Source organism: Leucopleurus acutus, assembly GCF_964270905.1.
Source record: "Leucopleurus acutus genome assembly, chromosome: 1".
Taxonomy (NCBI): Eukaryota; Metazoa; Chordata; class Mammalia; order Artiodactyla; family Delphinidae; genus Leucopleurus; species Leucopleurus acutus.
Window position 1 is genome coordinate 12,061,451 of NC_139142.1, and position 266,743 is coordinate 12,328,193.

General features: G+C 37.6%; 2 protein-coding genes and 2 pseudogenes across 10 annotated transcripts; 3 read left to right on the top strand and 1 right to left on the bottom strand.

The window, feature by feature from the left end:
* The first annotated feature begins 2,447 nt into the window (after nt 1-2,447).
* Nucleotides 2,448-49,626, top strand: TC2N (tandem C2 domains, nuclear). 7 transcript variants are annotated; one of them, XM_082853123.1, is made up of 15 exons: nt 2,696-2,714; nt 18,016-18,138; nt 19,490-19,723; nt 26,240-26,407; nt 27,885-27,976; nt 29,184-29,259; nt 29,797-29,897; nt 30,624-30,740; nt 34,400-34,591; nt 40,154-40,268; nt 43,117-43,316; nt 45,335-45,409; nt 46,728-46,818; nt 48,033-48,112; nt 48,945-49,626. In XM_082853123.1, exons 2-14 carry the CDS (start codon nt 18,072-18,074, stop codon nt 48,068-48,070), a joined length of 1,566 nt encoding a protein of 521 aa, XP_082709249.1. In that variant the 5' UTR covers nt 2,696-2,714; nt 18,016-18,071; the 3' UTR covers nt 48,071-48,112; nt 48,945-49,626. The 7 variants fall into 7 exon arrangements, with proteins under 7 accessions (XP_082709250.1, XP_082709249.1, XP_082709248.1 ...); XM_082853124.1 differs by lacking the exons at nt 2,696-2,714; nt 48,945-49,626 and adding an exon at nt 2,448-2,494 and having other exon boundaries at nt 48,033-48,373; XM_082853122.1 differs by lacking the exon at nt 48,945-49,626 and having other exon boundaries at nt 48,033-48,373.
* LOC309961971 (ribosomal biogenesis factor-like) lies at nt 20,691-21,607 on the bottom strand (annotated as a pseudogene). Its single transcript has 2 exons — nt 21,484-21,607; nt 20,691-20,984 (listed from the first exon to the last, which is right to left on the bottom strand). The product of its transcript is annotated as a ribosomal biogenesis factor-like (transcript).
* Nucleotides 49,627-88,196: 38,570 nt separating the features above from the next.
* On the top strand, nt 88,197-217,021 carry CATSPERB (cation channel sperm associated auxiliary subunit beta; the record flags this gene model as incomplete). Its single annotated transcript, XM_082837650.1, has 26 exons — nt 88,197-88,275; nt 98,669-98,757; nt 100,927-101,067; nt 105,362-105,422; nt 115,488-115,583; nt 128,815-128,964; nt 134,863-134,958; nt 135,098-135,216; nt 136,534-136,566; nt 141,473-141,539; nt 141,837-141,883; nt 142,291-142,443; nt 143,822-143,974; nt 152,231-152,375; nt 169,604-169,758; nt 171,907-172,061; nt 184,431-184,621; nt 189,121-189,459; nt 196,114-196,253; nt 198,418-198,615; nt 199,357-199,467; nt 202,795-202,905; nt 209,289-209,424; nt 210,775-210,875; nt 211,615-211,689; nt 216,854-217,021. 26 exons carry the CDS (start codon nt 88,197-88,199, stop codon nt 217,019-217,021), a joined length of 3,309 nt encoding a protein of 1,102 aa, XP_082693776.1.
* An 8,344-nt stretch (nt 217,022-225,365) lies between these two features.
* Nucleotides 225,366-226,786, top strand: LOC309962671 (acetyl-CoA acetyltransferase, mitochondrial-like; annotated as a pseudogene). Its single transcript has one exon. The product of its transcript is annotated as an acetyl-CoA acetyltransferase, mitochondrial-like (transcript).
* The last annotated feature ends 39,957 nt before the right edge of the window (nt 226,787-266,743 follow it).

Below are 266,743 nucleotides of genomic sequence, written 5' to 3' on the forward strand. Positions count from 1 at the left end.
GCTGTTCAGTCAGGGAACCAAGCACCCAGTCCAGTTCAATAAGGACTATTGAGCTTTCATTCACTCTGTTCATCCAGCACATCCAAGTGACACTTTTGTGCCCTAGACCATGATGTCAGGTGCTGCAGGGAGTAAAAGATCGGTAAAGGTCCTTGCCCTGGAGAAATAATACAGGAATCTAGAGGTTTCTAACCAAGGATGTGCTGTACTTAAGGGTCAAATGAGAGAGAGAGAAAGTATATATGTGTGTGTGTGTGTGTGTGTGTGTAACAGGGAAGAGCCAAATCGGACTACATGTTGGATCTGTTTCTTTTACTTTAACCTTTGCTTTCCGCTGCTTTTGTTCACTAAAAGGATACTGTCTATACATAATGGCCTGCCTAGGGGAACCCTGCCCCTCTGCCTGAGGGAAACATCCGGACCCTGTCCACCTGTGGATGGCTACAGGAAAGAAGAAATTAACACATCCCCTCCCCCAGGCTGGCCATTCCAGGGGATATTTGCAAAACTTATGGCCCTTTTACTTTACTTCCTCATCTCCTTCCCCTCTCTGTGCTTTAAAAGAAACTGGCATCCAAACCCCAGTAAGATGGTTATTTTGAGACTTTAGACTGCCATCTTCTCGGTCTGCGGGCTTTCCGAATAAAGTCGTATTCCTTGTCTCAACACCTCATCTCCGATTTATTGGCCTGTCGTGTGGCGAGCAGAGCGAGCTTGGACTCGGTAATATATATATATATATATATATATATATATATATATATCTCACAGAGTCATTTGACCCTTAAATAAGTACATTATCTACATACTTTATATAATATATATTTTTAAAGCCTTGGAGTCTTAAGTCCAGAGTCAATGTTGATTCTATACTTGGGTAACCACTGTTTGTTTGAGCCTCAATATTTTCAACTGTAAAACGAGGATAATAACAACTACATCACAATTGTGAGGCTTAAATGAGATGACTCACGTGAAAGCTTTGTGTAAACAGTACAGAACTTTGCAAACATTTGTAATAGAGTGAAAAATTATTGAAGGTGAATATACTAGGACTTAAAGCAGTGTTTATCAAAGTGTGTTAGTTGAAACATTAAGGCCCCAGGATGGTAACTGGCATTTCTCAAGAAGAGAGTTGTATGGTCTCAAGGAGAGGCAAAAACTTTACCCTCTTAGCGGTTCTGACTGGAACTGAGAATTAAATTGACATAGACAGATTAACAGCAGCAACGCATAAAGATTTTTTACATGTACATGGGAGCACCCACAAGTCAATGAAGACCAAAGAAGCAGTTAGAGCAGAACACATACTAAGTTGGACAAAGTAGTAAGTAGTGAAAATGGGACAAAACGAAGGGGCTTGGGCTAGGGCAGTTAATAGTGGAGAAGTGGCTATGAAGATAAGGGTTAGTTTAACAAAGTTTGTTTGTATAGATTTCCCTCATCCTTGACTCCCATCTCTGGTTATAAGACTGTTTCTTTCCTCAGGGTAGCGGGAGGACCTCGTTCACTTGGGAGTTCCATCTCCTGCGTTTGGGAAGAAAAAGGAAGACCAGAGGTCCTTCTTCCATCTGATTCTCAAGTGCCTTTAGCTGAAAATAATCTTTATGCCAAAGTGACATATTTTGGGGTGGTATATTCTGTCACTCCTCAGGTCCAGTAAATTTGAGAAATTCAGGATGATACAAAGTAAAACACAGTTCTTAGGCCTTGAATGCCTTGTCAACTCAAGGAGTAACTCTATTGTGCCTCTTTCCCCAGATTAATTTGTTCTCAGGATCTAGGCCTCCTCTCCACCCCACAACCATCCCAACCCCCACTCCAGCATCTAGGGCCTGGAGATTAACAGAACCCATTTTGGGAAAGACTACTCTCCAGGAAGAAAGTTATCACCTTCAATTTACAATCCAGTAGCCTCTCCAAAGCTTAGCCATTCATCAACAGATCACCTAGGAATTCACTCAACAGCTTTCCAAGTACAGTGTTGAGATTTCCAGCAAGGAAGGCAAAAAAGGGCCAGTCAACTCCTTGCCAGGGTGCCAGAGGGGATTCCAGCATAGAATGGGGGTGTGGCAGGTAGTGGATACCTTTGGGATTCCTTCCAACGTACCCGCTTCTAGCAAAGCAGTAGGAAATGTAAAGTCACAAAAGTGAAGAGTTGCGAGCTGATTCTCAAAGACTTTATAATTAGGATGTAAACCCTAAAGACCAGTAACACAACTAAGAAAAGTTTCTCTGCTTCCAAGAAGTTTCTCTGCGTGCAGAAATATCTTCTGGCAAGAGAAACTGCTCCTTCCTTCCCTATTCAAGGAGGTTCATCAGGTCACTTGCTTTCCCACTATACCCCTATCTTTTATCTCCCGTCTAATCCCGTATGATTGCTTAACACACTCCAAACTCTGCCTGGCCTCATTTTATTCCTTTCCTGAGGGAGCACCCGAGAATTGCGGCTGGGAGAGGCGAGGAGCCGAGGGCGCAGGCGCCTGGCGCTCAGGTACACTGACGGGCGGCCCTTCCCCGTCCCGCCCCTCGGCTTGCACCTCCCGACGGGCGGGGCGGACCTGGGGAGGGCGGGGCAGATCTGGCGGAGCGGACCTGGGGGGGCGGGGGGGGAAACCTGGAGAGGGGGCGGGGCCTCGGGGCGCGGCCGCGCGAGGTGACCAGATCGCGGTTCCCGCGGGCGGCAACGCCAGAACGCTCACTGCCTCGAGCAGGTAACTGGCCGCCTCATCGCTGTGTGAGGCGGCGGCTCCCCGAGAGCGGCGCGTGGAGACCCCGGGGACACGGCGCGGGAGAGAGGCGGGGGTGGGGGGGCTCAGGTGTAGGGTCGCGGGTGCTTCCCCGGGGGAGCAGCGTGGCGCGGGCCTCGAGCGGCCGCTTGCCTGCCCTCCCGGTGGGACTCGTGGACGGCAGTAGCCTCGTCGCCCCCAGCCTCGCGGGGCCGAGTCTCCTCAGCGACGCCTGCTCTCCGGAGGCCTGAGGGAGGTTTGGGGCCCCTCGACAGCCGCGATATCCGAGGCCGGGAGGGCAGGGACTCGCTCTGTGGGAGCACGGTGGGCTGTAGGTCCGCTGGGTTCACCGGTCCGCTCGTTGGGACCCGCGGGCCGGACGGAGGGGAGACCCCAGCCCCGGCGGGGCCGGCCGCGCGCCGTGCTCCCCGCCCTGAGCGCGCGCTTGCGACCGCCGGACCCAGGTGGGCTCTGGCCTCTGGGTTAAGAGGAAACCGAACGCATTTCCTTTGCCTGGAGAGTCTGATGAGAACCGGTTAGCGGATGGTTTTCATCTGTGAAGTTTCTGAAACTTTTTGAAGCGGCTAAGGGGTGGTAAACATCACTTTGTTTTGGTTTTTGCAAAACATGAATTCATCTACCCAGCTAGGTTTTTAGATTTGGTTTATATCTATCTCCTCCAATTTCTTTTTCCTTCTTCTTTCTTTACTATGGTTTTCTTTAAATCAAGGAAGTACTGTGCATGAATCGTGGGTATGTCGCACACAGGTGGACGTGCAGGTATAGGCAAGATAGATGCCAAGCCAAAAACATTGATTCCTTTAGAGTGCTTAAAATACAGCATGTAAAAGGATTGCTTTCGTATTTAAAATATACTGATTCTCACTCCAGGTAGGCAGTTATTAGAGGTGTTTCCCCTGATTGATATAAATAGCCTGGAAATACTGAGTTAATAGCAGCACCACCGCCTATTTACCAATTTAATATTTCGATATGGAACTTTATCGTGGCTAAAAATTGCTCTTTCTGGAAGGAGAGATTTATATTGCTTGCCTTTGAGAGCTGGGATTCGAGGAGATTTGGGTTTTTATCATACATTTTGTGTTTTATAGTTTTTGCTAATGACTTTGAGTGTCTTCATAACTGGAGGAAAAAGCCTTCATAAAAATTTGCGCTTTTTTTTAACCCTTGAAGAAGGCAAAATTTTAAGTTCCTCTTGTATTTTATTGGCTCCACTTGAGTTATAATTGTGTATTCACAAATAAAAACTAACAAATTGAGGGGCTAATTCAGGTTGAGAAAAGATGAGTTTGTGATTCTTGTAGGGCCTCTGGCTGAGCTGCCTGGTTGGCAGTTAGATATGTTGATAGCGGGATTTTCTGAAGTCAGGATCAGAGTTGTGAATGTTGGAACCACCCATGGATTTGTGATAGTTCATCTTGTGAGAGTGGAAGAAAACTTTCCAGTAAGTAGAGTAAGAAGAGAGGAACACCAAGGATGGAAAACACCAGGACTTAAGGGATGGGTAGAGACAGCCAAGGAGACCAAGGCGGAACAAACATTCAGGAAAGAAGGAAGCAAACTAACAGACAGTGGTGTCCTAGAAACCAGGAGACGGAAGAGTTTTCATAAGGATAGAAATCTATTTTAGGGTCAAATGAGTCACAGGAATCAGGAAGATTGGGGCTGATAAAGTGCCTGTTGGTTTTGGTAGTTAGGAGTGTGTCATTGAATTCAACAAACATAATTTAAGTAAAATGATAAGGATGGAAGCCAAATTTGAAGGACTTTGAGGAGTAAATAGAGGATGAAGAAATAAAGATAGCGTAGAATCCTTATTTTGAGACACAAAGATTTGAAGGAGGGGTGATAGGGTGGTAGAGTGATAGGGGAGTTTATAGTCAGATTGGAAAGAATATAAGGCCAATAGAATACTTTTATGTTAAAGTGCATCACCCAGCATGAGAAGCTGACAGCAAGTTGCTGCACATATTGACTAGAACTATAGTGTTTAATCTCCCCAATTCAAATTATGAACACTATTTTAGTGGTATTTTGGTCCTTTGGGTTCAGGTGATTTTATCAGTGTCAAAGTCACGTGTTAACAAACTGTTGGATTGTATTTCTCCTGAGTTCCAGTACTTAGATACTTCCAGCTTACTTTTGTCATGTGATTTTTCTAGTGTGTATCTCAATGACTCTTCTAAAAATCTTATGTAGGTATCACACATTTTGGCTAAATCAGAATTCATGAGGCATACATCAGTTAGGGCCTTTGCTTCAGTTATTATTATGCATTTAAAAGAAAATGCTCTTAGATGAAAATTTCTTTATGAGTTTCACTCCAGTCTTCATTGAGAGCTTAATTTTTGTTGTTGTTCAGGCAGTAGTTTTATGTGTGTGTTCCTTAGGATATGAAAAGAATGGCTAAAAATGGAAAAGCAAACAATCAAGTGTTGATAAGGATGTGGAACAACTGGAACTCTTGTACTCTGCTGGTAAAAGTGTAAATTGGTGGCAGTATGCACTAAAGTGAAACATATGAATAAATTATGCCCAGACTATACCTGAAAAAATTCTAGAAACTGCAAACTAAAGTAACAGAAGACAGATAAGTGGTTACCTGAGGGGGGGGAGTGGCAAGGGAAAGAAAAGGGGGATGGATTCAAAGGGGGTATGACGAAACTTTTAGGGATGGTGGGTGTATTCATTGGTATGTTAGTTTTCTTGATTGTGAAGATGCTTTCACCACTGTATACATATGTCTGACTCATGTAATTGTACATTTTAAATATGAGCAATTCACTGTAAGTCAGTACCTCAATAAAGCTGTAAAAAAAAAAAAAGTAAATAAAAATAGAGAGTAAAATGTGAATTCCCTGGTGGTCCAGTGGTTAGGACTCCATGCTTCCACTACAAGGGGCATGGGTTCGATCCCTGGTCTGGGAACTAAGATGCTGCACGGCTGAGGCCAAAACCAAAACCAAACTAAAACAAAATACAGAGTAGAAGAAGACATACCATTTAAGTATATTTATTTCTTTTAAATATTATAGTTATCTCAGGATGATGGGGTTATTGATAATTTTAATTTTCTTCATATAGTTTTATATATTTTTCATATTTTCTACCACAACATGTATTTGCTTAATTTTTAATTTTTTTAAATTTATTTTTTTTAACTTTTTATTTTATATTAGAGTATAGTTGATTAACAATATTGTGATAGTTTCAGAGTGATTCAGTTATACATATATCTATTCTTATTCAAATTCTTTTCCCATTTAGGTTGTTACTGTGTTTGCTTAATTTTTAAGTGAAAAATTCATATGTGCAGAATAGTACTTTTGACACATCTACAGATTTATATCTGTATAAATCTGTATCATGCGTTAGAAATAATACATAGTATTTTTGAAGCCCTAATTGTATCTTTCTCCCTGATTCTGTCTTTCTCTTTCCATGTTTCTTGATTTTCTGTAGAGTTTTACTACATACATAGGTATTCATAAGTAATGTAGTGTTTAGTTTTGTTTATTCCATGGCTTTTTGGGTGCACAAATTATATTTATGAGATTCATCTGTGTTGCTGTGTTATAGTTCATTTGCTTTTTTTGCTATTCTGTTATATGAATTTACAGCTGTTTATCCATCCTCCTGTTAATGGACATTTAGGGTGTTTTCATTCTTCTTTTTTTAAATTTAATTTTACTTTTTGCTATTGAAAGCTGTTTTGTTATTACTGTCCAATCTGTGTTTCTCTGTGTCCATTTGCAAGAATTTCCTATGTTTTTTGCCTAGGAGTAGCGTTGTGGATCTTCAGTTTTGCTAGATAACGCTGAATTGCTTTGTAAAGTGGTTGTACCAGTTTATACTCTCACAAGCAGCGTATTAAGTGTTAACTTTGTTCCCTTTCTCAACAACATTTGAGACATTTGTACATTTGTAATTATCTGAATTTTTTCTTTTCAACAATCTGGTAGATGAGAAATGGTAGGGTTTAATTTACATTTCTTTAATTACTGATGATGTTGAACCTTTCATAGTTCCTATTCAGTGGGATGGCTGTTTATGTTTTTTGCCCGTTCTTAATTTTTTTGTCTTTTTGAAATTGATTTCTAGAATATATATATATATAATTTTATTTATTTATTTCTGAGTGCTAATCCCTTGTCAATTATGCATGTGACAAATATCTTTTTCCCAGTAAGTAGCTTGTCTTTCTCTTTCTTTACAGTGGTTTTTGATAGACCCATTCTGTAGTTTAATGTAGTTGAATATGTCAGCCTTTTCCTTATGGTTTGTTCTTTTGATATCTTGTTTAACAAATCTTTCCCTTCCCTGAGGTCATAAAGATATAGTCTGATATTTTCTTCTAAAAGCTTTAAAATGTTGCCTTTCATATTTGTGTCCTTAGTCCATGTGAAATTGATTTTTGTGTGGTGTGAAGTGGGGATCCAGTTTCATTTTTTTTCCATATAGGTTGTCAGTTTTTCTCAGCATAGTTTATTGAATATTCTGTTTTTCCTCTCAGTAATCTCTAAGTATCATATGTCAAGTTTTCATACATATGTTCATATGTTTCTGGGCTGTTCTTTCTTTGGTCTCTTTGTGTATCCTTGCTGCAATCTTACTTTTACTTTAGTTGTAAAAAAGCCTCCATACCTAAGAGACAGGTCACCCACCCATGCTTCTTTTAAAACTCAAATTAAAGTTTAATTTTTTTCTAAAGTAAACTTTTCATCTTAGTATACAGGAGTATGTTATCTAAGTCTTAAATATCTACTGTATTCATCCGAGGTCACAAGTACTTCTAAAGCTACTTTATTGTGGATTATATTAGGCTGTCTTTAGTTTTTGCAAATCCTGTCCTAACTCACTAGAGTTAACTTCAACTTGAAAAGTAAATTTTGGATTTGCACGTTTGGAATATAGTTAAGACATTTGGAAAAACCTTCACACTGAATATAGCTGTATTTAAAAAAAGAATAGCTGTATTTAAAAAATTTTTTAAGGTACTTAGGATTTAATATGTCAAAATCTAAGAGAAAGATGAAAATCTGAGAGACTGTAGGAGCCCTTAAGTCTTATTTGCTTTGAGGGTATTTGCTAAACTGAGGGAACTTGATTGGATTTGAATAAGAATTTGGTAGATTTGTAGGACCGGAGGTATAATTAGAAGTCAGCCCAGGGCTCATTCAAGGTTAGCTAACAAGAGACTTTCTGCCCATAATTCTGGGATCCCAAAGGTCTTCGATGTCATGGAAAGGATGAAAACTCAACCTCCTTCAAGGATCTGCAAGGAAAATTGTCTTGAGGCCAAGTAAAGCAGAAGGGAAAAAAACCTGTCCTTGGGCAGTCGTAACTACCAGATCATGAGCGAAGTACACATCACCTTGGTGGTCTAAAAAAATTTCAAGATGTGAATTTTAAAAAATCTTTTTTTCTTTAGATATAATTCATATGCCATAAAATTCACCCTTGAGAGTGTATAATTCAGTGTGTTTTCATATGTTCACAAAGTTGTACAACCATCAGCACTATCTAATTCCAGAACATTTTTATTACCCCCAGAAAAAAACCTTATACCCATTAACAGTCATTCCCCATTTCCCCTTTTTCCCTCAACCCCTGGCAAACTCTAATCTACTTTTGTCTGTGTGATTTGCTTATTTTGGGCATTTCATATGAATGAAATCATACAATATGTCTTTTGTGTCTTATTTCACTTGGCATAATCTTTTCAAGGATTATTCATGTTTACCATGAATCAGTACTTCATTCTTTTTAATGGCTGAATAATATTCCATTGTATGGTTAATACCACATTTTGCTTTCCCATTCCTTAGTTGATGGTTATATCCACTTTTTGGCTCTTACGAATAATGCTGCTCTGAACATTTGCATACAAGTTTTTTTTTTTTTTGCGTACAAGTTTTTGTATGGGAATGTATTTTCCATTTTCATAGAAAATATATTTTCATTCTCCATTTACCTACAAATGGAATCGCTGGGTCATATGGTAATTCTGTGTTTGTTTTGAGGAACTGCCAGGCTGTTTTCCAAAGCAGCTACACCAGTTTTCATTCCTACCAGCAATGTATGAGGGTTCTAGTTTCTCCATCCTCATCAACATTTATTTTTGTCTGTCTTTTTGATTATAGCTATCCTACTGTGTGTGGAGTGGTATCTCATTGAGGTTTTGATTTGTATTTCCCTAATAACTGATGCTGTTGAGCACTTTCTCGTGTCTTTATTGGCCAATTGTCTATTTGTTTTGTGGGGGGAATGTTCGCATCCTTTGCTCATTTTTAAATTGGGTTATATGTCAAGGCATGAATTTAAAATGATATAGTAAACAAATGCAAATATTCTCTGTAGTAGTACGCTTTCATCTTTGGCTTAAAAAAAGTCCTACCTGTAAAGTTTTGAGGTCAATGGATAATTTGTCAAAGATAACCAAGTGCATGTGGAAATAAGACAACCTGAACAAGAATCAGCAGAAACAATAGACATTTAGAAGAAAACTTGCAAAGGCTTATGTATTGTAATTACTAGTTATCATTAAAATAACCATGATGGGTTCTATTTAAGTAAGTAAAAGGCACGTTTGAAAATATATGCAGGGAGCAGGAGTCTGAAAAGTGACAGAGGTCCAAAGCTGGTTGAAAAGAGGAACTGAATGTAATTTCTATTAATGAAAAATGCAGTAATAAAAACTCAAAACTCATTTGTTAAGTTTAACCACACATAAGGCAGTTAGGCAAACCCCAAGAGAGAATGAATTAACTGGAATATAGATCAGAATAAATCATTCAGCATACAGCTCAAAGATCTAGAAATGGAAAATATAAAAGAGATTAAGCTACATGAAAATTAGAATGATCAGAATGAGAAGTTATAGTGAGAAAGTCTAGTAAGTGGAGTTCCTGAAAGAAAAGAAGTAGAGAATGGGCAAAAGCAATATTTAAAGAGATAATGAATGAGAATTTTTTAATACTGGAAAATCTACCAGTACAGGTGGAAAGACACTAATCACAGATTGGTTATTCAGGTATACCACAATTTGTTTATTCACCTGTTGATGGACATTTGATAGTTTCTGGTTTTTGGCTTTTGCAAATAGAGTTGCTATGAACACTAATGCACCAGTCTTTGTATGGACATAAGATTTCTTTTTTCTTGAGTAAATACCTAGGAATGAAATGTCTGGATCATAGGGTAGGTGTATGTTTAACTTAAACTACCAAACTATTTTATATTCCCACCAGTTGAATATGAGAGTTCTACTTGTTCTACATGCTTGTAAACACTTGGAATGGTCAGCCTTTGCAATTTCATCATTTCTAATAAGTGTGTAGTATTATCTCATTGTAGTTTTAATTTGCATTTCCTTAATGAATAATGGTTTTGAATATGTTTAATGTACTTTTTATGTACTTTTTTTGCCACTTGGAGAAGTGTCTGTTCAAATCCTTTTTAAATTGTGTTATCTTTCTTTTTATTATTGAGTTGTAATAGTTTGTTTATATTCTGGATATAAGCCCCTTATTGGATGTATGATTTGCACATATTTTCTCCCATACTCTAAGTTGTCGTTCACTTTTTTTTTTTAATTAAAAAAAAATTTAATTTATTTTTTGGCTGCGTTGGGTCTTGGTTGCTGCACACGGGCTTTCTCTAGTTTCGGCGAGAGGGGCCTACTGTTTGTTGCGGTGCGCGGGCTTAGTTGCTCCACGGCATGTGGTATCTTCCCAGACCAGGGCTCGAATCCGTGTCCCTTGCATTGGCAGGCAGATTCTTAACCACTGCACTACCAGGGAAGCCCGATGGTGTCTTTTGAAGCACAACATTTTTACTTTCGATTAAGTCTAATATATCAACTTTTTCTTTTTTTTTTAATAAATTATTTTATTTTATTTATTTATTTTTGGCTGTGTTGGGTCTTCATTGCTGTGCACGGGCTTTCTCTAGTTGTAGCGAGCGGAGGATCCTCTTCGTTGTGGTGCACGGGCTTCTTGCGGTGGCTTGTTGCGGAGCATGGGCTCTAGGTGCACGGGCTTCCGTAGTTGCAGCATGTGGGCTCAGTAGTTGTGGCTCGTGGGCTTAGTTAATTGCTCCGCAGCATGTGGGATCTTCCCGGACCAGGGCTCAAACCTGTGTCCCCTGCATTGGCAGGCGGATTCTCAACCACTGCACCACCAGGGAAGCCCTCAAATTTTTCTATCATTGCTTGTGCTTTTGGCGTCTTATCTAAGAAATCATTGCCAAGTTCAAGAAGAATTACTCCTATGTTTTCTTCTAGCAGTTTTGTAGTTTTAGCTCTTACATATAGATTTGGATCAATTTTTACTTAGTTTTTGTGTAGAGTGTGAGATAGTTGTTCAAATTCTTTTTTTTTTTTTGCATGTGGATATCAGTTGTCCCAGCACCCCTTGTTTGAAAAGACTATTCTTTTCCCTTTAAAGTTTTTTGGCACCTTTGTAAAAATCAACTGACCATACACGTAAGGATTTATTTCTGGGTTCTCAGTTTTATTGCATTGACCTATATGTCTGTCCTTATGCTGATACCAGTCTTGATTACTGTAGCTTTATAGTAAATTTTCAGGTCAGGAAGTATGACTTGCAACTTTGTTCTTCTTTTTCAAGATTGTTTTGGCTATTCTGTGTCTTTTGCATTTCCATGAGTTTTAGGATTACCTTTTCAGTTTCTGTAAAGGAGCTGGAAGGGATTTTTATATGGATTGTGTTGAATCTGTAGACCAGTTTGGGGGGTATTGACATCTTAACAATATTATGTCTTACAATCCATGATCATGGAACGTCTTTTCATTTATTGATGTTTCCTTTTTTTTTTTGAAGACTTTATTTTATTTTTTTTAATTTTCTTTATATTTTTTGGCTCTGTTGGATCTTAGTTGCAGCACGTGGGATCTTCATTGAGGCATGCAGGATCTTTCTCATTGCAGTGTGTGGGCTTCTTGTTGAAGTGCGCAGGCTTCTCGTTGTTGTTTTCTCTCTCTAGTGGGTTTCTCTCTCTAGTGTGGGTTTTCTCTCTCTAGTTGTGGGTGTGGGTTTTCTCTCTCTAGTTGTGGCGTGTGGGCTCCAGGGCACGTGGTCTCTGTAGTTGTGGCGCGTGGGTTCAGAGTGCGTGGGCTGTGTAGTTTGCAGCACGTGGGTTCTCTAGTTGAGGTGTGTGAGTTCAGTAGTTGTGGTGTGTGGGCCTGTGGCATGTGGGATCGAACCCACATCACCTGCATTTGACTGGGGATCGAACTTGCATCTCCTGCATTGGAAGGTGGATTCTTTACCACTGGACCACCAGGGAAGTCCCTATTGATGTCTTCTTTAATATCTTTTAGTAATGTTTTGTAGTTTTCAGTGTACAAGTCTTGCATTTCTTTTGTTAAAGTATTCCTAGGTATGTTAGGGTTTTTTTTGGTTTTATTTTTGTTTTTTTTGCCTGTTATTATGAATGGAATGGATTTCTTAATTTCATTTTTAGACTGTTCATTGTTAGTGTATAGAAACATAACTATTGATCTTATATCCTGCTACTGTACTCAACTTGTGTATTACTTCTAGTAGGTTTTTAGTGTATTCCTTTGACTCTTTTTATTTACAAGACCATGTTGATCTGTAAATAGAGTTTTACACCTTCATTTCCAATATGAATGCCTTTTATATCTTTCTAGCCTAGTTGCCCTGGCTAGAATATCTATTACAGTGTTGAACAGAAGTGGTGAGAGTGGATCCTTATCTTTTGCCTGGGTTGAGAGGGAAAGCATTCAGTCATTTAACAATTACTATGATGTTAGCAGTAGATTTTTCATAGATGCTCTTGATTATGTTGAGAATATTCTCTTCTATTCCTAGTTTGCTCAGCTTTTTAAAATCATGAATGAGTGTTGGATTTTCAAATCTTTTTTAGGTATCTATTGAGATGATCATGTAGTTTTTGTCCCTTATTCTACAATATAATGTATTATGTGAATTGATTTTCAGATGTTAAACCAATGTTGCAATCCTGGGATAAATCTCACTTGTTTATGATACATAATTCTTTTTATAATTTGCTGGATTCAGTTTGCTAGTATTTTGTTGAGGATTTTTGTGTCTATATTCATGAAGAGTATTCATCCTTTTACTTTTAACTTATTTGTGTCTTTATATTTAAAGTATGTTTAAGTAGCATATACTTGGGTCATGCTTTTTTTTATCCAATCTAACAATCTCTAACTTTTAATTGGCATATGTAGAGCATTCACACTTAGTGTGGTTATTGATATGGTTAGGTTTAAATCAATCTTGCTTTTTTTCTGTTCATCCCATCTGTTCGTTTACCCTTTCTTCTTTTTATGCTTTTATATCAATTGAGTATTTTAAGGGTATGATTCCATTTGATCTCCTTTGTTGGCTTATTAATTGCACCTCTGTTTTCTTACTTTAGTGGTTACTATAGAGTTTATAGTACATATTTTTAACTTCCCACAGTCTACCTTCAAATGGTGTTACATATACCACATCACATCTTCTACAAGGACCTTACAATAGAATACTCTATTCTTCCCTGCTGGCCTTTGTGCTGTTGATGTCATGCATTTTACTTTTACATATGCTATAAACCCCACATCACCATGTTATTATTTTTGTCTAAGCATCAATAATCTTTTATAATAAATCTTACATATTTATCTGTGGTACTCTCAATTCTTTGTGTGTGGGTTTATATTTCATCTGGTATTATTCTTCTACCTGAAGGATGTCCTTGAACACTTCTTGTAGTATGGATCTGCTGGTGGTGCATTCATTCAATTTTTTATGTCCAAAAAACTTTTTGTCACTTCCTTTTTTGGAAGATTTTCTTTAGGTATCAAATTAGATGTTGATAGTTTTTTGTTTTTTCCTTTCAATACTTTAAAGATTTTTGCTCCACTGTTTCCTTACTTGTATTGGTCCTAGTGATAACTATGTTCCTATGTATATAACATGTCTTCTTTTTTCCAGCTGCCTTTAAGATTTCCTCTTCATCACCAGTTTTGAGCCATGTTAATATGATGTGCCTTGGCATGGTTTTCTTCATACTTCTTGAGCTTAGTGTTTGTTGTTTCTTAGACCTGAGTTTTGTAGGTATCATATTTGGAAAATTTTAGTATTATTTTTTCTGCCTCTCCCCATCTTCATGAATTTCAATTACATGTATATTAGGCTGCTTGAAATTGTCCCATGGGTCACAGATGCTCTTTTCATTTTGTTTTTATTCTTTTTTTCTCTCTGTATTTCATTTTGGGTCTCTTATTACTGTACTTTATTGTTTCTTTTGCAATATCTAATCTGCTATTAATCCCATCCAGTGTATTTTCCATCTCAGACATTATAGTTTTCATCTTTAGAAGTTGGGTTTGCATCTCTTTTTGTATCTTCCATGTTTCTATTTAACTTTTTGAACATATAGAATCACTTATAACTATTTTGATGTCCTTAACTGTTCATTTCATTGCTGTGTTGGTTCCAGTAGATTGATTTTTCTCCTCATAATTTTTTTCCCTTTCTTTGAATGTCTGGTAATTTTTTATTGGCTGCTACCAGACAATGTAAATTTTACCTTGCATGCTATATATTTTTAGATTTCTGTAATTATTTTTTGCTTTGGGACATAGTTAAGTTTCTTAGAAATAGGTTGATCCTTTTGAGTCTTGATTTTAAGATTTGTTAAGTCAGACTAGTCTTTAGTTTAGGGCTATTTATTCCCCACCACTGAGGCAAGACTCTCTGAGTCCTCTCCTCAGTATCCTGTGTGAGGTTTTTCCAGTTTTGTTGGTGGGGACAGGCATTATTACTGACCTTGGTGAGTGTTGTTATGGTCTTTTAAACTTTTCTGGTGGTCTTCCCCCAGTCTTGTGTAGTTTTCTTGCATGCATTCTCTGATCAACACTCTGCTGAATACTTAAGTGGGACCCTCTACTGATGTCTGTGCTTCTCTCTGTGTACACATCTCTACTCCCTTATTCTTATTTATATAAACTTGTTTCCTTTTCTGCATCCCTCTCCCATCTTCTCCAATTCATTTTGGATGACTCAAGGCCGTCAGCTTTGAAAACTTTATCCCCAGAAGTAGTAATCATTTTTAACCAGTCCTCTCACATTCCCCTCATGATTAATGTTAAGTATTTGCAAGCTTACTGGGGTCAGAAATGTTGTTTGAGGAGTATGTTAGGAGTTTTTATATAAGCTAGTTATTATACTTTGTTTCCTTGTCTATCAACTACATATTTGCTGAGTTCCTGCTAAATTCCCAGCATCATACAAGGTTCTGAGTTTTAAGTAGAAAGTGAGTACAACATTGTTTCTGAAAAGTTTTTGTTCTAGTAGGGGAGATAGAACAGGTGTCATGAAATGTCATGAAAAATGTAAAACTTCTTTTTTTTTTAATTCACTGGATGTTTAAAGATGAGAGAAATTAGTATGATCCGGGTGGTCAGGGAATGCATCCTCTAAACAGACTGAAAAGGGCCTTTGAAAAATTTTTAAAAACGCAGAAATCAGTTACAAGGTATAATGGAAGAAAAAGTACCATTTAGCCAAACAAATTTCATAAGCATACAATAAACAAGAAAAATTCAAAATTTATGAGGAAAATTGTAAAAAAAAAAAACTCCTAAAGATACAAACATAAACTTGACTTGAACAAATATTCTGAATAGGAAGACTCAACATCCTAAAGATATCAGGTTTTTCTAAAATAATTTATAAATGTACCATGATCCCAATAAAAATGTCATCAGATTTTTTTCCTTCTAGGTCTGGACAGATTATAAAGTTTATTTGTAGGAACAGATAAGCAAGCATAGCTAGAAGAACTTTGAAATTGAAGAACAGTAAGGATGGGAGGCTAGCCCTGCTAGATAATGAAACATATTATAAGCCATAATAACTTTTAAAATGTGGTATTGGTTCAGGAATACAGATCAACTGAATAGAAGATATAAAACCAAAACCCAGTGGCAGGACTTTCCTGGTGGTGCAGTGATTAAGAATCCGCCTGCCAATGCAGGGTACAGGGGTTTGATCCCTGGTCCCAGAAGATCCCACATGCCACGGAGCAACTAAGCCTGTGCGCCACAACTACTGAGCCCATGCTCCACAACTACTGCAGCTCACGCGCCTAGAGCCCGTGCCCCACAACAAGAGAAGCCACTGCAATGAGAAGTATGCGCACCACAACGAAGAGTAGCCCCCAATTGCCGCAACTAGAGAAAGCCCGAGCACAGCAACGAAGACCCAACACAGCGAAAAATAAAATAAATGAATGAATTAATTAAAAACCAAAACCCAATGGCATGTAGAAATTTAGTCTATAATAAAAGCAGCATCCTAAAATCAATGAAAAAAATAGGAATTTTTAATAAGTGGTGTTTGTGATACTGGGATAGTCAATTAAGAAAAGCTAGGCTTGGATTCACTTCTCATACTGTACCAGGATGTACAGTATTCACACATTTATATATGTATGTATATGTGTATATATGCATATTTGTATATACAATACACACTCCCCCTCCTTTTTTGCATAGCAGAAAACACCATCATCAGAGTAAATCAATTTCACTAGTAAATCAAAGTGAAAAGAGGATGACAAACTGGAATAATGTTTGCCGCTTCCATTATGGACATTGCATTAATCTCTCAAATTTATGAAAATCCTCTAAAACTGAGGAAGAAAAGGACCAATAACTTTATAGAGAGATGGGCAAGAGATAATGAACAGTGAGTTCATAGAGACAAATACATATTAGCCTTTATTTGAAAAGGTGCCCAACCTGATTTATAATAAGAGGTGCAAATTAAAACAGCACAAGATATAATTCCTTTCCTATCATATTGGCAAAAGTCCAGCATTTTGACAAATATTCTCTTTGTGATAGATACAGGTACTGTCATACATTGCTACTGGGAATGCAGAATGGTACAACTTTAGAGAGAAATTTAGCAGTATTAAACAAAATTACACATATATTTACCTTTTGACCCAGTAGTCCTTATCTCTAAGAATCTGTCTTACAGATATATACTGGGAAATATCTGAAAATATGTGTGTACAAAGTTACTGTGTCACTATTTCTAACAGCAAAAGACTGGAAACAGTCCAAATTTTGATCTGGATTTGCAGAAAACAGCTATAAAAAATATTTCACCATAGGGGAAATTTGAACATTGGGTAGTTGATTATCTTAAACTTTTTAGATGTGATGATGTTATTATGGTTATGTTAAAAGAGAGTACCTTTTAGAAATACTTGACATGTTACAACCCATTACAGTTACTGTTTATTTTGATGCTCAAGTTGATCCATGTTTAGCCAGTAGAACCCCTTGGAGTTAAGTCTTGAGTCCTTCAGCCACATCTTCTAGAGATAATTACTTAAATATTTATGAGTGAGATTATATGATTGGAATATTTTTCAAGATAATCTGAAGGACAGGGTTAGTAGAGAGATAAAGATGAATTAAGATTTGCCTTGAGTTGATCATTGTTTAGGTGGTGGGGGTTTTGTTATACTATTCTATCTTCTTTTGTATGCATTTGAAATTTCCCATGAAAAATGTACAGGTAGTAGGCATAAATGAAAAGAGTGCATTTGGAACAAAGTCATTGAAGCCAAGGTAGACAATTGGCTTCTTATACAATTTTATGTTCCTGGTAAATTTAAAACAGACTCTCTGTATTTCCACTATATCTTATTTGTGGTTTAGTTAGCTGGTGTGAGTGTGCGCGCGCACGTGCGAAAGAGAAAGAGACAGAGAGAGACAGAGAGTTTTAGATTTTTCTGTTAGTGTAATTCTCAGTATTAAACTAACTCAAAAAATACGAAGTTGTTTGTTTATTGGCCCTCATTCATTATAGGGCCTTTGGATTACCAAAAGAATCAATTTGGAGGAAGTGAACATTTTCTCACACTTTCTATGAGTGTCATATTTTCTTGCAAATTTTATTTGGACATTGATTTAGATATATCAGTCGAAAGAGAAAATGGAGAGTGGAATTTTTTTCAGATTTAACATTAAGATTGTTCATTTAGTAATTTTTAAGCATGTCATTTTAATAGCTTATAAGGAGCCCAGGTTATATAAAATTGCATAAAGGAACAAAAATCTATTTTGCTCTAAACATTTTTGCTTTGGAGCCCTCATTATGTCTTAGAAAGACAGATTATGTGATTTATTTAATGATATCTAATGACATTAAGCATGATCATGTTAACTTGTTTTCTATTCTACCAACAGATTAATATTAAAATTGGAAATTTGTATCTTTTGCTGGATATTGGAGATTGAATGTAATGGCAACAGAATTTATAAAGAGTTGCTGTAGAGGATGTTTCTATGGTGGAACAGAAAAGCACAACTGTGAGTTTTGCTTTGTTTTGATTTCAACATTTTTTAATGTCTTCTTTATTTGTGACATTTTGTGATATAAATGTAAATGAGACATGTTTCCTAACTTCACGGGGGAGGCAGAAACATAAATGTAAGGCACACTAGCTCAGTATGAAAGTACCTTGGGGCATAGGGGAGAGAGAGATGAATTCAACTCAGGAGACACTCTAGGACATCACCACAAAGAAGATGATCCGTGGTATGGAAGTCTGAAGAGGATTTTAGCAAGCTGAGTGGGAAGCAGGGAGTAAGAGAAGGTGAGGATTAGACATGAACATTACAGGTGGATGAAATAGTATGGGCAAAAGTAGGGAAGTATTTGGGGGATAACATACTCTGGCAAATGTTTTAATTTAAATACAGTGAATTTCCAATTTACGAACAATGCATTAAAAAGTGCCTTTCATGAATGAATGAACGACCAATAGAGAAGAGACCTGTAACTTTATCAAGACCCACATTTATCAAGGACTCCTGGAGATTTCGCTTTCTATTGCATGGTTTCCTCAGCTCTTCAAGGTTATGACTGGAACTTTATTTTTCTTTGGCTCTTTCTTATATTTCTTTGTCTAAAGCATAGCTTATTAGTATGTTTTTGAGTATGAAGGCTTCTTTTTTGCAATAAAGCATTTCATAAATTCCAATACAATAGTAATTGTACTTCCATTCAGTCTATAGACGGTACTAACTGTACATGAAGATTAGGTCTAGGTGTCCCTTACCTCCCCATCCTAAGTCACACAGCTTAGGAATCAAGAATCTCTCAAGATGATGGACAAAATAGGTCATAGAAGCTAGTACAGGGAGAGTCGATATTATTCTAGGGTCAAAGTACATTTTATTTTGTGGTTTGGTAAAGATTTTGGTAAAGACTTCGAGACCTTTAGCTTCTTTTCAAAGTAACTTTTGGTATTTAAGACTGAAATTAACCGCTGGTATTGACAACAAGAATTGTTTTGTTGACAGTATTTTTATTTAAATGACTAGATTATTATTTGAATGCACTGTGGAATTAACTACAGTATAAACTTGTTTTCCATCTATGAGCTCTTTTGTGGAAATGAGACTCTTTAAAAACTGCTTTTACCATTATGATAAGTTAATATACTTTGGCAGTAGTATATTAACTTCTCAAATATTGGCTAGACAGAATTAATGTAGATTCCAGAGTGCTTGATAGGACCCACGAGTAGTTTATGTATAAGCAGTTTCCTTTAAAATGATTAAATAAGTACCAAAGCATGTTAGGTTTAGATTATTATATATAAATCTACATACATATTTGTGATTTTTTTTCTCTTTTCTCTTCTCTTCTACGCAGTATCTGTGGAAAGAGACTTTAAAGCAGCAGTATCAAATAGTCAAAATACTGCTATCTGTATACCTCCATTGACGTCCATTTCTGCAAAGCCTCAGGTTGGCTGTACTGAGGATTATTTACTTTCCAAATTACCATCTGATGGCAAAGAAGTACCATTTGTGGTGCCCAGGTTTAAGTTATCTTATATTCAGCCCAGGATGCAAGGAACGCCTTCACATTTGGAAGAACTTGAAGGTAAACAGTAAAATGGCAGGATTTAAAAATCAACCTGCAGCATTTAAATGCTGTTATTGCTGTTATTTTGCTCTTTTACATATGTAAAGATATAAAATATCTTTTATGTACAAATTTTACATTTCATTTTTTATATGTTCTGCTCTTTCTGTAGAGGAACTTACTGTACAGTGTTTTTGAAGTCCATTATGAAATCTGATCACAATCAACATTTGTGTGTAGATTTGACCTTCCTAATGGAATAATATAATTGTAATATGTCAGTTATTCTTCACATATCTAGAAAGAAAAACAATAGAGGAATTATTCTGTTTTAGATCAGTAAATACAGGAAATAGTCTTACTATTTTCTAAAATTTAGTGTAAAGAGAAATAAGGAAGCAATGAAGTATTCTTTCTTCCTTCCCTTCTTTCTTTATTATTATACTTCTCAGTCTAAATACACTTCCCAGCCTAAACAGCCACTTGAATGAGGTAGATTCATTGGCTGAGTTTTGGCTGATGTTTTAGAGGCCAATGAACTAAGGAAGATAAAAGGGAACAACATGTAACTCTTGTATTTTAGAAATATTTCATTTTAGTTCATTGAAACACTGTCATTCACAATGATTTATTCCCTGAAAAATTTCAAACATACAGAATAGTTGAAAGAACTTAATGGTGAATGCCTGTATATCCACCACATAGATTCTGTCATTGACATTTTACTATTATACACCTATCCATCCATTTCTCTAACCATTATTAATCCTTTTGGGGGTAAGGGGAGAATGCATTTTCACAGTAAATTGCAGACATCAGTACACTTCCCTCTAAATACTTAAGCATATATATCATTTACTAAAGTTCAATTGTCTACAGTTTTCTTCTTTTGACATAAACTTTAAACACAATGAACTGCCCAAATTTTAAGCGTGTATTTGTTGAGCTTTGACAAAGGGATATACCAATGTAATCCAAACTCCTATCAAGATCTACAGTATTTCTCTAAATATTTTTCCTGCCCCATCCTTTCTCTCTTCTCCTTCTGGGATACCAATTACACATATGTTGGACCTTTTGATATTGTCTTATGTGTCTGTGAGGCTTCTTTTTTTTCCACCTTTTTTGCTCCTCTCTATTCTTCTTATTTTTATTTTTTTGTATAAGACATTTAATTTATTGGTCTTTTTGGGGAACTTGATGCATCACCAGTGTATTACAACTGAGCCATTAGTCTTGTAGCTTCATCAACATTAACTGGTTCATTTTCATGATACTGCTGAGGAGTCAGCTGTTTCTGCAGAGGTTCAAGGGAAAGGCCTTTTGAGAAGCTGCAAGTTCTTTTGTATATCTACAGAAGCTTTATTCACTCTGTTAACTTTTTCTTTTCTTTTTAAAGATTTATTTATTTATTCATTTTATATTTTTTAATTTTTGCTACGTTGGGTCTTCATTGCAGTGCATGGGCTTTCTCTAGTTGTGGCAAGTGGGGGCTACTCTTCACAGTGGTGCGCGGGCCTCTCACTGTGGTGGCTTCTCTTGTCGCGGAGCACGGGCCCTAGGTGCACGGGCTTCAATAGTTGTCGCACGTGGGCTCAGTAGTTGTGGCTTGCGGGCTCTAGAGCACAGGCTCAGTAGTTGTGGCGCACAGGCTTAGTTTCTTCATGGCATGTGGGATCTTCCCAGACCAGGGCTCGAACCCATGTACCCTGCATTGGCAGGTGGATTCTTAACCACGGCGCCACCAGGGAAGTCCTGTTAACTTTTTCATCACTCACAATGTTTATCTTCTTAAGATTAGTGGTAACTGGTTTTGCTTTAGTTTCAACCTTTTAAGCTCTTTTGGCTGGCTATGTGGAATACATTCCTGGACTTCTGCCCTCTTAGTTTGTTCTTGGCCATTGTCTGATACCCTCATGCAGCTGCTCAAGTTCCCGGTGACGCCATCTGCATGCCTCTCCTTTCTGTTCTTAAGGCTGGATAATAATGACCTATTTTCAAGTTCACTGTCTCTTTCCTCCATTATTTCCATTCAGCTGTTTAGTCCATCCAGTGAGTTTTTAATTTTAGATGTATTTTCAGTTGTAATATTTACATTTGGTTCTTTGCTTATAGTTTCTATTTCTTTTCTGTGATTTCTTCCCCCCCCACCGCCCCCATTATTGTGAACCTATTTTCTTTTAGGTCTTTGAGTTTTAACATCTTTGTCTACTATTCTGACATCTGGGTCATCTAGGTTTGGATTCTGTGGATTGTCTTTTTTTGAGAATGAGTCACATTTTCCTGTTTCTTTGTGTGGAGTAATTTTGGATTGTGTTCTGGATGTTGGATGTTATGTGGTGGAGACTCTGGAACCTGTTACATTACTCCGATGGGTTTTTTTTTTTCCTTCCTTCACTCCCTCCCTCCCTTCCCTACCTCTCTCCTTCCTTTCCTCCGTCCCTTCCTCCCTCCCTCCCTAACTTCAGCAGGCAATTAACTTGATTGTACTGTGCTGCAGATTCTGTGTCTTTGGTGGCAGCTGCTATCTGAGCTTAGTTTTTTTATCCTTAGTTGGAGTCTGTCCCACACATGTGTGGTTCAGGGATCAGCCAGATATTTGAGCAGACTTTTAGTCCTAGAACTTGAGGTTTTCTCCTTTCCAAGATTCCCACCTTACTTTCTAGCAGCTGTGGTTGCTCTGAACTCTGCGCTCTGTTCTTCAGGCCAGAAAGACTGGGTTTTCTACCGGAATTTTATCCACCCTGCACAGTGCCAATTTTCTCCTGCCCACAGGCTAAAAGTCGTTAAAAACAGGTGGCCATTCCCCTTTGTCCCAGAGTCAAGTGCTGTTCAGAATCCTCACTACTTTTGTTCACTCTCTAGTACCTTCAGGGTATTTTGTTTGTTTGGTTTGGTTTTGGTTTAGAGTTTATTGTAGTTATCTACAGGAGAGTTGGGTCTGGTAGCAGTGATAATTTTTTTTTTAAGCAAGGAAGGATGAACCCTAAGCCTGGCCTACCACCCTGTTTTGCACATATCAGCAGTGTCTCTCCAAAACAGTTTTTAAAAGTTCTGGCTCACAGGATACCCTGATCGATTGATCTTTCTCTTTCTCTCGCACTTGTTAACAACATTGTGGTTAAACCATATAAATGGTCTTGTAATCTGTTTTATTCATATCATATATTGTGAAGCTTTTTAATGGCTCCATAGTACTAAATCATATGGATGTACCATAATTTAGTTAATAAATTCTCTATTTTTAGACATGTAGGGTATTTTATGTATTATTTTCATTATCAGAAGATAAGTTAAGAAATACCTACCTGACAATATGTTATAGTTTTTCTTTTGTCTTTTTTTTTTTTTTCATTGTATCACTAGAAAACAGATTACTTTTTGAGTTGAATGAGTGAGAAATTGGTTTACACTTAAATTATAGGCTCAATAAAGATCTGGTAAAACCATCTGATTTTTAGCATATTGGAGAGAAAATTATTTAATTAGAGTCAGGAAAGTATTCTTGGTGCTTAATTATGGAAATCAAACATGTGTATCTTGTATGTTTACATGAATGTGTGAGTGATTGGCTGATATGGAGATTTTGAGAAGGTAGAGCAGACCGCTATCAATAATGACTAAAATTATGTTTCAGATATTTTAAATTTGTTAAGTTGCATTGCTTACTTGCTGATGGATCTGATTATAGCTGCAGCTTACTGCTTTGATAACAGATTGTATTATTAACATTTTACTCTGTTTGCTTCATTCCATATCTATCTACCTATCCATTAAGAGAATGCATTTTGAATAAATATTGAAAATTTTAATTGGGCTTTTGAGAGGTATAAGCAGTTGTGCTACTTTACGTTTAGTTTTATAGCACTGTGATTCTGTAAATTGAGAGAAATGCCTCTTGAACTTTAAAACTGATAGCTTTTTCAGGGGAAAATTGGAATTCTTTACTGACTGACTTATAAAGGAAAAATGGAGTAAGAATATTCATTTTTAGGGCTAGCCTATAAAGGTAGAGAGTCATCTTTGGTGCTACTGCTCTTGACAGTGCTACTCTTATTACCATAAACAGACTTTTGTAGCAGTGTTTATGTGCTGAACGATTTAAGAGTTAGCTTATAAGGTGTACAGGCTCCTTATAAGGCTCTCTGGCATGATACCTCCCTCTTGGCATCCCTCTGCCTTTGTACAGGGCTTGGATTGTACACATAGTTATTTGAACCAGAGTGTGAGGATAAGATCTCACTTCATAACCACATATTTTCTTTTTCTTTTCTGAACTCAGTGTGAAGCCACCTGTTTTATTGTTTAGCTTTTTCAGAAAATATTAGTTTCTACTGTGGTTTCTATTTTAAACGGGATAAAAAGATTTAAAAGATGGTGATGATTTAAACATTTGAAAAACTTTATGTCTATTATTTCTAATGTGAGTCTTAACTTTGAAAGGAATTTGATCTATTGTTTTACCCTTTAAAAATTGTGAGATATAATACACATAGAAAAAAGGAACAAAACAGAAATTTACAGCCCAGTGATTTGATACAAAGCAAAATGCGTGTATGGTCACCACTCAAATAAAGAGAGTGTTACTAGTAAAACAAAAGCTTCCATCTTCCCCCTTTTCAGTCACTCTAGAGTAATCAGAATCCCAGTTGTAATAATCATCACTTTCTTGCTATTTTTACTTTTGACCACCTAAGCACATACCCCTAAATGTTGTGGTTTAGTTTTTTTCTGTTTTCTGACCTTAATATAAATGAAATTATATATTCAATATATATTCTTTTGTTATGTGTTTTTTATATAAATGAAATTACATATACAATATATACTCTTTTTTTATGGGTTCTTTACATAAATGAAATTACATGTTCAGTATATATTCTTTTGTTATGAGTTCTTTCATTCAACATTATGAATGAGTGGTATCTCATTGGAATTTTAACTTGCATTTCCCTCATGACTAATGAGATTGATCACCAGGTCATGTTTATTGGCTATTTGGATAGCCTCTCTTCTGACGTACCTGCTCAGTCTTAAGCCAGTTTATATTTGGGCTTGCCTGTCTTTTTCTTACTGGTTTGTGGGAGTTCCTCATATATTATGGATATGAGCCCTTTGTCAGTTATATATGTTACACATATCTTTTCCCACTCTGTGGTTACCTTTTCACTCTCTTTAAATAGTCTTTTGACCAATGGGAATTTTCAATTGTAATGTAGTTAGGCTTATTAAAATTGTTTTTATGGTTAATACTATGTTCCATTTAAGAAGTGCTTCCCTGGTCTAAGGCCGAGAGAACTTTCTTATAAATTTAATTAAATATAGAAGTTTTATTGGTTTGCCTTTAACATTTAATTTAGATCTACAGTCCACATGGAATTTATATTTTGTGAATATGTTTTGTTGGATTGAAGTGTTCTTTTTTTCTACATCAATATCCAATTGTCTTATCACCTTTTTTTATTATTTTTTTTTGGCCGCGCTGTGTGGCTTGTGGGAACTTCCCCCACCAGGGATTGAACCCGTGCCATGGCAGTGAAAGCCCATAATCCTAACCACTAGGCCCCCAGGGAACTCATCACCTTTTAATGAAAAGACCATTCTTTCCCACTGTTATGCAGTGCCACATTGATTATAAATCAAGTGTCCATAAAAGGGGTTTCTCTTTCTGAGCCTTCTACTCTGTTCCATTGATCTTATTATTGTTCAAATATTCTATTCTTAATACTGAGTAGAGCAAATCTTTCAATCTTGTTTTTCTTCTTAAGGATTATATTTTGGTGTTTCTTGGTTCTTTATGTTTACATATAAATTTTTTTTTTTTTTTTTTGCGGTACACGGTCCTCTCACGGTTGTGGCCTCTCCCGTTGCGGAGCACAGGCTCCGGACGCGCAGGCTCAGCGGCCATGGCTCACGGGCCCAGCCGCTCCGCGGCATGTGGGATCTTCCCGGACCGGGGCACGAACCCGTGTCCCCTGCATCGGCAGGCGGACTCTCAACCACTGTGCCACCAGGGAAACCCCCATATAAATATTTTTTATTCTTCTTTTCGTTATTTGATTTCTAACTTTATTGCATTGTGGTTATAGAACATACTCTGATTTCAGTCCTTTCAAATTTATTGAGACTTGCTCAGTGTATCTCAGCATGTGGTCAGTTTTTATAAATGTTCTGTCTTTGTGAAAAGAGTGCATCTCCAAAAAAAATGATTATCTTTTTTACTTAAAAGATGTTCTTTCTGCAGTAGAAAAATAAAGGAAACTCCAGTCACAAAATGTAGAATTGTCTGTAGGGCAAAGAGGAATGCCAGACATTTATCAGACTGTCTTGAGAGCAAGGTTCATGACTGACACCTGGGAGAATACTCCACACAGTTAGGCCTGAATAAACATCTGCTCATTTTTTTAGATATCAAATGCATGTGATTTAGTATTACTTGAGACATTTTTTTTCCCTTTGCCTTGGGTACACCAGTTGTTGGCTAATAACTCCAAGAAAAGGGTGTTGTAAAACTTTAGAAACACTTGCTTTCAGGATCTGCCAGAGCATCTTTTGGAGCTAGAAAGGTAGAACTTTCCAGTTCATCTCCGCATGGACCCAGCTATGATGTATATAACCCATTCTATATGTATCAGCACGTGTCACCTGATTTGAGTCGGCGCTTTCTTCCTCGTTCAGAGACAACGAAACGATATGGATCGGGTATGAAAAAATTTTTCCTCTTTAACAAATGTAGAAATCAAATTAAATCTAAATTCTGGAAGAAATGATTCATCTTATGAAAAGCAATTTAATAATAAAGAGAAAAGCAGGCTTCAGAAGTGATATGATAAACATCGTAACTTCTCTGTGGTTTATATCTAATGTAAAAACGAAAGATTAATGAGTTATGTATATTGGTAGTTCCAAGTTCCATTTTGTTTGTCCTTTTTTGAAAGAAATTTTATTTTTAGATTTTGCACATATTTTATATAACATCTATCCATTCATATTCTACAACAAGTATTTACTAGCTCTATTTATTTTCTGCTCTATTCAGTGAAAATGATGCATTTAGAAACTAATGATGAGATTAGAAATGTAAACAAAGAAAATAGAAAATGCCTAAATGATTACCAGTCTTCGTTAGTTTAATATTTGAGACTGTATCAATTATAGACTATCTGTACGTATCTGATTCACAAAATTTTCACTGATATTCAGGAAAAATATATAGCTATCTCAACCACTGAATTCAGGCTGACGTACTAGAAATAAAGTAGAAATACTTATTTAAATATGTATTTCATCACTGTGCTAGACTATACAATTATTATACAGAATTCCATTCTTCAATAATCTTATAGTTTAGGAAGGAAACTACATATACAGACTCGAAATATAACAGTACATGGAATTCAGTATTGTAATAAGTGCTCATTAAATAGTTGAATTGCATTTAGTACAGAGGACTTACATCCTCTTAGATTATTCTTCTGGGATGAAGAATTGGATCATGTAAGCAAAAAGAATGAATTTTTCCTGCTTGATATTTGATGTGGATGTGAAAATGTATTGTTTGATTTGTGTTGGTTTCTGTTTCAAACAAAAGTGAAATAATTGAAAAGCAATTTTTAAACTTGATTAGAAGGCTTTGTCTCTTAAGTAGATTTGCATATAATATTCATGCTATATTTCCTATAGAGATTCAGTTCATGGTAATTAAGTAGAATTAAGTGTTTCTCCTTTTTTTTAATGTGTGTGTTTTTTTAAAATTTATTCATTTATTGTTTATAAACAATTATGGTTTCTATTTTAGAAACCATAATTTGGCTGTGTTGGGTCTTTGTTGCTGTGCGTGGGCCTTCTCTAGTTGCAGCGAGTGGGGGCTCCTCTTCATTATGGTGTGCGGGCTTCTCATTATGGTTTCTTCTTTTTGTTGCGGAGCACGGGCTCTAGGCATGTGGGCTTCAGTAGTTGTGGCACACAAGCTCAGTAGTTGTGGCTCGTGGGCTCTAGAGTGCAGGCTCAGTAGTTATGGCGTGTGGGCTTAGTTGCTCCGTGGCATGTGGGATCCTCCTGGACCAGGGCTCGAACTCGTGTCCCCTGCGTTGACAGGCGGATTCTTAACCACTACGCCTCCAGGGAAGTCCTTCTTCTTTACTATAAAAATAAGTAATTTTCTCATGTCCCTTTGTAGTTTGTGACTTAAGGACCAATAGACTTCCCAATTCCCCTGGACTAAGCAAGTCTATGTTTGATCTTACAAGTTCATCTCAGCAGTTCATTCAGGTAAATTATTTATATGAATTTAATTATATGCAGTAATTTATTTTCAAGCTAAAACTTCAGAAATGTGTGAATTACATTAGTAACAACATGTTATGTATATTTTGTAGATGTATCTGTCCTAATAGCTAAAGAATAAACGCTTGGCATTTCCCATGTGCGTTATTTCAGGAAGGTCTCAGTTGAATACTAAAAGGCAATAGTTTTTTCTTGTTCTTTTATGAATCTTACTTTTCTCGTGGTATGTAATGAGGCAGTCTTGAGGCAGTTGGAATTTAAAATGTTATACTTAAAAGTGCTTATTGATTTGACCTTCCTTATTGAACATAACTACCTAGTTAGTAAAAATTAGTATTTCTATTGAGATGTAGAACTTTAATTATTCATTAATATTAACACAATGTTCTCCTTTTTTTGAAATAGAATTGAGTTTTTTGATGTTTAAAAAATGTTTTTTTAAATAAAGTAAACTGTGATTATTATTTTAAAAGTAGAAACCAGAATTAAGCAAGGTAAAAAGACAAATCACCTATGTTCCTATAACTGAGAATAAAAGTACTATGAAAATATTGTTATATGTACCTGTGGACATTTTTCCATGTGAGTGTATATGCATACATTTAAATGGAAATGTATTCTTAATAATCCTCAGTTAATTTTTTGCAGAATTAATTCTTTATAGCACCAGTTTTTTTTACCGTATCAGAATTGTTTGAAGAGCTTGTTAAAATACAGATTGCCAGGCCTCATCCCCAGAGCTTTTGATTCAGTAGCTCTGCATCAGGGCCTGAGTTTGTATTTCTAGCAAGTTCCCAGGTGATGCTGAAACTGCTGGCCCAGGGGACTATGCTTTGATAACTGCTGTTTTATAGGTTTTTAGGTAACAGGGCACTTCCAAATATATTCTCATTTTCATTAGTATTTGCAAGTATGACATATAAACAATAATCTCTTCCTCCTTATTACAAAGCCAAACCAAAAACAGCAAAGGCTTTCCCATATATTACCTAGTAAGATATTTACTATTTTCCTGGTAACACTCACACAGAAAACCTTTTCCCCCTTTACTATCTAAAAGTGAAAAATTCTGACCAGTAACACTGTCAGAATGATTAGCACTCAGTTTGATATTAGGGTGGGTATTGGGGCATCAGTTTCAGAATCCTTAATGTCTGATATGCAACATCTGACTAAAGAATTTTATTTGTAGAGACATGATTCATTGTCCAGTATGCCCAGTAGTTCTTCTTCAAGGAAAAATTCTCAGGGGAGTAACAGAAGCCTGGGTAAGGAATAAAGTATTCTACTTTTATATTCTTAAGGGAATTATTTCTACCCAATAGTATTTTGAATGTAGTTATGATAAGATTAAAAAAAGTCTAGATGATTATATGTATGTTGTCAGTGTTATCTGCATATGAATACTCAGATCAGATGGTCCATTTTTTAGTGTTCAGGCATAAAGGCGTCTTTAAAATAAATACCTTTCGTTTGTTTTTAAGTATGTTAGTGAGGGAATTTCCAGAAGCATACAGTAGTAAGGCCATATCAGTGTTATTTGGGAAAGTTTTTCTTAGTTTTAACTTAAATTCTTCAGGTTATAATTGGGTTAAGTTTTTAAGCCAGGTACTTTTTATAGTATATCTTCCCCCAGCACTTCAATAAAAGCATTGAAGTGTGATTTTTGTGTTAATAAATTGACAACTTTAAAAAGTAATTATAGCAGTTTTCAGTTGTGCTCTTAAAATTGGGTTGTATCAAAGCTCAGTTGGATTGGAAGGATTGTGTAGTAATTCAACCATCTTTGTTCTTTTACAATGCAGATACAATTACTCTATCAGGAGATGAAAGAGATTTGGGGAGATTAAATGTGAAAATGTTTTATAATTCTTCAGTAGAGCAGATCTGGATCACAGTTTTACAGGTAAGTTAATACAGTTAATACAAACTTTTCGTATATAATTGAATATTTAGACTATAAATTATAAGCATCTGTTGTTGCTCTGTTCCAGGGAATGGGTCAATACCTTCTTTGGAATTTAGGGTTCTATAGGATTTTACAGAAAATAGTATTTAATAAAGAATCTAAAGAAAAATAAATCTATAGGCATGATGGAAATATGTTTGCTTTTAACCTCAAGAAGGAAATTGATATGATGTCTAAAACACTGTCAGATTATTTTAATGTTGATGAAACAGAAGATCTCAGTAGACTAAAGTTTACTTTTATAGTTTTTTAATAAATTTATTTATTTATTATTTTTGGCTGTGTTGGGTCTTTGTTGCTGTGCACAAGCTTTCTCTAGTTACAGCGAGCGGGGGCCACTCTTTATTGCGGTGTGTGGGCTTCTTGTTGTGGTGGCTTCTCTCGTTGCGGAGCATGGGCCCTAGGCATGCTGGCTTCGGTAGTTGCAGCACGCGGACTCAGTAGTTGTGGCTCACGGGCTTAGTTGCTTCGCGGCATGTGGGATCTTCCCGACCAGGGCTCGAACCCGTGTCCCATGTATTGGCAGGCGAATTCTCAACCACTGTGCCACCAGGGAAGCCCTATAGTTTTTATTTAAGTCATTAACTCAAGAAATGTATCAAATATTTGTACTGTCAGGGTCCTTTGTAAAACTCAAACTGTATTTTTATTTTATCTTTCTAGTGCAGAGATTTAAGTTGGCCCTCTAGTTATGGAGATAATCCTGCTATTTCTATAAAAGGAATACTAACATTGCCCAAACCAGTACATTTCAAATCTTCAGTCAAGGAAGGCTCTAATGTAAGTGTTTGTGTTTGACTATCTTTTTCTCCTATTTGTCACTTTAACCCATGTAAAGAATTGGAATAAGAAAGTGTTTTATTTTTGGAAAACTACAAATTATGTACCCCTTGCTTTTTTAAAGATCGTTTTGAGCCTCAGAAATACTTGATATTTCATTGTCCAATATTAAGATGCATTTATTTTTTATTTTTTTTAACATCTTTATTGGAGTATAATTGCTTTACAATGGTGTGTTAGTTTCTGCTTTATAACAAAGTGAATCATTTATACATATACATATGTTCCCATATCTCTTCCCTTTTGCGTCTCCCTCCCTCCCACCCTCCCTATCCCACCCCTCTAGGTGGTCACAGAGCACCGAGCTGACCTCCCTGTGCTATGCAGCTGCTTCCCACTAGCTATCTATTTTACATTTGGTAGTGTATATATGTCCATGCCACTCTCTACTTTGTCACAGCTTACCCTTCCCCCTCGCCATATCCTCAAGTCCATTCTCTAGTAGGTCTGTGTCTTTATTCCCATCTTGCCCCTAGGTTCTTCATGACCATTTTTTTTCCCTCAGATTCCATATATATGTGTTAGCATACGGTATTTGTTTTTCTCTTTCTGACTGACTTCACTCTGTATGACAGGCTCTAGGTCCATCCACCTCACTACAAATAACTCAATTTCGTTTCTTTTTATGGCTGAGTAATATTCCATTGTATATAAAAAGAAAACTTTAATCACTAAAATATATAGAAGATGAGTAATATCTAATGAAACTATTTACTTTTCTTGTATAAATACATGTGTCTATATTTTCATCCTCTCTCCCCCACTTCACTTTTGCTTTGAGAAATAATTGCATGATTACAATTAATTTCTTTTAAATACTTTCAATGATCGTAACTGGAAGACTTATGATCCTGAATTTGTTTTATAGATTCTAGATTTCACTTTAAATATATCTTCATTTTTGTCTTCTGATATGGGTTGAATGGTTAGTGTTTTTCCATACAAATGCAACTTCTACAAGAGCATATCATTTAAAAATAAGGTAATTCAAATGACTAATAAACATGAAAAAAATTTACTCTCACGAGTATTTGTAGATATACAAATTTAAATTACATATTGCTTTCTCTTTTCTTTCTTTTTTTGCTTATTAAAATTAGGAAAATTTTACAAGCACTCTAGACCATAACACTTTCTGGAAATTATTTTGACAATATACATTAAAACCTTAAAATAAGATTATACTAAATGAAGTAAGTCAGAAGGAGAAAGACAAATATCATATGATATCACTTATATGTGGAATCTAAAATATGATACAAATGAAATTATTTACAAAACAGAAATGGACTCACAGACAGAAAACAAACTTATGGTTACCAAAGGGGAAAGGGGTTGTGGGAGGGATAAATTAGGAGTTTGGGATTAGCAGATACAAACACTATATATAAAATAAACAACAAGTTCCTACTGTTGTATAGCACAGGGAACTATATTCAGTATCCTGTAATAAACCATAATGGAAAACAATATGAAAAAGAATATATATATGTATAACTGAATCACTTTGCTGTACATCAGAAGCTAATACAACATTGTGAATCAACTATACTTCAATAAATGATTTTTTTAAAAAGAAAGAAACCTTAAAATATTTATACTTTTTAACATAGTGTTTCTACTTGGAATCTACTTCATGGCAATAATCTAAGATGCAAACAAAATATATATAAAGTATTCTTGGCAGTTTTGTTCATAGAGGAAAAGTTGGAAACTATCTAAATGTTTCCCATAGGGGAATGGTGGAGAAAACTCTTGGTATACCATGTATTTGTGTATTTGTTTCCTATGGGTGCTGTTAACAAAGTAACACAAACTGGGTAGCTTAGAACAACAAATATTTCTCTCTCACTGTTTCAGAGGAAGTCTGAAATCAAGGTGTCAACAGTGTTGGTTCCTTCTCTGAAGGGGAATCTGTTCCATCTCTTCCATGCCTCTCTCCTAGCTTCTGGTGATGGCCAGCAATCCCTGTCATTCCTTGGCTTCACTCTAATCATTGGCTTTCATCTTCACATGGCCACGTGTCTTTCATCTCCACGTGTCTCTGTGTCTTCACATGGCTATCTTCTTATAAGGACGCCAGTTTTATTGGATTAGGGGTCTGCCTACTCCAGTGTAACCTTATCTTAACTTCACAAATTGCATCTTCAATGACCCTATTTCCAAATAAGGCCACATTCTGAGTTACTGGGGGTTAGGACTTCAACACATCTTTTTTTGGGGGAGACACAATTCAAACCATAACACCACATGATAGAATACTAGGCAGCCATGAAAAGTAATGTTTAGGAAGAGTTTTTAAGGACGTGGAAAAATGTTCTTAAAAAGTGAAAAAGCAGTAATCAAAATTTATGTGTAAATATTAGGATCTCACTTTACAAAAATATGCATTGTAGAAAGTCTAGATGGAAATAAATCTTAACTCTGGTTTTAATCCTGATACTCACAGATGAATACTTAGTGAATTAAACACTTTGACTTTTTGATTTTCAAATAAAAGTAAGCTAACTTAGGAAAAGTTAGGGGAAAATGTTCTCATATTAAAACTTGCTTGGAATCTTTTAAAATTTATTATTTATCAAGTTGTTTAGGAGTCCCCTATTATGGCAAAATGTAAAGTAAACCAATACACGTACTTCATTTGTAAGCTCACTGCATCTGAGTTTAAAAATTAAACATTTTATGCATACTGTATTATTGATGTGATCTATGGCTTGAGATTGAAAGAAAAAGAAAGCGCAGGTGGTTCGGAGGCTCTCAGAAACACAATTCTGACTACACAGACATAAGTGATTACTGTAAAAGCGAACATTTGGGCACAGTATCTAAAATATTGATGTTAGGAAGTTTATAAGCAGAAAACAGTCTAGTGTCAAGAAGATGTTAGGTCACAGTAAGCCAAGGTTTTAAAAATATTAAAAGTAATAAAAAGAACATTTGAAAATAGTCTGGGCATGGAAAACACTGACTTGCTACCTGCAGTGGAAGACTATGAGAGAAGGTAGAACTTGGAACTCACATTTTTGTCTTCTCTTATCAAGGGGATCGATTTTCAGTTAGGAAAGAGTGGAACAAACATCGCTAAAAGATAAAATGAACCCCAAATTAGATGGGAAGAACATTAGACAAAGAATATCTCCTTTAAAGAAATAATTCAAGTCTCTTATTAATGTGAACAAATTAGATTTTACATACTGTGAGAGCTTGCATGAGATTCTTGAAGTACTCTCATTAACTGTTGAAGAAGTGTGGTGAATAGTAGGAATGATACTGCAGAACCAAAGATGGAGAGCAACCTAATTTTTGAAAAGGGGAAAAGCTGTATTCTGGTGAACTTGGTGTTGATATTGACTAAATTCCTGACTAAGTAATTAAAAGGATTTGTGAAATTAAGAAGGGCAGTATCCAGAATAAATTTTGGAAAAGCAAGTCATGGCCATTCTCATTTTCATTTTCATTAAAAAATATTTTTTGTTATTGTAAAAATATTAAATTTGCCTTTCCTAGATTATAAATGTTATTTTTGTTTATTTTGTATTGGTATATGACCCTTTTTTCAGTCATTCTATTAATTTATATTTTCTTGATTTTTATTTTAGACTATTGAATTTATGGAAACGTTTGTATTTGCTATTAAACTCCACAGTCTACAAACTGTAAGACTTGTATTTAAGATTCAAACCCAAACTCCTAGGAAGAAAACTATTGGAGAATGCTCACTATCACTCAGAACTCTTAGCACACAGGAAATGGATTACTCTTTGGATATATCACCACCTTCAAAAATTTCTGTAAGTGATATAATATGTAAAGTATTTCACACTTTGAGAATTATTTAATGGTTGAATTTTTTGTTTGTTGGAGTATAATTTGAAAACTAGAATACATTAAAGGATCAGGAAGGCTCTCAAGAAGCAATAGTAACATAAATGTAATGTAAAAAAGTTGTAATTATGTCATTATTTAATAATTTTTTTAAAAGTTGATAAAATGTTAACAGAGCCCCTTTTCTTTCTCCATTGGAAAATAACCTTAGGGTTACTTTCTCCTAGTACATGTTTAATTAATATTTCATACTTCAATGTAATAACCCTAAGTATGAATAATTTTAAATAATTTTTTAGGTTTTTTTTTTCAGTAGCTGATAACTTAGGAAAAGCAAGACAGAATCAATAAACTCCAAACTCAATGAGAGATTGCCTTGAAATAAATTAGGAAAGTTTTAATCATGAGTAAGCACCATGTCCATAAATTGGGTAGAATGGAGGATCTTACAGCTGGTGTTTTTTTGTAAAGAACTTCATTATCTATAGTGCTGATTGATTTTTGAGACCCAGTAGTTGCTTCTTTCAACTAGCCAGCTGAACACTGTTTAAGTTCTTTAGAAATTCCTAATGATTTAATTATGTAGTTTCTGTGTCAGGATAATATATATAGAAATCAGTCATAACGCTTTATACGGTTGAACTTATTTGTGATTTTAAATTTACGTAGGATTTATATTTTACCTACTTTCAAAAATATTTAAGGTGCTTGAAGTGGTTCTTAACCTGGCTACACATTAGAATCACCTGGGGAGCTTTAAAAAAAGCCCATACTTAAACCATTAAATCAGAATTTGGGGAGGAGTGAGCCAGAGGCATCTGTAATTTTCAGAAGCTACTCAGGTGATTCTAATGTGTAGCCTAGCTTGAGAACCACTGAATTGAGGGGAAATTAGGGATTAAAAAATAAAGAACAAAAGATTAATCAAGAAGAATTGAAAAATCTTGTTATTTCTTGTCTATTATTTTCTGTCTCCATACCAAATGTGTTTTCTTTATAGCATTTATTATAACTTAGAATTATTTAAGTTACTCGTTTTAAAAAAAAAAAGGCTTGAGCTTCCATCATTTTTCTTCATTTTTTACTGTGCCCGTAGTAAGGGCCCATCATATTCTTGGCATTGAATATTTGTATGTAGGTTGATATGAAAGAATAAATGATGAATGGAAGCATGCTAAATTAGATTGTTATTTTCTGTTAAAGTATAGCAAATTTGTTTTCTAACTGTGACAGGAGTTTATCACTTACATCTTGTTTATCATTTACATCTACTACTAGCTTAGTAGACAGTAATCTGCAACCATATTTTACAAAAGGCACATATTACTATTTAAATGGATAATTCATAGATTGAATCTTTTTTTAATATTATTATAACACAGCATTTTATTATGATTGCATATCTGACTCCTCCAATAGCCTTGAGATTTTCTAGGGCAGTAATCTGCCTCATAGGTTTTTTGGTTTTTTTAGTAGATTAAATCTTTAAAAATTAGTATAGAGTATAGTAGAAGATAACTCAGCAAATGTATTTTCTGAGGAATTGATATATATTGGTATATATTGATATATATTGATATATATTGAGGAATTGATATAATCTTAATCTGCCTTGGAGAATCTGGAGAATCTGGAGATATATATTGATATATATTGAGGAATTGATATAATCTTAATCTGCCTTGGAGAATCTGAATGAATGATTATGGCACAGTTTCTACAAAATTATATTTTGCATATCAGATGTTTTATAAACATTTGTCTATCTGTTGTATGCCACGTGCTAGGGATACAAAGATTGATGGCTTGAAAGAAGGGCTTTCGGGCTATATTGGACCAGTAAATTTATATTAATGAGTGTGAATGTTTCTTCTTATTGGCTAAAAGCAAGAATAATATGCTTTGTTTCCTGTGTTGAGGAGGAAAATTGATATTCTAATTGTGACATTGAAAGAGCCAGATTTACATACTCATCCTTCACACTGACAACTGTTTTATCATGAACAGCAGAATTTTCATACAGAGCTAATAATTTCCTGAGTACAGAGTTTTTGACCTTAACAACTAGCTGACAACTCAAATTTCTGTGTTGAATAATGTAGAAGACATAAGGTTTCCCTGAAGAAATAGCTGACATTTGAAGAAACTTAGCATATGACTGACTTGGTCCTAAGTGATTTAATGCTCACACCGAACTTACGAGCTTGCTGCTCTTGTCATCCCTATTGTGGAGAGCAAGACCTTGAAGCACTTGCCTGAATACAGCCTGTTGTTGGGGAATCAGGATTTGAACCGAGGTATTCTGATTCCACAGCCAGCTCTCTTTACCGTGTCAAAGAAAATGATCAATTAACAGTCTATAATAGGAATCGAAAAGAGTTTTATTTGAGCCAAACTGAGGACTATAGCCCAGAAAACAGCCTCTCGGATAACTCTGAGGAACTGCTCTGGAGAAGCATGGTTTTCAGCACAGTTTTATATCTTGTCAGAAAAAAAACATCAAACGAGTCAGGGATACATTCCTTCAAGGTTTACAGCATGTGCACAGCAAGTCAGTATGGCCTTGGCACCTGGGAAGGGAGTCTTATCCTGGATGGGGGACCAGCAGTGGCATCCCAGGAAGGGAGGCATTTAATATTTTTTTTTTTTTTGCGGTACGGGGGCCTCTCACTGTTGCGGCCTCTCACTGTTGCGGCCTCTCCCGTTGCGGAGCACAGGCTCCGGACGTGCAGGCTCAGCGGCCATGGCTCATGGGCCTAGCCGCTCCGCGACATGTGGGATCTTCCCAGACCGGGGCACAAACCCGTGTCCCCTGCATCGGCAGGCGGACTCTCAACCACTGCGCCACCAGGGAAGCCCTAATCTTTATTTTTAACATGGACGTTCTTTACTTCTGGGCAGTGCGCCCTTTTCTTTAATAATTAAAGCAGATGTACAATGTATGCTTGATAGGCCACAAACAGGCTGTTTTCGTTATAGCATAAAATTCAGGTTAACTCATGTATAAGCCAGAATGACTTCCCCAGACCTCAATATGTGAAAATATCTTTTATCAGCTATGTATCGTCCCCCTAAGAGGATATTCTCAAAAGTCACCAGATAAGGGATTTCTTTAATTATGCTTAACATTTTATCCAGGAAGCTCAAAAAGTTCTCTTTTCTTTAAAAAATGATACATTATTCAGGAACAGAGGTCGTATGTTTTATCTTCCACAGTTTTGTGCTCATTAAAAATGCTCTTCATGTATACCTACTAATCGATTAGAATTTTAATTTTTTGGTTATTATGAGATTGAAAACCACTTTGAATAGTTTTTCATGATCTGAATTAATATCTTGGAATATAAATTGAATTTATTAAATAACCTTGGCAAATAAGAAATGGTAAATCCATTGCCAAGTGCTGCTCTGTTTTATGAGAGTGAAACTCTACAAGTGTGTAAACACTAAGAGAAGTTTTGCCACCTTTAGATGTTTTCATAAGTGTTATTATATCGTGGGTACAAAACCGTAATGAAAGTAATTAATGAAAAAATGTTATCCATGGTTTCCTTTGTATCTTGTAAACAATAAATAACTATTTTTTTAAACGCCAAGGACTGCAACATTTGTTTTTTTAATCAGCAAAGGTGTTATATATGGATACCAAAATTAGTTCATGTAAAAAGATTTATTAATCCATCCTTATTCTGATTAAAAGCAAAAGCAGTACATTCACTTATTTATTAGAATTCAGCATTTATTGCTAAAGTAGACAATTTTTATCATCATTTTAGATTTTTCAAGAGGGAGTGTAACCTCAACAGATGATTTTATACTTTTTTTTTTTTTTTTTTTTTTTGCGGTACGCGGGCCTCTCACCTTTGTGGCCTCTCCTGTTGCGGAGCACAGTCTCCAGATGCGCAGGCTCAGCGGCCATGGCTCACGGGCCCAGCCGCTCCGCGGCATGTGGGATTTTCCCGGACCGGGGCACAAACCCGTGTCCCCTGCATCAGCAGGCGGACTCTCAACCACTGCGCCAGCAGGGAAGCCCGATTTTATACTTTTAAGTGATTCACTTTTCACTTTGTATCTTTTGATTTCTTATGGCATGACCAATTTTGGCCATTTTGACCATTACAGAATATTGTATTAAGAAAATATCCAAGATTCAGTCAATGGCGTGTACATAAGAAAGTTCTTTTTTATGATCCATGCTTCAGTTACTGGGAAATACTGCGTGATTATCAAATATAAATCGCTTGATGAAGTATCAGTCAGCTGTTTTATAGCTTTGTTGGAATCAATACTAACAAAGACTTTTGTGTCAGTCTGTGCTGCGCCCTAGTGAGATCTGTTAACATTATGTTCTTTCTTTAATCCCATACTTACTCTTTTCATCATGTGAACAGTAATGTTTTTGTATTTGGCCGACTTATGTTTCCCTCTTTTATTTTTCACTCCAAGGATGCTGGAATCCATGTAAATAGGTTGGCTTGTGTAAGACAAATTACTTTCTTCTGTTCTTAACAATACTGAAGAGCACATTTTAGCTTTTCCCCCTTGCTAAATCTCCTTCATTATATTGTTTGCCTCAGGTTTTCTTTGACCTTTTCCTTATTATTTACTGCCTCATCACTTTTGCTAGCTTCCTTCTTGCCAACTTTCATCTTTGGCTTGCTTTCATTTAGCATAGTAATTCAGCTCTTAATCCACAAATCTGTTCATTGTAATCCTTTGTCTTCTGATTTTGGTAACACTACCTCTGATTTCTACAAATGAAGAAATAATGATGCGTTTCATATATAACATTTTTATCATATTTCATACATTCTGAAAAAATAATTCAAATGACTACATTTAAGTCTTTTGAAAATATGCTCTTTTGGTGTTTATTTCACTGACATTTTCTCTAGTAAAGCTTTTTAGGAATTTAATTTTTTGTTTTATAAATTTATTTTTGGCTGTGTTGGGTCTTTGTTGCTGTGCGTGGGCTTTCTCTAGTTGCGGTGAGCGGGGGCTATTCTTCCTTGCGGTGCGTGGTCTTCTCATTGCGGTGGATTCTCTTGCTGCACAGCATGCGCTCTAGGCACACAGGCTTCTGTAGTTGTGGCACGAGGGCTCTAGAGTGCAGGCTCAGTAGTTGTGGTGCACGGGCTTAAGTTGCTCCGTGGCATGTGGGGTCTTCCTGGACCAGGGCTCAAACCCATGTCCCCTGCATTGGCAGGTGAATTCTTTCTTAACCACTGCGCCACCAGGGAAGCCCTAATTTTTTTTTTTTTAATTTGAATTGTCTTTTGGTCTCCCTGATTTTGAAGGATCAGTATGTATGTGTAACTTATATAATCAGAATTTATGAAAGTCAGTAAGTACCTCATATTGACAGAATCCATGACATTTATCTTAACCTTCTCTTATAACACTTAGCTTTGTGTGTCAGTAAAAAGCAGTGCTTTCAAAATTTCTAATTTTAGCTCTTTATTTTTGAATTTTTGAAATATGCCAAAACTTTATTCTTGATTAGCAAATGACACTCTTTTAATATGCAGGTTTGCCATGCAGAACTTGAACTGGGGACTTGTTTTCAAGCGGTAAATAGCAGAATTCAGTTACAAATTCTTGAGGCTCAATACCTTCCAAGCTCATCAACACCCCTGACTTTGAGTAAGTATGTCAAAGTGGTTCAAAGTGGAATCTTCATAAAATATTTGTAAAAGGTAGTTTTTTCCTGTGTTTCTTACAGTGAAGATTAAAATCTTAGTTACATTTGTTAGTTAACTTACATACTTACCTTTTAATTTAAAATTACTTTATTGGATTTCAAATTACTAGCCACTGTGTCTACCTTAATCCGCTGGTCTCTTGATTCTTACCCAATTGTGACCTTCTTGCATTTGATGCTATTCTTTATTTAGCTCATTAGTTAATATAGGTTGAGTGTCCAGAAGACTGTCAGCTATATTTCACCAGCCTAGATAATTTATCCTCTCTCTAGGTCTGTACCCTTTTTTGGATACTCTGCTAACTAGAAACTTAATTTTTAAAAAAACTGAAAATATCAGATACAAACCTCAAAATACTTTCTTGCCTGTGCCTTTGAGCACAGCCAGGGATTCTGATATTTTGGTTGTCTAGGGCTGCTTCACATGGCTGCTGCTGGAGTGGGAGGTTTGAGGTCAGTCCTACCTAAAGGACTAAGAGTAGGACTAAGAGTGTTCCTCTTTCCTACTAGAAGAAGAGAAAATATCAGGAGGTAGGTAGACACAATGGATGTTCACTGTAACTACAAAGTAACTACAAAATAAATACAATTGAGCACAGTCCAAGAAGCTAGAAAAACAACAGCAAACACAAAGGAAAGTAGAAGTAGAAATTAAAGCTAAAGTTGAAGTTGATAAATATGGGGACAACAAAAAACCCACAAAATCAATAAAACCAAAAGATTTTTCTTTGAAAAGAATATTAAAATAGACAAACCTATAGTAGGCTGGATCAAGCAAAAAATAAAGAAAACATGGACAAGGAAGAGGATATAATTTCAATTTTGAATCTCAGAATATATTCAAAAATAAATAAGAGGGCTTCCCTGGTGGCACAGTGATTAAGAATCTGCCTGCCAATGCAGGGGTCATGGGTTCGAGCCCTGGTCCGGGAAGATCCCACATGCCACGGAGCAGCTAAGCTCATGCACCACAACTACTGAGCCTGCGCTCTAGAACCTGCAAGCCACAACTACTGAGCCCATGTGCCACAACTACTGAAGCCCACGTGCCTAGAGCACATGATTCGCAACAAGAGAAGCCACCACAATGAGAAGCCCACGCACCGCAACGAAGAGTAGCCCCTGCTCGCCACATCTAGTGAAAGCCCACGCACAGCAATGAAGACCCAACACAGCCAAAAGTAAATAAATAAATAAATTTATAAAAATAAATAAATACAGAAGACAATACCAATTATAACTGTGCCAATTCATTTGAACAGCTATATAAAATAAATGATTTTCTGAGGGAAAAAACTGTTGAAATTCACTCCAGAAGAGAGAGGAATCAATAGAACAATAACCATGTAAAAGTAGTTAAAGAACTGCCTCTAGGGCTTCCCTGGTGGCGCAGTGGTTGAGAGTCCGCCTGCCGATGCAGGGGACACGGGTTTGTGCCCCGGTCTGGGAAGATCCCACATGCCGCGGAGCGGCTGGGCCCATGGGCTATGGCCGCTGAGCCTGCACGTCCAGAGCCTGTGCTCCGCAACAGGAGAGGCCACAACAGTGAGAGGCCCGCGTACCGCAAAAAAAAAAAAAAAAAAAAAAAAAGAACTGCCTCTAATAAAAGCAGAGGCCAAGATGATTTTACTGGCAGATCCTACCAAACTTTCAAGGAACATATAATTCCTATTCTGTATAAGCTGTTCCACAGCATGAAAAAAGATGGAAAAAGTAACTTTATGAGGTTAGCATATTCTTGCTATCAAAACAGAAAGGACAGCATACACAAAAAATAACTATAGACTACCATCACTTATGTAGATAGATGGAAAAATCATAAAATAAAAAGGAAGTAAAGTCCAAGTTGGCATTAAAAGAATAAGTTAAATTACCAAGACTATATAGGGTTAATTCTGGGAAACAAGGACAAAACAGTACAATTTATTACATTAACAGGTATCTTCCTTTAATCAAAACCGCTAATCAGGATTACCAGTGATCTCCATTTTATAAATAATGGTCAGCCTCAGTTCTTACTTTGTGGCTCCCTCCTTTCTGGAAACTCTCTCTTTACTTTCTTTCTGTCTGGCAGCCCCAGCTCTGTACCATCACTTCTCAAATTAGACTGCACTTTTTGCTCGAGTTGTAAGCACTGTATGTCAGACTGGGGAGCAGGCTTAGGTGAAAAGCTGTATAAACCTGAATTTTACTTAGTGAAGTTCTCATCTTTTAAGAGTTGACTCTCCTCTAGTTTCTTTCTGCTTTTGGTCAATGTTTAGCATCTTGAACAGTTGTTTTTCATATTTTCCCCAGAGTTTATAATTGTCATCTATGAGAGGTTAGTCTGTAAAAGCTATTCTACCATTACTGGAAGCTCTACATCTCAAACTTATTTAAAGAATAGGTTTTCTCTAGTGGGCATCTGTTTAACTTCTGGAGTCTCAAGCAAAGAATTTTACCTATATAAATTTGTGAAATAAATTCCTCCAACTCTCCAAAGAGTTGGCACCTCTCTTTTGTATAATCCTTTTCAATGTGTACTCCTTTGCTGCTGATTGTTATTTATGTCTGCAGTTCCAGTCTTTAAGGGCATCCAGCTTAGAGGAAGAGTAAATTCATTTAAGGTTAGAGTAGCTACTTATAAATTATGATAATAATTATAAAATTTACTAGAGATATTTCCTGTTATGGCAGTTAGCTCATCAGATCTTTAAAAGTAGCTTATTGATATTTTTATGACAATATATGGATATATTTCTTTATATGACATTTAAAATTTTTTATTTATCAAAATTTCTTATTCTTTAGGTTTTTTTGTGAAGGTGGCAATGTTTAGCTCGGGAGAGTTGATTTATAAGAAGAAGACACGTTTATTGAAGGCCTCCAATGGAAGAGTAAAGTGGGGAGAGACTATGATTTTTCCACTTATACAAAATGAAAAAGAAATTACTTTTCTCATTAAGCTTTACAGTCGAAGCTCTGTAGGAAGAAGACACTTTGTGGGGCAGGTTAGTAGGGAGTTTTTATCTCATGTTCTATCCTTGCACTTTTCTATGCATTTAAACAGTTGGTTAACAAAGGGAATACAGGATAAATCTGAGGTTGAATAGAGTAAAATTGGTCATCATAAATTAAAATTCAGTTTCACCACAAAAATCAAATCTTGTCAGGCTTTCTGCTTTAATACAAAAATAGTTGGAATTTCTGAGCAGTCAGGCTTCTTATCTTAAAATAAGTTTTCTCCTGAGCTTTTCAACTTTAAAATCAGTAAGAAAGATCAGTTTTTCAGTACTCCTGACTCGTTCCTTGTGAAGGAGGGAACACTAAGTATTTCAGTCAAATTTCTTAAGGCTTACTTAAGGTATCCAACTTACTTTATTCTGTGTCATGTTCAATTTAATGTTTAACTCTGTATGCTATTAGCTGAGTTGTGTTAGATTTGAATTCCTAGAAAACATCGATTTTAACAGTGGTTGTGATATTATTTAGTCAGTATTGTCATCTGGATTAATCTATTGAAAAATTCATAGTAATTTGTATAAGACAACATAACACTTGCTTACTTGCCAGTCCTACAGGAACTTGTTTCCTTTCGTAGTTCTTTCTTTACTCTAAATGAGTTACTGGTAGCTGTCCAGTATCTTTTATCTTAATTACAATTGTTTGACTCAGGCTTAAATTCCAAAATCTGTATTATTAGTCTAAAGGCTTCTACTTGACAAGATGTTATTAGCAGTCTACCTGTAATCTTCAAATTATATGTGAATTTTCAAAGATTGATACTCTCACTCACTTCATATATTTTACCTAAAATATTTGTCAGAAATACTATAGTTCTGTTGTTCTTCATCTATTCTTATTTGGAAAAGAGTTTGAACTCAAGACCTAGTATAACTAGCAAACTTTTCAAAGTCGTGAGGCCTATGAAATGAATTCAGTTAAAGTTTTCTCATGTTGTCAAGCCTCAACTACCATGTATGAATGGAATAGATTTACCTGACAGATGATTTTCAGGATAACTTTTTTGGTGATTCCACTTTCTTGGTTGAGATTTTAGTGAAGAGTAATAATTCTGGAAGGTTCCTGTTGGCCATCTGTTCCCTCTGGCTCCTCTGGTAGCCTCAGGAGCCCACCATGGTGGGGCAGGCACATGTGAAATCAAGGTCTCCCACTCCTCTATCCGCCAACGCACTCTTATGTTATCTGTTTCATATGTTGGGGTGTTTTGTAAGATTTTATTTGAAGGAAAAGTTCTTCAGACCAAGAAATTTAGAGAAAAAAGTTTGAAAACCAAACCTTTTTGGAGTGCCCTGCTCCAATTTCTTTATTTAAAAGAATCAGAAACTGAGTCTCAAAGAAGTTAACTCCAAAGTAATAGCATTTGTTAGTGCTGTAACTGAGTTGAGGATTCAGGTTGTTTTGTTTCCTTGTTCACCTTGTCTTCGCGATACATAACATACAATGTGATATCTTATATTTGCAAAATGCTTTACAGTTTTCCCAAGTTCATTCACATCTGTTATATAAAGTTACATAAGTGATAGGTTCAATGAAATTGGTATGCAGAATGACTATTAGATTTCAATTAAAATTACAGTTTTATTTAATGTAAAAGATACTTAAAATGCACATTCCTTACCAATCAGTTTAAATCATGATTAGTCTCAATTAATCTTTACAAAAATGTTTTTGAGTAGTTGGAATCAATTTTAAATTGAGCTCCTAGATTTATTGAGAAAGAAATGATACTAATAACCGTTTTGGAGGAAGTGATTTTGTAATATCTCACATTGAATTTTTAAATTGAATTGGGTCATATAAGATAGTCTTCAGTGACTAAATAGGTTAAGTGTTTTAACATCAAGTTTCAAAGAGAGAAATCAGACTTTTGGAAAAATGAAAAGATGTTTAGTTGAAAATATGTAAACCAAACGTCCAGCTGTCTTTCACTAGTAAGAGTAATTAATGGTTTGAAATCAGTTACCATTATTGTGTTAAGTTTAATGAGTGTACTGTTCCTTTACAGATTTGGATAAGTGAAGACAGTAATAACATTGAAGCAGCGAACCAGTGGAAAGAGACAGTTAAAAATCCAGAAAAGGTTGTTATCAAGTGGCACAAATTAAATCCATCTTGAAGACCCTGCACATTAATTTGGTGACAAACTTGACATTCTTTTAGAAGACTTACAATTTCAATTTGCTACCTATTTGAAGAGACAGATCAGTACATTTATCAATTTATTTATGGAGGCCATAATTATAGTATATAATGGATCTAATAGAAAATCAAACTTGGTAAAAAATGGGATGAATTTTACCAGATATCCAAAGTAAAGGAAATGCTTTAAAACTGGCCGAAATAGACAATAAAATAAATGGGTAGTATTACTAGGGCAACTAAATAAATTATAAAGTCAATGGGAATATCAATCATAGATAGTTGCTGCTATATTATGTTTATAGGCTTTTTAAAGCTTTCAATAGATATTCAAAATCCACTATATCAAGTCTCTGTTAGTACTAGGCTTTAACACTGTTTCAGTGCTAGTCAAGATTGATTAGATCTTAACTCCACTGTTTAACCCCTCGCTACATATTTTCCCTCAGAAAGCAAAAGTGAATTGAACCACTTCAACTCTTCTCATTTGGGGAAAGTTTGTGGCCTGTGTTTATCATTACTTACCCTTAAGTCATCACATTGCCACTTAGTAAGCTATTTATCTCTAAGAAACTTCAGATATAGAAAACTACATTTTGGCAAGAATAAATGAAAACACCAGAAGGTTGAAGTTTAATTGGAAACCCAGTGTGCACACATTTTGCTATGTTTCCTCCTTCACATCCTCTTTGTTTTAATTGGAGTTGAAATAAGGTTATCATCCATATGGCCCATCCTAATTAGCAGAATTAAATGAGCTTAAGTAGCAAATTTAATATTTTATGATAATCACTTCCTTGGTTTTAGTTTTTTAAATATAAATTGCTTGTTCTATAATCCACAACATTAGAATATGCTCCTGTATTTTAAAACTGGCCATACATGATAACATTATGTAGCAAATAAATATTTTCTGTTGCAGTTTCTCTCGGGTACTCATTACAACTCAGTATGTAGGGATAATTTCAGTTTAGTTGGTCAGACAAGCTATGACCAAAAAGCACAGTTGTTTGGAGAAACCAATAACACCATCCCTGATCTTGGAAAGTAGTGACTTTATTTTTGCTAATGGGTAGACTAAGTGCTTCATCTTCCATTTTTCTTTCTCTCTTACCTTGTACCACACGTGCCAAGAGATAGATAGTGATATTTCAGGCCACAAGTATACTTTGCTGTAACTTAAGCATGCCTTTTTCGTTTCTTGTTCTGTGTATCTCATTAAGATTTTCCCAAATAAACACTAATTCCCCTTTTCCTAGGTACCACCTTCTCAAGCTACAAAATGTACATACTTTACATGCCCTTTGCTTCTGGTGCCTAGAGTTTATGGTGTACCAGGGATGTTGACAGGTACTCTCTGACACTGCATTTTGAAATAATTTTTTTTAGATTTGTGAAAAATGGCATATTAGTGAGTACTCACATGGACTTTCAAGAGAAAAATCACCTTTTGTGGTGGTATTTTGAATCTTTGAGACAAATGGCAACTATTTTAAAAGAGTTTTTAAAAATAGACTTTGTTTTTTAGAGCAGTTTTAGGTTCACAGCAAAATTGAGAGGAAGGTGCAGAGAGTTCCCATATACCCTTTACCCCCGCATTTATACAGTCTCCCCCACTGTCAACACCTTCCACCACAGTAGTACATTTGTTAAAGTCACTGAACCTTCATTGACGCATCATCACCCAAACTCCATAGTTTGTATTAGGGTTCACTTTTTATGTTGTACATTCTGTGAGTTTTGACAAATACATAAATGACCTGTATCCACCACTCATATCATACAGAGTAGTTTCACTGCCCTACAAATCCTCTGCAAACACAACCATTTTAATAGCTACCAAAGAAAGAAGTGTACTTACTGGCTTTTAGATAAGTAACAGACTTTATTGTTTAAAAAAAGCTAGAATTTTATTTGAGCAGTTTTTTTGTGTTCTAGTAATGCTTTCAATTCCTAAATTTATTATAAGTAGTCATGTATTTAATGCAATTTCTAATTATTTAATTTTCAATATTTTTACAATATGTGTGTAATGTATAATTTGAAGGAAAGGTATGACTTCTTGGTTTCTTGTATGCCTTAGAATCCTAGGTAAATAAAAAAATTAAAAGAAAACCTTTTTATTTAAAAGACTTCAGTTAGAGAAGTGTTGACAACTAAGATCCCAGATATTTTAATTAGTGTTTACTTAAGCCTTTTTCAGATGAAGAGGTACTGAATACAGGTGATATTGTTTCCTTAATAGCTACTCATGTTATGAGAAAAACATTAGAAACTGGTAATAAAAAATGAGATACTATGCAAAAAAATCACTTCTCTTTGTACTTAGTTGGCATTTCTTGACCTTTACCCACTAATAACAATGAGAGAGAACCAAAATGATACTTGGTAACCAGAGAAAGCCATGGAGAGCTCACACTGATAGCTGATAGTTTGCACAGTGCTAATCCCTAACAGTGTATTTATTTATAAGTCTTCAGATTAATACAATTAAATAGCTGCAGTCCATATCAAAACATAACATCTCTGTTTGGCTTTTGTTTGGTTTTGTATGATTTTTTTAGCAGAACTAGAGAACTTACCACTGAAATATATCAGATAAGCTCTTATCAGACTGTTCAGAGGGAACCAGTGGGATTTTGAAGTAAGTTACATAATTGTGGTCTGAAAATAACCTAAACTGATCTTCTGTTTGAATACAGTTATGTGAATTTCTCTGATACTAATGTACAGAAACTATATTTCCCAACAAAAATTTCCACTGTTTAATCAAATAATTGTTTTTTTATGAAGGATTTCGGAAATTTGCAATAAATTTCAACTCTTTATGTTATGGCAGTAATGGATATTTCAAAGCTGTATGTTTACTTTTGTTGTTTGGTAGGGTGTATTGAAGGAAGTTCCAGATAAAACGTCTGTATCTACAGTAGTTGTGAGAATGTTCACAGATGACCCTTGAAAAACACGGGGCTTAGGGGTACCACCCCCAACGCCGTTGAAACTTGAATATAACTTTACATTTGGCCCCCTGTGGTTCTGAATTCACAGATTCAACTAACCTTGCATTATGTGGTACTGGAGAATGTACTCACTGAAAAAAATCTGCATGTAAATGGACCTGTGCAGTTCAAACCTGTGTTGTTCAAGGGTCAACTGTATTAGGGTTTCCAGAGAAATGGCACCAATAGAAGATAGATAGCTAGGGAGGGAGATATAAGTTTTCTTTTAATTATGAGGAATTGGCTTATGTTTACGGAAGCTGAGGAATCCCACAATCTGCCATGCAAGCTGGAGACCCAGGAAAGCCAGTGGTATAATTCAGTCCAAGTCCACAGGCTTGAGAACCAGAGGAACCAATAGTATAAATCCCAGTCTGAGGTCAGGAGAAGATGAGATGAGAAGTCCCAGCTCAAGCAGTGAGGCAAGAAAAAAAAAAAAGGGCAAATCCTCTTTCCTCTGCCTTTTGTTCTTTTCAGGCCCTCAACAGATTAGAAGATGCCCACCCACATTGATGCAAGTGCTAATCTCATCCGGAAATACCCTCACAGACACACCCAGAAATAATGTTTAATCTGGGCACCCTGGCCAATCAAGCTGACACATAAAATTAACTGTAGCAGATACCTCCTAGTGTTCTTCTGGTATGTTAGTTGTAATTCTTGTTCAACAGTAAATTTCAAATGCTTGAAGTTCTTGCTGAAACACTGAGAAGAGAGTTATGAAAAGTGGATATATATGAAGTACCTGTCCATTTTGAAATACGGATTTAAGACTTAAAAAGGTATTAAAGAGTGTTGACCCGAAATAAATAGACTGTGTTGACTGAAAAAAAATACACAACATAAAAGTTGAGAATTATGTTTTATTCAGTGGTTTTCTGAGGATTTCAAGCCCAGAAGACAGCCTCTCAGATAGTTCTGAGGGACTGCCCCGAAGAGGTAAGGGAGGAGCCAGGGTATATAGGGGTTGTTGCAGCGAGGACCAGGTAGTCAGGACATCAAAAGTCTACAGTTAACCAAAGAAAACCAGGCATCTCAAGGAGTTTAGTACTTTTCTGTGTGTGGAAAGACGCAAGGCTCATTGAATTCATTCCTCTGATGTGCACCTCAGCTCTCTGGGGCCAGTATCCTGTGCTTTCCAATCCTGAGTTCTCTCTGGGTGCAGCCCGTTTGTCTCTGTCCTGAGTTCCCTAAGGGCTCACTGTCTCGGGCAGCTTTATGGCAGTGTCCTTTGTTTACTGATATGACAACATTTTTTATTCAAAACTGCCAGATATTTCTCTAGGAAAGGTGGATTTATTTGGGATCAGCAGAAGATTGCAACTTGGGGTTGGCTACATGGTGAGTCATGTGCAAGTCCCCGCCTGCCAGCAAAGGAGAACACTTTTACAGAGAGGAAAAGGAAGTTGGGAGGGCTACCATAAACAAAGAGTCCATGGCTTTTCATTGGCTGAGTCCTTGCCAGGAAAGAAGAGGAGTCTTCCTTCTTGTTGGGCTCTGCTAGCATTGCAGGGCATGAGAGCTCCCCCTTCTGGTCTTCCAACTCTATTTTATTGAGTTTCTGTTTATTTGTTTACAAGAATTAATGTAGCTCTATAAAATTAGATTATATTTTATGGGTGATGAATTATTTGAAGATGAATGCTGCCTACATTTTCAGTAATTTCCTCATGGAAAAATTTTTTAACTTAGTAGTTACAGATTTTTAAACCTTTTCATGTATAAAAAGTCTGATTTCTAAAATAACAGTATTTTATTAAAATCGATAACTAAGTTAAATCAAATAACTATAGCAACTATATAGCTATATTAAACCATAGGACTCTGATAATAGCAGTAGATGTCTAGAAAGAAAGGTCTGTATGCATTCTCAAATGGCTAAAAGATACCTGATTCCATGCTGGGATAAATCACTGAATGAGATATGTCTTTTAGAATATGATGGTTTTCATTTTCTCATGATGTGGAATTTGTTTTCTTGATGTGGAATTTGTTTTCTAGGTCACCATTCTTTAGTTTCTGAGGCAGGAGGATAAAATAGATTTGTCCTTAATTTTAACAGAGAGAAATTTGGTTGACTGTGACTCTGAGTTGTCTTTTAGTTTAATTCTAGATCGTTAATCTTTCTTGATTATACAATGTATGGACTAAATTAAAAACAAATTTTAAAATTAGTCATTTTTATATATTTAATAAATACAAAAATATCTGTATAGTACTTCATGCAAAGAACTGTTCTAGGTGCTTTCAGGGACACAAAGATGCTCTTTACTCTGGGGTTTAATTTAGGGAAATAAAACAATATAAAGCAGGATTGCAATAAGAAGCAGGATTTGAGGTATGGACAGAATGCTTTAGAGGCTCAACTAAAGAAATAATTAAATACAGCCGAAGGAATTAGGAAAGGTTTAAATCTCTGATCTGAAACACACGAAACCAGGCAGATTGGCAGCACTGTGAATTCGTGATCACTGACTCTGCCAAACTAGCAATCTTAGTTCATTTTTTTTATCAGCTGACTTACTGTGAAAAAGTTTGTACTTCCTTCCACCCTCTTCTAATCTTCAACCCACCTACTCCTGTCTTTACTTTAGTAATAGAATATATTATTTCATGCTTCACACAAAAAAACAATGTCAGGCATTCCTTCACCATCCCATTGTCATATCCACAAACTTATTCTTACTTGTATCCATCCTCTGTTATGTTAGCAAGTCAGTTCTTTCTTGTGAATTCTGAATCCAATACTCTGCTTTTTCAGGAATCTCATTCCTTTTAATATGCCTATTCTCTCATTCCTTGAGCCTGTCCTCTACTGGAGTCTTCCTATCATCATTCAAAGCTCCTTGGTGCATGCATGACTGTCTCAAAATAGGTTGGTGATAAGTTCAGTGTAAAGAACCCAACAGACATTGTGGAGGTCAAGTGTCTGTATCGATGAAGGAACCTATGGAAACATTATATAAAGCAAGGGCAATGCGGCATGCTCCTGGTGTGGATCTGTCTTCCCAGATCCCCTGGGATCCCCCTGGGCCGTACTACTATGAATGAGTCTACATGTGGCCTGTGAAGATTCCCAGAAGCTCTGATTTCATTATCACAGGAAATTTTATTCTTTCTTCACTTTCCTTCTCTCACCAGGCTATTCATTCCCAGCTAAAACCTTCATTTCTGCTTGCTTAACAAGTATTGTAACCGGTAGAAAACAATCCCAACAAATTCCTGAGTAATTATTAAGAACTTAAGTGTAATTAATGAGTAGGAGCATTAGTTTCTCAGCATAGTATGTTAGGTCACCTACACTTCTGGCCTCTCTGTGGCCTACTTCCTTCTTTTAAGAAATTCCTAGACCTCCCACCCTATTCTAGATTCTGGTTTATTTGGTCTCCTCTTCATAGGTAATTTCTAACTGCTCTGTTCTTAGCCTGTTTTCTTCATTCTTCCATCCTTGCCATGCCACTGAACCTCATGCTGAAGCTTTAAGTGCTTTTCAGCTATTTTTTCTTTATTACTCAGTTTTCTTAACAATAGAGCTCTTCCTCCTTGAAACCATTTCTTCCCTTAGCTTTCAAGCTTTGTGCGTTGTCTTACTACCTTTCTAGACTATCCTTTCCTCTGGGAATTCTTTAGTACTCAGTCCTAGACCATCCTCTCTTCTCCTTCTACATTATCTCTCAGGGCAATCTTATCTATTCCCATGGCTGCAAATGCTGTCTACTTGCTAAAGGCTGCCAAATTTATGCTTCTATACAAATCTTGCTAACGAGCTTCACTATCATTTGACTAATGTGGACATCTTTTCCTGAACATTATCCCAAACACAGTTTTTGATTTCCCATTCCTACCACAAATCTGGCCTCCATTGCTCCCCATCTAAGTAAAATGAACTATCATCCACCTGGTTGGTCATCCCAGAAGCCTAGAAATCAACTTGGAACTCCTCTCTCATCTTCCATAGTCAATCAATCACCCTATTCAGAAATGTACATCATAAGTAGATCTTGAATGCACCCACTTCTCCATCTCTACTGTAACTTACCTAGTCATCTTCCACCTGTAGTATTGTACTTTCCCCATAATCGGTCTCCCTCTTGTTTCCCTCTAATACATTCTCTACCCAGCAGCCAGAGTGGTATTTTTAAAACGCAAATTTGATTGTCACTCCTTCGTTCCCATTGCTCTTGGTGTGAAGTCCAAAATCCTTCACGTAGTTTATAAGGCCCTGCATAGTCTGAGCTCTGCCTTCCATTCCAGCCTCATCTTGAACTATTCCCATTGATCTGTTTTACGTTCTTGGAAGACAGTATTCACCTAGTTTCCTCAGGATCTTTGCACGTGTTTTTTCATCCGTGTGGCATAGTTTTCTTTGGTCTTCCCTTTACCATATCCTACTTTTTTAGGTGCTAGCTTTTTTTACATCTTAGGCAATGTTAGGTCCTATTTTCATATATAATTTTCCTTTATAGCTTTTATCATAGTTGTGATTAAATAATTGCATAAATTTTGTTTATTGTCTCTTCTACACTGCAGTTTCCACAAAAGCAGAGTCCTTTTTATTGTTGCATTCCTGAAGCTAGCACAGTTCCTGGCACATAATGGATACATAGTAAATGTTTGTTCATTCATTCATTTAACTGATAGGCAGTATTTTGGGTGTTAGGGATATAGCAGTGCATAAACAGAAAAAAATGAATGAGCACACTGAGTCATGTTATATTGCTCAGTGAAGTGATAGCTAAAGGCCAGTATCTTCCTGTGGAGAGAGATAATGCTGGATTATACACTATTAGTACATTTACTTTTAAAATTCATTGATGTATTTCTTAATTATAGAAAAGAGAAATACGATAGCCTCACACTATGAGTTACAGCCTAGGAAAAATAGACCTAGAAAGAAAATAATTTCTGAAATTCTGAGCAGTATTTATAACATAGTTGATGCTAAATTTCGTGAGTTGCTGAGTATTCATCAGATTTTATGTTATTGTTGCATGTTAACAGCTTACTATGTATCATTACCAAGCACAAAAATTGTATTAGTTTATTTTAAACTTTTTTTTTTTTTTTTGCAGGGAACCAGTTAAGTTTGGTTCCTGTATAAAATGGAAGGATACTTAGATTGTGTCCAGCTTTGAAATTTTCCTGTAAGATGTAAATAACCTACTTAAGCTATTTACCAGCCTAAACAGCATTCATAAGTCTTCTGTAGAAAAGAACCTGAGTAAAAGATTGGTTAGGTCACAGTTCTAATCCTCGAAGGACAGAATGAGAATTTTGAAGACCTTTTCTGATAGAATTTAAGAAAGGGATTCAGAGAAGAGGCTGTTCAGAGAAGTAAACCTAACCCTATATACAGCTCAGTATTAAGGACATGTCCTCACAGATAGTAAGTCTGGGGATAAGGAAGGTGGGTAATATTTTCTTACTCATAATGATGTAGTCGTATAGTGATCTCTCAGCAAAGTGCCTAATACTGTACACTTCCTAATACTATACGCTTTTTCTTTTTACATAAGACACCTTGTCATAATTTAGATTTCCTTCAGAGAAATGTATACAAAATACTTATACTATCCTTCCCTTTCCTCCTTTCCTCACTCCCCTCCTTCCTCCTTCTCTCCCCCATCTCCGCTGTTTACCAAAACTCATGCTCAATTTTTGCTCTTTTCATAGAAAATCTGAAAACTAATTTGGTCAGTGATAATAAAATCATTGACTCTTGTGTCTGGACAAGACCTGAAGAGTCCTCTAGTGTAAATTCCCACCTACCTAGAACATAGGGATGTTTATTCAACAAATATTTGTTGGATAACTACCTTGTGCCACTCATTTTTAGATGCTGGGAATACACCTAATAAACAAAAACTGCCTTCATAAAGCTTATATTATAGTGAATATATCAGAACACACAGAATATTTCTGAGTAAAATTTGATGGATTTCAGTCAATGAATGAGCAAATACAAGATCAGAAAATCTGTTCCTGGTCTTCCTTCCGTATGACTCTTTCATATACTAATTGTCATCATTTAATTTCCTTCTGTCTTAGGTTACTTCAAATGCTCATGTTCGTAATATATTGATGAGTTATCTGGGGTTTTTTTTCAAAAGAAGTACATTCGGAAGTATTATTTTCCTTGAGCTACTCTGAGCTAAAACAGGATGTACGTATATATCAAGTGACCATTTGAAAAGAATTACCTCAGAATTCTTAACCTAGGGAAGTACTGTGGTTATTGTAAGAACAATACCACTTGCAAATCAATTTTTATCTGGGTTACTTGTATATTTGGGTTTTCCTGGCTTTAAAAGATAGTAGAGATGAGGTTGATTTTCTTTCTTTCTTTCTTTTTAAAATATATTTGTGGCTGTGTTGGGTCTTTGTTGCTGCACATGGGCTTTCTCTAGTGGCGAGCGGGGGCTATTCTTCGTTGCAGCACGTGGGCTTCTCATTGCGGTGGCTTCTCTTGTTGTGGAGCACAGGCTCTAGGTGCGTGGGCTTCAGCAGTTGTGGCACGCGGGCTCAGCAGTTGTGGCGCACGGGCTTAGTTGCTCCGTGGCATGTGGGATCCTCCCAGACCAGGGCTCGAACCTGTGTCCCCTGCATTGGCAGGCGGATTCTTAACCACTGCGCCACCTGGGAAGCCTTGAGGTTGATTTTCTAAATGTGATTTTTTTTTTTTTTTAGTTAACTTTAACCAAAAAAGACAATGGACGTCTTTGTATTGTAAGAGATTATTTTTAGAGTATCTGGGAAAGCCAAAGAGAAAGTATGCTCAGTTTTCTGCATTTACTTTCTCCATGTGTGTATGTGTGTGTGTATTCATACTTACACTCCCCAATGTAGTCACATATGTTAATTATTTTCTGTCTTTTCAGACTGGAAAACAAAGGAAGGAGAGGCAAAAGGCATCAGAAACATTTTCTTAAAATGTTAAAACTAGATTGTTTATTAACTAAGCACAGTTTCTTCTCTGGGACATTGAAAAAGTAGTCTTTTCTAAAAACATTTTATTTCTTTTTTTTCTTAAAGATATTTTTAATTTTTTGAAACATATGGACAAGGCAAAAGGAAGAGTGGGCTAACGACAGGGGGCTTTTTCAGGGAAATAGTGTTATCGAGAGTCAAGAGAGTAACATTAAGTGGTAGGATTTGCCTTAAACTGTGTATGTGTGTCCATGCACGCAACACACATGTCCTTTCTCTTGTAGAATTAGAAAAATGACATCTGTTTTCTTGAAAGTGAGGGGAATAAATGATTACAGCAGGGCTGGAAGAGTGATGGAAACATTATGACAGATTTGATCACAGTCAAGTTTGTTTCTTTTCCCAGTCCAGAAAACACTAAGCTTGAGAAAAAACAAAGGGGAAAAGTTTTCCTTTTCCTAGTCCAGAAGAAAGTAAGTTGCAGAAACAACAAAACAGGAAAATGTTTGGAATGATGTCATTGTTTTTTGGCTCAGAGTGTACAGTTCTAAGAGGCATGAGTGCTCCGAGTGTCTAGCATTCTGTCTCTGCTGTGGAGATAATAAATGCTCTGGGGTTCCTATTCCTAGTTCTTTCTTGAAAGCTGACAGAATTTAAAAAAAGTTTTTCCTAATGATATTACCTGGATATATGAAACAAGATAATAGTTTTCACTTTTTTTCTTCCCCGGCATACCTGAGGGGTTTAACACACTTCATCAGTAGCAGTGAGTCACAGTGGCAATAATTTGCATCCAGGTTGTGAATCTTGGCAGGGGAAAAAAAACCTGTAGGTGAATTTGTTATACCTATTATAGAATTTTAAGGAAACAGATTCTTTCACTCAGTGCTGTCTTTGCCCGTTTTGTGGATTGAAAGTTACTGGAAAGCAATTTATCATCCACAGCATTAACCAATATGGCAGGGTAGTCATCACCAGTTTAGTATACACAGCATTATTTGCTAGAGAAGTTACAAGTCCTTAGAGCTAAGCTACTGAGGAATTTACTTAATCTGAGATTAACCTTTCTGCTTACTGTCTCTAGGATATGGTCACAGTTACAGAAACCATCAATAAAATTTTTTGAAGGGAGGAGGGTTACTATAGCGTACTTATAAAAAACATCTGGAAGCTTACATTTATGGAAAAGACTATATCTGCTAAGATTCCAAATAATTTTGTCGTAGAGGTGGAGTGATAATGAAGAAACAAATACGTAGAAACAAAGTTCTAGTTTCCAAGCATGGAGGGAAAAACAGGAATAAAACATGACTTACCATCACCAAGCCAGTTGGTCATAAGTGTAATCATGTCCATTTGAAGAAGTTCATATTCATACCCAAAGAAAATTATAAGCACATGAGAAATGCTTTATCTTATGCAGATAAATGACTTAAGTAAATGTAGCTTTCAAATCAACTATGGGTACAGGGTATCGATTATATGTGGGTTCCAGAGAAAACTGTATTTCTGTATTTTTTTCTTTTTTATAATTAAATCTGTGTGCCAGTCATTTAAATTTTTAACTTTTAATTTTTTCAGTGTGTGTTTATATACTGCCTCACATGTATGTCTATGAGAAAGTGGTGGGAAGAAGTGCTCAACTGATTTTTGTGTAACTGAATGACCATTAATGGTTGGATGTCTTCCAAATTGAATCTGACTCAAGTTAAATAGCAATAGTTAATATTAACGAACAGAGATAAATTACATGCCAGAAGTCTCCTGAAATAGTCCTGAGAAAAAGAGAAGTAATTTGATGATATGTAAATCTACGGTCCTTGGGAATACTTATTTCTCCTTTTCTCAGGATACAGAGTAAGAGACAGACGCTGATAAAATCTCAATACCTGGTATCGTTAGCTTAGGTCTGGGGCTTTCTATGTGGGTGTCTCATATACATTCTTGCCCTTTGGAGCTATGCTCATGTTGTTTTCCTTTGCCTAAAACACTTTAGTCAGTGCCTTCCGCTTTCTTTCCCACTTCACCTACCTAATTTCTACATATTGTGAGTGTCTCAGAATCATTTTCTCAGGAAACCTTCTGCTTTAGTGTTCTCTAGAGAAAAAGAACCAATAGGATATGGAGATATAGAAATATATATTCATAATAATTTATCATTATAAATTAATATAATTTATAAAATATATAATTATATATTTAATGTAATTAATATATTTAATAATTTTAAAATATGTACATACATGTGCACACACAAACATAAATTGTAAGGAATTGGCTCACACGATTTTGGAGGCTGAGAAATCCAAAATCTGCAGTGTGGGCAGGCAGGCTTGAGCCCCAGGAGAGCAGATGGTGCAGTTCCAGTCCAAAGGCCAGTAGGCAAGGACCCAGATGAGGTCTGAAAGTCACTCTGCTGGAGAGTTCCCTCTTGCTCAGAGAGCTTGGTCTTTTCATTCTATTCAGGCCTTCAGCAGATTGGTGAAGCCCACCCACATTAAGGAGGGCAATCTGCTTTACCCAAAGTGCACCAATTTAAATGTTAATCTAACCCACAAACACCTTCCAAGTTGACACATAAAATTCACCATCACACCTTGCCTCTTCTCACCCTAACCCAAGTTTGGGTTTAGGGCCCTGGATGCCTGAATTAATAATTATCAGTGCTATGCAACTTTTGCTTTTGAAGAAACACTAAAATAATTTATTTTATAAAATTAAGAAATTGCAGCATTTCTGGTTTGCAGTTAATACTAAATGTTCTAGATATGATCTGACCAGCTCATAGCACTTGCAAAAAGATGATTCCCTTCTGTGGTCTAGCTGCTATACTTCTATTACTGTGACCCAGGATTTCATTCATTTTACCCCATTTTATCACTCTTTGGATTTGCAATAAAACCACTAAGTCTTAGGCCAATTTCCTTCCTCCTCTTCCAATCCTATTTTATACTAATTGATGACATTTAACATGAGGTATGTATTTTCAAATTATTATTCCTATTTTAATATATTAATAGCTACTTAGCCCATCTGATTGATCTTAGAATCATAGAACCTTAGAGACAAAGTGAACATTTTATAAAAAAAAGATTGGGATCTAAAGTAAATGTTGCATAGATTTATCAGCTAATTTGTGACAGAGCTGAATCAAGTATTCATGTTTCCTGAAGTCTAGTCTGGTGATCTTTGACTCAACAAACATCAAGTACTTGTTACATCCCCAGGTAATGTGTTAACTGCCATATTTTGGCTAAAATCATTTTAGAATATATAATAACTTTATAACATAAGTTACTGCCCATTTTAGTTGTAGAAGAAATATTGAGTTATCAAATATTATCCAGGTAATAAGCCTATGTCTTTGTATAATTCAAAATTTAAAAATCATTTTGTTATATCTTTGTGCCTTAGTTATTGATAAAGTTTTTAAAGCAGCCAAGGTAGAGATGTTGCTCAAATGTTTGCCACTAGGAGCTGTTCCTCTAATATGCATGTTTTAAATATCATTGATTTAATCATTATTTAACCAATTAGAGATCTACCTAGTTGAATTACATTCATTCCCTTCCTTTTTTTTAAATTTTATTTATATTTTGGCTGGGTTGGGTCTTCGTTGCTGCGCGCAGGCTTTCTCTAGTTGCGGCGAGTGGGGGCTACTCTTCATTGCAGTGCGCGGGCTTTTCATTGTGCTGGCTTCTCTTGTGGAGCACGGGCTCTAGGCGCGCGGGCTTCAGTAGTCGTGGCACGCGGGCTCAGTAGATGTGGCACACGGGCTTAGTTGCTCCGTGGCATGTGGCATCTTCCCGTACCAGGGCTCGAACCTGTGTCCCCTGCACTGGCAGGCAGATTCTTAACCACTGTACCACCAGGGAAGCTCTGTCTCTTCTTTTTGAGTAATGAAATGGAATTATTTTTGGCATGACTGGAAAGGAAACATAACTTACTATAAGCTTGTCCTTTGCCTTGACTTCTTGTTGTTTTTACATCAAATATTGACAAGTCAAACTGTGAAGAAATAAAGGAAATCTAGTTTTTACGTTTATTATTATTTCTTAAATACCCCAAGTGGCCGTAAAATAGCCTTCATTTGAATTAGTACCCTCAGTTGCCTCCCTGCCTTTAAGAATAAGTGCATTTTGTAAAACATATTGGAAAATTTAGAGTTGAATCTCAAATGTTCATTCCATTCTCTCTGATGATATATAGTGTCCCCATGAGATGAAAGGTTATGGTAATTTGGGTTAAAAAATCATTGCTATTTCGTTTTTTAAGTTTTGCATTTAGTAACTGTAAGTAGTGTAAATCACAGCTTTAAATGTTTGCTTTGCTGCTGGCTAAAACATGGACAGTTGTATTACTGAGAGTAAAGTCTCAGCTTTGAGACCTTAGATCTGAAAAGTCAAAACTCTGCCTTTCTGTTAAACATGTATTGGTTTGGCCACTGACAGCAGGTGGTCAAAGTGCCTTGTGGTGTTATTGTGGAAGACAGAATCTAGGCCCTTCTAATGGGATCAATATGCCTCTCCTTGCCTGACTCCTGATGGGCAAGACTTAGGTGAAGTGCAGGGTGCAGGACATCCACCTTCGGAGCCAAGTGAAAACTTTGGGCTCCTTCTCAACTGTCACCCTACCTTGCAATTGACAGCAGCTAGTCTTTCAAAAATTTAAGCACCTTAGAAGCTTTTCTGATGCATATTTCAGTATATTATTTCAAAGATGAGAAAGAATTCATTATGTCAGACCTACTTCAAAAATTTTAAGTTTGTTCCTTAAATCACTTTCAGAGAAATAAACAATCCAGGAATGAATGTGTTCATTGTAGCCTACCTATTGTGGTGACTGGAATAGGGCACCTAACTAATAATGAAACTGAGCAACACTTTCATTCCTGGAACTTCCTGTTGGGAGTGTAGAGTTTTCTAAGCAATATGTAACATTGGCTAGTTATACAATATGTTGGATTTTACTGCCAGCTCTTTGTTTTAAAAGGGTGTGAGAGGTTTGGGCCAATAGGAATGTCAAGTCAAAGTTAAGTAGGGAGTCATCGTACCACCTGTCACATGAATAGACCCGGATTCGTAAGCAAATATGTTGTACACTTAAATTTTTATCAACTCAGATAAGCCCGCTGTAGAATAATTAGTTTTCTCTAACTCTTACCTATGTATGATTTGGGGAAACTTTTTCGCTCTAAGAAAATGTTTAGAGGAGAAAACTCAGCCCCCAAGGTTGTATCCACAGGTTAATGGACACTTGAGGGAGGTTTCTTTGGTGGTTGCAGGAGAGAGGGATGCATAATCACAGAATATTTAAATCCCAATATGTGACTGAGAGTTGATTCTTCAGAATAATGTCCAACTTGCTGAGATTCAGGCCCCAGCTCTCCTCTATCTAGCTTCTTGGATAGGTGCTTAGTTCTGTCACATAACATTTCAAGATCTGTTTTGAATAAGCCCATCCAAATCTTAAATAGAAAAGAAGCTATAGTCTATGCTATTTTTAGGGATGTATTTAGAGACTATGCTATAGTTTCCTTCAATAACACATTGCCTCGTCTAATAAAGTCTAACAATCAGGAATGCCTTAAGTTTCCTAACTTCTCAGTGTCTTTTCCTACCATACCCCATACCATGCTTTCCTGGTTTGGCTTTAACATACCCCATACCATGCTTTCCTGGTTTGGCTTTAACATACTCGAACTCTCTACTTATGGGTATGTCTAACTACATGGGTTCTGTTAGGGCAGAGCCAACCATTTAGTAACCTACCCCATAGTGTGTACATAAAATCTGTAGTTATCCTTACAACTTGTACATATTGTTTTGGGTTGTTTTCCCAAAGTAACCCTGAGATGAAGACTTGTGTAAATGGTTTATCAGGAAATATTCTGTGGAAAGGGCAGTAGGGCAGTGGGGAAGTGGACAGGGAAGAGAAAGAAACCAAACAAGGACACAATAGCAGGCAAACTTCCAAGGAGGTAATTTTAAAAATATTTTTTAATTTTATTGGAGTATAGTTGATTTATTGGAGTTTAGTTGATTTTTGTGTTAGTTTCAGATGTACAGCAAAGTGATTCAGTTATACATGTATTCATTCTTTTTTAAGATTCTTTTCTCATATAGGTTATCACAGAATATTGGGTAGAGTTCCCTGTGCTATATGGTAGATCCTTGTTGGTTATCTATCTTATATTTAGTAGTGTGTGTGTGTGTTCATCCCAAGCTCCTGATTTATCCGTCCTGTCCACGTTTCCCTTTTGGTAACCCTAAGTTTGTTTTTGATATGTATAAGTCCAAGGAGGTAATTCTAGTTCAGTCTCACAGGAGTGCTCTGGAGACAGCATAGGTCATATCTCAGAAGTATCCAAATCAGGTCCAAGAGAATGGGAGTGTTTATACTTCCCCGCCAATCAGTCATTGTTTAAGGTGGAGTTTCTGATAGTTCTTTGTTGCAAGGGTCTGTCCTATGCAGTGTAGGTGTCCAGCAGCATCCCTGGCTTCTACTTGCTACGTGCCAGTAGTGACACCCCCTTCCCTACCCGGTAGTGACAACAAAAACTGCCTCTAGACAGTTTGACCCCTGGAGGTCAGAATTGCCCCCAGCTGAGGACCACTGGTTTAAGTGTTGCCCCTGAGGTATGAATTCCCAGGAACCTCAGGCTATCAGGCAAAGTGGTTTTTGCAGCCTGAGAGCAGCCCTCAGACAGAGACACAGGTGCTGGCTGTGGAAAGTGAAAGCCCCCCAGGAGCCAGTGTGCAGGAAATGTAAAAGTATCGCCACATTTAGATAGGAAAATTCAATATCATCATCATATTGATTCTCCATAAGTTAATCTGACTAACCCCAGGAGGGTGTTTTTGTTGTTGTTATTTTGTTTGGAATTGGACAAGCTTATTCTAAAAATCATGTGGAAAAATTAAGAAGTAACAATCACAGTAAGTCCCCTACATACGAACCTTTAAGTTGTGAACATTCAAAGATGCAAACGTGCGTTCGCATGTCCAGTCTCGTAAGTTAGTTCACATGTCTGGCATACATTGTCATGTGTGTGCATCCTCTACAAGTGGTTGTGCTTTTGTGTACTTTACTGTACAGTACTGTGTAGAGTACAGTAGTACAGTATCTTTATTTCAAGCCCAGGATGTGAGTGAGTGAAATTACAGCTTGCCCTCCATCTCCTATCGCTGATGATCCTTCAGCTCTACCGTCTCCCACCTCCTCTCCCTCCTCCAGTCAGTAACTCTTCTTGCCACTCGATGCCAGCCCCTCTGTGCCAGCTGTTGTACTGTACTACTGTACTTTTCAAGGTACTATACTGTAAGGTTAAAAATGTTTTTTTTGTGTGTTTGTTTTTTGTGTATAATTTGTGTGAAAAGTACTATAAACTTATTACAGTACAGTGCTGTATAGCCGATTGTGTTAGTTGGCTATCTAGGCTAACTTTGTTGGACTTCTGAACAAATTGGACTTACAAATGCACTATTGGAATGGAACTCATTCATATGTAGGGGCCTTACTGTACCAGGAAAGTTCTGAAAAGAGAAGATTAATGAAAGGGCACTAACTGTACTAAATATAAAAACTTATTCTGCAATAATAAAAACAATGAGATACTGGTACGTTTGTGAATCAACAATTCAAAAACAGACTAGAAAACCCAGAAACAGACCCAAAATATATACAGCAATTATATGAAGGTTTTATTTCAAAACGGTGGAGGAAAAGAGGATTATTCAGTAAATGGTGTTGGGACAACTGAGTAGCCATCTGAAAAAAAAAAGTTGGATCTCTACTTCACAGATTATACCAAAACGATTTCCAGATGAATCAAAGAAGTCATGTTAAAAAATGAAACCATAAATTACCACAAGATAAAAGAGAAAATCCATTTATTTAACTACAAAAAAATCATGTCACCATAAAAAAGACAAAGGACAGATGGAGGAAATTCTTTGTAATTCACCTCATAGACAAAGGGCTAATTTGCTTAACATATAAGAATGCTTACAAATCAGTAAGAAAGAGATCAACATTCCAGATAAATGGGCAAAACCTCAGAAAAAAGAAAGTATATACTATGAGAAATGCAAATACCATGACAACATGGTATTTTCTGGGACATAATAGCTTGTGGTCAGTGAGGGTGTGGAGAACTGGCCCTCACGTGCTGTTGGTAAGAGTGAATATTAATTTCCACATCAGCAGTGATGGACGATTTGATAATGGTATAATTTTAAAAGCACTTTTTCTTTAAGCCAACAATTTCATTCCCAGAAACTTATAGCCATATTTACACAAGTGTGAAATGACATGTGGGTGAGAATATTCTTTACAATAGAAAAAGATTGGAAACAACTGCAATGTCTATCATAGGTAGCTGGTTATATAAATTATGGTACATCCACACGATGAAATAAGAAACAGCCTTTAACAAGGAATGGGGCAGCTATAAGGAAAGAGCTTCAAGATGCATTGTTAGGTTCAAAAGTATAGAACATAACAGGGTGTATAGGAAGACACTTTACAAGGAAAAGCAAAAGTATATTTGAAAACACACACTCACATACTATGTGAGATAAGTAGTAGTATTATCCCCGTTTTTCAGAGATGGAACCTGAGGGTTAGAGGGGGTCAGTAACCTTTTCAAAGTAGCACGGTTAGTAAAGACCATAGGAATAAGAGTCCAAGAAATCTAACTGCAGTCTCTTCTCTTTACTAATCTATATTGTCTCCATTGGGGAGGAACATTTTATACACACACACACAGATTTTTGTTGTTGTTGTTGCCAAACTGCACAGCATGTGGGATCTTAGTTCCCTGACCAGGGATCAAACCTGTGTCCCTGCAGTGGAAGCACGGAGTCTTAACCAACTGGACCACCAGACAAGTCCTTTTTTCTTTTTTTTTTTCTACTTTTTCTTTTTTTTTCATATATTTTTAAAAAGCTGTCCAAATGTTGCTTTCTTTTATTTAAAGATATACAAATATGTGGTAACAAAGTAGCACCAAAGAAATAATGATGAAAAGCAATAGTTTCAGGCTCCAGTCAGTTCTTGCCTTAGTCCCCCTCTCCAGAGACATCTTTTCTCATAGTTCCTGTGTTCGTCCAATGATTATCCCCTATAACTTTACAAAATATGATTCCTCTATTTTTTGATTTGCCAACCTATGCTTTTTCAAAAAGTTCAGTTTAAACGTCAGAAACCAGTCAGTAGCATTTATTATGATTGTATTGGAGTTCAGCCAGAGAAGCAGAACCAGAAGGAGATTACCTCTCTGTCTGTCTATCATCTATCTATCATGTGTCTTTGTATAGAGACATATATGTGAATGTGCGCGCGCACACACACACACACACACACACACTAGTTTGTTTATTATGAGGGAGTGGCTTATGCAAATGTGGGGGGCTGGCCAAGCAAGCCTGGTGCCTGTAGGGCAGGCAGTCAGAAAGGGAAGGTCGCAGGCAGCCTGGAGCCCAGGAGCAAGAGCTGAAGCTTGAAGCCTCTGAATTGATCAAGTTAGGTCAATCCAGGATAACCTCCCGTTTCGGTTAGGGTCTTTGCACCTGCAAAATCCCTTCACAGCAGTACCTAGATTAGTGGTTGAATAACTGGGAGAAGGTACATGGACTCTACAAAATGGCTGTGGCTTTCTGTTTGTCCTCCAGCTCGTGAGAAAATATCCCTTGTAGCCCAACCTAACTAGAAACGTGGTAGAAGGAGAATTCCAAGGAATGTAGCCAAGCTGACACATCACAAAGCCATCACAGTCTACCCCTTGTCCACTTGGCTTTCATACACATTTGCTTAAATCATACTTAATGTCCAAATAAAGACATAACAGAGTCATATTTCTGCCTCACATAATGCAGTTCTGCCCAGCACAACTGAAACAGGCTAACCTTTCCCCCAGAAGAGGACAGAGTCCTTCAGTGATTGCACTCTTCTCCTTTGCTATCCTGTAACTTAAGTACTGAGATGTAAAATTAACCTGCTAGATGATAAGGGGATGAGAGAGGGAAAGCACAAAAATATTTGGAGATATATATAATACTTGGATATATATATCTTTATATATGTAAATATATATTTACACATATATATACACAAACACATTCATATTAAAATTAGGAGGAAATACTTATGGCTGTTATCATCTTTGTTTCTATAACTGGTCATGTGGTCATTGTTGGTATGTATAACTACCTTCTTCACTCATTCCATATCTCCTTTGCCCTCAGCAAGCATCTCAGCTGACTGTACTTTTCTGCCTGGTGGCGTGACCCTACCTTCATTCCTGAAGGGTCTGGCCTATTAGCCATCCTGCCTGAATTGGGTTGTTGTAGTTTTCCACTGACCCTAATCACAGGACATGAAAGTGCTAAAAGATGCTCTGGGGGATTCTCCTGTAAGCCATACATACCCCTGCTTACTCGCCTTTTGTAGGACCAACTTGACTTCTGCTTGGTAGTCAAGATCAATCACCCCAGCCAGTAGACTAACCTCCTTCTTCATCTGTTGATTTGGAGGCAGAAGAACCTGGAGTGGCTGGGTAGCAGTCTCTACTTGCAGGTCAATGAAATCCTTGTTGTGACCTGTACTAATTCTCCACTGCTGTGTAACAAAGCACCACAGACTTAGTGGCCTAAAACAACACATATTTATTACCTCACAGTTTCCATGGGTGAGGAGTGCAGACACAAGTTAGCTGGTTCTCTGTTTAGAATATCATAGGGCTGCAATCAAGGTATTGGCTGGGCTGATTTTTCATCTGGAGGCTCAACTGGGGAAGAATTTTCATCTTAGCTCAGATTGTTGGCAGAATGTCTTCCCTTGTGGTTGTATAGTTGAGGGCCCTTACTTCTCACTACCTGGGGACACCCTCAGTTCCTAATGGCTGCCTGCAGTTCCCTGCTGCATGGCCCTTTCCATAAGCGACTCCCAACATGGCTATTCACTTCTTCAAAGCCAGCAGGAAGATCCCTCCAGCCTGCTCAGTCTTCTTATATAATGAACCATCATCCTGGGAGTGACATACCATCACCTTTGTCATATAATGTAACCTAATCAGAGGAGTGACGTCCCATCATCTTTGCCATATCCTATGGGTTAGAAGCAAGACATGGGTCCTGCCTACACTCAGGGAGAGGGGATTATACAAAAACATGAATCTTTGTGGGTCACCTTAGGTTATGTCAGCCACAATGATTGTGTAAATACTGTTCATTTCCAGTCCTGGATCTAGTGGGTCCAATGTCAACCTCTAGCCCATCAAAGAGAATGTTCCTAGATGGATGTTAACTAAACTTATTGTGATCATTTCACAATACAGTATACACAAATCAAATTATCATGTTGTACACCTGAAACTATCTAAATTTTAAAAAAGAATGTGCCTATCATCAAAATCAAGTGGATTTCTTCTTTACTACCCTCCTTCAATTCTTTAAATTCATGGCACATTTAGGATTGCTGTTTATTGGTTTTGAACACACATATTTACTCTCACTCCTACCAAACTGAACACTAAAGGGATTTCCAAAGTGGCATAAACCCATAGGGACAGAGAGAACTGGAGAAATGACTGTAGGAACAAAATTTAGAAAGCTGCAAAGCAGATAGATAAATGGTAACTGAATTAGCAGACCTAGGAAAGCTAAATCCTAAACTGGCGTGGAGGCAAGATTGGAAGCAATGGGATTTGTACTGCAGGACCCCCAAAGGGCTCAGGACTTGTAGCAACAAGTACATCTTGAACTGAAGATGAAAGTGGGGCTAAAAGTAGGATTGTTTAAATACACATGGAAGGAGTTTTTAGATCCTCAGTATTCTGTACCCTAGCAGCTGCCCTTGCCCACCCAGCCACTGGCTGGAGGTTTATTCTTGGGAGAGGGTAAAGCAGAGGGTTGCTGGACTGATCGAAATCAATTTGAGAAAGGGGGAGGTGAATGCTTAAATACTAAATACACCCGAGAGTGCTAGCAGCCAGGCTTGTACTCTTTAGAAAGAAGATGGGAAGACCGGGGGAAATTTGAGAAGCCAAAGAGAAAAGAGCTAAAAACATTGAGATTGTTCCCAAATGAAACAACTTCTCCAGAACATGCTACTCTTTCTTATCTCTTTTCACAGTCGATAGGCTATTCTCTTGGATCCAGAACTTCAAGTAAACTTCTTAGTACCGGCTTTTAAATCTGAGAAAACAACCAAGGATCATGAAGAATGCTGGGAAAGTCTCAAAACTGAAAGACTTAGACCAGAAAAAATTAAAAGAAAAAAAAATGACTTGGAGGAATCTAGCTATGCAAAGAGATTATACAACAAGCAAACAAACACACACACACCCTATCATTAATAGCCTCAGAAAAGAGAGAATGTTACATAAATGAAATAAGAATAGAATCTATGGAAAGGAAAATTCTGAGAGTAAAACAATTATTAGAAAATAAATATAGGAATTGTAAAAAAATTAATATAAAGGCTTTGGAAGACAAAATTTAGAAAACTCATAAAATTAAACAAAAAGGCTGATAGGAAATAGGAGTGGAAAGAAAATTAAATAAACAGATCAAAAGATAGTTGGTTAATGGAGGAATGGAAAGGGTTCATATGTGTTGGGAGAGTGGAGGAGAAGAGAGCCAAATCGTCCTCTTGCAGAGTGGAAAGCCAGTAGATAATGCCTAAAATGAACACAGAACAAAGCAAAACAACAAAAGATTGAAAGTGATTGTCTCTGGGTGGAGAAAATGGAGTGGAGGATACAAGGAACTACTGTATTTTTGCAATAAGCCTTGTAGAACTATATGTGTGTGTGTGTATGCATATATAACTGATTTTAAAAAAACAGAAAAGCACCCTAGCTTTAAGAAGTGTCATCTTTTATTATGATTTGGAACATTGCTTTATTATAGAGCATTTGGATTTTTCTAGACCTTCTTATTCCCTTTCATTTTGTTGTTATAACAAGAAAATAATGTGCCTTTAATATCTTCCAAGTTTTCTTTCTGAGTCCTAGTTGTATCAATTAGATCCTACAGTATAAATAGACTTGTAACTTAATCAAAAAGGAATTTATTTGAAGGATAAGAGGGTGCTCACTGACTCAAAGGCTGATGAACCAGGATTAGAAAAGATAAAGATTAGGCAGCTCCAGAGAGGATTATACAAAAAGTGCTTATCAATCTGGTTTGGAACCTGCTTCAAGAATGGACTCCCACCATCACCAGTCTTTTTGTCATTCTGCTCATGATTCCTGGTCCAGGAAAGGAGCACCTGTTTGTCCTGGCTTGAGGCACGTGCTTGTGCTTGCTAAGAGGCTAGATCTTAATTATTCCAGCCAGCTATGGGAAGAAGGCAGGGGTTCTTGTTGTTTTTTTTTTTTTTTTTTTTACTTTTTTAAAAAATTAAAGTATAGTTGCTTTACAATGTTGTGTTAGGTTCAGGTGTACAGCAAAGTGATTTGGTTATATATATATAATTTTTTTTCTTTTTCAGATTCTTTTCCCTTATAGGTTTTACATAATATTGAGTATAGTTCCCTGTGCTATACAGCAGGTCCTGTTGGTTGTCTATTTAATATTTAGTAGTGTGTATATGTTAATCCCAAACTCCTAATTTATCCCTCCCCCGACCTTTTCCCTTTGGTAACCGTAAGTTTGTTTTCTATGTCAAGGCAGTGAATCTTGATTAGCAGTCCCACCAGACTATAGAGATAGGGTAAGTTCCCCAAAGACAAAAAGCTATTTTAGACTCCATATATATGCATTAGCCTACAGTATTTTTCTCTTTCTGACTGACTTCACTCTGAATGACAGACTCTAGGTCCATCCACCTCACTACAAATAACTCAATTTCGTTTCTTTTTATGGCTGAGTAATATTCCATTGTATATATGTGCCACATCTTTATCCATTCGTCTGACGACAGGAATTTAGGTTGCTTCCATGACCTGGCTATCGTAAAGAGTGCTGCAATGAACATTGGGGTGCATGTGTCTTTTTGAATTATGCTTTTCTCAGGGTATATGCCTAGTAGTGGGATTGCTGGGTCATATGGTAATTCTATTTTTAGTTTTTTAAGGAATGTCCATACTGTTCTCCATAGTGGCTGTATCAATTTACATTCCCACCAACAGTGCAAGAGGGTTCCCTTTTCTCCACACCCTCTCCAGCATTTGTTGTTTGTAGATTTTCTGATGATGCCCATTCTAACTGGTGTGAGGTGATACCTCATTGTAGTTTTGATTTGCATTTCTCTAATAGTGACGTTGAGCAGCTTTTCATGTGCTTCCTGGCCATCTGTTTGTCCTCTTTGGAGAAATGTCTATTTAGGTCTTGTGCCCATTTTTGGTTTGGGTTCTTTGTTTTTTTAATATTGAGCTGCATGAGCTATTTATATATTTTGGAGATTAATCCTTTGTCTGTTGATTCCTTTGCAAATATTGTCTCCCATTCTGAGGGTTGTCTTTTCATCTTGTTTGTAGTTTCCTTTGCTGTGTAAAAGCTTTTAAGTTTCATTATATCCCATTTGTTTATTTTTGTTTTTATTTCCATTACTCTAGGAGGTGGGTCAAAAAAGATCTTGCTGTGATTTATGTCAAAGAGTTTTCTTCCTATGTTTTCCTCTAAGAGTTTTATAGTGTCCAGTCTTACATTTAGGTCTCTAATCAATTTTGAGTTTATTTTTGTGTATGGTGTTAGGGAGTGTTCTAATTTCATTCTTTTACATGTAGCTGTCCAGTTTTTCCCAGCACCACTTATTGAAGAGACTGTCTTTTCTCCGTGGTATATCCTTGCCTCTTTTGTCATAGATTAGTTGACCATAGGTGCATGGCTGTATCTCTGGGCTTTCTATCCTGTTCCATTGATCTATATTTCTGCGTTTGTGCCAGTACCATATTGTCTTGATTACTGTAGCTTTGTATTACAGTATGAAGTCAGGGACTCTGATACCTCCAACTCCGTTTTTTTCCCTCAAGACTGCTTTGGCTATTCGGGATCTTTTGTGTCTCCATACAAACTTTAAGACTTTTTTTTCCAGTTCTGTAAAAAATGCCATTGGTAATTTGATAGGGATTGCATTGAATCTGTAGATTGCTTTGGGTAGTATACTGATTTTTGCAATACTGATTCTTCCAATCCAAGAATATGGTATATCTCTCCATCTGTTGGTATCATCTTTAATTTCTTACAACAGTGTCTTATAGTTTTCTGCATACAGGTCTTTTGTCTCCCTAGGTAGGTTTATTCCTAGGTATTTTATTATTTTTGTTGCAATGGTAAATGGGAGTGTTTCCTTAATTTCTCTTTCAGATTTTTCATCATTAGTGTATAGGAGTGCAAGAGATTTCTGTGCATTAATTTTGTATCCTTCAACTTTACCAGATTCATTGATTAGCTCTAGTAGTTTCCTGGTGGCATCTTTAGGATTCTCTATGTATAGTATCATGTCATCTGCAAACAATAACAGCTTTACTTCTTCTTTTCCAATTTGTATTCCTTTCATTTCTTTTTCTTCTCCGATTGCCGTGACTAGGACTTCCAAAACTATGTTGAATAATAGTGGTGAGAGTGGACATCCTTGTCTTGTTCCTGATCTTAGAGGAAATGCTTTAAGTTTTTCACCACTGAGAATGATGTTTGCTGTGGGTTTGTCATATATGGCCTTTAGTATGTTGAGGTAGGTTCCCGCTGCCCACTTTCTGGAGAGTTTTTATCATAAATGGGTGCTGAATTTTGTCAAAAGCTTTTTCTGCATCTCTTGAGATGATTATATGGTTTTTATTCTTCAATTTGTTAATATGGTTTATCACATTGATTGATTTGCATATATTGAAGAATCCTTGCATCCCTGGAATAAATCCCACTTGATCATGGTTTATGCCTTTATGATCCTTTCAGTGTGTTGTTGGATTCTGTTTGCTAGTGTTGAGGATTTTTGCATCTATATTAATCAGTGATAATGGTCTGTAATTTTCTTTTTTGTAGTATCTTTGTCTGGTTTTGGTATCATGGTGATGGTGGCCTCATAGAATGAGTTTGGGAGTGTTCCTTCCTCTGCTATATTTTGGAAGAGTTTGAGAAGGATGGGTGTTAGCTCTTCTCTAAATGTTTGATAGAATTCACCTGTGAAGCCATCTGGTCCTGGACTTTCGTTTGTTGGAAGATTTTTAATCACAGTTTCAATTTCATTATTTGTGGCTGCTCTGTTCATATTTTCTATTTCTTCCTGGTTCAGTCTTGGAAGGTTATACCTTTCTAAGAATTTGTCCATTTCTTCCAGGTTGTCCATTTTATTGGCATCGAGTTGCTTGTAGTAGTCTCTTAGGATGCTTTGTATTTCTGTGGTGCCTGTTGTAACTTCTCCTTTTTCATTTCTAATTTTATTGATTTGAGTCCTCTCCCTCTTTTTCTTCATAAGTCTGACTAATGGTTTATCAATTTTGTTTCTCTTCTCAGAGAAGCAGCTTTTAGTGGGTTTGTTTTGTTTTGTTTTTTTTCTGTGGTACATGGGCCTCTCACTGCTGTGGCCTCTTCTGTTGTGGAGCACAGGCTCCGGACGCACAGGCTCAGCGGCCATGGCTCACGGACCCAGCCGCTCCACAGCATGTGGGATCTTCCCGGACCGGGGCATGAACCCGTGTCCCCTGCATCGGCAGGCGGACTCTCAACCACTGCACCACCAGGGAAGCCCCAGCTTTTAGTTTTATTGATCTTTACTATTGTTTTCTTTGTTTCTATTTCATTTATTTCTGCTCTGATCTTTATGATTTCTTCTGCTAACTTTGGGTTTTGTTTGTTTTTCTTTCTCTAGTTCCTTCAGCTGTAAGGTTAGATTGTTTATTTGAGATTTTTCTTGTTTCTTGAGGTAGGCTTGTAGAGCTATAAACTTTCCTCTTAGAACTGCTGTTACCACGTCCCATAGGTTTTGGAATGTCGTGTTATCATTGTCATTTGTCTCTAGGTATTTTTTGATTTTCTGTTTGATTTCTTCAGTGATCTCTTGGTTGTTTAGTAACATATTGTTTAGCCTCCATGTGTTGTGTATTTTCAGTTTTTTCCCTGTAACTGATTTCTAATCTCATAGCGTTGTGGTCAGAAAAGATGTTTGATATGACTTCAATTTTCTTAAATTTATTGAGGCTTGATTTGTGACCCAAGATGTGATCTATCCTGGAAAATGTTCCATGTGCACTTGAGAAGAAAGTGTAATCTGCTGGTTTGGGGTGGAATGTCCTATAAATATCTATTAAGTCTATCTGGTCTATTGTGTCATGTAAAGCTTGTGTTTCCTTAGTAATTTTCTGTTTGGATGATCTGTCCATTGGTGTAAGTGAGATGTTAAAGTGCCCCAGTATTATTGTGTTACTGTCAATTTTCTCTTTTATAGCTGTTAACAGTTGCCTTATGTATTGAGGTGCTCCTATGTTGGGTGTATATGTATCTATAATTGTTCTATCTTCTTCTTGGATTGATCCCTTGATCATTATGTAGTGTCCTTCCTTGTCTCTTGTAACATTCTTTATTTTAAAGTCTGTATTATCTGATATGAGTATAGCTACTCCAGCTTTCTTCTGATTTCCATTTGCATGGAATATCTTTTTCCATCCCCTCACTTGCAGTCTGTATGTGTCCCTAGGTCTGAAGTGGGTCTCTTGTAGACAGCATATATATGGGTCTTGTTTTTGTATCCATTCAGGAAGCCTGTGTCTTTTGGATGGAGCATTTAATCCATTCACATATAAGGTAATTATTGATATCTTTGTTCCTATTACCATTTTCTTAATCGTTATGGGGGTTTTTTTGTAGGTCCTTTTCTTCTCTTGTGTTTCCCACTTAGAGAAGTTCCTTTAGCATTTGTTGTAGAGCTGGTTTGGTGGTGCTGAATTCTCTTAGCTTTTGCTTGTCTGTAAAGCTTTTGATTTCTCCATTGAATCTGAATGAGATCCTTGCCGAGTAGAGTAATCTTGGTTTTAGTTTCTTCCCTTTCATCACTTTAAGTATATCATGCCACTCCCTTCTGGCTTGTAGAGTTTCTGCTGAGAAATCAGCTGTTAACCTTATGGGAGTTCCCTTGTATGTTATTTGTTGTTTTTCCCTTGCTGCTTTCAATAATTTTTCTGTGTCTTTAATTTTTGCCAATTTGATTACAGTGTGTCTTGGCATGTTTCTCCTTGGGTTTATCCTGTATGGGACTCTCTGTGTTTCCTGGACTTGGGTGGCTATTTCCTTTCCCATATTAGGGAAGTTTTCGACTATAATCTCTTCAAACATTTTCTCGGGTCCTTTCTCTCTCTCTTCTCCTTCTGGGACCCCTATAATGCGAATGTTATTGTGGTTAATATTGTCCCAGAGGTCTCTTAGGCTGTCTTCATTTCTTTTCATTCTTTTTTCTTTATTCTGTTCCATGGCAGTGAATTCCACCCTTCTGTCTTCCAGGTCACTTATCCGTTCTTCTGCCTCAGTTATTCTGCTATTGATTCCTTGTAGTGTATTTTTCATTTCAGTTATTGTATTGTTCATCTCTGTTTGTTTGTTCTTTAATTCTTCTAGGTCTTTGTTAAACATTTCTTGCATCTTCTCGATCTTTGCCTGCATTCTTTTTCCGAGGTCCTGGACCATCTTCACTATCATTATTCTGAATTCTTTTTCTAGAAGGTTGCCTATCTCCACTTCATTTAGTTGTTTTTCTGGGGTTTTATCTTGTTCCTTCATCTGGTACATAGCCCTCCGCCTTTTCATCTTGTCTATCTTTCTCTGAATGTGGTTTTTGTTCCACAGGCTGCAGGATTGTAGTTCTTCTTGCTTTTGTTCTATCCATTTATTGTTTAATGGGTACTTAGGTTAAAAACTCATTTAATTTTCCTGTAAGGCCTTGAAGGCATTGCTCCATTTTATTCTATTATCCAGTATTGCTGATAGGAATTATGCCATTCTGATTATCTCTTTAGTGAGAATTTCTCTGTCCTGAAATTTCATGAGGTGTGTCCAGATATGTGCCTGTTTTCATCTTCTGTGTTGGCATTCTGTGTCTCCTTTCAGTCTATATACTTGAGTGTTTCTTTTGCTCTGAGGAAATGTTAGATTTTCTTTACTTTTTCTCCAATGCTTTTTACTATTTTCTTTATTTCATATTGTCCTCTCAATAGTTTTCATTCCTCTTCTCTATGACCCTTACTATATTTCTGGTCGAAACTATTTTCCTTTGGGCCCCTTGAAATTTAATCTTTAATTTCTGAGATTATTTTGTCGTTTTCTTCTATTTCCTGAGTTTGGTCAACTCTCATTTCACATCTTCCTGTATTTTCTCTGTTTCTAGTCTGATTTATTTAGAACTTATTACTTAAGGTAATTTTTGTTTCAATGTGCAAATCCTTGTTTCAACATTTTAATTCAGGTTAGAGTGTTGTGTTACAGTTTTTTCTGTTTTATAGTTTTTCTGTTTCTTGTTTGGGGCAGAGAGAATATTCTTATCTGCTGAAATATTTGAATTCACATTTCTATCTTATAGCTTTGCATGGATATTTCCTGCTATTTTGTGTTCATTTTGAAATGTCATATGTTTTTTGTACAAGCCTGCAGGTAGGGGGCAAGGTTTGAGTATCTATGTCCCTTTTTTCCCATGTGATTCTTTTTTTTTTTTTTCAAATTTTTAGAAAAAATTTTTAGAGCAGTTTTAGGTTTTACAGGAAAATTGAGAGGAAGGTACAGGAATTTCCTGTATACTTCCTGCCCTGACACATGCATAGCCTCCCCTATTATCAAAATCCTCCACCAGAGTGGTACATGTGTTACGACTAATGAACCTACATTGGCATATCATAATCACCCACAGTCCATAGTTTACCTTAGGGCTCACTCTTGGTGTTGAACATTCTATAGGTCTGGACAAATGTAAAATGGCAAGTATCCATGATTATCATATCATACAGAGTATTTTTCACTATCGCCAAAATCCTCTGTGCTCTGCCTATTGACACCTTCCTCCCCACTGCCAGCTCCTGTCAACTACTGATTTTTTTTTTTCTTTTTGGCTGCATTGGGTCTTTGTTGCTGCATGCAGGCTTTCTCTAGTTGCAGTGAGCAGGGGCTACTCCTTGTTGTGGTGCACAGGCTTCTCATTGCAGTGGCTTCTTGTTGCAGAGCACAGGCTCTAGGTGCATGGACTTCAGTAGTTGTGGCACACAGGCTCAGTAGTTGTGAGTCATAGACTCTAGAGTGCTGGCTCAGTAGTTGTGGCGCACAAGCGTAGTTGCTCCACAGCATGCGGGATCTTCCTGGACCAGGGCTCGAACCCATGTCCCCTGCATTGGCAGGCAGATTCTTTTTTTTTTTTAACATCTTTATTGGAGTATAATTGATTTACAGTGTTGTGTTTGTTTCTGCTGTATAACAAAGTGAGTCAGCTATATGCATACGTATATACCCATATCCCCTCCCTCTTGCATCTCCCTCCCACCCTCCTTATCCCACCCCTCTAGGTGGTCTCAAAGCACTGAGCTGATCTTCCTGTGCCATGCAGCTGTTTCCCACTAGCTATCTATTTTACATTTGGTAGTGTATATATGTCAGTGCTACTCTCTCACTTCGTCCCAGCTTATCCTTCCCCCTCCCCGTGTCCTCAAGTCTATTCTCTACATCTGTGTCTTTATTCCTGTCCTGCCCCTAAGTTCATCAAAACCGTTTTTTTTTATATTCCATATATATGTGTTAGCATATGGTATTTGTTTTTCTCTTTCTGACTTACTTCACTCTGTATGACAGACTCTGGGTCCAGCCACCTCACTACAAATAAGTCAATTTCGTTTCTTTTTATGGCTGAGTAATATTCCATTGTATATATGTGGGCAGGAAGATTCTTAACCATTGCACCACCAGGGAAGCCCAACTACTGATATTTTTGTTGTCTCCATAGTTTTGCCTTTTCCAGAATGTCATATAGTTGGAATCATAAAATAAGTAGCCTTTCAGATTGACTTTTTTCACTAAGTAATATGCATTTAATTTTCCTCCATGTAAAAAGCTCATTTCTTTTTAGTGCTGAATAACATTTCACTGTCTGGATATACCACGGTTTAGTTATTCATTCACCAACTGAAGGACATCTTGGTTACTTCTAAGTTTTGGCAGTTGTGAATAAATCTGCTATAAACATCTGTGTGCAAGTATTTGTGTGAACTTAAGTTTTCATCTCCTTAGAGTAAATACCAAGGAGTGCAATTGCTGGATCATATGGTAAGAGTATGTTTAGTTTTGTTAAAAACTCACCAGGGACTTACCTGGTGGCACCACTGTCAAGAATCCACCTGCCAGCACAGGCGACACGGCTTCAAGCCCTAGTCTGGGAAGATCCCACATGCTGCAGAGCAACTAAGTCTGTGCACCACAACTACTGAGCCTGTGCTCTAGAGCCCTTGAGCCACAACTACTGAAACCCGTGTGCCTAGATCCTGTGCTCCACAACAAGAGAGACCACCACGATGAGAAGCGCACGCACTGCAATGAAGAGTAACCCCCACTCTTTGCAACTAGAGAAAGCCCGTGTGCAGCAATGAAGGCCCAATGCAGCCAAAAATAAAAAGATAAATAAATAAAAAATTTTTTAAAAAACCTCACCAAACTGTCTTCCAAGTGGCTGTACCATTTTGCATACTCGCAGCATTGGTGCTGTCAGCGCTCCAAATTTTGGTCATTCTAATAGGTGTGAAATGGTATCTCATTGTTTTGAGTTGCATTTCTCTGATGACATTTGATGTGGAACATGTTTTCATATACTTATATGCCATCTATATATCTTCTTTCATGAGGTGTCTGTTAGGATTTGTGGCCCATTTTTTAATCGGGCTGTTTTCTTATTATTGAGTTTTAAGAGTTCTTTGTATGTTTTAGATAACAGTCCTTTATCAGGTGTGTCTTTTGCAAATATTGTGTTGGCCAAAAAATTCATTTGGGTTTCTCTGTAAGACGTTACGGAAAACCCCCAATGAACTTTTTGGCCAACGCAGTATTTTTTTTCTCCCACTCCATGTTTTTTTTTCTCTTGACAGTGCCTTTCACATAGCAGAAAACTTTACTTTTAATGAAATTTGGTTTCTCAATTCTTTTTTTTTTTAATTTTACAAACATTTTGTAGTGACATTTATTGGTTTTCTTTCTAATTTTACAAGCAATACACATTCATTGCAGATAACTAGAAATACATAAAAGCATAAAGTAAAAATCAACAATCACCCATAACCCACCCCCCAGAGATAACTGTCATTAGCATTTTAATACATTATTTCAGTGTCTACATATTCTTTTAATTGAAGTGTAATTGACTCACAATATTATGTTAGTTCCAGGTCTATAACATGATGGTTCAATATTTCTATACATTACAAAATGATCACCATGATATATCGAGTTACCGTCTGTCACCATAAAAAGATATTACAATATAATTGACTGTTTCCCTGTACTGTACATTTCATCCCTGTGACTCATTTATTTTGTAACTGGAAGTTTGTACCTCTTAAACTCCCTTACCTATTTTATTCATACCACCACTCCCCTCCCCTCAGGCAACCACCAATTTGTTCTCTGTGTCTAGGACTCTTTTGTTATGTTTGTTCATTTGTTTTATTTTTTAGATTCCACATTCCATATACACTGACATATAAGTGAAATCATATGGTACTTGTCTTTCTGTGACTTACTTCACTTAGCAAAATCCCCTCTAGGTCCATTCATGTTGTCGCACATGGAAAGATTTCATTCTTTTTATGGCTGAGTAATATTCCATTGTACGTATTTATATACACACCACATATTCTTTATTCATTCGTCTGTTGATGGACACTTAGTTTGCTTCTATATCTTAGCTATTGTAAATAGTGCTGCAGTAAACATAGGGGTACAAGTATCTTTTTGAATTAGTTGTTTACATTTTCTTCATATAAATATCCAGAAGTGAAATTGTTTGGTTGTATGATAGTTTTATTTTTAATTTTTTAAGGAACTACCATAATGTTTTCCATAGTGGTTGCACCAGTTTAATACAGTCCCACCAACAATGCACGAAGGTCCCCCTTTGTCTACACCCTTGCCAACATTTGTTATTTGTTGTTTTTTTGATAATAGCAATTCTTTCTTTCTTTTTTTTTGGCTGTGCCATGCAGCATGTGAGATCTTAGTTCCCTGACCAGGGATCAAACCCACGCCCCCTGCACTGGAAGTGTGGAGTCTTAACCACTGGAATGCCAGGGAAGTCCCTGATAAAAGCAATTCTGACAGGTGTGAGGTAATATCTCACTGTGGTTTTGATTTTTATTTCCATGATGATTAGGGATGTTGAGCATCTTTTGATGTTGCTGTTGGCCATCTGCATGTCTTTTTTGGAAAATGTCTAGTCAGGTCCTCTGCCCATTTTTTAATTGGGTTGTTTGTTTTTTTATGTCAAGTTGTGTAAGTTTTTTGATTACTTTGGATATTAACCCCTCATCAGGTATATTGTTTGCAAATATCTTCTCCATTCAGTAGGCAGCCTTTTCCTTCTGTTGATAGTTTACTTTGTTGTGCAAAAACTTTTTAGTCTGATGTAGTCCAAGTTATTTTTGTTTCTGTTTCCCTTGCATAAGGAGACAGATCCAAAAACATATTGCTAAGGCCAATATCAAAGAGCATACCGCCTATGTTTTCTTCTAGGAGACTGATGGTTTCAGGTCTTACATTTAAGTCTTTAATCCATTTTGAGTTTTTTGTTTTTTTGTTTTTTACGGTGTGAGAGTGTAGTCCAGTTTCATTCTTTTGCATGTAGCTGTCCAGTTTTTCCAACACCAGTTACAAAGAAGCTGTCTTTTCCCCATTATGTATTCTTACCTCTTTGTTGTAGATTAAATTGACCATATAAGTGTGGGTTTATTTCTGGGCTCTCTGTTCTGTTCCATTGATCCATCTGTTTTTGTGCGAGTACCACACCATTTTGATTACTATAGCTTTGTAGTGTGGTTTAAAATCAGGGAGCATGATATCTCCAGTTTTGTTCTTCTTTCTCAAGATTGTTTTGACTATTTGAGGTCTTTTGTGTTTCTATACAAATTTTAGAATTATTTGTTCTAATTCTGTGGAAAATGACATTGGTTCTATCTAGGTTTCTTAATTCAAAAGCATTCTCTTCTGTTGCTAAAGGGAAGTTGAATTTTTAAGTAGATGGAAACTTTTGGGTGTGGGGTCAGTGTGTTTCCCGATTTTGTGGTTCTCTTTTGTTTCTGTAAGATCTTTAATTTCCATTGTTTGCTTTCTTTTTTCTCTTCACCATCAAACATCTGAGAAACTCCTCCCCATTCAGAGGCTTCCCCTTCTTCTGAATGCTGCCTTCCTAAAACTGCAAGGAGATTTTCAAACGAGTGTTCTAATCTACCAGTTCTCAAACCTTTTCTCAGTATTTCTTTTCTCAGGTAGAACTCTATTAGAGAGGATTTCACCTGTATCCTACCACTGCTATACTCCTGTGAACCTCTGTTGTTTTCCACACAATCTCTACCATACTTTGCTCTGGTGTGGACTCTGGATTTGATCCTGCTGGGTTTAGATGTTTATTTTTCTACTTTTATGTAAATTGAAATTCTTAGTAATATCTGTGCAATGGTTGCTCTAGGGTTGTTTTATTAATTCTCCTCTTTATTTATGTGATTTTTTTGGTGAATATGTGGAGAAATACAGTTTTGAGCAGCCACAATGTATCTTCCATAAAGTTTATATATTTATATATATTTTAAGACTGGCCTAGCTCCCAAATTATGGTTTCTAAATACCATTTCCCAGTAAAAGGAATCAGAATTCCATACAGAAATGACTGATCCTATGTTTGGGACAGAAGTGTATAAAGTGAGCCTGGAATATTTTGTCCTAGAAGAAGGGAAGAAAGCAAGCAATCAAAGACTCAAGTAGAGCCATGTCAAAAGGACTCAGGAGCCAATTTTAAGAAGACCATACCTGCCAAAAATTGGATACTTTGAGCATCAGTACGGATAGTAACTGTAATGGATAGAAACACTGAAATATATTTAAACAGAAAGCTATGAGTTCATAATGATACTTAAAAATAAATCTTATTGTTTGCTTCTATGAGGATGCTAGAAAATCAATTCTAGGGAACCAATGCTAGGGAATCAAAACTGGTAAGTGAGGGAAAAGAATGAAGCATTTATTTTGTCTTTCCTTAGGAAATATACCTCTGGGTAACCAAATAGTTGGTGAAGGAAATTTTATCTTTATAGAAGTATTCCAGTGAATGAATAAAGAATGAATGATAAAATATCACCATCTTGCAACCTCCAGTGAATTTAACAGATCTAGGCAATAAATGATTGCTGGTGTATCATGGAAAGAGAGAACCAGTCATTATGTACCTCCTGTTAGACGTATTCAACACCACCTATGAAGTGTCCCTGCAAAAAAAATTAACCTGAATCTGATCAAGCATTTAAATCTACTTAGCAATTTACAGTTTACAGGAGATAAACTTACTGTGTAAAAGATACCACGATGATGCAATCAGCAAAATCCAGAGGAAAACATTAAAACGAACTACTTCTTCAACTAATAAGTTGCAAGGAAAAAGAGAGAGAAAATGGGGGTGAAAAGGAGAGTTATCTGTGGATTTAACAACTTCAAAAATATATCAACCAATTGCAGAGATGAACCCTATTGGATCTTGATTCATACAAACTATAAAAAAATTTAAGAATGGTATACTGAAGAAATGAAAACAGTCACTGGGTAGATATCCAGGAATCATTATTATTTTAAGACATGATATGGTATTGTGTTTTTTTTGTTTTTTATTAATTTATTTTTGGCTGCATTGGGTCTTTGTTACTGTGTGCAGGCTTTCCTCTAGTTGCATTGAGCGGGGGCTACTCTTCATTGCGGTGCGCGGCCTTTTCATTTGGATGGCCTCTCTTGTTGCAGAGCATGGGCTCTAGGCACACAGGCTTCAGTAGTTGTAGCTCATAGGCTCAGTAGTTATGGTTCACGGGCTCTAGAGTGCAGGCTCAGTAGTTGTGACGCACAGGCTTAGTTGCTCTGCAGCATGTGGGATCTTCCCAGACCAGGGCTCGAACCCATGTCGCCTGCACTGGCAGGCAGATTCTTAACCACTGCACCACCAGGGAAGTCCAGTATTGTGGTTTTGTTTTATTTTAATAATGTCATTTTTGGACTTCCCTGGTGGTCCAGTGGTAAAGTATCCACTTCACAATGCTGGGGACAAGGTTTTGATCCCTGGTGAGGGAACTAAGATCCCACATGCTGTGGGGCAACTAAGCCCATGTGCCACAACTACTGAGCTTGCTCACCTCAACTGGAGAGCCTCTGTGCCTCTAACTACAGAGCCCACACACTCTGGAACCCGCGTGCCACAACTACAGAACCCACATGTCCTGGAGCCTGCGTGGCACAAGTAGAGAAGAGAAAATCAGCACACCACAACTAGAGAGAAGCCTGCACGCTACAACGAAAGATCACACACGCGTCAACAAAGATCCCGTGTGCTGCAGCTAAGACCTGACACAGCCATAAATGAATGAATAAATAAATAAATAATAAATTTAAAATGTCATTTTCTCTTAGAAGTATGTACTGAAATATGTATAAATGTCTAGAATATCTTCAAGATTATCCTGAAGGAGGATGATAAATGGGTGTATGTATTGATGAAACAGGACTGAAGCTAGATGATGGATACAAAGAGGCTGATTGTACAGTCTTTCTTTTTCTTTTGTTTGGAATCTTTTTCTAATGTTGGAATATCCCATAATAATTTTTTTAAACTGGTAGTAATGTTAATCTGGGGTGATCAAAATGTCCTTGTTATTTTATTCTTTGAATGTTTTGAGTCTTTAAATTTTTTCTTTAACATCTTTATTGGAGTATAATTGCTTTACAATGTTGTGTTAGTTTCTGATGTATGACAAAGTGAATCAGCTATATGTATACATATATCCCCATATCCCCTCCCTCTTGTATCTCCCTCCCACCTTCCCTATCCCACCCATCTTGGTGGTCACAAAAACCATAAGAAAAGTATGTCTCTGGATGGGGGTAGACTTTGAAACTATAAGGCAACAGAAACAAAGGAAAATACTGATAAATTTGATTGCATCAGATTTGAATTACTATGTATCAAAACCCATTGTAAACAAAATTAAGTGACTAATTGGGTTTAATATTCATTGTAAGTATTGCAAGAAATTCTTTTACCATTTCACAAGCAAAACACTAAAATTCCAACAGAAAATGGTCAAGAATATGTCCAGATAATTTATAGAAGACAAAATGGCTAACAAGCATATCTTAAATATTAAATTGCACCAATATTTTAAAAAGTAAAACAATGAGATACTTTTTTGCCTATCAGACTATTACAGATTATATCTAATTCTCAGCACTACATTTTTTCTTAACTGTATGTCCCACAGGCATTTCTTTTTTTTTCTTTTAATTAATTAATTAATTTATTTTGGCTGTGTTGGGTCTTCGTTGCTGCGCACAGGCTTTCTGTAGTTGCAGTGAGTGGGGGGCTACTCTTCATCGGGGTGTGCAGGCTTCTCATTGTGGTGGCTTCTCTTGTTGCGGAGCACAATCTCTAGGGCACGTGGGCTTCAGTAGTCACAGCTCACGGGCTCAGTAGTTGTGGCTTGCGGGCTCTAGAGCGCAGGCTCAGTAGTTGTGGCGCGTGGGCTTAGTTGCTTTGAGGCATGTGGGATCTTCCCAGACCAGGGCTCGAACCCACGTCCCCTGCATTGGCAGGTGGATTCTTAACTGCTGCTCCACCAGGGAAGCCCCAAACACTGCATTTTCTGGAAAGCAATTTTCCAACATATACCAAGAATCTTAAATATATTTATATCCTAAAGAAATATATTTAAATGCAGGGAAAGATTTTTGTTCAGGATTATTCAGTTATACTATTCATAACAGGAAAACACTGGAAACAACTGAATGAGTTATGTTTAAATAAATTGTAATTATTTTAGATATGTAATTGTGAAAAAAATTTTTAAAGTTGAATTACATGAAAAAATGGTCAGAATAACAATGACTGAAAGCTATATACTGAAGCTATATACAGAAGGATCCTATGTGAAACACATAAATGTGTAGGGAACAGATTGTAGAAATAGGTCAAAATGTTAATAGTGCTTATATCTGATTGTTGGTTTATGGGTAATTAATTTCTCTGTACCTGTTTGTATTTTTCATGTTTTGCACAATGAGCACTTCTATAGTCAGAGAAAAATTGCAGAAAAAGTCAAAGTCATCCTTCCAATGAGCCCCTTTCCTTGTCCCCAAATTTCCTAACTAGATGCCCCGTGCCTGTCTTGTTTTCCAGGGAGAAGAACATTTTCATTCTACTGTTACAGATAAAAGCTCTGCTATGGGAGCTTTCCTTCAAATCAAAGTGTAATTCAACAGTAACTGACTGAAAGCAGATCCTTACCCTTAATAGGGGAGGAACTGAGTCTTTATTGGGAGAGATATTTTGTTGAGTTTTGCACATTGTTGCAGGTTGAGGAGTAACTTTTTTCTTTCAGTTAAAGTCACCAGAAAATGTGAGAGAAAGTTTTTCTTACATGGGCTCTTTAGGAATAGGTAACCCAGATAACCAGCTATCTTTCATGATATGGGTATAAGCAGATTCTACATGGCCATTTGAAGGGACTTCTGAAGGAAAACATGAATGTAAAGCAGGTTTTATTATCATCATTTAAAAAATTATTTGTTAGCTTCTGTGACCTTGATGACTAGTTAGGGTGCTAAGTAAGAAAGGTTCAGTCTCAGCCCACTGGTCAAAGGCAGGCTGAGTGGGTATGATCAACCCCACCAAGGACATTTACACAAGAATGAACCTGAAGAGCAGATTGGCATATCATTTGGTCTTACTGATTCCCATGCACAAGTAGCTCATTCCTATCTTTTTGCTTTGTGTATTTAATTTTCTTGCTTACCCTATCAATAAGGTCTTCATTCTTTTAAGTCCCACTCTTCCTTCAGGACACTGATGTGAACACAGAAAATGATCTTTGGTGCTCTTTGAAGAGGCAGTTAATTGGAAATTCCAACTGCCTGTCCTTTAGATTTTTCTAAGCATGCTTCTATACTTGATAGCAGCTGATTGGCTGTTACCAAAGTTAAGTGGACTACTAAACCAGTAAACTGTGAAAACTCAGCTCCCAGTTTTGGGTCTTCTTTCTCAGCCTGTATAGAAGAAAGCTTGGGAAAATATAAAAAAGTGCAACTGGTTGGGCACCCCACTAAGAAAGAATTACAGTAAGAAATAAGGGCCCTACTATAGTATGAATTTACAGTGTAATCACTCTTCCATGATAACAGAGTAACTACAAATGAACCGGTAGGTTCCTCCTTTGGGACAATTCCCAATATTTATTTGATGCCAGAGAATAGAAAATACCCAGATATATGACCTATATCTGACCGTTACATGAAACTCATAAGTATTAAATGAGAATAATAAGTGGGGATAACTTGACTGTTAAGGATGCGTAGGAGAGTGTGATGAAGATAAAAAAGTTGCTTAAATATATAAAGATATGGATTCAGAGCTAATATTTATCAAGTGCTTAGTTTGTGTAAAGTAGCTAGCTGTTAGATGTTTTAGTATATTATTCATTTAATTCTCACAACAACCCTGTGAAGTGTTATCCCTATTTTACTGAATAGAAAGTAAACTTGAAGAAGTTAAGTAACTTTCCAAAGATCAAACATCTCAGTGGGCAGAGCTGATCTTAGGCCAAAGTCTGTGCCTTTTCTCTAACCATGAGATAATTGTTGAAAGAAGGTAGTACCAAATTGAGAAAGTCATAATATTGAAGAAGGAGAAGAATGAGACTAATGTATGTATGAAGCAGAATTATGGTGAACAAATTTAGCAGTTTTGGTGAGCGGTCAAATCTACTCAAAAATGTTATATGGAATAAGTTTTGAAATTTTCATTTTGTGGCATCTTTTTACGCTGACTAGATCAATTCAATCAGGAAACTTTGGTTCTAAGCCCAACTCTGTAACTAGCTAGTAACGGACTTTGGACATGTTACTTAATGTCTCATATGTCAACTCTAAAGTAAAGTACATTTCATCTCTAAATTTTAAAAAATTATATATATAATTATATATATAAGCTATAAATATGAATTTTTATATATGGGCTGAATTATTAGAGTAAGGGAACGTGCAGCTAGCACAAAGCCATGCAGTGTTCAAAGATCACTCCTTGGCTGTCTTGCCCGTAAATATGCTCTCTCGGGTTTCCTTTCCTTAATGAAAGCATTTAAAAGCCTTTCAAATTAAGTTTTTAGTTTTTGACTCAAAGACAGGTACAGTCAAATCCACTTAAATGAAATTAGAGATCTTCTTATATTTACTTGAGAGAACTGAATTGGAGCAACTTTGAAGATAACTTATTAAGAGGTCATCCAAACTGGGGTCCTGGAATATAATACATTTCAGACAGTATTTCAGGGATGAGGAAAGCTTATGGGTTCTAATAATGGTGTTATGTCATTTAATTTGAATGTTTAGCAAAATAATACAAGATTTTCCTGGTAAGGGCACTATTTTCAAAGTTTGTCTCTGGTAACTTCTCCATTTAATGTTAAATTCATTCTTATACCAAAAATAATATTGAGCCTAGCACCGTGCAGATGTAATTTTGATGGACCATTTATTTCCTCTTACCTTGTGAAAACAAGTTGTTTTCTTAGATGACTAAAAAATGCACTTAAAAATCAATTCTCCCCTAACCATGTGATAAGGGTGAGGAATTCAAAATCCAACAAATGTTGAGCTTTCTACTGTCAGTTAAATGTATTGAATCAAGAAAATCAATTTTGAGGGAAGAAAAACATCAGTTAAATTTAATTTACTCAGCAGTTGTCAGGAACCCCAAAGGATCTGGAATTTACTCTTCCTATAGCTGGCGAGTCAGTCTGTTACTGTTTCTTGGGTGCTGGCAAACGCTACAGACTTCTGGGTCAGAGATGTAGGACTTTATCACTCACAGCAAAAGCAGTAGTCACTGTCAACATGATGTTCACTCCAGTTCTCCATGTCCCCTTCCTCCCTCCCTCCTCCCACCCTAGTCCCATGGAGTCTCATGCTGTATTCGTTTACTAGGGCTAACAAGGTACCACACACTGAGTGGTTTAAGCAACAGAAATTTATTGTCTCACAGCTCTGGAGTTTAGAAATCTGAGATTATCCCGACCCTGGATTTGGATCGGTTTCCCTGATGTGCAGCAAAGCCAGTCTGACACCGGGTTGTGGTGAAGGAAAGTACGTTTATTGCAGGGTGCCAAGAAAGGAGAATGTGCAGCTAGTACTCAAAGGACCTGAACTCCCTGATGGCTTTCAGGGAAGGGTTTTTTAAGGCACCATTAGGGATGTGGGTTGCAGGGTGCCTGATCAGTTCGTGGACATTCTTCTGATTGATTGGCAATGAGGTAACAGGGTGATGTTTCCAGAGTCAACATCATCAACTTTCTGATCCCAATTGGTCTGGAGTCTACGCACTTATGGTCAGCTGTTTCCATCTGGTGGGAGTCTAGTTTCTGTAAAAACAACTTAGGAATGTGCTTCAGACATTGTTATCTATGTCCGTCATGGACGAACTAAAGGTCCTGTGACTCTGCTGTATGGCTGATCTTTTGTTTAAATTGTTACCAGTTTACTTTCCTGGCCCAACAGTTATTCTTTATTATTATATGTTCACATTTTCCTAATCATTAACTCTTCAGCCAGCCTTTTGAGACTCGGGAGAAACCTGAAGACGTCAGGAGAAACCTCTTTTAGTTCAAGAGATGCGGGGCACAGAGAGTCCCAAACGAAGTGAGAGGGTACCAAAGGGTCCTGCTCAGTTTCAACATCAAGATGTTAGCAGAGCTAGTTCCCTCTGAGAGCCACGAGGGAAGGATCTGTTCCAGGCCTCTCTCCTTGGCTTGTAAACGGCTGCCTTCTCCCTGTGTCTTCATATCATCTACCTGTACAAGAGAGTGTCCAAATTTCGCCTTCTTATAAAGACACCAGTTATACTGGATTAGGGCCTACCCTAATGATTTCATTTTAACTTAATTACTTCTGTAAAGACCCTATCTCCAAATATGACCACATTCTGATATACTGGGGGTTAGAACTTCAGCATATGAATTTGGGAGGGGGTAACAATTCAGCCCATGACAGGTACTTGCTAACACACATAGTGGTGTGCATTACAGGAGAAGAACACGGAGTTGGGAGATTCACCATGGAAACAAGCCTGTGCCTGTCCAGAGGATGTTACCTCATGCCTCAAGGTTGCTTGCTGCAAGCACAACTCTGAGAAAAGGGCCTTGCATTCCTGGCACACAGCAAGGATGTACAGGGGTGCTCAGGACTCACATGGATTGTCTCTCCCAAGAGAAATGCTGTCACAGTCTCAGATCAAGGTACAACTGTACCATCCTGAGTCTTTATCAAGTCAGGTTGTGTTTTACACAGATGTAGAATTGATCATGCCTTTCTAACAGTTGCAGAAAACCCTGAGCCACAGCTCTTTAGTTTGCAATAATTATATTTATAAATATCTTTAATACCAGTTAAGGAGTAAGTGTAGAGCTTAGTCAATTGTTGTCTGCTTTTGTCACATAATGAGAAATATTTTTGATTCAAAGAAGAGATGATTTCTTTGCCATTGTTTATAGCAAAAGGAACTAAAAAATATCTTCAGAGTAATTGAACGGAAATAATTTTTTTCTTCCAACAGATGGAATTGCCACTTTTATATGTTATGATTTTACTTTTGAACATTTTTGATTTTTCATCAGGAATAACATATAATAAAGGTAAGTTTCAGACTCTTTTTACTCTCTAAAATAGAGAATATCTTCTCAAGACTTCCCCTTTATATCCCTTCCTCACTAACAGTTAAAATATTTTTCTTTTAGTACTTCTTCTTTACTTTATCTTCCAGTTTTTCCCAGGTATTATCTATTGTACTCTGGTCCAGAGGTTTCTAATAATATCATTGTGTACATCGGGACTTTTCTTTTGTTATAGTATTTCATTACTTATAAGTCATAGAATATTTAAATTTTAAGGAACATTTTATATTTGCAAAACTTGAATTATTTGGATAGATCTTTTTGATTTCTCCTCCATGAATGGTTGCATGTAGGATGAATTGTAAACTGAATTATAGGCTAATAGACTGAGAATTTTCTGAAATTAATACATGGATTAAATTGCCCAATAGGACTTTCATGGTGTAAAACTTTACAAAAGGAATAAGACAAATCCACCTCGTTTTGTGCAGATTGTATAGATTCTGTAGTATCCTGAACTGGATCTACCAGAACATAATCGATGGTCAAAAAATTGTTGACTGAGTGGATGGAGAGACTCAGGGTCTCTTCTACACATGGGTGTGTTGCAGAATTGGGTGAGTTCTGGGATGAACCAGTTCTAATTCCTATATTCCACTAGAGAATATATTACACAAGTATGGACATAACCAAAGATTGGATAGTCACTGGCAAACTTATGAGATTTCAGAGAAGGGAGAATGTACTTCCAACTGGGGCAGGGGATGGAGTGAGTCAGAGAAAACACTGTATGAAAGGTATCAATCCATATTTGTCCCCCAAATGTCTGTACATGCATGGGGAAGAGCATCCTACAAAGACAACATCAGGTAAGTGATGAATAAAGTTGTAGAGGTAGGCAACCACAGAACATGAAGGGAGCAGTAAATAGTTCATTCTGACTTGAATGAAGGAATAGAAGAAGTAAAATATTTTGGAAAGATAGGAAACTGGCTTATATTATAGAGGTACTTGAATGCCAAGCTAAGGAATTTGGGCTTCAGTCTATATTCATTGGAAAGTCATTTAAGATGACTGGATAGGGGAGTAACATCTCAAAGCTACAATTTAGGAAGATTAATATGGCAGCATTATGTAAAGTAGGTTGGTGAAGGGAAAGTTGGTAGGCAGAGAGAACAGACAGAAGACGATGACAGTAGTTTACACCAGATCTTCAGTCATGAAGTCAGTTTTTTGGTCATGCATTGCATCAGTTGAAAAAAAAAGTGCAAGCTTGGTTCCCCAATATTTTCTATTTATTTTAAAATTATGTACGTGTACTACTGTACTAATATATTGTGTACCTTGTAAACCTACACAAAAGCCAGAAATTAAAAGGGGATGAAAAAGGATGAAATAATCTTTTAAAATTATTATAAAGTATACTGATCAACATCATAAAATTCTTTGAAATTTTAAGATTTTTGGTGAGAAAATGTGATGTAAATATATTTTTTTAAATCTTGGAGTCAAAGTTTATAGAGATTTGAATATCTGGCTCTAATTAAATTTATTTTGGTATTTAACTTAAATTAGCTATTATATTAAAAATATATCTCACAAATTTTTGTATCTCTAAATGGGATAAATGCATGTTGGCTTAATGAATAAATCATGATACTCATTTTTCAATCCTATCTATCAACTTTGTAAAGGTTTTTATTGAAAAAATTTTAGTAAGCTTTCAGCTTTCTGTATGTCAATCAACTTATTTCCATTTTAAGCAAATAGTTCCAAACTTCATTGAAATTCATTTGAAATATTTAAATCAAGTAAAAAAATTTCCATTTTCAAGTTTCTAAAGTATTGCAGATATGACAGTTATTATAGATATATTTATGAGATTTCCAGTAACAAAATCACATACTAATGTGAACATTTCCAGCTGCCTATATTCAAAATGCTCTCTCCACAGCATGCATTTTTAAAGGTATTTAATTTAATGTTCATTGTTCAAATGAACCTTCAGTTTGAATGGATAGACTGAGTCCTGATTTACTTTTTGAAACTATGTGTCAGCATATTCCTGACAGCCATTTGTCATTTCAAAAATATAAATGGAAATCAAAAAAGCTGGAGTAGAAATTCTCATATCAGCAAAAATAGACTTTAAAATAAAGACTATTACAAGAGGCAAAGAAGGACAATACATAATGATCAAGAGACCAATCCAAGAAGAAGATATAACAATTGTAAATATTTATGCACCCAGCATAGGAGCACCTCAATACATAAGGCAAATGCTAACAGGCATAAAAGGGGAAATTAACAGTAACACAATAATAGTAGGGGACTTTAACACCCCACTTTCACCAATGGACAGATCAACCAAAATGAAAATAAATAAGGAAACACAAACTTTAAATGATGCATTAAACAAGATGGACTTAATTGATATTTATAGGACAATCCATCCAAAAACAACAGAATACACTTTCTTCTGAAGTGCTCATGGAACATTATCCAGGATAGATCATATCTTGGGCCACAAATCAAGCCTTGGTAAATTTAAGAAAAATGAAATTGTATAAATATCTTTCCCGACCACAATGCTATGAGACTAGATATCAATTACAGGAAAACATCTGTAAAAAATACAAACACATGGAGGCTAAACAATATGCTACTAAATAATTAAGAGATCACTGAAGAAATCAAAGAAGAAATCAAAACATACCTAGAAACAAATGACAATGAAAACACGACGGCCCAAAACCTATGGGATGCAGCAAAAGCAGTTCTAAGAGGGAAGTTTAGAGCAATACAATCCTACCTCAAGAAACAAGAAACATCTAAAATAAACAAACTAACCTTATACCTAAAGCAATTTGAGAAAGAAGAACAAAAAATCCCCGAAGTTAGTAGAAGGAAAGAAGTCATAAAGATCAGATAAGAAATAAATGAAAAAGAAATGAAGGAAACCATAGCAAAGATCAATAAACTAAAAGCTGGTTCTTTGAGAAGATAAACAAAATTGATAAACCATTAGCCAGACTCATCAAGGAAAAAAGGGAGAAGACTCAAATCAACAGAATTAGAAATGAAAAAGGAGAAGTAACAACTGACACTGCAGAAATACAAAGGATCATGAGAGATTACTACAAGCAACTATTTGCTAATAAAATGGACAACCTGGAGGAAATGGACAAATTCTCAGAAAAGCACAACCTTCTGAGAATGAACCAGGAAGAAATAGAAAATATGAACAGACCAATCACAATCACTAAAATTGAAACTGTGATTAAAAATCTTCCAACAAACAAAAACCCAGGACCAGATGGATTCACAGGTGAATTCTATCAAACATTTAGAGAAGAACTAACACCTATACTTCTCAAACTCTTCCAAAATATATCAGAGGGAGGAACACTCCCAAATTCATTCTACAAGGCCACCATCACCCTGATACCAAAACCAGACAGAGATGTTACAAAAAAAGAAAACTATAGGCCAATATCATAGATGAACATAGATGCAAAACTCCTCAACAAAATACTAGCAAACAGAATCCAGCAACACATTAAAAGAATCGTACACCATGATCAAGTGGGGTTTATCCCAGGAATGCAAGGATTCTTCAATATATGCAAAGAAATCAATGTGATGCACCATATCAACAAATTGAAGGATCAATACGGTATGATCATCTCAATAGATGCAGAAAAAGCTTTTGACAAAATTCAACACCCATTTATGATAAAAAAATCTCCAGAAAGTAGGAAGAGAGGGAACTTACCTCAATATAATAAAGGCCATAAATGACAAACACACAGCCAACATCATTCTCAATGGTGAAAAACTGAAACCATTTCCTCTAAGCTCAGGCACAAGACAAGGTTGCCCACTCTCACCACTATTATTCAACATAGTTTTGGAAGTTTTAGCCACAGCAATCAGAGAAGAAAAAGAAGAAATAAAAAGCATCCAGATCAGAAAAGAAGAAGGAAAACTGTCACTGTTTGCAGATGACATGATACTATACATAGAGAATCCTAAAGATGCCACTAGAAAACTACTAGAGCTAATCAATGAATTTGGTAAAGTAGCAGGATGCAAAATTAATGCACAGAAATCTCTTGCATTCCTATACACTTATAATGAAAAATCTGAAAGAGAAATTAAGGAAACACTCCCATTTACCATTGCAACAAAAAGAATAAAATACCTAGGAATAAACCTACCTAGGGAGACAAAAGACCTGTATACAGAAAACTATAAGACACTGATGAAAGAAATTAAAGATGATTCCAACAGATGGAGAGATATACCATGTTCTTGGACTGGAAGAATCAACATTGTGGAAATGACTCTACTACCCAAAGCAATCTACAGAATCAGTTGTATCCCTATCAACCTACCAATGGCATTTTTCACAGAACTAGAACAAAAAATTGCACAATTTGTATGGAAACACAAAAGACCCCAAATAGCCAAAGCAGTCTTGAGAAAGAAAGATGGAGTTGGAGGATTCAGGCTCCCTGACTTCAGACTATACTACAAAGCTACAGTAATCAAGACAGTATGGTATTGGCACAAAAACAGACATATAGATCAATGGAACAGGATAGAAAGCCCAAGAGATACACCCATGGACCTATGGTCACCTTATCTTTTATAAAGGTGGCAGGAATGTACAGTGGAGAAAGGACAGCCTCTTCAATAAGTGGTGCTGGGAAAACTGGACAGGTACATGTAAAAGTATGAGATTAGATCACTCCCTAACACCATACACAAAAATAAGCTCAAAATGGATTAGAGACCTAAATGTAAGGCCAGAAACTATCAAACTCTTAGAGGAAAACATAGGCAGAACACTCTATGACATAAATCACAGCAAGATCCTTTCTGACCCACCTCCTAGAGTAATGGAAATAAAAACAAAAATAAACAAATGGGACCTAATGAAACTTCAAAGCTTTTGCACAGCAAAGGAAACCATAAACAAGACCAAAAGACAGCCCTCAGAATGGGAGAAAATATTTGCAAATGAAGCAACTGACAAAGGATTAATCTCCAAAATTTACAAGAAGCTCATGCAGCTCAATAACAAAAACACAAACAACCCAATCCAAAAATGGGCAGAAGACCTAAATAGACATTTCTCCAAAGAAGATATACAGACTGCCAACAAACACATGAAAGAATGCTCAACATCATTAATCATTAGAGAAATGAAAATCAAAACTACAATGAGGGGGCTTCCCTGGTGGCACAGTGGTTGAGAGTCCACCTGCCGATGCAGGGGACACGGGTTTGTGCCCCAGTCCGGGAGGATCCCACATGCCACGGAGTGGCTGGGCCCGTGAGCCATGGCCGCTGAGCCTGCGCGTCCGGAGCCTGTGCTCCGCAATGGGAGAGGCCACAGCAGTGAGAGGCCCGCGTACCGCAAAAAAAAAAAAAAAAAATCTACAATGAGATATCATCTCACACCAGTCAGAATGGCCATCATCAAAAAATCTAGAAACAATAATTGCTGGAGAGGGTGTGGAGAAAAGGGAACACTCTTGCACTGCTGGTGGGAATGTGAATTGGTTCAGCCACTATGGAGAACAGTATGGAGGTTCCTTAAAAAACTACAAATAGAACTACCATATGACCCAGCAATCCCACTACTGGGCATATACCCTGAGAAAACCAAAATTCAAAAAGAGTCATGTACCACAATGTTCATTGCAGCTCTATTTACAATAGCCAGGAGATGGAAGCAACCTAAGTGTCCATCAACAGGTGAATGGATAAAGAGGATGTGGCACATATATACAATGGAATATTACTGTCAATGGAATATAGTCTGTCATACAGAGGAGTGAAGGAAGTCAGAAAGAGAAACAGATACCGTAGGCTAACACATATGTATGGAACCTAAAAAAAAGAAAAAGGTTCTGAAGAACCTAGGGGCAGGACAGGAATAAAGACGCAGACATAGAGAATGGACTTGAGGACATGGGGAGGGGGAAGGGTAAGCTGAGACGAAGTGAGAGAGTGACACTGACATATATACACTACCAAATGTAAAATAGGTAGCTAGTGGGAAGCAGCCGCATAGCACAGGGAGATCAGCTTGTTGCTTTGTGACCAACTAGAGGGGTGGGATAGGGAGGGTGGGAGGGAGATGCAAGGTGGAGGGGATACGGGCATATATGTATAGGTATAACTGATTTACTTTGTTATACAGCAACAACTAATGCAACAATGTAAGGCAATTATACTCCAATAAAGATGTTTAAAAAAAAAAGGGTCAGAAAATTTAAAACACTTTTTAAAAAGTAATATAAAAATATCCCTAACTCATCTTTAGACAGTTTTTTAAGAAGTACTTTGCCATTGTATACCACCAAAACCCATGTTTGTTACAAAAGATGTTTGTAGTCACCCTTCATCTAGCCTTACGTCTGATGTCCTTCAGTACTTTTGCAGCATCTGGCTTCAACTTCATTGAGACATAGAAAACCAGAGCTGGACAATATTTAAAGCTGTAAAACTACAATTTTTTCAGGGACTATTGCAATTGAGGAAAAAAGATCTCAGTATAGAACTAGTCTCAATTCCAAATACAACATAGGCAAGTGGGAATTTATAGCCAAGGAGCAGGTTCATTGTGGGGGAAATTGTGTCTTTGTATGGAAAATTACTAAGAGGAGACATCAAGAGTAGGGAGGATTCTTGCTCAGCTAACCAAACAGTATTCTTGCTGAGGGCAGGCCAGCATGACCATTTGGGTGGATGGTAGGGGATGAGGAATTTGAGTAGATATTGAGAGTGGTTAGATATCAAGGATGGGGGGGGGCTTCCCTTGGTGGTGCAGTGAAGAATCCGTCTGCCAATGCAGCATACACAGGTTCGAGCCCTGGTCTGGGAAGATCCCACATGCTGCGGAGCAGCTAAGCCTGTGCGCCACAACTACTAAACCTGTGCTCTAAAGCCTGTGAGCCACAACTACTGAAGCCTGCAACAAGAGAAGCCACCACAATAAGAAGCTTGCACACGGCAACGAGGAGTAGCCCCTGCTCACCGCAACTAGAGAAAGCCCGTGTGCAGCAACAAAAGACCCAATGCAGCCACAATAAATAAATAAATAAATAAAATAAATTTTAAAAAAAGGATGGGGGGCGTTTCTCTCTAAGATGACTTAGTAGGATTCTTGTGAAAATAGCTATACAGGTCTAGCAAGGGATAGGGCCTATCCTCTTCATCAAATCAAGTCCTGCCTTTTTCCAAGAAGGAGTCTGAATTTATGCCCCAGATTAGAGGAATACATATGACATTGATGAGTGGTCCCATCACAGCCTCTTTCCTCAAACTCAAGATAAGGAGAAGGGATAGAGGATTCTGGGAAGATGGCAGAGTGAGAAGCACAAGAAATCTGCCTCCCCAAATGGACAACAACTGCACTGGCCGAATCTGTCTGATACAACTTTTTTGGAACTCTGGAGTCTGCTGAAGGCTTACAACTTCTAGGGGAAGGCTTGGACAGTAAGTTGCAGTTAATTTCAGTCATTGTCAACTCTTATCACAGTAGAAACTACCCATGCCCCACCCTCAACCTCATGGCATGCAGCTGTGCACGTGTTACTGGAGCAGTCACACACAACTTGCAGAAGCTAGGATGGGCAAAAAGGACCCTGTCTTCCAAATATTGAGAATCTGTACTCTGCTGCTTCTGATCACAGAGGTGCAAAGAGGCAGGCAGCCATTGTTGTTGTACCTCCCCTCATTGTTGCAAACTCTTCTCCCTCAGCTGAATAGATTTTCAAGGGATTTAAAGGACCAGTGCCCTTTTTACTCCCTTTTTCATTTTTCATTTTTTTCCTCTTTGGGAGCCAGACATTAAAGACTATCAAAAAAAACGCAAACAAAAAAAACTGCATTTAAGGGGATAAATTACAAAGTGACAACACATGCCCAGGGAAAAATGACACAGGCTCATAAAAGACCTAAGAAGACCTTAAATTTACACCTGAGGTTGATCCTTGATACAGAGACAGCCTACAACAATTTTTTAGAAATCCGAAAGACAAAAACAGTAACAAAAAAAAGCAAATCCTGGGGAATGAGGAGAATCTAATTTCCAGAGTTACCACACTATTAGATTCAACTGTCCAGTTTTCAACAGAAAATTATAAGACATACAAAGAAACAGGAGAGTATGGCCCATTAAAGGAAAAAAATAAGTCACCAGAAATTATCCTGAAAAAAGGTTGGATGGCAGATCTACTAGACAAAGACTTTAAAACAACCATGTTAAAGTTGCTTCCAAAACCAAAGAAGATGTGGAGAAGGTCAAGAAAATGATGTATGAGCAAAATGGAAGTATTAATAGAGAAATAGAAAACCTGAAACGAAACCAAGAAGAAATGCAGGGGCTGAAAAGTACAATAACTGAAATGAAAAACTCACTAGAGGGATTCAAAGGCAGATTTAAGCAGGCAGAAAAAAAACCCAGCAACTTGAAGGTAAGACAATTGTAATTATCAAGTCTCAGGAACAGAAAGAAAAAAGGTTGAAGAAAAGTGTAAGAGACCTCTGGGAAACCATCAAGTGGACCAACACACATTGTGGGAGTAACAGCAGAAGAGAGAGAGAAAGGAGCAGAGAGACTATTTGAAGAAATAATGGCTAAAAACTTCCTAAATTTGATGAAAGGCATAAATATGTATTTTATATATATATATATCTCCAGGAAGCTAAGCAAACTCCAAGTCAGATGAACTGACAGAGACCTACACCAAGACACATTATAATCAAACTTTCAAAAGCCAAAGAAAAAGAGAGAATCTTGAAAGCAGCAAGAGAGAAATGAATAACCACACACAAAGAATCCTCAATTAGATAATAAGCAGATTTCTTATCAGAAACTTTGGAGTCCAGAAGGCAGTGGACTGATATATTCAAATTGCTGAAAGAAAAACTAGTCAGCCAAGAATCCTATATCTGGGAAAACTGTCCTCAAGAGTGAGGAAGAAATTAAGGCATTCCCAGGTAAACAAAAGCTGAGGGAGCTTGTTACCACTAGATTTGCCATGTAAAAAATGCTCAAGGGAGTCCTGCAAGGGGAAATGAAAGGACACTAGACAGTCACTTGAAGCAGTAGGGAGAAATAAAGGTAAATATGTGGGTAATTATATTGTAACAATGGATTGTAACTCCACTTTTTATTTTCTACATGATTTAAGAGACTAATACATTCTAAAGAAAAAAATTGTTGGTACAAAACTTACTATCATTGTAATTTTGGTTTGTAACTCCAAATCTTGTTTTCTACATAACTTAAGAGACTAATGCATTCAAAAGAATTATTAGTTCATGTTTTGGGGGCACACAATATTTAAAGGTATAATTTTATTATATCAACAACTGAAAGGAGTGGGGATGGAGCTTTAAAGGAGCAGAGTTTTTCTATGTTATTGGAGTTAAGCTGCTATAAATTCAAATTAGGGTAGTATACCATTAGGATGTTAAATGTAATCCCCATGGTAATCACAAAGGAAATAGCTATAAAATATACATGAAAGGAATTTACATGTTTCACTACAAAAAGAAAATCAACTAAATACAAAAGAAGGCAGTAATGCAGGAATGAAGGACAAAAAAGTTATAAGGTATATAGAAAACTAATAGCAAAATGATAGAAGTAAGTCTCTCCTTATCAGTAATCACTTTAACTACAAATGGATTAAATTTCCCAGTCAAAACTGGGAGATTGGCAGAATGGGTAAAAACACATGATCAAAAACAAAAACAAATAATCACACATGATCCAACTCTATGCTGTCTATGACAGACTCTTTTATTTTATTTTATTTTATTTTGTTTGGCCATGCCACAGCATGCTAGATCTTAGTTCCCTGACCAGGGAGCGAACCCATGCCCCCTGCAGTGGAAGCGCAGAGTCCTAACCACTGGACTGCCAGGGAATTCCCAGAGAGACTCACTTTAGAACAAGATAAGAAGGAGGGATCTTCCTCCCAACACTCCCACCCTTTGGGGAGAGGAGTCATATCAGTAGCTCTCTATCAAAACATAAATTCACTCCAATCTCCAACTTCTGTCCCTTTTATATGTTCACCAAGGTTGAGGAGTTTAAGAGTGAAGAACTGGTTTTTGGCCACCTCTGAAAATCTGTATCATAGCCTAGCACGTGTTATATTTTATTTTAGTGCTCAGTCAAACCTTTCTTTTTAGTGTCCTGATATTGTATCTTTAAAATGAAAAAATAAAGTGGAAGATTTAAACTTTATCTAGAGTGATGTGAATTTAAAATATACAATTACAATTCTTATACTTTAGAAAATATTTTCTGTGTAAAAAATATGGTTCTTTTAATGGAAATTCTTCATTAGTGACCTAAAAAAATATATATGCTTGTGTTATTTAGGTGATACGGAGAAACGCTTTGCTTGTGCTAGTGAAGGGTTCCCCCAAAAGAATGAAATAATCAAGTTGTATCTTTCCTCTGATGACTTGGTAAGGTCCACTAATAGCATGTGCTACACCCCCTCATATTCCTTTTAAGTGCATAGGTGAAACCAGTAGCACTGTACTCTCTTCAAATACCTTCTACTATTTTCAGACTTGGGGACGTGAAATTTGATATAAATAATCCTTTCTATCCTTTCTATTTCATTCCACTTGGATCAAGTAAAATATTTCATCTAGCCATTGAACACCCTGGGTGGTTTGCTTTTTTTTTTTTTTTTTTTTTTAAGATGGCTCCATCCCTTTTTTAAAAAGACTGGCTGTAATGATCTTCATTTTTTATGGTTCTGATCTGTCCATCTGAAGTTTGACAGATGTAGCCTGTTAGTGAAAGAACGTTACCTCACATGACCTTGGGAAAGAATCTTTCCCTTTTATAACAAGTACCACATTGTAGGTGTCATTTTGGGTAGGGGATTATTTGACTCCTTTGATTCAAATAATGGCAAAATTTTTAAAAACACAACAAAATAAGATGTACTGTTAAGATAGTCATGCAGCAAATGCTAACAAAAACATAAATTAATAAAAATTGCACAGATTGTCTAAAAGTCTATGATAAATATAACAAAACGAAGAAAAACACCCCATGAGGACAAATACATTTATCCTAAAGTCTGTTTTGACTTAGTTCCCGGTTCCTTCTTAATATGCCAAACGTATATTTAGTTTTTTATTTACAACTATTGTGAAGTGCAAGCCCTTTGAGTCACACGTGTCTTTCCTATTTGTGATTAAATATTATGGAAAAGGAACGGGCTCTATAGGAAGAGAGACCTACAGAGCTGGGGTCAAATTTTGGTTCTGCCATATATGGTATGTGTGCCCTAGGGCAGGTTACCTAACCTCTCTGATCCTCAGTTTTGTCCTTTTGAAAGGGAAGTATAATCTACTTTTTGGATAGTTGTGATGTGGTAGTTCTAGAAGAAGTATTAGTAGAAATAATAGCTAGCATTTATAAAGTGTTTGTCAGGCATTTTTCAAAATGTTTTATGTTCATTATGACATTTAATCTTCTGTAAGATAAGTACTGTAGGGGAGTACTGAACCTCCCCTCTTAGGTTCAGTGGCTGGAGCCTGTAAAACAAACTGACAAAAGACAGATTAAGCAGGAGATAAAAATGAAGTTTGGGAATTCCCTGGCAGTCCAGTGGTTAGGACTCAGTGCTTTCACTGCTGTGACCCAGGTTGAGTCCCTGGTTTGAGAACTAAGATCCTGCAAGCCTCACGGCACAGCCAAAAAATCCCTAAAAAACAAAACCAAACAACAAACAAAACAAAAAAAGCACAGTTTATTTACACATGCAATGCACATACCCATGGGAAAACTCAACGATGAGTACCTCAAAGGGATCCTTAGAATTGGGAGCTTATATAATATCTTAACAAAGTGCAATAAATTGTGGAGAAGTTGAAGACAAAGGAAAAGGGTTTGGGTTTATCTCCCTGCCAAGCCCCATTAGAAAATAAGTTCCATTAGGTCAGGGGTTTTTGCCTGTTTGGTTTAATTCTGTTTCACCAGCACCTATAACACTGCCTGATTCATGCTAAGGGGTCAGTAAATATCTTTGGAATGAACATGTTTCCCCATTTTATAGATAGGGAAACTGAAATTCAGATAGGTAACTTGCCCAGAGTGATCTTAACTACTAGGAGAACTAAGTTAGATGAAGCTCTTCTTATCCATATTGGTTTTCAGGGAAATCTACCATTTGTGATTGCTACCTTTTCATATACCTTCTCAAAACTGGGAAATATTCAATAAAAATGCAGGAAAATGAGTTTTGCTTTATACATTTGCTTTTTTATTTAGACACAAAATAATGATTTTAATAAAATAGGAATTTCTACATGTGATAGCATGTGACTTTGAGTCTATGTTTGTTAAACATAATAACTCTATGACCATTTCTATGACAGAAAAGATTATTATAGGATGAATTGAAACCTATGATGACACTGGCATAATAGGCTGATGGGTTCTGAAAGTGTACTTTTCAAAATAGATTTTTTTCCAAGTTAAAGACTAGAATTACTAGAGATAGCAATCTTCAGCAGCATCTACTTTTCATAGATTTCTCCTCACTTTCAAATTAATGTAAAATATGCTCTTCTCCATCAAATTGTCACTACTTGTTTTTTTTCTCTTTCCTGAAGAAAATCCAGTGTTTTTTCCAATCTGAAATTGAGCTTACTTCAAAGGAATTTCTAAGCGTGTTCACATCAGGAGGACTTGCTCCAAGCTTGGGAATCATAAATAGTACATATACGGGCATCTTTCACTTTAATTTAACTTTGGTAATTACATTTTATTTTATTTTGTGGTATGTTATTAACAAGAAGAATACTCTTCCTTTTAGCATGTGTTTTTAAAAACAGCTAGTCCAGTAATATTACATCTGTATGTGGTTTAAACCCAATAATACTTTGTTATACTTTTTACTTTAAAGTCATTTTTTAAGGAAATTAAGAGAAGAAAAGAAAAAGATTCATGTGGGGTTTTTTTTTTTTTTTTTACTTTTTATTGCCATCCAGTGTCTTCAGCATAAAGAATTTGTAGCATTTCTTACAGTGCAGGTCTGCTGGCAATTAATTCTCTGGAAGTTGTTTCCCCTTTATTTCACCTTTTTGTGTGTGGGGGTAACAACTTCATTAAGATATAATTTACATACCATACAATTTGCCTATTTAAAGTGTACAATTAAATGGTTTTTAGTATATTCATAGAGTGCAACCATCACCACTATCTAATTTTAGAACACTTTCATCACTTCCAAAAGACAGCCCATACCCATTGACAATCCCTCCGCATTCTACCTTCTACTCCCCAGTCTTAAGCAACCACTAATCTACTTTCTGTCTCTGTAGATTTGCTTATTCTGAACATTTCATGTAAATGAAGTCATATAATATGCAGTCTTCTGTGACTGGCTTCTTTCGGTTAGAATAACGTTTTCAAGGTTCATCCATGTGATAGCATGTATCAGTACTTCATTTCTTTTTATTGCCAAATAATATCCCACTGTTTTGGTACCATATTTTGTTTATCCATTCATCAGTTGATGAACATTTGGGTTTTCTCCACTTTTTGGCTATTATGAATAATGCTGCTACGAACTTCTGTGTACAGTTTTTGTGTGGAAATTTTGGTTTTTTATTTCTCTTCTGTATATAACTAGAAAATGGAATTGCTAGGTTATAGGGTAACTCTATATTTAACTTTTTGAGGAACTGCCAGACTGTTTTCCACAGTGGTTGGACTCTTTTACATACCCATCATCAGTATATTTGGGTTCAAATTTCCACATTCTCACCAACACTTGTTATTTTCTGTTTTTTGTTTTGTTTTGTTTTGTTATAGCCATCCCACTGGGTGTGAAGTGCTATCTCATTATATTTTGATTTGCATTTCCCTGATGATTAATGATGTTGAGCATCTTTTCATTGCTCAACAGTGTTTATTGGCCATTTGAATATCTTCTTTGTGAAGATATCTATATAGATTATTAATTGGGTTGTCTTTTTATTGTTGAGTTGCAAAAGTTCTTTATACATTCTCAATTCAAGTCCCTTATCAGACAAATGACTTGCAAATATTTTCTTCCATTCTGTGGGTGGATTTTTTATTTTCATGATACTGTCTTTTGATGCACAAAAATGTTTTTGATGAAGTCTTAGGTATCTATTTTTTCTTTTGTTGCTTATTCTTTTAGTGTCATAAATAGGAAACCATTGCCTAATCCAGAGTAATGGAGATTTACCCCTATGTTTTCTTCTGAGAGGTTCATAGTTTTACCTTTTACATTTAGGTCTTTGATATATTTTGAGTTGAATTTTGTGTGTGGTGTGGGGTAGGGGGGTCCACATTCATTATTTTGTATGTGGATATCCAGCTATCCTAGCACCATCTGTTGAAAATACTATTACTGTTTCCCTACTGAATTGTTTTGGCACTTTTGCTGAAAATCAATCAACTCTAAATGTGAGGGTTTATTTCTGGATTCTCAAATCTATTGCTTTGATCTATACATCTACCCTTATTCCAGTACCGTGTTGTTTTGTTACTGCTGCTTTGTAGTATGTTTTGAAATTGAGAAGGATGAGTCCTCCATCTTTGTTCTTCTTTTTCAAGATTGTTTTTGCTAGCCTCCATATAAATTTCACTAGTTTCCATATGAATTTTAGGATAAACTTGTCAATTTTTACAAAGAAGGCAACTGCAATTCTAATAGGGATTGTGTTGAGTCTGTAGATCAGTTTTGGGAGTATCACCATTTTAGTAATCTTCCAATCCATGAATATGGGTTGTCTTTCCATTTATTTACATTTTCTTGAATTTCTTTCAACAGTTTTTCGTAGTTTTCAGAGTATAAGTTTTGCACTTCCTTTTTTTTTTTTTTTTTTTTGTGGTACTTGGGTCTCTCACTGTTGTGTCCTCTCCTGTTACGGAGCACAGGCTCCGGGCACACAGGCTCAGCAGCCATGGCTCATGGGCCTAGCCGCTCCACGGCATGTGGGATCTTCCCAGACTGGGGCACGAACCCGTGTCCCCTGCATTGGCAGGCGGACTCTCAACCACTGCACCACCAGGGAAGCCCTGCACTTCTTTTGTTAAATTTATGTCTAATATTTTATTCTTTGTGATGCTGTTGTAAGGAGAATTGCTTTCTTATTCTCATTTCCAGAGTGTTCTTTGCAAGTGTATAAAAAATACACTTAATTTTTGTATATTTATCTTATATCCTGAACTTGCTGAACTCATTTATAAATTCTAGTAATTTTTAGTGGTCACCTTAGTTTTTGAATGATTATTTTGTCAGATATAGAATTGCTGGGTGACTTCATTTGCTTTCAGCATTTTGAATATGTCATTCTGCATTTTGAATATGTCACCTGATACCATTGTTTCTGAATGAGAAGTCAGCTATTAATTTTATTATTGTCCCCTGTATGTAATGTGTTATTTTTCTCTGGGTGCTTTTAAGATGTTCTCTTTGTATTTACCCTGAGAGGTTCTCTGGGCTACTTGGATTGAATTTGGAAAGTCTTCAACCACTATTTCTCCAAAGAAATGTTCTACCCCTTTCTCTGTCTCTTTGCCTGACTGGGACTCCAATTAGGCACATTTTGGAACACGTTTTATTGACCCACAGATCTCTACGGCTCCATTTATTTTTCTTTAATCATTTTCCACCTTTTTCAAATTGAATAATTTCAATTGTTATATATCTAAGTTCACTTATTCTTTCTTTCTTTTTTTAAATAAATTTATTTATTTTATTTATTTATATTTGCGTTGGGTCTTTGTTGCTGTGCACGGGCTTTCTCTGGTTGCGGCAAGCAGGGGCTACTCTTCGTCACGGTGCATGGGCTTCTCACTGTGGTGGCTTCTCTTGTTGCGGAGCATGGGCTCTAGGCACGCAGGCTTCAGTAGTTGTGGCATCTAGGCTCAGTAGTTGTGGCGCACAGACTTAGTTGCTCCATGGCATGTGGGATCTTCCTGGACCAGGGCTTGAACCTGTGTCCCCTGCATTGGCAGGCGGATTCTTAACCACTGTGCCACTAGGGAAGCCCTAAGTTCACTTATTCTTTCTTTTGCCATCTCCAATCTATTGAACTCATCTAGTAAATATTTTATTTCAGCTATGCTTTTCAGCCTCACTATTTCCATTTCGTTTTATTGTTGTATTTTTCATTTTGGTGCTGGATTTCCTATCCATTCCTTCATTAACACATTTTCCTTAAATCCGTTTGCATATTCATAATAGCTGCTTTGAAGTCTTCATCTGTATTTGAACTCATTCTGAGTCAGTTTATGGTTTATCTTCTTTTCCCTGAATATCAGTTACATGTTCTTGTTTCTTCCCATGTCTTGTCATTTTTGGAAGAAAAGTGGACATTGAAGATAATAAGCTGTAACAACCCTGGATTCTGCTATTTTCTTATAAGAATTTGCTGATGTTTTTGTTGGTGGTGGTCTAAAAGGCTATTGATTGCCCTGGCACAAATTGCAAAATGTCTTACCTATGGTTTCAGCAGCTGCTATCTCTGCTCAGTTCTGCTAACTTCCACTGCTGAGTTTTTTTCTTCACATGGCCTTCTGAGGATCTCCCCTGCACTTGTGTTGCCCAAGGATATGGAAAGAGTTTATATTTAACTCTTAGATCATTATTTTTAAAGTTCCCTTGTGCCTGGGATTTTCCTTTTACATTCCTAAATTTTCTGTCAGCAGCAGGTTCTGTCCTCTGACACATCAAGCCAGTAATGCTTCAGCTTTGTGCTGTCTGAGCTTGGCTGTATGATATTCCATTTTGTGGCTATATTCTTACACATACCTGATGAATACTTTAGTTATTTCCAGTCTTGTACTATCACAAACAATGATGAAAAATATCCTTGAACACATTTCATTTCACATATATGTGAGTATAATGCAGGATAAATTCCCAAGAGTGAAATTGCTGGGTAAAGGACATAAACATTGGATGTTTTTGTTTAATTTTAGTTTTTAAAATATAGGGTAGAATATGCCAAAATAAGTGTTGCTATTAACACTGTAAAACACTGTTTTCTGTTGTCTTCTTTGTTCAAGTTCAGTGATCGAGTTTATTGGTTGATTGATATTCCCAGAGAAAACATTACAAAAAATACAGGTAAGAATAATCTGAATTCACTATTTTACACATGGGTCTGGATTGACAAATTTACCAAATAAAAAACATTTATTATGTTAAAAAATTATGTTATTTCATGTTAATGTCTCCTGTGGTATTTGCGACATACATACTTACTAAAAACTAGTGATTCATCTGAAATTCAAATTTAACTGGACTTCCTGTATTTTACCTGGCAGTTTTATTATAGATAGATGGCTCTGACATACATAGCATTTATATTATTCTTTAGTTAAAGTAAACTCATTTTCTAGAACTTGAAATTCATAGTATTGAGAAAGTCAGGTACCAATTAATTTTAATGAAATGGAATCATTAATTTTAAAATGTAATATGTAGTGTATTAGTTTACCATTGGGTCTACTATTAAATGCTATGTGGCAGCCTAGTTTATATACTACTGTAAATACCAAGAAGGAAAGAGCAGGAAAGTCAAATTCCAGAAGGTGTGAGTATTGAGCTAGTGAACTGAGCTAGTAGATCTTCAGGCATGAGATACAGACCCATAGTTTAAAAATGATAAAGGGTATATTATTCTAATATGGTAGGTGCAAGAAATAGAAACCATCCTGACCTCGCTAAAGGAAAAAGACTAAATTTCTTTTTGTTGTGGAACCCAAAGACAAAAGTGAAGCCAGATTTTAAGAAGGAATTAGAAGTAAGAAATGGAGAACCATCAAGAACCCAGGGAATAATTTTACCCTGTTTCTCTTATCTGTATTTTCTGTACATCTATAATTATTTTTCCTTTTATGCAGACTAGTTTCCTAAAGCTGCCTCACTGCTGTCAAAGTTTTATATATATTTCCTAGGGGCCAGCCCAATTCCAAATCCCTAGGAGAGTATCTTCAATTGGCCTAGAATTGATCCTGCACCCACTTGTGTGCCAGTCAAATGTAGCAGGTGATGATGAATTGGGACAGTGAGATGGTGGGATCATACAGGCAAACCCCTGTAAGTATGGGAAAGTTAAAGGACGAACCAAATTGTGTGTCCTACAGAGTAAACGGCAGGGGGAAAGTGAGAATAAGGCAGAAAGGATAGAAAAGACTCTATATAAGGAAGCATCAAAGATAAAAACTGCAAAAGAAGCCCCAGTATTTATAACAGCTAACATGGATTATATCACTATTTTTATCCTTTATTTATCTCAATTTTTTCAAATTAATCTATCGGAACTTTTTGTGATATTTTTCAAGGAATTCATCCTGAAGATTGTACTCCTTTAAAAAAAAAAAAGGGAGTACAGTCTAAAGATGGATTGTTCTAGCTGCTTGCCTAATATTGACATTAGTTTGACAATCGAAGAAGTGAAGATCACTTGTTATTTTCACTTCTTCTATTTATAAAATTTAATTTCAGAAATGCATTGATTCTAAGATCACCCAGGCAAGAACAAAGGTGATCTGAAAACTTAAGTATTTTATGGAAAGAGACCAAATTATCTCTGCCTATCTTGACACAACTTCTGGATTGAGTAAAAAGAAATATATTTGAGCTTATAATGTAATAGAAGAGAATGGTCTAATGTTAGTAATATGCTAGAAATCATGAAAGAAAATCTTAAGGGGGAAGGAGACCATATTTGCTCATTCACTTTTTACTCCTTAATCGTATCTTATTTACTGCCATGCCATGAATTTGAGTATTATGTATCTGTAAAATCTTGGGAAGGGTAGTTTACGTAACATCAACAGCAAAGGTAGCAAAATAATCATCATAGTAGTGGTAGAACTTGCCAGTAGCATTTACTGAATTCTTATATTTTCAGCACGACTCTAAACACTTTACCTAACTAAATTCATTTATTACTCAATGTGTGTTAGTTACTATTGTTAGCTCCATTTTCGAATGTTTTAACTGAGGCCTATGGAGCCATATGGAGATTTGGTGATAGCTAGAAAGTGGTGAAGGCAGTTTGAAGTTTGAACTACCTAGAACTGTTGAAGGTAAAAAGAGTCCCTCCTTAATTTATACTTCACAATTTGTTCTTTTTTCATTTTAAAATAAGGTATAATTTACATTCAGTAAAATATACCCTTTTTAGTGCCTAGCTCTATAAGTTTTCACAGATGTATACAATTGTGTACTCATGAATCGAGATTTAGAACAATTCCATCATCCAATAAAATTAACTCCACCAGTAGTGAACTCTCTGTCTCGTGAACCCCAGGAACCACGGATCTCTTTTCTGTTCCTATTGTTTTGTTTATTCCGGAGCCGTATAAATGGAATCATCAAATATGTAGTCTTTTTAGTCTGGCTACTTTCACTTAGCATAATTCATTTGAGATTCACTGTGTTGTAGTTTTTTCTGTTTTCTTACTGGGTAGTATTCCACTGTATGGATGTACTATAGTTTATTTTGTTGCAGGGCATTTGGATTTTTTCAGTTTTTGGCAATTATGAATAAAGCTGCTATAGGCATACTCATACAGATGCTTGTGATGAACACAAATTTTTGTTGCATTTGGCTAATACCAGATAGTAGGATTACTGTGTCATATGGTAAGTGTAAGTTTAACTGTATAAGAAATTATCAAACTATTTTCCAAAGTAGCAGTATCATTTTGCTTTCTCACCACCAGGTTATCTGGATCCATGCCAGCACTTAGTATATATAAGTGTGTGTGTATGTTTGTATACATGTATACATATACATTTATACATATATGTATATTTATACAATATGTATATATGTATACTTATATATAAATATATTTAAATATGTATGTTTTAATTTAGCCATTCTAATAGGTGTAGAGTGATATTTAATTATGGTTTTAATTTGCATTTCCCTAATAACTAATGACAACGAACAACCTTTTTTGTGCTTATTTGCCATTTGGTGAATTATCTATTCAAATCTTTTGCAAGTTCATTGTATGTTCTGGATACAACTCCTTTATCAGATATATGATTTATACATATTTTCTCCTAGTCTATGGCTTCTATTTTTAATCTCTTAAGAATGTCCTTTGTAGATTAGAATTTTTAATTTTGATGAAGTCTGATTTATCAGTTTTTTATTTTATGGATTGTACTTTTGGCATCATACCTAAGAAATCTTTGCCTAACCAACAAAAAAGTTCTCCTATATTTACTTCTAGAAGTTTATGGTTCTAGGTTTTGTATTTAGGCCTATGACGGAATTTAAGTTAGTTTTTGTACATTATATGGACTGAGGGTAATTTGGGGGAAATATGGTTATCCAATTATTCCACCATCTTTGTTGTAAAAGCTATTTTGTGTCCACTGAGTTGCTATTTCTGGGCTCTCTATCCTTTACCAATGTCACACTTGATTACTTTAGCTTTATAAATAATAAGCTTATAATGAGTAATACTAACCCTTCAACTTTGATCTTTTCCTTTTGTTCTTTTAGTTCTTTTGTCTCTCCATGTAAATTTTACAATCAATTTGCTTAGTTCTACAAAAAATTCTGCTGTGATTTTTTTAATCTCAATCAGAATTGCATTGAATCTATAGATTAGTTTAGGGGGAACTGACGTCTTAACAATATTGAGTCTTCCAATCCATGGACACAGTATATCTCTCCATTTATTTACATCTCCTCTGATTTATTTCATCAGGGTTTTGTTGTTTTCAGCATAGAGATCTTGCATATACTTTAAGAAATTTATATCTAAGTATTTCATGGGTTTGATGTTACTTTAAATGGTTTTTTTTTTTTTTTTTTTTGGTACATGGGCCTCTCATTGTTGTGGCCTCTCCCGTTGTGGAGCACAGGCTCCGGATGCACAGGCTCAGCGGCCATGGCTCACAGGCCTAGCCGCTCCACGGCATGTGGGATCTTCCCAGACCAGGGCACGAACCCGTGTCCCCTGCGTCGGCAGGCGGACTCTCAACCACTGTGCCACCAGGGAAGCCCTAAATGGTTATTTTTAATATTTTCATTTCCAATTGTTCATTAATAATATGTAAATATGTAATTGATTTTTGTAGATTGACCTTATATCTTGCAACTTTGTTAAATTCACTTATTAGTTCTAGTAGTCTTTTGTATATTCTTTGGGATTTTCTACATGGATAAACATCCATCTAGAAATAGAGATAATTTTATATATTTCTTCCATTCTAATATGATTCATTTTATTTATTTATATATGTATTTACTTACGTACTTACTTGTTTATCTTTGCCTTATTGTGCTGGTGGGATCTCCAGTACAATGTTGAATAGGAATGGTGAGAGAGGACATCTCTGCCTTGTTTCCAACTTTAGGGAGAGAATATTCAGCCTTTCCTCATTAAGTATGATGTTATCTGTAAGTATTTTGCAGATGCCTCTTATCAGGTTAAGGAAGTTCCCTTCTATTCCTAGTTTGCTGAGTTCAAGAATTGGTGTTGAATTCTGTTAAATGCTCTTTCTGCATCTATTGAGATGATTATGAGGATTTTCTTCTTTCATCCCATGATATGAAGAATTCCATCGATTCGTTTTTGAATTCTCAACCAGCCTTGCAATCCTAGGATAAACAACTCTTAGTTACGATGCATTATCCTTTTTGTGTGTTGCTGGACTCATTTGGCTAGTGGGTTCTTGGGGTTATCAGTCTGGAGTTTTATTTTCTTGTAATACCTTTATCTCGTTTCGTATCAGGTAATGCTGTCTTTATCAAATGAGTTGCTTAGCTGCTGCTGCTGCTGAACGCTGGGGGCGGTGCTCAGCTTTAAGCTGAAAACCAAGGGCACACAGGGCTTTGGGCAGGAGTTGAGGGAGCCCAGCACAGGTGATACCAGACTTGAGTTCATACTGAGCTTAAGAAACTTTAGAATCTTCATTGCCCTGGGGAACCTTCCATGAGTCCCACAGGATCCTGCTGTTGGCTCTTGAGCCCCAGATATGGAACCTGGAAGACACGCGCTTCAGACACCAAGTCTCCATTCCTCTGTTCCCTACGAGTTCAAGAATGTTTTTGACGGGAAAGCCAAGCCAGTGACCTTTTCAGAAAACCCAGGCTCATGGTGGGTGGGAAAACGTTGATGCACATGGTTTTCCAGCCACATCACTGTTTTCATTTCAAAGGTATTTCCACTTTGATTTCTGAACTGAAATACTGTCTATAAGGAGTATCAGGAGGGCTCGTGTAAGGGGCTGATAACACTATATTCTCCATAGGCAAAAGGACTTATCTAGATCGTTTTAATCGTATGGGAATCCGTCTTCCAACAAGCTTTTACTAGAAAGTTGTTTCTATTTCTTGATTTTCTTTTAAATAATCATCTTTTGGTCTGAATTACACAGATTTTTAAAAATCGCTTTTATCCAGGAATCTGAGCAGAAAATTTAGTTTCTGAGTTTCATGGTAGCCTCTTTATTGGACAGTGTTTATGAGTAAGGAACAAGTTCATTGTTTCTGGGTCTGACAGCAGTGCTGGGACCAGCAAGGATCCCTTTGTCTACATTCCTTCCTGGTGGGATCTGGCTCTGCTTGCCAGGTGGGGTCGTCTCCAGGACTTTAAGAGTGAAGTATTGCTGATTCCCACGGAAAACAGTTGGCAGATGCAGACAGGGGTGTTTTGAGAAATTTTGCCTTGCCTTGAAGCCCTCTGTTAAATAAAGGAAATTTGGGGGCTATTAGCTATACAATTGCTAGAATGAAAGTGACTTATGTGGTGATATTGGGACTGAGTTCTAAAAGCTTGGGTTTCTGGATCTGCTTTTTAAGTGGGTGAATTCAAGGTGGGAAAACAATGAGCCTCATTCTAGGAAATACGGCGTTTTGCACAGAAGCTTCTTTCAAAGGGAGTCCTGGTTTAATTGCCAAAATGAAACGAAGGTGGGCGCTGTCCATAATCTCAAAGGTGTTTGATTTGCTTGTGGTTTTTGAAATCCTGACTGGTAGGTAAACCTGGTCAGAGGACAAAGTAAGTATGTAGGCTTTTAGATCTAAATTGCATTGAAATAAAGCTCATTTCTAAAAAAGGGAAATACATAAATAAGTATGAGTTGAGAAGAGTTCCCTCCTATATTATGGAAGAATTTTTGCAGAATTGGTATTTTTTCACTAAATGTTTTGGTGGGATTCACCAGTGGAGTTTTCTGGGCATGGAGTTTTCTCTGTGGGAAGGATTTTAACTACAAATTCAATTTCCTTAATAGATATGGGAATATTCAAGTTTTCTGTTTTTTCTGAAGTGATTTTCAGCAGTTTGTATCTTTCAAGGAACTTGTCCATTTCATCTAAATTGTTGAATTTGTAACTTAGGTGTTTTTGTGATATTCTTTTATTAACCTTAAAGGGTCTGTAGCGATGTGCCCTATTTCATCTTATTGATGTTTGCATCTTTATTTCCTTCTTGATTCATCTGGGGGAAGCTCATCAACATTATTGATCCTTTCAAAGAAGCATCTTTAGATTTCATTGATTGTGATTATTGTTTTTCTGGTCTTCATTTCATTGATTTCACTGTTTCATCCTTCTACTTCCTTTGGGATTCATTTGCTCCTTTTTTTCTAGTTTCTTAAGTTGGGGACCTTTAGATCAGCGGGTGGCAAACTACAGTTTGCAGACCAAATTTGGTCTGCTGCCTGTTTTTGTAAATAAGTTTTATTGGAGCACAGCTGTGCTCATTTATTTATGTTTTCTATAGCTGCTTCTTGGCTACCGTGGCAGAGTTGAAGTGTTGAGACAGAGACCACATGGCCCACAAAACCCCAAATATTTACTATTTGACACTTTATAAAGCCAGTACTATCTTTTAATCCCTGCTTCAGATAATTGATTTGAGATCTTTCTTTTTTAATATATTTTACTACTATATATTTCTCTTTAGCACTGCTTTATCTGCATCTCATAAATTTTTATGTGTTTTCATTTTCTTTCAAAATATTTTCTAATTCCCCATGCCACTTTCTCTTTGACCTGTGGTTATTTAGAAATGTGTTGTAAAATGTCCATATATCTGGGGATTTTCCAGATCTTTCTGTTACTGATTTTTCTAGATTAATTCTATTATGTTCTGAGAACATATTTTGTATGATCATTTGTTAAGATGGTTTTTATGGCCTATTTGGTGAATCTTCCCTGTGCACTTGAAAAACATACTTACTTTGCTGTTTGTCACTGGAGTGCTCTATAAGTGTGGATTGGGTCAGTTGGTTGATAGTGTTATTCAGCTTTTCTATATCCTCACTCATTACTCAGTTATTTAGAGAGGAGTGTTGAAATATCCAACTATAATTGTTGATTTGTTTATTTCTCCTTTTAGTTTTATTAGGTTTTTGTTTGTTTGTCTGTTTGTTTTGGCCATGCTGCACGGCTTGTGGGATCTCATTTCCCCAACCAGGTATCGAACCTGGGCCAATGCAGTGAAAGCCCGGAATCCTAACCACTAGACTGCCAGGGAAATCCCCAGTTTTATCAGCTTTTGATTCATGTATTTGGAAGCTCTGTTAGGCATGTGCACATTTAGGGCTGTCATACCTTTTCAGTGAATTGATCCCTTTATCATATGTATTTTTCCTCTTTATTCTTGATATTACCTTGATCTGAAGTCTCCTTTGTCAGATACTGATATAGCCATTACACCTTTCTTTTGAGTAGTATTTGCATAAGATATATTTTTCATTCTTTTACCTTTTTTCCCCAAGACAACTTTTAGAACGCATTAAGCAACAGAATAGAAGTACACAAGTGAATTTTAAAGTAAAATCAGTGCATCAATGAGTGCGATCTAACACAAAAGTACAGATGCCTCACAATGGTGGAGGAAGGCATAAATCTAAACCAGAGATTGGAGGAGAGATACATATAAGGGAGGAAGGACCTTGGCATACTGATTTATCAAGGTAGATTCAACTGATGTCTTTAACTTCCAAATACCTTGGTCCCTAATTGGTAGTCTGAGATAAGCATGATACTTGGTCACAAAGAGCAACAGTAGGTATCTGCTGTGTCTGGAAAGGGGAAGAAGTTCAGAATCCTGAAGAGACTGTGGACACTCAACTCTATATAATGAGGTGGAGGGTATGAGGCTACAAGAACCATAGGGAGACTGCGCTCTTCTATGTCAGGCACTAACCACACTGCAGCAAGGTACAATGAAAAGTTACTCAAGTTACTAGTTTAATGGAAGAACAGGAGTAGCTGTAGGAAGGACTCCATGGAAAACGTCCAGCTGATATAGAGAAAATAAACATTCGGTCAGTGGAATAACTATGGTGCTATTTTTCAGAATAGGTACCATCACCTTAGTCACTGATCTAATGGATGTGTCTTCTTAACCCAAAGTAACAAAGGTTTTAACAGCCAGATAGCCCTCTTTTCTGTAACTCTTGGTGCAGTTCTATTGTTGTTCTCACTGAGTTGTTAAATAGCATATGAAACAGATACGAGGTCACATAAACTACCTGAATAGGTTTGCCTGGAGCTTTGGCATTGACCTCTTCAACTTCCAGCTCTGGGTCTACCAGTTGACACTGTTCACACAGTCTCTTGGCTGCTTCATATATATCTTTCACTGTATGAGCCACATTACAGGTGGGATTAATATTTCCTGTGTGTTTAGGATGAGCAGGGTTAGTATCACCACCAAACAGAAGTGTGTGCCAGTTAATATGCATGTGGAAAGAGATACAGTTGGTATAAAACCAATCCAGAAAATATTGGCTCTTACTTGCTGTTGAAACCCATACTTTCCCTTACATTCGATCACTCCATGTACCATTATAGGAACCACATTGTTGTTTCTATTCGTGATTTTTATCAAGACTTGTATAAAGTTATGCAAGACCTGTGGATTCTCAGTGCTCTTATTTTCATATTTCAGAAGTTCAAGAAAGCTATGCCTATACCAACTTTGAACCAGGCACACTGAAGGCCAGTTGTTACCCATCAGAAGATTGACTTCTCTCATTGTGTTGGCCAGTTGTGCAGGAAGCTCTTTTTGTAGAAACATATAGGATATTTTCTCATACCATTATCTTTCCCCCAATCCAGGTATTGCTTGATAAAGAGCAGTGACAGCAAGAATCATAAATAGCACTTGATCTACTTATTTAGCTGTTTAAGCAGACACTAGAAGAGCCATATCCTCACCAGGGTGGTGCACAGATCCACCTAGAGGCCTGGATGGACATGAGGGCTTGTGTAGCTGAGTGTTCGGGTCAGGCATGTTCTTCGTGAGCACGCCCTGGTTTCAGCCTCAACTTATGGGTACAACTGCTGCAGCACACAGGCTGAGTTCATCACCTTGGCTTCCCCAGGCCCACCCATTCTTTAACTTTTAACTCAGTTATGCTGTTGTATTTAAAGTGGGTTTCTTAGAGTTAGCATATCTTTCAGTCTTGATTTTCACATCTAATCTGGAAATCTGTCTTTTAATTAGTATTTTTAGGCCATTTACATTTAATGCAATTTTTAGTATGGTTGTACTGACATCTACCATTAGGGTTTTTTCTATTCTATCTCTTCTGTTTTACTTTTCTTTTTCTTTCTTCATCCATATTAATTATTTTTTATGATTCTGTTTTGTCTCAACTATTGGTTTATTATTCTTTAAAGAAATTTTTTGGTGTTTGCCCTAGGGTTTATACTATTTATTTTATTTTATTTATTTATTTTTGGCCATGCCATGCAGTTTGTGGGATCTTAGTTCCCTGACCAGGGATTGAACCTGTGCCCTGGGCAGTGAAAGCACAGAGTCCTAACCACTGGACCACCAGGGAATTTCTGATATACTAAATATTTTAATTAATCATGGTCTACTTTCAAAAAATATTATACCACTTCACCTGAGTGTCACAATTTGCTTCTTACCAAGCTACAAGAGCTCTCAGAGAAAAATTATAATCTAAAATATTATTGTCTGGGTTCATTGCTGTGTTAGTAAGATCACTTCATAATTCTTTTTTCCTTATTTTATCATCAAAATGTTTGCTGGGAAAACATATATAAATGCAATCAAAATGATTGGGAAATAAAAGGTAATTGTGGTTGGTAATGTTCATATAGTCTTAAATTTCACCAACGTGACATACAAAAAAATAGCTGATTGTTTGCCTTTTGTTTTCAAACAGATATTGCAGCTGTAGAAGAATGGTTAGTAAGGATCACTTTGCAACATGGATTAAATATTTATACTACTGAAGGAACACTATTGGATAGAGTTCGAGGTAAATGCCAGTAGATAAAAGTGAAGTGAAAATTTGTAATATTCTTTCAACAAACCTTGTAAGCTATGACACGCCAGACTCTGTGCTAAGTGCTGGAGATAGATAAATAAGAGATGATCATGACTCTTGAAGGGCTTACAATCTGATGAGGCAAAGAATTAAATACACATGGGTAATTGTTAATAGAGCTCAGTAAAGAGTGCTATAGAGGGCTTCCCTGGTGGCGCAGTGGTTGAGAGTCTGCCTGCCAATGCAGGGGACGCGGGTTCGTGCCTTGGTCCGGGAGGATCCCACATGCCGCGGAGCGGCTAGGCCCATGAGCCATGGCCGCTGAGCCTGCGCGTCCAGAGCCTGTGCTCCGCAATGGGAGAGGCCACAACAGTGAGAGGCCTGCATACCGCAAAAAAAAAAAAAAAGAGTGTCATAGAAATATGGAAATATATGTTTTCTATAGCCATATTGGGGGGTCATCATAAACAATGGCTTTATAGAGTTAGTTTTTGCATCTTCTATAAAGATGTTATAGAAGATATTGTTTATTGCATCACAGTCTACTTTATGAGGACCATCAAGCAAAAAGTTTTGCTCAGTCTTAGTAAGAACATTTGTATTTCTTCATAAAAATATTGGTTGTTTTAAGGTTATGAGCACTGAGGCATATAACTGACTAGGCTTTTCTTTTACAATTGTCTGATCTATAGCCCAATTTTTGGGTCAGCCATAGTATATAGAAAAAAACCTCCATCGTGGAGTTTGTATTTATTCTCATTTTCCTCACCTTCCCTTTTTACTTTTATTCTTTTGCACCCACTTTGATATGGTGCTATGTGGAAGCCAGAGTAAAAATAAATATTTCATCTTATGGAAAGAAACACCTGGGTAGCTTTAAGAAAATAATGATGATTCAGGGCCAAAATGGTGAAGTAGGAAGACCCTGAACTCACCTCCTTCCATAGGCACACCAGAATTACAACTATTTACAGAGCAACTATCTATGAGAATGACCAGAAGACTAGCAAAAAAGATTTCCCGCAGCTAAGCAAATAAAGAAGGAACCAAAATATAATGAGCGGGAGGGGTAGAGACACTGTATAGTCAAGACCAACATCCCCAGGTAGGCAACCCACAAATGAGAGGATAATCACACTTTCAGAGGTCCTCCCTAAGGAGCAAGGGGTCCAAACCTCACATTAGGCTCCCTAGACCAGGGGTCCTGCACTGGGAAGACAAGCCCCCGGAACATCTGGCTTTGATAGCTAGTGGGGCTTGTGTGTGGGAGAGCCAGAGAGCTGTGAGAAACAGAGACTCTGCTCTGAAAGGGCACACACGAAATCTAACATGCTCTGAGTCTCAGTGCAGAGGCAGCAATTTGAAAAGAGTCTGGGTCAGACTCACTTAAGAGATCATCAACTTAAAATAATCATGTATATTATCATGTAAATAATAATGTACGTAGGTTGTTATATATGAACCTCATGGTACCCACAAACCAAAAACCTATGATGGATAAACAAAAAAGAGAAATGAATCCAAACATAATACTAAAAATAGTCATCAGGCACAAGGGAAGAGAGCAAAAGAAGAAGAGAGGAACAGAAAAAAGAGAAAAACCCACAAAACCAGAAAACAATGAACAAAATGGTAATAAGTATATACGTTTCAATAATTTTGCTTTAAATGCAAATGGACTAAATGCTCCAGTAAAAACACAGTGGCTCAATGGATTAAAAAACAAAAACACGAGAATTCACATTGTTAAAATGACCATACTGCCCAAAGCAATCTACAGATTCAATGCAATCACTGTCAGAATACTAATGGTGTGGGGGAACTTCAAGACAGAGGAGGAGTAAGATATGGAGATCACCTTCCTCCCCACAAATACATCAAAAATACATCTACATGTGGAACAACTCCTACAGAACACCTACTGAACACTGGCAGAAGACCTCAGACTTCCCGAAAGGCAATAAACTCCCCACGTACCTGAGTAGGGCAGAAGAAAAAAGGAAAAACAGAGACAAAAGAGTAAGAATGAGACTTGCACCTCTGGGAGGGAGCTGTGAAGGAGGAAAAGTTTCCACACACTAAGAAGCCCCTTCACTGGTGGAGATGGGCGGTGGGGAAGCTTCGGAGCCACGGAGGAGAGCATAGCAACAGGGGTGCAGAGGGCAAAGCAGAGAGATTCCCACACAGAGGATTGGTACCGACCAGCACTCAACAGCCCGAGAGGCTTGTCTGCTCACCCTCTCGGGCAGGTGGGGGCTGAGAGCTGAGGCTCGGGCTTTGGAGGTCAGATCCCAGGGATAGGACTGGGGTTGGCTGAGTGAACACAGCCTGAAGGGGGCTAGTGTGACACAGCTAGCCAGGAGGGAGTCTGGGAAAAACTCTGGACCTGCCCAAGAGGTGAGAGACCATTGTTTCAGGGAGCATGAGGAGAGGGGATTCAGAGCACCACCTAATGGAGCTCCAGAGACGGCACGAGCTGTGGCTATCAGTGCAGACACCAGAGATGGGCATGAGACGCTAAGGCTGCTGCTGCAGCCACAAAGAAGCCTGTGTACAAGCACAGGTCACTCTCCACACCTCCCCTCCCGGGAGCCTGTGCAGCCCGCCACTGCCAGGGTCCCGTGATCCAGGGACAACTTCCCTGGGAGAACGCACGGCACACCTCAGGTTGTTACAATGTCATGCCAGCCTCTCCCGCCACAGGCTTGCCCCACATTCCATACCTCTCCCTCCCCCAAGCCTGAGTGAGCCGAGCCCCCTAATCAGCTGCTATTTTAACCCTGTCCTGTCTGGGTGGGGAACAGATGCCCTCAGACGACCTACATGCAGAGGCGGGGCCAAATCCAAAGCTGAACCCTGGGAGCTGTGCGAACAAAGAAGACAAACGGAAATTACTCCCAGCAGCCACAGGAGCAGCAGATTAAATCTCCACAACTTCATATACCCTGCATCTGTGGAATACCTGAATAGACAACGAATCATGCCAAAATTGAGGCAGTAGACTTTGGCAGAAACTGTAGGCTTGGGGTTTGCTTTCCTCGTCTAATTTGTTTCTGGCTTTATGTTTATCTTAGTTTAGTATTTAGAGCTTATTATCATTGGTAGATTTGTGCATTTATTTGGTTGCTCACTTCCTTTTATATATATATATGTTTTTTTCCTTTTTCTCTTTTTCTGAGTGTGTATGTGTATGTTTCTTTGTGTGACTTTTGTCTGTATAGCTTTGCTTTTACCATTTGTACGAGGGTTCTCTCTGGTTTTTTTGTTGTTTGTTTGTTTTTGTATAGTTTTTAGCACTTGTTATCACTGGTGGATTAGTTTTTTGGTTTGGTTGCTCTCTCTTTTTGTTTTATTACTTTTTAATTTTTTTATTTTTAACAATATTTTTTATCTTAATAACTTCATTTTATTTTTCTTTCATTCTTTCTGTCTCTTTTTTTTTTTCTCCCTTTTCTTCTGAGCCATGTGTCTGACAGGGCCTTGGTCCTCCGGCTGGGTGTCAGGCCTGAGCCTCTGAGGTAGGAGAGCCGAGTGCAGGACATTGGTCCACCAGAGACCTCACAGCCCCACATAATATCAAACAACGAAAGCTCTCCCAGAGATTTCCATCTCAGCACTAAGACCCAGCTCTATTCAATAACCATCCAGCTACAGTGCTGGACACCCTATGCCAAACAACTAGCAACACAGGAACACAACCTCACCCATTAGCATAGGGGCTGCCTAAAATCATAATAAGTTCACAGGCACCCCAAAACACATCACTGGACTTGGTCCTGCCCAACAGAAAGAAAAGATCCAACCTCATCCTTCAGAACACAGTCACCAGTCCCCTCCACAAGAAAACCTACACCACCCACTGAAGCAACCTTACCCACTGGGGGCAGACACCAAAACCAACAGGAACTACAAACCTGCAGCCTGCGAAAAGGAGACCCCAAACACAGTAAGTTAAGCAAAATGAGAAGACAGAGAAAGACACAGCAGATGAAGGAGCAAGGTCAAAAGCCCACCAGACCAAACAAATGAAGAGGAGATAGGCAGTCTACCTGAAAAAGAATTCAGAGTAATGATAGTAAAGATGATCCAAAATGCTAGAAATAGAATGGAGAAAATACAGGAAATGTTTAACAAGGACCTAGAAGAACTAAAGAGCAAACAAACAATGATGAACAACAGAATAAATGAAATTAAAAATTCTCTAGAAGTAATCAATAGCAGAATAACTGAGAAAGAAGAGTGGATAAGTGACCTGGAAGATAAAATAGTGGAAATAACTACCACAGAGCAGTATAAAGAAAAAAGAATGAAACGAATTGAGGACAGTTTCAGAGACCTCTGGGACAACAATAAACGCACCAACATTTGAATTATAGGGGTCCCAGAAGAAGAGGAAAAAAAGGGACTGAGAAAATATTTGAAGAGATTATAGTTGAAAACTTCCCTAACATGGGAAAGGAAATACTGAATCAAGTCCAGGAAGCACAGAGAGTCCCATACAGGATAAATCCAAGGAGAAACACTCCAAGACACATATTAATCAAACTATCAAAAATTAAATACAAAGAAAAAATATTAAAAGCAACAAGGGAAAAACAACAAATAATGTACAAGGGAATCCCCATAACGTTAACAGCTGATCTTTCAGCAGAAATGCTGCAAGCCAAAAGGGAGTGGCAGGGCATATTTAAAGTGATGAAAGGGAAAAACCTACAACCAAGATTACCCAGCAAGGTACTCATTCAGATTAGACTGAGAAATTAAAACCTTTACAGACAAGCAAAAGCTAAGAATTCAGCAACACCAAACCAGCTTTACAACAAATGCTAAAGGAACTTCTCTAGCAGGAAACACAACAGAAGGAAAAGACCTACAATAACAAACCCAAAACGATTAAGAAAATGGTAATAAGAACATACATATTGATAACTACCTTAAATGTAAATGGATTAAATGCTCCAACCAAAAGATATAGACTGGCTGAATGCATACAAAAACAAGACCCATATATATGCTGTCTACAAGAGACCCACTTCAGACCTAGGGACACATACAGACTGAAAGTGAGGGGATGGAAAAAGATATTCCACGCAAATGGAAATCAAAAGAAAACTGAAGTAGCAATTCTCATATCAGACAAAATAGACTTTAAAATAAAGACTATTACAAGAGACAAAGAAGGACAGTACATAATGATCAAGAGATCAATCCAAGAAGAAGATATAACAATTGTAAATATTTATGCACCTGACATAGGAGCACCTCAATATATAAGGCAAATGCTAACAGCCGTAAAAGGGAAAATTGACAGGAACACAATCATAGTAGGGGACTTTTAACATCCCACTTTCACCAATGGACAGATCATCCAAAATGAAAATAAATAAGGAAACACAGCTTTAAATGATACATTAAACAAGGTGGACTTAATTGATATTTGTAGGACATTCTATCCAAAAACAATAGAATTCACTTTCTTCTCAAGTACTCATGGAACATTCTCCAGGATAGATCATATCTTGGGTCAAAAATCAAGCCTTGGTAAATTTAAGAAAATTGAAATCATATCAAGTATCTTTTCTGACCACAACACTATGAGAATAGATATCAATTACAGGAAAAAACCTGTAAAAAATACAAACACGTGTAGGCTAAACAGTACATTACTAAATAACCATGAGATCACTGAAGAAATCAAAGAGGAAATAAAAAAATACCTAGAAACAAATGACAATGAAAACATGCCAACCGAAAACCTATGGGAGGCAGCAAAACCAGTTCTAAGAGGGAAGTTTATAGCAATACAATTCTACCTCAAGAAACAGGGAAAATCTTAAATAAGCAACCTAACCTTACATATAAAGCAATTAGAGAGAGAATAATAAAAAAAAAGCGTTAGCATGAGGAAATAAATCATAAAGATCAGATCAGAAATAAATGAAAAAGAAATGAAGGAAATGATAGCAAAGATCAATAAAACTGAAATCAGGTTCTTTGAGAAGTTAAACAAAATTCGTAAACCATTAGCCAGACTCATCAAGAAAAAATGGAAGACTGAAATCAACAGAATTAGAAATGAAAAAGGAAAAGTAACAACTGACACTGCAGAAATACAAAGGATCATGAGAGATTACTACAAGCAACTATTTGCTAATAAAATGGACAACCTGGAAGAAATGGACAAATTCTCAGAAAAGCACAACCTTCCAAGACTGAACCAGGAAGAAATAGAAAATATGAACAGACCAATCACAAGCACTGAAATTGAAACTGTGATTAAAAATCTTCCAACAAACAAAAACCCAGGACCAGATGGATTCACAGGTGAATTCTATCAAACATTTACAGAAGAGTTAACACCTATCCTTCTCAAACTCTTCAAAAATATAGCAGAGAAAGGAACACTCCCAAACTCATTCTACGAGGCCACCATCACCCTGATACCAAAACCAGACAAAGATATCACAAAAAAAGAAAACTACAGGGCTTCCCTGGTGGTGCAGTGGTTGAGAGTCTGCCTGCCAAAGCAGGGGCCACGGGTTCGTGACCCGGTCTGGGAAGATCCCACATGCCGCGGAGCAGCTGGGCCCGTGAGCCATGGCCGCTGAGCCTGTGCATCCACAGCCTGTGCTCTGCAACGGGAGAGGCCACAACAGTGAGAGGCCCGTGTACTGCAAAAAAAAAAAAAAAAAAAAAAGCAAGAAAACTACAGGCCAATATCACTGATGAACATAAATGCAAAAATCCTCAACAAAATGCTAGCAAACAGGATCCAACAACACAGTAAAAGGATCATACACCATGATTAAGTGGGGTTTATCCCAGGAATGCAAGGATTCTTCAATATATGGAAATCAATCAATGTGATAAACCATATTAACAAATTGAAGGATAAAAACCATATGACCATCTCAATAGGTGCAGAAAAAGCTTTTGACAAAATTCAACACCCATTTATGGTAAAAGCCCTCCAGAAAGTAAGCATAGAATGAACTTATCTCAACATAATAAAGGCCATATATGACAAACCCACAGCCAACATTGTTTTCAATGGTGAACAACTGAAACCATTTCCACTAAGATCAGGAACAAGACAAGGTTGCCTACTCTCACCACTATTATTCAACATAACTTTGGAAGTTTTAGCCACAGCAATCAGAGAAGAAAAAGAAAGAAAAGGCATCCAGATCGGAAAAGAAGAAGGAAAACTGTCACTGTTTGCAGATGACATGATACTATACATAGAGAATCCTAAAGATGCTACCAGAAAACTACTAGAGCTAATCAGTGATTTTCATAGAGTTGCAGGATACAAAATTAAGCACAGAAATCTCCTGCATTCCTATACACTAATGATGAAAAATCTGTAAGAGAAATTAAGGAAACACTCGCATTTACCACTGCAACAAAAAGAATAAAATATCTAGGAATAAACCTACCTAAGGAGACAAAAGACCTGTATGCAGAAAACTATGACACTGACGAAAGAAATTAAAGATGATACAAACAGATGGAGAGATATACCATTTTCTTGGATTGGAAGAATCAACATTGTGACATTGTGAAAATGACTATACCCAAAGTAATCTACAGATTCAATGCAATCCCTATCAAACTACCAATGGCATTTTTCACAGAACTAGAACAAAAAATTGCACAATTTGTATGGAAACACAAAAGACCCCAAATAGCCAAAGCAATCTTGAGAAAGAAAGACGGAGCTGGAGGATTGTGGCTCCCTGACTTCAGACTATACTACAAAGCTACAGTAATCAAGACAGTATGGTACTGGCACAAAACAGAAATATAGATCAATGGAACAGGATAGAAAGCCCAGCGATACACCCATGCACCTAAAGTCACCTTATTTTTGATAAAGGAGGCAAGAATATACAATGGAGAAAACACAGTCTCTTCAATAAGTGGTGCTGGGAAAATTATACAGCTACATGTAAAAGAATGAAATTAGAACACTCCCTAACACCATGCACAAAAATAAACTCAAAATGGATTAAAGACCTAAAGGTAAGGCCAGAGAGTATAAAACCCTTCAAGGAAAACATAGGCAAAACACTCTATGACATAAATCACAGCAAGATCCTTTTTGACCCACCTCCTACAGAAATGGAAATAAAAACAAAAATAAACAAATGGGACCTAATGAAACTTAAAATCTTTTGCACAGCAAAGGAAACCATAAACAAGATGAAAAGACAACCCTCAGAATGGGGGGAAATATTTGCAAACGAAGCAACGACTAAAGGATTAAACTCCAAAATATACAAGCAGCTCATACAGCTCAATATCAAAAAAAAAAAAAAAACACAACCCAATCCAAAACTGGGCAGAAGACCTAAATCGACATTTCTCCGACGAAGATATACAGATTGCCAACAAACACATGAAAGGATGCTCAATATCACTAATCATTAGAGAAATGCAAATGAAAACTACAGTAAGGTATCACCTCACACTGGTCAGAATGGCCATCATCAAAAACTCTACAAACAGTAAATGCTGGAGAGGGTGTGGAGAAAAGGGAACCCTTTTGCACTGTTGGTAGGAATGTAAATTGGTACAGCCACTATGGAGAACAGTATGGAGGTTCTTTAAAAAACTAAAAATAGAACTACCATATGACCCAGCAATCCCACTACTGGGTATATACCCTGAGAAAACCATAATTCAAAAAGAGTCATGCCCCACAATGTTCATTGCAGCTCTATTTACAATAGCCAGGACATGGAAGCAACCTAAGTGTCCATCGACAGATGAATGGATAAAGAAGATGTGGCACATATATACAATGGAATATTACTCAGCCATAAAAAGAAATGAAATTGAGTTATTTATAGTTAGGTGGTGGACCTAGAGTCTGTCATACAGAGTGAAGTAAGTCAGAAAGAGAAAATCAAATACCGTATGCTGACACATATATATGGAATCTAAAAAAAATAAAATGTTTCTGAAGAACCTAGGAGCAGGACAAGATAAAGATGCCAATGTAGAGAATGGACTTGAGGACACGGGGAGGGGGAAGGGTAACCTGGGATAAAGTGAGAAGAGTGGCATGGACATATATACACTACCAAATGTAAAATAGATAGCTAGTGGGAAGCAGCTGCATTCACAGGGAGAACAGCTTGGTGTTTTGTGACTACCTAGAGAGGTGGGATGGGGAGTGTGGGAGGGAGATGCAAGAGGGAGGAGATATGGGGATATATGTATATGTATAGCTGATTCACTTTGTCATACAGCAGAAACTAACACACCATTGTAAAGCAATTATACTCCAATAAAGATGTTTAAAAAACAATACTAATGGCATTTTTCACAGAAGTAGAACAAGTAATTTTAAAATATATATGGAAACACAAAAGACCCTGAATAGCCCAAACAATCTTTTTTTTTAAACATCTTTATTGGAGTATAATTGCTTTACAATGGTGTGTTAGTTTCTGCTTTATCACAAAGTGAATCAGCTATATGTATACATATTTCCCCATTAAAACAATCTTGAGAAGAACAATGCTAGAGGTATCATGCTCCTTGATTTTAAATTGTTGTACTGTAAAGTTATAGTAACTAAAACTGTGGTACTGGCTCAAAAATCAGACACATAGATCAATGGAACAGAATCAAGAGTCCAGAAATGAATCTACACTTATGCATTCAATACATCTACCGAACAAAAAAGGAGGCAAGAATATACAGTGGGGGAGAAGACAGCTTCTTCAATAATTAGTTTTGGGAAAATTGGTAAGCTACAGGCAAAAGAATCAAACTGGACTAATTTCTCACACCTTATACAAAAATAACTGAAAATGGATTAAAGACTTGAATGTAAGACCTGAAACCATGAAACTCCTAGAGGAAAACGTAGGCAGTACAGACTTTGACATCAGTTGTAGCAGTCTTTTTTTGGATCTTTCTCCTCACACAAGGGAAACCAAAGCCAAAAACAAATGGGACCATATCAGCTATTGTAAAAGGCTTTTGCACCGCAAAGGAAATTATCAACAAAACCAAAAGCCTACTGCATGGGAGAAGATATTTGCAAATGATATATCTGATAAGGTGTTAACATCCAAAAGATACAAAGAACTCATACAGCTCAACATAAAAGAAAAAATGAAAAACCTGATTTTAAAAATGGGCAGAAGAACTGAACAGACATTTTTCCAAAAAAGACATGCAGATGGCCAACAAGCACATGAAAAGATGCTCAACATCATTGATCATCAGGGAAGTGCAACTCGGAACTACAGTGAGCTATCACCTCACACCTGTCTGAATGACTATTATTGTAGAGTCAAGACGTAACAAGTGTTGGCAAGGCTGTGGAAAAAAGGGACCCTTGTGCACCGTTGATGGGAATGTAAATTGGTCTGGCCACCGTGGAGAATGAATAATTCTTAAACGTTGCAGCTGCAGAGAGGAGGCCAGTGTCGTCGGGGCACAGTAAATGACAGAGTGGTGTGGGGTGAGTGTAGAGAGACTGGCAGAGACCACAGTAAAGTGTGGATTTTATTCTAATTATAATGAAAAGCCACTGGAGTATTTTAAGCAGGGCAGTGATAAATTCCGACTTCTGTTCTATGAAAAAGATCACTTTGGCTGCTGTGTAGAGAACTGACTGTCGAGGAAGGAGGACAAGAATGGAATAAAGGAAATTGGTTGGCAGCTGTCACCACAGTCCACGCAGGAGATGGTCTGGGGTACTTGGGCTGTGGGACGAGCAGTGGAGATGGTGAGAAGTTAGAGTCTTCAGGATACAGTTTAGAAGTAGAGCTGATATGACCTCTGGGTGGACTGGGGATGAAGGACACAGATATTAAGGATGAATCCTAGATTTCTTACTTGAGCAATGAAGTGGATGGTGGTATCATTTTCTGAGATGCTGAAGACATGAGGAGAAAACATTGGGAAGTGGCAATCAAGCATTAGGTTAGAGTTACAGTTGGGAACCTTTCTTCATTACCTATCTCAAATGAGATGTTGAAAAATATTGTCCCTACTTCCTCATCTCTGATCCGGAGTCCAGACTACTCCACTAAAATTGCTCTTAATACAATCACCAGTCACTTTCACATTGGTCACTTTTCCTTCTCCTTTGTAGCTTCTCAGCAGTCAAGACTTTTGATCACTCCCTCATTCTTAAAACGTTTAAAATAGACCACATGGGTAAAGAGGCATTTTCGATTCAGTGCAATCATGTCCCAGATACAAGCTCAAATCTCCCTGTCCTTTAAGATCTGGTCATTAATTGTACACATATGCTATACCCTGGAAAGTCAACTGCCTTACCCCAGATTTCTTTGAATTTCAGAGTGAATTAGTTTGGTTATAAATTGTTTCTCTTCTTCTTCTTGGCTGTCGCTGTGCTACACTATGTCAACCCAGATGGAAACTTAGCTCCTTTTCTTGCTTTGCACAAAGTGAAGCATATATCACCTAAAGTCTTGGGCTTTGTAGCAGATTTTATTGAGAGTTTGATGAGGAGATGGAGGAGATTCACGATGCAGAAATGTAAACAGTTACAGAGTGATTGTGTCTGTATTCTTAAAAGTCCTTTGACTATTTTTGAAATTCGGACAACAGTACTCTGTCAAACTGTCCTTGCTTACTTTTTGTATTCTCTTTTCTCATTTTTTCAGAAAAAAAAAATCCTCCCATTTCTCATGCTTTAAAATTTGACTTTATCCAGCTCCAGCCCTTTGTGTATCTAAGAGTAGATTGCTGCATTGAAGGGTTGGAGATGTCCTACCTCTGATTGGTTTTTCCTGTTTGTCCCTCCCTAACTCCTTTGTATCTTCCAGAAATCCTTCTAAGTGTCTTGGCCACTGATGACAACTTTCCCTGTTCCCTATTGCTTTTCTAGATTTATTCTTATTTATATATATATCTCCTGCTCTCTATGGGATTGGGAAAGTGAACAGAAAGTAAATGTGTGGCCTCTCAAAGCAGAAGTTATTCTCTATGCTATAAATGTGCAAACCCTGTGATCCAGCAACTCCATTTCTAGAGATAGATCCTGTGACCAATTGTATTTTCCAAAGATGTTCAAAGCAGTATCTCCCACCTCACCTGCTCTTCTGCAGTATGACCTTGCCAGGCCCCCTTCAAGAAAATTAGACTTCATTCCTCCTACTCTGGAAAATAAGAATCAACAACCTATTTTTAACTGATGAAAAGTGAGGTAATACACCCATTTTTTAAAACAATGGAACAGTTCCTTTACATAGTGCCTTTAAAACCCATAAAAGAAAGCAGTTATGAATTATCAGAGAAATGCAAAACAAAACTACAATGAGGTACCACCTCACGTGGGTCAGAATGACCATCATTAAAAAGTCTATGAATAACAAATGCTGGTGAGGGTGAGGAGAAAAGGGAACCCTCCTACACTGTTGGTGGGAATGTAAGTTGGTGCAGCCACTGTGGAAAACAGTATGGGAGTTCCTCAGAAAACTAAAAATAGAACTACCATATGATTCAGCAGTCCCACTCCTGGGCATATATCCAGACAAAACCATAATTCAAAAAGGTACACGCACACCTGTGTTCATAGCAGCACTATTCACAATAGCCAAGACATGGAAACAACCTAAATGTCTGTTGACAGATGTACAGATAAAGAAGATGTGGTACATATATACAATGGAATATCACTCAGCCATAAAAAATAACGAAATAATGCCATTTACAGCAACATGGATGCAACTAGAGATTATTGTACTAAGTGAAGTAAGTCCAACAGAGAAAGACAAATATCATATGATATCACTTATATGTGGAACCTAAAGTATGACACAAATGAACCTATCTAAGAAACAGATCATGGACATAGAGGATAGACTGCTGGTTGCCAAGGGGGAGGGGGGTGGGAGAGAGACGGATTGGGAGTTTGGGATTAGCAGATGCAAACTGATATATCTAGAATGAATAAACAACAAGGTCCTACTGTATAGCACAGAGAACTATATTCAATAGCCTGTGACAAACCATAATGGAAAAGAATATGAAAAAGAATGTATATATATGTATAACTTAGTCACTTTGCTGTACAGCAGTAATTAAGACAGCATTGTAAATCAACTATATTTCAATTTATAAAAATTAAAAAAAAACTTTTTAAAGATAAAAACAAAAAAGAAAACAGTAGTGTTCTATTTTTCAAGAGTGCTGCCACAACTCAAACACCAAAACTTGATTTCCACAGAACCTATTCTTCAGTGGAAACTTGGGACTATAATGACAAAAAACGACATCAGTAAATTATATCCACATGTGGTAGATCTCAAAACGGCAAAGTGCCCATGTGCCAATGATGTAGTGTTACTTGGCTTCATTATGAACACAACACTTGATGGTAAGTTTGCAGCTTTATTCAAATTTGGAGGTGGTGTTTTGTATTTTATTACAGTGGTGTTTAACTGGCAGTACAAGTTAAACACAGAGGCGTAATGGAGTGAAAATGTCTCCAAAAAACACCTAAGAACTTACTCTTCATCACTTTCCCTTGTCTACTTGCTAGTGTGATAAACTTTTTTCTCTGTGACTTTTGCCATGTTACTAGTGACTTTAGTGTCTCTCCAAATTTCCTTGATACTCTGCCCTCTGTTAATATGTTCCTCCCTCCCAGAGATTATTCATTGCATTTCTAATCCATCTTCTATGCCTGCCGTACGTGAATAGGTAAAGTTGTTCTAAGGTATCACATTATTTTATTTGTTACATATGTGTTTTTCAGTTACTGTTGTAATATTTAATAGCATCCTTACACATTTCAATTACTAATCATCTTGTTCTAGTTTGTTTTTCTTAGGTGATTGATGAACTCCTAGTCCCCAAATCTAATAAATATGAGTGAAAAAAAGAATTAAAAGATAAGAAACAAAATTTTATTACTCATAGATTATATGTGTATCTATATAAATATCCAAAAGAATCAACAGACAGACTATCAGAACAAATATGGGAGTGCTATGGAATTGAGGAACATATCAACAATATACAAAAACCACTCCACCAAAGAGTAATTAAAGATTATAATTTTAAAAATCCTATTCAGAAAGTAATAAGCCCCAATAGGGACCTAGAAATAAACAAAAAACAACTTGCAAGGCCTGTTGTATAGAAATTATAAAACTTTAATGAAGGCTATAAAAAAAGACTAAAAAAGATATTTTATGTTCATGAACAGGAACTTCTGGTATTGTAAAGATGTTAATTCTCTCCATGTTTATCAATCAGTTTGATACAAGTCCAAGCAAAATTACAGCAGTATTTTGTGTGTGTGGAAATTGATAAGCCAATCCCAAAATTCAGGTGGGAGAATAAAGCAACATGAATAACAAACATAATTTTAAAGAAGAATAAAAAGCACAATAGGTTGCCTACCATGACTTATTATAAAGTAATAGATTCAAGCAGTATGCACTGGTATAGGAATAGACAGATAGCCTTGCCCCAGATTTCTTTGAATTCCTAATGTCTTGCAGTCTTTTAGATACCTCTAGCTTGGAGTGCCTGCTTGTGCTGAATTAGTTTAGAGAGCCTGTGTCTCTTTTTCCTCTCTCTCAACCAGATGGAAACTCCTTTTCTACCTTTGTTCCACGGATGCCAGGCTAGGGCCCCCTCCTCCCCTCGGTCCAAACCTGCCTTACTTTTGTGAGTCACAGGAAAAGAGCCAGTCTCTGCATCCTGCCACACCCCTGAGAGTCATAGGAGAGAAGGGACAGTCTCAACTCCTTGGGGTCTCACTCACCCGATCGCTTCAACATCTCAAGAAAAGAAACAGTTTGGAAACCTGTTTTTAGATGAAACCACCTTTTCCCCCAACTGGCCCCCACTGCGCTGAAGCAGAAAGTAAGTTCCCACAGTATCAAGCCTAACTAGCAGTTTCTTTGTGAGGCCCTGGTTTGTCCACACACTGTGTTTCATCCCACATGGAGTTAATGGTGGGAACAGGTATCGAGGAGCCCCATGTGTTCCAGTTTCGACTTATTACCCACCTTTCTCCTCTATGGTACTCCTAACGCCATCATGACTCTCACCCAGTTCTATGTCACAACCAGAAACCTAAGTCTCCAGGTCACTATGGTTACTCTATCCCACATACTGTTCTGGACTTCCTTTAAATTCACCCAAACTTCTGTCCCTCTCCATCTACCCAAATCCATTCATTGGAATTTGTGGTCTGTCATCAGCAAATTCCCCTGTACTACTAATCTTTTCTCAGAATGGTCCCTTAACTTTCTTGCCATAAAGAATAATCTGGCCACTCCCAGTTAACATTCTTTCCCCTGCAGCCCTCTCACATGTCACATGCCTGAGTCTCAAGGGGCATTGTCCTTGTTCCTTAAGGGCTACTTATTAATAATTACTCCTGTCTTCTCATTCAGAATGCCCAGCTCCTTTGAACTCAAACTTTACTCCCTCTAACTCTTCTTGGTTGGCAGCCTATGATGACCTTCCCATCACTCACACTCATGGATGAGTTTAGCGTCTGGACCCCTGCCTTCCTCTGCACCTTATTTTTGTCACTATGTTTGGTGATTTCACCACCCATATGGACCCATGCTTTCACGACCTCCTCTCCTCCAATGATCTTTCCCCCATCTTACTTCTGTGGTCATTTTCTTGACCTTGTTGTCTCTGATGTTACTGTCTCCAAAATCTTCACTACAACCATCTCACGCTCTGCCCACTACCTTCTATTCTTTCAGTCTACCCTAGTACTCACACTCTGACATCTCTTTGATTTCATGGAGACTTCAATATGTTGTTTCTACCACTTTTTTCACTCCTCAACGTCCTTAACTTTTTCACCATAATTTTCATAGTCTCTCCTTATAAATACTTCTGTAACTTCTTTGCCTGCACAATCCCAACTCTCCTTAAAACCACCTCTATGCCACTGGAATAGCAGAATATTACTAGAAAAAAGTTGCATACCAGTCTCACTTTAAAATTCCACGAAGTGGTCTCACTATAAATTCATGATCACAAGTCCCAAGTGGGTACTCAGCACTGCCCAGAAATCTTATCTCTCTTCCCTGGTATGTTTATTTTCCCACTCTGCAAAATGACCTTGTCACACCTCTTCCCACTCCTCAAACACTCTACCTCACCTCCTTTCCTTCTCCGGTCTCAGCTGTGCCTTTAATACTTGATGTAGAAGACTAAGACTGATCGCAAGGCACTCCATCATCGCTCCTGTGCGCATCTGCCATCCTGCTTGCCTTTGTACTTGCGTGCTTTGCCTTCTTGCCTGTTGCATCTTGAGAAGTGTCTCTGCTGCTACCAAAGGCCACTCCTCACCCCTCGTGTCCTGCATCCCATTCTCCCCAGTCATCTGGAGAACCTTGCTCCTGCATCTGTCCCGCAGTTCTCACCTTTCTGTCCCGTATCATCATGCTTTCCCTCTTTACTGACTTAGAGGCATTAGCATACAAGCATACCCTAAAATCCCCCATCTTAGCCAAAATCTTCATTTATCTCACTTTACCACTATCCCTCATCCCTCTGTTCTCCTTCAGACAAAATGTATGGGAAGAATTTATTGTAGGTGGTGCTACATTTTCCACCTCCCATTTTATCTTCGTTTCACTGCGTATCGGATTGTTGCCATCACTGTTCTGAAACAATTCTTCCCAAGATCGCCCGTGATCTCCATGTTGCTGATTCCAACAGCCAATTCTTTATCCTCATTCTACTTTCCCTCCCAGCAGAATTTGACACAGTTAACCACTTTATTTCTCCTCAGAACACTTTATTCTCTTGGGTTCTTGACACCACCTTCAGTTACATTTATCTTACCTCATTGATCACTCCTTAGTTTTCTAAGCCTGCTCTTTTGTTGTGACCCCTAAAGTGTCGATGAAATGGGGCTTTGTCCTCGACTCTCCTTCCTTATGTAACCAGATTCTCTCTGGGAAACTTAATCCAGTCCTCTGGTAATAATGCCACCTTCAGGCTAATGATCCCTGAATTTGTATTTCTGGTGCTGACCACTTCCTTGAAGCTAAATTCCTATATTCAGTTGTCTGTTTTACAATTCCCCTTGATGCCTCTCAGCTATAACAAGTCCAAGCCAGAACTCTTGATTCATCTCCCTCTAAAATCTGTTCTCCTCCAGTATTCTTCATCCCAATTCATATCCAATTACTCAAAAATAAAATCTAGCGTACACTCTTGACTGTTCTTACTCTGATGGCATTCCAGGACGATGCCACATCCAGTGTCTATCCTCAGTGTGACCACTTCTCTCCTCTGCTAAAATCTTTGTCAAGTCAGCACTGGTTTTCCACGAGACTAATTCACAGCCTCTTAAGTGGTCTCCCTGTTTCTAAACCCGGTACAACTCACCCTCCATACAGCCACCACAGTGATCTCAAGTGTAAAACAAATCACATCATTTTCCTGCTTCAGACATTCCAGTGGCTTCCCTTTGCCCGTTAGAATAAAATCCAAAATCTTTGCAAAATCTGCATCAGCTTCTGTAACCCTGGGATGCAATTGTGGCCAGTGTGTCATAGAGAGTGGCCTATAACTTAATTTCAGGCTAAAATATCAACCAGAATAAAGCATTTATTTTACTGCTTACTGCTCCATTAAATATTTCTAGACTCTGCAGGAATCCGGTCATGTGATATGCTGGATACCTATAATCATCCCCACTTAGAATATAGTGTAGTGTTATCTGCAGAACTAGATTTCATGCTTAGAAAGGCACAAGCTTGTCTTTAGCTTTCCTCTTTCTGGAAAAGGTGGATGATGATAACATTTCCTTCTACATCTTTCCCTACACAGAAAAGAGCTGGGAGTTAAAACACACACTTCACAATACGAGTGATCCTACATTCATCTTTTGGAAACAAAGCATGTGCATTGGATTATCAACTCTCTTCAGGCTCCCTCTACCCTCCACCACCCCCACAGTTATGCCTGTTGACTAGACTTCAGATTAATGTTCTGCATTTAAAACACAAAAGACTCGGAACTTCCCTGGCGGTCCAGTGGCTAAGACTCCGCGCTTCTACTGTAGGGAACGTGGGTTCGATCCCTGGTGGGGGAACTAAGATTCCGTGTGCTGTGTGGGCGGCAGAGCCAAATATATAAATAAATAAAACCAAAGAACGAATATTAAAAAAAAAAAACTAGGTAAGAATTTAAAAAGTAAATAAAACACAAAAGACTCTAAGCATTCCTAGCTATGGCCAAGGAAAGGTGAGACCAAGGAGCAAAGCGCTTTCACTATTTCCAACATGCTCAGCCTCCTTTTAATAAGTTCTCATAAGTTTTAATAGGTTTAATATTCTCATATTAACAGGTTTTTTTTCTATTTTTAAAATCACAAATATTAAAGTAAATCACTTTATAAGTAAATCAAACATAGTTTCTTCCCTCTTGGGGTTCACATTTTAATTTTCTTCTTTGGAGTTTTTGTACTGTTGACTATAATTATATTCTTGAAATAGGAACATATTTTTGCTTAGAAGGATATTCTCAGGGAGGAAAAGCTCTTCCTGTACCCTCTTAGGTTATGATTGGGGGCCTACCAATTAACCAAGACATTAGCAGGAGAAAAGACATGCAATTTTTATTAATATTTATATTCACAAGAGTTCACAGAAAAGAAATTCAAAGAAGTGGTTAAACTTGGGGACTTATGTACCATCTTAACAAAGGAAAGGGGTCTAGGCCTCAAGGGACAAGAAACTGTGGAGAAGTGACAAGGAAATATGTGGGTGGACTAATGGGAGATAAGAGTTATTTTAGTAAAGTCTGTTTATGCAAACTCATCTTGGTGTCAACTCCCTGTCTCTGGTGATAAGATTGCTCTCTCTTCTCTTCCTGATACAGAGTGAGGTGGTTAGAAAATGCCCTGCTTTTAGGCAGGCAAGGGGAGGCACAGAACTCTTCCTGCATCAGTTGATTCTCAGTTGCCTCCAGCTCAAAATAATCCTTCTGCCAAAGTGCCATATTCTGGGGGTGGCATATTCTGATCCCCTTCAATACAAAACAAAATCCTTAATAATTAGATGGTTGGCTAAACTCCTGTGGTGTAACCCAAGTTACTTTATCTTCCAGTGCTGGGGGAAGTGAGATTCAAACTGAAGGAGGGGAGTTGAGGCAGGGGTGGAGAGTGAGCTGGAAGGTGGGGCAGATGCAGGCTCTGCCCACTAAAGACCTAGCACCTTAGGAGTTTGTTATTCACTTTGCAAAGTTGTGTTGCCTTAATTTCCCTTTTCTCTCATGGTAGGTGTTTACATAGGCCTCAGCTTTTCTGGATTTTGGAATTATGATGATACCACGTGGTATAACCTGACAGACATGGTCTCTTCCCAAGTTGGAGAAGGTAATTCCTCTAACAGTGCCTTCATCGTCAGCATTTCCTTTACATCAACACTTGATGGATATTTATGAAATGTCTTTGCTTTGCTGAGGACGTCACTTTTTCCTTACTTTTTAACCCATGGTATGATTTCTTCCTTTAGAACGCACAGAGCTTTCCATGGTGGATATGGTTTTAACAAATCATTTTTTAGTTATCCTCACCTCTTTGGGTCTTTTTATAAGTGGAGATCTTCGCTATCCATCCTCCTCTGTCTTAATGGTAGGTGAATTGCTCTGTAACTAATAACCTTAAATATCTTCTGTGACATAAAGTAGAAGTAGTGGATACTTGAGTTATGTGTGGTGTATCTTAGAACTAAAATGCTTCTTCCTTTTAAAAAACGTAAGAGCGTAATATAGTGACATTTTCCTTTGCCTTATAGTGTTGAATACATCATTTGGAAATGGTGCTAGCTTTATTGCTATACAAATTTATGAGGCGTTTCAAATAATTCATATAGAAAATACCCTATATACTTACAAATAGTCATATATGTTCCCAAAATGCTTTAAGGTACATAAAGCCAGATATAATATTACAAAATAACATAAATTAAAATTATGTCCTTCTGATGAGTTTTCTCTTTTTATTCTTAAATGGCTGTATCAAAGCTTCGATACCATGTTTTTTGTTTTAAAGCACTTCCTCAGCTTCTGCTTTGTCACTCCCATCTGCTCCAAAATAAGGCATTGAAAAGAGACATTAATTAATAAATAAATAAAGTAATTAAAAGTAAGTTTTGGGATTGAGAGAAGGAAAATCAATTCTTAAATATGTTAATAAATAGCTCTCAAAATTACCTCAACAGAAATAAGAACAGGAATAAAGACTTAGGAACAGTAGGAGAAAAGATTGGGGAAGTGTAGAAGGGATGATTGTATTGGTTAAGAAGTAGTTATTTCTTATACATGGTAATTATTACCTTTTTTCAGGTTTACAAATATTCACAACCTTCCTTCTTCCTCATTATCTCTAAGAAAGTATCATTTGCTGCTCAGACAACTAATAGATCTGGCCTTTTATGTGCTTATCCTGTGGTTGCTAAAGAAGAGAGTTGAAACAGCCAGGAGCAGTGGCCTGAGGTCAAAGCACAGAGAGCTAGGTGTGGGCTGTGCATCCTGAGGGCCTGGCCGAGGGGCTGCACTGGGCTGGGCAGAAGACAGAGTGACCATGGAGAAAATAGTGGGATAAGGATGTGCCTTCCTAAACCCCAGTCGGTGGCCGACCTAGTTTCTTCCTATACACTTCTTAACTCCTCCATTTAAATCATTAAAAGGTGGGGTTTTGATCTCAAATCCTTTCTGGAATTAAGTTAAAGTATAAATAAATTAATCAAATGGTGGAACAAGGCAAAGACTGAGGGGGAAATCTCCAAGTTACCCTGCAAACTACTTAAGAAGCTGGTTTTAGTGTTTGATACTCCTAACTGCTGGGATGTAAAAAACGTCATCTCCTTTAGTATAATTTAAATTGCTGTTTTGTTATGCCTTCCGATTTACAAGCAAAGATTAAAATTCCTTTTTTTCTTTCTTCTAGCTTTCAAGGGCAGACTTTTGTGGTTTCGAAAGGGTAAGAAGCTTTCAATTTCCAAGGGTTGGTTAAAAGATATGTTTCCTTGGTGACCTAAGAGATGAGGTACAAGACAAGAATTCATAATATAGATTATTATTGCTGATACTATAATATTCTTTACAGTTTGAACTAAAAACACGTATTTCCAGTAACCATTAAGCAATGATACCCCCTTCTGTTTCAAAGGAGGAAATGCCCCCTCTTTGTCTCTGAGGTGGTCCCCACCCCATCTTTATATGTTCTGTCCACAGGATTGCTGTGGTTGTTCAGTGCGTTCTGCACAAGGACACCCAGCTGAAAAGATAGTGAGAGCCGAAATATGGCTAACACTTGACTCCCCAATCCGCTTACCCCCCACCCCCGTGTGGGTCTGTGCCTACCTTATCTTTCTTTTTTTTTTTTTATAAATTTATTTATTTTATTTATTTATCTTTGGCTGCACTGAGTCTTTGTTGCTGCGCGCGGGCTTCTCATGCGGTGGCTTCTCTTGTTGCGGAGCACAGGCTCCAGGCACGCGGGCTTCAGTAGTTGTGGCGCACGGGCTTTAGTTGCTCCGCAGCAGCATGTGGGATCTTCCTGCATCAGGGCTCAGAACCCGTGTCCCCTGCCTTGGCAGGCAGTTTCTTAACCACTGCACCACCAGGGAAGTCCCGGGGCACTCTTTCTAATTTGATACAAGTACCATGTAAACTCTGATTCTACAGCTCTGATTCTGGATTTTGTTCCATCAGTTATCTCCCCTCTCTGTTACGAGGTCAAGTTCTGAGATTCAACTAAGTCATTCCCATCAACATATAAGCATGCTTTAGTTTGGAAAGCACAACAAAATTATGAGCATTTCTAGCCTTTTACCATGTCTCCTCCCCATCCTGTCCTCATACAGGCCTGTGGACACACACCCACCTGTGCATACACACGCACACTCACTCACACTGTCTAAAGCAAAGGGGCACTTATTTCTCAGGAAACAAAAGGAACTGACTTCTTGCTGTATTGATTGGAAGAAACGTGAAGCTGAGAACTGGGAAGGCCAGGTAGGCAAAAGTGCTTTACATCAGAAAGAGCAAGGGGGAAAACTGTCAAGAGAGAATTCCAAACCTGGCTAAACTATAACATTCAAGAATGAGGGTGAAGAAAAGAAATTTTCACAGATAAGGCATCAGGAGAGCTTACTATCCAGAGACTCCCGTGAAGGAGTGGGATGCCAGAAATAAAGACAGACGTAGAAATGTAAGCTGTAAGTGAGACAGGAACCTTGTTTGTGCTTTTTACCAGACCTAAGCCTGACCTTCTTTTTTTTATAGCTGCAAATATTCCGTTGTGTGAACTTAACCAGAGTTTACTTAGCCTGTCTCCTATTGATGGATACTTGGGTAGTTTTCTAATCTTTTGCTTTTGTATTACAAACAATGCTGCCATTAATAATTTATACCGAACAAGTTTGTACATGTCTGGGTATATCAGTGCAATACATTCCTGGAACTTGGATTCACACATCAAGGAGTAAATGCTTGTGCAATATTAAAAGACAATCACAAATTGCCCTTCATAGAGGTTTTTACCGTTTACAAGGATATTAAAATAAATCCTCCTGAGTTAAAATGTTTCAGCAAAACACAGGGGTTTCTGGTAGTGATGAGGGAGAGGGGAACTACAAGTGTCCCAAAGATAGTGAGATCGTGTGGCAGGGGAAAGAAAGGGGGAAGTGAACTTATTCTTAAAAGTATAGGGATTTACCTTTGGGAAAGACATCTTCTAAAATGATTGAAGGAAGGATAGTAAGAATGGGGTGTATGTGGCTGTCCAGCCAGGAATTTGAAGGAGTTAATACTTGGTGATTTATTCATTCACTTATTCATCTATTCAACAGATGTTTGTTGAGCCAGGCTTATTTAGACAAAGAAGATTCCATAGTGAGCAAGACAGATAAAGTCCTGACTCTCCTGTAGCTTCCCATTCTCCTGAAGGAGCTAGACCATGAACAAGTACAGAAATATATGCAGAATATGATTGTAGAGAGTAACAAGGGTTTATTGAAATTAAAGCAGGAAAGAGAAGTAGAAAGTGAAGGGAAGATAATATTGTATTTAAGCATGGTGATTATAGCAGGCCTCTCCAAGGAGGTGAAATTTAAGCAGAAACTCAAATGATTTGAAGAAATGATTTTGACAAAATATGTCCAGACAGAGGTGCAAAGGCCCTAAATTGGGAACTTGGCGTGAGGCAAAATCTATTATACATCTACACTCAATGTATATTGAGTGCAATATGCAGTCTCAAACCTCTCAATACCAATTGCTGTCATTTGTCACCCTATTTTATCCATTGAGCCCTCTGACTAACCTCACCAGACTTTAGGTTTTGTGTCAAGAACTATCCTATTTACTATTGTATGCTATTATTAGGCTGCCTTGTAGATAGGCTGTCTCAATAAATATTTGCAGAATCCATGAGTGAATAAATGAAGATGGACAGGAGTCCAATCTTGGATGAGCTTAGTAGCCATGCAGCATGGAACTTTGAGCAGTCATATACCTCTCTGGGCCTCAATTTCTTCATTTTAAAATGGGCATGACAATATCTACCTCTTAGAGGTGAAGTGATTAAATAACATTACATAAGAAACACCTCAGCCCGGTTCACGAATCAAAGTAGCAACTTTAAAAAAAAAAAAAAAGCTGGGTTTTCTCCCCAGACAGATAGTCAGAAACTTCTGAAGGCAAATGACAGAAACCAAACTAAAACTGATTTTAGCAAAGGAGAGGAAGTTGTTGGCTCATGTGAACAGGGAATTCAAGGAGTGAATGAATCCAGCTTCCAGACATGACAGGATTTAGTGCCTAACAGATGTCCGTCCAACCCTGTCTTCTCAGCATTTGAGTCTGTTTTCCTCGACATTAGCTTCATTCTCAGTGGGTTTTCTCCAATTGTCAGTAAGAATAGCCACCAGGTTTATGTGCCATCAGTTTAGCACTCCCCACAGGAATAAAGTATCTCTTCCCCGGTGGTTCCAGCAAGCCTCAGGGCCGACTCATTAACCTGACTTGGATGTGTGTTCATTCCTGACCCATCTTTGTGACTCTAAATCAGGCCTGGGGCATGAGCTCATCCTTGGAATAAAGTCAGCCTGATCAGATTAAATTATCCCCAAGGATATTCACTGGACTATTACGAGTTTTATTCCAGGTAGGAAAAAACAAAAAAAAGAAGGGATCTAAAGAGTAAAAAAGGAATCAGGGCCCGATAAAGATTCTATACTAATTGCCCAGCTATAATCATGATAATTATGGCATCCTGAAAAACTGAAGATTTATATGAGAACTCAAAAGGTTCATTTGATATAAAACCATAGGTTGAAATTCAAATAAATTGTTGTCCACTCCATTTTAAAAGGATTTTTTTTGTTCAGTGGTTTTATCAATATATAATTCATATAGCATAAAATTCACCCACTTAAAGTGTACAATTCAATGGCCTTTAGTATATTCACAGAGTTGTGCAAGCATCACCACAATCTATTCTAGAACATTTTAAAGGCTTTTAATGCACAGATTATGCAGATTTTATTACTGGTCTTTAAATATGTAAGAAGGTCTTCCTTTTGTCTCAACAATAATATGAGAGTCAGAATCTTCCTATGTTGACCAAAAAAATACACAGGGCTTCCCTGGTGGCGCAGTGGTTGAGAGTCCGCCTGTTGATGCAGGGGACACGGGTTCGTGCCCCGGTCCGGGAAGATCCCACATGCCGTGGAGCGGTTGGGCCCGTGAGCCATGGCCGCTGAGCCTGCGCGTCCGGAGCCTGTGCTCCGCGATGGGAGAGGCCACAACGGTGAGAGGCCCGCGTACCGCAAAAAAAAAAAAAAAAAAAACCACACACACAACCTAGAAGTTGAGTTATGTTTTATTCAGTGGACAAAACTGAGGACATAAGCCTGGGACACAGACTCTCAGATAGCTCTGAGAGACTACTCCTAAGAGATAAGGGAGGAGGAGGATATTTAGGAGGTTTTGCAACAAAGACCAGGTAGTCAGAACATCAAAAGATTACTGTTAATTAAAGAAAACCAGATATCTCAAGTTAAGGAATTTAGTCCTTTTTCTATGTACGGGAAGATGCAAGAGTCTGGGCTCCCTGAAATCATTCCTTTGATGTGCACCTCAGCTATCTGGGGCCAGTATCCTGTGCTTTGTCATCCTGAGTCTCCTCAGGGTGCATCCTTGGGGGGTGGCTGCAGTGACTGAGGGCTTGGCAGTGGGCAGCTCGTTTGTCTCCGTCCTGAGTTCCCTCAGGGCTCACCATCGGAGTGGCTGTACTGGCTTGATGGCTGCAACATCCTTTGTTTACTGATATGGCAGGCAACATTTTTTCAATGACACCTATAACAAAACCATCTCAAATTCTTGCATATAATTCATATCCAACATCTATAATCTCACCTTCTTGGAAGCTTCTCCCGTATGACCAATTTTCCAAAACCTGTATCTTGTGGCTTTTTTTCTTATTGCTTCTTGCTGCTGTCAGGCCTCTGGGAAGTCTCCTTAAACCTAGCTCAGCTGAAGGAGAATAAAAAGATAAGCATGTGGCCCATTTTAACTGTAATGAAAGATCAACAGCTCCTGAGAGCCTCGGAAAGACAGCTCATAGATAGTAGCATCTTCCATTAACATATGCCAATCATGCGAAATTTCTTTTTATTCCTTTTTTGTGTGTTGTTCAAAAAGCATATTCTTGTTTCTTGTCCTCATTCTACGAACTTTTATTTTGCTGGCATACAGTTTTCCTTTTTTTAATTGCCTCACATTCCTGAACTATTGAACTTTTAAAATTTCTTATAAGTTTTTCTATTTTTACATCTTAAGGCTACATATTGCCTAAATGACATTTTTGTTTATTTATGTAGGTTGACTACATCAAAGGAAAACTGTGGTATAATGAAAGATGTTTTGCTAACAGAGAACATTTTGAAGGTAAATTTTAGTTAAAGAACTATTAATAAGCTTTTTTCAACATAGCTAGCATATATAGATTAGATAAAATGAAATAAAATAAAAATAGAATTAAATATAAAGATAGGTTTGTTTTGTATAAGTTAATGGCCTAAAACTGGGGGAAAGATTAGTTTAAATCTGACACAATAGGCATGCCCTGTTGTAAGTGCAAGAAAATTGTATTGTAAATGATACAATTAAATTGTATCATTTAATTAGTGATACGTTTAAAAATATAGATGCTACTTATAATTTCTGTACCTTTATGTTTTATAGTTGATTATGTTACTATCACCTTTGAGAGAAACAGGACCCTAAGTGAGGTATGGTATTAAATATTTCAAAAAGTAAGAAATTTTATGGTGCATGATTTCATAGGTTGTTATTAATCTAAAAAATGGCAATTCTATAGACTCAAAAGCTTAACAATCACTCTTTGCTCCCAGTGGCGCCTTTACTTAGATTTAATGGTAATTACCTAATTATGTTAAATCTAGACCCACACAGCGGTTCTAGAAAAACAATCCATGCCAGAAAGGGATGCTTTGCAGTGTTTTCTGGACTCATATCCCCCAGAAGAGAAACACAGGTATTAAAGATATATCACTATTATTTGTGGCCAGTCATGACAACACAATTAGTGTATTTCATTAGTTTATTTGCCTGCAAGAACTAATTAGGACTTCTTTAGTTCAAGAATGGCATTAACTTTTCCTTTGTCTTTTTGTAGGCAAGCTCTTGTTTTTATAGTAAAGAACCATTTCTTGAATGGTTACCTTGCTTACCCCCCATTTCAAAAGGAATGAAAACTATTCTTTCAACTGTGGTAACATTTCTTGTTGACCAAGAGCAAAGTTCTGGAGTCTACCTCTTCCATAACCAGGTAGGCCTTATAGCCCAGAGGTGATTGCTGTTGACACCACAATAGTGAAAACTTACCTTTGCAAAACTTATTTCCAAGTTCTTTTTATCTTTGACAATAGAAGGTGATAAAATTGGCTACAGTGAAATTATTTATGGTTAACAATATAGTTTAATACTTCATAGATGTCTTGCCTCTTGTTGTCATTCAGTTGGATGAAAATGGAAAATACAGAGCCGTTTGTGTAGTAATGCTTCTTTGCTTATTCTTCAGGAGAATGTAAGCTGAGTTTGGTCTATATAAATTTAAGTGTCTGTAGAATGGTTAGTTTAAATGAACAAAAAGTGGAACTAGCCCTACCCTCATGATTTTAGGGGAGAAAGAAAATAATTTTCCTCTGCCCTCTTATGTTCAGTTTTAGGGGCCCTGCAAATTAAACTGACAAAAGACAGATTAACAGGAGAAAAGAAAACAGTTTCTTTATGCATGCAGTGCCCATACATGCGAGTGAAAGTCAGTGATGAATAATTCAAAAGGTAGTTAAAATTTGGAGGTTATATGCCATCTTAATAGTTTAAGGGGTTGAGTGAGAAAGGTACTTAAGGGAAAACAAATGAAAAGATAATGGTTTACAGGAGAACAAACAGGAGGTAAGGAAGTTTGTGATGTTTGTTTGTACAGGTATGCGTGGTCTTTCCGTCTCCTTCAGGGCCATGAAACTCCCCTGGAGAAGGGATTTGGGGTAGGTTTTGTTCACATTCTGCCTTCTGGGAGTAGATCTGCTCTGAAGAGGAATTAATGGCAGCCTTTTATCCCAGAAGTTGCTGCTTTTCATCAGATAAGGGAAGGATTTTGTCTGCATCTCTTGAATCTCAAATATCTTCAGCTTAAAATAATCTTTATACCAAAGTGGCATGCCTTGGGGGTGCATATGCTGATCCCCTTCAAAATCATGATCTGACAGAATTGGATTGGAGTGTGGCCTAGGCATCCACACTTTTAAAAAGTAGTTTGACATTATAGTTATGAGCATGGGCCTTGGAGTCTGTTGAGTTTAGTAATGATTCTACAATAAATCCCCCCATGACATTTATTATTTAATAATAATAATTAAATTATTATTAATTAAATTATTATTATTAAATAATAAATGGGAAAATTATTTAATCTCCTTTACTTCATGTTCAACATCTATAAAGTGGACATGTATGGTGGGGGGAGGCAGAGTAAAGAGATACCAATAGTTGCTAATCCTTCCAGTTCTATGCTGTGTTAAGTGTTTTGTTGCTATCTTAATCCAAATCCAAGTAACAGGAAACTCTAAAAATTGTAACATAGACTAGTACTATTGGTGGAAAAATTCTTATGATTTGCTCCTGCTTTGTTTATCTATTTCTAGAAAAATACCACTGTCTCTGTGAGGATCCTAAAAAACAACAAACCAAGATTAATACAAAAATTTCCAATTTTCTTTTTTCCTTCATCATTCTCTTCTCCTGTTGGAATGACATTCCACCCACGAAGCCATTTTCTGTATGCTTATGGTAATCAGGTGTGTATGAAACTTCACACTCTAGTATAGATGTAAATCATTCACTTGCTCTATGCTGAGTGGTTATACATCAAGTAAAGAACAGGGTTGCTCTGATGGTCAGGGAGGTGGAAAGCCTGATGAAGAGAGAAGGAGAGGAGAGGAATTAGTGACAGTGAATACAAACAAATCTTTTGCAAAGTTTTGCTGAAAAGTGGAGCAGGGAATTGTGGCAGTGTTTGAAGAAAGAAAGGTCAAAAGAAGAGTGTTTTTAAAGATAGGAGGAATTACGTTGTATGCTTATGGGACTTATTTGGTAGAGAGGAAAAGCTGACGATGCAGGAAAGAAAGGAAAGAAATTTCTGGAGTGACATTTCTAAAGAGGTGAGAGGAGATGAGGTCTATGAACTAGTGGAGAGATTGGCCTTAGGAGCACAGACAGTTGTTCTATAGTAACGGGAGGAAGGAAGGGTTTTCGGGTTCAGAAGCTGGTAGGTAGGTTGGTAGCTATGGTAATGGAAGTTGTGGGAATTTATCTTCTATTATCTCAACAAAAATCGAAGTTATTGTTTACTAGTGAGGATGGAGGAGGAATGTTGAGGGGTTGGGGAAAGAGAGAACAGGGTAAAATAGTTGCCTAGGAGGATGGGAGAATGAACTGAGTAAGGGGGTCCAGTGTGATTGCCTGAGCTTTGTGCTCATGAATTCAATATGTGGCCAGTTCAGCATTACCAAATGTTCTTCTCCACATTCAACTGTGGAAAAGGCAGGGGGTTGTATTAACCACAATACAACAGTTTCTTGGAGTTCTACCAAGAAACTATTAAGAAGTGAAAAAGTATACAGAGGGGAATGCAATAAGACAAAGGAAAAAACTTAAGAAATCAAAGGCATGAATTTTAAAAAGTAGCGAACAAAATCTGTTGACTTGCAGAAAACCTGATTGTCTATATAGAACATCTAAACGATGCATGCAAATTACTAAAACAAGATGGGAGTTAAAGTTAAACTAGGCAGGAGGTAAAGTCGATTTCATTTCTGCACACGATCAACAATAAATTTGAAAACACAATTTTTAAGACACTATTTACAATAGCAGAAACAAAGCAAAACAAAACAGAAATCCACAAACAAAAACTCTGAGTATCTAAGAATTAATCTAAGACAAGATTTCTAGGACCTGTATGTAGAAAATTATAAACTTCACTGAAGGACATTTAAAACTTTATGAAGAAATGAACATAAACATGCTTGTGGACAAGAAAACTTGACTTATAATACCAATTCTTCCTTAAATTAATCTGTAGATCTAATACAACTCTAATCAAAATCCCAAGATTTGTTGTGGAGTTTAAGTTGAGTCTAAAATATATATGGTATATGTCAATTATACTTCAATTAAAAATTTTTTTAAGTAAAGCAAAAAGAAAAAAAAATAATTATACATGGAAAAACAAAAGACCAAGAGTAACCAAGACACTTCTGAAGAAGAATAAGAAGGAGGGACTTGTATTACCAGATATTAACACTATTTTAAAAGTTGTAATAATTTTGGTAATGCAGTTTGGGGCCAGGAATACACAAATTGACCAATGGGATAAAATAGCCCACAAGTAGACCCATGCAAATCTAGAATATTGATAGAGGCCAAAGTGACATCACAGGGGGAAATAAGAGACTGCTCAAAATGGGATGGGAAGTTTGGTTATACATATGGAAACTGTTGAAATATATCTCCACACTGCAACATACATCAAGCTCAAGTCCTGACAGATTACTAATTTAAATATCAAAACTTTTAGAGGGAAAAAAATGAATATCTTTCTGAACTCAGTGTGGGAAAGCATTTTAAAACAAGACTAAAAAAACAATAACCACAGGGCTTCCCTGGTGGCGCAGTGTTTGAGAGTCCGCCTGCCGATGCAGAGGACACGGGTTTGTGCCCCGGTCCAGGAAGATCCCACATGCCGCGGAGCGGCTGGGCCCGTGAGCCATGGCCGCTGAGCATGCGTGTCCGGAGCCTGTGCTCCACAATGGGAGAGGCCACAGCAGTGAGAGGACTGTGTACCGCAAAAAAACCCAAAAAAAACAATAACCATAAAAGAAAAAGAGAACTTCACCTTCATTAAAAAGAATTCTGGATCAGCAAGATGGCAGACTAAGAAGCTTCAGGCCATTGCTCTTCCACAGAGACACTGAGTTAGCAACGATATACAGATCAGAGTACCTTTACAAGAACTTTAGAGACCAGTTGAGAAGCTACAGCACCCAGACCAACATAAAACCAAAAAAGGATTCTAACAAAGGGGTGGGAAAATTTGCAGTGTTTGCCCATCCGTCCTGCCCCCATTCAATCTGGCATGGCACAACCAGGAAGAAACCTCCCACACCAGGGATCCTCCCTTGGAAGAGAGACAGAAGAGTGGGCCTTGTGTCCAACATTCTGGCTTGTCTGGGGGCTGCTCAAGGGACTGGTTTCTGTCTTGCCTAACTCAGAACACTGATGCAACATGCAGCATTGTTTGGAAACTGCTGAAAAGGGGGAGTAATATTGACAAGATGGCAGGCTAGGAAGTTTCAGACCCTCACTTTCCCCCAGAACCACAAAGATAGCAATATACAAACCAGCATACCTTTGCAAGAACTCTACAGGCCTGTTGAGAAGCTACAGCACCCAAACCAAGCTAAAACCAAGAAGGGATTCCAGCAAAAGGGATAGAAAAACTTGCAGCATTTTGCACATACATCCATGCCTCTCCTCCTATTTGGCTTAGTGCAGCACAGCTTGAAGGAAACTTCCCACACCGAGGAGTCTCCCTCAGGACAGAAACAAAAGAGCTAACAGTGCATCCAATGTTCTGGCCAGACCAGGGACTGCCTGACAGACTGGAATCTGTCTCACTTGACTCAAAGCACTGATGGAACTGGCAGCCTTGTTTGGAAACTGCTGAAAACAGATATGATCACTACAGCATGTTAAAATTGCAGTTCTGCAGGCAGATGCCAGCGGCGGCAAGAGCTTATGGGCTTCTGAGAAGAAGCAGGGATAAGCAGTTTAGGGAATTTGAGACAACTAAAAGCACAGAACAAGCCAGAGAAGACACATCCTCAGAAAGGATTTCAGAGGTCCTAGAATCTCTAACTGGGCAGATTGGTAAAGGTCTGCATAAAGCCAGTCCATAAAAACTGGAAATGTGGTTGCTTTATCTGATGCCCAAGTCTCAAAACAACAACAGCAACATCAGAAGGCATACAAAGAAACAGGCATACATGATCCAATCAAAGGAACAAAATAAAACTCCAGAAAATGACCTTACAGAAATGCAGATCTATGAGATGCCTGACAAAGAATTGAAAACCACTGTCATAAAGGTGCTCAATGAGTCAGACAAGAACACAGATAACTAAGTGAAATCAGGAAAATAATGCATGGACAAAATGAGAATATCACAAAGAGATAGAAATCATTTGAAAAGGTCAAACAGAAATTCCGGAACTGAAAAATACAATAACTGAACTGAAAAACTCACTAGACAAGTTTAACAGCAGACTAGATCAAGCAGAAGAAAGAATCAGCAAATTGAAGAGAGGTTATTTGAAATCATCAAGTCAGAGGAGCAAAAAGAAAAAAGAATGAAGAAAAGTGAAGAGAACCTCAGGAATTTACAGATACTATCAAATGGGCCTACATATGCAATTATGGGAGTCCCAGAAGGTGAAGAGAGAGAGAGAAAGGGACACAGAGCTTATTTAAAGAAATAATGGTCAAACACTTCTCAAATTTGAGGGGGAAAATGGACATACACATTAAAGAAATTCCAATCAGAATAAGTCCAAAGAGACCAACACTGAGACACATTATAATCAAACTGTCAAAAGTCAGAGACAGAATCTTGTAAGCAGCAAGAGAAAAGTGACTTTGTCACATACAAGGGAACTTTCATAAAATTATCAGTGGATTTCTCAGCAGAAGCAGTGCAAGCCGGGAGGGAGTGGGATGATATATTCAAAGTGCTGAAAGGGAAAAAAAACACAAAAAACTGTCAATCAAGAATACTGTAGGGCTTCCCTGGTGGCGCAGTGGTTGAGAGTCCGCCTGCCGATGCAGGGGACACAGGTTCGTGCCCCGGTCTGGGAGGATCCCACATGCCGCGGAGCGGCTGGGCCCGTGAGCCATGGCCACTGAGCCTGCGTGTCCAGAGCCTGTGCTCCACAACGGGAGAGGCCACAACAGTGAGAGGCCCACGTACTGCAAAAAAAAAAAAAAAGAATACTGTATTTGGTAAACTGTCATTCCAAAATGAAGGGGAAATTAAGATTTTTCCCAGGTAAACTAAAGCTGAAGGAGTTCATTACAACTATACTTGCTCTGCAAAAAAAAAAAATGCTGAAAAGAGTCCTTCAAGGCAAAACTAAAGGATGCTAGATAGCAACATGAAGTCACATGAAAATAAAAAGTTTTGCAGTAATATAAAAACATGGACAAATACAGTAACTTGTATTAATGTTATTTTGGTGCTTGTTGGTGCTTTGGTTATTTTTAATTCTTGTATAGGATTTACATGAGAAAAATATTTTAACAACTATAAATATGTTAACAAGTATATAATATAAAAGCATGTAATTTATGACATCAATAACGTAAAGTGTGGGGGTGGAGCTGTATAGGAGGTGATTTTGTATGCAGTTGACGTTAAGTTGTTATCAGATTAAAAATAGAATGTGGGCTTCCCTGCTGGCGCAGTGGTTGAGAGTCTGTCTGCCGATGCAGGGGACACAGGTTCGTGCCTGGGTCTGGGAAGATCCCACATGCCATGAAGCAGCTGGGCCCGTGAACCATGGCCGCTGAGCCTGTGCGTCCAGAGCCTGTGCTCGCAACGGGAGAGGCCACAACAGTGAGAGGCCCACGTACCACAAACAAAAACAAAAACAAAAACAAAACAAAACAAAAAAATAGAATGTAATATTTTATGTAATTGCAGTGGTAACTACAAAGAAAAATATATATGTGGAATATATACACAAGAACACAAGAAGGAAACCAAAGCATGTCACTACAAAAAAAACCCAAAAAAACACAAAGGAAGATAGTAAGAGAGGAAAGGAGGGACAAAAAGCTACAAGACATACGAAACAATAAACAAAATGGTAATAGTAAATCCTTCCCTGTCAGTAATTATTTTACATTTAAATAGACTAAATATCCCAATCAAAAGACATAAATTAGCTGAACTGATTTAAAAAAAAACACAGGATGCAATTATATTCTGTCTACAAGAGACTCACTTTAGATCTGAGGACATAGGCTGAAAACGAAAAGGTTGAAAAAATATTTCATGCAAATGGCATCCAAAAGAGCAGGGATGGCTATACTGTTTTGTAATCATACAAAATAGACTTTAAGTCAGAAATCATTGCAAGAGACAAAGACATTATATAAGAATAAAAGGTCAGTTCACCAAGAAGATATAACCATTATAAATATTTATGCATGAAACATCAGAGCAAACTTTGAATATAAATATGAAGCAAACTTTGAAAGAATGAAGGGAGAAATAGATAGCAACATAATCGTAAGAGACGTCATACTCCACTTTCAATAATAGATAGAACAACCAGACAGAAGATAAATAAGGAAACAGAAGACATGAACAACACTGTAGACCAATTGCACCTAACCGATGTGATCAGAATACTGCACCCAGCAACTGCAGAATAAATTCTTCTCAAATACACACAGAACATTCTCTAGGAAAGATCATATGTGAGGCCACAAAACAAGTCTCAACACACTTAAAAAGATTGAAATTATACAAAGTATATTTTCCAATCACAGTGGAATGAAACTAGAAGTCAACAGAAGGAAAACTGGAAAATCCACAAGTATGTGGAAATTAACACATTCTTAAACAACCACTGAGTCAAAGAGGTAGTCATAAGGGAAATCATAAAATACCTTGAGAAAGTTAAAATGAAAACAAGACATATTGCAGCACTATTTACAATAGCTAAGATGTGGAAGCAAGCTAAATTTCCATCAACAGATGAATGAATAAAGAAGATGTGGTGTATATATACACAATAAAATACTACTCAGCCATAAAAAATAATGAAATAATGCCATTTGCAGTAACATGGACGGACCTAGAGATTATCATACTAGGTGAAGTAAATCAGACAGAGAAAGATAACTATCATATAATATCGCTTACATGTGGAATCTGAAAAGAAAAAAAAAAGGATACAAGTGAACTTATTTCAAAAACAGAGACTCACAGACATAGAAAACAAATTATGGTTACCAAAGGGGAAAACGGGGTGGGGAGAGGGATAAATTAAGAGGTTGGGATTAACACATATACACTACTATATATAAAACAGATAAACAAGGACTTACTGTCTAGCACATGGAACTATACCCAGTGTTTTTTAATAACCTATAAGGAAAGAGAATCTGAAGAATATATATATATATATATATATATATATATATATATGTATATATATATGTATATATATATCTGAATTGCTGTGCTGTACATCTGAAACTAACATGATATTGTAAATCAACTATACTTCAGTAAGAAAATAAAAAATAATCTGTGAATAAAAACTTATGGGATGCAGCAATAGCAGTACTAACAGGGAAGTTTATAGCTATAAACACATATTAAAAAGAAAAATCTCAAATTAACAACCTAATTTTACGACTTAAGGAACTAGAAAAAGAAGACCCACCAAACCAAAGCTAGCAGATGGAAGGAAATAATAAAAACTAGAGAAGAGATAAATGTAATTGAGAATAGAAAAACAATAGGAAAAAAAGCAATGAAATTAAGAGCTGCTTTATTGACAAGCCTTAGCTAGATTAACTAAGAAAAAGAAGACAACTAAAATTGAAAGAGGGGACATTACAATTGATGTCACAGAAATAAGGAGGATATGAGAATATTATGAACAGTTGTATGCAAACAAACTGGATAACCTAGAAGAAATGGGTAAATTCCTAGAAACATACAACCTACTAATTCTTAAATTGTGAAGGCATGGAAATCTGAACAGACCAATAACTAGTTAGGAGATTGAATCAGTAATCAACCCTCCCAACAAAGAAAAGCCCAAGATGGGATGGCTTCATTGGTGAGTTATTCCAAATATTATATTTAAAGAAGAATTAACACTAATCCTCCTCAAACTCATGCCAAAAAAAATGAAGAGGAAGGAACACTTCCAAGGTCATTCTATGATGCCACCATTATCCTGATACCAAAGCCAGACAAGGATACTACAAGAAAGGAAAACTAGAGACCAAATCCGTAGAAAACACTGATGCAAAAATTCTCAACAAAATACTAGGAAACTGAATTCAGCAGCACATTAAAAGGATTATACATACCGTGACCATGTGGGATTTGTTCCTAGAACACAGAGATGGTTCAACATATGAAACTGATCAATGTAATACACCACATTAACAGAATGAAAGAAAAAAAAATCACAGCATCATCTCAATTGATACAAAAGAGCATTTGACAAAATTCAACATACTTTCAAGATAAAAATAGTTAACAGACTAGAAATAGAAGAAAACTACCTGAACATAATGAAAACCATATATGAGAAACCCACAGTGAGCATTATGCTCAATGGTGAAAGACTTAAAGCTTTTCCTCTAAGATCAGGAAGAAGGCAAGGAAGCCCACTCTCAACACTTGTATTCAATATAGTACTGGAAGTTCTAACCAGAGCTATTAGACAAGAAAAAGAAATTTAAAAGTATCTGCATATAAAAGGAAGAAGTAAAATTATCTCTATGCACAGATGATATGATTTTGTATGTAGAAAACTCTGAAGATTCTACAAAACAAACAAAACAAAAACAAAAAAACCTGATTAGAACTAATAAAGGAATTCAGCACAGAAGTCTCATTTTAATATGGATAAGCACTCTCCTCCATATCCAAATACATCCAACACTTCATCCTTTTATGAGCAAGGAGGACCAGTTGGGAGATGATGGAATAACTTTGTTCTTTGGTACATTCACAATGCATACTGTTTAAAACTGAAGACTGCCATGTACACTTTTGCACAAACTCTAGGAAGGAAATAGACGGTTGACCAAGTAGGTAAGCAGTCTGTCTGTACGTCTGTGTGTGTGGGATGGATGTGGGAGTATGGTCATGGTGCATGACTTTTCTTATGTAGGAAGATTAGGTAACTGATGACTGTTACATGGCAGCTCTTTAGTGAGGTATTATCTTTTTATTCCCTTAGGTATGGCTTTCAATTGATGGCGGCAACACCTTTGAATTAATAGCTGACTTTCATGATGATATCATAAAGAATACTTATCATAGTTTTTATACTTCAGCTATTACTTTTGTTTCCCGAAGTGGAAAGGTTTACTTGACAAAGGCAGGTGAGGAATTCACTTTTATTGGTATAAGCACTACCTGTGAGCCAGGGATTAGAAGATTTATTTTAAAATCTGCCATATTAATGAACTAATCCTAAGGTCACAGACCTATTAGGGGTGATGGATTTAAAAAAAAATTTTACTGTAATAAAAATAAACATAACAAAATTTACCATCTTAACCATTTTTAAGTGTATAGTTCAGTGGTATTAAATACATGCAAATATTCTGCAAGTATCTCCAACATCCATCTCCATAACTCTTTTCATCTTGAAACTCTATACCCTTTAAAAAATAAATCCCCACTTCCCTCTTCCCCACAGCCTCTCACAGCTACCATTCTACTTTCTGTCTCTATGATTTTGACTACTTTGGTACCTCATATAAGTGGACTCATACAGTGTTTGTCCTTTTGTGACTAGATTATTTCACTTAGCATAATGTCCTCAAGGGTAATCCATGTAATAGCATATGTCAGAGTTTTCTTCATCATTAAGGCTGAATAATATTCAGTTGTATGGTATATATGACATTTTGCTTGTCCCTTCATACATCAGTGGACAATTGGGTTGTTTCCATGTTTTAGCTATTGTGAATAGTGTTGCTATGAACATGGCTATACAGATATATCTTTGAGACCTGCTTTTATTTCTTTTGGGTATATACTCAGAAGTGGGATCGCTGGATCATATGATAATTCTATATTTAATTTTTTGAGGAACTGCAATACTGTTTACACAGCACTGTACCATTTTACATTCTGACCCCCAGTGCAAAAGAGTTCCAGTTTCTCCACATCATTGCCAACCCTTGTTATTTTCTGGTCGTTTGATAGTAATCATCCTAATGGATGTGAAGTGGTTTTTCATTATAGTTTTGATCGCATTTCCCTAATTATTAGTGATGTTGAGCATCTTTTTATGTCCTTATTGGCCATTTTTTAATCTTCTTTGGAGAAATGTCTTTTCAAGTCCTTTACCTGTTTGTTAATCAGATTGCTTGTTTTTATTGTTGAGTTTTAAGAGTTTTCTATTTATTCTGCATATTAATCCCTTGTCAGATATATGATTTGCAAATATTTTCTCCCATTCTGTGGGTTACCCTTAACTAATTTGGTTATTTCTTAAGTAGTTTTTTGATGCTATTGTAAATGGAATTGTTTTCCTAATTTTGTCTTCTAATTATTCATGTTAGTGTACAGAAATGCAACTGATTTTTGAGTGATGATTTTATATCCTGCTATTTTGCTAAATTCCATTATTAGTTCTAAAATGTTTCTTTCTTTTTTTTTTTTTTGTAGAAGCTTTAGGGATTTCTACATATAAGATCACATCATCTGTGAACAGAGATGATTTTACTACTTCCTTTTCAATTCTGATGCTTTTAACTTCTTTCTCTTGCCTAATGGCTCTGGCTAGAACTTCCAGTACTATATTGAATAGAAGTGGTGAGAGTGGGCTTCCTTGCCTTGTTCCTGATCTTAGAGGAAAAGCTTTAAGTCTTTCACCCTTGAGTATAATGTTCACTGTGGGTTTCTCATATCTGGTTTTCATTATGTTTAGTTAGTTTTCTTCTTTTTTTATAATTTTTATTGGAGTATAGTTGCTTTACAATATTGTATTAGTTTACACTGTACAGCAAGGTGAATCAGCTATACATATACATATATCCCCTCTTTTTTGAATTTCCTTCTCATTTAGGTCACCATAGAGCACTGAGTAGAGTTCCCTGTGCTATGCAGTAGGTTCTCATTAGTTATCTATTTTATACATAGTATCAATAGTGTATATATCTCAATCCCAACCTCCCAATTCATCCCACTCACCACCCCCCATAGTTTTTTTCTATTTCTAGTCTGTTAAGTGTTTTATCATGAAAGTATGTTGAATTTTGTCAAATGCTCTTTTGTATCAGTTAAGATGATGTTGTGGGTTTTTTTCTTTCATTCTGTTAATGTGGTATACTACATTAATCAGTTTTCATATGTTGTTTGCATTCAATGTTCCTTGCATTACAGGAATAAACCCTACTTAGTCATGATGAATAATCCTTTTAATGGGCTGCTGAATTCTGTGTGCTAGTATTTTGTTGAGGATTTTTGCATCATTACTCATCAGGGATATTGGTCTACAGTTTTCTTTTTTCTGTTTTGATAGTGTTTTTGTTTGGCTTTGGTATCAGGATAACACTGGCTTCATGGAATGAGTTGGGAAATGTTCCCTCCTTTTCAATTTTTTGGAAAAGTTTGAGAAGGATCAGTATTAGCTCTTCTTTAAATGTTTTGTTGAATTCACCAGTGAAGCCATCAGGTCCAGGGCTTTTCTTTGTTGAGAGATTTTTTATTACTAATTCAATCTCCTTGCTAGTTTTAGGTCTATTCAGATTTTCTATTTCTTCACGATTTACTTAGTCTTGTAGGGTTTTTCTTCTAGGAATTTTTCCATTTTATTTAGCTTATCCAATTTGCTGGTGTACAGTTGTTTATAATACTCTCTTATAATCCTTTATACTTCTGTAGAAGTAGCAGTAATGTTCTCACTTTCACTTCTGATTTTAGTAATTTGAGTCGTCTTTCTGTTTTTCTCAGTTCATCTAGGTAAAGGTTTATTGATCTTTTCAAAGAATCAACTTTTGATTTTACTGATTTTCTGTCTTGTTTTTTGACTCTCTATTCCATTTATCTCTGCTCTAATCTTTATTATTTCCTTTTTCCTTGCTAGCTTTTGGTTTACTTTGTTCTTCTTTTTCTAGTTCCTTAAGTTTTAAAGTTAAATTGTTGATTTGAGAAATTTCTTGGTTTTTGTTTTAACAATTTTAATTGAGGTATAATTGACATATAACATTATATTAGTTTTAGGTATACAACATAATGATTTTATATTTGTAGACATTGCAAAATGATTACCACAATAAGTCTAGTTAACATCCATCACCATACATAGTTACAGATTTTTTTTTCTTGTCATGAGAACTTTAAGATCTACTTTCTGAGCAACTTTCACATATGTAATACAGTATTATTAACTATAGTAACCATGCTGTACATTACAGGTATATGTAATTTTATTGTGCTTAGCTTTATTGCACTTTGCAGATATTGCTTTTTTTTTAACGAACTGAAGGTTTGTAGCAACCATCCATTTTCAGATGATGGTTAGCATTTTTCAGTGATAAAGTATTTTTAAATTAAGGTATATACATTGTTTTAAAGGCATAATACTATTACACCCTTAATAGACTACAGTCTAGTGTAAACGTAACTTTTATATACACTGGGAAACCAAAAAATTCATGTGACTTGCTTTATTGCAATATTTGCTTTATTGTGTTGGCCTAGAAACAAACTTGCAGTATCTCCTAGGTATTCCTGTACATCTCCATGACTTATTTATTTTATAGTTGGAAGTTTGTACTTTTTGGCTCCCTTCACTCATTTCTTCCTCTCACTGTTGTGGCCTCTCCCGTTGCGGAGCACAGGCTCCGGACGCGTAGGCTCAGCCGCCAAGGCTCACGGGCCCAGCCGCTCCACGGCATGTGGGATCCTCCCGTACCGGGGCACGAACCCCCGTCCCCTGCATTGGCAGGCGGACTCTCAACCACTGCGCCACCAGGGAAGCTCTCTTCCTTATTTTTAATGTAAATATTTAGAGTAATAACTCTCCCCATTAGCACCACTTTCACTTCATCCCATAAGTTTTGGTATATTGTATTTTAATTTTCATTTGTCTGTAGGTATTTTACAATTTCCCTTGTGATTTCTTCTTTGGTAGGTTGCTAGTTCAAATGAGTGTTGTTTAGTTTCCACAATTTTGTGAATTTCCAGTTTTCTTTGTTATTAATTTTTAACTTCATCTCCTTGTGATCAGAGGAGATACTTTGTGTGATATTTATCTTTTTAAGTCTGTTGAAACTTAATTTGTGGTATAACATACGGTCTGTCCTGGAAATTGTTCCATATGCCCTTAAGAAGTGTATGTACTGTTGTTGGGTGGAATGTTCTGTGTATGTCTATTAGATCCAGTTGGTTTACTGCACTGTTTAAGTACTTGATGTCCTTACCTATCTTCTGTCCGGTGTTCTGTCCATAATTGTGAGTGGGGTATTGAAGTCTCCAACTACTGTTGTTTCAGCTGTTGATGTCACAAAATTACATCCTTATACATTGTGTGCCTCCAAACATAAATTAGTAATTCTTTTAAATGCATAAGTCTCCTAAATTATGTAGAAAATGAGATTTGGAGTTACAAACCCAAGTTAACAGTAAGTAATACTAGTTTTTACATTAATCATTTTTTCTTTAAATGTATTAGTCTCTTAAATCATATAGAAAACACAATTACACTTACAAACCATTATTCACTTTGCTTCAATGATTTTTCTTTCTGTTCCTCAGACTCGCTAATTTTCATTGTCCTATTTTCAAATTACCTGATTCTTCTACCTTTCAATCCCTCTAGCAAATTTTTTTCTTTTTTGCAGTACGCGGGCCTCTCACTGTTGTGGCCTCTCCCATTGCAGAGCACAGGCTCCGGATGCGCAGGCTCAGCGGCCATGGCTCACAGGCCTAGCCGCTCCGTGGCATGTGGGATCTTCCCGGACCAGGGCATGAACCCGTGTCCCTTGCATTGGCAAGCGGACTCTCAACCACTGCGCCAACAGGGAAGCCCCCCTCTAGCAAATTTTTAATTTCAGTTATTGTGCTTTTTCAGCTGTAGAATTTCTTTTTGGTTCTTTTAGTTTTTCTATCTCTTTATTGATATTTCCATTTTGTTCATGTATTATTTTCTTGACTTTTTCCACATCTTCCTTTAGTTTTTTGAATATCTTTAAGATGGAACATTTCTGTTGATTTAATTTTTTCCTTTGAATGGGCTATATTTTCTGGGGTTTTTTTTTGTATGCCTTGTGATTTTTTTGTTGAATACTGGACATTTGAATCTAATAGTATAGTAGATCTGGAAGTCAGATTCTCCCCCTTCCCCAGGGTTTGCTTTTTTGTTGTTAATGTTTTTGTTTTTTTATTGTTGTGGGCTGTCTCTGTGCCAAGGATTAGCCTGAGATGTAAACTCAAGATCTTCTTAGGTCTTTCCTGAGCCTGTACCTTTCCCCAAGTGTATGTGGTCAGTTTCTAAATTTTCCTTGTGTATGCAGTTGCTTTTGAATGTCCTAGTCTTTCTCCCCAGCTTTACTGAGATATAATTGACATAATATTGTGTAAGTTTAAGATGTACAGTGTAATGATTTAATATATGTATATATTGCAAAACGATTATCACAATAACGTTAGTTAACGCATCAGTCATCTTACATAGTTATAATTTTTTTGTGTGATGAGAACTTTTTAGACTTACCCTCCTAGCAACTTTCAAATATATGTATAGTATTGTTAACTATGTCACTGTACTGTATGTTGCATCCTCAGAACTTATTCATCTTATAATTGGAAATATGTCCCCTTCAACCGCCTTTACCAATTTCCCCTTCCCCATTCCCCTGCCACCACACTCCTGGCAACCACCATTCTGCTCTCAATTTCTATTAGTTTGACTTTTTAATAGATTCTACATATAAGTGAGGTCATACAGCATTTGTCTTTCTTTGACTTATTTCACTTAGCATAATGCCTTCTGTTTCATCCATTGTTGCAAATGGCAGGGTTTCCTTCTTTTTAATGGCCAAATAATATTCTATTGTGTATATATACCACATTTTCTTTATCCATTCATCTGTTGGTGAACACTTAGGTTGTTTTCCTGTCTTGATTATTCTGAATAATGCTGCATTGAAAATGGGGATGCAGATATCTCTTTGAGATAGTGATTTCATTTCCTGTGGATATATACCCAAAAGTTGAATCACTGAATCATATGGTAGTTTTATTTTTGATTTTTGTGGAGTCTTCACACTGTTTTCCACAGTGGCTGCACCAATTTACATTCCCACCAACAGTGTTCTCTTTTCTCCACATCTTCACCAACACTGTTGCCTCTTGTCTTTTTGATAATACCTCAAATGTCCTAGTCTTTAATGTCTGGTTCCCAAAAGGGAAAAAAAAGGGACAAATGATGGGGTAGATAAGGGGAAAGGGCCCAGACCTTTAAATTCCCTGGAAGTCATTTCAGCCAGTGGGGAGTGGACTTGCAACACTGAAAGAGGTGCAACAAGAATGGCCACCCTCCTTTTTGTCTGCACCTCTGTGATAAGAAGCTGCAATCAGCAAACAGAGCACAGATCCCCAATATTTGGAGAACAAGGTCCTTTTTGCCCACACTGGCTCCTGCAAGCTGTGTGCAACAGCCCCAGGAACACATGCATGACTGCCTGCCCTGAGGCTAGAGGTGGAGGATGGGTAGCTTCTACTGTGCTAAGGGCTGAAATTAACCACAATTTACTACCGGAGTCTTCCTCTGGAAGTTGCAAGCCTTCAGTAGACTCCAGAGTTCCCAAACTATTACATCAGATAGATTCTTCCAGTGCAATTGTTGTCCAAGTGGGGAGAGAGATTCCTAGTACATCCCATCTTCCCAAAATCCTCTGGTGGGGGGGGGGGGTGTGTGGTGATGATGGATTTTTAGGATCTACAAAAATAGGATCCTATGAACAACCCTAAAGCAGAGGGACTCTGAAACATCATGCTTTATTCTCATTTACAATTTCAGTGATTTTTTTTACCCTCCCAAAGACAAATAATAATAGCTCCCACTCACTGAGCTACTATAGTTGTACTCAGCATGTTACAAATATCATCTCATTTAATATTCACAACAACCAAGTTGAAATAGGTAATGTTAAATTACTTTTACAGTTTAAATTGATATGATTAAACTCACACAGCTTGGGCTTCCCTGGTGGTGCAGTGGTTAAGAATCTGCTTGCCAATGCAGGGGACACGGGTTTGAGCCCTGGTCCGGGAAGATCCCACATGCCACGGAGCAATGAAGCCTGTGTACCACAACTACTGAGCCTGCGCTCTAGAGCCCACGAGCCACAACTACTGAAGCCCATGTGCCTAGAGCCCATGCTCCGCAACGGGAAACCACCGCAGTGAGAAGCCCGCGCACTGCAACGAAGAGTAGCCCCCGCTCACCGCAACTAGAGAAAGCCCATGTGCAGCAATGAAGACCCAATGCAGCCATAAATAAATAAATTTATAAAAATAAAAAAAATAAAGTCACACAGCTTGTAAGAGGTGGAGGTGGGTAAATGATATATGGCTCTCCATTTACTTGGTTTGGTAATTTTGTCATTGATGTCAAATTTCGTCATTGATGTCATTGATCAAGCCTTCATAGCTCCTCTCAGTTTGCACAGTTGAAAGGAAAAATTCATATTGATTGACCTTATTGACAGATGCCTCCCCGCTTCCAGCACAGTTAAATTTTGTTAACCTGTCTTGGAGCCTAGAATGATAAAGGGACATGGCTCTCAATTTATTTCTCTATCTCTATGATCTGCCTTTTCATGTTGTCATTCAGTTATTGAGGCTTTGAGATCTTGTTTTGTTGAATCTATTAATTCATTAAAGTCTTTTGATGCAAAATACAGAGGAAATTTTACCTTATCTTGGGATATGCTTTGTCCGACTGGATTCTTTATATCTCTTATATGCTATCAGTGCCTTCCTATTCTGCCTTTTCCTCTCCCCTTCCCTCCCCTATTCTACCTTCTTCTTTACCCCTTTCCTCCCTCACATCTTCTCCTCCTTCTCTTCCTCCTCCTCCTCTTTTTCTCTGGTTCATCACTAAAGTGTGCAGCACTGGTAGATCTTCAGTTTGCTCTGATGCAATGTGGGTAAATTATTCTTGAGACTGTTTGCTTCACCTCATCTAGGTAGCACTTGATTCATTCTCTCAACTCAGTAAAGGACCTTGGAAGGTGGTGAACCTGACTTCACTTAAGAGGACTGGTTTTTCCCTTTACTTTTCCTTTGGAAACCATCTCATCCACTGTCAACCTCTGTCTCCTTAGGAGGATATTACTGAGAGTCCTCAGGATTTTGTTGATTTACCTTCCTTCTCTCTATATTGCTTTAAAGGGTTAGACATAGAGTAGTGTGACCTGTTACATCAGAAGTTTCTCTTCCTTTCCTTAGCTCATACTTTTCTACCTTTTGGCATAATATGGTTCTTTTGTTGTTGTTGTTGATTCCTGCTGGTGGTTTTGTTTACTCCAATTTATTTATTTGTTAAAATATACACAACACAGATTTTAACATTTTAATTTCTTTTAGGGGTATGGCTCAGTAGCATTAGGTGTATTCACATTGTTGTGCAACCATCATCACCATCCATCTCCCTCCAGAATGTTTCCATCTTTCTAAACTTAAACTCCATAGCCATTAAACAATAACTCTCCATTCTCTCTTCCCTCCAGCCCCAGGCAACTACTTTCTGTCTCTCTGAATCTGACCACTCTAGATACCCCATATAAGTAGAATCATACAGTATTTGTCCTTTTGTGACTGACTTATTGATTTAATATGTCTTCAAGTTTCATCCATGTAGCATATATCAGTACGTCATTCCTTTTTATGGATGAATAATATTTTATTATATGGATTTGGCACTTTTTTTTATCCATTCATCAGGATATTTGGGTTGATGGACATTTGATGTTTTTTACACTTTTTTGGCTATTATGAATAATACTATTATGAACATCTGTGTACAAGTTTTGTGTAGACATATGCTTTCAGTTCTTTTGGGTATATACTTAGGATTCTCATTGCTAGGTCATATGGTAACTCTATGTTTAACGTTTTGAAGAACTGTCAAACTATGGCTGTACCATTTTACATTCCCACCAGCAATGTATGAGGATTATTTCTCTACATCCTCCCCAACACTTATTATTATCTGTCTTTTTAAAATTTTAGTTACTGTAGTGGATGGGAAATTGTATCTCGTGGTTTTGATTTGCATTTCTCTAATGACTAATGATATTAAGAATCTTTCCATGTGTTTATTGGTCACTAATATATCTTCTTTGGAGAAATACTTATTCAAATCCTTTGCCAATTTAAAATTGAGTTAATTGTTTTTTTATTGGTGAGTTATAAAAGTACTTTATAGGGCTTCCCTGGTGGCGCAGTGGTTGAGAGTCCGCCTGCCGATGCAGGGGACGCGGGTTCGTGCCCCGGTCCGGGAGGATCCCACATGCCGCGGAGCGGCTGGGCCCGTGAGCCATGGCCGCTGAGCCTGCGCGTCCGGAGCCTGTGCTCCGCAACGGGAGGGGCCACAACAGTGAGAGGCCCACGTACCGCAAAAAAAAAAAAAAAAAAAAAGTACTTTATATATTCTGAATGTAAGTCCCTTAAGAGATATATGATTTGCATGTATTTTCTCTCATTCTATGCGTTTTTTACATTCCTGATGGTGTTTTTTTTGTGTTTTTTGGGTTTTTTTTTTCGCGGTACGCGGGCCTCTCACTGTTGTGGCCTCTCCCGTTGCGGAGCACAGGCTCCGGACGCGCAGGCTCAGCGGCCATGGCTCACGGGCCCAGCCGCTCCGCGGCATGTGGGATCCTCCCGGACCGGGGCACGAACCCGCGTCCCCTGCATCGGCAGGCGGACTCTCAACCACTGCACCACCAGGGAGGCCCCTGATGGTGTTTTTTGTGGCACAAACGTTTTAAATTTTAACCAAGTCCAATCTCTTTTTCCTTTTGTTGTTTGTGATTTTGCTGTCTTATCTAAGAAACCATTGCCTAATTCATGAGCATGAAGCTTTACTCTTAATGTTTCCTTCAGAGAGGTTTATATTTTTCATACATTTTAAGGTTCATTTTTTCAGGTGTTCATGAGATAATAAAACTACCAATTGTGAAAAAAATAATGCTGAAATTCAATAACTTAATAGGCAAGGAAGATCTACCTTCAATACTAGTCTCCTACTAGCCATCCATTTTACATTTGGTAGTGTATATATGTCAATGCTATTTTCTCACTTCATCCCAGCTTTCCCTTCCCCTAATAGGAAGCTACCGCATAGCACAGGGAGATCAGCTCAATGCTTTGTGATGACCTAGAGAGGTGGGATGGGGAGGGTGGGAGGGAGGCTCACAAGGGAGGGGATATGGGGATGTTTGTATACATATAGCTGATTCACTTTGTGGTACAGCAGAAACTAACACAACATTGGAAAGCAATTATACTCCAATAAAGGTTTAAAAAAAAAAAAGAAATACAGTCTCCCCGAAGGTAGATCTCCCAATGTTCAAGTACACTTTTATAGATCATTGGGTAAGTTTGGAGATTGGGGTAAACTTGGAGATACCTCATTAGGTATAACCAGAGTAGGAAATATACTAATTGTCTCCAAGACAAGAATGGGTCTGGGGGGGTTTGTTTGTTTCTTTGTTTTTAACATTGCCAGCATTCTTGACTGTCCAAGCTTAAAACCAGGTTCTTCTGGTCTTGTAAGTCTATGATATGATTCTAAACAACAAGCTTTCTAAAGGTTTCTGATATGACTTCATAAAGCATGGTTTCTAAGGCCTTGATCCTGCGTCCTTGATGCTCGCCAGCAGGAACAGTTTTACCATCATAATATCTCCTCAATGGTCCTTCCTTATTCAAGGATAAGTAGAGAGCACAAAATTCTGATTCTAGTCCCTCAGATCTTCCCTACAATGTTGATTCTCGTTTCTGTCAATAAAATTTTGTTCAATTTATGTTGGTATCAAGGTTAATCTTGTGGTTAATTTGTCTGAATCATTTGTTGAGACAGAAGGTGTGCAGTAGTAGCATTTAGAATTCTGACGGTCAGGCATCCTGTGACTGTGAAATAAACAAAAATAACTATCAGTATCATTGGGAGGGGTTGGAAAATAGAGCAAGCTATGGAACATTTCCAGTACTTTGGAAAGGTCCCACATGCCCTTTCTTGTCAGTATACTTCTAAGGGTAGCCATTATCCTGACTTCTAATGCCATAGATTAGTTTTGCCTGGTTGTGAACTTCATATAAATAGAATTATGTGGTATATGTGTATATATATATATATATATATTTTTTTTTTTTTTTTTTTTTTTTTTTTTTTGCAGTTCGCGGGCCCTCACTGTTGTGGCGTCTCCCGTTGTGGAGCACAGGTGGCTCCGGACGCACAGGCTCAGCAGCCATGGCTCATGGGCCCAGCCGCTCCGCAGCCTGTGGGATTTTCCCAGACCAGGGCATGAACCCATGTCCCCTGCATCGGCAGGCGGACTCTCAACCACTGCGCCACCAGGGAAACCCCTGTGGTATATATTTTATGTCTGACTTTTTCCAGTCAATATTATGACTTTGAGATTCCTCCATATTGTCACAAGTATTAGTAATTTACTCTTTTTCACTGCTGCGTGGTCCTCCATGGTCTGAATATACAACAATTTATTTATCCATTCCACTGCTGGTAGGTATTTGAGTTGCTTCCATTTGGAGCCTATTACGAATAAAGCAGTTATGAACATTCTTGTATAAGTCTTTTGTTAGACAGAGCTTTCATTTCTGTTGGGTATAAATGTCAGAATGGAATTACTATATCATAAAGTATATGTTTGTTTAGCTTTTTGTGAGAAAAAATATTAAATGCTGCCAACATTTTTCCAGTGTGATTTTATCAATTTACTGTCCCACCAGCAACATGAAGGAATTCCAGGTGCTCCCTCTTCTGGCCAACACTTAGTAGTGTCTTTTAAATAGTAAGCCATTATGGTGAGTGTGTAATGGTATCTCATTGAAGATTTAGTTTCCATGAATAATAATGTTGAGCACATTTTCACATGTTCACTGGCCAATCTTTTTAAAAAAATTTTATTTATTTTTTTTGTGTGTTGGGTCTTCGTTGCTGTGCGCGGGCTTCCTCTAGTTGTGGCGAGCAGGGGCTACTCTTTGTTGCAGTGCATGGGCTTCTCATTGCGGTGGCTTCTCTTTGTTGCGGAGCACGGGCTCTAGGCGTGGGGGCTTCAGTAGTTGCAGCACGCAAGCTTCAGTAGTTGCAGTGCTCAGGCTCTAGGGCGTGCAGTCTTCAGTAGTTGTGGCACATGGGCTCAGTAGTTGTGGCTCGCGGGCTCTAGAGTGCAGGCTCAGTAGTTGTGGCGCACAGGCTTAGTTGCTCCGCGGCATGTGGGATCTTCCCAGACTAGGGATCGAACCCGTGTCCCCTGCATTGGCAGGTGGATTCTTAACCACTACGCCACCAGGAAAGTCCCTTACTGGCCAATCTTTGTATCTTTTTTTGTAAATTATCTCTTCAAGTCTTTTTAATCAAGTTTTATTAGGTTACCTTTTTTCTTATTGATTTCTATGAGTTTTTAATGTATTATGGATGAGTCCTTTATTAGAAATATAATTTGCAAACATCTTTTCCCAATTAGTGGCTTGTAATTTTTATTCTTTTCATGGTATCTTTGGATGAACAAAATTATTAATTTAAAAAAAAATAAATTTATTTATTTATTTTTGGCTGCATTGGGTCTCCGTGGCTAAATAGGCTTTTCTCTAGTTGCATCAAGCGGGGACTACTCTTCGTTGTGGTGCATGGGCTTCTCATTTCGGTGGCCTCTCTTGTTGCAAAGCATGGGCTCTAGGCGTGCGGGCTTCAGTGGTTGTGTCATACGGGCTCAGTAGTTGTGGCTTGCAGGCTCTAGAGTGCAGGCTCAGTAGTTGCAGCACACGGGCCAAGCTGCTCCACGGCACGTGGAATCTTCCCAGACCAGGACTCAAACCCGCGTCCCCTGCACCAGCAGGCAGACTCCCAACAACTGCGCCATCAGGGAAGTCCAAAATTATTAATTTTTAAACGATCAATTTCTCAGCCTTTTCTTTATAGTTAGTGCTTCTTACTTCGTATATCCTGTTTAAGGAATCTTTGTCTATCCCAAACTTATGATGATATTCTCCTGTTTTCTTCTAGGAGATTAATTATTTTAGATTGCTTATATAGGTCTGTTTAAAATTTCTAATTTTGTGTGTGGTGAGGTAAGGTTCCTTCTTCCCCACACAGCTGTCAGGTTCTCTACACTGGCCTTGAGCTGGATATTCAAGGTCATAAGTTGGTTGTTTTGTTGTTGTTATTGTTGTTGTTTTTGGTAAGCTTTCTAATACATCCAATAAGTCATACTAAAACCCATGATTGTTATTGTAATCAAGCACAGCCACCCCATTTGATCACCTAAAGTCTTGCCCTCCACAGACCTACTCCATCCAATATAATCTGAGTAATTGTGTTGCCCGTGCTTGGTACGGATTGCCAGTTCACAATATCTGCCAGGCATAACAAGTCATCTTTGCATTCCTTAAATGTATAAGCTACTCAGTCCCAGAATCCCACTTTGATACTGTTTCTAGGGACATGTCTGGTAAAAAAAAAAAAAAAATACTGTATCAGTAATAATCCTGGCAAGAACCTAATACCACTCAAGTGTTTCACCTGAAGAGCCTTTATAAGGGAATTATTTGCAGAATGGTGGACAGAGTTAAAGGAACCAATAATAATATTAAAATACCCAGAGACTAGCAATGGAAGAAAGCCATTACAGTCCCTTTAGTTAAAGGGGTAATGCAAATAAATAGATGATAGATTGATAGATAGACAGACAGACTTCTCTTTCCTTCCCTTGTTATTATCTCCTGCTAGTGCCTTTCACTGGCCAAACCCATTCAGAATCCAGCTGGAAACAGAGTGGAAGTATTGAAATACACAGGGGTGAGCCTTTCAGTGCACCAAATAGGGAAGAGGAAGTCTGAGAATGGATCCAGGGGAATGGGCAAATAGAGAATAAACACATATTATGAAACAGAAGTCAACATAGACTAAGCAAGATTACTTTGAAAATAGTAAAAATATTTAATACCTCAGAAAACTAAACTAAATTGACAATATAAATTATTAAAAATTATAGATATAAACTATAGAAACATGTCCACATATAGAATGAATAAATAATTAGAAAGAATCTCGGATGACAAATATAGATGCTAAAGACTGAGAAATTGCAAGTGGTAGGGATTTTCAGTGATGAACAAAGGTGGTGGCTCTGTATTTCTCTTCCTGGCACATTGTAGCCCTCTGATATGAATGAATGGTTGTGTAAATACTGAAAATAGAAAGAATAAAGGAAACCAAAATTGATAAAACATTAATTTTTTTAACTAAAAGCAAAACCAATAATAAAAGCAAAAACACTTCTGAATTATTTGAAATAGAAAATGTAAAGTCAGGGACTTCCCTGGTGGCACAGTGGTTAAGAATCTGCCTGCCAATGCAGGGGACACGGGTTTGAGTCCTGGTCTGGGAAGATCCCACATGCCGCTGAGCAACTAAGCCCGTGTGCCACAACTACTGAGCCTGTGCTCTAGAGCCCGTGCACCACAACTACTGAAGTCCGCACGTTCTAGGGCCCATGAGCCACAACTACTGAGCCCATGCTCTGCAACAAGAGAAGCCACCACAGTGAGAAGCCCGCACATCACAACGAAGAAGAGCCTACACTCGCCGCAACTAGAGAAAGCCCGTGCACAGCAATGAAGATCAAATGCAGCCAAGAAAAAAAAAATTTTTTAAAGCACACCAAAAAATCAAGCCAGCCTTGGATTTTTCTGCTACAACAATGAATATCACATATTCTTTTAAAGAACTTTCAGAGAAAAATATTACCTAAGAACCAACTCAACTAGTTGTTCATATGCAAAACCAACAGAAGAATGTTGTAAACATATTTCATCAAATGTGAGCTTCATTGAGTGTAAGATGCACTTTGTTCTATTAACACAAAGAAAGGAAAAACTCTTTCAATTAAACTTTAACACAGTGTTCTAACAGTGATCGTGGATGATGCATGGACTGTGCTGACATTTTCCCAGCGTTCTGTGTGATAAGGCAATAATTTCATGTGTATCTCCATAGTAAAACATAATGTCATTTCATCTACTTGTAGGTTTCTTTTTTCTTAGGTCTTATAAAGTACTTGGTGATTGTTCTACAAGAAAATGTGTCAGTGTGGTAATTCTTTAGCGACTTTTGCTTTATTGATAAATCTATGCCCTGCTTTGTTTTTCTCTCTTGCTGAACCCATAATAATTTTGTTTCAATACCAGATTATAATGTAATATTTTAAGGCATTTTAAGCAGCATTAAAGCTCAGCATGTATTATACCAGTGATTCAGTAAAGTGATGACAGTATAAAGAGCGGAGACAAAGTATAATACATACATGTGTAGCCAATTGACTATTATGGCGTGAGTGCCACCTATTGGACAATGATTATAAGACAGATCAATTATAAAATATCTCCATTTCCACGATGTGAAAATGTGAAGGAAAAAAAAGTGTATCTTATGTTTATAGATGAAATATGGCATATTGAACCTTAACAATTGTAATGGTTAATTTGATGTGTCAGCTTGACTGGGCCAAGGGGTGCCCAGATTAAACATTATTTCTGTGTGTGGCCGTGAGGGTGTATCTGGATGAGATTAACATTTGAATCCATAGACTGTCCTCCTCAGTATGGGTGGGCATCATCCAATCTCTTAAGGGCCTAAGTAGAACAAAAAGGTGGAGGCAAGAGGAATTCACCCCTTTTGCTTCTTGCCCGCCAGCTTGAGCTTGGACATCATCAGTTTTCTCCTGCCCTCCCACCCCACAAACCCAGTTCTCAGGCCTTTGGGCTTCAACTGGGAGTTACACCATCAGCTCCCCTGGTGCTTGGGCCTTTGGTTCTCTACCTTACAGACAGTAGATCATAGAACTTCTCAGCCTCCATAATTGCATGAGCTCATTCCTCGTTCTAAATTTCACAATAAATAAATATATATATTGGCTTGTCCAGGGTGATTGTGGTGAGAAGTGGCTGCGTTCTATATATATATTTTTTGAGGCTGACGTCAGTAGGATTTGCTGATGGATTAGACACAGGGTGTGAGAGGAAGAGAGGAATTAAGAATGGCTGTATGGTTTTTGGACTGAGCAGCAGGAATAACACAGTTGCCCTTACTGGAAATGAGGAAGGCTGAGGATGGAGGGGGTTTAATGTGAGGATTGGGAGTTCCGTTTGGGATGAGTTCCATGTGAGATGCTTGGCTGACATGCATATGGAGATGTCATTAGGCAGTTAGATAAGTCTGGAGTTCAGGGAAGAGAATGAGATGGGAGGTTTAAATTTGGGAATCATCCACATAAAGATGGATTTAAAATCCTGAAAGCAGAAATAGGGACACAGACATAGAGAACAAATTTATGGATATCAAGGGGGGAAGGGGAGGTGGGATGAATTGGGAAATTGGGATTGACATATATATACTACTACATATAAAATAGATAACTAATGAGAACCTCCTGTATAGCACAGGGAACTCTACTCAGTGCTCTGTGGCGACCTAAATGGGAAGGAAATCCAGAAAAGAGGGGATATATGTATACGTATAGCTGATTCACTTTGCTGTACAGCAGAAACTAACACAACGTTGTAAAGCAACTATACTCCAATAAAAATTAATTTTAAAAAATAAAGTAAAATCCTGGAACTGGATGAGATCTCCAGAAATAATGGTAGAAGATATCTAAGAACTGAGTCCTGGGGCACTCCAGTGTTTAGGGGTCAGGACAGGAGAAACTAGGGAGGATTAGGGAGCTTGGTGGGGGGAGGGGTTGGAAATCAACCTTTCTCATCCTGAAACCTCAGCGTTCACTCTGTCTCCATCCTCCATCCAGGAGAGGGGACACTTTCTTTGTCTGGATCAGTGTTTGGTTCAGTGAATGTTGCTGCATCACCAGATGACTGCCAGTTCCTCTCAACACGTTGCCCTAAGACACAAGAGAAACGCAAAACACCAAGTTTGGTTCAGCGTATTAATCCTAGTATAGCTAATGACCCAGTGGTCTCTACTGATAATTCCCCCTTGCCTCCCCAAGGGTTATTTTCTCACTGCCTTCTACCTACTCAGGAGTCTGATTTCAGTGTTAGGAAGAGAACCCACTGCCGGAGGAGCTAACCTCTTTTCCTCTATACTTCTAGACACCCCCTCACTCTGTCCTTCACCTACTTCAGCGAACAGGTTCTGTAATGAAATGGAGCTTGAAAAAGACTTTCCAAGGACTTACCAAAGACTATCATGAATTTTGCTAATTCTGGAGTCTCAGAGCCCTTCTCCCACCTCTTAGTTTAAATAGAGTTTTTATAAGGTATAGCTTTTAAAGTTCTCTAGTTGTATCGTATCAATATCAAGAGATGTCTGTTCCTTTCCTAACAGGGTTAGGAAGATATAGTAAAATTGGATCTATTTCTGATAAAATTTTCACATTATACTATGACCACATGGGATTCATACATAAACTGACTCCGGATCATTTTGAAGCTGGTGGGTCACTTGCTGCCTTTGGAAATTCTAAAGGTATTTTTGGACAGGTCAGTGATATAATGCATTGAAACAGTTTGTCTTGTTTTAAGTGGAAATGGGAAAGTGTTTTCCTTACAAACTCTTATTAATGCTCTTTGCTCTATTTAACTAAAGGAAAAACCTCCATATATCAGGGAACATCTCCAAAATCTTTCAAGTCACATACAGAGCTATATAGATTTATATCCACCCAGAATATCTTCATATAAATGTCTTCACAGCAAACCACCAGATATTCTAAGCTAGATCCAACCCAGATCCATGGTGGGTTTGACTCTCTGCCTCTCAAGGTTGACCTTGAAGAAACATGAGTTCTGTTTTTTCCCAGTATTTGACCATTCTTCTTTCATATTAACCCTGCCCCCTTGTTTCTTCCTTTTCTAATGCTAACAGAGAAAGGTGTTATGTGTGTCACAGAAGATACTTCATGCAGATTTTTCTAATAATTTTAATGTATAATGTGCCACTTATGAAGGTATATATGCCTAAGAACTCATCACGGGGCACGTAATCATGAATTAATAATAATTAATAATGAATTTTCATCAATGTATCAGCAAAGAATCAAACCTATTTTTTGACTGAGACTTAATAAAACCTGACCTTTGGGTTAAAGGAAACAGAATAAAGGAGGACTCAAGGATGACTCTGTTTTAACTGCGGTTCAGAACATGGTGTTTTAACTTCCCTGTCTGTCCGAGATATTTGTAGAGAGTAAAGTGGAACTTTCTAGTGACAGTAAGATGCCATCACGTGACTCCTTGTGTATTTATTTGCCCATCTGTTGTGTGGCTCTGCATAGAAATAAATCAAATCACGTGAGCGGGAGGGTAGCACTAACCACAAAAGCAGTTACCTCAATTTTCACTAACTTCACAATTTGTAGGAAATGTCTTAGTTCTCTTATGTGAAAGTTTAAATTATTAAATCAAAAGCCAGTGGGGGTTTTTATACTCAGGGCGAGTGAGTTCAAGGAACTTACACTCAATATTACGACCTCCCTCTCCCTAAACAAACTATACATATATTGTCTCTGGATACAAACGATCCCTAGACCTTATTTGGCTCCGACTAGGTGCCAGGCACTGTCATGAACACTTAATCTTTATAACAATTATTTACCCTCATTTTACCCATAAGGAAAGTGAAGTGCAGGGAGGCTAAATAATTCACCCCAAATTACACACATCACGGGTTAGTCACTGGAATCAGACATCGAATCAGGCAGCAAGCTTTCAGTCATTCTGCGGCCTTTCCCTGGACTTGCACATTCTTTTCATGGGATGTTCTTGCCACTCCCAGTCTAGAGTGTCATGCAGAACCCTTAAAGCATTGTCAGTAATTTTCAAGACTCCTTAAGCCATCTGTTCAGTCCCACATGTATTCTCCTGGCATCTGTTTCCCACTCTCTCTTCTCTGTGGGTTCCCAACTTTTAGAGGCCAGAGGAAAAGGCATGACAGAAAATGGGTCTGGAAGGCACTACTTGATGGTGGCGTCCCAACCAGTCTGTACCATCTACCACCCCTCCTCCTGTCATAGAAACAAGGGCGACTCCAGCATCCCCCTGGGGGCTGGTCCCTACCTGTCTTCTCACCCCTGCAAGTTCCCAAATCTGGACAAGATCAGGATCAGAGAAGGGTGTGTTGGAAAGAAGACCTGCGGCTCAGAAATCTGGTCCAAAGGTGCCCGTGTTGACAGTGATGGAAAGCCTTGTGAAAGACCAGTGTTGGGGACTCAGCGGCAGCTGTGCAGAGTCACCAGCGTGAGATTGCGGGGCGGGGGGGGCAGCTCTCAAGTGACGAGAGGTTCTTCCCTGCCCCTCGCTTACAGAAAACTCCAAATAGGAACTGAATTCTAGAATCTGCGCCTCCAGAGTCCTCCCACACACACAAGACAAGACGTTCACATCTCCCACTGCAGCCTTCTACGTGGGAATCTTAAACTGAACTCAGAATTTCTTTTCCTCCTCAACAGAAAAGTGTGTTTTCCCTTGCACATGCGTGGACATTCAGACAGAATGTGTTGAAATAGTCCTCCTATTGATAAGCAAAGCAGTATTGTTTTGATGTGAACTGGAAGCAAATCTTATTTTCATTTTGCCATAATGGAAATTTAAACTCGTTTAAATTCAGTACTTTCTTTTTTCGTGTTCCAGGCTCCTGACATGGGCTTTGAGACTGCCCTTGCTCCACAGTATATCACCTTAAATGAAATGATCTTTTATGCATATGTGCCCGAGAATGAACCGAAGGAAAGTATATACGCCAAGAAATTCAATGACATTCACCTTGGAAAATTGATACACTCCAGGTAGGTACTGATTATCTTCACATTTTACTTAGATTGCACACCAGTATTGAAATTCTAAATTTTGAGCCTATCTTTTGGAGTAATTTTCCTAGTCAAGGAGAGTAAGTCTTTTTTGGAGACCTCGCAAGGCCAAATACATTTACTTATAGACTCTAAGGTGCCTTGCACAATGCCCCAGTTTGAGAAACATGGGGCCAGTTATGTCAGCACCATCTGGCCAAGCTAAAGAAATGTGTGTTTGTCGTCCTGAGTATCAAAAATGTCTGGGCTACACTGGATACTGCTTATCCTCTGAGTTCACTCCCATGGCAGTTGTCATATGTCCTAAAGACAAGCACATCTAACGTAGAGGAAGCCATTCTGCAAGAAATACTGCATGGCAAGATATGCAGAGTTCTGAGGAACGCTTACTTCGAAGATGTTGGCAAGAGCCAGGGACCCTGAAAGCTTCCTTTAAGGCCTAAAATCTTTCTTTGGAAAACAATATAAATTCTATAACCCCTCACCCCCACATCTAACAACCAGAAAAGAAACTGTTTCAGATTACCAGAAACTCACCTATCTCCAAAGTGGTTAGCCCTGTTCCACCAGGTTGAAATCTATTATACATGCTTTGGGCTGTCAACTAGGATCTTGTCCCATAGCCAACAACTCCAGCTCTACGGGACAGCTCACTCAGAGGTAGAGATGGGGAAAAGAATCAGACATAATACAGCAAATGCTGGCATTAGGGTTTTCTTCCACAAAGACTGTAGAACCTTCAGCCTCTGAGAAAAGTATCTGTGATCACCTAGAACTATTTGTTTTTGATGGCTTTTGGATGTGTGATATTCCAGATCAGTTAGTGCATGTTTACATAGGTAGGTCCTTGTAGAAAACATAGAGAATCACTCTTTAAAATTAACATATGATTAACATCATCTCAACATTAATAGCAATTTCTTATATCCTAATTATTTTTAAAAGCATATGATAATTCTCTAAAGAATCAGAATATTTGAAAACCAGCACAGCATGTTCTGTGATCAAATTCAATAACTGTGCTCCACTTGCACAGAAACTAGAGAATGAGCATCTCTGAGGAAGGAAATGGGAGCAAAGAGCCAGGGTCAGGGAACTGGAAGCAAGTGGGACTTCAAGCAGGAAGGTCAAGGTTGTGGGAGCCGGAAGTTATGAGGTCAGCTGTGGGCCAAAGGCAGATATCTAGATAGTCAGGAGGAGAAGCAGGGGGAACCCTTCATTCTTCTCTTCCACAAATAGTTATCTAACAAGGCACTCTGGAAGGTGCTATGATGGAGAGTGAGGAAGACATTCAAACCCAGGTACTCCTGGAACTTGTATTCTAGCACAGGACAGAGACAGTTGTGTAATTACTGTTGATGTAAGTCTGCAACAGAGGAGCATGGAGCATTGAGAGAGTGAGTTCCGGGGGGTTGAGCCCTTACTTGGAGGATCTTGGAAGGTTTCCCAGAGGCAGTGGTGCTTATGATGAGATCAGGAAAATGAGGATGAAGGAAGGGGATCGGGTGGGGGGAAGGTTCCAGCCTGAGAGCACAGAGTGGAAAAGGCCCCCAGGCCAAAAGGAGCATGACGTGTGCTTGAGAAGCCCAAGAAAAACCAGAGTGACTTCAGTGTTGTGAGCCAAGGAGAAAAGTCATTCGAGACCAGGTCAGGTGGGGCCTTCTGAGTCCCAGTAGGGAATGTGGATGTTATTCTAAGGGAGGGGGAAGCATTGAAGGCTTCAAATTAGGTGAATAACCAGATCAATTATGTGTAATTTGTTTACTGAATCAGCTGGATGTCAACTTTTTTTTCCTCCTGTCTCTTCAGACCACCTCTGTGGACCTATTTCCTTTCTGCCTCTAGATGAAGTATCAGCAAGTCCCATAGCTTTTCCCTTAGAGAGTAAATAAATATTTCCTTAGCTTAAAAAAGTCTAAGTCAGTCAATTACCACATGACTCCGTTCCTGCCCAGTGTTTTAAGAAACTTCAAATCCTTATCCAATTTAAGTTTGTTTTCCGGCCCCTGTTTTAGCCGGACCCAGCCTGGGGAGCCTGGAATGTGGGGAGGTGGAGAATTTCCTCATTCTTATTATTTTTAGATTCATATCCCCCCTCCCTCATAGCTGATGGTTTCCAGCCCCTTCTGGAGTTTGGGTGAGAAACTGGAGGTGAGATAAAGGGAGAAGAGGTCTGCTGATGAGGGTGACACTTCTACCTGGAGACAACTGCCCCCGTCACCTCTGGGCCTCTGGAAGTCTTCCACTCTTTTGGGGCCCCTGCACCCTTCCAGCTGTGCTTCTGTGTAGTTTTCCTTTGCTTTGCTGCCTCTTCCCCACCCCAACACTCTGCCTCCTCAGAAATAAGCATTACCTTGAATTTTGTGTAAACATTTTAAGAAATGTTTCTCTATAGCTTTAACATATATGTGTATCAAAATATATTGTTTAGGGCTTCCCTGGTGGCACAGTGGTTGAGAGTCTGCCTGCCGATGCAGGGGACATGGGTTCGTGCCCTGGTCTGGGAAGATCCCACATGCCACGGAGTGGCTGGGCCCGTGAGCCATAAAAATATATATATATATGTTTTAGTTTTGCCAGATGTGTTACTTAGCAATGTATACCTTTTCCTGTGACTTGCCTTTTTCATACAACCTTATGCTTTTTTAAAATTACCCCATATGCTTTAAAAATGATTTGGTATTGGGCTTCTCTGGTGGCACAGTGGTTGAGAGTCCACCTGCCGATGCAGGGGACACGGGTTCATGCCCTGGTCCGGGAAGATCCCACATGCCGCGGAGCAGCTAGGCCCGTGAAACATGGCTGCTGAGCCTGTGCATCCGGAGCTTGTGCTCCGCAATGGGAGAGGCCACAACAATGAGAGGCCCCAGTACCGCAAAAAAAAAAAAAAAAAAAAAAAAGATTTGGTATTGATGTATGCATCTGTATTCACTCGTATGAATATACCACAATCTATTTAGCTATTCTCCTATTTTGCCTTGTAGTTTTTAACTTTTGCTTTGTATTTTTAAGTTTTTAATCTGTCTAGAATCGATGTTGAGTGTAGTATGAAGTGGGAATCTGATTTCTTTCTTTTTTTATATATATAGATAACCAATTGTGCAAACAAGACCCATCTTTCCCCCTGATCTGCAGTGTCACCCCTGTGATATATCCTAGTTCCACATGTACATCAATCTGTTTCTGTCTCTCTTCTCCTTCATTGCTGTATTTGCCCTTCCCTAGATCACAATGATAAAATTTCTCTAACCAGGTAACTCCTATGAATAACACCCCCTCTTGGATTTTCTTGGCCTTTGTTCTTGCATTTAAATGTTAGATTCAGCTTGTCAAGTTCCATTAAGAATAAAAAGCACAACAGCCTGTTAATAAAAATTACCTCTTGCAGCCAAATTCTGCCTTGTACCTGCAGTTAGATCTTAGGTGGAGATTTCTGATTCTTCCTGCAGCAGGATAACTCTATTTGTTCTCCTAGAATTTTAGGCCCAAGACAGCTCCCTGACTCTCCTTAAGGATAGAGAGTTATCATTTTAGCTTCCCTTATCCATAATGTGTCTTTGCCTGTGCCCCAGTGATGGGTGGCTTTGCTTCCTCTCTCTCAGTAGCTTCAGGCTTCTGCTGTGTAGGGGATAAGAGGGAGGGAGGGAGCCAGGGCTTCAGTGCCAGCACCCCCCAAGCACTTCCCCCCAGCATGGATCACCTCTTTGAGACCTGTGTGCAACTGTTGAATGCCCAACCTCCTGTAGCTTAAGGCTTTTGCTTCTTATGAAAGAAGGTTCAGGGAAGCGAGCGATGCTTGCTCCCATCCTCTCCACCCACTCCCCACAGTGACCTCTCCCACACTCCCTTGATGCCTGCACCACCAGCAGGGACTGTCTGGTCTATTCCCTGCCCCATCTTTCTCCTGAGCGTCCAGGGAAACTCATGGGAAGGAGCTTGCAAGTGAGTACAGGCTCCGTTTTGAAAGATGCCCCAGCATTTCCAGACTCACATACCAGCCCATACTTGGCCTTTGACAGTTTTTTACAATTTTAGCTATTTCTTACTTGCTTCTTTTGTGGCCAGCACTGTTTCTCCCTCTCATGCTCTTCCATAAGTGAGACTGTTCCTGTGTTCAGATTCTCCTCAGAATGGCTTATTCCCTTGGATTTCAGGTTAGTTGGTTATCTTGTGACTTTAGTTATCTGATGGCTTAAGGAAAATGATGACTTAGTGATTTATCTGTTTTGTTTCTTGTTGGGTTGCTTCTTTCTGCATTGAAAGCAAAAGCAGATGTCTTGTAATTGACTTTTGTGTAACAATCTTTTTTTTTTAAATTATTTTGTTCATTTATTTTTGGCTGTATTGGGTCTTCGTTGCTGCGCACGGGCTTTCTCTGATTGCGGTGAGCGGGGGTACTCTTCACTGTGGTGCGCGGGCTTCTCATTGTGGTGGCTTCTCTTGTTGCAGAACACGGGCTTTAGGCATGCGGCCTTCAGTAGTTGCAGCACGCGGGCTCAGTAGTTGTGGCTCACGGGCTCTAGAGCACAGGCTCAGTAGGTGTGGCGCACGGGCTTAGTTGATCCGCGGCATGTGGTATCTTCCCGGACCAGGGCTCAAACCCATTTCCCCTGCATTGGCAGGTGGATTCTCAACCACTGTGTCTCCAGGGAAGCCCTTGTGCAGCAATCTTAAATGTTTCAAATTTGCTACATTCTTTTGATGATTCCAGTACTTTTTCTATATATTCTTTTGGATTTTCTGAGTAGAGGTAAATATTTTTCTAAGCAGATAATCACATCACCTGCAAATAATTTGTTTCTTTAACATTTCTTAGCATATTATACATTTTTTTTTCTGTCACAGTATCTAGGAGCTCATTAAATAGAAATGAAGATAGTGGGTGTCAGTCCGTTCAGGCTGCTATAATCAAATATCAAAGACTGGGTGGCTTATAAACAACAGAAATGTATTTCTCATAGTTCTGAAGACTGGAAGTCTAAGATTAGGGTGCCAGCATGGTTGGGTTCTGTGCAAGCTCTCTTCTGGTTGTAGACTGCCAACTTCTTGCCCTGTCCTCGCATAGTTGAAGGGGGCAGGGGATTGCTCTGGAGCCCCTTTTATAAGGGTAGTAAACTGATTCACAAAGCCTTCACCCTCATGACCTAAATCACCTCCCAAAAGCCTCACCTCTCAATACCATCACTTTGGGCTTTAGGTTTTCAACATAGGAATTTTAGAGGGATACAGACATTCAGACCATAACAGTGGGCTTCCTTGTTCCTGACTTTTAAAAGGATGTTTTAAACATTTCACCATCACGGATTATCCTTTCCATAAATTTTTAAAACTCTTTTTCATTTATAGACAGTTATCTTTTTTTCAGTTTAACAGGTGTTTTATTTTTGTTTTTAAATGTTTCTTCTATATCTATTGAGCTTATCTATAGATTTTTTTCCTTTAACTTTTTACTTAATGTTGTAAATTATATTATGGATTTATTGCTGAACCAGACTTGAAGTCATGGAATAAACCTATCTTGGTCATTGTGTATTATCTATGTTTATACATTTCATACATTGTTGAGTGCAATGTTATTATTTATTTGTTAGATTAATCTTGTTAATTGTGATTTTTCAATCTTCTGTATCCTTACTGATTTTTTTTCTGTGTGACCTATCAATTATTGAGTTATGTTAAAATTTTCTGATGTGATATTGAATTTGTCAGTTTCTTTTGTAGTTCTGTCAATTTTGCCTTATATATTTTGAGGCTGTTATTAGATACATATAAGTTTAGAATTGTTACATCTTCTTGATGATTTGAACATTTTATTGGTATTTAATTATTATTTTTATATTTTAATGCTTTTTTGCATCATAGTACTTTGGTTGTAGTAAAATATGCATAACATAAAATTTACCATTTTAACCATTTTTAAGAGTGCAGTTCTGTGACATTAAGTATATTCACATGGTTGTGCAACCATTGCCACTATCCACCTCCAGAACTATCTCATCTTCCCCAACTGAAACTCTGTGCCCACTAAACAGTTCATTCCCCGTTCCCCTCTCCCCACAGCCTCTGGCAACCTCTGTTCTACTTTCTGTCTCTGTGAATTTGACTATGAACAATTGTGGATACACCTAGATCAGTTACATAGGTGGAATCATATAGTACATATCTTTTGAGACTGGCTTATTTCAATTAGCATACTGTCCTTAAAGTTCATCTATGTTATAGCATGTGACAGAATTTCCTTCATTTTTAAGACAATAATATTCTGTTGTATGCATATGCCACATTTTGCTTATCCATTCCTCTATTGATGGGCATGGGTTGCTTCCACTTTTTGGCTATTCTGAATAATGTCACTATGAACATGGGTGTACAGCTATCTCTCCGAGACCATACTTTCAGTTATTTTGGGTATACCAAGAAGTGGAATTGCTATATCATATGGTAATTCTATGTTTACTATTTTGAGGAAACGCCATACCATTTTCCACAGCAGCTGCACCAGTTTGTATTCCCACCAACAATGTACAAGGGTTCTAATTTCTCCACATCTTTGCCAACATTTTTTATTCTCTATTTTTTTATTTTATAATAGCCATTCTAATGATATCTTGTGGTTTTGATTTCCATTTCTCTAATTATTAGTGATGTTGAGCATCTTTTAATGTGCTTATTGGCCATCTGTATATCTTCTTTGTAGAAATGTCTAATTAAGTCCTTTGCTCACTTTTCAATCAGATTATCTTTTTGTTGTTACCATGGTTTTTGTTTTATTTTTGTTGTTTTTAATCTGTTATTCATGTAGTTGCACTAGCCTTCTTTGGGTAATATTTGTCTAGTATATGATTTTGATTCTTTTACTGCCACCTTCCTTATGTATCTCTCATAAAAAACATATATAGGTTTTGTGGGCTATTTTTTAGCCAATCTCTGTCTTTTAATTGGAGAGTTATGGAAAAACCCGAATGAACTTTTTGGCCAACCCAATGTATTTGAATTTATTTGTACCATCTTCTTTTTAAACTCATAAACTCCCATTTATCTCAAATGGCCTAGCTTTTGTTTAGAATACCACTCTGCTGAGATGGGGAGAAGGAAGTAGAGGGTAACAACTGTGGATGCACTGAGAGCAGTTAGAAGGATTTTGCAATAGTATAGGCTAAAATTTTTCGTGTTTCAGTCTAAGATGTTGATAGTAGAAATGGAGAGGAATGGATTGATTTGAGAGATATTTGGGAGGTAGACTCAACAGGGCAATGGATCCAGAGTAATTTCCATTCCTTTACTCTATTGCCTGGCTCTTTGCTTTATAAAACACATCTATGCTTGTCTTCTGTGTGCCACATCCAGCCACATCTTATCTTATTATTGTAAGGGAATCTGAGGTTCTCATATTGTGCTTAAGAAGACAGGTACTTGTGGTAGACAGACTGTTGGGTGAGGAATCATGCAGTGTGGAAATGACAGTCTCTTGGAATTCAAAAGAGAATTTGAGGAATAAGAGGAACTAAGGTTAGATGATGGAAACAGACAAACAACAAGAACCTACTGTATAGCACAGGAAACTATATTCAATATCTTGTAATAACCTATGATGGAAAATAATCTGAAAAAAACATATATATATATATATATATATATATATATATATATATAAACTGAATTACTTTGCTGTACCCCTGAAATTAACACAACATTGTAAATTAACTATACTTCAATTTCTAGAAATGGTTTAAAGAAAGATTCAATGGTGGAACACAAGGGATTCAGAACATTAGCAAAGATTTTGGATTTTGGGGGCACTACCTACGAGATGTTGGATACTGAATCAAAATCCTTTCCACAGTGGGAGTTGATTATATACTCACAGATAAAAAATCTATATCTGCTTGATAATGGGAAGTATTGAGAAGGAACTTCTCTCATTTCATAACAAGGTCAATTGTTTTTAAGAATCTCCACAAAATCCTAAAAGTGATAACTTAATGTCAATAATTCTACTAAACTGCTCAGAAAGAAAACAGCATCAACATTTACACAAAGTTTTGGTAAAGCTATTTGTTAATTCCATGAATATTATTGAGTGACTATTTCACATTAAGTCTTATGCTAAGACCGGGAATATAGTGGTGAATAAGATAGACAAGGTCCTTGCCCGCATGGAGGTGACATTCTAATGAAGAGAGACAGATGATAAACAGGTAAGCAAAAAACAAAATAGTTTTAGATCTAATACATGCTATGAAGAAAGTAAACATGGTGACAGAGGGAGTGAGAAGGATAAGCAAACAGCTGAGAACAAAGAACGAAGAGCTTTCCAGGCAAAAGAAATTGCAAGTGTAAATGCAGTCAGGCAAGAAAATACGTGGGTGTATTTAATAAACAGGAAGGAGGCTGGTGTGGATGGTGCAGAGTAAGATGGTGTGGTGGAAGGTGAGCGAGGGGGTAGGTAAGTGCCAGACCATGTAAGGCATCGTGGGCTGCATGAGGAGTTTACGTGTTATTCTTGGTGCCAGGGGAAGCCATTGGAGAGTTTTACATAGGAGAGTGAAATTATTTTTATTTTCGAAAAGATCACTCTGCTGTGAAAAGTATAGGACAGAATGAGAAGTCAAAGTTTCCAGGCCCCTTGGAAAGCTATTGAGCTAATACAGGTGAGAAATGAAGGCAGTTGAAGCAGGTGCACTTGAGAAAAGACAGGATTTGATGACAGATTGCCTGGTGTGGGTATTAGCAAGAGAGCAATCAAGAACTATTGAGGTTTTTGGTTTGCAGCTAGGTAGATCATGCTGTCATTTTATGAGACGAGGAATGCAGAGTTACTCAGGGTGAGTGAGAGTTCCATATTAGAAATATTAATTTTGAAATGCCTGTTAGGTACCCAAGTGAAGATGTGAAGTTGGCAGTTGCATGGATGTACTAATGCATAGCACACAGGGTCAGAGCAGGAGCTCTTCATTTGACAGTTGTTCCTGTATAAATGGATGTCTGTAGGGAAGAAAAGGCCTTGGGCACTCCAGGAAGAGAGATTAGGCAGAAGAGGAGGCCCCAGCCAAGAAAACCAGGACGGAGCAGCCAGTGAGATAGGAGAAAAACCAGGGAAATGTGGGATCCTATAAGCCAAGGGAGGTGGGTGTTTTGGAAAGTATGGAGTGGACCACTGTGACCCATGCGGCTGAGAGACTGAGTAAAATAAGAACAAAGAAGTGAAGTGACCTTTGGATGTGGCAACATTCAAGGCTGTAGTAACCTTCATTAAAGCAGCTTCATTGGCATGGGGTGAGGGCAGTGGGCTGGGGAAACAGCATGGGTACTGGAATGGGAGCTTAGCATTACAGGCAGTTAAGTTTGATGGTGATTGTCTTTTTGCAGTGTTTTCCCCCCTCAACAGATATTCCTCTCCACCTCAGGAACTCCCTGACTCCTAATTTTAAGCCCATCCTTCATTGACCAAACCCCATTCCCTCCTTTAAAAGCTGACTTCTTACCTCTCCTGGAAGACTGGAGCTTGATTACCCCCAAAAGCCATCCTAGACACTTGAGTACAAGAGGCTCATTTACCTCGCCAGTGGTGGGAGAAGTGGGAAGACAGGTTCAGTAATAGCCTGGCTATTGGTCAATGACTTCAGATACAAAGAGGTTAATTTTTTTAAATTACGGTAATAAACTTTACTTTTTAAGAGAAGTTTTAGGATCACAGCAAAACTGATCAGAAAGTAGAGTTCCCATAGACCCCCTCTCCACACATACCTCCCTCACTATTGATGTCCTACACCATAGTGTAGGACACTATACTATAATATAATGTAGGTACATTTGTTACAATCCATGAACCTGTACTGACACATCATCAGTCACCTGAAGCCCATAGTTTACATTAGGGTTCACTCTTGGTGTTGTACATTCTATGGCTTTTGACAATTATGTAATGACACGTATCCACCTTATACTATTAATATCATACGGAATACTTTCACTGCCCTAAAAGTCCTCTCTGCTCTGCATCTTCATCCATCCATCCCCACTAACCCCTGACATCTATACTGTCTCCATAGTTTTGCCTTTTTCAGAGTGTCATACAGTTGGAATCACACAGTGTGTAGCTTTTCAGATTAGCTTCTTTCACTTAGTAATATGCATTTCAGCTTCCTTCATATCTTTTCATGACTTGATAACTCATTTCTGTTTACCACTGAATGACATTCCATTGTCTGGATGTACCACAGTTTTTTTTATCCATTCACCTACTGAAGGACATCTTGGTTGCTTCCAAGTTTGGGCAATTTTGAATAATGGTGCCATAAACATCCTTGTTCAGGTTTTGTGTTTAACTCATTTGAATAGATACAAAGGAATTTGATTGCTGGATCATATGGTAAGTGGCTTTCAAAGTGGCTGTACCATTTTGCATTCCCACCAGCAATAAATGAGAGTTCCTCTTGCTCTACATCCTCACCAATATTTGGTGGTGTCAATATTTTGGACTTTTGCCATTCTAATAAGCGTATAGTGGTATCTCGTTGTTTTAATTTGTATTTCCCGATGATATATGATGCATATAAGCATCTTTTCATATGTTTATTTGCCATCTGCATGTTTTCTTCAGTGAGGTGTCTAGACCTTTTGCCCACTTTTTAACTGGGCTGTTTCTTTTCTTATTGTTGAGTTTTAAGAGTTGTTTGTATTGTAGGGGATTGGCATATGGCAATCCAAAATATACCACTTTGGCATAAAGATTATTTTTAGCCTAAGGCAATTAAGAAGAAGCAGACATATTAAAAAATCCCTTGCCCTCCACCTCTCTACCAAGAAAGGAAGGATGATTCCTAATCACCAGAGACAACTGGAGACTCTTACCAGTTCAGAGACACTGAGAGGAACCTGCATAACAAGCATTACTAAAAACAACCTTATCTTCCAATAGTTTCTCCCATATATTTACTTTTTCACTGTTTGCCACCCCTAAAAGCCTTAGCCCCTTTTTCTTTGTCTTGTCACTTCTCCACAAATTTATTGTTCTTTATTAAGATGCTAGACAAGCTCCAGGTTCCAACCACCCCTTTGAGTTACTCATCACTGAGGTGTCTCCCCTGTGTAAGCATGACACACATTAATCAAGTGTTCGTTTTTTATTGTTAATCTGGCTTTCATCAGTTTAATTTCTAGGGTCCCAGGCACAGAACCTAGGAGGGTAGAGGAAAAAGAGGTTTTATTCCTCCCCTACAGTTTATTTTGGATAACAGTCCTTTGTCAGATATGTTTTTCACAACTATTTTCTCCCAGTCTATGGCTTGTCTTCTAATTCTCTTGACAGTGTCTTTCACAGAGCAGAAGTTTTTAATTTAATAAAGCATGGCTTGTCAATTTTTTTCTTTCATGGATTGTGTCCCTAGCGTTGTATCTAAAAAGTCATTGCCATACCCAAGTTCATCTAGGTTTTCTCCTATGTTCTCTTCTAGGAGTTTTAGAGTTTTGCATTTTATGTTTAAGTCTGTAATTTATTTTGAGTTAAATTGTTTGTGAAGGGTGTAAGGTCTCTGTGTAGATTTATTTTTTGCACATGGATATCTTAGCTTAACGTTTTAAAAATTGATGTTTTTTCTTGATTATAAAGAACATGCTCACTGTAGAAATTTCCTAAAAGGCAAATATAAAGAAGACAATTGAAATCATGACTGTTAACACCTTGATGAATTACTGATTAGTCCTTTTCAACATGCATTTCAACATTCTTCACTATGCTTCTTTCATTTTGACATTATAATGTGACCACTTTCCTTAGGTAATTAAAAACTCTTTGTAAGTAGCATTTTAATAGATGTATTTTGCCTAGGTAGATCAGGTATTATCATTTACTTAATTTTCCTATTGTTGGCATTTTTATTTCTAGCTTTTATCATAATGCTGTGATGAACATCTTTGTATGGAAAGCTTTTCTCCCCCTCCCCCTCTGTGTTTCAAGTTCTTCCCTTAGGATAGAGACCTATCGGTAGATTTATGGAATCAGAGTGTGAAAAAAATAATATTAGAGCTCTTAATGCATAATGTCAAATTGCTTTCTAGGAATCTTGTACCAGTTTACAATCCCATTAGTGCCTATCTCCACTAAATTCTTACCACTATTAAACTCTGCCTTTAAAAAACCTTTCCTAATTTGATAGGTGAAAAATCATATCCCATTGCTGTAATTGACATTTCATTGATTACTAATGAGGTTGAACAAATGTTACTCAAATATTCATTTGTTAGCCATTTGTGGTAAATTTTATTTATAAATTATATGGTTATGAACTTGTTAATTTAAGCCACTGTTTTACCCAAGTTGCATGATGTTTGTTGGTTTGTTTTTAGGAAAACTGGAACAGCTTACATAAGAAAGATATTGCAACATAACACGCCTAAAGGATTTTTGTCGTCAGTTATTGCAGAAATTATAGACCCTTTTGGAATAGAGGAAGTGAATGAAAGCTCTTGTTTGTCTAGTTCCCTTTCCATTAATCAAGCTGGAAATTTCTCCTATAAGCTTACTCTTCAATTACAAAGTAAGTGTAGTAATATATCTCTCTGATGGCTGGGGAAAATGAGAAATTATCTTTTGGGAAAAGTGTTCATGCTCTTTTATAGAACAATAGATTTCAAAATTTAGTCCAATTGGTAATCTACAGAAGTCTACATATACTTAGATTCCTGGAGGAATTCTTTATTTCTAATATAATGAAACCTAGCTATCACTTCATTGATATTTCATCAATAGTAATACCTATCATTTATTTCTATAATATGATGTTATTTTGTCTTTAACAGTGCTCAGGAACAGTGAGAAAAGTCAAGAAGTCCAGACTTTACCCTACATAATGAAATAATTTTGAATCACTGTCATGTAGCATATTTCTATTTCAAAGGATTATATGATAGATACATAGCAAAAGTTAGTATAGTTTATTATAAGGATTTGGGTTTTACTCTGAGTAAATGGCAAGGCTTTGGAGTGTTTTGAGCAGAAAGTGACATGATTGAACTAGCTGCTCTGTTGAGAACAGACTGGGCATGTGACAGAGAGGGCAAGAAGGAAAGCCCAGAAATCACTTAAGAGGCTATTGCAATAATCAGGTGAGAGATCCTATTAAATATAAGATGTCTGTTACTCATCCAAGTGGAGAAATAAGGTAGATATATAGAAAGACAATTCTGGAGTTCAGGAAAGACCTCTGGACTGGAGAAATACATTTGAACAGTCAGAAGGAGAAGAGAGAGAGAAAGGAGCAGAAAAATTATTTGAACAAATAATGGCTGAAAACTTCTATAACCTGGGGAAAGAAACAGACATCCAGATCCAGGAAGCCTATAGAGTTCCAAATAAGATGAACCCAGGGAGACCCACACCAAGACACATTATAATTAAAGTGTCAAAAGTTAAAGACCAGAAGAGAATCTTAAAAGTGGCAAGAGAAAAATAACTCGTTACCTACAGTAGAATGCCCCCATAAGACTATCAGCAGATTTTTCAACCGAAACTTTGCACATCAGAAGGGAATGACATGATATAGTCAAAGTGCTGAAAGAAAATATTGCCAACCAAGTATATCTATCTACCAGCAACTTTGTCATGGAGAATTGAACGAGAGATAAAGAGTTTTCCAGACAAGCAAAAACCAAATGAGTTCATCATCCTAGACTGGCTTTACATGAAATGTTACAGGAATTTCTTTAAGGTGAAACAAAAGAGAGCTAATCAGTAATAGGAAAATGTGTGAAAGTATAAATTTCACTGGTAAAGGCAAATATATAGTAAAATTTAGAATAATCTTATGTTGTAAATGTGGTAGTTAATCACTTATAAAGCTAGAATGAAAGTTAAAGACAAAGGTAGTAAAAAAACTAACTACAATGATTAGTTAATGGATACACAAGATAAAAATATGTAAATTGTGATATCAAAAACATAAATTGGGGGGGATAGAAATGTAGAGCCCTAGAATGCATTCAAACTTAAGTTGTTATCAACTTAAAATAGACTATTATAAATATAAGTTGTTTTATGTAAGCCCAGTGGTAACCACAAAGCAAAAACCTATAGTAGATACACAAAACAAACAGGAATCTAAGCCACTACAGATAACCACAGAAAATCCTCAAATCACAAAGAAAGAGAGCAAAAGAAGAAAGGAACAGAGAAAGTATAAAACACCTAGGAAACAATTAACAAACTGCCAATAAATACATACCTATCCACCTTAATACATAAGGTGGTATGTATTCGGCCTTAACATATACATTCTTTGGTGCAGGTATGTATTTATCCACCAGTAAATACATACCTTCACCTTCCCTGGTGGTGCAGTGGATAAGACTCTGTGCTCCCAACAGGAGGCCCAGGTTCGATCCCTGGTCAGGGAACTAGATCCCACATGCATGCTGCAACTACGAGTTCACATGCCACAAGAAAGGAGCCCCCATGCCGCATCTAAGGAGCTGGTGAGCCACAACTAAGGAACCCTGGAGCTGCAACTAAGACTCAGTGCAACCAAATAAATAAATATTTAAAAAAAAGACAGGAAATAAAAATTGTTGGGGAGGATGTGTAGAAAAGGGAATCCTTGTGCACTGTTGGTGGGAATGTAAATTGGTGCAGTCACTATGGGAGACAACATAAAGGTTCCTCAAAAAATTAAAAATAGAACTACCATATGATCAATCAATTCCACATCTGAGTATTTATCCACAGAAAATGAGCATGCTAACGTGAAAAGATATATACTCCCTCTTGTTCATTGCAACATTATTTACAGTAGCCAAGATATAGAAGCAACCTGTGTCCATTGATAGATGAATGGATAAAGAAAATTGGGGGCTTCCCTGGTGGCGCAGTGGTTGAGAGTCCACCTGCCGATGCAGGGGACACGGGTTTGTGCCCCGGTCTGGGAAGATCCCACATGCCACGGAGCAGCTAGGCCCGTGAGCCATGGCCGCTGAGCCTGCACGTCCGGAGCCTGTGCTCTGCAACGGGAGAGGCCACAACAGTGAGAGGCCCGCGTACCACAAAAAAAAAAAAAAAAGAAAATTGGGTGTGTTCATATATATATACATTAAAATATTATTCAACCATAAAAAAGGAGGAAATCTTGCCATTTGCAACAACATGGATGAATTTTGAGGGCATTATTGTGAGATAAGTCAGAGGAAGACAAATACTGTATGATGTCACTTATATGTGAAATCTAAAAACAAGCAAACAACAAATAAATAAACTCAGAATAGATTGGTAGTTGCCAGAGGTGGGGGTTCGGTGAAGGGATCAAAAGATATAAACTTGTAATTATAAAATAAATAAGTCATAGGAATGTAATGTAAAACATGGTGACTATAGCTAACACTGCATTGTATATTTAAAAGTTGTTAAGAGAGTAGATCTTAAAAATTTTCCTCACGAGAAAAAAAGTTGTAACTATGTGTGGTGATGGATGTTAGCTAGATTTTTGTGGTTATTATTTTGCAATATATACAAATATTGAATTGTGTTGTACACCTGAAACTAATGTTATATATCAGTTATATCTCAAAAAAGGGGGGGGGGATCAAGTGGTCAGCATATATGATAGTTAATGCTATGAGATCAGATGAGATCACTGGGAAAGCTAGTGTAGGTATAGAAACGAAAAAGTCTGAGGTCCAACAGTTAGTGGTCAGAGAACAGGAAGACCAGATGCTCTGCTAGGAGAAGAACTAAGAGAGAGCATGTCTCAGAAACCAAGTGAAGAAGGTACTTCAAGAAGGAGGGAATGATGATGCTGTGCTACATGCTGCCAAGAGGTGAGGTAAGATGAGGAGAGAAGAGTGCCCAATGGATCTGTGTCAAGTCATTGGTAACCTTGATAAAAGCTATTGTTGGGTGGAGTCATGTAGACAAAAGTCTGATTGGGTTAGGTTTATAAACTTCTGAGAGGCGAGGAATTGAAGATAGTGAATAAAAGGCAGCCCTTTCAGGGAATTTCACAATGAAGGGGAGGAGAGAAATGATGTGGTAGTTGGAGGGAATGTAGGAAAGGATTTTTGCTGGTTTGTTGAAATCGGAAAAATTAGAGCGTGTGTGCATAATAAAGGGAATTATGAGATTCTCTTCTGACTACTTCTACTTATTTTTTCAGAATGAGGTGAGTATCATTGTTGACATGTTTCAAAAACATTTAAAAATGATGACTTCCCTCTCCTTCAAACAGCCATCTTTTGGCTTCCCTCATATCCTCTCTGATGGATTTTCTCCAGTCATTTCTTCTTTGTCTCCTTTGTGGAGTTTTTTTTTCCTTCCCATTTTTACATGATGGTGTTCCTTATGGTCCTGCCCTCAAGCCTCTTTTCTTCTAAATCTTCATGCTCTTCTTAAGCAATCAATTATTCATTTATTCAACAACTATTTATTGAGCATCTGCTATGTAATAGGCAGATCTTTAGGCCCTAGGGAAAACACTAGCTACATTATCCTTCTCTTATAAAATCACAATAAGGACTCTGGGTTGGGCTTCCCTGGTGGCGCAGTGGTTGAGAGTCCGCCTGCCGATGCAGGGGACGCGGGTTCGTGCCCCGGTCCTGGAGGGTCCCACATGCTGCGGAGTGGTTGGGCCCGTGAGCCATGGCCGCTGAGCTTGCGTGTCCGGAGCCTGTGCTCCGCAATGCGAGAGGCCACAATAGTGAGGGGCCCGCGTACCGCAAAAAAAAAAAAAAAAAAAAAAAAGACTCTGGGTTATTAAGGCTCTTACCAGTTCTATGGTAAAGAAATCAGATTTCTTATAATTACTTAGCGCTATGTGGTTTTTTTTCTGCTGAGAATTTTATAGAACTAGTTTCACAGTAAAAACTGTGCTTGGCATATTTGCAATACACTTTCTACAAAATAATTTGAATTATAACCTGAAATCTGGCAAATGTGTCCTCTAACTAAGACCATAATTTAAAAACTCAACTAGTGTATTCCTCAGTTATGTCCACCAGTATTACTTGGAGAACATTGGCTGTTTTATTTTATACCAAATCATTCCTGTTTTAGCTTCAGGTGTTACTTCCTCATTTCAAGATTCGGATATAGAAAAGACTGTGGTGATTCCCGGTTACAGCAGCTTCCTGATCACAAGGATTTTAGATAATGAGAATGCTTTAGCTATCGCTACCATGCCTGAAACAGTACCCCACAATATGACCTTTCTACAAGGCTCTTGGTTCTTATACAACTTTGGGCAAAGGGATGGACGAACATGGAACATACGTTCAAAACCGTGTAATTACTGGTTTCAACAACATGATGATTCACTATCCCTCAATGTCCTGAAATACATTGATCTGGGGAAATCTCATACTTTAAAAATTAAAGTCATACCTAATACAAAAGGTAAGTTTATTTTTATTGGAAAATATCAAAAGGAAATGTTATTACTTTTCTTGAATGTAAAATATACTCTTTGATATTTCTTTTATCTTTGGTTTCTGTAGTAGGTGGCATTCTACCAATAACAGTATTAGCTCTAATTATTGAGCACTTATGCAAAGCTCTGTATTAAATGATTTTTTTATTCATTTTAAAATTTAATGTTTGTAACAACCCTAAAAGTCTAGATTTTAATCCTTATTTTATAAATGAGCTTAAATTACCAGCCCAAATATACACAGGATTTTAGTTTAGATTTTTGCTGCCCTCTGAAAAGAAAACATTACAATTAGCTTTGTGTTGTTATAATCATTTAAAGTATTTATTTTAAGCCAAAAAAAAGACTTTTAAATAGAATTCTATACTTTGCTCCATTTTTCAAGATATTTATTTATTACAAAACTAATATAAAACTTACTAAAAATGATGGGGAAATGGCACGCTGGAAAGAAATAAAAAATTTTAGTAAATTACTGAGCTAGAAATTGAGGGGAAAATATGGAAGGAAGGGGAGGGAAAAAAGAAAATCCTGTCACCAGAAATGAAAAGGGAACCAAAGTCGAAAAAATTAGCTAATATGTGGCTCCTGGAAGGTTTTGAGGCTCAGACATAGGCCATATAGGCAGTGGGATGAATTTTAATGCCCAAGCATTAGTAGAAGATGTAGACCTTTAGACATTTCTACCCTGTGGTAGGAAGTTGGAAATGAGAACATTAAGTAAAGCTGGAACCATCAAATTGTGAAGGGTGAAGCGAGGATAAGGAAAATGCTACCCAACAACTCAAAGAAAGAGGTAGGGAGATTGTCATCTCCACGGAACTCAAAGAATTTCTTGTAAAAAACCCAAACTCCAAGACTGTGTAACACCTAGATGCTACCCACCAAATACAAGAATCCCAAACTGAGACATCATTAAAATGCCTGGGTCCCAGCATAAGGAAGCACAAAACCCTCTGTAGGAATACTTTCATAAACAAGGTAACATGGAATTCCACAGAAGAATCAATCTTCATGAACATAAATTGAGGGAAAGAATTTTAAAACCATGTAAGGAAATGACCCAACATAAGAGAAGCTCAACAAGCATAGGAAACAAAGTTTTAATCTTGAGTTGATGGAAAAATCAGAAAGACACTATAAAAACAATTGTAAAGTATAAAATATGTAAAACTCTTAAAGAGATAAAAGAAAGCATATGAACCATAATGAAAGGACAAAACACTATTTAAAAAAAAAAGCTTATTTGAAAAACATAACCAAGTGCAATTTATAAAAATAAAAATTATAGGCTTTGAAAAAAATTGGAGACAAGTATTTCTATTTCCGTCAGTATTGTGAACTAAATATTCTGAAAAAAACTTCTTTCTGAAACCCTTAGAATCCTTTCTCTTTGATTATATGACTAATTGTCCGTATTTCCTTCAAGTAATTTTAGGGTTTTAATTTTATGGCTTTAACTTTCCATCTAATTATTTAATTTATCTACACTTTGTTTTGGTGTATTACAGGTGGTTAGGTAGTTGTTCCAACATCACTTATTGAATAATGTATTTTTTCTTCACTGATTTTTAAAAACAATGCAATTTACCTATTATTTTGACCATTTCTGGGTTTTAAAAATTCTGTTCCTTTGTTATTTCTCTGTATTCCAGTACAAATCCCAAATGTTCTAACTATTGTAGCTTTAATTGTATTTAACAACTAATTTGTTATATTTTAAACTTGTTCAGTTTGAAGAAACAAATAATAATCAGCAAATCAACTCAGTTGCCTCTTTGAAGAAAAACCTAGTCCATGCTATTCAAGATGTGGTTCCTGGACCAGCTTCATTGGCATCACTTGGGTGCTTGTTAGAAATGCACAGTCTTTGGTGGTTGCAAACAAATTTTAGGTTTTCTTTTGTATTTCTGCGAAAAATGCCAATGGAATTTTGATAGGAATTACAATCAATCTGTAGATTGCTTTAGGGGTATGGACATTTTAACAATATTAATTCTTCCAATTCATGAACATGAGATGTCTTTCAGCTTATTTGTGTCATCTTCAGTTTCTTTCACTGGTGTCATAGTTTTCAGTGTACATGTCTTTCACCTCCTTCATTAAATTTATTCCTAATATTTTGCTCTTTTTTTTTTTTTTTTTTTTTTTTTTGCGGCACGCAGGCCTCTCACTGCCACGGCCCCTCCCTCCACGGAGCACAGGCTCCGGACGCGCAGGCCCAGAGGCCACGGCACACGGGCTCAGCCGCTCCACGGCATGCGGGATCCTCCTGGACCGGGGCACGAACACGTGTCCCCCGCATCAGCAGGCGGACTCCCAACCACTGCGCCACCAGGGAAGCCCTATTTTGCTCTTTTTGATGGTGCTATAAATGGGGTCATTTTCTTAATTTCTCTTTCAGCTAGTTCATTGCTAGTGTACAGAAACACAACTGATTTTTGTGCATTGATTTTTTATCCTGCAACTTTGCTGAACCTTTTTATTCTAACAGTGTTTTGATAGAGCCTTTAGGGTTTTCTAAATATAATATTCTGTCATCTGCAAACAGACACAATTTTACTTCTTCCCTTCTGATTTGGATGACTTTTTTCTTTCTTAATTGCTCTGGGTAAGTCTTCCAGTACTGTGTTGAATAGAAGTGGTGAGGGGGAACATCCTTGTCTTGTTCTTCATCTTAGAGGAAAAGCTTTAAGCTTGAGTATGATAAGTATGAGTATGATGTTAGCTATGGACTTGTCACATATGGCCTATATTGTGTTGACGTACGTTCCTTCTAAACCTAATTTGTTGAGAGTTTTATTCATGAATGGATGTTGAATTTTGTCAAATGCTTTTTCTATATCTGTTGAGATAATAATTTTTATCTTTCATTCTGTTAATGTGGTGTATTCGCATTAAAGACCCTGAGTAGCCAAAACAATGTTGACAAAGAACAAAGCTGGAGGAACCACACTTCTTAATTTCAAACTCTATTACAAAGCTATATTAACCAAAACATTATGGTAATGGCATAAAAACAGATGCATAAACCAATGGAACAGAATAGAGATCCCAGAAATAAACTCATGCATACACAGTCAACTAAGTTTTGACAAGGGAGCCAATGGAGAAAGAATAGTTTCTTCAATAAATGGTGCTGGGAAAACTGGACAGCCATGTGCAAAAGAATAAAACTGGACCCCTATCTTACACCACTCACAAAAATTAATTCAAAATGGATTAAAGACTTAAATGTAAGACTTGAAACCATTAAAATCCTAGGAAAAAAAAAAACATGAAGGAAAAGCCCCCTTGACATTGGTCTTGGCAATGACTTTTTTTTGGATGTGACACCACAAGCAAAGGAAATAAAAGCAAAAGTAAACAAATGGGACTATATCAAACTAAAAAACTTTTGCACAGCAAAGGAAACAAAAAACAAAATGCAAAGGCAATCTTCAATAAGTGTGCTGGGAAAACTGGACAGCTACATATCAGAGAATGAAATTAGAACACTCCCTAACACCATGCATAAAAATAAACTCAAAATGGATTAAAGACCAAATGTAAGGCCAGACACTATCAAACTCTTAGAGGAAAACATAGGCAGAACACTCTATGACATAAAGCACAGCAAGATCCTTTATGACCCACCTCCTGGAGAAATGGAAATAAAAACAAAAATAAACAAATGGGACCTAATGAAACTTAAAAGCTTTTGCACAGCAAAGGAAACCATAAACGAGAAGAAAAGACAGCCCTCAGAATGGGAGAAAATATTTGCAAATGAAGCAACTGACAAAGGATTAATCTCCAAAATTTACAAGCAGCTCATGCAGCTCAATATCCAGAAAACAAACAACCCAATCCCAAAATGGGCAGAAGACCTAAACAGACATTTCTCCAAAGAAGATATACAGATTGTCAACAAACACGTGAAAGGATGCTCAACATCATTAATCATTAGAGAAATGCAAATCAAAACTACAATGAGATATCATCTCACACCAGTCAGAATGGCCATCATCAAAAAATCTAGAAACAATAAATGCTGGAGAGGGTGTGGAGAAAAGGGAACCCTCATACACTGTTGGTGGGAATGTAAATTGATACAGCCACTATGGAGAACAGTATGGAGGTTCCTTTAAAAACTAAAAATAGAACTACCATATGACCCAGCAATCCCACTACTGGGCATATACCCTGAGAAAACCATATTCAAAGAGAGTCATGTACCACAATGTTCATTGCAGCTCTATTTACAATAGCCAGGACATGGAAGCAACCTAAGTGTCCATCGACAGATGAATGGATAAAGAAGATGTGGCACATATATACAATGGAATATTACTCAGCCATAAAAAGAAACGAAATTGAATTGTTTGTAGTGAGGTGGTTGGACCTAGAGTTTGTCATACAGCATGAAGTAAGTCAGGAAGAGAAAAACAAATACCGTAGACTAACACATATATCTAAAAAAAAAAAATCTAAAAGTCTAAAAAATCTAAATTTTTAGATCTAAAAATCTAAAAAAAAAAAAAAAAAAAAAAAAGGTCATGAAGAACCTAGGGGCAAGACGGGAATAAAGACGCAGACCTACTAGAGAATGGACTTGAGGACACAGGGAGGGGGAAGGGTAAGCTGGGACAAAGTGAGAGAGTGGTAGTATATTTATGGACATATAAACACTACCAAATGTAAAATAGATAGCTAGTGGGAAGCAGTCGCATAGCACAGGGAGATCAGCTCAGTGCTTTGTGACCAGCTAGAAGGATAGGGAAGGTGGGAGGGAGGGAGATGCAAGAGGGAAGAGATATGGGATATATATGTATATGTATAACTGATTCACTTTGTTATAAAGCGGAAACTAACACACCATTGTAAAGCAATTATACTCCAATAAAAACGTTAAAAAATAAAAAGGAAAGGCAGCATGTAGAGTGGGAGAAAATATTTGCAAACCATATATCTGATAAGGAGTTAATATCTATAATATAAAAGGAAATCATACAGCTCAATAGCAAACAAACAAATAATCCAATTAAAAATGTGTAAATGACCTGAATAGACATTTTTCCAAAGATATGCAAGTGACCAACAGGTATATGGAAAGGTATTCAATATCACTAATCATCAGGGAAATGCAAATCAAAACTATAATGAGATATCACCTCACACTTGTTAGAATGGCTGTTACAAAAAGACAAGAGATAGTTAAGTGCTGTTGAGGATGTGGAGTAAAGGGAACCCTTGTGCACTCTTGGCAGGAATATAAATTTGTTCAGTCACTGTGAAAAATAGTGTGGAAGTTTCTCAGAAAAGTTAAAAATAGAGCTACCATATGATCTAGCAATCCCACTTCTGGGTATATATCAAAATCAGTATCTTGAAGAGGTATCTGTACTCCCACTTTCATTGCAGCATTACTCACAATAGCCCAGGTATGGAAACAACATAAGGGTCCATCAACAGATGAATGGATAAAGAAATGTGGTATATATGCACAAAGAAATACTATACAGCCATAAAAAAGAAGGATGAACAACATGGATGAACCTGGAAGACATTATGCTGAGTGAAATAAGCCAGAGAAAGACAAGTAGTGTGTGATCTCACTCATATGTGGAATCTTAAAAAAAAAAATGTCTAACTCATAGAAATAGAGTGCCAGTTGACAGGGGCTGGAGGATGGAGAAAATGGGCAGATGTTGGTCAAAGAGTACAAACTTCCAGTTATAAAATAAATGTCTTGGGGATATAATACATAGCACGATAACTATAGTTAATAATACTGTACTGTATAGTTGAAATTTGCTAAGAGAGTAGATCTTAAGTGTTCCCACCACACACACACACACACACACACACAAAACGTGAGGTGGTGGCTGTATTAATTAACTTAATTATGGTAATCATTTCACAATGTATAAGTACAACAAATCTCCACATTATACACTTTAAAAATATACAATTTTATTTGTCAGTATACCTCAATAAAGGTATGAAGGGGACAGGATGTGGAATCTCAGCCCCCTCCTCAGAACTGTTAAATCAGAATTGGCATTCTAACAAAATCCCCAGTTATAGTTTAGGAAGCACTGGCCAGATCACTTTGGTTTAAGGGAAACAGCTAGAGCTGAGACTTAAGGCAACTTATTTACTACTCAGCTCTGATTTACTAATTAGTAAAGATGGCAATTAGATTACATGGTCTTCCAAATCTCTCTTTCCATTTAATTTCTCAGTATGGAGAGGTTGCAAACAGAGGCCCTGAAGGCAGGAAATGGCCTAATGATGTATTGTGTTAAATGCCTAGGGTTTTTCTCTTGGCGGCAACTGATTGACAGCCCTTTAAATTGAGCGTGTATTCTCAGTTTCTCTACTGAGTTAGCCAACTCAGTGTGACCAAGACTATCCAAGTGACTGCCTTCGAGAATCTGGCTGAGGAATGAGGGGTGGAGGGGAGCAATATTTCTGTGAAAAAAATTAGGAGAAAATATTTGCAAAGTTAAATTTTTCTAAGAACTATTAAAGTTAACTGTATAAATAGATTCTGTAGATGTTCTAGAATTCTGATCAGCCAGTCATTATGAAATTGCTTAAAATTTTCATGTTCACTCTTGGCTTTGTTTCCAAAGGTGTTCAAACACTTGAAATCCCACTACTGAAAGTAGTCGTTGGAAACCCAAATTTGTTGGAAGTTAAAGTTGAAGGCCATTTTGATGACACTGATAGTTATCTAATGGAAATTTCTGCAGCCAGCAAAACTTTACGTCAAGTAAGTTTTTCTTTAATTATTAAAAAATATCTATGGATTATAGAAAATTTAGAATATAAGATAAGAAAAAGAAGGAAAATTTATGCATAATCCTACCTATCAAGGATGACTAAACACTTTTAACATTTTGGGAATTACGAAAAGGCTGTATGTCATAGAGATTAAAAAAGTGAGCTCTGGAAAAGACTACCTGAGTTAGTTTTCACTGCTGGTACTGTTTTTGTGAGCTTAGGAAAGTTACTTTACTCTAAGTTTCCTCATCTATAAAATGGAAGTGATACTAATAATGCCTACCTCTTAAGATTGTTTTGAGAATTAAATGTGATAATTCAGGTAGGCCATCTAAAACAATGTCTGGCACATAGAAAATGCTCAATCACTATGAACTTACAGTATTTTCCTTTTTTCCCCCTAAAACTGGGAGAGCATTGTATATACAGTTTTAAAAATTTGCTCCTTCCACTTAATTATATAGTTTAATCCCTTTGTGTCAATAAATATTTTTCAGCAAATTCTACAATCTGTTTATCATGAAAAATTTCAGATATAGACAAAAGAAGAATTTCCATATACCTATTTCTGAAATTAAACAATAGTCAAGGTTTTGATACTTCTGTTTTATCATCTCTAATTTTTTTGATTTATATTCTGACATAGTTTTAAATGAATAGCAGACATCATGTCATTTCACTCCTATATGCTTCCATACATATCTCCAAAAAATATGTGTATTATCTCTCACATAACAAGAATGCCATTATCATCCCTGAAATTTTTTAAACAAATTTTTTTTGGTACCCTATAAAACCCAGTCCATAATCAAATTCCCGCAATTTTCTAAAAAAAAAAAAATGTTTAGGATTGGTTTGTTTGAATTGGCATCCAAACAAAAGTCACACAGTATGTGGTTATTTATTAATCTCTTAAGTTTCTTTTAGTTTAAGGTAGGTATGACTCCATTTTCTTCCCCTGCCATTGAATTGTAGCAATTGAGTCAATTATGTTGTAGAATCTCCAGTATTCTAGATTTTTCTGTTTACTTCCTTATTTCTTATTGAACTAGTGCCACCCACCCCAAATTTCCTTTAATAATAGAACCCTGCTTAGATTCTGGTTCAATGTGTTTTCGCAAAAATTCATTAAAAATAGATTATTTTTAATGGCTTACAGAGTATAGAGATGGAGGCAAAACTACTAGAGCCTACTATATCAGTAAAATTATTAGTATTTCTACATTTTTTAATTTCAAGAAGTACTTAAAAATTTCAAACAGAATTTATCAAATTTTGTTGAATGTTTAATATCATGCAAGGTTCAAATATGGTTTTTGTACATAAATTTCTACTAAAAACATATCTTTGTGAAATACAGTGGTTGCTAAGTGAGTATCTTCTTTTCAAAATGTATACCAATGGAAGTTATTTTACTCATATTATCCAAGCAAATGTCAATGCTCATCAATGAATGAGGGAAGCCTTGCCATTCTAAGTTGGATTTACATCCAACTGCATCCAATAATAGTGTTTATTTAATAATAAACACTTGATCCTTGCTCATTTCCAAATGTCACCCACAGGCAATTAGATTGGAATGTATTTCTTCCTGGAAAAGAATATGTCTTCTGTTAAGATTTATCCTCAAACAGATCGTTATGATCAAACTTATGATTCTATTTCTGTTTTCTATTATCATTCTTTTTCTATTTCTTTTCATTTTCATTTTCTGTATTCTTTACTTGGGTACTGTGCTAGTTTGCCAGGGCTTCCATAACAAAATACTATGGACTGAGTGGCTTAAACAACAGAAATTTATTTTCTCACAGTTCCAGAGGCTAGAAGCCAAGATCAAGGCATTGGCAGGGTTGGTTTCTTCTAAGGCCTCCCTCCTTGGTCTGCAGATGGCTGTCTTCTCCCTGTGTCTTCACATGGTCTTCCCTCTGTGTGTGTCTGTTTTCAAATTTCCTGTTGTTATATGACACTCATCATATTGGATTAGAGCCTACCCTAATGATCTCATCTTAACTTAATTGCCTCTTTAAAGGCCTTATCTCCAAATACAATCACATTCTGAGATACTGGAGGTTAGGACTTCAACATATGGAGTAGACACAGTTCAGCCGATAACAGTTACTTTAAATAACCTTCATTTATTTGGATATTTCCAGGGTTCAACTTCACTGGCGTTTATTGTGTGGGGAGCATCGACTGAGTGTCTTGTTACAACATTCGTGCCAATGTTGAAAAGCAGCTGTAGTTATCTCAAGTCTATGCATCACATTCCTAGTGAAATTATCCCATTGGAAGACTGGATGAGTGGAGTTCACATGGACAGTCAGGGTTTTAATATGATCAAAGTTTTGCCAGTAAGAAACCTAAGCAGATTGTTTGAAGGGTACCAGTGATAGATTACTTTTGTATGATCGGCTGGCCATTCAGTCTTAGCATTTCTTTCCTGAAATGCTCAAAACACTCCAGTTATTTTTCAATCCTCATGTCATTTTGAGGATACGATGACTAAAATGTGAAAACTTTCTGAAATAATGATTTTTCTTGGTAACTTAGTCTTATCATTATTAATATCACATTTTATGCTGTATTATGGTGGCATAATCTTGGGCTTTAACAATATATACAGTTATTTGCCCTTAAGTTGACTCATTCTCATCCTGAGCTGATATATCTTACAGGTCCCATTTCAATATAATAACAATTTTAATTTTTGCCTTGTCAGACTCTGTGACTCTTTTTAAAATATCTTTGTTAACTTATTACTTATCATTTTCTTTGTGACAAAAAAAAATAACCAAACTTGAAGAATTATTTACTAAATATGTCACTAAGCCTCTTTATAAGGTGTTTAAACTTTATTGCATTGACTTTATGACAGCTACTTTAGGTTCTAAAACATTTTTCACTTATTTACAAGGTCCAAGTTGTATTACCATGGGTTGAGGGAGTGCTGGGGAAAGAGAAATTTACTTAAATACCAGGAGCTGAAAGTGAAATATTTGTTTTGAAAGCTTTTCTGGAAAATCAAGATTTTTAAATGAAAGACTTAGTAAATAATAATGAATTTTACACTAACTTTGTTTAATCATTTTCAGATAAACTACAGGCCTCCCTCTAATATGGGAATAGCTATTCCACTTACAGATAATTTTTATCATGCAGATCCTAGCAAACCCATACCAAGAAACCTATTTCACAAGTCAAAGGTAAATATTTTTTCTGCAAATGTACTAGTATTCATTTGAATTCAAGAAATCATTCAGTAAAATTACAGATGGACAGACTTAGCTGTGGAGATTAAATGAGAAGGTGCATTAAGCATAATCTGCCCTGATAACATCACTACTTCTTCTCCCCCTCCCCCTCCCTCTCCCCCTCCCCTTCCCTCTCCTCCTCCCTCATTAATACTACTACTACTACTACTACTACTACTACTACTACTACTACTACTACTACTACTGCTACTACTACTGCTATCCCTGTTCCTCCTCCTACTGCTGTAGCCTTTTCTTCTCTTACTGCTACTCCTGGATACAGTTTTGGAACCAAGAAGTCTAAATGGACTCTTTCCCCTTGACCTCTCCCTAGCTCCCATTTGAATTTCAAAGAGCATAGGTAGAGTGAGAACATTGTTTTTTAAATGAAAGGGGCCTCAGACCCATCTCACAGCTCTGTGAAAGGAATGATGTCCAAAAAGAGAGAAGAGTGTTTGCTCCAACATAGACTCATTTGAACTCCTGCCGAGGATCCGCCTAGAAAATAACCAAACCCCAGCAGCACTCTGCCTCTCTGGAGTCAGGGAGAGCAAGGTAGAACAGAGAGAAACCACTAGGCTCAAAAGAAGAATACTTCAGGACTTCCTTGGTGGTCCAGTGGGTAAGACTCCGAGCTCCCAGTGCAGGGGGCCTGGGTTTGATCCCTGATCAGGGGAACTAGGTCCTGCGTGCAGGTCGCAACTAAGAAGCCCGCATGCATATGTAACTAAAGATCCCGCGTGCCGCAGTAAAGACCTGGTCCAGCCAAAATAAATAAATACTTCTTTTAAAAAGGAAAAGTACATCATGCGGTGGCTTCCCAAGGAAACCTCACAGATACCTGTAATATCTCTCTTGAGAAAAACGCACCTAACTGCATATACATATGGACAAGCAGACATTCATATCCATTCAGGAACATACACACACACGCAAAGACAGAAAATCGTTGTTTCTTTTGTTCAAAATTCTTCATCATCTTCCCATCTCTTTCAGAGTAAAAGCCAAATTCTTACAATGGTTTATAAGGTCCTCTGTGGTTCAGCCTTAGCTTCACATCTGACCTGATTTCCCTCAGGTCACTCTGTTCTGCACACATTGGCCTCCTTGCTGTTCTTCAAGTATACCAGACATATTTCCACCTCAGGGTCTTTAAGTTTCAAAACTTTCCTCTGTCTGGAATGTACTTCTGCCAGATATCACATAGCGCATTCCATCACCATCTTCAGATTTTTGCTTAAATGTCACCATCATTGTGAGACCTTCCTTGGCCACTCTATTTAGGATTGTAACCTCCACCTCCACTGATGCCCACTCCTGTCCCCCTTCCCTGCCTTATTTTTCTTCACTGCACTTTTACAATTTTACATATTTTACCCATTTATTTATTGTATTTCATTAAAAGGTAAGCTACATAAAGCAGGGTTATTGTTGGGTTTTTTTTAAATCTATTCTATTCTCTACAATATCTTTAGTACCCAGAAAAGTGCCCGACATAGGGAGTGCTTAAAAATTGTTCAACAAATGAATAATACACATTTATACACATATGATTACACACACACACACACACACACACACACACACACACACACACTCACACACACACAAGGTTGACTTCTTGTTGAATCTTGGATTTCAAGGTAAGCAGCTCTGCTCCAGGCAATGAGCAACTCAAATATTGAATTCTTCAATTGCAGTTTCTTCCAAAGATAAAGTCTGATACATCACTAGACGCAAGCCTCATCTATTGAAATATGAGTTTAATATATTTACATGGAAATCCTTCGTTTGGATTTTTTTTTTCTTCTGGATTTTCTTGGGAGTTGAATAGGAAATGTATCTAATTTACACATAAGTAAATAACAGGTTTTGGGGGGGGCACCTTTTATACATTCAACAAATGTGAATTTCAGCATTTCCAGAGTTATCAGAAACTGTACAAACAGATATTCTCTGGGGAGACAACAGTGAACAAGATAAACATGACATCTTCGTGGATCTTTAATGGGGGAGAATAAGCTTTAAAAGTTATACAAATTAAATAGCATCATCTAGTGGAGCAGACTACTCAAAATTTATGTAATTCTGCCTCTGATCACCTCAAAATATAACAGCTGGGAAAAAAGTACATCTGAACCAACACTGTGACTTCTTGTTATGCTGACATCATCCCCTTACTAGACAATCATGTGTGATGTCATTCCACATACAGAGTTGGCAGTTAGACTCTCCAAGGATAAGCAGACAACTGTAAAACACCAAATATTTGAAGAAAACTTCCACAATAAAAAAGAAGCATAAATCTAAACAACTAAAAAACTCATGCCTTGGAAAACAGTATCATAAATACAAGCAAACTTTAGAATAAGCAAAATAATTATTTCAGAACAGTTTAGGTCATATTGCAACCATGAAAAAAAAATTGGAGACAGACATCACACACACAAAAAAGATGTCAGAAATTTAAAATGTAATCATGAAACAGTTCAAAAGATTGGAAGAGCTGAATGAACCTAACTAAGCAGCAAATTAGTTCTGAAATTAGATAGCGGTGATGACTGAATAACATTGTGAGTATACTAAGACCCACTGCATTGTACACTTAAAAATGGTAAATGTTATCTCAATAAAAAGAAGAAAAAAGAAGCAATGAGGACGAGAATGGTATTCTTAAAAGAAGTAGAAGGAAGAATAACGTTTTTAGAAATAGAGTTGATTATCAAAATCAAAAGCCAGTTCTTTGAAAAAATGAATAAACCAATAAAAAAACAAATAAAAACCAATAAACCAAGCAAGAGTGATCAAATGAAAAAATGAATGACAAGTGGATAGTTATAGCGGAGATTTTAAACAGCCTTAGTAACTGCTATGAGGAGAGATACGTACAAAATGGTAGGTTTGGAGAGTATCCATAGTCAGCAGCCCATCATATCAAGTCTGTTCTTTTAGGTCTCAGTTTCCATGCCAGCGATGGAGGTGGGCATCTTAATTACTGCATTCAGAAAGACACAGGCTTTCTGGGTCCCATGCATGTTGACTATCAACTGCCCTGAGGAAAACTGGCAAGCAGCTGAGTGATACTTGGGTTCATTCCAAGCAAATAGACAAAATTCAGAAATACTGTGCTTTTACCTTATTATTAATGGATTTTCTCCCTTTTTAACTTCTCAGGGATTTTATTCATTCAGGTAACAAATATTTATTGCACATTTACTCAGTTTGCATAAATCCTGCCACCAAAAAAAGCACGTCAACCTATTTTAATTCTATTTGCAGAAATCTGGTAAATTCAAACAGTGTGCAAATGTGTCTACTCGGGAGGAATGTAATTGCACAAATGATCAGAAGTTTTCACATGCTGTTGCTTTCTCAGATTGCAGAGAAAAGGTAAGATAATCTTTAATTTCCTGAAGACAGTATTTTCATATTAATAAGACTTTGAAATGCACATTTTGGTTAAACATGAAAACTAAGACATAGAAATACTGTTTTATTATGACATAGAATTAAATATGACATAGAGCTAAAAATATTTGAATTTAAATGTCCCCAGACACAGTAATTAACCTCATCTGTAGAACAGAATAATATCTGCATTGCCTTGCTCATTTCACAGGTTCTTATAAAGATACACACACACACACATGCTTCTATCTATGTGAAAACAATGTATAACCTGTCAAACGTTACACTAGGTTATGGTGAATATTGATTCATTTTAAAAAGTATTGACTATCAAACATGTATCATGTTCTGAGAATATAGAACTTAAAGCTCAAGGTACTAGTGACAAAATAGAAGACAGTATAATATGTTGGTTAGGAGATTGGGTTCTGTGTCAAATACTTCCTTCTGTTAGGCTCCAAACATTCAAACATGTATCAAGTTGATGTTGGTGTCTGCATTAGCTGACTTACCTGTGCACTTGGTATAACTTTCGAGTAGATCTATTTCAAAGGCCTTGTTGGACTGTATACAGCATTATTTTAAATGATTTTATACAAGGATAAAATCGCTTACTATAATACTGGGCATAGAGTCAGCAGTCAATAAACTATGAGGGTTGCTATTGTATACCTCCACAACTCCACCCTTGTTGAATTCCAGTATTTCTTGAGAATTTACTGTCTACCATGTACTGCTCTAAGGCTTCTCCATAACTTGTCTCATTTCATTTGAGCCACAGAGAAGCCTGGTAATTTGCTAAACCACATCATTAATATGTGATGGAGCTAGATTTGAAATCCAGAGCCTGAGTTTAATGAGTTTGGTTGAAAGATCATGACTGGGAGGGCAGCCAGCAGAAGCAAGAAGAACTACAATACTGCAGCCTGTGGAACAAAAACCACATTCACAGAAAGACAGACAAGTTGAAAAGACAGAGAGCTATGTACCACATGAAGGAACGAAATAAACCCCCAGAAAAACAACTGAATGAAGTGGAGATAGGCAACCTTCCAGAAAAAGAATTCAGAATAATGATAGTGAAGATGATCCAGGACCTCAGAAAAAGAATGGAGGCAAAGATGGAGAAGATGCAAGAAATGTTTAACAAAGACCTAGAAGAATTACAGAACAAACAAACAGAGATGAACATACAATAACTGAAATGAAAAATACACTAGAAGGAATCAATAGCAAAATAACTGAGGCAGAAGAACGGATAAGTGACCTGGAAGACAGAATGGTGGAATTCACTGCTGTGGAACAGAATAAAGAAAAAAGAATGTAAAAGAAATGACGACAGCCTAAGAGACCTCTAGGACAACATTAAACACAACAATATTTGCATTACAGGGGTCCCAGAAGGTGAAGAGAGAGAGAAAGGACCCGAGAAAATATTTGAAGAGGTTATAGTAGAAAAATTCCCTAACATGGGAAAGGAAATAGCCACCCAAGTCCAGGAAGCACAGTGAGTCCCATACAGGATAAACCCAAGGAGAAACATGCCAAGACATATAGTAATCAAATTGGCAAAAATTAAAGGCAAAGAAAAATTATTGAAAGCAGCAAGGGAAACATGACAAATAACATACAAGGGAACGTCCATGAGGTTAACAGCTGATTTCTCAGCAGAAACTCTACAAGCCAGAAGGGAGTGGCATGATATACTTAAAGTGATGAAAGGGAAGAACCTACAACCAAGATTACTCTACCTGGCAAGGATTTCATTCAGATTTGATGGAGAAATCAAAAGCTTTACAGACAAGCAAAAGCTAAGAGAATTCAGCACCACCAAACCAGCTCTACAACAAATGCTAAAGGAACTTCTCTAAGTGGGTAACACAAGAGAAGAAAAGGACCTACAAAAACAAATCCAAAACAATTAAGAAAATGGTCATAGGAACATACATATTGATAATTACCTTAAACGTGAATGGATTAAATGCTCCAACCAAAAGACACAGGCTTGCTGAATGGATACAAAAACAAGACCCATCTATATGCTGTCTACAAGAGACCCCCTTCAAACCCAGGGACACATACAGACTGAAAGTGAGGGGATGGAAAAAGGTATTCCATGCAAATGGAAATCAAAAGAAAGCTGGAGTAGCAATTCTCATATCTGATAAAACAGACTTTAAAATGAAGAATGTTACAAGAGACAAGGAAGGACACTACATAATGATCAAGGGATCAATCCAAGAAGAAGATATAACAATTATAAATATGTATGTACCCAACATAGGAGCACTTCAATACATAAGGCAACTGCTAACAGCTCTAAAAGAGGAAATCAACAGTAACACAATAGTAGTGGGGGATTTTAACACCTCACCTACACCAATGGACAGATCATCCAAACAGAAAATTACTAAGGAAACACAAGCTTTTAATGACATAATAGACCAGATAGATTTAATCGATATTTATAGGACATTCCATCCCAAAAGAGCAGGTTACACTTTCTTCTCAAGTGCGCATGGAACAGTCTCCCGGATAGATCACATCTTGGGTCATAAATCAAGCCTCAATAAATTTAAGAAAATTGAAGTCATATCAAGCATCTTTTCTGACCACAGTGCTATGAGGTTAGAAATCAATTACAGGGAAAAAATATGGAAAATACACAAATGCATTGAGGCTAAACAATACATTACTAAATAATCAAGAGATTACTGAAGAAATCAAAGAGGAAGTCAAAAAATACCTCGAGACAAATAACAATGATAACACGACATTCCAAAACCTATGGGATGCGGCAAAAGCAGTTCTAAGAGGGAAGTTTATAGCTATACAAGCCTACCTCAAGAAACAAGAAAAATCTCAAATAAACTATCTAAACTTACACTTAAAGGAACTAGAGAAAGAAGAACAAACAAAACCCAAAGTTAGCAGATGGAAAGAAATCATAAAGATCAGAGCAGAAATAAATGAAATAGAAACAAAGAAAACAATAGCAAAGATCAATAAAACTAAAAGCTGGTTCTTTGAGAAGATAAACAAAATTGATAAACCATTAGCCAGACTCATCAAGAAAAGGAGGGAGAGGACTCAAATCAATAAAATTAGAAATGAAAAAGGAGAAGTTACAACAGGCACCGCAGAAATACAAAACACCTTAAGAGACTACTACAAGCAACTCTATGCCAATAAAATGGACAACCTGGAAGAAATGGACAAATTCTTAGAAACGTATAACCTTCCAAGACTGAACCAGGAAGAAATAGAAAATATGAACAGAACAGTCACAAGTAATGAAATTGAAACTGTGATTAAAAATCTCCCAACAAACAAAAGTCCAGGACCAAATGGTTTCACAGGTGAATTCTATCAAACACTTAGAGAAGAGCTTACACCCGTCCTTCTCAAACTTCCAAAATATAGCAGAGGAAGGAACACTCCTAAACTCATTCTATGAGGCCACCATCACCTTGATACCAAAACCAGACAAAGATACTACAAAAAAAGAAAATTACAGACCAATATCACTGATTAATATAGATGCAAAAATCCTCAACAAAATACTAGCAAACAGAATCCAACAACACACTGAAAGGATCATAAACCATGATCAAGTGGGATTTATTCCAGGGATGCAAGGATTCTACAGTATACGCAAATCAATCAATGTGATACACCATATCAACAAATTGAAGAATAAAACCCATATGATCATCTCAATAGATGCAAGAAAAGCTTTTGACAAAATTCAATATCCATTTATGATAAAAAAAAAAAACTCTCCAGAAAGTGGGCATAGAGGGAACCTACCTCAACATACTAAAGGCCATATACAACAAACCCACAGCAAACATCATTCTCAATGATGAAAAATTGAAAACATTTCCTCTAGATTAGGAACAGGAAAAGGATGTCCACTCTCACCACTATTATTCAACATAGTTTTAGAAGTCCTAGCCATGGCAATCAGAGAAGAAAAAGAAATAAAAGGAATACAAACTGGAAAAGAAGAAGTAAAACTGTCACTGTTTGCAGATGACATGATACTATACATAGAGAATCCTAAAGATGCCACCAGAAAACTACCAGAGCTAATCAATGAATTTGGTAAAGTTGAAGGATACAAAATTAATGCACAGAAATCTCTTGCATTCCTATATACTAATGATGAAAAATCTGAAAGAGAAATTAAGGAAACACTCCCATTTACCATTGCAACAAAAATAATAAAATACCTAGGAATAAACCTACCTGGGGATACAAAAGACCTGTATGCAGAAAGCTATAAGACACTGATGAAAGAAATTAAAGATGATACCAACAGATGGAGAGATATACCATGTTCTTGGACTGGAAAAATCAATATTGTGAAAATGACTGTACTACCCAAAGCAATCTATAGATTCAATGCAATCCCTATCAAATTACCAATAGAACTGGAACAAAAAAATCTTAAAATTTGTATTTTTTTACGGAACTAGAACAAAAAACCTTAAAATTTGTATGGAGACACAAAAGACCCCGAATAGCCAAAGCAGTCTTGAGGGAAAAAAGCAGAGCTGGAGGAATCAGACTCCCTGACTTCAGACTATACTACAAAGCTACAGTACTCAAGACAATATGGTACTGGCACAAAAACAGAAATGTAGATCAATGGAACAAGATAGAAAGCCCAGAGATAAACCCACGCACCTATGGTCAACTAATCTATGACAAAGGAGGTAAGGATATACGATGGAGAAAAGAAAGTCTCTTCAATAAGTGGTGCTGGGAAAACTGGACAGCTACATGTAAAAGAATGAAATTATAACACCATACACAAAAATAAATTCAAAATGGATTAGAGACCTAAATGTAAGACCAGACACTATAAAACTCTTAGAGGAAAGCATAGGAAGAACACTCTTTGACATAAATCACAGCAAGATCTTTTTTGATCCACCTCGTAGAGTAATGGAAATAAAAACAAAAATAAACAAATGGGATCTAATGAAACTTAAAAGCTTTTGCACAGCAAAGGAAACCATAAACAAGACGAAAAGAGAACCCTCAGAATGGGAGAAAATATTTGCAAATGAATCAACGGGCAAAGGATTAATCTCCAAAATATATAAACAGCTCATGCAGCTCAATATTAAAAAAACAAAGAACCCAAACCAAAAATGGGCACAAGACCTAAATAGACATTTCTCCAAAGAAGACATACAGATGGCCAAGAAGCACATGAAAAGTTGCTCAACATCACTAATTATTAGAGAAATGCAAATCAAAACTACAATGAGGTATCACCTCACACCAGTTAGAATGGACATCATCAGAACATCTACAAACAACAAATGCTGGAGATGGTGTGGAGAAAAGGGAACCCTCTTGCACTGTTGGTGGGAATGTAAATTGATAGAGCCACTTTGGAGAACAGTATGGAGATTCCTTAAAAAACTAAAAATAGAATTACCTTATTGACCCAGCAATCCCACTACTGGGCATATACCCAGAGGAAACCATAATTCAAAAAGACACATGCACCCCAATGTTCATTGCAGCACTATTTACAATAGCCAGGACATGGAAGCAACCTAAATGCCCGTTGACAGATGAATCGATAAAGAAGGTGTGGCACATATATACAATGGAATAATACTCAGCCATAAAAAGGAATGAAATTGGGTCATTTGTAGAGATGTGGATGGATCTAGAGACTGTCATACAGAGTGAAGTAAGTCAGAAAGAAAAACAAATATCGTATATTAACGCATATATGTGGAACCTAGAAGAATGGTACAGATGAACCGGTTTGCAGGGCAGAAATTGAGACACAGATGTAGAGAACAAATGTATGGACACCAAGCGGGGAAAGTGGCGAGGGGGGGTGGTGATGGTCGGATGAATTGGGAGATTGGGATTGACATGTATACATTGATGTGTATAAAATGGATGACTAATAAGAACCTGCTGTATAAAAAATAAATAAAATAAGATAAAATTAAAAAAAAAAAAGATGATGACTGGCAGAGAGAGGGTCGTTAAGGATTTGGGCAAGACCTAATTCATGCAGTATCTTAGGGTATATGGGTTGGCCGAAAAAGGGTGGATACTATAATAGCAAATTCCTGTGAGAAAAGGCCGACAGAAAGGCAGGAGTTTTGTTACCACAGTCTTTGTGCACTACTTTTGGAGTTCACAGCGATTCTACTATAAGACAGATTTTTTTTTTTAATGCTCTGTGAAGGCAGAAACCCTCAGAAGCACATTTCATATAGAATAGACAAATTCTTGGGAATACATCTATTCATTCTTTACCAGGAAATGAAGAGTTAGTATTGAATTTTCCAAATTTACATTCATTCTTGGCATTTGCATTTTAGGTTCCTCGTTTTAAGTTTCCAGTTACACAATATCCAATTTCTTTGAAAATTTACAGTGAGGATGGACATATCCCAGTGGAAACTCCATACCTGGTTACTGTGACTGAAGTGAATAACAGGGAAAACTGGAACCTAAGTAAGGTTTGCTTTCTTCTACAATTATTACAGCTATGCGTACTGTTGTTATTATGTAGAGAAGTGGTTTACAAAACTGTTTACACAAAAGATAGTTGAGAGTTCTTTGGAAAAGAAGTCGAATCACTTGTCATGTTGCTGTTCACACTGCTTCTATCATCTCACACTTTTTTTTTTTTGAAGTATAAGTAATTTACAATATCATGTTAATTTCAGGTGTACAGCACAGTGATTCAGTTATATATATATACATATATATATATATTCTTTTTCAGATTCTTTTCCCTTATAAGTTGTTAAAAAATATTGAGTAGAAAAAAAAATATTGAGTAGAGTTCCCTGTGCTATACAGTAGGTCCTTGTTGGTTATCTATTTTATATATAGTACTCTGTATATGTTAATACTCACCTTCTAATTTATCCCCTCTCCACCTGCTTCTCCTTTGGTAACCATAAGTTTGTTTTCTATGTCTGTGTGTCTCACACTTATTTCATCATCACTTCCAGTGACCTGGACTCAGAGCCATTATGTAGATTAGCAGCAAAAATGATTGAATTTGTGCTACACGTTGGTCTGGTGTCTCCTTTCATTGCTTTTGCAATGTTATGGAGGGAGATATAAAACGTGTTGCCAGATTATCTAGAGGATCTATCTTCTAATTATATGAGAAAAGTTTCTTAAATATTTTATGGTAAAATAATTGAAAGGATGCAGAAGTATTTCTAAATAAGTAAAATAAAATCTACCACAATTCAATTTTACCTCAAATATGTACTTTTTTGTTGCACATTTGTGTTTGTTCACGAATGCATACTTTTAAGGAGATCAATAGGTAGATAGATTGATAGATCAATAGATAGAGGCAAATGAAATTTCCAAATGTAATCAAGCATCCAGACATTTGGTATTCAGTGAGAGTCTTACTCTGCCCAACATATGCATTTTTGAATTGAGCAAAAATTGAACTGAGCAAAGAGAATTAGTAAATATTTTGCTTTAACTCACATCCTCATTTTCTATGGTATGCTGGAGTCTGCTCTTTTTGAGCACTGATTGTTAAATATTCAAGCATATGGCATACTGGTTGTTAAACCATTCGTCGCTTAAAATTAGCCATGATGATATTCACATCCTGTATGGAGAAAAGGGAGAAAAGGGATGCAGTGTCAGATGCTAGGCCTAATTTCCCCTAAATATATTCTCCACAGAGTCAAACAGAACTAAAATAATGTATAATTTAGCCATGTTATGGAGTGGAATCTTTCATTGTACCTTACTGTATTTAAGAAGCTTTACATAGAATGAGAAAATAGCATACATGTGCTTAAAATATACTTTGTGTAATTTTAGAACACACTGTGCCAGAAAATGTAAAAAAAATGAAAGACTACTTAGAATCGATTCTTCATGCTCCAGTGTATAATCCTTTAGGCCTCAACCTAAGTATAAAGGTAAGTTGACAGCATTTTTATTTTTCCTGTTTTGAGTTTAGATAAAACCTGTATGTCTTTGGCTTTAGTTTTAAAGGATAGGTATCCATGAATGGTGGAAATAGCATCACTATTTGGAGTTTATTTTTCCTCCATTTCCCTTGATGCTATTATAATATTTAAAGATATCTGAATGTTGAATTTAACATTAACTTACCATGTTTTGAGCTAAAATGCAAGACTAATAGATTATCAAGGTGGAGCAGAAAAAGTGTTTCCAAAAGTTAGGGGGAAATGGGCTCAGTATTCTTCACCTGGACATGTACAGACACATGTCTTCTGGGTTCAGCTGCCCCTAAGAACACATCAAGTTGACATAATCTAGGTGATTGTTGTGAAAGCCAATAAAAGTTAGGGGACGTCTCAAAACCATGAATATGTGGATTAGCCCAAAGTACTCATCAAGGCCATGTTAGATTTTATGTTTCTGTTTCTTCATTCAAAAAGAAAAAAGTTAAAAAAAAAAATAAAAAAAAAAAAAGAAAGAAAAAAGTGTCAGCTATCGAATCCCTCTGTTTCTAACTCTTGTCCTTCTCCCTCCATTTTTATTTTGATACATGAAGTATATGCCCAAGAACCTTAGAAAAGAGGTTGGAATTTTTCTATGCAGAATCTGTAGGGAAAGTGGCCCCAGTGTATATTTTTACTTAAAAGAACATACATGTCAATGTTGCTAATGCCTGGTGTGTTTCTTCCACAGGGCTCTGAGCTCTTTCACTTCAGAGTGTCTGTTGTTCCAGGGGTCTCTTTTTGTAACTTAGGTGAAGAATTTCAGGTATAGTGAAGGCACAGGTATCCAGTGGTATCCAAGGGAGTGATGGCTGGGGACATAATATGACAGGCATCCGTCCAGGAGACACTTAAGAGAAAAAAAATGGGAGAATTTGTATGATAGACAAGGCCTGGAGATGGGGGATCCTGGAGACTGGTGGTGACATTATCAGCAGTGATGAAGTTAGGGCCCTTGATAGGTTGCAGGACCAATTAATGCTGGGAAAATTTTAATAAGTGCCTGTATTTGTTTTTGTTCCATCTCCACCTTCCATATTTAGCTTGGTTTTCTGACACCCCCCCCCTCAACTCCCCACTGAGACCTATGTCTGTAACACTTTAGTTTCCAGTATTATCCTCCCTTTGGTTATTTGCATTGTAACGGTAGAGTCTTAAATACTCCCAAAGCCATCAAGATCCAAAAGAATTGGAAACCAAAGTCAGTCTCTCCAAATCACCCTATGATGTTCAATGACTCATTTTTGTTTATTCATGTAATGATATCTGCTGCCTGTGGCGGGTGGGATGGAATAAGGATTTGATTAAAATGATTAATGGTTCATTCATTGTCAAATACTGGTACCACATTATCAAAAACAAAATCTCTTACTCTCTCTTTTTTCCTTTCTCTATCCTGGCCCTGCCTCAGTAATGAATCTGCACAACTGTGGTGATGGGTGCCATGGCAGCAGTGCAGACACCTAAGACCCTGAGAGAAAATCCATCCCACTAGATCTAGGAAAAGAAGCATCTGTCATAGGAGGAGCATGAGAGAAAATCCCCATTACTTTTCTCTCTTTTTTCTCATCTCTTTGTCCCAAGGTCAGCCCCAGTTTCATAGAACAGCACAGCAGTACAGAAGGCTAAAACTCTAATGAATCCCAGCTTTCTTCCCAGAGGCCTAAGGAAAAGGGCCTCTAGGAGTAGAGAGTGTGGGGGAAATCCCTAAGAGAAGAGAGCTGGAGGAGGAGATTCCTAATTGTGTATATGTACTAGCGCGAGTACCAAGCAGCACACGAGTAGAACACACCTAAAGAAGCTTAGCAAAGGCTTCAAAATAAAACGACAATATAAACACCCACTTAAGTTCCCCTAAGTGGCAAAGGAGACAGGAAGACATGATAGCATAGCTAAGGCTTTTTTTGAAAACTGAGCAGACATTGGAGCCATACCCACAGACAGTAAGGCATTACTTGTGATCTGAATGCAACCAGTGTGATTGACTGCTGAAACAAACAAAAGATTCAACATTTTCCAGAGAATTTTTAACAGGACCCAAAGTCTCTAAATGTAATATCTTAAATATCCAGGATACAATCCAAAGTTACTCAGTATACCAAGAATTAAGAAAATATAAGCAATTCAGGGAAAGAAAAGACAATCAGCAAATGACAGCAAATGGAGTTATCAAGACAGGTATTTTAAGCCAGCTATTATAACCATGCTCTAGGTAAAGGCAAGCACTTCTGAAATGAATGGAAAGGGAAAGGAAGAAGTTCTCAGCAGAGAAATAGAAGCTATTAAAAAAAAAAGCCCAATGGAAATTTTAGAACTGAAAAGTACAGATATTTAAAATTTTAAAATCACTGGATGGACTCAATAGCAGAATGGGTATTGCAGAGAAAAGAATCAGTGAATTTGAAAATAAATCAGTAAAAATTCAACCTGAAGAAAAAAGATTTTAAAAAGAATAGCCTCAAGGATCTATGCGACAGTATCAAAAGGTCTAACACTTATGTCACCAGAGGCCATGAAGGAGAGGAAAAAAGAGATTGGTACAGGGAAAAAACAGGAAAAAAAGCTGAAGAAATTAAGGCTGAAAATGTCCTAAATTTGGTGAACACAAAATTGACAAATTCACGAAGCTTAATGAATCCCAAACAAGATGAACTTAAAAAAATCATGCCTCGGGCTTCCCTGGTGGCGCAGTGGTTGGGAGTCCGCCTGCCGATGCAGGGGACGTGGGTTCGTGCCCCGGTCCGGGGGGATCCCACGTGCCGCAGAGCGGCTGGGCCCGTGAGCCATGGCCGCTGAGCCTGCGCGTCCGGAACCTGTGCTCCGCAATGGGAGATGCCACAGCAGTGAGAGGCCCGCGTGCCGCAGAGAAAAAAAAAAAAAAAAAAAAAAATCATGCCTAAACACTACACCTGAATGCCTAAATCATAATCAAACTACTAAAAATCAAACACAAAGGAAAATCTTGAAAGCAGCCAGAGAAAAACACTACATGTAAGTGAACAACAATTTGAATGACTGCTGACTTCTCATCAGAAACCACAGAAGAAGAAAGTTGTACAACATCCTTAATGTACTGGGGACAGTTGTAGTGTAGGGAAGAAGGACTGTCAACCCAGAACTCCATAGCTAGTGAAAATATCCTTGAGGAATGAGGGGAAAATAAAGGTCAATTTCCGATGAAGGAAAAATAAGATAATCCACTGTAGGCAGAACTTCTCTGAAAAAATGCCTAAGGAAGTTCTTCAGGCTAAAAAGAAGTGTCAACAGAGAGAAACAAAGCTTCAGGAACGAAGGAAGAACCACGACAATGAATAAAAGAAAAATAGGAAGTGATTGCATAGTTAATAAAGGAAGAGAATCATTAAGAAACAATAGCAAAAGACAAAGGTTCCTGAAATCTACTTTTACAAGTATCCTGAAACAATGGAATGCAAAGCATGATCTTGGATTTTCTCTCATCCTAAAGGACATTATTGGAATCATTGATAAAATTTGAGTAAAACCTGGAGATTAGATAATAGCGTTGTCTCAGAGTTAATATCCTGGTATTGATAATTGCACTCTGGTTAAGTGAATTCTTTGCATTAAAGAAGCACAAATTGAAGTATTTTGATGATAAAAAGACATTGTGTCTAGAACATACTCTTTTATGATTCTGGAGTTCAACTTTTCTTTAGACATGGCATGGAATATTTAGATAGTCATAGAAGATTGGGAGGGAAACATTTAAAGAAAAAACTGTTTTCAAGAACTTTAGACATAGCAGTTTAGCTGGAGAATACAGGATTCACAGGTGATAGAGGTTTCTACTCTTAGAAATATAGTAGACGACTTAAGCAAGTGAAATTTTTGTATTTTCTGATAAGGTGACTGAAATTTTGTTTTAGGCAGAAATGGGTAAGGAAGGCATTCTGGGTGGAAAGAATAACAGCAGCAAAGACACAGATGTAGGAAGTCATAAAGCAATCTCTTCAATAGTAGATCCATTTGGCTGGAATGTAAGGTTATATATAAGAAAGTGGGTAGGTTAGGGTCCCATCGTGGGAGACCTTGAATGTCTGGATGAGAACTTTGGAACATTCCTGTCAACAATGAGAAACTACTAAACATCTTGAAAAGGGGTGTTCAGGGATGAGCACATGATCTACGCCTGCCCAGTCAGTGAATCACAGGACTTTTGCTCAAAGTGCTGGGACATGGACTTGCTCTTTCTCAATAACATTGAACAAGGAAGTTTGCAGCCCCAGGAGCTACTGTCAGCCATAAGGACTGTTGGGACTATGGAGGGGGTTATCCAACACTGAGGAAGCAGAACCGAGAAAAAGATAGATTATGATTACAGTGGGTGGTTTCCTCTGGCTCTTCCTAACTTTAGCATAGAAAAGAAATTTCGGTTTTGAGATTACATGAAGCGCACAATTGTCTCTCTCATTTACCACAGACTAGATCATTCTTACAAAGCTTATTATCCAACCTCCTCTGATGGGCCACCTTTAGAAGAAAGATTTTTGGTATCTTGTAGCACCATATTGAAAAATACAAGTAGCATATCATATCCAATATGTAATATTTGTCTATCAAATCCCCAATAATTCCAGTAGCATTGGGCACATTGTCTGAGCCTCCAAGTACAATAGGACATGGTTAAACCAGCTGGTCCATTACCATGAAGATAATTATCTCCCAGATTGGAAAGCACAGTTTCTCACTGCTTTCCACACCACTTGGCCAGATCCACCTTCTGAATTCTGTTGCTTACAATACTCCATTTCTGGTACCAGTTCTATATAGTCAAGATTCTTCTTGTCACAAATAAAGCAATCTCTCTTTGTTTAAAAAAAATTTTTATAGACAGACTGATGTTTTACGAAGATTAATCTGGCAATGTTATTATGTCAACATGGACTGACAGCATGGAAAGCTGTTAGGGGAGCCTATTTATACAAAGTGAGGTATTAAAACTCACAATAGCGGTAACAAAAGTGGAAGAGAAAGAATGAATGTGAGAGAAATTATAAAAGAATTCATAGCTTATGGGACTGTTTCTTAAAAAACAGATACATCCTTAGGTCACTGGGAGGATGGAGATACCTTTATCTTGATCTATACCCTAAAGCAGCTTTTTAATCCTTTATCTTGTCCTGGCATTTTCCCACATTCCCGCCACATTCATCTCTACTTTCTTCTACCTCCAAACATGATCTTCCTTCCTACTTCACTGGGAAAACATAAGCTTGAACCACCTTATTCTCCACATGCCCCCACTTCTACTTGTAACGTCTATGGCACCCATCTTTGCCTCTAGTCTCAGAGAAAAAGACGACTCTATGCCTCTGTCAACGATCCTGTCTCCCCTCTAGGAACTTGTTTTTATTAATTAGCCATTCAGGCAGAGGAAACATTTTGAATATACAGAAATTTCCCAATGTCAGCACTTGTACAGAGGATTTCTAAAGAGAAGATAGTTTGGAAGAGCCCATGCTTATTCCCTCTACCTTGAATGTACCTTCTCCTCCTTCTCTTATTCTTCAAGATCCAGCTCAGGAAGCACATTACCTGATAACTCTAAGCAGTTAGGCACTTCTAACCATGTTCCTGCAGCACTTTGCCTGTTCCTCTGTAACTGAACACAGAACGATTTCCTGCTGTGTAAGTGTTCTATCTGCCCACCTCTGCCACTAAAGACATAGGATAAAGGAATAGGATATAAATCGATTTCCTATTCCCTATGTATCATGTGGAAATTCACCACCTGTCAAATTGTCAAGAGACCGTTTGTAAGCTTTGTGGAAGCTAAATATCTATATTAGTCTGGACAGAATGTTGCTAAATGAGTAACAATGTCTCCACCACTGTGGGAATCATGTCAAGCTCAGGGTTTTGAATTACTGGGTTCAGAAAGCTTAAAGACTTTGCTTTTTCTGTTGCAGATTTATGTTGACGAAGCCCCTCTGCCATTTCCAGGACACGCACTTATTGCCCTCGCAACAGCTGTACTGCTAGGAGGATTAATTTTTATAGCATTTATGTTCCAAATACGTAACATCCACCCATGGGATACATGCAAAAAATTGATTAGGACAAACAATGTGAATTAAACAAATATTACTGCTAATTAGCTGGCTCATCGATTGAAAATCTGAATAGTGAACAAATGGTAATCATAATTTTCTCTTTATTTCCTAGTTTCATTAGACAACTCCTAGAAAAAAATATATTTAAATGTTAATGTAAAAACTCGCTAAAATACTATAGAATTACCATTTTAACTCAAATTGCTATTTGTCAACATGTTTACCATTCCATCCTCTTATTTTGAATACATGGAAAATTTCTTATGTCAACACTTATAATAGAGGATTTTCCTTGAGGTTTTTAGAAAAATACAAAATGATAACCATCTCTGTGTGGAACGGGTTTTCTGTATTTTTCAGCTTTTGTTGACTGGAGCCCATTCTGGGCCTTGCCCTTTTCAGATTGGAATATGAGTAGAATGCAATCCTGCCAGGGAAGGTTGGGTGATAAAGGAGGCTCCTGTCCATGTGTGCTTTCAGAGCCTCATGGAAATTAAAGATGAAACCATTTGGGTTTCTTGAGGCAACTTCAAAACCAGACTGTAGCACCTAAAGAGAATGAATTGTGGCCCCATCGTGGGGTTGGACGAACACGGGGTCTGGGTGAGGTTCTTATTTACAAAACTACATGCAACATGTCGAATTCCAAAAGATTCACCTCTATGTACTTTCAGAGCACCTGTCCACAGGTAGTCAGAAGATGGCCATTGCATTTGGAGATCAGAGAGTGACACCCTCCTGGAAAAGCTCAGGAGGAACCGCAGACTGCTCTTGACAACATAGGGAGAGGCTAGGCATCCAGTCCAGGAGAGCCCAGCTCTGAGAACTGTAAACAGTGGCCATATCTGTGTATCATGAAAGTTCTTTTGAGAGGATAGTGGGCAAGGTAGATCCAACAATTAGACTCCGGAGCCAGACGTCCCAGGTTTGCCACTTCCTAGATGTGTGACCTGAGCAAATTATTTAATTTCTGTGTGCCTAAGTGTTTTCACCTGTAAAATGGGGATAATATTAATACCTACCTAATAGGGCTGTTGTGAGGGTCAAATGAATTAATACATGCAAAGTAATCAGAAGAGTGCCTGGCTCTGTGAATACTCTAAGTGTTAGCTGTTGTTGTTAGGTTGTAAGTGATAGAAAGCCATTCTGTCTAATTATAATAAAAAGGGAAATTTATTGGAAGGATACTACAGAAAGCCAGAAAATCAAAGCAAAATCTGGACAATCAGTTCTTGTCCATGGGGAGGAATGAGAACCATTCTGGAGACCTAGGAAAACAGGAGTTTGTCAACACCTCAGAACATCACTTGGGCCAGGGCTCTAGAGATAAAACATGGCACAGAAGTTAAAAGTGTAAGCTCCAGAGTCTAACCTGTGTTTCTTCTTTTAATAAACTTTTTTTTTAGAATAGTTTAAGATTTACCGAAAAGTTGTGAAGGTGGCACAGAGGGTTCTCGTATAACCCACACTCATTTGTCCCTAGTATTAATGTCTCACAGCCTGGTTTTTATCTAGCTCCATCACCTACTAGCTGTGTGATCTTGGGAAAGTTATTTAACCTGAGATTCTGTACTGTGGTCTATACACGTCATCTCTTGGCTATTTGAGCATGTAGATGCATGCCGTGTACACATCTGTCTTCCTGTATGTTCAAAGATGCCCCTGCTAAGATAATTCACTCTACATGTAACCACAAATTCATTCACCTCTTCCCCCAAAAGACACCACCCAAAGTCATATCTAATGATGGGGTCTAGAAGTAACGTCATAGAGCCACTGTTCTTGGGAGTCCAGAATCTCTAGGTGCTATCAATTTCTCTTCATTTCTGTTGAAAAGGAGGAAATGGTGATGATTATCATACTTTAGCAAAACTCAAGAAATGTGAATTATTTGTGACCCTGTAACTAACGCTAAAGCTAAACTAACGCTAACGCTAAAGCTGGCATTAGATTTCTCTCTCCACCACACATTCCATGTGCTGCCCTGCCTCTGAACAGCACCTCACCTGATTAGGATCCTTTGCCCAGAAGAATGAAATGTCTTCATTTGTGAAGGATCTGAGCCTTTGGTAAACCTGCCCTTTGGTAATCAGATATCTATTACTCTGTAAGTTAGTTTCCATTGATCTTTATCCGGGGGTATTGGTAGTAGAAGTTTGTGGCCTTGGATCCACCCAATTGATCTTGGTCCTCAGTGTGTTATAGCATCTCTATTTTTCCTCAGTAAGGTTGATTATCCTCTGTTGTGCCTGTTTTCTTAATACACCAGGAACCAGAAATGGTTACATGGATGTCTTGGTTTCCAATTCAGTGGGATCATTATTGCTTTCACTGGTATTTCTACACTGGTTACATAGGCCACTTGATTATCAGAGCTCAAAGTTTAGAACACAAAAAAGCAAAACTTTTGGTAGGTTTATTAAGTGAAATCTAAAAATAACCATTCACTCTCCACCCCTTATTTCCCAGATTAATGTGTTCTAGCTAGCAAACATCCCTGTATACTGGGGATTTCCAACATGGAACATATATTTCATCCAGCCAGAGAAATCGCAGTGTCCAAGAGACCACAGTGCATGAACGTTCAGTAGGCTTCCTTATACCGTAAGACCACCTGTTCTGGATGACAGAGTAACAGTAATGCAATGAATCCCCAAAGCATCCACCCATTGCCTCACACCTTTTCATGAAGTGAGCTGAGGATAGGGCCAGAGGCAAACTGTGAGGGATTAAACTGTTTAGAGTCCCAACGTGCTGAAAAGATTGTTGTGTCTCCCTATGGGTAATAAAAATTTAAATGTTTGATTATAACACAGCACTTAAATATACGTGGAAATTAGAATAACTTCTTTCCAGATTTTCTGATTGGAAAATTCTGAATAGGGCTTCCCTGGTGATGCAGTGGTTAAGAATCCACCTGCCAATGCAGGGGACACAGGTTCGAGCCCTAGTCTGGGAAGATCCCACATGCCACGGAGCAACTAAGCCTGTGTGCCACAACTACTGAGCCTGCGCTCTAGAGTCCGCAAGCCACAACTACTGAGCCTGCATGCCACAACTACTGAAGCCCGCATGCCTCGAGCCCATGCTCTGCAACAAGAGAAGCCACTGCACTGAGAAGCCCACGCACTGCAATGAAGACCCAACGCAGCCAAAAATAAAGATTCTAGTTCCCTAAGTTCAGGGTTCCTTTCAGGTAATGCAACTCACCATATGTGCACGTGTCATCTGGCCCGCTTTGTGTTACCCTGGGGCTCAGGGTGCTGCGAAGATGCTAATACTCTGGCTACTGCTGTTGTTGGAAGTAATAAACAGTCCTTTGTTTTGTCTCAGGTGGCTTCTGTCCTCACCCAGCATTCCCAGAACTACCTCATTAGTTAGCAAGTAGGATAAAAATCTCAGATCCTTCACAGTTCTTGGCACAAACAAGGCTTAAATTTGTTCACAGGTCTGCTGGGTCATGAGAGAAGAGTAACCAATTTGTACTGCAGCCTGAGTTGGGCTAGGTCCCACTCAAAGCTGTCCATCTTTGAACCAAAATTATTAGAGCAGGAATTCTAAGTGGTATGCGGTATGTACGGCCTCACATTTCCACGTATTGTTTGTCTTCATGGTAGGGAATGTGTGGTGCTCTGGCCTGTTCTTTACTTTGGAATGGGAGATCTTCACAGGCTCCAGAATACTGAATTAATCCAAACTTTGCTACAGTATATTCTTATCAACTTTGATCTTCTATTTCATCACACATGAATCTTACCAAGATGTCTTAGGAAGTTGTTTCTTTATGCTCTTCAGGTCCTTGCAACATAATATCCTATTGCATAATGAGGTGATCACCTTGCTCCCCACTGGACTGGGACACAGAGCCAGAGTGGCAGAATAGTAACAGTGTACTGCTACCCAGCCAGGGGAAGGCCTGTGCTTGACATGGAGTAATAGGCCAGGGCCCTCAATGGTTGTCTCTGTACCATGATTACTGTGCCCACTCTGCTGTCACTATAATGAGCACACAGGGTGTAGTCATCTTAGGCACCTCTCATTTCTATCAGTATCAGGGATCCAGTTTCCAACTGTGTCATCTTGAGAAAGTTATTTAATTTCTCTGTGTCTCAGTTTCTTTGTCAATATAATAGTTGTTACTTGCCTCATTTGGTTGCTTGGGAATTGAAGGGGTTAATATATATAAAGTGCTTAGAACAGAGCCTTGCCCCTAGAAAGTGCTGTGGAAGTGTTAGCTATTATACAGGGAAGGTCAGGGAGCACATCTTAAAAGATTCAGATGCTTCTCTTTTCGATCTGCCCCCTAATGACAAGAAAGGGGAGAGAGACTTCTGGGTGCTGTCCGTCTTTGAACTCTTCTCTCTCTGCTGGGTCAGGTGCTTTCTGGCCTTTCAGTGTCACCTAGCGTGGTGCAGGTATTGGGCCAGATTTGCATTAATCAGTCCAGTCCCTTAGAACCCCAGCCAGCAGCCTTAGCTAGCATGTCAAATACAGTATCACTATGACAATGAATTGAGAATGATCACATACTATATTCTTCAATCTTTGGTCGAGCATATTAGTCAGTTTTTACAGCAGTATCAACCCTCAAATCTCAACTCTCAGTGGCTTGTGACCATAAGCATCTGTTTCTTGCTCACCGGTCTCTGGATTGGCTGTGCTGGTTCTGCACCCGCTAGATCTGCCCCACATGTCTGTCATTTTGGAACACAGGCTAAAGAGCAGGGCCCACCAGGGCAGCTCTTCTAATGGCACAGGTCCAGACACAAGAGACCCAGCCAAACCATCTGAACTATATAAAGCCCGTGAGGGATGGACATCATGTCTGCTCGTATTCCATCATGAGATCAAATCACATGGCCAAGCCCAACACCAGCAGGACAGGGTTGGTTACTACTCTCATTCTAGATGTCAAATATTAAGATCTCCCTCTTACCTCATTGCTTTGATTATCTATTTCTATGTAACCAACTTAGTGACTAAAAACAACCACCATTTTATTTGTTCAAGATGGTAGCCTGGGCTGGACTTAGCTGGGTGATTCTGCTGGTCTTGCCAATGGTCCCTCTTGCACATCCTTCAGCTGGCACGTTGGCTGGTGGCTGGGCTCAGCTGGGCACCTGATTTCTGAGCTTCTTTTAAAAATGTGAAAGAACCAACAACAATGAATCAACAAGGTAAAACAGAAGCCCACTCTAAAAGAGGAAAAAAGAAAAAAAAAAAAGCCTTGGCTATGGGGGCGGAATTTCGGTGGGGGTGGAACTTAGGCAGGGGCAAGGTTTAGCGTGGGGTGGGACCTAGGCAGGTGGGGGGGTGACGTTTGCGCGTGGGGTGGGGCCTAGGCAGGGTGACGTTCAAGCGTGGGGCGGGGCATCTGCTGAGGCCCTGCGCAGAAGGGGAGAGGCAGCATTTGGAAAGGAGGGCCTCTGGAGTGTGGAGTTCAGGAGTTTGGAGGTAAGGCCCTGGGTGAGGGTGTGTGGGTGGGGTTTAGGCCCATTGTGTTGGAGGGGGACTCCGAGTCTAGAGGTGGGGCCGTGGGTGGGGGCGTAGGGGCGGGGCTTGGGCTCTGCATGGCGGGAGGGAGGCTCTGAGGGCAGAGGATTAGGCCTGGGAGCCCAACAGGCTCCCCGGTGCCTAAGTGGACAGGGAAAGCACTGGCCCCGTTCCCTTCCGTTCCTTTGTGCCCCTCCCCCACCATCTCCCTCAGGTTCTCCCCCATCGCCACTGGACCCCTAACCATGGGTGAATCCTGCTGGGTGTAGGAACTCCTCCCCTCCCCCAGCCACCCCTCAGGGGTGCAGGTCCCGGAGGTCCGGCCTTTACTTTTGCTGCCCCTCCCCTCCCTCCCACTCCCTCAGGACCCACATGGCAGGACGGAGCCTAGGAGGGCAGAGGATCAGGCCCAGGATCTCAACAAGCTCCTGGGGGCCCAAGTGGGCAGCGGAAACCTGGCCACGCTCCCTTTTGATCCTCTGCCCTCCCGATGGTTCCCCAGTTTCCCCATTCGGGCGTGGGATCCCTTCCCCTCCCCCAGCCACCTCTCAGGGACACCAGACCCGTCCCGCCTTCACTTGTCCTCCCCCTTCACTCCCCCTCACACCCCACGTCCTACCCGGTCACTGGGGACTCCTCCTGCCCCCTTAGGTGTCCGTGGTCCCCCACCGGTGCCTGGTAGGTGCCCTAGTTGTGAGGAGACATGAATCCCGCATCCTCCTAGTACGGCATCTTGACTCCGCCCCCCAAAAAGTAATTTCTTATACTTTGTGCTCAATGTAGTAACGAGGTGAAAAGGAGGTGTTATTGCAGCAGAGAGGAAGAAACAGTTCAGTGATGTTTGAATTGAATCTTGAAGGATGATAAAGGTTTTGAGAGGTCAAAAACAGAGCAGAATGCAGGCAGAAGATAGTAACAAAGGAGTAGAAGAAAGAAATTCAGGGAAATGAACATTGAGCAGCCTTGTGTAGTACAGGAGAGCATGGTAGGATGTGTGCAAAATATTTGAGGCTGTGTATGGATTTGAATCTCTTAAGGGAACGCTTGGGCACTGTTGGTGGGAATGTACATTGTGCAGCCACTGTGGAAAATAGTATGGAGATTCCTCAAAAAACTAAAAATAGAACTACCGTACAATCCAGCACTTCGATTTCTGCTACTTATTTGAAGAAAATGAAAACACTAATTAGAAAAGATATATGTACCCCTATGTTCATTGCACCATTATTTACAATAGCCAAGATATGGAATCAACCTAAGCATCCATCAGTAGATGAATGGATGAAGAACAGGTGATACACAGAGACACTGAAATACTAGTAAGCCATAAAAAAGAATGAAATCTTGTCATTTGTGACAACGTGGATGGATCTAGAGGGTATTATGCTAAATGAAATAGAGAAAAACAAATACCATATGATTTCGCTTACATGTGGAATCTTTTTTTTTTTTTTAACATCTTTATTGGGGTATAATTGCTTTACAATGGTGTGTTAGTTTCTGCTTTATAACAAAGTGAATCAGTCCATGTGGAATCTTAAAAAAAAAAAAAGGGGGCTTCCCTGGTGGCGCAGTGGTTGAGAGTCCGCCTGCCGATGCAGGGGACGTGGGTTCGTGCCCCGGTCTGGGAGGATCCCACATGCTGCGGAGCGGCTGGGCCCGTGAGCCGTGGCTGCTGGGCCTGCACGTCCGGAGCCTGTGCTCCGCAACGGGAGAGGCCACAATACTTTGAGTCCCGCGTACCGGAAAAAAAAAAAAAAAAAGAACAAAGAAAACAAAACAGAAACAGACTCATAGTTACAGAGAACAAACTAGTGGTTGCCAGAGAGGAGGGGCTGGAAGGCAGTGAACGAAATAGGTGAAGAGGATTAAGAGGTACAAACTTCCAGCTCTAAAATAAATAAGTCATGGAGATGTAAAGTACGGCACAGGAAGTATAGTCAATAATATTGTAACAACTTTGTATGGTGACAGATGGCAACTGGTCTTATTGCACTGATCATTTCATAATGTATAAAAATATAGAATCACTATGTTGTACACCTGAAACTAATTTAATGTGGTACGTTAATTATAACTCAATAAAAATTTTTGATTAAAAAAAGACATTATTTACTTTCAGTTTGCATGTCTGAAAAAAGATGCCAAATGATCTAAGGTTTTCTGACAATGAAAACAGAAATAGGAGCTGTCCCCTGCTCCTATTATAAATGTAAACAACCTTGTGAGGACCCTTCTATGCCTCTTTTTCTGCTTGTGTATCGTCCCACCAGCCCAGCATAACTGAGCTGAATGGCTTTGAAAGGAGTGATTGTGGGAGCAAGGGAATAAATGAATGCAGGCTCTGTTCTCAATGATCTTGTACTTTTTCCATGTCAATAAAAAAAAAATTGTACTCCAGCATCTGTTAGAATGCCGCTGTATCTTCCAGCTTTCACTTGAGGTGGAAGGCCTTGACTTCAACATTTTTAGTAGGACCCATACATTTAAACCTCTTAATAAAGCGGCTGCTGTCCTACTCATAGAAAATATTCAAATTTGCCCTCAAACTGAAATCAGTTTTAACAAGTACTAATCACTCATTTGTGCATCCAGCACTAGTTTGGTATCTGCAGGGAAAACTGAAGAAGTCGATCACAGTCAGTGCCTTTGAGGAGTTTCTTAGTTCATTTTTATGAATAAATTTTAGTTCATTCCATATTCTAAACAGGGCTGTTCTCATGCATAATTTTTTTTTGGTTACACACGTCATTCCAGGTAAAAGATATAAGTATCACTGGAACACCTTTAAAACCATAGAGGAAGCGGGATCAGGGACCCGCCGCGTGCGACCACATCTCTCCACTGGTAACTCTCCGCTCCACGCTCGGTGACCATGGCTGTACTGGCGGCCCTTCTGTGCGGTGGTGCCCGCAGGCGCAGCCCCCTGCTTCGGAGGTGGATGCAGGAAATAAGATATGTGGAACGAAGTTATGATCAAAACCCACTTTGAATGAAGTGGTCATAGTAAGTGCTACGAGAACACCCATTGGGTCCTTTCTAGGCAGCCTTTCCTCTCTGCCAGCCACTGAGCTTGGTTCCATTGCAATTCAGGGAGCCATTGAAAAGGCAGGGTTTCCAAAAGAAGCAGTGAAAGAAGCATACATGGCTAATGTTCTACAAGGAGGTGGAGGACAAGCCCCTACAAGGCAAGCAGTACTGGGTGCAGGCTTACTTATTTCTACTCCATGTACCACTGTAAACTAAAGTTTGTGTCTCAGGAATGAAAGCTATCATGATGGCATCTCAGAATCTTATGTGTGGACATCAGGATGTGATGGTGGCAGGTGGGATGGAGAGCATGTCCAATGTTCCCTACGTAATGAACAGAGGAGCAACACCATATAGTGGGGTAAAGCTTGAAGATTTGATTGTAAAAGATGGGCTAACTGATGTCTACAATAAAGTTCATATGGGCAACTGTGCTGAAAATACTGCAAAGAAGCTGAATATTGCACGAGATGAACAGGATACTTATGCTGTTAACTCCTATACCAGAAGTAAAGCAGCATGAGAAGCTGGAAAATTTGGAAGTGAAGTTGTTCCTGTCACAATTACAGTAAAAGGTAAACCAGATGTAGTGGTGAAAGAAGATGAAGAATATAAACATGTTGACTTTAGCAGAGTTCCAAAGCTGAAGACGGGTTTCCAAAAAGAGAATGGTACAGTAACAGCTCCCAATGCCAGCACACTGAATGAAGGAGCAGCTGCTATGGTTCTGATGACTACAGATGCAACAAGAGGCTCAATGTTAAACCACTGGCAAGAATAGCAGCATTTGCTGATGCTGCTGTAGAACCTATTGATTTTCCAGTTGCACCTGCATATGCTGCACCTAAGATGCCGGTGCATCTTAAAAGATGCAGGATTGAAAAAAAGGTATTACAATGTGGGAAATAAATGAAGCCTTTAGTGTAGTCATACTAGCAAACATTAAAATGCTAGAGATTGATCCCCCCAAAGTGAATATCAATGGAGGAGCTGTTTCTATCGGACATCCAGTTGGGATGTGTGGAGCCAGGATTGTCGTCCATTGGCTCATTCCTTGAAGCAAGGAGAATGTGGTCTTGCCAGTATTTGCAGCGGAGGAGGAGGTGCTTCTGCCATGCTGATCCAAAAGCTGTAGACAACTTCTGTTGTCTAAGGCAACAACCCTATGTAGCCAGAAAGGCCTGCTGTAATCAGGGTGACTGATTACCCTGGGTCAGCTTGTATGAAAATAATCTGTTTCACTTTTTATTATTTTCAACTCTTTTTAAAAAATAAGATAAAAAGATCAAATCCCAAAACCTGTTGAGATTACAAAATAATTTTTTCTTCTACTTTACAGTTTTTATAATCTTGAACACATTTTTGTTATAAAGCTATACTTTTAAAATACCATTGTGCAATATTAGTGACTTATAAGTAGCTAGAAGCTTCCATTTTAGAGAATAAATCTTAATTTACATTTTTAAGAAAACCATAGGGAACATAGATAAGTACTTAGTATTTAGAGACACTTAAACTTTTAGCATAATGGTAAAACTTTAGGGTCAGAACAGTAATGACATTAAGGCCCTTTGTTTTGATGATAGCTAACCTTATCCAGTTTGTGGCAACCAGCACTCTCCTTTCTAGAGTGGCCAAACATTTTTCCCTCTCTTCAATTCAGGACCTAGTGAATACATTAGTGTATTTAGTAGAGAGCTCGTGATCCTCAGGATCTCAGTATTTACAATGAGGGAAGCCTACTCTCTGACCTCGGGGAGGTTACTAGTTAATTATGCTGACTGTAGTCTCTTGGGCATGTTGAAGAAAAGGCGTATTTTTCTAATGGAAAAGTTCTTTTCTGGCAGAGGAAAAATTATGACCAGTCTTTCTGTCTTGTAGACTTGCAAATTGACCGCACTTGAACCCTTCTTGTGTTCCTTGATTGCTAACACACTGTTGAGTCTGGCTAGCTAATATTTTATTCTGGATCTTCACAACTATAAATGTAAGTGAAATGAACCTATTATTTTCTTTTCTGGTACGATCTGTATCTAGTTTTGGCATAAAAGCAGTTCAGTCATAAAATGAGTTTGGCAGTTTTCCCTCTTTTATGGAAGTGTTCATTTAAGGTACGGATTATCTGTTCCATTAAGATTTTATAAGCCCACCAATAAAATATCGATGGTAGGCCTCACTAGGCTTCACTCTTCTTTCTACTTTACACAACTTCCTGGATTGATTTATTTTTAATTTTACTAAGTACTATTTTTTTAATCCCCATTTTCTACTGCAGTGCCTTCTAGGAACGTTTCTTCTCTTGATCCCCTAGCTTACTGCTTTCTTCTTCAACTATCAGTTTGATCATTTATTCCCATTATATTGACTTTCTTGATTTGATATTATTCACTTATTTGACAAATATTTATTGAATGTCAGACACTGTTCTGGACACTCACTAATCTGTATAGACCTTTATAAGGACTCCAATAGATCTTTTTCCCTCAGTGACAGGAGTGACATTTTGTCCCTTGGTTGAGCCCCTGTTTTATATTAGAACAGATATGTTTCTTTGTAGTACTTCTGTCTTTAATTTTATTTTTACTCCATACTAAAAATACTTCTCTTTTTCCCTAATACAGTAATACCTATTTCAGGGTTGAAGTGCTCATTTTCTTTCATTTACTCGGAGTTTAGAAATAGCATATACATCATGAAGCAACAAAACTTTGGGATTCTGATAGTTTTAATTTTGTAAAATAATTTTCCTTTTGTTTTTTTTCCTAACTTGAGAGTTTTGATAACTACTTATTCACACATATCCATTCATTCGTTTAGTGATTCTTAATTTGTTTATCTAGCATGTTCTGTGTACCAGGCCACATGCTGGCTGTTAGGACTATAAAGATGCTGGAAGCGTATTCTCTTCCCTTATAGAACCTGGAATCTACTGTGAGGGAAAAACATATAAGTTTAACCAAAATATTCAGATATGGTGCCATCATAAGGAAATTGAATAAGTTAAAAGGAAAGGAAGATTTCAAGTCAATAAAATTAGCCAGGAGTTTAGGTAAGGGAAAGGCCTTGCCCTGTCTATACTCGCCAGGGAATGGTGTGCATATGAGCTGGGTCTTGAATATGAGGAAGGAAGGGTATTGACACATGGGAAGAGTAAGTTATTGTCATTGTTTTTGCTTTCTCTCTATGGTATTTTTTTCCAGATTATGGTTAGATTTTGAATAATGTTTGGGCACTGCTAACCTTACTAGAAATAAAAAGACAAATGGAGTTAGAAGCCCTCCCATTCATAGCAATGCGGACCATCATCATGGCTCTCTAGGTTACTTTTTATCAAAATATGTCCCTTCCCCACCCACTTTATACAAAACAAAAGAGTAATACGTGAAATCGGATTTATTTACTTTTAATATTGTCTATAACAGGTGCTATTAAGATTATAAACCCTTTTATGATGTGTCCTTTGTTAAAGAAAACCAATAGGAAAAGAAAACCAATAGGAACCCTCCTACACTGTTGGTGGGAATGTAAATTGGTGCAGCCACTATGGAGAACAGTATGGAGATTCCTTAAAAAACTAAAAATACAGCTACCATATGATCCTGCAGTCCCACTCCTGGGCATATATCTGGAGAAAACCATAATTTGAAAAGGTACATGCAGCCTAGTGTTCATTGCAGAACTATTTACAATAGGCAAGAAGACATGGAAGCAACCTAAATATCCATCAACAGATGAATGGATAAAAAAGTTGTGGGATGTATATATACCATGGAATACTACTCAGCCATAATAAAGAATGAAATAATGCCATTTGCAGCAACATGGGTGGACCTAGAGATTATCATAGTAAGTGAAGTAAGTGAGACAGAGACAGGCAAATATCATTTGATATCACCTGTTTGTGGAATCTAAAAAAAATGATACAAATGACAATTTGGGATCCACCCCAAAAAAATTAGTTTCAGAAGGATACTGTCTGGTTTCCAGAGATTTTTTAATGTGAGAAAATCAGAAGAAAAGAAAAAATAGAGTAACTCTCTGAATGTATGCTTAATCCAAGGTTAAAATCAGAGGATCTGTAACAATGGACGATCATTCAGCCCTTTAGAGAAATGCCTCTTATTTTTATAAGAATTGGGCAGCAGGCTGATGGCACCCTTGCTCAAAGGCCCTGGAATGGAGCTATGTTAGGCCAATGATTACACAGTGAGAGAATCCTCATTGGTCCAACTATCTCTAACATGTGCCTACATAGAAAGCCATCCCCTGTCCCCCACCAGACCCTGAGAGGTGAGCTAAGCCAGTGCTTGTGCACTGGGCAAGAGTTTCCTCAGAAAATAATACTTAACCTATGAGCAAATTTTTAAAATTTGTTTTGAGGAATATAATTAATCTTTCCACAACATGAGAAATCAACTATACTTCAGTAAAATAAATTTAAAAAAATAATCTCTCAAATGCTGAAGGAAATGATAATTGTTTACAAAGTTTATTTAGTTCTAAAGGAGCAACAGGGAACAGAACACTTTGGGTATAAGGTGTTTAACTTGTCAGACTTTTTTTCAGAATGAAAGACAGTGTGGCAAAGGAGAGTGATCTGGACTTTGCCGTTTGAGGAAATAAGCATTTGGAGTTACTGGAGTGCTGAGATGTACAGGATCTTAACATTAAAATGTAACAAGAAATTGGTAAAGATCGAAAACATAATAATACTTAGTGTTAATGAGAACGGCTATCTGAGTCTAACTTGGTAGAATCTTACAGGAAGGTAAGTTGGCAATATATTCATACTGTTTGTCTCAGCAGTTCCACTTCAATGAATTTATCCTAATGAAACAACATTAACTAAACACTAAGAATTAGGTAGAAGCAGGGCTTATATTCAACCACTGGTAGTATAGGATCGCCAATCACCATGACCATCTATTAAATCAGAAGAGTTGCTGCTTGTAAACATCCACTTTTCTTATACCAGTGCCTATGAGCCAAACGTCAGCCTCTATTAGAGGGTGTTCACTGCAGGATTGTTTATAATAGTAATCAGTTAGAAACCACTTAAATGCACAGTAGGAAATTGGTTAGATTTGCTTTGATATGTCCGTATGGTAGAATGCAACAAAGTCAGGTTTTGTTTTGGTTTTTTTTTGTTTGTTTTTGGTTGTTTTTTTGGTTTTTGCGGTACACAGGCCTCTCACTGTTGTGGCCTCTCTCGTTGCGGAGCACAGGCTCCGGATGCGCAGGCTCAGCGGCCTTGGCTCATGGGCCTAGCCGCTCCGTGGCATGTGGGATCTTCCTGGACCGGGGCACGAACCCATGTCCCCTGCATTGGCAGGCGGACTCTTAACCACTGTGCCACCAGGGAAGCCCCAAAGTCAGGTTTTTAAGGAAAAAAATCACATCATAAACTCATTTAATACAGAGTTAAGGAAATAAAAAAATTATAAAATACTACATACTATAGACTCAAATATGCAGTACAATCCAACTTTTATTTAAGACATTAAAAATTGAGAATATAGACCACAAAATTAATAGTGGTTATACTCTGGGTATGAGGATACTAGCTGTTTTTACTTTTTATGTTTTATAAATTTTACAATGAATTTGTATTAATTTTATAAAAGACAAATATATTTAGCCATATTATGAAAAGCCTTTGTTTGCAGACAAGTCTGTTGCTCCCAACTAGTGGATAGTAATTCATATTATAAGTGTGCATTGACCACATTTCAGGTATCCATTTCCCTAATGATAAAACCTAGATTTCCTCCAACTTCCCCAACCATAAACACCACCATAAGAAGCACCCCAGTACGTGCCACCCTAAAGGCATGAGTGGAGGGCCATCACATATAGCCCTTGAAGTGGATTTGCTGGGTCAAAGAGAATTCACATTCTTAATATCAGTAAGGACCTCCAGATGATTATTTTTAGAATGACCTTACAAGTTTATACTTTTGTCAAAACTGCAAGAGTTCCCATATACCCCATCTTCTCCAACACTTAGTAGCAGACATCTTTTTTATTTTTGCCATTCTGATGGGTGTAACATGGTGTCTATAGTTTTAAAATATATCTCCCTGATTACAAGTAAGTTTGAGAACCTCTTCATATTCTCGTTAGCTGTTGAGGCTTCCCTCTCTATTTATTGCCTGTTCATATACTTTGCCCAATTTTCTGTTGCGTGTCATTATCTTTTTCTCAGTGATTTGCTTGAGCCCCTTAAATATTGAGTGTTTCACTGTTTTGATCATAATCAACAGGAAGAAGTATATGTTATATCACAACCAACACACATTATATATAATATATAATACATTAATATATTAATATATAAGATGTATAGTTATAATCTTATAAGTATGCATATATACTTTTGTACATACATACATATATACATATATGAGTATACATGTTATATATCAATATATTATTAGAGTATATATTGATTATATCAGTAATATATAATTATGTAAGTGTCTATTAAGTCTATATAATTAAATATATGGTTAATTATTAATATGTACTAATGTACTATATATGTAAATATATATATTCCCAACAAATACACACTATTGTATATATGTATGTATTGCATATATTTTTAATTTTACGTTTTCATTTACATGATGTAAACAAAATGCTGATGAGTATTTTCACCTAATACTTGTTATGCACGCTGATATTTTCTATTCTTTCCTACTTTACTTTTTAAAATTATGCTTGCAATTCTCTAAGTTGAATTTATCACTCAGTAATGGTCTACAAATCATAATCTAAAATCAATTGTCCTTGATATAATCCCTGGTCAATTATAGATTTGCAAACATCTCCTGGTTTGTCATGTCTCTGTTAATTTTGCCAAATGGGTACGTTGTTTATCAGAAATTTTTAATTTTGATGCAAATTTATTCATTATTTGAGTCTTGATTAGGAAATTTCCCCCCACTTCTAGTTCACATGGATATTCTCCTACATTTTCTTAAATTAGATTTATAAATTTACCTTTTGAATTTAGGACTTCAGTCTGAGACCCACACTTTTTATTTAATATAAGTTAAAGATTCAACTTTATTTCCTTTACTCTTCTCCATGGAGTGAGCTAATTTGCCCACTACCATCGAATAAAAAATTTTTTTTTGCCATTCCTTTGTGGTACCTTATTTATCATATATCAAATTTACACATAACAGAGATTGATTTCTGTTTCTTGGTCCATTTGATTTTGTCCTACTACTCTATTGTCTGTTCACTTTTAGTGTGATTTATATGAAAGACAGAAGTCAGTCAAGTAAGGAGATAGGTTGTTTTCAGGCAATAGGGGGAGCATCGAAGATCCAAAGATCTGAATGTCTCCGCAGGGTGATTCTGCCTTAGACTTTTATGAGGAGGAGTAAACAAGTTGCAGAAGGGATGATTTATACTTGGGGTTGTTTTTCCAGCAGAAGTCTCAGTCAATTGTGTGAAGAGGAAATGGTTTTCTCTGTGGTTAGCTAGTTTCAGGGGACAAACAATTTTAATCTTAGCAAATCAGTCATGAGACAGAGAATGGGAAATTGGGGGGTCAGTATCTGGCCTCATCAGCAGATTCAGGCAAAAGGGGAAAGGTCTGTATTTGGCTTGTCAGTGCCCCCTCTTGCTCCATACAAACATCATCTGTCTTAGAACAATCTCAGTAATTTCCGTGGGTTTTGGTCAAGGCTAAGTGAAATTGTCCACGGAGTCAGTAGTTTCTTGTTGGCACTCCCCTTGGAGCACTAGCTTAATCATCTGTTGAGCTCTGATGGTGGTCTGAAGCTGAGAAGGTGTTCTGGAGAAAAAGCACTTAATTAGGATACTTATAAAAGAAAGCAGAAAATCGATCATTAGAGGCTATGATAAGGAGTAAAACCAAGACCCAAGGCCAGAGAGAACCAGTCTAGTGGATTCCAGGAAATTGGTGTGGAGATCCTTCAAGGATGGGGTTAGGATTGTGGAGGCAATGCAGTGAATTTTTTGGTTAGCATCTCACATGTTCTTGCTTATGATGTAGAGGTCAGAGAGGTTTGGGGGAGCAAACGTGAAACAACTGGGGAGCCTGCATGTCTGTAGATAAATGAGGAATAGAGAAGGAAATGGTAAGGAGGCCAGAAATGGAAAGGAATAGGGGAGACATGGCTCAGGAAGTTCTGAAACTAATGGACAATAGAAAAATTAAAGAATGATGAGAAGGATACAAAGGAGGAACATGGAGAGCACTGGATAGGGGAATCCCAGGCAATTGTGTTCCAGCATTTTGGGTGGAAGCTGACCCCATTGCGGTGCCATCTGCTTGTTCCAAAATTCACGAGAAAGCAGTTTGTCTCATGTCATCATCTGCTTCTGGGAGCTCTCAAGGAGCCTCAGTTTAAGGTCTGCTGCTAGGGTGAATTTTCCTAACTTCAAAATGAGACTTGTATTGTTAAAATATTAAAACATGAAAGGTTGTATTCCTTATAGTTTTGCAGCAGTACAACTGGTTAGGAAGACAGTATAAGGTTCCTTCCACCTGGGTTCAAGATTGGTCTTTTGATGGTATTTTTTTCCAGAAGACCAGGTCTTCAACATGAAGATCATGTAAGGTCTGAGGTGGGAGGTCTGGGGGAAAGGTACACTTGAACTATCAGTCATAAATATGAGTTTATTGAATGAGACCTTGGCAGTATTTAAGAGTACCAGTCTGGATCATATTTGAACCTCCTATGGTCTAACGAGAGTAAGGAATCTTCATGGGCCTGCCAGTAATTATTTCATAAAGGGATAATCAATGTTGAGAGGAAAGTGAGAAAGTATTATCAGGGTTAATGGCAAGACTTCGGGTCAAGTTAGGTTGAGTTCCTCAGCATTTGAATAACTTGAGTGTTCCGTTGGCTCATTCTTTTTTCTTTTGTGGATTAAGGATGGTTAAGGACACTGCCGTTTTTGTGGGAGTGGAAGTACGTAGCAATGTGGTGAGTTCCTCTGTCGCTAGAGAGGAAAAGAGGGATTCCCCAGGTGGGAAAAATTCTAGCAACAATTTAGCTCAAGCTGTGGCAGTAGCCTATTTGCAGGGCAAAGCTTCCAAGCATTATTTTTAGAATGCAGACTATGGTTAGAAAATATTTTTACCCATGAGACCATGGGAGTTTGACAAAATCCATTTGCTGATGGAGAAAGGGGCCTGAGGGAGCTGGCTGGCATCCTTGCCCCACCTTTACCTTTTTAACAGGATTGTGTTTCTGGCAGATGGGAGAAATTGAGATTACCTGTTCAGTATGAGAGCTGAAGCATCCCCGCCAATATTTGCAGAGGAGACTTACGATTTCCTCTATCATGATAGGTAACTTATGGAAGCTCTGGACCAATTTGGTAACGCTCACAAATAGAAGGAAAGCGCCTGAGCCACTGGAGCTAGAATGAGGTTAAAGTGCCCAAAAGGCCAATGGCTACCACTGAAATAAGACCAGAATCAGAGGATTAATTAACACCTGAGATTTATTTAACCAATAAGGAATAGATAATGTAATTCCAATGTTATTTGAACATTTACACACTGTAGGAAAAAGGTGGAAAATCTCAGATCTTTTTATAAAGCTTACATAACTTTAGTAACAAAAATGAGCAAATGCACTTTTGAAAGTTGATACAAAATTTCAAATAAAATATTAGTAAATAGTATCCAGTAGTATAACAAATGAATAGTACAACAAGATCACGCCGTATCTTCCAGGAATGCAGGGATAATTCAGTATCAGTAAGCTAATCAATATATTTCATTACAGATGCATCAACAAGTTAAAAAGAGAAAAATTAAATAATCATATCATTTCATCCTTAAAAACCATTGGATAAAATTTGGCAGCTCTCCCTTTTAAAAAATAGGAATGAATTGTTATGAAAAATCTATAGTAAACAATGTCCTTAAATGGAAAAACACTAAAGCCACAAGATTAAATCAGAAACAACAAACATTTGTGGAACAAAGGTACTCAAAGTCCTTCCATGGACCCCCTTCTAGAATGTAAACACCATGTGTCCAGGGACTTTTGTTTTATTCCCCAGAGTACTCTCAGACCCTAGGACACTGCCTGATTCTCAGCAAACATTCACTGGGTGTTCAATACCATCAGGAACAAAACAGGACTACATGCTACTACCATAATACTCAACGTTGTTTTGGAAGTTACAGCAAGAAGAGTAGGGTGAAGAAATGAAGTAACTGGTTTAACACTGGAAAAGCAGAGATAAAAACCAGCTATTTGCTGATAATATTATACCAAGGAAGCCTAAAAGATTCTAATAAGAAAATGCATTAGTATTAATAAATTTCATAAGGTGGTTTATAAGTACTAAAGTCAATAACCTTTCTCTATTTTAATAATAATTTCCTAGGAAAAGAATTGGGGGAATTTTTCCATTCATAATAGCAGCAACATCTGTCAAGTACTTGGAAATAAATTTAACAAGACTGGGATCTACATGAAGGAAACTAAAACCTCTTTGAGAGCCATCAAATAAGGTTTGAACAAATGGAAAGAGGCATCATGTCCTTGACTGGGAAAACGTAATTTTAAAATGTCGAGGATTGGTTCAAGATGGTGGAGTAGAAGGACGTGCGCTCATTCCTTCTTGCGAGAGCACTGGAATCACAACTAACTGCTGAACAGTCATCGAAAGGAAGACACTGGAACTTACCAAAAAAGATACCCCACATCCAAAGACAAAGGAGAAGCTGCAGTGAGACAGTAGGAGGGGTGCAATCACAATAAAATCAAATCCCATACCTGCTGGGTGGGTGACTCACAAACTGGAGAACAATTATACCACAGACGTCCACCCACTGGAGTGAAGGTTCTGAGCCCCACATCAGGCTTCCCAACCTGGGGGTCTGACAATGGGAGGAGAAATTCCCAGAGAATCAGACTTTGAAGGCTAGTGGAATTTGATTGCTATTTGACAGGACTGGGAGAAACAGAGACTCCACTCTTAAAGGGCACACACAAAGTAGTGTGTGCATCAGGACCCAGGGGGAAGGAGCAGTGACCCCATAGGAGACTGAACCAGACCTACTTGCTAGTGTTAGAGGGTCTCCTGCAGAGTCATGGGGGTGGGGGGTGGCTGTGGCTCACCATGGGGACAAAGACACTGGCAGCAGAAGTTCTGGGAAGTACTTCTTAGCTTGAGCCCCCTGGAGTCCACCATTAGCCCCACCAAAGAGCCTGTAGGCTCCAGTGCTGGGTCACCTCAGGCCAAACAACAAATAGGGAACTCAGCCCCACCCATTGGCAGACAAGCGGATTAAAGTTCTACTGAGCTCTGCCCACCAGAGCAACACCCAGCTCTACCCACCACCAGTCCCTCCCATCAGGAAGCTTGCACAAGCCTCTTAGATAGCCTCATCCAACAAGGGCAGACAGCAGAAGCAAGAAGAACTACAATCCTGCAGCCTGTGGAACAAAAACCACATTCAGAGACAGATAGACAAAATGAAAAGGCAAAGAACTATGTACCACATGAAGGAACAAGATAAAACCCCAGAAAAACAACTGAATGAAGTGGAGATAGGCAGCCTTCCAGAAAAAGAATTCAGAATAATGATAGTGAAGATGATCCAGGACCTCGGAAAAAGAATGGAGACAAAGATCAAGAAGATGCAAGAAATGTTTAACAAAGACCTAGAAGAATTACAGAACAAACAGAGATGAGCTATAACTGAAATGGAAATACATGAGAAGGAATCAATAGCAGAATAACTGAGGCAGAAGAATGGATAAGTGACCTGGAAGACAGAATGGTGGAATTCACTGCCATGGAACAGAATAAAGAAAAAAGAATGAAAAGAAATGAAGACAGCCTAAGAGACCTCTGGGACAACATTAAACACAACAACATGCACATTATAGGGGTCCCAGAAGGAGAAGAGAGAGAGAAAGGACCCGAGAAAATATTTGAAGAGATTATAGTCGAAAACTTCCCTAACATGAGAAAGCAAATAGCCACCCAAGTCCAGGAAGTGCAGAGTCCCAGGCAGGATAAATCCAAGGAGAAACACACCGAGATACATAGTAATCAAATTGACAAAAATTAAAGACAAAGAAAAATTATTAAAAGCAACAAGGGAAAAATGACAACATACAAGGGAACTCCCATAAGGTTAACAGCTGATTGCTCAGCAGAAATTCTACAAGCCAGAAGGGAGTGGCATGATATATTTAAAGTGATGAAAGGGAAGAAGCTACAACCAAGATTACCTGGCAGGGATCTCATTCAGATTCGACGGAAAAATCAAAAGCTTTACAGACAAGCAAAAGCTAAGAGAACTCAGCACCAGCAAACCAGCTCTACAACAAATGCTACAAACTTCTCTAACTGGGAGACACAAGAAAAGAAAAGGACCTACAAAAACAAATCCAAAACAATTAAGAAAATGGTAATAGGAACATATCGATAATTACCTTAAACATGAATGGATTAAATGCTCCAGTCAAAAGACACAGGCTCACTGAATGGATACAAAAACAAGACCCATCTATATGCTGTCTACAAGAGACCCACTTCAGACCTAGGGACACATACAGACTGAAAGTGAGGGGATGGAAAAAGATATTCCATGCAAATGGAAATCAAAAGAAAGCTGGAGTAGCAATACTCATATCAGATAAAATAGACTTTAAATAATGTTACAAGAGACAAGGAAGGACACTACATAATGATCAAGGGATCAATCCAAGAAGAAGATATAACAATTATAAATATATATGAACCCAACATAGGAGCACCTCAATACATAAGGCAACTGCTAACAGCTCTAAAAGAGGAAATCGACAGTAACACAATAATAGTGGGGGACTTTAACATCTCACTTACACCAAATGGATAGATTATCCAGACAGAAAATAAGGAAACACAAGCTTTAAATAACACAATAGACCATATAGACTTAATTGATATTTATAGGATATTCCATCCCAAAACAGCAGCTTACATCTTCTTCTCAAATGCACATGAAACATTCTCCAGGATAGATCACACTGTGGGTCACAAATCAAGCCTCGATAAATTTAAGAAAATTGAAATAATATCAAGCATCTTTTTCGACCACAGCACTATGAGATTAGAAATAAATTACGGGGGGAAAACGTAAAAAACACAAACACATGGAGGCTAAACAATACATTACTAAATAGCCAAGAGACCACTGAAGAAATCAAACAGAAAATCAAAAAATATCTAGAGACAAATGACAACGAAAACACAATGATCCAAAACCTATGGGATGCAGCAAAAGAAGTTCTAAGAGGGAAGTTTATAGCAATACAATCCTACCTCAGGAAACAAGAAAAATCTCAAATAAATAATCTAACCTTACACCTAAAGGAACTAGAGAAAGAAGAACAAACAAAACACAAAGTTAGCAGAAGGAAAGAAATCATAAAGATCAGAGCAGAAATAAATGAAATAGAAACAAAGCAAACAATAGCAAAGATCAATAAAACTAAAAGCTGGTTCTTTGAGAAGATAAACTAAATTGATAAACCTTTAGCCAGACTCATCAAGAAAAAGAGGGAGAGGACTCAAATCAATAAAATTAGAAATGAAAAAGGAGAAGTTACAATGGACACCAAAGAAATACAAAGCATCCTAAGAGACTACTACAAGCAACTCTATGCCAATAGAATGGACAGCCTGGAAGAAATGTACAAATTCTTAGAAAGGTACAACCTTCCAAGACTGAACCAGGACGAAATAGAAAATATGAACAGAACAATCACAAGTAATGAAATTGAAACTGTGATTAAAACTCTTCCAACAAACAAAGGTCCAGGACCAGATGGCTTCACAGGTGAATCCTATCAAACATTTAGAGAGGAGCTAACACCCATCCTTCTCAAACTCTTCCAAAAAATTGCAGAGGAAGGAACACTCCTAAACTTATTCTACGAGTCCACCATCACCATGTTACCAAAACCAGACAAAGATACTACAAAAAAAGAAAATTACAGACCAATATCACTGATTAATATAGATGCAAAAATCCTCAACAAAATACTAGCAAACAGAATCCAACAACACATTGAAAGGATCACACACCATGATCAAGTGGGGTTTATCCCAGGGATGCAAGGATTCTTAAATGTATGCAAATCAATCAATGTGATACACCGTATTAACAAATTGAAGAATAAAAACCATATCATCTCAATAGATGCCGAAAAAGCTTTTGACAAAATTCAACACACATTTATGATAAAAACTCTCCAGAAAGTGGGCATAGAGGGAACCTACCTCAAAATAAACCCATATATGACAAACCCACAGCAAACATCATTCTCAATGGTGAAAAAGTGAAATCATTTCCTCTAACATCAGGAACAAGACAAGGATGTCCACTCTCACCACTATTATTCAACATAGTTTTGGAAGTCCTAGTCACAGTAATCAGAGAAGAAAAAGAAATGAATACAAATTGGAAAACAAGAAGTAAAACTGTCACTGTTTGCAGATGACATGATACTATACATAGAGAATCCTAAAATGCCACCAGAAAACTACTAGAGCTAATCAATGAATTTGGTAAAGTTGCAGGATACAGAATTGATGCACAGAAATCTCTTGCATTCCTCTACACTAACAACAAAAGATCAGAAAGAGAAATTAAGGAAACAATCCCATTCACCATTGCAACAAAAAGAAGAAAATACCTAGGAATAAACCTACCTATGGAGGTAAAAGACCTGTACTCAGAAAAATATAAGACACTGATGAAAGAAATCAAAGATGACACAAACAGATGGAGAGATATACCATATTCTTAGATTGGAAGAATCAATATTGTGAAAATGACTATACTACCCAAAGCAATCTATAGATTCAATGCAATGCCTATCAAATTACCAATGGCATTTTTTACAGAATTAGAACAAAGAGTTTTAAAATTTGTATGGAGACACAAAAGATTCCTAATAGCCAAAGCAATTTTGAGGGAAAAAAACGGAGCTGGAGGAATCAGACTTCCTGACTTGAATCTATACTACAAAACTACATTAATCAAGACAATATGGTACTGGCAAAAGAAAAAAAAAAGAAATATAAATCAATGGAACAGGATAGAAAGCCCAGAGATAAACCCACACACCTATTGTCAACTAATCTATGACAAAGGAGGCAAGGATATACAATGGAGAAAAGACAGTCTCTTCAATAAATGGTGCTGGGAAAACTGGACAGCTACTTGTGAAAGAATGAAATTAGAACACTCCCTCACACCACACACAAAAATAAACTCAAAATGGATTAGAGACCTAAATGTAAGACCGGACACTATAAAACTCTTAGAGGAAAACATAGGAAGAACACTTTTGACATAAATCACGGCAAGATCTTTTTTGACCCACCTCCTAGAGTAATGGAAGTAAAAACAAAAATAAATGGGACCTAATGAAACTTAAAGGTTTTTGCACAGCAAAGGAAACTATAAACAAGATGAAAAGACAACCCTCAGAATGCAAGAAGATATTTGCAAAAGAATCAATGGGCAAAGGATTAATCTCCAAAATATATAAACAGCTCATGCAGCTCAATATTAAAAAAATAAACAACCCAATCCAAAGATGGCAAGAAAACCTAAATAGACATTTCTCCAAATAAGACATACAAATGACCAAGAAGCACATGAAAAGCTGCTCAACGTCACTAATTATTAGAGAAATGCAAATCAAAACTACAATGAGGTATCACTTCACACTGGTCAGAATGGCTATCATCAGAAAATCTACAAACAATAAATGCTGGAGATGGTGTGGAGAAAAGGGAACACTCTTGCACTGTTGGTAGGAATGTAAATCAATACAGCCACTATGGAGAACAGTATGGAGGTTCCTTAAAAAACTAAAAATAGAATTACCATATGACCCAGCAATCCCACTACTGGGCATATACCCAGAGAAAACCATAATTCAAAAGGACACATGCACCCCAATGTTCATTGCAGCACTATTCACAATAGCCAGGTCATGGAAGCAACGTAAATGCCCGTCAACAGATGAATGGATAAAGAAGATGTAGTACATATATACAATGGAATATTACTCAGCCATAAAAAGGGACGAAATTGGGTCATTTGTAGAGATGTGGCTGGACCTAGAGAGTGTCATACAGAGTGAAGTAAGTCAGAAAGAGAAAAACAAATATTGCATATTAACGTATATATGTGGAATCTAGAAAAGTGGTATGGATGACCCAGCTTGCAAGGCAGAAATAGAGACACAGATGTAGAGAACAAACATATGGACACCTAGGGTGGAAAGTGTGGGGGTGGGGATGAACTGGGAGATTGGGATTGACATATATATATATACTAATATGCATCAAATAGATAGCTACTAAGAACCTGCTGAATGAAAATAAAATATTTTTAAAGAAGAAGAAATTCTGCCTATGGATAGCAGCTTCAGACTGTGCAGGATAGCCTCAGCCTGCCCTTCCTGATGGCCTGCCCTATGTATTAGTGCCTTTATAAGAAGAGACACGTCCTTTATATGAGAGAGAGAGAGAAAGATTACTACTTTCTCTTTCTTAGGAAAAGTGCTCTCACCAGAATCTGACCCTGCTGGCAGTCTGCTCTGGACTTCCCAGCCTCCAGAATTGTGAATAATTAAAGTTTGTTGTTTAAGGAAAAAAAAAAAAAAGGGAAAGTTGAACATTTTGAGTATATTAAAGTTAAAACCATGTCTAGGAAAAATACCATAATCAAAGTCTAATAATTTGGAAAAATATTTTTAAATCAGAAAACAAATTTAAGATTTCTGATATATTAGGAACTCTTATATTTCAACAAGAAGGGATTAGACAGAACAGTGGAAAATTAGGTTGTCCTCAGATAAGAAAATCCAAATGAAAACAAACAAAATCTCAGTGGTAGTCAAGGAAATACAAACTAAAATGATAGTGAGATAGATTACTCTCTTACTAGCATCCTGGCAAAAATAAAAAAGACATATAACATCTATTCCTTATAGGGACGTGTGTTAAGAGTACTCTCATATGCTGCTGATAGAAATGTCAGCTGTTAGAGACCTTTTGGGAAATAATCTGACAACAGCCAGCAGTCCCTTTCCTGATGACCTAGCTGACAGAAATAAAGGAATATATGTCCTATGAACTTTATTGCAGCATTATTTGTTCTATCAAAGTGAATGTTTGTCAAGAAGGAAATAGATACACCCCCCCCAACTATGGAATATGACACAGCTATTGTAAAGATTGAAAGATTGGGTTAGAGACACACTGGTTGACTTGGATGAATTTCCATGAGATATTGTTGAGTAAGAAAAGCAAGATGGAGATAAGAATGTTTAAGATTCTAGTTTTGTAAAACAATATACGTTTATGTGCATGTGGGTTTTTTAATATGATTAAATAAGCATAAGGAAAAGATGGAATGATGTCAATTAAGTTAGCAACATAAATTACCCTGGGGGAGGGGTGAAAATAGAGGAGTATGTAATAGAGGAGAGGAAGGAGGATGAAAAGGGGAAGGAACCAAAACGCTAAAGGAAAAATTGCATTAAAAAAAGGTACAGGGGCTTCCCTGGTGGCGCAGTGGGTGGGAGTCCGCCTGCCGGTGCAGGGGACATGGGTTCGTGCCCCGGTCCGGGGGGATCCCGCATGCCGCGGAGCGGCTGGGCCCGTGGGCCATGGCTACTGGGCCTGCGCGTCCGGAGCCTGTGCTCTGCAGCGGGAGAGGCCACAGCAGTGAGAGGCCCGCGTACCGCAAAAAAAAAAAAAAAAAAAAAAGGTACCTATGTATTTTTGTAAAATTATGTGTGTGCTTGTAAGTTTACATACAGCCAATCCTCATTATTTGCAGATTCTGTATTTTTTAATTTGCCTACTTACTAAAATTTATTTGTAACCACAAACCACTATTTAGAACACTTTCAGGTCATTCAGACACACAAATGCTCAGACTGGGGAAAATGTTTGAGTCACCGAATGTGCACCTTCCCAGCTAGGGCAGAACAAGGTGACCCTCTGCCTCCTGTGCCAGCTCTCAAACTGTCAACAAATGTCCTTTTCACAATCTATTTAGTGCCATGGTTTTCACATTTTTGTGCTTTTTGTGAGTGATTTTGCTGTTTAAAATGGCCCTAAGCAGAAGTGCTGTCTAGTGTTCCTAAGTGCAAGGCCGTGATTACCTTACAGAGAAAATATGTGTTAGGTAAGCTTCCTACAGGCATGAGTGACAGCCTTTTTTTAAATTAAAAAATTGTTTTATTTTGGCTGTGCCGGGTCTTAGTTGCAGTGCACAGGATCTTTGTTGTGGCATGCGGACTTCTTAGTTGCGGCGTGCAGGATCTAGTTCCCTAACCAGGGATTGAAACTGGGCCCACTGCTTTGGGAGTGTGGAGTCTTAACCACTGCACCACCAGGGAAGTCCCCTGAGTGACAGTGTTGTTGGCTGTGAGATCAGTGTTAGTGAGTCAACACTATATATTAAATAAAGTGTCTTTAAACAGAAACACACAAAAAGCAAGGTCATATATTGATCAGTCGACAAAAATGTTGTGACCAGAGGCTCACAGAAACCCATCCCTGTGTTCCCCCTAGAAGCAGTGGTTCAATATTCACTAAGTCAGAGTTCGTGGCAACTTTATAGAACTTAACTACCACACATAACAAGAACCAACTGTATTTAGCACACATTTTTAAAAAGATGAGGTGAAACTAACAACGTTGTAAATCAACTATACTGCAATTAAAAAAATAAGATGAGGTGAGGGAGAAATTATCTTGCTGAAATACTAGAGCATTATTAATAGCTACATTTATCGATTCACAGTCATTTTATTAAATCTTCTGATTAGTTCTGATAGTTTGCTAATTTATTTGGATTTTATACCCTACAATGATGTCACATTTTAGCTTCATCATTTCCAACAGCTGCTTCTTGGTATTTTTTTCATGCCTTCACATATTACCAATACTTTTTAAAAATAGGGGGAAATGGTGAAAATGAGCCTCCTTGTAATATTTCTGAATTGAAAAATAATACCTGGAGCACAGGTCACAAACTCTAGTGCCCTGTAAGGCCAGGCATGTCATTTAACCCCGTTAAGTGTTCTGGAAGCGCCCCCTTGTGGAGGCTGCTCTATAGTATTGCGATTTTCAGTGCTTGCAACTACGGTAATTCAAAATTTTTGAATACAGTGTGTGGGACAGGTATAGTAGTAGGGCTACCAGTTTATGGCCTCTGCTCTAGAATTTTGCCACTGAGTATAATGTTGACTTTTTAAAAACATAGCTTTTCATTATCTTGCCAGAGTAACGTTAATAGTTGTTCTTCGTCACAGCAGTGGCTGCCGACGTGTTGTATGTACCATTTATTCAAGTGTTAGTTGGAAATCTGAATGTGCTTGAAATAAAAATCAAAAATTATCGGGATGATACACACAGCTACACAGTGGAAATAATAGCTTCTAGTAAATACCAAACAGGCAACATGCCTGCGTGGTTCACAGTTCAGTATGTTAAATATATATATATATATATATATATATATATATATATATATATATATATATATATAATTAATCACTTTAGAAGGAAGAAATAGCCTTGGTAAAGTTTTTATCAGTTTGGTTTAATTCTTAGTTTCAGTTAAATTTTCCAATGTCTTTAGCAAAAGAAAGACAGATAGATATATAGATGGTAGATAGATAATAGATAAATTAACTAATGAAAGAATTAAGGAACTTCAAAAGTGATATAAATCACATAACCTAGGGAAATCTTTCTTCTTTTTAAGTCTGTTGAATGTTTGGGACTTAATTTTCTTGCAGTTATACTAAACACACACATACACACAAACTTTCAAAAACTGTTCCGCTGGCTCATCTATATAAAATGTAGTTATCTGTCTCCTCGGCAGCAAGGCACTTACTAATCTGCTAAGAACAGTCAGAAACGTAAGGACCTGCAGGAGCCAGGCATCAATAAGGAAGCAGGAAAAGTAAAACCTGATGGGCACGGTCCACATAGTAGCTGACTGGAGCTGGGATGTCCTCTCCAAAGCCAGTTTCTACTGTGTATCACCAACCCATTTTTGTCCTGTGGGAATGTAAGCAATGTGGTCAGATTTCCCAATCCCTCAAGAGAAGTCAGAAATCAAGATTTTTATGTAAGTTTTCCCAATTTTTAAACTCTTCAGGCAAACTTAATAGGTCAGTGAACTGGATTGGACCCTCAGATTAGCAGTTTGCAACCTCTAATCAGAGGACAAAAAGTTTCTCCTGGTAAGGGACCTAAGAGGTTAAGCATGCAGAAATCAGAAGCATGTTGATTACTAGAACGTTAACTGATACTACTGGTCCAACGCTATGAAATCTCTTTTCCTTTAGAACCATAAAGATAGTCCCAATTTCAAATGTCTTCTAAAAATGCAGCTCTCTGCCAAGCAGTCTCACATGTAGTTTATCAAATGAGCCAATATTCATTTAGTGCTTGTTATATTATTTAATGTTTTAAAATTCAAGAAGTCAATGCCATTATGAATTTTCAAAAAGCTGACTCCCTAATTCCAAAAGAGAACGCTGAACTTCCTGGGTCAGGAAAGGGCGGAGGGGTGACTTCTCTAATGAGAACCATCTTCACCTTCTGGCTCAGATGGGAAATGCAACAGAAAACACTACGGAGCCACTTTGGTGCCAAAGCACTCAAGGACCGAAGGCTTTTTGAAATGACTATAAAATTGGAATTTTAGTATGTATACTTTTTGACTAACTATATACATAAAATGTTCTTAGGTTCATATGTAGGGGACTTATTGTATGCGTATCCTTAGAACTCTATCCCTACTGTGGAAAAGAGGAAACTCTATAATTCATGTCCCACATGGTTCTAATGTTAGTTTGGTAAACACCCAAAAGAAGCAAGAAGAAAACATAAAGGATGGATGCTTGCAGTCTGTAATACGGGAGGGTACTCAATGTATTCTGAATACGTATCCAGTTCTCCCTAGAGCAATCACTGCTAACATTTCAGAGTTAATATGCCCAGTTTCTATGCAGCCTTAGATATTTTTGTATGGAAGACAAACACACATGTAACCACTTTCTTTTTTAGGTAACTGGATGTGAGAGGAGGATATGACTGTCATGATTTAAGTAAGAGACACTAAGGGAAGGTGGAAGAATGAAAAAAGTATAAAGAATAAGTTGGACACTCCAAATTTGACCTGGAGCAATATTCAAATTTATTTCTTAGCAACTATTATTCATCTTAACAAGATTTTATCACAACAATAGCTATATTTAATTTTGTTTTGCGTCATAGCACCTGTAGTGGGCTCAGTGGTGGCCCTTAAAAAGATAATCCATGTCCTAATCCCTGGAACCTGTGAATGTGACCTTATGTGGGGGGAAAAACAAAAGCCTTTGCAGATGTAATTAAGTTAAGGATTTAGGGATGGGGAGATTATCCTAGATTACGTGAATGAGCCCTAATGCCATCACAAGTGTTTTTATAAGAGAAAGGCAGAGGGAGATTTGATAGACACACAGAAGACTCAGAAGAGGAGGAAGCCATGTGACCATGAGGGAGATTGGAGTGAGGCGGCCACAAGCCAGGGACACCTGCAGCCACTAGAAGCTAGAAAAGGCGAGGGACAGATTCTCTCCGGTAGAGCCTCTGGAGGGAGCACCACCCTGCTGACACCTTGATTCCAGACTTCTGGCCTCCAGAACTGTAAGAGATGAGTTTCTGTGGTTCTAAGCCACACAGTTTATGGTAATTTGTTCTTAGCAGCTCTAGGAAACTAATACATTACCTTAGTTACACTACTTTCTGATGTGTTTCTAGAACTTCAACTGCTTTTAAATTTCCTAGTCTTCCATTGTTGCTTATATTTATTTGTTCTACTAATAGAAACTTAAAAGAGCACTCAAGAGAGGACTATTATGTTTTGGACCCAAAGATGTTTTAATCTATGAGGAGAAATCATAATGCTTCCTGATCTTATCAAATGAAGTTTTAATTGTGGATTTTTTTTCTTCAGATCCCATTCTTTAACTTTAGAACTTTGTAGCTATTAAGAACTTTATATAACTGACAAAAGAAGATACCATATGTCATCCTGTCATTGAAGGCTAATTTATATGGTGAAAACAACAAAAAGTGTGGGTAAAACATTTTTTAAAATCTTAATAGCATGAAAAAATGATAATACAGTAAGAAATTATGAGGCCAAAAATGAAGAGAAACCATTTACCCAGAACAGAAGGACAGAATCAAGCCCAGGACATTAGCAGGGAGTCTAATAAGACAGGATGAACCAGAAGTACAACAGCCCTCACAGAATTATGGCCAGTTTTCAAATCACCTGTCCTGACAAGGCTTAAACTTGCTTTAAAGTGATTCTGAATTAGTAGTAACCCAGGAATCTGGCAGAGGCAAGTGCAACTCTTCTCTGAAGTAAAGCACCTCAATTCTTGGCCTTAACGTATTTCTACAAATAATTTTTCAAATACAATGTCCAAACTGTAGCCAAAGAATAACAAGAACCCTCCCCCCCCCACATCAGACTCGATAAGCAAAAGGAAGCAGAAATAACAAACCAAACCAGACCAACAGCATCTGCAGGCATTGGATTTAACAGGTACATACTATAAAACAGCTGTGCAAAATAAGTTTAAATAAATGAGAAACAAGGGTGACGATATAGCTAGGAAAAGAAAGGGTTAGTTAACTGGATCATAGGTTGTTATAACTAAGCAATCCAGTTAGAAAGAAAATAATGTCAGACTAGATTAGGAAGACAAAAAGATAGAAAATACAGAAGATATGGTAGACTTAGAAGAAGCAGTATGAAAATCTAAAATACAATCAGATGGAGTCCCCCAAGGGGAGGATAAGAGGGCAGAGGGCAATACTTGAAGAAAGGATGGTTGATGTTGTCGAGCAAATGATGAAAAACAGGAGTTCTGACTCAAGAAGCTCAACACATCCCAAGCAATACAAATAAAAGTGAAATAAATAGCGAAACTAAAGAAAACCAAAAAATAAAGTGTTAAAAATTGGCCAGAGAAAATGAAATATATTATCCTCAAAAAGGCAACCATTAGTAGCAATCAGAAATTATCTGATTTCTTCATCAGAACAACAGAAGGCAGAAGACAATGGAAAAATATCTTTAATATAGTTAAAAGAAAATAACCATCAACCTAGAATTCTACAGCAACCAAAAATATCTATCAGGGATCAGGAAAAAAATTTTTTTTCAGACAAAAACTAAGAGAGTTTGCCAAGAGCACAGTCTCACTATAGGAAATTATAAAAAGGTGCCTTTTAGGCAAAAAGAAAATGATCCCAGATGGAAAGTCCGAGTTGGGAGAAAAAATAAAGGGTAAAAAAGCTAACACGTAGATGGGTAACTCCAAATGTATTAAATAATAAAAAGAATGTCTTGTAGGGTTGTGAATAGATATACTATGCAAACGTTAACAGTAAGAAGGCTGGTATACTGTATTAATATCAGATGAAATTGACCTTAAGGCAAGAATCAATACTAAATTAATGACAGTCACTTTACAGTAATAAAAGGTCAATTGACCAGGAAGCTATAGCCAGTTAAAATGCGTAAGCCCTTAATAAAATGACCTCAAAAAAAGTGAAAGCTGAGAAATAGAGGAATCCACCAGCATAATGGGAGATTTTTAAGTCTCAGTAATTAAAAGAACAGCAGACAAAAATCTGTAAGAATATATGATTTGAATGGCAAAATGAGAAAAGTTGACCTAATGGTCATATATAAAATACTGACCATAACTACTACCATATTACAAATACTTCTAAAGCACATACAGATAAGTTATGAAAATTGACCATATACTGGCTATAAAGCATTCTCAGCAAATTTAAAAGGATTGTAATTAATCAGACTCTGTTCCCTCACCACACTGCAGTTAAATTAGAAATCAATTACAAAACAACAACATAAAAGTAAATCCTTGTGTGGGAGTCAAAAAAGAAATCATAGGGCTTCCCTGGTGGCGCAGTGGTTGAGAGTCCACCTGCCGATGCAGGGGACACGGGTTCGTGCCCTGGTCCGGGAGGATCCCACATGCCGCGGAGCGGCTGGGCCCGTGAGCCATGGCCGCTGAGCCTGCGCGTCCGGAGCCTGTGCTCCGCAACGGGAGAGGCCACAACAGTGAGAGGCCCGCGTACCGCAAAAAAAAAAAAAATCATAGTGATCTTATAAGATGTTTTTAACACAGTGATAATGAAAATACTTCATATCAAACCTGGTTGGGGATGCAGCTAAAGCAGTATTTAGAGGAAAACATTTCATCTTAAAAGTGTATACTGGCCTTTGAAAAGGACAAAGTCTACAAATAAATGAGATAAGCATTCATCTCTTGAAGTTAGAGAGAGAGCAACAATGTAAACTCAAATAAAATAGAAAGCATGAGAAAACTAAAAAATGAACAGAGATAAATAAGCCAGGAAGTAAGCATGCAGTAAACAGGAAAACAAAACACCACACAGGAAAAACTCTGCTATCTTGGAGGATGCAAACTTAGGTGGTAAAACTATAAACATAAGCCAGAAAGTTAGTACCATAAAAAGTCAAAACAGAGCTTACTTTTAGGGGAAGGAGTAATTTTGAATGGGATGAGGTGGGCAGAGGGCTTCTGAGATGCTGGCCAACTATATAGGGTGGTTACACAGGTGTTTGCTTCATAATAATACTATTATTAAAATTTTTATTTTGAGAACACTACGGATTTACCTGTAGTTATTATAAATAATACAGAGGGATCCCAAGTACTTTTTACCCAGTTTCCTCTAAGGAAACAACTTGTAAAACTATATATAGTGCAATACCACAGTCGGGATATTGACATGGATACAGTTAAGATACAGAACATTTCCATCGCCACAAGCATGCCTCCTGTTGCTCTTTATAACCACACCCACTTACTTCCAGCTCCACACATGCCCACCTCCTCAACCCCTGGCAACCACTAATCTGTTTTCCATTTCAATCATTTTATCATTTCAAGAATGTTATGTGAATGGAACCATAGGGTGTGCATCCTTTGGCTTTTTTCACTCAGCATAATTCTCTGGATATTTCTCCAGGCTGTTGTGTGTATCCGTAGTCCATTCCTCTTCACTGTTGCACAGTATTCCATGGTATACCATGGAAGTTTCTAATTTTTCTAGGAAGTTTCTAATTTTGAAGTCCAATTTATAGATTTTTCTCCTATGTCTTTTGCTAGAAGTTTTATAGTTTTACATCTTACATTTAAGTCCCTGATCCATTTTGAGTTAATTTTTTAATAAGGTATGACTTGGTTTTTAGACAGATTTGAGGGTTTTTTTTAAACTATAGTTTGTTTAACCATGCACCCATAAAAGTTCATCAGGGTTGTTTGAAGTTTTTAACTATTACAAAGAAACTTCTATAAATATTTGTGTACAGGTTTTGTGTGAACATAGGTTTTCAGTTCTGTGGGATAAATGCCCAGGAGTGCAATTGCTGGGTCATATTTCATTTTAGTATTTTAAGAAAATGGCAAACTATTTTCACTAGTAATATATGAGTGATCCTATTTCTCTGCATCCTCACTAGCATTTGGTGTTGTCACTATTTTTTAATCTTAGTCACTGTTAGGTGCACATGATATCTCATTGTGGGTTTAATTTGCATTTCCCTAATGGCTAATGGTGTTGAACATCTTTTCGTGTATTTGCCAGCTGTATATCCTCTTTGGTGAATGTCTGTTCATATCTTTGGTCATTTTCTAAGTGGATTGTGTGTGTGTTGTACTGTTGAGTTTTGAGCATTCTTTGTATATTCTAGAAAAAAATCTTCTGTCAGATAACGTGGTATGCAAATAAATCCTCCCAGTCTGTTGCTTATCTTTTCATTCTGTTAACAGGATCTGTCACGGAGGAAGTTCTAATTTTGATCAAGTCTGATTTGTCCATTTTTCCTCTTATAAGCTGTGATTTCGGAGTTGAGTCCAATAATTCTTTCCCTTCTCCTAGGTCCCAAATAATTTCTCCTATGTTTTTTTGCTAAAAGCTGCATAGTTTTACATTTTAAAGTACAGGATCCATTTTGAGTTAGTTTTTAATAAGGTGTGAAACTTGGAGAGAGGTTCTTTTCTCCCCTCATGGATGTTCTAAATCTCCAGCGCTATTTGTTGAAGTGGTTTTCTTGCTTTTTGTATAACATCAGTTGAGCTCATTTGTGTGCATCTGTTTCTGGGTTTTCTGTTCTGTTTCATTGATCTTTATGTTTATTTCTGCATCAATATCACACACCTTGATTACTATGGCTATAGGTAGTAGGCTGAATGGTGGCTCCTCAAAATATGGCCACATCCTAATCCCCAGAACCCATGAATATCACTTTATATGGCAAAAGGGTGAATATTATCTTATATGCCAAAAGTTGTGATTAAGTTAAGGCTCTTGAGAGGAAGTTTCCAGTGAACCCCTAGTTTCTTGGGTTGAAGATTTCTTTTTGAGGAGATTTTAATTACAAGTTCATAGGGCTTAATAATCATAGAGCTATTCCAATGATCTGTTTCATATTGGGTGACTTTCTACTTTTTCACTTGTACAAGTGTGTTTGTAATTGCTAGTTCAGGCATTTTTATGATGGTTACTCTATAATCTTTCTCAGATAATTCTAACATCTCTATCACCTTGGTATTAGCATCTGTTGAATGTACTTTTTCATTCAATTTGAGCTCTACCTGGTTCTTGGGATGACAATGACTTTTCAATTTAATTTGGGACATTTTGGTTAACATGTTATAGGACTCTGGATATTCTTTAGGCCTTCCTTTTGGCTGCTTTTTTCTGACTCCACTCCAGGAGAAGGAAGGAGTGGTGCCTTGTTACTACCAGGTGGAGGTAAAAGTCCAGGTTCCCACTTGGCCTCCTCCGACATCCAAGCTGGGGTACTCCTCATTACTGCTGGGTGGAGATGGGAGTTCCAGCCTCCCTACAGGCCTCCACTTATACCGTCTTTCCTGGGAGTGATAGGAGTACCTGAAATCTATTCCTTCCCCTCTATACTCACCAGAACTGCTTTAATTCTATAATTTGCCATTTCTTGTCTGGTCTGGGACAGTTACTTTATAAATAGGAACCCCCCCTTGGAATTCTTTCATAAATCCCTGTACCCTTCAGAATAAAATCCAAAACAAATAGAGGCCTTCAGGATTTGGGTCCAACTGAGTTTTCCGGCACTATCTCAGTCCACTATATATCTCTGTACTCCATCCGCAACAAGCCATTTTTTCCTGGGATGTGGGGCCTGACAGAACTGAGGCCACGAGGCAATAAGAAAACAAGAGAAAAAATAACACATTCACTTTTTCCTCGCATCTCCTCCCCCTCAACAGTCTCTTGCCATTCCTCCTGCGGACTGAATCCAACCAGAAGCAAGAAGCCAGAGGGCAAGAGAGCCTGGTAAAAAACTCCATGGAGATCGGCCCCCCAGGCCACAGAGCAGGGAAGGGAAGGGTAAAGAACGGATGTGGCTGGGAGGAGCAGCCAGATGGAGAGTAACCAGCACACTGAACTTCAAGTCAATCTAAGTTTTAGAGCAGCTATGAGCCAAAAGTCTCAAATTGCCAAAGGCCATTCTTATCCCTCAAGATAATAAAAGTTTCTAACAGAGTTCATCAGTGTGTAAATACCAGCATCCCAGGTCTCAATTCAAATGTAAGGGTGTTAGGCAAAATTCCCCTTTCATTGTATGGGTAGCATCATTATTTTGCTCTCTATGCTTTCAAAATTCTTCATATCTCAAAAAAGAATTAAATAATTATACCCATAATCATAATCTGGTTAATATAATACAGTTGGTTAAATACATACCCAACTATTCTCACTAACCAAAACATCTTCTCATGCCGCTTACAATAGCCATTTTCTAGGATGTAGAATGTTTTTTTTTATTTTCAGGGAAAACATTATTCTTCAGCAGAATCATTTAAATCCACCCAATGGACTTTTAAACAAATAGATAATCTTGACATTATATGTGGTTAAATGCTGCACAATACCTGCTAGAATCCATAAGTAGAACAACTTGTACTATATATTTTGGATACTAAGTGAATATTAAAAATGAATTTTTAAAATGAACTTTAACATTTTAAGAGTGAAGATTAAGCACTTACACTGTCAATAAACTTGAAAGCAGTATTTCTTAGACTAATCACAATTGAATAACAGGGGATTCCACCAAATAGACATTTAGTAAATAACTTCACGGGTAATTTCAGATGCCCATTTCTTTTCCCTTAGAGGCAACCACATAAAATTCTTTTAGCTGTGTGAATATTTACCCCCTGTATTTCTAAAAAACCTGCTTTTATTGCCACTTTTGTGTTTTTTGACTGCACCCGCAGCTTGTGGGATCTTAGTTTCCTGACCAGGGATTGAACCCAGGCCCTCAGTAGGGAAAGTGCCAAGTCCTAACCATGGGACCACCAGGGAATTCCCTATTTCCACTTTTTAAAAAGTTATAATCTATTAACTTTCCACCAGTGGAAAAGGGGGTTTAGCTTTCTCATGAGCCCCACCATGACCACCATACATTAACACTCACTCTTCCCACCCCCTACTATAGTTTTATCAAAATTTAGTCAGATCATTATTCACTGTTTACATTACTTGAACAATGTAAACCACTTTCACAACTAAGCCATGTTTCTTTTCCTTCTCTGAAAATCTTTTTGTTTTTCTTGCTTTTAGTTTTCTTATTTTTTAAGATTTTTAAAAACTTAATTTATTTTTTATTTTTGGCTGCATTGGGTCTTTGTTGCCTGCACACGGGCTTTCTCTAGTGGCGTGCGGGGGCTACTCTTCATTGTGGTGCGCGGGCTTCTCATTGTGGTGGCTTCTTTTGTTGCGGAGCACGGGCTGTAGGTGCGCAGGCTTCAGTAGTTGTAGCACATGGGCTCAGTAGTTGTGGCTCGTGGGCTCTAGAGCACAGGCTCAGTAGCTGTGGCACACTGGCTTAGTTGCTCCACTGCCTGTAGGATCTTCCTGGACCAGGGCTTGAACCCATGTCCTGCATTGGCAGGCTGATTCTTAACTACTGCACCACCAGGGAAGCCCCTGCTTTTAGTTTTCGATGCACGTTTCACTATTTTATCCCCATAACCTCCCTTTGCTGGATCTTCTGTTTCCTGGCTCCCATATATTCCGCTTTATTAGTTTAATACCTCTTTTTGGTGGGGCACATCTTCCAGTAGCTTCCAGAGAAAAAATATATGGGTGGCCAATTTTCTGAGATCTTGCATGTCTGCAAGTGTCTTTATTTACTTTCCACTTGATTGGCTAGGTATAGTATTCTATATTAGAAACCATTTTTCCTCCAGATTTTGAAAGCATTGCTCTATTGTTCCCTAGTTTGCTGTATTGCTGTTGAGAAGTTGAATGCCATTATTTTTCCTGATTCTTTTTTTTTTTTTTTTTTTTGCTGTACGCGGGCCTCTCACTGCCGTGGCCTCTCCCGTTGAGGAGCACAGGCTCCGGACGCGCAGGCTCAGCAGCCATGGCCCACAGGCCCAGCCGCTCCGCGGCACGTGGGATCCTCCCAGACCGGGGCACGAACCCGTGTCCCCTGCATTGGCAGGCGGACTCTCAACCACTGCACCACCAGGGAAGCCCTTTCCTGATTCTTTTGCATGGGAAGATTTAAATATCTTTCTGTTGTCCCGAGGGTTCTGATATTTTGTAATGATGTGCTTCAGTTTTGCTCTATATGCATGTTATGGGTCAGACACCGTGGTGGGCCTTTCAGCCTGGACACTCATGTCTGTCAATTCTAGGAAATCTTTTTGAATCAATAATCTTAATAATTATTTTCCTTCCATTTTCTCTGTTCTCTCTGTAACTCCTAATATTAACACTTTGTTCCTTCTGGAAGCTCCTCCGATTTTCTTATCATTTCTTCCTATACATGATCTTTTGATCTACTTTCAGGAGATAGTCGTAACTTTTTTTTCCCACTCATCTATTGAATTTTTGTTATTATACTTTGTTCTCTGAATTTTCCTTTTTAAAAGCACCCCATTTTTGTTTCATAGGTGCCACATCCTCTATCTCTGAGGATATTAATAGGTTTTTAGAAATTTCCTGTTCTAAGAATAGTTCCTGTTTCCTCCAAGTTGCTTTTCCCTGCTTGCTTGTTGCTTCAGCATCCGTATGCCATGTTATGAGCTTTTCTCTTGTGGGCCTAAGATCTCTACTCATATTTAAGAGTAAGAAACTAAAAAGCTGTTTGGACATTATGCGAATGGGTTGGGTTTGTCAACTGTGGATGCATTGTGGAATGACCTAGCTAGACCATTTTGTTGAAAATCCCAGTGATTTCGCATCTTTAAAATTTTTCCCTTTATGATCAGATTGTGCAGAGAAGTCTGCCACCTCTTGCCTAGAAAGGGGGAAAGTCTTCTCAGGGGTCTCATGATTCAATATGAAAACTTCCACTTATTAACTATGTTTTCAGATTAGTCCCCCCTCCCCCCCGCATACTCTCATACTCATCTCTCTCTTATTCCAGGCACTACTGTGGTGACCAGTGCTGCTTGGGCACTCATCACATTCCCACAGATGCAACTTAACAGCCTCACCATAGCCCTGTACCATATGCTTCTCACCTCCCTCCCCGGGCCTCTCTGATGCTGTAACGTGGGGATGTCATGATGACCTGCTCTATGCTCATGTAGGCAAAACCCAGAAGTGTAGGGGAATTAACACTCCATGGGGTAAAGTTTTTACTGAGGGACATGGGAGCTAATGAATAAATGCTTTCCATCTCTCCCCTCAGACTAATGGCCCTGTAGGATCAAGCAATCATCCACGCACAGCAGTGGCCATGTTGGCTAACACCTCCCCATACTGGCTTCTCCTCCTTTTCTGCCTTGTACCCCTCTTCATTGCTTTTCTCCGTGAGATCACACTTCCCAACAAAATACTCATTCCCAAGTCTTTGTCTCAAACTCTGCTTTCTGAGATACCTTAGCTAAGACACCTCAGCTTCAACTATCCTTCAACTCTCCCCTTTCCCACACTGATCTTGCTAGCCCGGGCTCTCAGTTTTAATCAGCCTGAGAAAGTAACACTGACTCTTAACTGCCATTCAGAGAAAACACAGTGTTCTCGTTTAGTCATTGATCACAGGAAAGTCCTATTCTCATTCTTTATCATATTTACTCCCTTCATTTTTTTCCTTTGATCCAACTTCAAATAGAAATATAATAATAATACCTGTATAAATAAAAGTTAAGTTTAACTAAACAGAAATTTTGAGACCACCTAAGGGGGGAAAAGATACCACAGAATTTCAGTATAGTATAAAATATCTATACAGTCCCTATAAGGTTGGTTTAATCAGATCTGATACATATTTCCCAAATCAAATCTCGGAACCAGAGTCAGATGTTTGAGATATAGACTGTGCTCAAAAATCCATTTCATACAGTGACTGTATCTACTTAAGTAAAGAGTTCTTCCATAAGAGATAAGAAGCATATCAGAAGAAAGTTTTTTAAAACTGCAAAACTATTTCAATCCCATCTATTCTATCCTTGGAAAATATACTACTACCCCCATCTCTCTGAGCTTAGAGTCAATTACCCAAGCAAATACATGTCCTAGTTACTATTGCTATGTAGCAAATTACCTCAAAACTTAGTTGTGCTTCCAGAGAGAAAAAAATACAAAGCATTAGGAATCAAAATGGCTCCAGACTTTGCAACAGTTGCACCAGAAACAAGAAGACAATGGTGAAACACTCAAAATTCTGAAAGAAAATTACCTCCAACTTGGAATTCGATACTGAACTAAACCTTCAAGTAATATTGAGTCAGATATGCAAAAGTTTCAAAAAAGATTCCCTTCCCATGAACTTTTTTCAGGAAGCTACCGAAGAATGTGGTCTACCAAAAGCAGAGGGCAAAACAAGAAAGAGAGGGCATGGATACAGGAGGACTAGAGCTAGACCATAGTCTACTTATGAGCAGAAAATGACTGTGCTCATGTCAGGCATCAGTACCTGGCCCCTGCTCAGCCCCACCAGATGCCCCCCAAATGGAAATCTTTCATTTCCCGGAATCGTTCACAGCCTTGCTCCCTGAATTCCCCAAAAGGGCCCTTCTGAATTTTCAGGAAACCTGAATCCATTTAATGCCCGCAGACTATGATGACCTTAGTCTGCTCGGGCTGCTGTAACAAAATGCTATAGACTGGGTGGCTTCAACAACAAACATTTATTGCTCACAGTTCAGAAGGCTGAGAAGTCCAAGATCAAGGTGCCAACAGATCCCTGTCTGGTGAGAGCCTACTTCCTGGTTTGCACATGTCTGGTTGTGTCCTCACATGACAGAGAACAGAGAGAGAAAGCAAGCTCTCTCTTGTGTCTTCTTATAATGGCACTAATCCCACCATGAAAGCCTCACTTTAACTACCTAATTACCTCCCAAAGGCCCCATCTCCAAATACTGTCACACTGTGGAGGTCAGGGCTTCAACATATGAATTTGGGGGGAACACATTTAGTCCACAGCAACGACTGAGTCTAACAGTAGCACTTTTGTCCTCTTTCTTTGCACAGCTAAATTTGTGCTTCTTACTCAGTTTTCAAATCTAAACAGCATACTGCTTAGAAATCCGTACATTAGAGGTAAAACTAAAAAGAAAAGCAAAGGAACAAGTCATCCTCCTGAGGGAAGATGGAGGGGGAAGGTGACACAGAGTATTTCTGAGATCATTTTAGATGGTGGTACCGGTTTTCACTTTATTATTACTCAATAAACTGTATATTATGTTTATATTCTTTTCTGTATGTATGATTATCTCATAATTTAAGTAATATAGAATTTAGACTCATCTGATAAAGCTCTTATCTCTTGTACCTCGGATGTCATGAAATTTAGTGACAGAAAGAACAAAACGTGGCAAAATGCAGTCCAAATCTGGAACCTGGCTCTTAGCCACATTAATGAGCGTTGGTAGTACAAATAAACCAGAACAGAAAGAGTTGACCACACTGCATCTAGATAAAGGGGCAAATGATTGCTTTATATTCCTTTAATTTAAATTGATTTCATATTTTATAAATGACACAAATACCTATCAAATTTTCTCCTGCCATCCCTTTCCTATCTTCTTATTGTCATATGACCTAGAAACCTTGATAATCCATAACTCATCTCCACTTCAGTATTCAGTTAGTGTCTAACTCCTATTGATTGTATATCTAAAATAGCCCTTGTAACTACCCTTCTCTTTCCATTACTCTGCCCTGGTGCTGTTGTAGACCCTCCTGAGAAACTCTGATTGTTATTATATAATCTGCAAGCAGGCCTCCCAGACTCCAGTTTTTACCTTCTTCAATCTATCTTCAACAGTGCCACCAGAATTCAGCTTCTAAACTGTAGACTTTTTTTATTGTGGTAAAATATATGTATCATAAAATTTTACTATTTTAATAATTTTTAAGCATACAGTTCAGTGGCATTAAGTACATTAATTGTTGTGCAACCATCACCACCATCCATCTCCAGAAATTCTTCATCATCACAAACTGAAACTCTGTACCCAATAAACAATCATTCCCCATTCCCACCTTCCCCAGCCCCTAGTAACCACTACTCTACTTTCCATCTCTATGAATTTGACTATTCTGGGTACCTCATACAAGTGGAATCATACAATATTTGTCCTTTTGTGTTTGGTTTCTTTCACCTAGTATGATGTCCTCAACGTTCATCTATGTTGTAGCACATGACAAAATTTCTTTCCTTTTTAAGGCTGAATAATAGTCCATTGTATGTGTACACCACATTTTGTTTATCCATTTATCTGTCAATAGACTTTTGGGTTGTTTCTACCTTTCGGCTATTGTGAATAATGCTGCAACAAACAAGGATGTATAAATAGTTGTTCAAGTCCCTGCTTTCAATTCTCTTGGGTATATCCCTAAAGTAGAATTGCTGGATCATATGGTAAATTCTTTGTTTAATTTTTTGAAGGACATGCCATTCTGTTTTCCATAGCAGCTGCACCATTTCATAGTTCCACCAGAAATGCACAAAAGAGTTCCAATTTCTTCACATCCTGGCCAACAACAGCCCTCCTAACGTGTGTGAAGTGGTATCTGTATGTGTTTTTTTTTTTTTAACATCTTTATTGGGGTATAATTGCTTTACAATGGTGTGTTAGTTTCTGCTTTATAACAAAGTGAATCAGTTATACATATACATATGTTCCCATATCTCTTCCCTCTTGCGTCTCCCTCCCTCCCACCACCCCATCCCACCCCTCCAGGTGGTCACAAAGCACCGAGCTGATCTCCCTGTGCTATGCAGCTGCTTCCCACTAGCTATCTACCTTACGTTTTGTGGTGTATATATGTCCATACCTCTCTCTCGCTTTGTCACAGCTCACCCTTCCCCCTCCCCATATCCTCAAGTCCGTTCTCCAGTAGGTCTGTGTCTTTATTCCTGTCTTACCCTTAGGTTCTTCATGACATTTTTTTCCTTAAATTCCATATATATGTGTTAGCATACGGTATTTGTCTTTCTCTTCCTGACTTACTTCACTCTGTATGACAGACTCTAGGTCTATCCACCTCATTACAAATAGCTCAATTTCATTTCTTTTTATGGCTGAGTAATATTCCATTGTATATATGTGCCACATCTTCTTTATCCATTCATGCGATGATGGGCACTTAGGTTGTTTCCATCTCTGGGCTATTGTAAATAGAGCTGCAATGATTTCTAGTTCCCTATTGATTAGTGATGTTAAGCATCTTTTCATGTGCTTATTGGCCATTTACATATCTTCCTTGGAGAAATATCTGTTCAAACCCTTGCCCATTTTTTTTAATATCATGTTTTTTTGTTATTGTCGTTGAGTTGTAGGAGTTCTTTACATATTTTGGACATTAATCCCTTATCAGATATGATTTGCAAATACTTTGTTTCATTCTATGGGTTGCCTTTTCACTCTCTTGATAGTATCCTTTGCACAAAAGTTTTAAATTTTTATTAAGTCTGATGTATCTATTTTTTCTTTTGTTGTCTATGCTTTTGATGTCCAAGAAATCATTGTCAAATCCAATGTCATGTCCTAAGTTCTTTTCCAGGAGTTTCAGTTTTAGCTCTTATGTTTAGTCTTTGATCTATTTTGAGGTAATTTTTGCATATGGTGTAAGGTAAGGGTCCAACTTCATTCTTTTTACATGTGGATATCTTTTTACATGTCCAACTTCATTCTTCTTCATTTGTTGAAAAGACTGTCTCCCACCCTGCCATCCCCCCACCCCCCCATTGAATGGTCTTTGCATCCTTGTTGAAAATCACTTGATCATATGTGCAAGAGGTTATTTCTGGGCTCTCTATTCTATTCCGTTGGTCTGGATGTCTGTCCTATGCCAGTACTACACTGTTTTGATTACTGTAGCTTTGTAGTTAGTTTTGAAATAAGGAAGTGTAAGTCCTCCTACTTTATTCTTTCTTAAGACTGTTTTGGCTATTCAGGGTCCCTTCAGCTTCCCTATGAATTTTAGGATGGATATTTCAATTTCTGCAACAACAAAAAAGGCATTAGAATTTTGATAGGGCTTGCATTGGACCTGTAGATTGCTTTGGGTAGTATTGTCATATTAACAATATTGTCTTCCAACCAATGAACATGAGATATCTTTCCATTTATTTATGTATTTTAAAATTTCTTTCAGTAATATTTTGTAGTTTTCAGTGTACAAGTCTTTCTCCTCCTTGGCTAAGTTTATTCGTATTTTATTCTTTTTGATGCTACTGTAAATGTACTTGTTTTTTCAAAGTGTAGATTTTTATCCTGTCACTTTTCTGCCCCAGAAACTTTTCATGTCTCTCCATTCATCTTCAGAATGGCATCCAAACAAATATCCAAATGACATTTCAGGCTTTTACAATCTTGGCCCAAACTCCCTTTTCTGCCTAATTTCCTACTTTCCCTCAGTTTGGGCTCCCCAGCCATGCTGATCTGCTTACAGTTTCCTGAATTTCCATACATGTTCATATCTCCTTGCTGTAAATATTTTTTCTCTTAATCCTGCAGGCTCAGATGCTATTTTCCCCATTCTTTTGACATCAAACTCTTCAAATCTCATCCCAATGCTGCCTCTCCCACAAAACTCTTCTCTGACCCCTGCAATCATCAATTTTACCACAACTTCTGTGTTCATTCAGCATGACCTTTACCTTAGTTTAACACTTATTTTCTTGTAGCTAATCTGTGCTCAATTACTAGGTGACCTTCCTAATTAGACAGTTTAGCATTCAGTTCAACAAATATCTACTGAACATTAACCAAATTCCAGGCAATGTACTTGACATTGAGATACATAAGAATAAGAGAAAGTCCTGCCTTCAAGGAGCTTCACAAGCTAGTAGAAGAATCAAGCATGTTAATAAACCAATAGTGCACAGGTGATAGTTTAAGTATTGAAAAGACACAGAGTGTTATAAAAGAGAGGATGGCTAACGCTGTCTGGGATGGAAGCTGTCAGGGGAGGTCTAACAGAGTAGGTGATACCTATACAGGATTTAAAAGGAAACAAGATGGAAAGAACATTCTCGACAGAGGCACAAGGCTTAAGACACAAAACAAAAACTAATATTTAGGGAACTAGAAGCAGTCAACATCCCTGGAGTGGTGTTAAAATTCAAGGGGCAAGTAACAGATCATGAAGGGAGATGCTGACTGTTTCATCCTTTGAACTTTTAGGCAAAATAGTAACCTGCTGAAGAGTTTCCAGCATATCCCATATCAGCGGTCCCCAACCTTTTTGGCACCAAGGACCGGTTTTGTGGAAGACAGGTTTTCCACGGGCAGGGGGCATGGTTCAGGCGGTAATGCCAGCGATGGGGAGCGATGGGGAGTGGCAGACGAAGTTTCGCTCACTCACCTGCCGCTCACCTCCTGCTGTGCAGCCCGGTTCTATACCAGCCTGCGGCCCAGGGGTTGGGGACCCCTGTTATATATCACTGTATATAGGGATATGTATATCAAACATGTAATTCTAGTAGCAGGGCATTCCCTGGATTGGAGTGAAGGGGGAAGCTTTGAAATTAAAAAGTACCCAGGACTTCCCTGGTGGCCCAGTAGTTAAGAATCCGTCTGCCAATGCAGGGGACGTGAGTTTGAGCCCTGGTCCGGGAAGATCCCACATGCTGCGGAGCAACTAAGCCTGTGCGCCACAACTACTGAGCCTGCGCTCTAGAGCCCGTGTGCCGCAACTACTGAAGCCCGCGCACCTAGAGCTCTTGCTCCACAAGAGAAGCCACCACAATGAGAAGCCCGCGTACCACAATGAAGAGTAGCCCCCACTCGCTGCAACTAGATAAAGCCTGCGTGCAGCAACGAAGACCCAACACAGCCAATAAATAGAAATATAAAATTTAAAAAATAAAACGTACCCAAATATTTAAGCTACCCACCTGTTCATTTTAATATATATCATTAGTAAAATAATGACTTCTATTTATCCTGCTTATATTATTATTCACTGGGGCACACACATAAATGACTATTTCTAGGACTAGACTGATACATTTATTGACAATTGAACATGAATGAAGCTCTTGGTTGGTTAATAAAAATTAAGCAACATCACAGATTTTTGCTCCTTTAATACAGATCTATGTCAATGAAGTACCAATTGGGTTTCCAGCAGGAAAGCTTATCTTGCTACAACAGCTGTACTTCTGGGAGGGCTTGTCTTTATCAAATTTTTGATGGAAAGGAATAATAAACACATATGGAATTCATGTTAAAAGCTCTTCGAGAGAGGACAAACTACCTTCCTCTTTCAAGATTTTTTAAATGATCCCCAAGCATGCTAATTGAATGACAGACTTAGGGAATTTTGTTTTCAATTTAACTTGTTCTTTGTTAATAAATTTAATACTTGTTTTGCTTGTTGTTAACCCATGAAGAGTTGCTATTCAGTATTTTGTAAGGTAGTTTTTATATTTAAAGAAATGAATTGTGGGTGGTAGTGAGTTCTCAGCTGGTCAAAGTCTGTTGTTGCTACAGGGTTTATCTAAAATTACCTTCATTTTCTGATTTGTTCATGATTACATTATGTTGAGGGTAGGATACGAGAAACTATTTTTTTTTCAGAAGTATTATATAGCAAATTAAATATTTATCTAACTTATGAAAATAGTTTAGAACAAAATGGATGACTGATGGAACATTTTTCTGCTGAGTGTTTTTTCTGATTATTTTCAGCTGTTTATATTACATGGTGCTAGTAATAAAATGCTCATGAATGTCATGAAAATGCTTATGTATGCTCATATGAGCATCTGCATTTATGGGGAGAATTTTTTAAAAAATTTATTGAAGTATAGTTGATTTATATATTGTATTAATTTCTACTGTACAGCAAAGTGATTCAGTTATATATATATTATTTTTTGTATTCCTTTCCATTATGGTTTAGTACAGGATATTGAATATAGTTCCCTTGTGTTATACAGTAGGACCTTGTTCTTTATCCATTCTATACATAATAGTTTGCACCTGCTAATCCCAGACTCCCAGTCCATCCCTCTCCCACCCCCCCTTGGTGAACACAAGTCTGTTCTCTATATCTGAGTTGGTTTCTGTTTCATAGGTAAGTTCATTTGTGTCATATTTTAGATTACACATATAAATATCATATGGTATTTGTCTTTCTCTTTCTGACTTACTTCATTTAGTATGATAATCTCTAGGTCCATCCAAGTTGCTGCAAATGACATTATTTCATTCTTTTTTATGGCTGAGTAGTATTCCACTATATATGTATGTATGTATATATATATATATATATATATATATATATATATACACATACACATACACACACACACACACACACATACCACATCTTCTTATTGCCTTTATGGGGAGAATTTAATAATTTCTATTATTCTTACCATCATTGCTCCACACTTATGGAATTTGAAAGCTAGAAGTATCCTTAAAGATCTTCTCATCGGAATTAGAAAACTGAGGCCCAAGGAGGTTAAGTGTCTTATCCTAGGCCACCAGTTTATTGGCTGAACCACAATTAGGGTTCAACAATTCCAGCATTGGTGCTGTGCCCTTCCCCCCACACAGACACCATTATCTTCATGGCCTAACATGGGGGTCATCTATAGGGATGGAGCATTCTGGAGTTGGGCAGTGCATAATCCAGCATCCTTGTCCGTTCTCTCCAGGGTTTTTAGTTTAAAGGAGGTAACACTATAAAACTAATGACTGTGACATGGATAAAGGTAAGTAACATAGAGTAGGTATAAATATTGTGCAATGAATAGACTCCACTGCGTATTTTATAAATTTATGTTATGTATGTAGGTGAAGGTACAGGGTTCAGGGGAAAAGCTTTACATTTAGAGCACAGGAGGAGTCAGTATCTTATTTAATCCATACAACAACCTTAGAAGTTATTATTATTCCTATTTTACAGGTGAAGCAAAGGAGGTAGAGAGGTTTAGAAACTTGCAAATATCACGTTGCTACTAACAGGCAGGACCTGGACTCACAATCCAACACCCACATCCTTGACCACTATAATGTATCTCAACCTTTTGTGATTTGCAACCTCCCATTAAGAATTTTCTTAAATTGTATCACCATTTGCACATGGCATATGATTAAGTGATTATAAATTAAGGTATTTATTTATTACTGTGATGGTTAGTTTTGCTGTCAATTTGGCTAGGCTATGGTACCCAGTTATTCAGTCAAACACTCATCTAGGTGTTGCTGTGAGGGTACTTTTTAGAGTGATTAACATCTACAATTAGTTGACTTTAAGTAAAAGAGATTATCCTCAGTAATCTGGCTGAGCCTCATCCAAATCAGTGGAAAGGCCTTAACACCAAAACTGAGGGTTCCCTGAGGAAGAAATTCTGTGGTTTGCACTAGTCAGCTCCTGCCCAAGAGCTTCCAGCCTGCTGCTGACCTGCCCTACGTACCTCCAGACTTGCCTAACCAGATCCCACCACCATATAAGCAAATTCCTCGAAATCTCTTTCTCCCTGTAGATGTATCCTACTGGTTGTTTCTCTGGTAGAACCCTAATACAACTCAACTGTTACTTAAGATTATATTAAAAAGTTCATTTAAACATAATTATTATTAGTTGTATATATAATTTAAATTTTTTGCCATTTAATAAACCCTGCTGTTTAATTTACCTTAAAAAGATATTATAAAATAAAGTATGTTTTTTTCCCCCCACAAATTACTTCATGTTTGGTTTGGGGATCGAATAATAACATGTGAATACATTTAAAGATGTCTGTGTCAAAAGTAGACATAATTGCTGTCATGCCCATATGCTTGAAATTATTGCATCTTACTTTTTAGAAAAAACCAATTACTCTGTTTTTATAATTTTCCAGTTTTTTTTGTAAATGATGAAAGCCTCAGGCTGTTCTTTGTAAGCACTTCTTTGTATTTGACGTGGTAGGGGAGGAAGGTTCCAACTTCTGTCTGAATAGATGGGTATAATTCAAAATACTGTACATTGCAGGTTTGGCAAGATTTCTGATAATATTAAGCACGTGAACCTGCCAAAATGGTAGCCAGTAGCCACATGTGGGTAATGATGCCAAAAACTCAGTCTCTGTGCACTGGTGCCGAATCAAATTTCAGAGACAGAGTTTTGAGTGAAGTAGAAAAGGATAGCTTTGTTGTTTTTGCCAGGCAAAAGGGGACACAGTAGGCTCCTCCCCTCGAAAACTGTGTGTCCCAACCCGGGAGGATTTGGTGAGGAGTTTTATAGCAATGGTTCAAAGATGGGGTTGCTGATAAGATTAGGGTGTGTGCAGGAACTGCACTCCTTTCATCTGGTCTCAGGTAATCTCTTGATGAGCTTTTCTGGTTCCTTTAATCTGGCCTCAGGTGGTCTTCCGTGGAATGAAGAATCCTGACATCTTCCATTTGTTAGGGGTTTTAGATCTATAAAGAGCTTAAAGATATTGTTATGTGCATCCCTTGAAGAACCAGGATCCTGCCCCAAGGCTGCACTATTCTTTCTCGGCTGTTCTTCCCTTGTCTCTGCATCCCCTCCCTTCCCTGATTAGCAACTGTTTGAATCTGCCCTTTGGGACTCAGGGAAGATCATAGAACCTGGGGT

Coding starts and splice junctions, on each gene's coding strand:
- TC2N (XM_082853124.1), top strand. CDS start 18,072: ATGGCAACAGAATTTATAAAGAGTTGCTGTAGAGGATGTTTCTATGGT. Junction 19,724..26,239: donor ACATTTGGAAGAACTTGAAG/GTAAACAGTAAA, acceptor ACTTGCTTTCAG/GATCTGCCAGAGCATCTTTT. Junction 26,408..27,884: donor AACGAAACGATATGGATCGG/GTATGAAAAAAT, acceptor GTCCCTTTGTAG/TTTGTGACTTAAGGACCAAT.